At 44.2% G+C, this 207,648-nt stretch overlaps 1 protein-coding gene across 3 annotated transcripts; it reads right to left on the bottom strand.

Moving 5' to 3' along the window:
• Positions 1–47,215: 47,215 nt before the first annotated feature.
• On the bottom strand, positions 47,216–196,461 carry FCHSD1 (FCH and double SH3 domains 1). Of its 3 annotated transcripts, none has more exons than XM_040441139.1 (20): positions 196,357–196,461; positions 191,948–192,045; positions 163,559–163,655; positions 139,779–139,852; positions 138,057–138,201; positions 134,491–134,627; positions 128,573–128,636; positions 125,999–126,127; positions 115,701–115,823; positions 113,834–113,929; positions 108,603–108,722; positions 85,114–85,218; positions 83,700–83,861; positions 80,208–80,336; positions 79,140–79,223; positions 64,456–64,615; positions 61,263–61,468; positions 58,495–58,579; positions 52,675–52,742; positions 47,216–47,640 (listed from the first exon to the last, which is right to left on the bottom strand). In XM_040441139.1, the coding sequence occupies exons 1-20, from the start codon at positions 196,375–196,377 to the stop codon at positions 47,581–47,583; spliced, it is 2,163 nt and encodes a 720-aa protein (XP_040297073.1). In that variant the 5' UTR covers positions 196,378–196,461; the 3' UTR covers positions 47,216–47,580. The 3 variants fall into 3 exon arrangements, with proteins under 3 accessions (XP_040297073.1, XP_040297080.1, XP_040297085.1); XM_040441146.1 differs by having other exon boundaries at positions 163,610–163,655; XM_040441151.1 differs by lacking the exons at positions 47,216–47,640; positions 52,675–52,742; positions 58,495–58,579; positions 61,263–61,468 and adding an exon at positions 62,308–63,354.
• Positions 196,462–207,648: the final 11,187 nt, after the last annotated feature.

Genomic DNA, 207,648 nt, shown 5'->3' with positions numbered 1-207,648 from the left:
AACACAGGGTTTTCTGCTCTACCTCTGATTTCTGTCCACAGGGGTGCACCTAGCCTTTCTGCTGCCTGAGGCGAAAATTCAAATGGCGCCCCCAACTCTTGTGCTTCAAAATACAGGAGATTACAACAGAACATGCCTTTTACATACAGTGATATATCCTTAGATGTAGACAATCCCTTTTCTCATCGTCGCCATTCACAGGCAACTTAGATTCCTATTTTTTCCATCTTCCTCCCCCTCTTGGTGCCCCCAAATTGTTATTCTGCTGCTTCAATACTGTGCCCGCTGTGCTCCCCAATGCCTCTAAATACTATACTACAGAAATAATATTGCCATACAGATAATCCCCCCGTAGTAATAGTGCTTGCAGACTGCCTTTAATAGTAATAGTGCTCTCTAAAGTCTCACTAGTAGTGATAATTCTCTCCCAGAGTGCCCTCGTTAGTAATAGTGCCCCCGGCAGAGCCTCTAATAGCTAGAATGCTCCCCAAGAGTGCCCCCATTGGTAGTAAAGCCCTCAATATTGTGCCTCTATAATATTAATGCTTGTACAGTAGCCCCCACCCCAGTAGTAATAATGCCCTCATAGTGCACCCAGCAGAAATAAGGCCCACCTACAGTCCCCCTAGCAGTAACAAGGCCCCTCTAGAGCTCCCAATAGTAATAAGACCCCCATAGTGTCCCAAGTAGTTATAATGCAACCTATAGTGGCTCCTGTATTTATAATACCCCCTGTAGTAGCTCCAAGTACTTATAATGCCCCCCGTGGTGCTTCAGTTTGTTTTATAATGCCCCTTATAGTGCTCCTGTCTGTATTATAATGACACCCCTACTGTCCCTGTAGTGCCATTATGTATAATGCCCCTCCCCTGTAGTGCACTCAGTATTATAATGCACCCTGTATTACTAATATATATAATGCTCTTATGACCCCTGTAGTCCCATTGTACTATAATGCCCCCCTGTAGTGCTAGCATGTATAATGCTCTAACCCCCCCCCCCCCCCCCCGTGTTATAATGCCTCCATGTAGTATAATGACTACCAGTAGTCCCCCCTGCAGTATAATGCCCCCTGTAGTATAATGCGTCCCTGAAGTCCACCCTGTAGTATAATGCACCCCTGTTGTTCTCTATGGTATAATGCATGTAGTCCCCCACTTAGTATAAAGTGCCCCTGTAGTCCCCTACTTAGTATAAAGCGCACCTGTAGCCCCCCCACTTAGTATAATGCGCCCCTGTAATATAATGCCCACAGCAGTTGTTTTATATATAATGCTTTCCCTCCCCCTCTAGTGCCCCCAGTAGTGCCAGTATAAATATATAAAAATTAAAAACACTAAATACTTACCCGCTGCACAACAGCCAGAGGAGGAGATGGGGGGAGCAACAGGCATTACCACACACTGAGCAGGGTAAACCCAGCACAGGCTGGTTAGGGTCAGTCATGTGAGTGTGACACATCATGCATCCAGCATGTTCTGAGCTATTCTTCCAAAGTCAGTGACACAACGAGCACTGATCGCACCTGTACTCTGCTCTCTGTGTGTGGAAAGGAGTGATCACAGCAGGCAGCACTCTATGTGGTCACTGTAAAGGAACTTCACTGCTGTGCATCACCAGCTTCCCCCCCACTTTCTCCTAGATGGTGCCTCATCATGCCTCATTAAAGGTGCGCCCCTGTATGTCCATAGATTTCACAGACTTAGGGCTTGTTCACACGAATGTAAGGGCTCCGTGCCCGTGCTGTGGACCACAAATTGAGGTCCGCAATGCATAGGCACTGACCGTGGAGCAGCCGCATGCGGATCTCAGATCCATTCACTTGAATGGGGTCCGCGATCAGTCCGTTCCGCAAAAAGATAGAACAAGTTCTATCTTTTTGCGGAACGTAAGCACGGAACGGAACACCACAGAAGCACTCCGTAGTGCTTCCGTGAGGTTCCGTTCCGTGCTTCCGTTCCACCCCGTATCTCCGGATTTGCGGACACCTTCAAGTGAATGGGTCCGCATCTGTGATGCACAATGCACACGGCTGGTGACCCGTGTATTGCGAAACTGCTGCATGCGTACATGGGCACGGAGCCCTTACGTTCGTGTGAATGAGCCCTTACTTATCAGCACAAAAAGGCATAAAATACAAGATCTCCTCATGCCATAGGCCTCATTTGATCATTTTAGGTTATAAATGAGCCACCTAGAGTTCTGCCTTTATGAGCTAAGGCTGGCTGCAATGTCCAGTGAAAACCACTGTAATAGAGACCTACAGGGGGATAAGTTAAATGAATAGATGCACTTTAAGATAGGGTTCAGAATATTTCTTCCACATATTTCTATTATATTCTTTTATATCTCAAAATTGTGAGGGTGAAGCTAATGTGTTTTTCCCAACTACACTTTATATGCTGTTGTGTGCCTGCTGTATGCCAATTTCTTTTTGTACTTATGGCTTCAGCTGAAAATGGTGAAACTACAGTGCCTTGCAAAAGTATTCACACCCCTTGACTTTTTTCGTGTTTTGGTGCCTCACAACCTGGAATTAACATGGATTGTTTAAGGATTTGCATCATTTAATTTACAGAACATGCCCACAACTTTGAAGATGTTTTTTTTTTTATTATTGTGAAGCAAACAACAAATAGGACAAAAAAACTGAAAAAGTTAATGTGCATAACTATTCACCCCCTAAAGTCAATACTTTGTAGAGCCACCTTTTTTGCGACAATCACAGCTCAAAGTCGCTTTGGATAAGTCTCTATGAGCTTGCCACATTTTACCACTGGGATTTTTGCCCATTCCTCCTTGCAAAACTGCTCCAGCTCCTTCATGTTGGATGGTTTGCCCTTGTGAACAGCAATCTTTAAGTCTGACCACAGATTTTCTATTGGATTGAGATCTGGGCTTTGACTAGGCCATTCCAACACATTTATATTTCCCCTTAAACCACTCAAGTGCTGCTTTAGCAGTGTGTTTGGAGTCATTGTCCTGCTGGAAGGTGAACCTCTGTCCTAGCCTCAAATCACACACAGAGTGGTACAGGTTTTGCTCAAGAATATTCCTGTATTTAGCACCATCCATCTTTCCCTCAACTCTGACCAGTTTCCTAGTCCCGGTTGCTGAAAAACATCCCCACAGCATGATTCTGCCACCACCATGTTTCACTGTGGGGGTGGTGTTCTTTGGGTGATGTGATGTGTTGGGTTTGCTCCAGACAGCGTTTTCTTTGATGGCCGGAAAGTTAAATTTTAGTCTCATCAGACCAGAGCACCTTCCTCCATACATTTTTGGAGTCTCCCACATGCCTTTTCGCAAACTCACAACGTGCCTTTTTGTTTTTTGCTGAAAGTAATGGCTTTCTTCTGGCCACTCTGCCATAAAGCCCAACTCTATGGAGCGTACGGTTTATTGTCGTCCTGTGTACAGATACTCCAGTCTCTGCTGTGGAACTCTGCAGCTCCTCCAGTGTTACCTTAGGTCTCTGTGCTGCCTCTCGGATTAATGCCCTCCTTGCCTGGTCCGTGAGTTTTGGTGGGCGGACATCTTTTGGCAGGTTTGCTGTTGTGCCATGTTCTTTCCATTTGGTTATGATAGATTTGATGGTGCTCCTGGGGATCATCAAAGATTTGGATATTTTTTTATAACCTAACCCTGACTTGTACTTCTCAACAACATTGTCCCTTACTTGTTTGGAGAGTTCCTTGGTCTTCATGGCAGTGTTTGGTTAGTGATGCCTCTTGTTTAGGTATTTCAGCATCTGGGGCCTTTCAAAAAAGGTGTGTATATGTAATGACAGATCATGTGACACTAAGATTGCACACAGGTGGACATCATTTCACTAATTATGTGACTTCTGAAGGTAATTGATTGCACCAGAGCTTTTTATGGGGGTGAATACATACACACATGCCAATTTTCTGTTTTCTATTTCTAAACAATAGTTTAATTTATATATTTTTCTCATTTCACTTCACCAATTTAGACTATTGTGTTCTAAACTATCACATAAAATTCTGATTAACAAAACATTGAACTTAAGGCTGTAATGTAACAAAACACTAAAAAAGTCAAGGGGGGAGGGGGTGAATACTTTTGCAAGGCACTGTATGATTTTAAAGTAATGTTCAATAAGGTTCTTCTTTGTCTTGTGTACATATTTTCTGCTATGGGGAATTTTTATGCAATAGCCAGATGATGTAAATTCAGTTGTGTCAGTAAGTGCAGATTCCAGCAAACGTGTAGCATTTTTTCAGCAATGCGCAGTGGGTGGGCGAAATGCATGGAAACGCCAGGTTGTTAATTATGACTTGATTAAAAATCTTTACCCTCAAATCTTGTTGTGTCTATTCATTAGTAAATCACAATAATAATTTGTGATCATAATATGGGATGAGAAGAAACTGCTATCAGTTTGGTCTCATGTCCCAGTCAGCTGATCTCCTCCTCAAAAGTCTCCTTGGTAGCTGCTCACATGAATATGTCCACATGGAACATAATTTGTGGTGGAAGAATGTGCCTTGATTTTTGCCATGAATTCACTTTAAAATCTGCAACGTATCCACCGTAAAGTCTGGATGAGTTACATTGCAGTGGGAATTGACTGCACCAGACTGCTGAAGATTTTTTTTATCACAGAATGTGGATGAGAGTGATTAAAATCTCAGCATCTTTGCTGGTGCTGTAAAACACTGTGGATTTGCCATGCATAATTCCATAAAGATAGAGGAAATTCATCCAAATTTCAACAGGAATGGTGGATTTGGGGTGTCCTCATTTTCTCCCCTAAAATGGCTGCTGTCATGGGAATGAAGAGGGTTTTGTTGCGTGAAAGATAAACCACTTGTAGAAATGCAATGAAAAGTCCAGCTCAACTCCAGGTGGCCTGAAGAAACTTGCCAATATGTAAAACAATAAATCCCAGCACAACGATGAGATCTAATAAAATGTCCACTTTATTGTCCAAGATTAAAAAGATTCCAGCGTGAATCACGGCATGACTAGCAGCTATGCATTATGGATTATTCAACCCTTCATCAAGGCTTACTACTAAAAACTAAGAGCATTTAAATCACGTCCACACCTGGTTGGGGAACACCCCCTTCTGCATTAACTATTTAACTCCCAGGTAAAGCGTTAATTTTTAACGTAAATTTGTTTTCCCTTATTCCAGCAGCACAAGTGGGGGGAGTTCTCCCCTGTGAAACTGGTAGGACAGGTGGAATTTTTGTTGACAATAAATTTCCTACTAAGCACTAATTAAATAATTAGTAAAACCCACCCCTATAAAAGGGCACTGCCCATATCACAGTGCTTTATTATCAAGTAGAAACTAAAACAAGGGTGGGAAATTTGTGTGCTGCTGTTAGGACTAAGGGAAAACTAATTTACGTTAAAAATTAACGCTTCCCTTACGTCCTAACCAGCAGCACAAGTGGGGACCTAGCAAGTAACACAAACAAATCGGGAGGGTCCCCTAATAGGTACTCAATACCGCATTTTTTTTTCTTTTTTATGAGAGGGCGGCAGACAGAATGGTGCGTCCGAATGCTACCCCCTCAGAACGCCTGGAGTCTAGGCGATAGTGTTTAACGAAAGTGCTGTGGGAGCTCCAATAAGCCGCAACACAAATCTGTTCTAGCGGAACTAGACTTTTTTCCGCAAAGGAAGTCGATATTGCCCTCGTAGAGTGGGCGGTGACAAAGGATGGAGGAGCCAACCCCTGGGTTAGAAAGGCTTCCCGGATTGCCTCTTTTACCCATCTACTTAGAGAGGGTTTGGAGGCCTTTAGACCTTTGCATTTACCGGAGAAGGAGAGCAGCAGGTGCTCTGATTTTCTAAAGTCTGCAGTCCTGCTCAGGTAGATTTAGAGATTCCTGTAAATGTCCAAGGAGTGAAGGGCTTCCTCTTCATGAGATGACGGAGTGGGACATAGGACCGGCAAGGAGATTATTTGATTATGGTTACCGAAAGAAGGAACTTTGGGAGCAAAGGTCGGCAAAAATCTCAACAGGACACAGTCATGGAGAAAGAGGGTATAAGGCTCAGCGGCCGCTAAGGCCTGTAACTCTCCAATCCTTTTGCCCGATGTTATGTCCAGTAGAAATGTGACCTTTAAAGATAGGAATCTATGGTCTACATTCTCTAGGGGTTCAAAGGGGGGAGAGGATAGCCCCTTTAGAACAATGGATAAATCCCATTCAGGGATAGGTCTCAGGATTCTAGGTTTTAATGTTTCGGCTCCCTTGAGGAACCTCCTGAGTAGGGGGTCTTGAGATAGTGGTCTACCTAGAAAGGCAGAGAGAGCAATGGTATGGACTCTGAGAGTAGACGGCTTAGACCCTTGTCCAGGCCATCCTGCAGAAATGGTAAAATAGCTGAAAGAGGAGGATCTGAGGGTACTACCTCTTTTACATCACACCACTGAAGAAAGATCTTGTGAATTCTTGAGTACACCTTGTCTGTAGACTCCGCACGGGAGTGTGAAATAGTTCTCAAGACCTCCACAGAAAGCCCTCTAGCTTCTAGTAGGGACCTGTCAATCTCCAGGCTGTCAGATTGAGTTTACTCAGATACACAAGGTCCTGCGTTAGGGGAAGTCTCCAATATGTGCCCTGACTCATCTTCATGAGCTGGGTGAACCAAGACCTCTTCGGCCAAAATGGTATTATTGCAATGACCGGGGTCTGGTCTTGTTTGATTTTCGTCAATACCATTGGCATCATGGAAAGTGGAGGGAATATGTATGCCAGCCTGAACCTCCATGGAATGGACAGGGCGTCTATCGCCAGAGGGTTGTCCTCCTTGTAGAGGGAGCAGAACTTGTCCACCTTCGCGTTCAACCGGGTCGCCATCAAGTCGATCTCTGGAGTGCCCCAACGTAGAGTGATCTGGGAGAAGATATCTCTGTTCAGTGACCATTCGCCTGGAACTGGTAGACCCCGACTGAGTCGATCTGCAACTATGTTGAGATCTCCCCTGATGTGAACCGTGGAAAGGTGTGATAGACTGAGCTCTGCCCAAGAGAGGATTAGACCAACTTCCTGGAGAAGAGGTCGAGACCTCGTACCTCCCTGTCTGTTGATATAAGCGACCACAGTCGTGCTGTCCGAACGAACTCTCACCGCCTTCCCGCGGATGAGAGGAGCAAAATAATAAAGAGCTAGACGTACGGCTCTTAGTTCTCTCATATTGGACGATAGAAGCCTCTCCTGTGGAGTCCAGATACCCTGTACTGGACTGTCTTCCAGATGGGCTCCCCAACCTAGAAGGGAAGCGTCTGTGGTCAACGTGATCCAACGAGGTTGAATCAAGGACCTCCCATCTGATCGGTTCCTCCACCATTTGAGTGAGGACCGGACTTTGACAGACAGGGAGTGAGTCTTGTCCAACCCCCTGGAGTTGTGGTTCCAGACTGCTAACACTTCTTGAAGTGGACGAAGGTGCCAAAGGGCCCAAGGAACTGCTTCCGCAGATGCTGACATGTGGCCCAACATCTTCATAAGTGTTCTGATGGACACTCATCGAGGTGCCATGAGGAACTGAGCGGCTCTTATGACTCGATCTTTCCTCTCCGGGGAGAGAGAGAGCGTCATTCTTTGAGAATCCACTATAAAACCCAGGAATACCCTGGAAGTGGAAGGCAGGATCTGGGACTTCTCCCAATTTATCAACCAGCCTAACCGCTGGAGAGTCTGAAGAGCCAGATGAAGATGGATTTGAAGAACGTCTAGAGACGTGGCTTTTAAAAGCCAGTCGTCTAGATATGGCACAATTTCTAGTCCTTGAAGCCTGAGCTTGGCAACAACCGGAGCCACAACCTTGGTAAAGGTGTGGGGAGCGGAAGAGATGCCAAAGGGTAGCACAGCAAACTGGTAATGCTTTACCACACCCTTTATGGAGACCGCAACTCTTAGGAACTTTCGGTGAGTTGGATGAATAGGGACATGAAGATAAGCATCCTTTAGATCTATGGTGACCATAAGGTCTCCGGGATTTAGAATGTTGATCAAGGAGTGGATGGTCTCCATTCTGAAGTGCTTCTGCCTTATGAAGTGATTCAGGTAGCGCAGATCTATTATCATGCGCCAGTCTCCGGAAGGCTTTGGGACTAGAAAAATGGGGGAATACACCCCCCGCCCTCGTTCGTGGGAGGGAACCTCCTCTAGGGCTCTTTTGTGAAGGTAAAGGAGGACCGCCTCCTCCAGGATCTTCTGCTTGGTTTGAGGTAGAGGCCGGGTTAACACAAACTTCTCCTGAGGGGGAGACACGAAATCTATCGTGTATCCGGACAAAATTATATTTAGGACCCACTGGTCCGGAATTTCTTGCAGCCAGGCTTGCTGAAAAAAACTTAAACGATCTCCGACCGGGCCTGGAGGGGAAGGTAAGCGGGAGAGTCATAGGTCTGCTTTGCGATATTTGCCCTGACCGCGACCGCGTCCACGTCAGGAGGACCCCTGACGTCTCTGTGACCTAGAGAGGCCCTGGGGTCTGGTGTTACCGGACCTGCTGCGGCCCCGAAAGGACTGTTGAGGGAGATTTTTCCCTTTTTTTGTCTGCCAGGCTCTCCATGAGCTTGTCCAGCTCGGAACCAAATAGCCTCCCTGGCTCATAGGGCAGGCCGCATAGATTAAACTTGGAGGCATGGTCAGCGACCCAAGGGCGCAGCCAGAGGGGCCTACGGCTGGCAGAAGAAAGCGCCATACTTTTCGCAGCCAGCTTTAAATGCTGCGCTGAAGCATCGCATAAAAAGTCTGCTCCTAGCAGGAGGGTTTTAAATTGATCCAGAATGTCCGTACTGGCCACTCCGGCCTCTAGGTCAGCCTGAATCCTCAGGATGCGGGAGCGTACAAAGTCCGCAACCCCAGAAGAGGCAAGAGCCACAAGCGGAGGCGGCCGCCGCAGAGTAATTGCGCCGTAAGGTGCATTCAACCCTCCGATCTAACGGGTCCTGGAGGTTACTACCTTCATCTGACGGGACTAGGGTCCTTTTAGACAATTTGGAAATCGCCATGTCGACCTTCGGAGGCGGTAGCCCCTCGTGGAGGGGAAACATTAGTTTAAACCTCTTGTTGAGGACTGGACCCTTTTCCGGGTGCTTCCACTCGGTTAGCATCAATCGCTTAAGGTTCTCATCCACTTTGAAGGTCCTTAACCCCCTAGAGGTGGACGGCGGAGCTTCCCCTTGCTCGACATCACGATCCCTTGACCGGATGGAGCGCAAAAGCCTTTAAGTTTTTTCGGCTGGAAATAAGTACAGCGAATCTTCATCATCCGAGGAAGAGGAGGAACGGTCGTCCACGGAGATAACGTGTGAAGATATTCTTGCTCTCTTGGAGGAGAGGGCACTCTTGATTTCGGAAATGGAATTTCCCCTAAAGTCTTTCATCCAGCCAAACATCTACTTATACTCATAGGACATCTATTATACTCATAGGAGTCCGGCATTGGCAAGAGGCGCAGAGTAGGTGTCTCTGGTTGTGGGAAGCCTTCCCGCGCTGATCACCATTAGGAGACGCCATCTAGAATTTTTTTTAGTAGTAGTAGTAGCCACAGAAGTGCAGCAATAGCTCTCTGCAAAGAAAGAGGAAGCGCTCCACTTGTTGTGGGTTTATATAGGTGGAAAAACTCCACCTTCCTCCTTAGCTCCGCCCTGCAGATGGCCCCGCCTCTAAACCTAAAATTTCCTCTAATCCCACAGGAATATTTGGTTTTTTATTTATATATATATATATATATATATATATATATATGTTAAAATAATGTACCACCCAGGGCACACTCTCTAGTTATTAAAACTTAAAGAAATGACCGGCGCGAGACCCGGAAGTCGTCCACTGACGTACTTCCTGCCGGGCAGCGCACCAATCACAGAGCAGAAGGAGCCATGGGACGCTGGAGGCCCGACGCCGGCCAGGCAAGCAGGAAACAGACTGCCGCGTTAGTCTCCGCCCCTTCAGCCGAGAAAAGCGGTGGACCGCAAGAACCAGCGGACGCAGTAAGGCTGGAGGGATAGGGAGTCGTGAGGATGGGGACGACCATGGGCACCGGAGCTGGGAAAAAACAAGGATTAATCTGGTAGGAAAAATATTAAAAAGAGAATATTTTATAATGTAACAGGCCGCAGCCGGAGCCGTCCTACTGTCCACAGGGACAGAGAAAAAAAGCACTGGGATATGGGCAGTCTGCCCTTTATAGGGGTGGGTTTTACTAATTATTTAATTAGTGCTTGGTAGGAAATTTATTGTCTACAAAAATTCCACCTGTCCTACCAGTTTCACAGGGGAGAACTCCCCCCCACTTGTGCTGCTGGTTAGGACGTAAGGGAATGCCATGTATAATAAATCCCAAAATTTATCACAATATAGTATACATCATACACCAAAAAATGGAAGGAGAAAAATCATATCATAGATATAATGGAGAGATTCTCATACCACCCATAGGCATCATTATTAGTATATGCAAACTTATGAGACACTATGGGGGAGATTTCTCAAAACTGTTGTAAATGAAAACTGGCTTAGTGGCCCCTAACAATCAATAAGATACCACCTTTAATTTTTAGAGCTCCTTTCTGACCAGTTTTCCTTTACATTAGTTGTGATAAATCTCCCCCATAGTGTCTCATAAGTTTGCATATACTAATAATAATAATGACGTATTAATAGCACAATATAAGGCCATGACGTGAGTTAAGACTCATTGGTTGTCTTGTTCCCAATGTAAAAATCCAGTACAAGGCCTCATGCACACAACCGTTGTTTTGGTCCGTATCCAAGCCGCAGTTTTGGCGGCTCGGATGCAGACCCATTCACTTGCTCCGTTACGTAGCCCCGCGAAAAAAATATAACATATCCTATTCTTGTCCGTTTTGCGGCATTTCTACCATGGGCCGCCTGTTCCGTTCAGCAATTTGCGGACCGCAAAAAACTGAACGGTCGTGTGCATGAGGCCTAACTTTCTGAAGTGACCGCCACCCCTAACTGGTTTAGTGACCTTTTCTATCTGAAAAGCCAAAAGTGGAAATATGCCCTGTGTGGAGGTCCGCAGAATGTTTTGAAAGCATGGATATATTTATAACATTTGGGTCTGTAACATCTGTGTGATGTTTATTAATATGTTTTTTTAAACGGTCAGTCATACACCCCACATAGTATTGTTTGCATTTACCACATGATGCTAAATAAGCAATAAATTTGCACCATAAGGCTCCATTCATACGTCCGTAACGTGTTTTGTGGATCCACGGATCCGGAAAACACGGACAGTGGCAATGTGCGTTCCGCATTTTGCGGACCACACATTGCCGGTGTTCCGTGAAATTATGTTAAAATCTGGTACCCTCGTCACTTCCGGTAGTGACGTAGGTGCACCGGAAGCTTCAAAAGGAGGTGTGATCTTAGAGTTCGGCACCTGATTGGCTGAAAAGAAGGCGTGTTGGCGCCTGTGCACAACCAACTTGGGTACCGTAATTTTACATGCAGCGCCTGTGAACGCGCACAGGGAGGTGAGGGTACCTATGATTTACGGGCTGAAAAGAAGGCGTGTTGGCGCCTGCGCACAACCAACCTGGGTACCGTAATTTTACATGCAGCGACTGTGAACACGCACAGGGAGGGAGGGGTACCTTTGATTTACGGGCCACCGTGCATGCACAAACCAGATTGCCTTGTGAAGCGGGAGGGGGGGGGGGGGGGGGTACCTTCGATTTACGGGCCACCGACAGGGAGGGAGGAAGGGTACCTTTGATTTACGGGCCAAATGTTCCTTCACAAGCACGAGCTGTAATATTTCAGTACCCTGTCTGTTTCACAAGGCAATCTGGTTCGCACATGCGCAGTGGCCCGTAAATCAAAGGTACCCTTCATCCCTCCCTGTGCGCGTTCACAGGCGCTGCATGTAAAATTACGGTACCCAAGTTGGTTGTGCGCAGGCGCCAACACACCTTCTTTTCAGCCGGTAAATCATAGGTACCCTCCCTCCCTGTGCGCGTTCACAGGCGCTGCATGTAAAATTACGGTACCCTAGTTGGTTGTGTGCAGGTGCCAACACGCCTTCTTTTCAGCCTGTAAATCAGCCTGCAATTGCGGACAAGAATAGGACATGTTCTCTTTTTTTCGGGAACGGAAACTCGGACCCATAGAAATGAATGGGTCCGCAATTCCGTTCCTCAAAATGCAGAACGAAATTGCGAACATGTGAATGGACCCTAATTGATATAACTATTTGCTGTGTATTCTTGATCCCCATGTGGTGACAAGCTCCATGAGTGGTGTGTGGGTTTTCTCTCAAAAAACTTGGATGACAACATTAATCCTAAAGTAAGAACTTTCCAAGCTACCACCCAAGGGGCCAAAACATCAGATATCATAGGATCCTGCAGTAGTATTGGAATATATTGCCTTACAATATTTTTTACCTGATTGTATTGTCGACTATTAAATTAGTGAAAAAGTCACCAGCTGTGATTGATCCTGAGAGAAAAATCTAGAATTGTTCTGTTAAGGGTCCATTTACACGTCCGCAAATGGGTCCGCATCCGTTCCGCAATATCAGGAATGGGTGCGGACCCATTTATTCTTAATGGGGCAGGAATCGATGCGGAGAGCACACTATGTGCTCTCCGCATCCGCATTTTCGGAGCGCGGCCCCGAACTTCCGGGACGCGGCTCCACAAAAAAATAGAACATGTCCTATTCTTGTCCGCAATTGCGGACAAGAATAGGCAGTTCTATGGGGGGTGCCGGCCAGGTGTATTGCGGATCCGCAATTTGCGGATGTGCAATACACCATGGACGTGTGAATGGGCCCTTATAATGTTCCTCAATTAGCCTTGTTTGACCTCATTGAGAAGCCTTTTATAAGGCACTATTCAGACTAGTCTCAGAGTATCCTCTAATGTTTAGCCGCCTTTTTAGTTTATCAGATAAAGTAGTCTCTGTTATATTATTAATAACTGATCGAGGATGACATGATGTGGCTAAAAGAGTAGAATTCCCTGCAGTCTCCTTCCTGTTAGGTTTTATTATAATAATGTTATTATTGTCTATGCCTAGTTCGATGTCAAGAAATGTTCTGGATTGTTGTTAATGTACTGTACAAAATACTGAAAATCATGATGAGAATATTTCCAGACAACCAACATATCATCTAGAGTATATACAGTATCTTCATATCCAAGCTATAGACTTAATGTAAGGACTGTCAAAATTGTACAAAATTTTTTTCCTCCCAAAGAGCTACATAAACATTTGCAAACGAGGGGGAAAATTTGCCCCCATTGGAGACACCACCGAAAGTAAAAAATAAATAAAAAATTGTGTGGTAGCAAAAATTTTGTGGCCATAACTAAAAACCTTTTTAGTTCCTTACTGTACATGGAATATTTATCCATATGATCCGATAATGCAATGGGGCCCTGATTATGAGGTATGGAGGAGTACAGAGCCACCACATCAAGAGTACCCCTCCTGACATTTCATATGTTGAAGTAACACCAACACATGTTTGGTGTCTCTGATATACCCTGGTAATTTTGTCACCAGTGGTGGTAAATAATGTTCGACCCAAGAGGAGGAAAGATGCTTTTATGCAGTGAGTGACTTGCTTTTCAGTATACAAATAATGCACAATTCTTCTATTTAAAGGGGTTGTCCAGGTTCAGAGCTGAACCCCGACATACCCACATTTTCACTTGGCAGGCCCTGTGATATGAGCATCAGAGCATTTTATGCTCGAAGCTGTCCCTCGCCCTGCACTGTATCGCGGGCTTCTTTGTTTATATCTTCCCACTGCTAGGTGGAGGTTTCCGCGTAGCAGTGTTGCAGGTGTTACAGGCTAGGGCAGCGCTCAAGCCGGCCCATTAGTGCTGGTGATGTCACCGGGCTCACTGCTAGATGGAAGCCACCACCTAGCAGTCCCTATGGAGAGCCTGGTACGTCACCGGATCTCCATAAAAAGCCTTTGTCCTGCATGATACAATGCAGGGCAAAGCAGAGCATCGGAGCATGAAATGCTCATATCAGGGGGGGCTACCTCGGTGAAAATGTGGGTATGTCCGGGTTCAGCTCTGAACCTGGACAACCCCATTAAGACACCCAGAGGAGTCTGACAGTGGCTTATTCCCACTGCACAATAAAAAAACACAAAAAATGCACAGTCAGCTGAGTCAAGCATAGTATATGGGGCAGTGAATGGCTATCTAAGGGCTCATGCACACGAGTGTAGTGGGTCAGTGCCTATATTATGTACCGTAAACGGCGCGTCCGCAATATATGGGCACTGGGCGTGTGCACTCCGTGCTGTGGATGCAGACTTAAATGGGTCTGCAATCTGCCAGATATGGCCGAGGATAGGACTTCTCCTATTTTTTGCAGAGTGGAGGCACGGATTGGAAGCACTACGAAGCACTGCTATGGGATTTCTAGTCCATGCCCCTGCACCGCAAAAATATAGAACATGTCCTATTTTTGGCCATATGTTGCGGATTGCGGACCCATTCAAGTCAATGGGTCCGTATCGGCAAACGGAGATCTGCAGCATGGGCACAGCCATTACGCTCGTGTGCATGAGCCCTAAGGCTCAATTCAGGCCTCAGTGGCAGATTCCGTTTTCCGGCATGCTGGACTTTTTTCCCTGCTTAAAAGGGTTGTGCAGCAAATAATAATGATGACCTATCCTCAGTCTAGGTCATCAATATCTGAACGGTGGGGGTCCAACATCCCCGCTGATCAGCTGTTTGACGAGGAGGGGGCCCTCCATGCAGGCACTGCTTCCTGATCATTACACTACGCATCGTCTCCTGTGGAGCAGTGGGGTAGTCTAATTACAAGCATTTGCTCGATTTGAATGGCTCAGGTACTTGTATTACACTACACTTCTGAGATGAAGTGCAGGGTATTGAGGAAGCAGCGCTTACATGGAGTGCCGACTCCCAGTGGTGACTCTAGGAACAATATATGGGGGGGGGGGCACAAAGATACCACAGTCAAAAATGGGGGGGGGGGGGGGTCAAAAACAAAATAAGTATATATAAATAAGATTACAAAATACAAGAGAATTGCGGTATGCAGGGATACATTTATAATAAAACAATTTACTTCCAAAAGAAGCTATTCAGTCTGCTGTGCCGTCCTCTGCTTGCTTCTGCGGATTCTTTCCCCTTCTTTCTGTCTCTTGTCAGTGCGCAGGCGCACTGTTATGGTGGATCTGTGGAAGACACACTGTTATGGGGGCATCTGTGGAAGACACACTGTTATGGGGGCATCTGTGGATGACACTTATTATGCCTCTCATTAGCCCTCATTATGCCTCTCATCCAGGGGCGGATTAAGTGCATGATAGGCCCGGGGCTGTCTACCAAACTTTTTTTTTGTATGAAGAGGCTGCGGTGCTTCATGGGCGCCACAGTCTCTTCTTAGGCCATATGACATCTTCAGACTAAAAAAAAAATACCCCAAATTGGGTCCTAAACTGAAATATTTGGTCACCAAATTTAAAATACATATAATTGTAATAAAAAAGACATGGAGGAGAATACAGCACCACATACCTCTTACATCCAGTGACATCTCCTGTCATGTAGACCTTCTCTTTCCTCTTCTCCTCCATTTGACCCAGACCGCCATGGCAAATTCTTTCAGCCGCATCTCGTCTCTACAGTTTGTAACACAGACACGTTAGATTTCTAAATTTTTCCATCAACCTCCTCATCCTGGTGTCCCCACAGCGTCATCCTGCCACCCCCAATACTGTGCCCGTTGTGCTTCCCAATGCCCCAGGAACTATACTGCTGAAAAAATAGTGACCCTAATAGACATAATTGGGGTAATTTATCAAACTGGTGTAAAGTAGAACTGGATTTCCAAAAGAGCTGTCAAATATGAAAGGTGAAATCTGATTGGCTGCTATGGGCAACTAAGCCAGTTCTGCGTTACACCAGTTTGATAAATTACCCCAAATGTCCCTATAGTGTCCACAGCAGCTATAATGTCCCCTAGAGACCCCCAGTAATAATACCACCCACTATTGTGCTCCAGGCAATAATCCCTGTATAGTGTCCCCAGAAATAATAGAATTGCCCCTACAGTGCCTCCCCAATAGCAACACCCCCATATAGTAATTTCCACCACACTGCCCCCACATAGTAATCCCCCCATAGTAATTTGCCACCACACAGTAATTTCCCCCAAACTGCCCCCATATAGTAGTTTGCCCCCCACACAGTGATTTGCCCAACACTGCCCCCACATAGTAATTTCCACCACACTGCCCCCACATAGTAATTTGCCCTACACTGCGCCCACATAGTAATTTTTACCACACTGCCCCCACATAGTAATTTGCCCACACTTTTCCCACATAGCAATTTCCCCACACTGCCCCCACACAATAGTTTTCCCCACATAGTAATTTGCCCCCACATAGCAATTTCCCCACACTGTCCCCACATAGAAATTACCCCACACTGTCCCCACATAGAAATTACCCCACACTGTACCCACATAGCAATTACCCCACACTGCCCCCACACAATAGTTTCCCCCACACTGCCCCCACATAGTAATTTGCCCCCACACAGCCCCATATAGTAATTTGTCCCCACACACAATAGTTTCCCCACACACAATAGTTTCCCCCACACTGCCCCATATAGAAATTTGCCCCCACACTGCAATTTGCCCCCACACTGCCCTCACATAGCAATTTGCCCCTACACTGCCCCCACATAGCAATTTGCCCCCACACTGCCCCCACATAGCAATTTGCCCCCACACTGCCCCCACATAGCAATTTGCCCTCACACTGCCCCCACATAGCAATTTGCCCCCACATAGCAATTTGCCCCCACACCGCCCCCACATAGCAATTTTCCCCCACATAGCAATTTGCCCCCACACTGCCCTCACATAGCAATTTGCCCCCACACTGCCCTCACATAGCAATTTGCCCCCACACTGCCCCCACATAGCAATTTGCCCCCACACTGCCCCCACATAGTAATTAGCCCCCACATAGTATTCCCTCCCATAATAATTTGGCCCCATACAGCCCCCACATTCCCCCCCCCAATGTACTCGATTTAACTTCCCTAATATGTCCTCCTGTGTGCCCCCCCAAAGTAGGCACATGAAATAAAAAAATAAAAAATGAACAAAAAAATTAAAAGATAAATACTCACCTACTGTATGTCCAGGGCCAGGAGCTTGCTCGCAGAGGAAGGCGGGATGAGTCAGGCGCGTCACAGTGCTGCGTCCCGGCACAGGCGCGCGATGACGTCATCACGCACGCCTGCGCCGGGATTTCTCTACCGCATAGGCCTCAGGCCTTCAAGGCCTGAAGCCTATGGCGGTGATCGCGGACGGGACAGGGAGCTATGCGCTCCCGTGTCCCGCAGCAGTATGTGGGCGTTCGGGTCAGCGTTGGGCCCCCCAGCGGTGCTGGGCCCGGGGCTGCCGACCCGAACGTCCCTATTGTAATCCGCCACTGGTCTCATCACTCCCTTATCAGCCCCCATATCAGCCCTTATGCCTCATTAGCCCCATTATTCCTCTTATTAGCCCCCATTATGCCTCTTATCACCCCCATATCAGCCCTCATGCCTCTCATTAGCCCCCATATCAGCCCTTATGCCTCATTAGCCCCATATCAGCCCTTATGCCTCATTAGCCCCCATATCAGCCCTTATGCCTCATTAGCCCCATTATAAGCCATTATGCCTCATTAGCCCACATTATGCCTCTTATTAGCCCCCATATGCCTCATTAGCTCCCATATGCCTAATTAGCCCCCATTATAAGCCATTATGCCCCTAATTATCCCCCATTATGCCTCTAATTAGCCCCCATTATGCCTCTAATTAGCCCCCATTATGCCTCCGATTAGCCCCCATTATGCCTCCGATTAGCCCCATTATGCCGCATGATTAGCCCCCATTATGCCTCATGATTACCCCCCATTATGCCTCATGATTAGCCCCCATTGTGCCTCATATGATTAGCCCCCATTATGCCTCATGATTAGCCCCCATTATGCCTCATGATTAGCCCCCATTATGCCTCATGATTAGCCCCCCATTATGCCTCATATGATTAGCCCCCATTATGCCTCATATGATTAGCCCCCATTATGCCTCATATGATTAGCCCCCATTATGCCTCATATGATTAGCCCCCATTATGCCTCATATGATTAGCCCCTATTATGCCCCCAGCAGCCACATTTTTTATAAAATAAAAAAACACTTACCTCTCCTGCTCCTGGACGCCGCCTGCCTCTCCTCAGTCGACTGTGCTCTGAACTGGCACACACAGCGTGAGGTCACAGAGGGCCCTCACGCTGTGCGCAGCCCTGCACAGCCGACAGCCGAGGACCAGGAAGTGGTAAGTACAGAGTGTTCACCACTTCCTGGTCCTTCGGTACTAATGAGCGCTTCCATAATGGAAGCGCTCATTAGTATTCACCTGGGGGAATCAGTGGGGGGGCACCCGGGGGGGGGCAAAGAACAACATAGGGGGGGTGATTGCCCCCCTCTAGCGACGACACTACCGACTCCTCTTCATACAGCTGATCAGCGAGTGTTCCGGGTGTTGGACCCCCACCGATCTGATATTGAGGACCTGTCCTGACAATAGGTCATCAATATAAATCACTGCACAGCCCCCGAACAATGGAAATAAATATCAGTGATGTGAACGCCACCTAATATCTATGGACACCTTAAGAGAATCCTCCCAAACCTCTCACTGTGCACAGAGTAAATCTTAATCTGTATCTTATGCCCTTCCAATGTGTCCAACACTATTGATCACTGTGCCTGATGCATCTACCTCAGTGTAAGTGACTAGGACTGCTAATAGAGAGGCGCGCACACTGTGTCATGGCCGCCTTTAAATACGACCAGCTATTGTCTTATCACAGTGACAACAGGGGTCTATGTTATGTGTGGACTATTTGTTTTAGCCGGGCCTAATCTTGCTTTGGCAGGGGGTTGCTTATGAATGTTTAATTTAATAAGAAACAGATGTCAACCATACTGGGGCCTGAGCATCAGGAGGTCGAGTTCATAACCGGGGCACATTTTTCCGGGGAATGGTCTCCCACTGCCTTCCTCAGTGATCAGTCTCCTCCTTGTCCGTCAGGCATGCCATTGACTTCTGACTGCTCAACCACTGTCCTGATGAAATGTGACTTTTTGGAGGAATGTTGAAACACACAATCCAGCACGTGCGAGGGGATAAAAAATGCAATGCAGCTGGAACAGGCCAGAATTGTTTTCTGTGTCTGGTGACATGATAGACGAAACATTGTCCCAAGTTATTTCAGAGAGAGAATATGTTGTTAAAGCAAATGGGGTCATTTATCCATGAGGCCATTTTATGCTGAGCTTTGATATTCCCTATGCAGACAGAGGATTGCTTAATTTATGATAATGTGCCGGTCTCCAGCAGCCCCTCTGCCTAGACTTAGGGCTGTTTCACACTAGCGAGTCCATTGCAGGAATCACGCTCCGTGTGTGAGTGTGATCCTCCATTCTGTACAGCTGGAATAAGTTATACATCTTCTTGTAGTGATATGGAGCATGCTGATATAACCTGGGTATCTCATGTATATAATTATATATGTACAGCTGGAATGTTATACATCTTCTTGTACAGTATATAGTGATATGGGCCATGCTGGTATAATCTGGGAATCTCCTGTATATAATTATATATGTCCATCAAGTATAAGTTATACATCTTCATGTACATAGTGATATCGAGCATGCTGGTATAACCTGGGTATCTCCTGTATATAATTATGTATTGTGGGGGTTCACTCTGGCAGGTTAGCGGATGCAGTATAGAGGCAACAACAAAGTATTTAAATTAAACAGTTCAGTGTTTATTCACACATTAAGGCCTCATGCACACGACCGTTGTGTGCATCCATGTCCGTTGCTCCGTTTTCCGTGTTTTTCTGCGGACCCTTTGACTTTCAATGGGTCAGTTGAAAACTCGGAAAATGCACAGTTTTTCATCCGCGTCCGTGATCCGTGTTTCCTGTCCACCCAAAAAATATGACCTGTCCTATTTTTTGGACGGACAACGGTTCACGGACCCATTCAAGTCAATGGGTCCGTGAAAAAACACGGATGCACACAAGATTGTCATCCGCGTCCGTGATCCGTGTCCGTAGGCTACTTTCACACAGACGGATCCGCTGATCCGTCTGCATAAAAGCTTTTTAGATCTGAGTTTTCACTTCGTGAAAACTCAGATCCGACAGTATATTCTAACACAGAGGCGTTCCGATAGTGATGGGGACGCTTCAAGTTAGAATATACTAAGAACTGTGTACATGACTGCCCCCTGCTGCCTGGCAGCACCCGATCTCTTACAGGGGGCTGTGATCTGCACAATTAACCCCTCAGGTGCCGCACCTGAGGGGTTAATTGTGCGTATCATAGCCCCCTGTAAGAGATCAGGTGCTGCCAGGCAGGAGGGGGCAGACCCCCCTCCCTCCCCAGTTTTAAATTCATTGGTGGCCAGTGCGGCCCCCCCCTCCCTCCCCTGTATTTAACTCATTGGTGGCCAGTGTGGCCCCCCCTCCCTCCCCTGTATTTAACTCATTGGTGGCCAGTGCGGCCCCCCTCCCTCCCCTGTATTTAACTCATTGTTGGCCAGTGCGACCCCCCCCCTCCCTCCTTCCCCTGTATTTAACTCATTGGTGGCCAGTGCGGCCCCCCTCCCTCCCTTGTATTTAACTCATTGGTGGCCAGTGCGGCCCCCCTCCCTCCCTCCCCTGTATTTAATTCATTGGTGGCCAGTGCGGCCTCCCCTCCCCCCTAATTAAAATCCCCCCCCTTCCCCCCATCATCATTGGTGGCAGCGGAGAGTTCCGATCGGAGTCCCAGTTTAATCGCTGGGGCTCCGATCGGTTACCAGTCCTCGCTGCCATGGTTACTTAGCAACTTTAGAAACATTATACTTACCAGTAGGAGGAGCGCCCGGCCGGTCACAGACAGCGCAGGTAAGTATAATGTTTCTAAAATTGCTAAGTAACCATGGCAGCCAGGACTGGTAACCGATCGGCGCCCCAGCGATTAAACTGGGACTCCGATCGGAACTCTCCGCTGCCACCAATGATGGAGGGGAATTTTAATTAGATGGGGGAGGGGAGGGGAGGCTGCACTGGCCACCAATGAATTAAATACAGGGGAGGGAGGGGGGCCGCACTGGCCACCATGAGTTAAATACAGGGGAGGGAGGGGGGGCCGCACTGGCCACCAATGAGTTAAATACAGGGGAGGGAGGGAGGGGGGCCGCTCTGGCCACCAATGAGTTAAATACAGGGGAGGGAGGGGGGGCCGCACTGGCCACCAATGAATTTAAAACTGGGGAGGGAGGGGGGTCTGCCCCCTCCTGCCTGGCAGCACCTGATGTCTTACAGAAGGCTATGATACGCACAATTAACCCCTCAGGTGCTCAGCTTAGGGGTTAATTGTGCGGATCACAGCCCCCTGTAAGACATCGGGTGCTGCCAGGCAGCAGGGGGCAGTCATGTACACAGTTCTTAGTATATTCTAACTTGAAGCGTCCCCATCACTATGGGAACACCTCTGTGTTAGAATATACTGTCGGATCTGAGTTTTCACGATATAACTCAAATCCGATGGTATATTTTAACATAGAGGCGTTCCCATGGTGATGGGGACGCTTCAAGTTAAAATATACCATTGGATTGGAGAAAACTCTGATCCAATGGTATAATAGGGACTCCTGACTTTACATTGAAAGTCTTTGGGGACGGATCCGTTTGCAATTGCACCATATTGTGTCAACGTCAAATGGATCCGTCCCCATTGACTTGCATTGTAAGTCAGGACGGATCCGTTTGGCTCCACACGGCCAGGCGGACACCAAAACGACTTTTTCCTTTATGTCCGTGGATCCTCCAAAAATCAAGGAAGACCCACGGAAGAAAAAACGGACACGGATCACGGAACTACGGAACCCGTTTTTGCAGACCGCAAAAAAAAACGGTTGTGTGCATGAGGCCTAAGTAAGTGACAAAACAAAAAGTCAGTTTCAAGGAAAACAGTCACCTTGTGGTTCTGGTGTTCGTTCACACCATGCAGCAAAGAAGAAGTCATTGGACAAAGCAGAATCCACCTGCTTTCACACCAACAAGGTAGCAGGCCTTAATACAGGCCCAAACTCCCAGGTCCCAACACAGAGACTGACAGAGCTCCAATGTCAGAGAGGAGTAATCCACACCACCTGCCAGTGCTGCCTGTGTTTTATAGCCCAAAATCAAGACCCGGCCTGGAACGTGGGGAGTAGTCACCCACCGAGCACTTTGCCTACTCCCAGTAAGAGCCATCCCGGATCAGCTATACAGCCATACTAAAATAGTAAAGTGTCAGCATTAGCTGCCGCCAACACCAGAAAATACCGGCTCTTACTTCAACGAGGCCAGGAACCTCGGTGACACATACCTTCCATTAACGACGGATCCTTGCACCTTTCTATATACCTCCCCCTTTGTTCAACCCTGAGGGGGGTGAACACTTGCCAGACAGTGTACCCGGAACATGGCATCCGCGTTTCCCTGCAAGCGGCTTGCCCTGTGTTCCACTGAGAACTTGAAGTTCTGTAATGACAAAAACCATCTGGGTGACGTACTCAATAACACTTTTGTGCAGTGTGGGTTGTTGTTCCCACGCTTCTTTGGCTATGTCCAACAGACCGCGAGGGTGTCTGCCATATAGCAGTTCGCGAGAACCCAGTAAAGACCTGGGGCATCTCTCGCACTGCGAACATGAGATAGGGCAGAAGAAGGTCCCAGTCCCTCCCATCCTTAGACACCACTCTTTTTAACATGTTTTTTAATGTTTGATGAAATCTCTCTACCAGGCCATCCGTTTGCAGATGATACACGGACGTCTGTAGCTGTTTTATGTGAAACAACTTACAGAGTTCCCTCATGACCTTGGACATAAAAGGGGTCCCTTGGTCAGTCAGATCCTCTTTAGGTAGACCTACTTGAGAAAACATCTCCAATAACTCCTTAGCTATGAGTTTGGCTGATGTATGTCGCAGTGGCACCGCCTCCGGGTACCCAGTGGCGTAGTCAAAGACGACCAAGATGTGTTGGTGCTCTCTAGTGGACTTCGGTACCGGGCCTATGAGATCCATAGCGATTCGCTCAAACAGGACCTCGATAATCGGGAGAGGCACCAGGGGGCTCCGGAAATGTGGCTGGGGGCTATTTATCTGGCAGGTTGGGCAAGACTTACAAAACTCTTCTACCTCTCTGAACACACTGAGCCAGTAAAACCGATGTAGTATCCGGTCCTGCGTTTTCTGCCACCCCAAGTGACCCCCAAGAACATGTTGGTGGGCAAGCTCCAATATGAGCTTGCGATACGCCTGGGGCACCAACAGCTGTTCAATATGCTCACCCTGTAGTTGGTTTACCCGATACAGCATTTCCTGGTGAACAACAAAATGGAGAAACATCGACTCGGCCCCAGGTTTTTGTGGTTCACCATAAATTATTACAACATTCTCCCAGGCCCGGGATAAGGTTGGGTCCCAGTGTTGTGCGGTTCCGAAATTTTCACCGGAGACATTGAGGTCTGCCAATTCAGGACCCGGCGGCAAGGCCTCAACGTCTCCTACCAACACACTCAGCAGGGTTGTCTCCCCCTCTTCCACCGAAGTGGCAGTCACCCCTACCGCTGGCCCTTTGGCCTCGGGTTCCCAGGGTTCTGGCCTCGTGCCCGAGTCAGGCCTCTCTGCTGAAGTTACCCCTGACTCTGACAGCAGGCCACAGGGCCAGGAAGCCCGGAAAGTCTCTCCCTATTATTAGTTCATAAGGTAAATTGGTGGCAACGGTCACTTCGTGGGTCCACTTGCTGCCTCCCGTGGATAGAGACACCAGGGCGGTGGGATAGCTCTTCAAATCTCCATGTATTTACACAACCTCAATTTTTCAACCAGTATACTAATCGGGCCGCACCAGGGTAGCTCTTACCAGGGACACCAGACTCCCTGAGTCCAACAAAGCCACTGCTAGAGTGTCTCCCACTTCTACCTGGCACAGGTGGTTATTGTCTATAGTCTCTGGGATACCTGATGCACACAGCTTCCTGGCGTACAACGAGTTGTGGTATCCATAGTTAGTCTCCATGGGTTTTCCCCGATGGGGACAGTTGGCCCTTACGTGGCCAGGCTCCTGACACCGCCAGCATACTATCGGAGCCGGGTCTATGGGGGGTACACCCCGGGCGTGCTTAGTTGGCACAAGTGTCTGGGTCTGGGATGGAGATTGAGGGGATTTGGCTGCCCCCCTCCCAAACGAACCCCCTTTCAAATTCCTGGTAGCCTCATAGCGTTCCACCAGGTCCACCATCCAGGGGAGGGCTGGCAGCCTTAGTCCTGGGGGGCAAATCCAGTCAAGTGGCCTATTTTTTAGCCCCGCCCATTATTAAAAGCCCCTCCTACATTTAATAGGCCACTCCTAACACACACTGTACAGCTGACATTCTATAGTTAAGGCCTGTCTACACATCATAAGGAGAGGGGAGGCCTGTCCTGGCTGCACTGCCTGCTTATATAACAAGCTACAGCCAGGAAGCCCCTCCGCTCTCCTCCCTCTCCAGATCCTGCTCAAGGCCTGTGGTTCCCCCCACCATCTGTCACCCGCCCGTGGCCTGCTGCCCCCTTTCGTCGTCCTCACCCAGCTCTGAATCCTCCTTCTGCAAAGGGCGGGGGGGGGGGGGGGGGAGCCGGAGCATCTCTCTCCTACATAGCACCACATACCTCTTACATCCAGTGATGTCACCTTTGATGTAGACGTTCTCTTTCCTCATCTTCTCCATTCAGACCAGACCGCCATGATGATTTTTCTGCCATCTCCCGTCTCTGCAGAGATTGAGAAACAGACATTAGTTTCCTGCCACCCCCAATACTATACTGCAGAAACAGTCCCCCTGGAAATACTACTACCACACAGATAGTGCCCCCTTAAACAATTATTGGCACACAGTGCTCTAAAAAATAACTGTGCTCAGACACTAATAGTATAAAGATAATGTCCCCCAAAAATAATTGTGCTAAGCTGATACTATGCCAGGGTGCCCCCAAAGTAACAGTGCCCCCCAAAATCCCACCAATAGAAATAATTCTCTGCCAGAGCACACTTAGTAGTAATAATGCCCCTATAGTGCCCTAGTAATCATGTTCCTCATAGCCCCCCAGTAGTAGTAGTAAAGCTCCCCATAATACCCCCTAGTAGTACTAATTTTCCCTATAATATGACAGTACATGAAATACCCCCGCTTAGTGCCCGCAGTTGAGCTAATGTCCCCATAATGTATGCCAGTATAAAATACCCCTATATAGTGCCCCAGTAAATGCACTCATACTGCTCCTCTCCCCCTTCCCCATAGTGTCCCCCATAATATGCCAGTAAAAAAATGCCCCTTAGTACCCCCAGCAGATGCCCCTATAGTGCTCCTCTCCCCCACAATGTGCCAGTAAAAAAATTCCCCTTCTTAGTGCCACTATAGTGCCCCCAAATAATGCCCCATAGTGCCGCTCTCCCCTATAGTGCCTGCCATAATGTGACAGTAAAAAATGCCCCCTTAGTGCTACCAAATGCCATAGTGCCCCCCATAATGTTACAATACAAAAGGCCCCTTTAGAGCCCCCACTTCCCCATAGTGCTCCCAAATAATGCCCCTATAGTAACACCAGATGCCCCATAGTGCTGCTCTCCCCTATAGTGCCACCCAGAATGTGCCAATAATTAAAAAAAAGCCCCTTTAGAGCCCCCAGATACCCCCATAGTGCTCCTCTCCCCCATGGTGCCCCCCCATAATGTGCCAGCAAGAAATGCCCCCATAGTGCCAGCTCCTCCAATAGTGCCAGCTCTCCTCATAGTGCCAGCTCCCCCGCATAGTGCCAGCTCCCCCCCATAGTGCCAGCCCCCCCCCCCATAGTGCCAGATCCTCCCCCATAGTGCCAGCTCCTCCCCCATAGTGCCAGCTCCTCCCCCATAGTGCCAGTCCCCTCATAGTGTCAGCCCCCCCCATAGTGTCAGCTCCCCCCATAGTGCCAGCTCCCCCCATAGTGCCAGCTCCCCCCATAGTGCCAGCCCCCCCTATAGTGCCCCCCCATAGTGCTAGCTCCCCCAAAGTGCCAGAATCCCCCCCATAGTGCCAGATCCCCCCCCATAGTGCCAGCCCCCCATAATGCCAGCTCCCCCAAATTGCCAGATCCCCCTCATAGTGCCAAATCCCCCCCATAGTGCCAGCCCCCCCTATAGTGCCAGATCCCCCCCATAGTGCCAGATCCACCCCCCCATAGTGCCAGATCCACCCCCCCCCATAGTGCCAGATCCACCCCCCCATAGTGCCAGATCCACCCCCCCATAGTGCCAGATCCACACCCCCCCCCCCATAGTGCCAGATCCACACCCCCCCCCATAGTGCCAGATCCACACCCCCCCCATAGTGCCAGATCCACCCCCCCCCATAGTGCCAGATCCCCCCCCCCCCATAGTGCCAGCCCCCCGCAAAGAAGAAAAAAAAAAAAACACTAATACTTACCTCCATCAGCAGCGATGCAAGCCTCTTCTGGCCTGTGTCCCTGCTGTGTGCTGCCGGGCTCAGGCGTCGTGATGATAATGACATCATCGCGCTGCCTGAGCCGGCCTCTGATAGGCTGTGATGGGATATATGTGACTCCATTTTGTCTCATTTAGCCACGTGTATTACATTTGGTTAGTGCACTACAAAACCTCCCTCCCCCCTATGGAATGTGAGACACTTCCTTAAACTGTTTCATGAAATCCATACATGTTGAAAGTATGAACAGCCTTCTAGCCATAAAAGGACATCTGGCTCAACTGTATGCTAGCCTATGTGTATATACCTGATTGGTCAAATGCTGTTACTATGAGTCAGCTATGATGTTAATGCAGAGCTTATGTGTGACCATACTATTGGTCAAATACTAATGCTAACATATGATTGGATGTAAAGGAAGCTCAACCCCCTCTATTAAAACTGTTTGCCAGCTGTGAATAAACCAGAATGGATTGGAAATAGACATGTGTTCATATGGTCTATCTTCTTCATTCTCCCGGTACCGGTAAGACTTAATTCAAGCTGGCCACTGAAATCATGTGTTAGGGACACACCGTTAGGGAAGAGAGTAAATTTTCCTTACAGATTTGGGGGCTCAGTTTCCGGGATTGGGAGGGTCAACTCTTCAGGTCTACCGTGAAAGACATCAATTTTTGTCCGCCTTGGACCTGGGAGCAATGACCAAAAATCCCATTCAAGTAAGTCGAACCATCTATTTATGATTTCAGTGGATTGCGATGTCTGGTTCACGCAAATGTTGATTGTAAGCGGCTCATATCATTGAGTCCATATCGTTATAAAATGTTGATTGTAAGCGGCTCATATCATTGAGTCCATATCGTTATAAAATGTTGATTGTAAGAGGCTCATTTGAGTCCGTATCGTTAAGAGATAGTGCACTATATAAGGATATCAGTTCCGGGAACAGAAGGATACAAGCTTGAATTAACTCTTATGTATATATAGTATAAGTATTTTAGAAGTATTAAGATTATCTGTCTGTGTGAGATGTTGGCCGGGTGGTAAGTTTACGGTCGCATCCCGCTTTGAAATCATTCTGTTTCTATCACTGCCAACATGTAAACTTTGTTGCACGGTCTAGTCCCACAAATTATTTTCTAGTTAACACATGAGTAGACAATTGGGCAAGATGTGAGAATTGACAGTTAAAATGTGAAACAGAATGTTATGCCAGGCTGGCAGGGATGAAAGGCTGCAAAAAATCTGTTAGAAGCTTACAGACAGTGTACATCAGAGCTCCTGTGATTGTGAAGGGGGGCTATAGTGAGTGAGAAGACACAGCAGAGTCAGGAAGTTAATTCATGGCAAGGGAAAAAGTGTCTCAGTGTTTGCAATTAGAAAGGGCTTGTGTTAAACGTTCAGAAATGAACTGGTTAAGTTTTGTTGCCCTAATGATCTTTGTGTGTTTAAATAGTGACGATTTATAGTCCCTGGAATTAGAGATTACAGCACTAAAAGATGGACAGTTAATGCATAAGTGTATTGATAGTTGAAGAGAGAAGTTGTTAAAGGATAATAATAGCCTGGTGCAAGCTGAGTAATGGTGAAAAAGTGTATATGGAAGTGACTGAGAGAACTTGAAGTTAGAGAAATGAAATGAGCAGCATTTCTTATTTCAAGATGGAGGATTTTGAATCCTATAGAGAACAAAGGTTGCCATGAGGCATCCCTCCCCCCCCACCACATTCCAAAATGTCACTTGTAGTACTACAAAAAAACTTCTTCCTGTCCTGTTTGAGATGTGAAAAAAAAGGGGGTCAGTCAGCACATCCCATAGCACCGCAGTATTGCAAATGCTATACCAGCCAGTTAGAGATATTTGGCAAATCATTTTGTACAAAATTATCTGAGCCCGTCTGCCGAACGTCAAGGCAATCTCTAGTTAGACGGGTTCCTAACACTATATACCTGTTATGTGCCAAGGCGGCTAACATATATTCAGAAGGTATAGGTTCCACTTACATGCTGGGCCCACCTGGATTTCTGTCATTATTGGTGCCACAATGGCCTCCATTGAATCCAGGGAAGACATGAACCAGCATGCACGCTGGGCCCACTCCACACCACCCCCGGCGCCACACGGTCACCAAGGACTGCAATGAGAGTCCACACACTATCTCTCTCCTGGTGCCATATGGTTTCAGTGAGTGAGGGGGAGTGGGCCAAGCTATATACTAACATGGATTAAAATCAACCCGTGAGACAAACGAGCTGGTCAGGAGTGCACGACTAAAGAGGCAGCCACGCCTCCAGCTTACTGTGAAGTGAAAAAAAAGGGGGTCAGTCAGCACATCCCATAGCACCGCAGTATTGCAAATGCTATACCAGCCAGTTAGAGATATTTGGCAAATCATTTTGTACAAAATTATCTGAGCCCGTCTGCCGAACGTCAAGGCAATCTCTAGTTAGACGGGTTCCTAACACTATATACCTGTTATGTGCCAAGGCGGCTAACATATATTCAGAAGGTATAGGTTCCACTTACATGCTGGGCCCACCTGGATTTCTGTCATTATTGGTGCCACAATGGCCTCCATTGAATCCAGGGAAGACATGAACCAGCATGCACGCTGGGCCCACTCCACACCACCCCCGGCGCCACACGGTCACCAAGGACTGCAATGAGAGTCCACACACTATCTCTCTCCTGGTGCCATATGGTTTCAGTGAGTGAGGGGGAGTGGGCCAAGCTATATACTAACATTGATTAAAATCAACCCGTGAGACAAACGAGCTGGTCAGGAGTGCACGACTAAAGAGGCAGCCACGCCTCCAGCTTACTGTGAAGTGAAAAAAAAGGGGGTCAGTCAGCACATCCCATAGCACCGCAGTATTGCAAATGCTATACCAGCCAGTTAGAGATATTTGGCAAATCATTTTGTACAAAATTATCTGAGCCCGTCTGCCGAACGTCAAGGCAATCTCTAGTTAGACGGGTTCCTAACACTATATACCTGTTATGTGCCAAGGCGGCTAACATATATTCAGAAGGTATAGGTTCCACTTACATGCTGGGCCCACCTGGATTTCTGTCATTATTGGTGCCACAATGGCCTCCATTGAATCCAGGGAAGACATGAACCAGCATGCACGCTGGGCCCACTCCACACCACCCCCGGCGCCACACGGTCACCAAGGACTGCAATGAGAGTCCACACACTATCTCTCTCCTGGTGCCATATGGTTTCAGTGAGTGAGGGGGAGTGGGCCAAGCTATATACTAACATTGATTAAAATCAACCCGTGAGACAAACGAGCTGGTCAGGAGTGCACGACTAAAGAGGCAGCCACGCCTCCAGCTTACTGTGAAGTGAAAAAAAAGGGGGTCAGTCAGCACATCCCATAGCACCGCAGTATTGCAAATGCTATACCAGCCAGTTAGAGATATTTGGCAAATCATTTTGTACAAAATTATCTGAGCCCGTCTGCCGAACGTCAAGGCAATCTCTAGTTAGACGGGTTCCTAACACTATATACCTGTTATGTGCCAAGGCGGCTAACATATATTCAGAAGGTATAGGTTCCACTTACATGCTGGGCCCACCTGGATTTCTGTCATTATTGGTGCCACAATGGCCTCCATTGAATCCAGGGAAGACATGAACCAGCATGCACGCTGGGCCCACTCCACACCACCCCCGGCGCCACACGGTCACCAAGGACTGCAATGAGAGTCCACACACTATCTCTCTCCTGGTGCCATATGGTTTCAGTGAGTGAGGGGGAGTGGGCCAAGCTATATACTAACATTGATTAAAATCAACCCGTGAGACAAACGAGCTGGTCAGGAGTGCACGACTAAAGAGGCAGCCACGCCTCCAGCTCGTTTGTCTCACAGGTTGATTTTAATCAATGTTAGTATATAGCTTGGCCCACTCCCCCTCACTCACTGAAACCATATGGCACCAGGAGAGAGATAGTGTGTGGACTCTCATTGCAGTCCTTGGTGACCGTGTGGCGCCGGGGGTGGTGTGGAGTGGGCCCAGCGTGCATGCTGGTTCATGTCTTCCCTGGATCCAATGGAGGCCATTTTGGCACCGAAAATGACAGAAATCCAGGTGGGCCCAGCATGTAAGTGGAACCTATACCTTCTGAATGTATGTTAGCCGCCTTGGCACATAACAGGTATATAGTGTTAGGAACCCGTCTAACTAGAGATTGCCTTGACGTTCGGCAGACGGGCTCAGATAATTTTGTACAAAATGATTTGCCAAATATCTCTAACTGGCTGGTATAGCATTTGCAATACTGCGGTGCTATGGGATGTGCTGACTGACCCCCTTTTTTTCACTGTTTGAGATGTGTTTTCAGAGAGAACTCCCTCCCATCTCACCCCTCTCCTCTGCTCAGGAATTTCATTTGGGGGTTGAGGGGGGAGGGGGGCTGCTAATTGGTAATGCATAAGCAGCAATGTGAAGATACTAACCTGTGTTATCTATAAGATATTCCAGACAGGGCTCCAGTATTGATTGTATCTTTCCAAATTGCATGTTCCGATGGTTTAAAATGTGCCTGCAGTGATGATGCTAATTAGAAGTGTACACTCGTATCAATCTAAGGTTGCACCCAATAAGTTCTTATTCAGATGTGAGTAAAAGTTTGAGGAACATGTGGTACAGCTGAATGTCCTTGATGTATTGCTTTACTTCCCCTGTTTGAACACTCCTGAAATAGGAGACGCAAGGCAGAGGAAATGGGGGAAGGGTTAGTTATATACAATAAGTGGCGATGTGTGTAACACTAAAAAAAAAAAAAAAAAAAGACATGGCATATAAGATGATTTGTTAATTTTAACAAAATGACTGTATGATTAACATGTATATTGTTTTACAGCGACAGACCATCAGCAATTGCTGTGTTTGTCTGTGCTGCAAGTTTTGGGATGTAACAAAAAGATTGTGTGATTGGGTGAAAGATACATGATTCAGTGGAATGTGAATGGGTGTGGCTCTGAGTTATATGTACGTAGCAGAGCTGTGTGTGTAATTCATATTTTATGTATAAAGGCGTGGTTATGAGCTGGTTTGTGAAGATGAGTACATGAAAATGTATATGAATGCGTATGGAATACGGTATTTGTTTTTAAATATGCGCATTAAGAATTTTATTTTATTTTATTGGAAGTTTTTGGGTTTTTTATTGGTACCAACAGCATTGATCAAGCTGTACATTTTTATTTCAATGAAAAGTTTTTATGGGCCCTTTGTGTGTTCATGTCTGTATTGTCAGATCTGTTTGTTTCAATGTTTGCAGTTACATGTTACATGTTCAGTGTTGTGCTTAACATCAGAGCTCTGCTCGTATGGACAGCTAAGATACTAATGGCAGAACAGAAGACAGACCAAAGCGTCCACCAAAAGGGGCGGACTTAGGTGACTCAGAGTGTCAGGAAGGAAATGTGAGCCCTCTATGGGAATAAATGGGGTACTGACAAGGACATACAGAACAGATTCCTTACCAGTAGAAACCATGGACAGGGAATACATCATGTCATGTATTTAGCATTATACTAGATTGCCCAGTCAGCCTATTAGGGAGAGATTTGTTCATTAAGCTTGACTTGCAGGTATCAGCAAAGAATCAGGACATAAGAGTACACTCAGGTCTCATTCCAGTCTCTACACCAGTGCCACTGATTCTTGCAAACATACAGGACCACCCAGAATAACATTAACCCTGCATTATGGTCCTCAAATGAATATGACACAGGATTCATAGATTGCACACATTACACAGCTACTGTGAAACCAGGTGTCATCTCAGTGTTCCAGAAACAATACCTGCTGTTAAAAGAGAAACTTGATGGGCTTAGGCCAATGATAGAAGAATTCCTACAAAAGGGAATCCTGGAAGAGGTGATTTCACCCTACAGCACGCCCGTGAATCCAGTGACAAAGGCAGATGGTGCTGCCCGCTTTGTACAGGATTTAAGGGCCATCAACAACATCATTGTGCCTATAGCCCCTGTTGTACCTGATGTCACTTAATTATTATCTGCCATTCCAGCAGACGCTGTTTGGTTCAGTGTGATAGATCTGAAAAATGCTTTCTTTTCTATCCCAGTTGATAAGATAACCAGACTACTTTTTGCTTTTTCCTTTGACAGACGCCAACTGACCTGGTGCAGAGATGCCCCAGGGATATGCTGATTCACCTGTAGTGTACAGCATAGTCCTCCGAGCGATGTTAGAGTCATGGTACATCCCCCCAAGGTTCTGTGCTGCTGCAATATGTCGATGATTTATTACTGTGTAGCATGTCAGCGGAGGCCAGCATTCAGGATGGTTTATCACTGTTATAATGGTTGTCAGGATGTGGTCACAAAGTGACACTTAAGCAAATGCAATGGTGTAAAATGCAGGTTGAATACTTGGGCTTTGTCCTCACAAAAGGTGAACGGAGAATCAGCGCAGAAAGAGTCCAGTCTATTGCGGGTTTGGTCGCCCCGCACACCAAGAAAGAAATGTTATCTTTCCTTGGTATGATAAACGGTAGACAATGGATTACTGGTTGCTCCCACTATTGACAATGTTTTGAGGCAAGCCACTCTGGATGGAAATCCAGATTTGATTAAATGGTCTTCTGAAATGTACAATGCATTTGATTATCTGAAATGTTCGCTCATGTCGAGTCCAGGGCTGGGCCTCCCTGACTATAATATGCCCTTCCACATGTTTGCACGCCAAAATTGTAAAACCATGGCGGGTGTACTGACACAAGAAAACGGAGGCAAGTTGCGTCCTTGTGTGTTTTTCTCAAAGGTAATGCCCACCTCTGTCCAGGGGATGCCGGCATGTCTGCGTTCTCTTGCAGCCTGTGCTATGATGGTAGAGTCGGCAAATTCTTTCACAATGTGACATTACACCATTTTGCACACCACTCATGATGTTGTAGGCCTACTCAAGGACATCCGCACTCAACACAGCAGGCAGCTGAGCTTATTGCACTCACTAGAGCATGTATTCTACATACTGATAGACCTGTCACCATTCATACTGAGAGTAGGTACACACATGGGGTAGTGTGGGACCATGGTATGATCTGGCAGAGGAGAGGATTTACGGCAGCAGATGGTAAGAATCATGTCTCACAGGGCAATGCGCTGGCAGTTAAGATGGCGAAATGAGTTGCCAAAAGCAACCTCACAGGTTTGTATAACCATTGGGAGATGCCATGTTTGGCATCTCCAACCCCTGAGATGCTGCAAATACTTACTGATCTTCAGTGGTATGTCACTGAACAGGAACAGCAGGACTGGTGTTATCCAGTATTGCAGAAAAATCCTGAGATAGGATTAGTCTGCGAAGAGGGGAAGTTATGCATTCCCCAACACAGTGCTTCCATCTTAAGTAGCACATTTCCACAGAGTAGGACATTCCACAGAGTAGGACATAAACAGCATTGAGATACTCATGGGTAGGCCTTTCCCCACACCATGGGCAAGACGCCCCCTGGTGGTGCAGGAAGGGGACTTGGACCTGATCAGAGAGAAGTACTAATCTGATCAAAGTCCTCAGTAAAACTGAAGAAAAAGTTGCTTGTAAGTCTCCTTCTCTTTCACAGGAATCAACCCGTCCATTCCGGATAGGCAACCAGGTGATGATCAAGATCTTAAAGAAGGGAAAGGAACCAGGAAGTTTCACCTACGGACAACCCACCGAGGTAGTCGCGATCACCAGAACAGCGGTCCTCACTGAACAATCGCTCACGTGGATCCACGCCACAAGGATTAAGTTGGTGAAGAAAAGAGAGGTACTAACGGGGGCAGACAGCCCTGACCTCCAACGAGGCCCAGAGGTACTAACGGAGGCAGACAGCCTTGACCTCGAAGAAGATACAGAAGGGGTACTAACGGAGGCAGACAGCCTTGACCCCCAACAAGATGACGCAGTCGGGAAATTCCTCGAGATGGCTGAAATGTAGTGCTTTGATAATTGCAGTTTTGTGTCTCCTATTCACTGTCCCATGGCTGTGGAACAGACAGACATACCTGAAAACAGAATGCAGAGGGGAAGACAATCTATGCAAGACAAAGGAGAACTTATGGCTGTACCTGGCCAAAACTCTGAACTTAACTGACTTTTGTCTCCAAACCACTTTATCGGCATCTAACATTTTGGAGACATGTCTGGTAGCAGTCCCCACCCCACTAGACGTATGGACGGAGCTCCTACGTTCCCAATGGAACGACACAGACTTGGAGGATCATGATGTTAAATATGGATATGTAAATCCTTATCATGCTTGTTATGACTGTCCTACATATGAGAATCTGCAGAGTAATATGATAGAAGTAATTACAGGTCTTGTCACAGCAGCAGAAATATGTTATAACTTCACCTGTGATGAGACACTATTGCCTCCCTGCATACAAGCAAAAATGCAGAATAAGATTAAGCCAAATATTTGTGATAGAGATATAGGTAATTGTAAAAAGATAATATCAGGAAAGAATATGCAATGTAATATTACAAAAACAGTACCATCCCTAGACAAACATGTACCTCTACCAACAGGATGGGTATTGGCCTGTGGGAATACTAGTTACACATACATACCGGCCAATATAACAGAGGGACCCTGTACAATAGCCAGGCTGACATTAGCAATGTTACCACTATTTCCAGCAATGCAGACACGACACACGAGAGACACTTTCCTACAGCTACCAGAAAATTGTGATTATAATGTGAATCTCCTCTCTAGATTAGAATATATGAGTTTAGGGGTATCTTTGATAGGAGTACCAGGGTTGGCCATATATAACCACAGGACAATATCAAAACTTGCCTGTTTTATGATAAAACAGATAAATGTCACTAGTGCAGTTCTGCAAGATATGCTGCTGGATATACAATCGTATGAAAAGGCTATCTTGCAGAATAGGGCAACTATTGACTATTTATTGCTCCAGCATGGTACAGGATGCTCAGCGTTCGCAGGGATGTGTTGTTTCAATTTATTAGATCACTCCCGTGGAATAAAAGATAAAATAGGCCAATTAGAGGAGATGAGAAAACATATAAAACAGGATGTTGACCAAGGTTGGTGGGACTGGCTTTTTGGCTGAATACCTGACTTTGGTCAAATAAGATATGTTTTAGGAGTGGTACTCGCCGTGGTCGCTGCAATAGTGGGTCTCTGCTGTTGTCTGTAGTGTGTGCCCTCCCTTCTTACCATATGTCAAAAAGGTGGCCGAAAGAGGGGTACACTCAACATTCCTCTATACTCCGGTAGAGGTAGAAGAGGTAAACCCAACCTCAACAAAACCTGAGGATTATACTGCTGAAGGGTATATGGAATACCTAAAGGCTTATAAGCAAACCAAGGAAGAGCAGAGAAAGAACCATATAGTATAAGGTATATATATAAGGTTCTAAGAGGGGATTTGATGGGATATATGTGACTCCATTTTGTCTCATTTAGCCACGTGTATTACATTTGGTTAGTGCACTACAAAACCTCCCTCCCCCTATGGAATGTGAGACACTTCCTTAAACTGTTTCATGAAATCCATACATGTTGAAAGTATGAACAGCCTTCTAGCCATAAAAGGACATCTGGCTCAACTGTATGCTAGCCTATGTGTATATACCTGATTGGTCAAATGCTGTTACTATGAGTCAGCTATGATGTTAATGCAGAGCTTATGTGTGACCATACTATTGGTCAAATACTAATGCTAACATATGATTGGATGTAAAGGAAGCTCAACCCCCTCTATTAAAACTGTTTGCCAGCTGTGAATAAACCAGAATGGATTGGAAATAGACATGTGTTCATATGGTCTATCTTCTTCATTCTCCCGGTACCGGTAAGACTTAATTCAAGCTGGCCACTGAAATCATGTGTTAGGGACACACCGTTAGGGAAGAGAGTAAATTTTCCTTACAGGCTGCAGGCATTAGTGCCTGCGGCCTATCAGAAGAACAGGGGAGGGACACGCCTCTCCCTCCCCTGCCCCACAGCACACAGCACGGCCGCAATGACATCCAGGGCCGCGCCGCCTGTGGTGCGGCCCTGAAGAATAAAAAAATAAATAAAATGAAAATATTTTTTTTTAAGACGATCGGCCCAGCGGCCATTTATTTAGGGCGGCCTGGGGGGCAATTGCCTCCCTGCCCTCCGGCCCAGCCCGCCCCTGCCACCATCTCAAGGGCATTACCAGGAGACACCTGGTCGATCCAGTGCTGGATGGGGTACGGCAAAGCCCTCCAGAACACATCAGCCAATGGACGGTCCAACATAGCAGTGGAACTCAGCACGTCAGGTTGCAGCCATTTTTGCAACAGGTGTAATAAGGTATAATACTGGGTCCTCATGGGCTCAGCCGGGGGTAAACCAACACAGATATGCCAGCTGGGCCCGGACCAACACATCACCCCCAGTCTCGCCAAGATCTCACCCTTTACTGTCAGGTAATTAACCGCTTGATCATCCCGTAAGTCAAAATACACCTGCTGGGGTCCAGACGCCAAGAACAGAGTGACAAACTCAGCCCATTGCTCCCAGGGTTCTCTCTCACAGCTACCTTCTCGAAGATCGCCAAATAGGTCTCGACATCGTCTGCAGGGGTCATCTTGGGGATCGCCGTATGGACCGCTTTCCAGGCATCGTGGACGCTCTGGGCTGCTCCTGCTGCTTGTAAAGCCATCACATGTTGTAACAGCAGCTGGTTTGTTTCCTGCTGTTGTTTATTGGCCTCCCGCTGTTGCAGATTAGCTTCCACGACAGCGTCCATTTTGTCGAGGGAAACGGGTTGTAATCTCACTGGTTTGATGTAAGACATACACCCGTGCCCGGAAATACTAAAATATTTTGGCCTTCACGCCAGCCTTGCTGCACTGCCTGCATCCTCCACCAATTGTGGGGGTTCGCTCTGATAGGCAGGTTAGCAGATGCAGTATAGAGGCAACAACAAAGTCTTTAATTTAAACAGTTCAGTGTTTATTCACAAATTAAAGGGATTCTGTCATCAGATTTAACCCCTCTAACCTAAACATATGCTCATGTCCAGACTAATAATAAGAATCCTAAGCTGGCCTTATTAAACCTCACTGTGGCTCTATTTGCCAAAAATACAGGTTTTTATAACCTGTCAATCACTTACTTAAGGTGCCCAAGGGGAGGTCCGTTAATACAGGGTGCCCGGCCGCACCCCTCGCCGTCTGGTGCCCAGCGCCGCCTTCCCTGTCTTCAGCGCCGCCTTCTACAGGTCCACCCGTGTGGACTCCTGGCAGCGGCTTCGTTGAGCAAAATGCGCATCAGGCCGGCGCATGCGCACTTCGCTCAACGAAGCCGCTGCCAGGAGCCCGCACAGGCGCATCAGGCTGAGCCTAGTGCGCAGGCGCAGGATCTGGCAGAGGGACAGGGAGGATTGCAGAGGCAGCGCTGAGCTGTAGAAGGCGGCGCTGAAGACAGGGAAGGCGGCGCTGGGCACCGGACGGCGAGCGGTGCGGCCGGGCACCCTGTATTAACGGGCCTCCCCTTGGGCACCTTAAGTAAGTGATTGACAGGTTATAAAAAAAGTTTTTTGGGCAAATAGAGCCACAGTGAGGTTTAATAAGGCCGGCTTAGGATTCTTATTAGTCTGGACATGAGCATATGTTTAGGTTAGAGGGGTTAAATATGATGACAGAATCCCTTTAAGTGACAAAACAAAAAGTCAGTTTCAAGGAAAACAGTCACCTTGTGATTCTGGTGTTCTTCTTTGCTGCACGGTGTGAACGAAGTCCTTGGACAAAGCAGAATCCACCTGCTTTCACACCAACAAGGTAGCAGGCCTTAATCCAGGCCCAAACTCCCAGGTCCCAACACAGAGACTGACAGAGCACCACTGTCAGAGCACCACTGTCAGTGTTTTATATCCCAAACCAAGACCCGGCCTGGAACGTGGGGAGTAGTCATCCACCCAGCACTTTGCCTACTCCCAGTAAGAGCCATCCTGGATCAGCCAACATGTCCTACGTGAGGACATGTCTGAGCCCGAGCCCCGCGCCAAGGATTTTTTTCATCTACAGGCAGCATTCTGGTGCACATGTGAGGCCCGGCCTATATCAGCCAGTCTTGGGTGGGGCTCAGAGCTCTCTGCCTCCTCCCATTGTATGCATGGTCACATGCTGGAGGTTGCTTTGAATCGGACCTTGCGCTCCTGTAATTCGCCCACTGGCTCCTGGTATTGCCCATACGGCCCAGGTAGGTTTAGCGTTAGGTCCCGAGCTACTTGAGAAACCTTGGCGCGGTGCTCGGGCTCAGACATGTCCTCACGTAGGACATGTTGGCTAATCTGTCAATTTTAACACCAGTTTGAGGGCTTAGTAAGACCGCAGAGTGCACCTGTCTTTGTTTTTGTTATATTATATATACTGTTTATCACATCCACACATTTGCTATCCTGTGTAGGATGTCCATTGTGGTACTTGTGGTCCGCTGCAGGCATCCTCCATTGTATGCATTTTTGCTGGGGCTTGCCATTAGCAGCGGACCACAAGTGCAGGATCTGCCCCCCCAGTATAGATGCACCACTGCATATGTGGTTGAGCACTTCCTGCTTTTTAATACCACAACAATTTGTAGTTTGTATCCATCCTGGATCAGCTATACAGCCAGTGGCGCACCTACAGGGGGGGTCCAGCGGGTCTGGACCCCCCCTAGAACAACCAGACAATATATATATTTTTTATCCCTCAGGGCCGCACCGCCGATCACCACAGGTGTAATTGCGGCAGCGGTGGGAGGGCCGGGGGGGCAGTAGGAGATGAGCGCTTCCATTGTGGAAGCGCTCATCTCCATATCCATCCTGGATTCCTGTGCTGCGGCAGGGGAGGGAGAGGCGTGTCCCTCCCCTGTTCTTCTGATAGGCTGCAGGCATTAGTGCCTGCGGCCTATCAGAGGCCGGCTCAGGCGGCACGATGACGTCATCATCGCGCCGCCTGAGCCGGGCAGCACACAGCAGGGACACAGGCCGGAAGAGCCTGCATCACATCGCTGCTGATGGAGGTAAGTATCAGTGTTTTCTATTTTTTTTTTTTTGGAGGGGGGGGGGAGCTGACACTATGGGGGCATCTGACAATTCTTACAGCCCAATTTTTTTTGGGGGTGGCACTCTGGGGGCATTTCTTACTGGCACATTATGGGGGGGGCGCCACCATGGGGGAGAGGAGCACTATGGGGGGCATCTGGGGGCTCTAAAGGGGCTTTTTTTTATTGACACATTATGGGAGGCACTATAGGAGAGAACGGCACTATGGGGCATCTGGTGGCACTATAGGGGCATTATTTGGGGGCACTATGGGGGAAGTGGGGGTTCTAAAGGGGACTTTTTTTCTTATTGGCACATTATGGGGGGCATTATGGCATCTGGTGGCACTAAGGGGGCATTTTTTACTGGCACATTATGGGGGGGGGGGGGCACCATGGGGGAGAGGAGCACTATGGGGGCATCTGGGGGGTCTAAAGGGGCTTTTTTTTTATTGACACATTATGGGGGGCACTATAGGGGAGAACGGCACTATGGGGCATCTGGTGGCACTATAGGGCATTATTTGGGGGCACTATAGGGGCATTATGGGGAAGTGGGGGCTCTAAAGGGGCCTTTTTTCTTATTGGCACATTATGGGGGGCATTATAGCATCTGGTGGCACTAAGGGGGCATTTTTTACTGGCACTATAGGGGAGAGCAGCACTACGGGGCATTATTTGGGGGCACTATGGGGGAGTGGAGCACTATTGGGGCATATGGTGGCACTTAGAAGGGGCATTTTATACTGGCATATTATGGGGGACACTATGGGAAAGGGCGAGAGGAGAACTATGAGGGCATTTACTGGGGCACTATATAGGGGTATTTTATACTGGCATACATTATGGGGACATTAGCTCAACTGCGGGCACTAAGCGGGGGTATTTCATGTACGGTCATATTATAGGGAGAATTATTACTACTAGGGGGTATTAGCTTTACTACTACTGGGGGTCTATGAGGAACATGATTACTAGTATGGGCACTATAGGGGCATTATTACTACTAAGTGTGCTCTGGCAGAGAATTATTTCTATTGGTGGGATTTTGGGGAGCACTGTTACTTTGGGGGGCACCCTGGCACAGTATCAGCTTAGCACAATAATTTTTGGGGGACATTATCTTTATACTATTAGTGTCTGGGCGCAGTTATTTTTAGAGCACTGTGTGCCAATAATTGTTGAAGGGGGCACTATCTGTGTGGTAGTAGTATTTCCAGGGGGACTGTTTCTGCAGTATAGTATTGGGGGTGGCAGGAAAGGGTGTTCAGAAGATGTGAAGATGATGGAAATGTGGGAAACTAATGTCTGTTTGTTAGTCTCTGCAGAGACGGGAGATGGCAGAAAAATCATCATGGCGGTCTGGTCTGAATGGAGAAGATAAAGAAAGAGAACGTCTACAACAAAGGTGACATCACTGGATGTAAGAGGTATGGGGCGCTATGTAGGAGAGGAGATGCTCCGGCTCCTCCCCCTGCCATTTGCAGAAGGAGGATTCAGAGCTGGGTGAGGACGGCCAAAGGGGGCAGCAGGCCACGGGCGGGTGACAGATGGTGGGGGGAACCACAGGCCTTGAGAAGCAGGCAGTGCAGCCAGGACAGACCCTCCCCTCTCCGTATGATATGTAGAGACAGGACTCAACTATAGAATTTCAGCTGTACAGTGTTTGTTGGGCGTGGCCTATTATATGTAGGAGGGGCTTTTAATAATGGACGGGGCTAAAAAAAATTGGCACCGCGCTGCGCGCGTTGCATTGTTCCATTCCTGCAGAGCTTTTAGAAATTGGCAAGTAAAAGAATCAGCACAACACACTACGTTCACCCCCCCCCCCCCCCCCCCGCACTACACATGCCACATTTTTTTGCCTTTCAGACCCCCCCTAGACAAAATTCCTGGGTGCTCCCCTGTATACAGCCATACTAAAATAGTAAAGTATCAATCAGCATTAGCTACCACTGACACCAGAAAATACCGTCTCTTACTTCACCGAGGCCAGGAACCTCGGTGGCACATACCTTTCGTCAACGACATACCCTTGCGCCTTTCAACAGTACGTACAGCTGGTATAAGTTATACATCTTCTTGTATATAGTGATATGGACTATACTGGTATGACCTGGGTATGTTCTGTATATAATTATATATGTACATCCGGTATAAGTTATACATCTTCTTATATAGAGTGATTTGGACCATACTGGTATAATCTGGGTATCTCATGTGTTATACAGGAGATCCCCAGGTTATGGTCATCTATTACATATATACAATAATATGTATAACTTATGCATCTCCTGTATATAATGATATATGATATATGTACAGCTGGAATAAGTTTTACATCTTCTTGTATATAGTGATATGGACCATGCTGGTATAACCTGGGTATCTCATGTGTTATACAGGAGATCCCCAGGTTATGGTCACCTATTACATATAAGTTATACATGTTCTTGTTTATACCAGCTGTACATATATAATTATATTATGTTTTGTGTTATCTAAAAATCTGTTAACATCAGCCTTATGGTTGCCTTCAACAAGTAATACATTTAGCTACAGTGAGGAACAGAAGTATTTGAACACACTGCGATTTTGCAAGTTCTCCCACTTAGAAATCATGGAGGGGTCTGAAATTCACATTGTAGGTGCATGAATTTATTTGTCTTGCAATGCTGAACATACGTATTTGAACACCTGAGAAAATCTGTGTTAATATTTGGTACAGAAGCCTTTGTTTGCAATTAGAGGTCAAACGTTTCCTGTAGTTCTTGACCAGGTTTCCACACACCGCAACAGGGATTTTGGCCCACTCCTCCACACAGATCTCCTCTAAAACTGTCAGGTTTCGGGGCTGTCGCTGAGCAACATGGAGTTTCAGCTCTTCCAAAGATGTTCTATTGGATTTAGATCTGGAGACTGGCTAGGCCACTCCAGAACCTTGATATGCTTCTTACGGAGTCACTCCTTGGTTATCCTGGCTGTGTGCTTCGGGTCGTTGTCATGTTGGAAGACCCAGCCACGACCCATCTTCAATGCTCTGACTGAGGGAGGGAGGTTGTTGCCCAAAATCTCACAATAAATGGCCCCATTCATCCTCTCCTTAATACAGTGCAGTCTTCCTGTCCCCTTCGCAGAAAAGCACCCCCAAAGCATGATGTTACCACCCCCATGCTTCATAGTAGGGATGATGTTCTTGGGATGCAACTCATCCTTCTTTTTTTTTTTATTCTGTCTCTCAGAGTGGGAATGCACTTTACAATTTCAGACCCCTCCATGATTTCTAAGTGGGAGAAATCGCAGGGTGTTCAAATACTTCTGTTCCCCACTGTACATACGTCTAAGTATTCAGTATAAATCATGATAATGCCGTGCGCTCCTGCAAGTTCAGAAAGGAGGATTGTGCTTTCATACAGAGCGTGATTCCCACAATGGACTCGTTCGTGTGGAACGGCACTTAAAACTACTCTACCATCTTCAGGCCAGTAAACTGGTGTAAATGATTAAGTGAATTTGCTAGGGCTGATAGCCCACACCACACCCCATCCCACCACTCCCCCTTTTCAGAAAGTGGCCAGGGCGGCATAGAAACACCATATTGTTCCTAAATTTAGAGGCAGTGAGCGGTCAAAAGTAGTATGTACCCCAAAATGGTACCAATGAAAACGTTAACTCATCCTGCAAAAAATAATACAATACAAATTGCTTTTATTTTGTAAGATTGCAAACAAAAAAAACAAAATAGACATATTAAGTATAATTGCATTTGTAATGATCTGCTCTGTAAAAGTTTCTCATGGTATAACCATTCAGGTGAATGCTGTAAAGCAAAATAAAAGAAAAACAATGTCAAAACAGCCATTTTTTGCCAAACTGCCTTGTAGCAAGCGGTCAAAGAGTACTATGTATCCCAAAAATGGTACCATTGAAAACGTCAACTCATCCTGCAAAAAATGACCCCCCACACAAGACAATCGGCAGAAAAATATATGGCTCTCAGAAAATGGTGACACAAAAAGAGGATTTTTTTTCAAAAATGCTTTGTGTAAAAGTGGTAAAACATAAAAAAATACTAAATAAAATTGGTATCTCTGTAATAGTACTTACCAGCAGAATAAAGATAATGGGGGGAGATTTATCAAACTGGTGTAAAGTAGAACTGGCTTAGTTGCCCATAGCAACTAATCAGATTCCCCCTTTAATTTTTCACAGCTCCTTTGGAAAAGAAAGGTAGAATCTGATTGGTTGCTATTAGCAACTAAGCCAGTTCTACTTTACACCAGTTTGATAAATCTCCCCTAATGTGTCATTTTTCCCACACAGTGTTCGCTACAATAACATGTACAGTACATGTGTTGCGCATGTTTAGAAGGGGTTAAACGAAATAAAAAAAATAAAAACAAACGATTATCATAATGTAAGGTGTGAATGGACTGAGTTGGCCTGAAGCAGCTATAGATGTCCTTCCCTTTCCTCAGCACTTCTGACCATGCTAAACTGCTGACAGAACTAAACTTTGTTACTAGTATCAGTAATAGTGTGAATATGTACTTTTATACAGCCAGAATCCGTTCCTGAAAGTTCCCAAGGCAGGACTTCCCTGTGAAGTGTTCCCTGCATTGAGTTGCTTCACAACCCCTCTCCTCTGCTATGACAGATATAGCATCCAACCAGAAGACCAATGGAGTTCATAGGGAATTATCCACCTCCAGTGTACTTGCAAGGCAGTATCTGGCAGAATAAAAGTACATATTCATACTACTACTTTTGAGAAAAGTTCCAAAAACGTATGTTTGTCCTGTTTCTTCAGCCCCTACCTAGTACTGTAAGAGGTTTAGCAGGATCAAAACTGCTGACAGACCCCTCTTAAAATACTCTGGGATGTGTGTGGTACAAGATTTAGATTTAATTTAAAAAAAAGAAGAAACAAACACTCTGTCATGAGATGTCTATGCTATAACAGGGTGCAGCCACCCAGTGGTGGTGACGTGAACTACAGTTTGTCAAGGGTTTTGCTAGCATTATCAGACATAATAAAACAATAAAAAAGCTGTTATCATTTGAAACCAGACCTTTTATTTAGAAATAAATATTTTTGTATGCAAAATTATTTTTAGTGCAACAGAGCATTAAAGGCATTCTGCAGTTTTTTTTAAACTGATGATCCATCCTCTAGATAGATAATCAGCATTTGATCGGCGGGGGTCCGACACCCGGGACCCCCGCCAATCAGCTGTTTGAGAAGGCAGCGGTGCTGACAGTAGTGCCGCAGCCTTCTCACTGTTTACCGCAAACCCAGTGACGTCATGACTAGTATCAATGGCCTGGGCGGGGCTAAGCTCCATTCAAATGAACAGAGCTTAGCCCCGCCCAGGCCATTGATACTAGTCGTGATGTCACTGGGCCTGCGGTAAACAGCGAGAAGGCTGCGGCACTACTGCCAGCGCCGCTGCCTTCTCAAACAGCTGATCGGCAGGGGTCCCTGGTGTCAGACCCCCGCCGTTCAGAGGATAGATCATCAGTTAAAAAAAAACTGTAGAACCCCTTTAAACAGTAACATCTACAGGTAACAAAGAGCATTGTAAACAACTGCATATTATGGAACAAGCTAGCTTTTAAAGGGTCAATAAATTACACATCACAACATCTATCACTTCTTTGGTCTAGAGATTTCCAGGATTGAACGGGAATGTCCAGGAAGACTGCTTTAGATACAGTTATGCTACTGGTTTCCAGTTCTATCCCCTTAAGTTTTTTCTGTCTAGCTTCAGTTAAGGTATTATATTACTATGTAAAACGGCCCGATGTGGGGCCACATTTCCAGTCGATCCGTGCTCGTTTAAAGGGCCTTTTTGATTGAACCTCTATGGGGAACGAACAATCGTTATTACGATTGTTCATTCCCCTATACACTTTACATTATGTCGGCAGCACAAAATAAGCGTTTGATCGCTTGTTGGATGATTGCTGCCCTGTGTACATGGGGCAATGCAAAAACATAGATTTCAAAGCTAACATTCTGCCTGCAACTGCCACTAGAGAGAGCATGGGAGCCTACTGTATACTGTATAAGCTGCAACTTTAAATCTATATCTATGCAGGAGATTTGGAGCTGTGTATCAGAAAACCTGAGCTCTGAGTGCTATCAAGATATATTTTTAAACTAAACTGCTCAAACATCATGTCGTAATTCACTTGATTTGAGGACACTAATATCTTGACAAGCTTTCCCATGAAATACTATCATAACACATTGCTCTGATATACCATAAAAGTCTGATGATTGGGGGTCCAAGTGCTGGGAGGTCCACCAATATCTTAAATGTGGACGCTTTTTCTTCTCATTTCAGATACAGAGTGGCCAGGCATACAAGGCCATTTCTCTGCCCATACCAGAACCAGGCTTCTGCAATCCATGCAAGAATCCAAAAGGAAAATCCACTGCAAACCAGCGCTACGTCATGCAGATTTTGCTGTGGAGCCTTGCTGCAGCCTGTCATTGCAGGAAGCTGGGTTGTACAGAGACTGGAAGGGGTAAAGCAAGGAAGCCAAAGAGAAAAGTGTTTTAAAAACTTTGAAGAAGGTGTTTTTTTTTCCCAGGACAAGTGGATGCAAGGGGTTAAATCGAATACAAATCTGAAACCAATCTGCAAAAAGAATTGACATTCTGCTGATTGAAAACTCTGAACCACAGGTCAATTTCCGCTCAGAATAATTACACAGTGAGTGAATGAGATTTTTTAAGAATCTCATCCATCTTGCAGCTACTATATTCCGCTGCGGATTTTCCACCTGCAAACCTGGATAGGAAATTCCCCGCAATTCCCGTCATATTTTCTTACATTTTGGGTATGAATCCTGGAAAGATGGAGGAGGGGTCAATGTTAGTTTTGCAGATCAGTTTGCACAAAACAGGGTTCACAACAATGGGAATGCTAAATTATATGACCAAAGATTTACATGAGCTACTACAGATCACTACAGACTGGGCCATAATGTTCTGTTATTATGTAACATAAAAACAAATCTAAAACCATCATTCAATTGGAAAACATTTTACATCCTATATTTAAATATAATCTACATGAATATATGAGTATCTTTGTAAAGTATGGCAGCAGCTAATCCATCTGTAATATGTAGTTATATATTTTTCTATAGCCATATAATCAGAAAATGCTGTTTTACATAACTTGGACTGGAATTATAGCCCAGAGCAGCATTCACAGTTCTAATGGAAGCAGACGATAAGACTGACACCAATCACGGCTTTCGCAGTTTAACTAAGCTCCTAAAATGCAATGGGAGAGTTAGTTAGTCCTACTTCCCATGACTGTACAGTGCTCGGTGTAAAGATGACACTTACTAGGATGCAAGCTCTTTACAGAGGTTGTACTAGCAAGGAATTCTGGGAGATTTCAGCTCTGAAGCTTGCCAGCTTGTGAATTCAGCTCTGGAATATAATACTGGCAGTACCATTTTAATGTGATGTATTTAGAAAATGACTCAACTCTGAATGAGTGACAGCTCAGACTAATAAACACAATATGTAGAAAACCAGCATCAAAGATTATTGCTGTCCCATGAAGCAGCTTTATTTTGCTAGAGTTCTGTCTTTACACAAAGCCCTTAAAGAATAATATGTATTATATTAATGCACATAATACAATCCCTTGAAAGTGCAAAGATTGCATATTAAAAAGAAAGTTCATTTCAGCAATCCATTATACATCACAAAGGACCACGTCTTGTGGAATACTGTCTACTAAAGGAAATGTCAGTCTCTTTGGTAATCTAGGTAAGGTTCTTTCCAGTTCTAAGCCTGGGAATAGTTCCATCAGCATCTTCTGAATGCGAGCAGCGCGACTGTCCAGCAACATGCAGCAGCCACCATTCTCTGAAGATCACTGATCTGATGATGGACTCTCAGTTCCTTTTGTTGGGGGTGGAGGTGCAGCCCGCATCTGCAAGGTGAAAAAGATTTTATGAAATACTGCAAATTCAACCCTGTAAATATATCCATATCTGACAAAATTGTGTCTAAAACCTGTTTTGAGGAAAGACGGATGATAGCTAAAATGGTCGCCATATGCCTCCCCAGATGAGAAATTCATAAACTGATCCTACACTGTAGTATTAGCAGATAGACATGCTGAGTGACAACCCCTGTGGGACCTGTAATAGCCCTTGTACTGGTCACCACCTCTTGTCCCCAGAACAAAATGGTCACACTGAATGATAGCCAATTATAAAATTGACTTTTAAGAAATGACCTGGGGTGTCCTGAACACAGACTGTCAAGCGAAGGCTCTGGTCATATGCAGGATGAGAATGAATGCAGAAGTGGTTGTACCTATACACAGATATCTCCTAACACTCATTCATATGAATAAAGGGTGTACAGGCATGCATAGCCCCCTCTGCACCACGAATGGGGACTGAGCACCTGAATTCTCATAGACATAAGGTCCAACCCCACTGAAAACCAAGTGGGTTATTTATATACTGTTACTCCATAGACTTTTACAGAGAAAGCTATATATATATTCTTGGCCACATCTCCAGTTGGTCTCCTGTATGTGGCCGACTTAGGTTGCAAAATGGATGTGTGAAAGCTCCCATCCTCCTGATATGTGGGGGATCTCAGGGGTAGGACCACTAGATATACAGATATCTAGAGTATAATCCGGTGTAGAATCTTATGTAGGTGAGAAAACCGATGTGCACTCATAGGAAACACGACGGCTTGTTTTCTGTGGCACCAGCTATTACTATTAGTCTATATTACAACAGAAGAATTTCATGACCTGAATTTCACCCATTTTAATCTGTTAAAATATTCTAATTTGTGAAACCCATAGAAATAATGATATTTGGAAAGTGATGACATCATAGACTGTACTGGGATTAGCAAGTCTGACTCCAGACAGAGCACCAGAGACTTCCCTTTGGTTCAAAGAGAGTTTTTCAATGAAACTGCAACTCTCTGAGCATTTCTTAGCACTGCCTGGTACAACCGTTCAGCCCAGTTCAAGCAATGAGTTGCAATACCAGGAAAAGCCACTACAAAATGTACAGCGCTGTGCCTTAAAATTGCAGCATCAAAAACAGTTCAGTTTTATGTACAAAGAATAAATTCAAAATTTAAATCATAAGGTCCGGAGCGGACGGACTACCGTTTGGCATATATAAGAGCCATGCAGGGGTGCTCCTGCCCGGGCTGCTGCAGGTCCTGAATGAATCTAGCAAATGTGGAAAGCTGCCCCCGTCTTTGACAGAGGCAACGGTTACGTTGATCCTTAAAGGGTTTCTATCACTTCGTATGACATATTTAGGTGTCAGACACTAGCGATCCGCTAGTGTCTGCTCTAACAAACCATCCTAATATGATAGGTTTTGGGGGAGCCGTTTTGCTAAAATAACAACTTATATCTATATGCTAATGAGCCTCTAGGTGCTATGGGGGTGTCATTAGCACCTAGAGGCTCCGTCTACCTTCATAAACTGTCGCCGCCCAGCGCGTCCCTCCAGCCCGCCCATCTCCTGCTGAATGCGATCCTCTCCATGCGCGTCTCTGTTCTGCGCATGCGCAGTGAATGTCTGACCGCTTCCCTGCTCAGACATCTCCACTGCGCCTGTTCCTCGGAGCACTATGATGTCATCGGCGCAGGCGCAGTGGAGATGTCTGAGCAGGGAAGCGGTCAGACATTCATTGCGCATGCGCAGAACAGAGACGCGCACGGAGAGGATCGCATTCAGCAGGAGATGGGCGGGCTGGAGGGACGCGCTGGGCGGCGACAGTTTATGAAGGTAGACGGAGCCTCTAGGTACTAATGACGCCCCCATAGCACCTAGAGGCTCATTAGCATATAGATATAAGTTGTTATTTTAGCAAAACGGCTGCCCCAAAACCTATCATATTAGGATGGTTTGTTAGAGCAGACACTAGCGGATCGCTAGTGTCTGACAGCTAAATATGTCATACGAAGTGATAGAAACCCTTTAAGAAAGGGAAAAATGGCAACAGAGTTGAAGATTACCGTCCTATATCGCTGCTTAATGCAGACTATAAAGTAATTGCAAAGGTTCTCTCCAACAGGTTAAAAAAAGTAATAAACTGGCCTAGTCCATACAGATCAGACAGGGTTTATCCCCGGGCGACAGATCCAGACCAATATACGCCGGACCATTCTTAACATTCAAATTGGAGGGGGGGAGGACCGCTCCATCCTGTCACTGGACGCCGCCAAGGCGTTCGATCGGGTGGAGTGGTCCTTCCTCTGGCGCGTCATGTACAAGATGAATCTGGGTCAGGAATTTATTGGATGGGTCAAATTGCTATATAGAGAAGCAACAGCCAGAATTAAGGTTAATGGGGTGCTCACCCCGGCCGTCTCCCTAAAACGGGGAACACGGCAGGGATGCCCCCTCTCTCCACTCCTCTTTCAATTTTTATGGAACCCTTCGCCTGCAGGATACGGGCTGAACCTTGTATAGTGGGGTTTGGGGGGAGAGGGACGGATGATAAGATCTGCCTATATGCAGACGACGTGCTGCTTTATCTGAATGACGGATGGAGAAGTGTCCCAGACGTTATGCGGATAGCAGAGGAATTTGGTAGAATTGCTGGATATGAGATAAACTGGACAAAATCTGTTCTCTTCCCCCTGAATCGGGTGCCTCCCTTGAATGATCTTAGGGTTAGAATTATTGCTCCAACAGACCATTTAGACTATTTAGGGACAAAAATTAGTAACACCATCAGGGACTATAATATACTAAATATCACCCCTCTAGTCGGGAAAATAAGGGAAAAAATAAGGGTATGGCAGAAACTTCCGCTTTCGCAGATTAATAGGATCGCTTTGATTAAAATGGTTCTGTTGCCTTGGATACTGTACACGGTTAGTTCCTGCCCTGCCTGGATTGAGGATAGTGTTTTTAATCTGATTGATCGATTGATAAATGATTTGATATGGGGCAGAAAAAGGGTCCGTATTAAGCTACAATACTTGCGAATGGCGGCAAGTGATGGCGGCCTAGGCCTGCCCCATTTTCAAATCTACTACTTGTGCTCACAACTACAGTGGTGCGTCAATACCGGGGATGGAGTATTATTATCCCATATTTCAGGGCAACGTCAACAGCATACATATAATATATTCAGTATACTGGAATCCGGGCTTCTGGAGCGTGCGGATATTTGTTGCCCCATTGGGGCCGCGCTACAGAAGACCTGGAATAAAATCAAGGTACTTATCCAGGCCCCCCAAATTCTGGATTTCTCCCCGCTATGGGATAATCCTGCGTTAACAGAATTCCTGACACTTAACGAAAATGATTATTGGACTCGAAGAGGTATCACGTTATTTTCACATATATACACGAAAGGGAAAATTAAATTAATAGGGGAACTGCTCCAACAGACACCAATAACTGCATTAGAACAATATAGATACCTTCAAGTACAACACGCATTAGCATGTACGCTTAAAAAAATACCTTTTATAGCAGCCACTCAGAGGTTTCTATAATTTTGTTACAATATAGTAGGGAATAAAGTTAAGATCTCACTAATATATAGGAGATTTATTGAGGAACTAAGTACGGTCACTAAATTTAAAAGTGTAGATAAATGGAAGGTGGATATAGGGGAATGTAACTCTTCACAATGGCGGGAAATATATCAAAATATCAAGAAGGCTTCGCCTTCAAGACAACACCGGTTGACACAATTTAAAATAATACACTGTTTATATGTTACCCCGAGTCTCTTATCTAAAATGTATAGTAACAAGGGACAAGAATTCAGTTGCTTGAAATGCTCCCTTGTAGCCGCAGGGTTTGTACATATGCTGTGGGACTGCCCAGTTATTAAGATCTTCTGGGGCAGTATATTCCAGGCGATGGCGGTACAAAGTGGGAATAGCCCCCCCTTAACTATCCAAGTAGTTGTGCTTGGACTTTTCCCTCCCGAGTACAAAAAAAGAACTACCAAAAACGAACAGGCTTATTGGCTGAAGGGATTTTTATTGGCCAAGGTAATAATCATGAGACAATGGGTGAAAGACAGGTCGCCATCAATAAATGAATGGCAAAGCTTAATGACACGAATAACAGATTTTGAGGGCATGAAACGGCGCGGGGTGAGCTACGCCACAGAAATGGGCGTATAGATAGGGGAAATGGCGAGAAGGAATACCCTGACTGGAACTGATGATCACCCACTTGCTGTGGCTATGTCCTAATACTAAACAAATAAATTGTCGTGCATTCTTAAATAATGAATACCATCATAACAGTCCATACTAAATAGGATTTGATATTATGAAGGTTTGAAAAATACCCAATAGAGGGGCACGAGCGCCCTAACGCCCCTCGTGGCGGCCGTACCAGGCCAGGTACGCTGGGTGGGGGGATGCACGGGGGGCTTTTGGAGCTCAGGGGCAGGGATGGGTCTTGGTTTTGTTATATGTGACAGAGAATTGATATTAATTGAGGGTACTTCGGGATTTAGATGCCTTTACATGTATATACGCTGTCTAGCATCGAAGCGATGCACTGCTTTAAATGTACCTGTTATATGTACCCACCCTCTGTGACCAGATAACCTTTTTACATTGGTTTTACTAAGAAAAACAATAAAGATATTTAAAACAAAAAAAAAAATCATAAGGTCCCTAAAGATATATTCACACTGGGCAGATTTGTTAAGAAATTGCTACAACCAAAAATCCTTTTCATGCATCTGGATGTGATAGTGGCAGAAATTTCTACAACAAATCTGCCACATATGAATATTAATGTTGTAAAATGTATCTAGGGAAATAAAATGAGGGCACTTTTCCTGTGAAGCTTGAGATTCAAGTCCCCACAATGGTCCTGCTGGCCAATAGTGGCCATTGGTTGGATGATGTGTAGATAGCTGGGAGGAGGAGATATTGCAGAGGAGGTGAGAAAGAATATTATCTTTTTTATTCATTTATGAAGACACTTACTGGTCTCAAGCGTGTTGCTGCAAAGTCTGGAGAACTGTGAGCGCTTCCAGAACCGTTCTGCCTCGAGTCTAAAAAGTAAGCAGATAAGAAACATTGATTACTTCTCTAGACCTCTGCCAGGAATACACTTTATACACAGGCTTACTGCAAGATCTGCAACCAGCAAGGGATCTGCCTCTAAGCCCGGGACATCTTCCATCTAAGGCCTATTGCACACGACCGTATGGCTTTTTCAGTGTTTTGCGGTCCGTTTTTCACGGATCCGTTTTTTTGTTTCCGTTGTGCTTCCATTTCTGTTCCGTTTTTCCGTTCCGTTTTTCCGTATGGGATATACAGTATACAGTAACTACATAGATAAAATTGGGCTGGGCATAAAATTTTCAATAGATGGTTCAGCAAAAAACGGAATGGACCGGAAGACATACGGATGCATTTCCGTATGTGTTCCGTTTTTTTTGCGGACCCATTGACTTGAATGGAGCCACGGACCGTGATTTGCGAGCAATAATAGGACATGTTCTATGTTAGAATGGAAAAACGGAAATACGGAAACGGAATGCATACGGAGTACATTCCTTTTTTTTGCGGAACCATTGAAATGAATGGTTCCATATACGGAACGCAAAAAATGGCCAGTAAACGGGAAAAAAAAAACGGCCGTGTGCAGGAGGCCTAAACCAGAGTCTCTCAGCCAAGTTAAATTCCAAGTATATGCAAAGTCCCTTTTTAAAAAAAAAAAAAAAAAAAGATAGGAATAGAATTGTGAAAGTCCTCACACTGTGACTGAAGCTAATAGCTTTCTGTTTGCCACTCCGTCTGTCTTGTGAAGGGAAGAGACAGAGACAATTTTTCAATACATTGTGCCATTTTAACCATACTTGCCAAATTTTGAGAAGGGACTTTAGGGAGAGTAAGGAAAGTGATGACCACAGTGGAAACATTTTTGGCATTATGACCAAACCATTTAGCCAAAACACATCCCTAAATTACAGAATTTAAATTACAAATAGTACATACAGCTGTGTTCAAAATAATAGCAGTCAGACATCACTAACCTGATCAATCACTGTTTTTGGTAGAAATTATATTTCTACATGGCAAATAATTTACTAGCAGGTGTAGTAGAGTAATAGAAATCCAACAGAACCAACAGTCATGACATGCATGCTGCGGATTCTCTAATTAAATCACTTATTGAAAGAGGCATGTTCAAAATAATAGCAGTGTGGAGTCCAATGAGTGAGATCATTCATTCTTTGAAAAACAGGTGGCAATTATTGCCCTTATTTAAGGAAGGAAGGCAGCAAATGTTGTACTTGCTGGTTACAGTGCATTTCTCTCTGAAATTCTGAGAAAAATGGGTCGTTCCAGATATTGTTCAGAAGAACAGCGTACCTTGATTAAAAAAGTTTATTGGAGACATATAAAGAAGTGCAGAAAATGGAAAACATATAAAGAAGTGCAGAAAATTGTAGGCTGCTCAGCTAAAATGATCGCGAATGCTTTAAAATGGCAACAAAAACCTGAAAGACGTGGAAGAAAGCAAAAGACTACCATTGGAATGGATAGAAGAATAGCCAAAATGGCAAGGACTCAGCCAACAATCAGCTCCAGGAAGATCAAAGAAGGTTTAAAGTTACCTGTGAGTACTGTTACAATTAGAAGACACCTACAGTCAGGTCCATAAATATTGGGACATTGACACAATTTTAAAATTTTTGGCTCTATACACCACCACAATGGATTTGAAATGAAACACACAAGATGTGCTTTACCTGCAGACTGTCAGCTTTAATTTGAGGCTATTTACATCCAAATCAGGTGAACGGTGTAGGAATTACAACAGTTTGCATATGTGCCTCCCACTTGTTAAGGAACCAAAAGTAATGGGACAATTGGCTTCTCAGCTGTTCCATGGCTAGGTGTGTGTTATTCCCTCATTATCCCAAAAACAATGAGCAAATAAAAGGTCCAGAGTTCATTTCAAGTGTGCCATTTGCATTTGGAATCTGTTGCTGTCAACTCTCAAGATTAGATCCAAAGAGCTGTCACTATCAGTGAAGCAAGACATCATTAGGCTGAAAAAACAAAACAAACCCATCAGAGAGATAGCAAAAACATTAGGCGTGGCCAAAACAACTGTTTGGAACATTCTTAAAAAGAAGGAACGCAGCGGTGAGCTCAGCAACACCAAAAGACACGGAAGACCACGGAAAACAACTGTGGTTGATGACCGAAGAATTCTTTCCCTGGTGAAGAAAACACCCTTCACAACAGTTGGCCAGATTAAGAACACTCTCCAGGAGGTAGGTGTATGTGTGTCAAAGTCAACAATCAAGAGAAGACTTCACCAGAGTGAATACAGAGGGTTTACCACAAGATGTAAACCATTGGTAAGCCTCAAAAACAGGAAGGCCAGATTAGAGTTTGCCAAACGACATCTAAAAAAGCTTTCACAGTTCTGGAACAACATCCTATGGACAGATGAGACCAAGTTCAACTTGTACCAGAGTGATGGGAAGAAAAGAGTATGGAGAAGGAAAGGAACTGCTCATGATCCTAAGCATACCACCTCATCAGTGAAGCATGGTGGTGGTAGTGTCATGGCGTGGGCATGCATGGCTGCCAATGGAACTGGTTCTCTTGTATTTATTGATGATGTGACTGCTGACAAAAGCAGCAGGATGAATTCTGAAGTGTTTCAGGCAATATTATCTGCTCATATTCAGCCAAATGCTTCAGAACTCATTGGACGGCGCTTCACAGTGCAGATGGACAATGACCCAAAGCAAAAGCAACCAAAGAGAAAATGCCCCAAGAACAAGCAGGAACTGAAGACAGTTGCAGTAGAGGCCTGGCAGAGAATCACCAGGGATGAAACCCAGCGTCTGGTGATGTCTATGCGTTCCAGACTTCAGGCTGTAATTGACTGCAAAGGATTTGCAACCAAGTATCAAAAAGTGAAAGTTTGATTTATGATTATTATTCCGTCCCATTACTTTTGGTTCCTTAACAAGTGGGAGGCACATATGCAAACTGTTGTAATTCCTACACCGTTTACCTGATTTGGATGTAAATACCCTCAAATTAAAGCTGACAGTCTGCAGTTAAAGCACATCTTGTTTGTTTCATTTCAAATCCATTGTGGTGGTGTATAGAGCCAAAAATGTTAGAATTGTGTTGATGTCCCAATATTTATGGACCTGACTGTATGTGAAGCCAAGCTATCTGCAAGAAGCCCCCGCAAAGTCCCACTGTTGAAAAAAAGACATGTGCTGAAGAGGTTAAAATTTGCCAAAGAGCACATTGACTGGCCTAAAGAGACATTTTGTGGACTGATGACAGTACACTGTGAAGAAAGTGAAGCATGGTGGCACAAGCATCATGATAAGCGGATGTTTCTCATACTACGGTGTTGGGCCTATTTATCGCATACCAGGGATCATGGATCAGTTTGAATACATCAGAATACTTGAAGAGGTCATGCTGCCTTATGCTGAAGAGGAAATGCCCTTGAAATGGGTGTTCCAACAATACAACAACCCCAAACACACCAGTAAACGTGCAACATCTTGGTTCCAGACCAACAAGATTGCGTTATGGAGTGGTCAGCCCAATCCCCGGATCTTAATCCAATCGAAAACTTGTGGGGTGACATAAAAAGTGCAGTTTCTGATGCAAAACCAAGAAATAGAGAAGAACTGTGGAATGTAGTCCGATCATCCTGGGCTGGAATACCTGCTCACAGGTGCCAGAAGGTGGTTGACTCCATGTAACACAGATGTACAGCAGTTCTCAGAAACAGAAGTTATACAACTAAATATTAGTTCAGTGATTCAAAGGAAAGCAAAATCTTCAAACATTTTTCAGTTTATATAGTGAATGTTTGAGTTTGTAAAGAAGAATACAAACACTGCTATTTTTTTTGAACAGTCTAATATTCACTTTTCGTCAATTTTTTTTAGAGGAACCACAGAAATGTTATATATTTTTCTTCATGCTTTGATTTAGAATAGAATGTGTAGTGTTCCCAATGTATTTCTGTGTATGGAAATAAAAGCTACTAGAAGGATTTTGAGCTTTACTCACTTTTTTTTAAACACACTGCTATCATTTTGAACACAACTGTACGTTCATTACACCTCACAGACCCGACCTCTTAAACAAATATAGAATAAAATATAGACACTTCCCTGCCCACCAGGAAATTTACCCGTAGAGTTCTATGGCCAGTCTGCTCCTGGCTGCTTCCATTGAAGTCAATGAGAGCTCACTTTACTAAGAGTGGATAGGCCATCCAATTAGTAAAGGTTGGACAACCTCTTTCATTTAAAAACAGAGCCCAGGACATTTGCCTTAACTTGTGGTGGCGGATCTCTTCTTTTAATGAGAGTCTCCCAGACAATAAAACTACTGGCACTCCGATTACACAGTCAGTCACAGTGCCAGAGTATTGTTCCAGTCAGTGCCCACATTGCAGTGCATGTCAATATTCCCAATTCGCAGTATGGGCCAAAATGCCCGTTATACAAACCAACCAAAGTGCCCAGCAGCCCAGCGCCCTATCACAAATCCAGACACAGTGACCCTACTACAGAGCCAACCATGATGCTCTACAACAGAGCCAGCCATAATGCCCCCATGGCAATGTTCTACAGCAGGCTTGGTCATACACTTACCTCTTTCATACACCTGTGCTGTCCCACTCTACTGCTATCAATAAGAAGTTAAATGCAAGACAATCAACATATTGTATATAACCCCCTCTTCCTATGCCAGGAAGCTGCTCAGGAGGATAAAGTGACTGTGACATTTCTCCTAGGGATCTGAGGAGGACATGAAGAAAGAAGACACTATAAAGCAGGGATACTCAGTGGATCACCGTATGTCCCACTTCTCAACTGTATCTGTGCTTTCAGGACGCATTACAGTTAAATACAATGATGAAGCAGGGAGCCGTCAGTTCCCTGCCTCACCAATCCCCTGCTGTCATCATCCTGCCTGCAGCGCTAAGCTACAGACTGCACAGCACAGAACGGACGTGCTTTGTTCTGTTTGTTGGTGGAAAATGGGGTAGGTAAGGATTCAAACTGGAGTCACTTAAGGGGGCATAACTATGGAGGGGGCCATATAGGAGGGCATAATCTATAAGGGGGCATCATTGTGTGTGGGCGCACTGGCTAACAAGGCATAACTATGAGGGAGACATCATTGTGTGTGGGGGACCACCTGAGGAGGCATAACTATGAGGGGCATCACTGTGTGTATGGGGCGACCATCTAAAGGGGCACCACGCTTTGTGGGGGGCCACTTAAGGGGGCATCCTTTTGTGTGGCGGGTACTTAGAAGGCATCAATTTGTGTTGGGGGAACTTAAGGGGGACTCATTTTGTGTGCAGGGCATTTAAAAGAATATCCTACTGTGAGGAGGCACTTAGGGGCATCATACTGTGTGGGGAGACATTAAGGAGGAATCACACTGTGTCAGGGGCACTTAAGCAGCATACTGTGTAGGGGCACCAAGGGGTCATGGAAAGTGGGTGGGGTACTAAGAGGCATCATTACTGTTAGGTAGGGAAAGGAAGACATCCTTAGTGTGTGGAGAGGCACTAAGGGGGCACTATTACTTTGTGGTTGGCAGAAAGGGGATTACGCAAGTTTGGAGGTGTGGCTTATTGTAAAAAATTGTTGCAGCGCTGTCTCAGTTTTGTCTCTCCATACTTTTTTTTCTCGTGTCTCGGTCCTTCATCCTACAGCAGACCCAGGAACGTGGACCTTTAGAAATAGTACTTAGGCACCTCTGGTATAAAGCATTACTTACCTGTATCAGTAGTTGAGAGTCTTTGGCAGGCTAGTGGTGAAAACACGGGAGGTGAGAAGGGAGGTGGACCTGGAGAAGGTTGTTCCTGTAGAAACAGAAGCAACCAAATATAACCACACCAGACTACCACTGACCAAGATAGAAGAGACATAGCAATATGTGAAAAATGAAAGGCTAAGGGCAAAACTGTCTCCTGTAATGTACTATTAGCTGCTTTTGTCTACAGTTTCCTTCTACTGTGTACAGTATAAACAAAAGAAAATTACATGAAGTAGCAGCATGCAGACAAATTACTACTAATGCCTTATTCATTACTATTATGTTGTGGTAACATTTAGTACTCAGTGTGTATAATGATCTCATTCCATGAATGAATTATGTATGTATTTGGCTCAACACGCAATACTCCTCTTCACCGATGCAGAAATGGGATGTAAGAAAGATAAAAACATCATGGCAATATACTGTACTACTACTATATATGTAGCCATAGTTGGTCATCAGTTGTTTGCAGTACTAGAAGATATTGTGCACTAGTGGTACCAGGAATATCATGACATAGAACTTTGTACTAGGGTAAAACGATATCACTAGCAGTTAAAACAGGGGTATTCACTAGGTTTTATATTTAATAGGATACCTTCACTTTAATGTTTTTTTAGTTTAGCTCAACAACATCCGTCCTATTTAAATGTGCCTTGCAACAAAGGGTTGAGGACCACTGCCTTAGAAGAACCAGCCCTGCGGAGACTCAAGACTATAGGTAGGGAAAGGAATCAATGTGGCATTGGGGCTAGGTATGAATGACTAAAGTTCTCCCTTATTTATAAAAAAATAAATAAAAATTCTTTATTAAAAGACAATGATCCCCCAAACCCCCCCCCCCCCCAATCAATACCACAATGCAATTGTGTGGTTCCATCTGTAGAAAACAGCAAAAATGAAAATGTCAAATGCACCCAGGATAATCTATAATATCGGTTCCCACAGCTGACAAGGTCATTCTATTCAGAACGATTTAATAGGGAACATCCATAAAAATATATTTTATTCTAGTAATGTTCATGTTTACATTGGTGCGGTACAATACTCTACAGCCACCTTGTGGTAGAAACAGTTATTGCAGAATATAACATTTTCTGCCAGAACATCTATATACCATACTGACAGACCAAGGGGCCAGGGGCATAACTACCATAGTGGAAGACCATGCGACTGCTATGGGGCCAAGGGTAAGAGGGGGCCCATTTGGGATCATCTCCTGTTCTAATGGGGGTGAAAACTTGGTCAGGACTCTTCCCTCTAAAGGAACAACTTTTAGAAAATGATGCAGTGGAAAAAATGGCCCAAGGGTCATTGAAAGGGGTTTATACAGAAACCCTTCTTTCCTGTGTAGGGGGCCTGGTTTGATCCTTGCTATGGGGCCTTACCTTTCTATGTCTGCCACTGCATGGGGCTGCTATGGGACCGGTGGTAAAGGGTCTAGCCTTGGTTGGCCTTATGCGTTTCACATCTGGGTGGCAGGAACATGTGCAAGACTCTTCTGAAAGAACTGCATGGTTAGCAAACAGGGAGAGGGGGAATTAATCCTTCTGATCCTGGGTGACAAAACCTGGCAACATAACGGGGTCTCAATTTAATTTAACAAGGTGCCCTGCTCTCTTCAATGCTAGAACGCCCTATGTTATATGACAAGTTGATACGCAGTAGGGGCTAGCTACAAAGTACCAGTGTTCAATGTTCAGTGTGAACTCATCACTAGGATTTGCCATCGCCTCGTGCACAGGACGGACCGTTGTTTGTGCATGTTTTTGTGGATCACACACTGACCCATTCATAAAAAAAGGTTCTGTAAAAAAAAAAAATCGGTGTGCTGTCCTCATCTGTATGGCTGTTTCTCAAATTACAGAACATGTTTTATTCTGCACTGCTAGTTAAAGGGGATTCTGATTACATTAAGTTATCCCCTATACACATACCTACCGCTGGGACCCACACTGATCACAAAAACAGGGGTCTGTGGATAGGGGATAACTTAATGTAACCGGAATACAGCTCCTCCACAGTCTGTCACCTGAAGGGGGCAGCGTTGGACAATTTGCGGAGAACAAGGACTTTGGTCCCTTTTGTTTCTCAGGAACGTCTGCGTTCCAAAGATCAGGCCCCACCAATCATAATGATAGTCCATAACATTCTAAAGTGGGTCTACGCCTTTAATGTTTAACATGAATGGGTACACAATGACACAAAGAAAGAAAAACATTTATATAAAATTATAATATATGATCATTTTTCAACATTAAAAATAGCTGAAATATATTTTATTCAGCTTATTTTCATTTTTCTGAGAAAGAAAAGGTTGTCACTAAAGGCTCTTTTACAACTGCCAAGGATTGAGGCAATTATTGGGGGTAAGCGTTCGTACAAACGCTAGTTCTCAATAACTGTCCTATCTAAATGTGCCACTGATCACTTGACAAGTGAGAAAATTGCTTGTTTGACAGTGGTTACATATGTTATATGTAAAATAACATTTTCTGGGCAGCAGATCGCCCAGTGTGAACAGGGCCTGCTGCCGGAAAACAATAAATCTTTATAGGGACAAGTGATCACATTAGCAATGGCTCGTCCCCATACAGGGGAGATGATTGCTGCATGTAGATCACCAATGATCAGGAACCAACGGTTTATTCACAATCACAAAACAGTAAAACCGTCATGAGTGATGTAAATGCTGCATGTCAGGGATTATTTCAAGTAGATCAGACCTGCTGAGAGTCTGGATCATCTCCTGTTAATTCTTCAACGACAAGTGAGGGAAAGACTCCAACCCGGCCATTGAATTCCCCTTTCCAAAAGCCGTCGTCAACTCCACCTTCATCCCTACGGATAATCTGGATAATGGCTCCTTCAGGAAATGTCAGCTCTTCTTCACTCTGACCTTCATAGTCGTAAAGAGCTCTGGCAAGAGACACTGGAAGAGAGAGATACTGAATGTCCGATAAACGGATACAAAAGCAGCTTAGGTGGAGACTGTAAATGGCGAGTCGGCCATCTTTCTCTTTACTGTAAGTTTTTAATAGATTAAAGGGGGTCTCCTGAGACAATCCTTGTCCGTTTGTCCTGTTTATATGGCTCAAGACCTACTTCTGTGTGCCAGAAAGCAGAACCATTATGCATTACGTGGATGGCCAGTCATTTCAACAGCGGGCATGTAATGTTAAATACCTTCCCATGACTATTTCTGACGAGACAACCTTATGTTAGTGCTGGCACAGCAATACCAGGTGACAAATATCACTGTGCATTCACCTACCTTACCCTACATAAAGACTAGATTTACAGGTATGGACACAGCCTCTACTGATAGGGCCTCTGGACTACTTATCCAGACAATTCGAATTTCCACCGACATGAAATGAAAATAACCTAAAAAGTTAGGTACCAGCAGCAGGAGTTTCAGTGCAGTGGCTACCTAATCTGTCCAGTCCTTGTTAATGGAGGGAGGTCTCTTATAGCTCAAGTTTACCATCTAAGGCCTCATTGACAATTCGGACTCATCGGGTCTAATGAGCCAAACATACAACATCATACATCCCTATGGACACTAAAATGCGCCCACATTACAACCATTTGAATGAGGCATAAGAGGAATGAGGTGGCAGTTCTTGCTTTGTTTTTTTTTCAACACAGTCTTTTTATTGATTTTCAAGCATATAATACATGCTGAGAAGTACATAATAAATTTAAAAAAAGGAATATCCAAAATAACAATAAAAGAAGACATGATACATGGTATAGTTATGTTTACATATACAGTATAAGACATGAAACTGGAATACTTTGCATAGACAGTTTTAAGAGCAGCCTCCACAGAGTGATCTGTAAAGAGGGCCTCCACCCGGGCTAATAAGCCCTTCAACATTCTTTTGTAGTAAGGCGGTCGGCAGCGGAGTGGTGTGGGCTCTAGAAAGCCACATCAGCCATTGGTTGTGTGCTCTTATCCTGGATTGTAAGGAGGGTCAAAAACCAGCTCATACATCATACGTAAGTTTACCATTTGGGTGACAGATTGTTTTGAATGTCTCGCTATTACCTTGCGTGTGGCCGTGAGGATATGTGACAATAACCATCGGAAGGATAGTTGAATGCCATCTAGACAAATGCTCAGAATCGCCAGCTCTGGAGACAAGGGAGTGTGGGCGTCCAGAACCACCACATATGAGAGGGGGAGCCCCTTGAACCACACTTGTGCCAACAGAGGGAAGAGTAGTTCGGGACTATGTGGGACAGTCTGTCCGGTGTCAAATACCAACGTAATTGAATCTTTCTACTCTGTTCAGCATGGTTAATGCAGTGAGAGCATTTAATTGACCAATATAAGGCAGATTTCCATTGTTCCAGAGGGAAGGATTTGTTTAATTCCTCTTCCCATTTGAGCATGTATGGATCTTTTGATCCCTGCATAGGGTACAGGAGTTCAGAGTAGATTATGGAGAGTCCTTCAAGGTTTAGACCTTTGTCAGAGAATAAGAGGTGGAGCGGGAAAGAGGGGCTTGCAGTGTTGATGAGACACATTGTGTTCAGATAGTGTTGTATCTGCAGGTATTGGTAAAAGGTAGAGTTGGGAATAGAAAAGGACCTGTGGAGAGAGGCAAACTCTAGAAGAGTTTGACCCTGGTACAGCTGGCCAATTGAATCAATCCCCTTAGACTTCCATAGGGGGTAGTTCTTGCTTTGTACAACATCTGGCCACCTTGGATCCTTCTCCCAGACTATGTTCTTGCAGGAGGTGAGGAAAGACAAGTTTGCTGGATCTAGCTTTCCATCATAGCAAGCTGATCCCAAACATCTGCAGAACTGTAAGATATGCTCTCTTTACTCCAATTCTATTCATTGTGATGGATCGGAGGGAATAAAGGAGAGTCCAACACTAAAGAGATGTTCTATAGGTTCCCAAACATTAGAAATGAGTGACATTCCTCGTTCTTAGGAGATCATACTTTATTATACTATAGAGCAACAATCAACATTTGGTATTTTTGCCTGATTTACTTACTATGTAAATGAGTAATATACATAGTGATTTACTACCAATTTACTTTGCAGCAGTGGCCAGTTTTGCAATAGTAACATGTAGTGCCACCATATTGGTTGTCATCTTTTAAGGGGGTTGGCCACTATATATTACTAGTTAGTGAACAGCACATACAAGCAGCTATAATATGTGTTAATAACCCATCGGTGATGATGTCCAATGGTTTCATATGTCCAATTCATGTTTATTAACTCTTATCTGCTTGCTGGTACTGTGGTCCCAAAACAGCTACTGATAGAGAGTCTTGTGACCAGTCACATTTATCAGCGGCCTCCATTAATGGAAAGGGGAACTAGTGCGTGTGCAGTTAGACAGGGGAACTAGCACAAGCACTGTCTGTTCCCAGTGTAAGTGAATGGAGGCCGCTGATGGATGACACTGATCCCACGGCCCTCCATCAGCGACCAATTTAGGACAGCAGTGCCAGAAAGCAGGTAGGAGGACCTGCTACTAAACATGAATTATGGGTATTAAACCATCAGTCATCGGCACTGATGGTTTAATAACGCCTATTACTAGCTGCATGTATGTGCCGTTCCCAGCCCAAGTGCAGCTAGTAATACATAGTGGTCAATCCCTTTAAATGGACACCTAGGAACTGATGAATACTGTTAGCTTTTCATTGTCAACTTACTATTGATAGAACATGATAAAAAAAAAAAAGTTACAACCAACATGGCAGCACTTTGTGTTGTCAATTATGCAAAAATGGCTACCACAACTGAACAGAAAAATGACAATACTTTTCTACAAAAAAATATATAAATTGTGGCTACAGCTTCAACTTGAACTGCAAAGACAGTTGATTGTGTGATCACATATTACGTTGATTGATGCAGCCCCCCTTCCCCATTAAAACCTACCTGTAGCATCAGAACGTTCCAGCTCCAGAATCCCAGAGAGGCACTGTGCTCCAGAAAGTCCTTCGATGTGACCAGCCCTCAAAGATTCTACAACCCTCTGGTTCATGTAAGTAATATACTTTTCTGGGACATAACCCACTTGTCCATTTTTGTTCCGAGCCTTAAGTGAAAATGGAGAAAAGTACAGACTGTTATCCTAAGAGCCTATTAGGAGATAAATGAATTTGATTTCCATTTCTGCAAGGACTGAACTCAGTGTACTCTTCAAGCTCAAATAATGTTTATACTTTCAAAACAGTGTATTTCAGAATGTCCTACAATCATCATAGAAAAGAAAAATGTCCAGTTTTAATAAATCTATAGACTGAAAGGAAAATATTATCTTTTTATTCATATGGCTTCCTTTAAAACGTATATTAACCCCTTCACCATATTACCCCATGTCGCAAACCTTGCCCCTCCCTGATCATCGAGTACCATTTGGCTTCTATGGCAGCCAGAGGCCTACTAATGACCTCCAGGCCTGTCGTGACAAACATAAAGCATTCTAGTGTTCTAAATCCAGTTCTAGAACAATAAAAAGTTATGAAAATTAAAAATAAATGTTTTGTGAAAAAACAATAAATCACCTTTTGTATCATAAAAAGTCCTTGAAGATCCTAAATACAAACAATTGGTATTGCAGCATCCACAATGATCCATCTAATAAAATGGTCACGTCATTTAACCTGAATGGTGAATGAGGAAACATTTTTTGTACATTCCATCTCCAAAACACAATAGAAAGCGATCAGCCTTCCCACAGCTCCAACTAAGAAAAAGTGAAAATAACACGGGCCTTTAACCCCTTAGTGTCCACCAATATGCTTTTTTAAAGCAGTTCCTTTTTATGGTGGCCTAATCTAAATCCTGCACAGGTCTCCCATGCAGTGAAGAGCAGGAGCTTGGCTGTCTCATGGATTGGCAAAAATGCAGATCCAAGCCATTTAACCCCTCAGATGTAGCAGCCAATAGCGACCATGGCATCTAAGTAGTTTCAGAGGGAGGCAGCTCCCTCTGTCAGCCAACAGCACCGCCGTGAATGAGATCACGGGATGCCGATATCTGTACTTGGCAGGGAAAGTCCCCAGGCACGCCCTCAGTGGATGCCTATTGGGCCGTGCCAGAGGCATGGTCTACTAAATTGTCAGTTTTATACTGTACTACAGTATAAAACTGTAGTACAGTTTTATAAAAAGAATTCAAGTTAAACACACTTTTTCCCTTTGAAAAATATGCTTTTTAATTGACAAAAATGTAAAAAAAAAATATATATAGTATAGAAGAATGGCGGCACTGACAAAAAATGGTTAGAAAGGTTGGGTGCACGTTCACTGGGGAATGAGCTGCTTACCCCTTGGTATATAAATAGAAAAACGAACAGCACTCCTGTAATCCAGAGAAAAGTTTTTTCTTTATTCACCTATGTGATGCAACATTTCAGCTCTGAACTTGAGAAAGGCTCTAGTTCAGAGCCAAAACGTTGCATCACATGGGTGAATAAAGAAAAACCTTTTCTGTGGATTACAGGAGTGCTGTTCGTTTCTATATATATATATATATATATATATATATATATCTCCACGGCACTCCTCTGTAAACGGTGAAAAAACAAGTGTATTTATTCACACGTCACAGCGGCGTTTCAGTTCCCTCACGGAACCTTTCTCAAGCCAAGTGAATTACAAAGTGCAAGTGCATACTTACCCATAATTAATTAGTTAATGACCAATATTATAGTAAACCCATCCATAATTTGCATATAATAAAGGTGTCAACACGATCATTGCGTCATATATTCCATACAAGTGCAGCAATGTTCATATATAAAAAGTGCCAATATATATTATAAAGATTAAAATCCACTTGACCATCCAGATAATATCAACACTTCATGGTCATTAATAACTGACAAATAGTCACCATAGCTGTAGATGTAGATTGTGTGGAGCGGCGCCAAGGCTTCGGCGTTCTCCTCCTGTCAATGCGCATGCTGCACCTCAAGTGACTCACCGTATGCAGACCAACAACAGTCGCCATCTTATTAAAAGGCAAAGTAATGGGCAACATTGTATACACTAGAGTAATACAGCAACCTGGTACAAGTCCAGATCTAGGAGGACCGCATCACATATTGTGATACACCCTCCTAAATCGTGTTCAGACCAATTGCGTTTTTTATCACATAGTGGCCGAAACAGGCAGAGCCAGACCTACCAATTCAGGCATCGATGTATTTGGGGGCTGCTCTGACGCTGAAGCAGTTCAATTTACATATGAAAAGTATATTTTTTTTCCTATAGTAAATTCACATGCCATGGAAGCATTCATTGATTTAGTTAAACGTGATATAGCTTAGGCAGTCTGACGTACATGGTACATTGAAAGGGCCTAATATTACTACAGAAAAGATGATCACTTTGGAGGGTTTGTCTAATAACCCCGAACTCACCATCAAACCTGCCGATGCCACTGAGGGGGCTGATGAGTTTTTTTATTAAGAAAAACTTTCACTTATTTAGTTTTTTGTTATTCGAGTACTCAATTAAACGTTGGATTAGGCCTCATGCACACAACCTTTTTTTTTTGCGGTCCGCAAAAACGGGTTCCGTTTTTCCGTGATCCGTGACCGTTTTTTCGTCCGTGGGTCTTCCTTGATTTTTGGAGGATCCACGGACATGAAAAAAAAGTCGTTTTGGTGTCCGCCTGGCCGTGCGGAGCCAAACGGATTCGTCCTGAATTACAATGCAAGTCAATGGGGACGGATCCGTTTGACGTTGACACAATATGGTGCAATTTAAAACGGATCTGTCCCCCATTGACTTTCAATGTAAAGTCAGGAGTTAATATACCATAGGATCAGAGTTTTCTCCAATCCGATGGTATATTTTAACTTGAAGCGTCCCCATCACCATGGGAATGCCTCTATGTTAGAATATACCATCGAATTTGAGTTACATCGTGAAACTCAGATCCGACAGTATATTCTAACACAGAGGCGTTCCCATAGTGATGGGGACACTTCTAGTTAGAATATACTACGAACTGTGTACATGACTGCCCCCTGCTGCCTGGCAGCACCCGATCTTTTACAGGGGGCTGTGATCAGCACAATTAACCCTTCAGGTGCCACACCTGAAGGGGTTAATTGTGCGTATTATAGTCCCCTGTAAGAGATAAGGGGCTGCCAGGCAGCAGGGGGCAGACCCCCCTCCCTCCCCAGTTTGAATATCATTGGTGGCCAGTGTGCGGCCCCCCTCCGGCCCCCCCTCTATTGTAATATCATTGGTGGCCAGTGTGCGCCCCCCCCCCTCCCTCCCTCCCTCTATTGTAATATCATTGGTGGCCAGTGTGCAGCCCCCCCCTCTATTGTAATATCATTGGTGGCCAGTGTGCGGCCTCCGTCGGCCCCCCTCTATTGTAATATCATTGGTGGCCAGTGTGCGGCCTCCCCTCTCCCTGCCCGATCATTGGTGGCAGCGGAGATTCCGATCAGAGTCCCAGTTTAATCGCTCTGGGGCTCCGATCGGTAACCATGGCAACCAGGACGCTACTGCAGGCCTGGTTGCCATGGTTACTTAGCAATATTACAATATTAGAAGCATCATACTTACCTGCTGGCTGCTGCGCTGTCTGTGTCCGGCCGAGAGCTCCTCCTACTGGTAAGTGACAGATCATGTCACTTACCTGTCACTTACCAGTAGGAGGAGCTCCCGGCCAGACACAGACAGCGCAGCAGCCAGCAGGTAAGTATGATGCTTCTAATATTGTAATATTGCTAAGTAACCATGGCAACCAGGCCTGCAGTAGCGTCCTGGTTGCCATGGTTACCGATCGGAGCCCCAGAGCGATTAAACTGGGACTCCGATCCGAATCTCCGCTGCCACCAATGATCGGGGAGGAGGGGAGCCGCACACTGGCCACTAATGATAATAATATACAATAGAGGGAGGAAGGGTGGCCGGGGGAGGCCGCACACTGGCCACCAATGATATTACAATAGGGGGGGGGCCGCACACTGGCCACCAATGATATTACAATAGAGGGGGGGGGGGCCGGGGGAGGCGCACACTGGCCAGCCACCAATGATATTACAATAGGGGGGGCCGCACACTGGCCACCAATGATATTCAAACTGGGGAGGTAGGGGGGGTCTGCCCCCTGCTGCCTGGCAGCCCCTGATCTCTTATAGGGGGCTATGATATGCACAATTAACCCCTCAGGTGCAGCACCTGAGGGGTTAATTGTGCATATCACAGCCCCCTGTAAGAGATCGGGTGCTGCCAGGCAGCAGGGGGCAGTCATGTACACAGTTCGTAGTATATTCTAACTAGAAGCGTCCCCATCACTATGGGAACGCCTCTGTGTTAGAATATACTGTCGAATATGAGTTTTCACGAAGTGAAAACTCATCTCTGAAAAAGCTTTTATGCAGACGGATCTTCGGATCCGTCTGTATGAAAGTAACCTACGGCCACGGATCACGGACGCCAATCTTGTGTGCATCCGTGTTCTTTCACGGACCCATTGACTTGAATGGGTCCGTGAACCGTTGTCCGTCAAAAAAATAGGACAGGTCATATTTTTTTGACGGACAGGAAACACGGATCACGGATGCGGCTGCAAAACGGTGCATTTTCGGATTTTTCCACGGACCCATTGAAAGTCAATGGGTCCGCGAAAAAAAACGGAAAACGGCACAACGGCCACGGATGCACACAACGGTCGTGTGCATGAGGCCTTAATCGATAGAATACTTGATTACAAAAATAGTCGATAGCTGCAGCCCTAGTCTAAATGTTGACTTTAGAGTTACAGTGGGTATGATGAGTTAGTGTGCCTCTTTTTGGGTGCTTATTGAACCTTACCAATCCTGCTATTGCGGCTAGTGCATTAAGGTGATTTTTTTTGTTTTCTCTTTTTTTTTGCAATTTTTACTATTTTTCCCCATCGTACGGAGGAGATATCATGTGTCATATATACATTTCAAAACTATAGAAATATACTTCACTGTAAAAATCTTTTTTTGCTAACCAACAACAGCTATAATCGTAATACATTTTGAACTAAAAATCTCAGTTTTAAAGCCCAAGAGGGGTTAATCAAATACAGCGATGCCTGAATTGGTAAGTCTGGCTCTGCCTGTTCCAGTCACTACTTGATAAAAAACGCAGTTGGTCTGAACGCGATTTAGGAGGGTGTATCACAATATGTGATGCGGTCCTCCTAGATCTGGACTTGTACCAGGTTGCTGTATTACTCTAGAGTGTGTACACAATGTGGCCCATTACGTTGCCCTTTAATAAGATGGCGAATGTTGGTCTGCAAATGGTGAGTCACTTGAGGCGCAGCATGCGCATTGACAGGAGGAGAACGCCAAAGCCTTGGTGCAGCTCCACGCAATCTACATCCACAGCTATGGTGACTATTTGTCAGTTATTAATGACCATGAAGTGTTGATATTATCTGGATGGTCAAGTGGATTTTAATCTTTATAATATATATTGGCACTTTTGCACTTTACTTTATATATGAACATTGCTGCACTTGTATGGAATATATGACGCAATGATCATGTTGACACCTTTATTATATACAAATTATGGATGGGTTTACTATAATATTGGTCATTAACTAATTAATTATGGGTAAGTATGCACTTGCACTTTGTAATTCACTTGGCTTGAGAAAGGTTCCGTGAGGGAACTGAAACGTTGCTGTGACATGTGTGAATAAATACACTTTTTTTTTACCATATACAGAGTGCCATGGATTTTTTCCTTTATCAATACACCCATGATCAGGAGTTGAACGCAGACACCCGGATTGCTACGGATAAGAAGTGCTGCTTTATTTTTAAATTATCACATAATTAATCCCACAAGGTGAATGCTGTAAAATACAAACAAAAAATAAAATGCCAGAATTTGCTGGTTTGTTGCCACAAAAAAAAAATAGAATAAGGGATCAAAATGTCGTATCTATCCCAAAATACCAATGAAAACTATACTAGTCACACAGCTTCAAGGAAGGGGTTTTATTGTGAAGTAAAACTTCAAGAATAACTATATACATTGGGTATCGCTGTAATTGTATTGCCCCAGAGGATACAGTTATGTTATTTATGCCGCAAAGTGAATGTCGCAAAATTTTTAATGTAAATAGACAAAGGTGGAATTGCGGTTCTTATCCATCCCCCCCAGAAAGAGTTAATAAAAGTTAATCAATAAGCTATATCACCTGCAAAATGGTAGAAGCTACAACTTTTCCCACATAAAGGCCTCATACAGCGACATCAAAGGAAAAAAAAAAGTTATTGCTCTTGGAGTGCCCAAAACAGGGTCATCACTAAGGGCTTAAATGCAGCAACACAAAAACAAATTATTAAAAAAAATGTTTTTAAAATACAAAAACTGACGGGTGATGCTTTTGCCAGATGTCAGCAGAGTAGTTCATGTTCTGTCCCCACATGAAGGCGAATGAAGGTGTAACTGATAATGACTTTGTGACTGGCCTACCTTCGTATCCAAGCAGTGGAGCAGACCGGACCGGCAGATGCTCAGGTTAGATGGATCCAGACGTAGACATGAGGATGCAATCAAACGTGGGTTTATTTGATCCAGAGCAGTGACATACAGTGATGCAATACAGGAATGCAGTAGATGCTGTGATGTGGATGTCTTTTCTGAGGCTAACTGCTGAGGCAACTGCTGGTCAAAAACTGATGCCTTCACAAGCCAAGGTGTGTGTCTCCAGTCACAAAGGAATGCAGCACTGAAAAAGGCTACAGGAAGTGACCAGGCCCAAGGCTGCAAAACCACGCCCAGAGAAAAAACTTTATTTAACAAGAACGAAGGCGTGCAGCATACAAATTCCGGCCAGCAGAGAACAATAGACTTAAACAACATAGGAAAACAAGAAATAATACAGTGCAGAAATTCAATATGAAAGGAACAGCACACTCCCCGTCTGAAATTCACTTTGGGGATTTCACTATGACGAATGTCCATAAAATATAAACAACCTGTAAAAGAAAAACATGTTAGAATGCAAACATAGATAGTCCTGTTTTCCAACTTGGAATGGAGAAGATCTGCAAAGCTAGATACAGTCCTGTTCACCCTGCAGGGACGTTCTCGATGGGTCTCATCCAACTGGAAAAACGTTCAAAGCGCTGACAACTGAAGCTGGCGGTTTGCTTTGTTCCAGTGACTAATGCACTAACTTCAGCGCGGATTTCTGGATCATTATTCGGATCCTGGATGCTGAAAACTTCCTGTACACATTCGTCCGCCTCTCCAAGCAGAAACTCTGGACCAAAGACGAATCCAACGTGATTTTGGTTGTTGGGTTCTGTGACTTTCAGATAGGCAACCTCTGCGATGGCCTCCATGGAGGCGTCCGAGAACACGTGGAGCTCTTTCCTTATGCTAGAGGAAAGTGAAGTTTTAATATAGCATCTCGGGATGTGGATCTCATCCAAGGCACACAAGGATCGCTTCCAGGCTTCCCATTTTTGCTCTTTCTCGGAGGGAAGTGGGGTATCCCAATCCTTGACTGTTTCAGAAAACTGTCTCAGTAGAGATTTACCTTGTATGGTGATGGGCGCTACAAATCCCAGCGGATCAAATAGGCTGTTTACCACTGATAGGACGCCTCGCTTTGTGAATGGCTTGTCTGCACAACTTATCTGAAAACCGAAGGAGTCAGCCGAGAGATCCCATCTGAGGCCCAAGCTCCTCTGCACAGGTGGACTGTCCAGTCCCAAGTTAATGTCCTTGAATCCTGGTGCATGATCGCCTGATTCGAAGGCCCTCATAACAGCCAGGCTGTTTGAAGCAATTTTGTGTAGTCTAAGTTTAGCTTGGTACAACATACTTTGAGTCCTTTTGAGCAGATCGATAGCCGCTTCTTCAGTCGGTAGTGATTTGAGTCCATCGTCTACGTAGAAGTCCTTTTCTACAAAGTCTCTGGCGTCTTTACCGTACTCGGATTCTCCCTCTAATGCAGTTCGCCGAAGGCCGTAAGTTGCCACGGCAGGTGAAGGGCTGTTTCCAAATACGTGTACCCTCATACGATATTCTGCCATCTCTGCGTTGGTGTCGTTATTCTTGTACCACAGAAACCTGAGGAAATTCCGGTGGTCCTCTCTGACTACGAAACAGTGGAACATCTGTTCAATGTCGGCGGTGATGGCAACGAGCCCTTTTCTGAACCTCATCAGCACTCCAACTAGGTTATTCGTCAGATTAGGACCTGTGAGGAGGACATCATTAAGAGATACACCTTGATGTTTGGCACTTGAGTCGAAAACAACCCTAATTTGATTAGGTTTCCGTGGGTGATACACTCCAAATGAAGGCAAGTACCAGCACTCGTCGTTCTTCCCTAAGGATGGAGCTGGTTCTGCATGGTTGTTGCGGAATATTTTGTCGATAAAGGCAACGATGTGTTCTCTCATCTCAGGCTTACTGTTCATGGTACGCTGAAGAGAGTTAAATCTAGACAGAGCTTGTTCCCTATTGTTCGGGAGTCTCACCCTGGTAGCTCGGAAGGGTAATGGAGAAACCCAGTGATTGGTTTCGTCTTTAAAGAACTCATTGTCCATTATCTTGATAAATTCTCTGTCCTCTACTGACAAAGCTACTTTATCATCGTCCTTGCTTGTGTGAAAGACTAATCTTCCCAAGTTGTCAGCAAAGGGAGGAATGTCGTCAGGTGGTTGTATGAGGTCTGGAGGCTTCTCTTTCACCTCATAGTGATGAGGGCAAGGCTTAATGCAAGTTGTGCGTCCATCTCCACGCACGTACGTTTTGAATGAGTGGATTTTTGGCTGATCCAAACATACATTTCCTATGACTACCCATCCCAAGTCCAGTCTCTGGGCGTATGGTGCATAGTCGGGACCATTACACTGTTGACGCACCTTGTGTACCCTTAGATTGTCTCTGCCAAGCAGGAGTAGAATCTCGGCGTTGTTGTCCATAGGTGGGATAACGTTGGCAAGGTGCCTTAGGTGTGGATGGTGAAATGCAGCTTCCGGGGTAGGAATTTCATCCCTATGGTTGGGTATTTGATCGCATTCGATCAGCGTCGGTAGAGGTATTTCCGTATTTCCACTGACGGAACAAGCGATGAATCCTTGTGCCCTCCTGCCGCTAGTCTCTATGCGACCCGAGCAGGTGTTTAAGATGTAGGGTTCTGACGGTCCTATTATTTCAAAGGCTTCAAAGAATTTAGGTCCTGCTAGGGAGCGGTTGCTTTGGTCGTCAATGATGGCATACATTTTTACTGCCTTTTCTGGTAGCCCCTCCGGGTAGACCTTGATTAGGCATATGCGGGCACAACATTTCTCACTCTGGCCCTCCCCACATACGTCCGAGCATGAGCAGGAAACAGCAGTGGCTGTGTTAGCGTGGTTCTGGAGCTCCCCGCCATGACTTTGAGCAGGACTGGTGGTGACGACAGCAGGTGAATCCCTTGTGAGTGTAGTTGGGTGCATAGCTGAGGCATGTCTATCACTATGACACTCCTCACACTTGATAATGGATTTACAGTCCTTAGCCATGTGCTCCAATGAGGCGCAGCACCTGAAACATACCCCAAGCTCGGTGAGGACTTTCTTGCGCTCCTGTATGGTTTTGGATCTAAATCCTCTGCATTTGTTCAGTGAGTGTGGTTTTTTATGAATGGGACATTCACGATTGAAGGCCTTGTCTCCTGATGAGGTAGTGTACTGTCTACTAGTGGGTACTGCAGATGATGGTAGGTTAGTCTTTCTAACATTCACGCTGCTCTTAAAGTCTCTGTGTTTATGCACAATACTTTCATACCTTGATGATGGTGTCACTGAAGCTGTAGTATTGAACTCCAGGAAGTCGAGGCTGGGGTCATTCCTCATCTGGGACTGTTCATCGATGAATCTACAGAAATGAATAAATGGGGGAAAGGTGACGTCGTGCACTCTTTTGTACCTTGAGACTGATGCCGCCCACTTCTCTTGCAGGCTGTATGGTAACTTCACGACAATTGGGTTCACCCCATGGGCTGTATCCAGGTAGCACAGCCCGGACAGATGAGGGTCTCTTTTGGCGAGCTCCAGTTCCATGAGCAAATCACTTAAATCCTGAAGCTTATGGACATCTTTGAGACTGATCTTGGGGACGTTCTGCAGTCTCCTGAATAGTGCCTTCTCTATTGCTTCTGCACTGCCAAAGGTGCGTTCGAGTCTCTGCCAGGCTGCAGCGAGACCTGCTTCTGCTTGTCCCACATAGACAGTTCTAAGGCTCTTGATGCGATTTGTGGAGCCTGGGCCCAGCCATTTGATCAAGAGGTCGAGCTCCTGCTCTGCAGTTAGGTTGAGGTTGGCGATGGCGGCCTTGAAGGTTGCCTTCCAGGCTCTGTAGCTCTCTGCACGGTCATCAAATTTTGAGAGACTGGTGTTAATTAGCTCTCTGCTCACCATAAACCTGGCAAACTCAGACATATCTGATTTCTCACTGCTTGTTGCCATGACAACTTGTGATGCCCCTGGGGCGTATAGGCTGCGTGGCGTGAAAGGGTGAGATGCTTCCGGGTAGAATGATGTTGCTGCAGGGTTGAGCTGTGGTCTAGCCTCTGTAGATTCTGATGACTGCTGCTTGAGCTGTGGAGGTAGGCCAGGAAACACCTGGTAGCCATCTTGCTGTAATAACTGCACTTGGGCGACTGTTATTGGATTGCTCGGGTGCTGTGGGTATCGCTGGCACTGCAGGTAGAGCTGACTTGGAGGTTTCAGTGTTGTTGGCTTGGACAGTACAGCACACTGGGGGTGGTGCAGATAACTGTTTCAGTACATAGTCGCTGGTGCGATCAGCTGGATCGTCTATCTCCTCTGGTGGTAAGCAGACTGAATCAAGGCCTTGGCTTAATGCTTGCTCAAGTAGTCTTACTCTTGCTAATGCGATTTCCTCTTCCCTCTCTGATTCGAGGATCTTTATTCGAGCCTCTGCTTCTGCCCTCTTGGCTTCAGCCTCCGCTTCTGCCCTCTTGGCTTCTGCCTCCGCTTCTGCCCTCTTGGCTTCTGCCTCCGCTTCTGCCCTCTTGGCTTCTGCCTCCGCTTCTGCCCTCTTGGCCGCCGCCGTCTGTGCTTCTGCACTCGCAAGGACTTCTTTTTCGGTGAAGGAACGCCTCACTTTGGATTGCTCTGCATTTATGCGGGCCTCTAGTAATCTGTCGCTCAGGGCGGAGCTTCTAGAGCATGATGATCTGTAGGACCGCGAGGAATGTTTTGATGAATGCGATCTGTGTGATCTGGTTTCTTGTAAATGAGAGATGCGGAGTTCCACTTTATCTTTAGCATCCAGCACCATGGCGTCTCTTTGTCTGTCTATTGATTCTGCCTTGCACAATTCTGACGGGGCTTCTTCAATATTAGAGTCTTTTAGAAAGGTTATATACCTTGTGGACAGTTTCTTGTACCTTTCATGGGCTGCATCCAGCCGCCCGACGGCAACTTGTAAACTGGTGGCATCGCCTGAGGAGGACTTAAGTCCTGATATGAGGGAGGAAATTCGTTCCCATAGCTCTTCCAGGTTGTCACATAGCTCATCTTTCATGGTGTGATAGTTTTCTGTGATCTTTATAGTTGGTTTGAGAGATCGCCTTGGTCGCGTGACTTGGTCTGCTGGAAGTGTGGGTTCTACCTCCAGCTCTTCATAATGATCAGTATCAGGTAGCATTTGCTTTGTTTCATCACTGGGGAACTGTACGAGGTCCTTTTCAGCCATTTTGATTTAAGGTGCGCTGTCTCTTTAAGAAATCGAACTTTTGAATTGGGGGCTGAAAATTGCAGTGCGGCTCAGATGAGGCACCCCGATGAGTTTCCCAAGGTGTTTTGAGTGAATTGCGGGGTTTGGTTTAAGGGAGGCCCCGCGTGCGTGAACAGTTCTTATATCATGCGAGCAAGGGTTAATATAGGATGTAGAAAGTGGCTTGGCGAGTAGTGGAGGACTTCCGGGCGAGAGTATATCTACTGCGCACACGCCGTGCTTCCCCTTAGGCTTATTGAACGTGCACTGTTGCTGGGCAGATTTGCTGGGAGTGGGCCTGTTGCAGGGGAGGTTCCTGAGTGTGGCACTGGGCTCTAAGGGAACCTGTAGCCAGGCATTGGGCATTGGACATTCAGACGGATATTGACTGGGGTATAAGGCTTTAAGGCAGTTTTTGACTGTTCTGTCCCCACATGAAGGCGAATGAAGGTGTAACTGATAATGACTTTGTGACTGGCCTACCTTCGTATCCAAGCAGTGGAGCAGACCGGACCGGCAGATGCTCAGGTTAGATGGATCCAGACGTAGACATGAGGATGCAATCAAACGTGGGTTTATTTGATCCAGAGCAGTGACATACAGTGATGCAATACAGGAATGCAGTAGATGCTGTGATGTGGATGTCTTGCTGAGGCAACTGCTGGTCAAAAACTGATGCCTTCACAAGCCAAGGTGTGTGTCTCCAGTCACAAAGGAATGCAGCACTGAAAAAGGCTACAGGAAGTGACCAGGCCCAAGGCTGCAAAACCACGCCCAGAGAAAAAACTTTATTTAACAAGAACGAAGGCGTGCAGCATACAAATTCCGGCCAGCAGATGGCAGCAGAGAACAATAGACTTAAACAACATAGGTAAAACAAGAAATAATACAGTGCAGAAATTCAATATGAAAGGAACAGCACAGTTCACTCTTAGTCCTAGATGGGCGCCTGAAACTTTCTTTGTGGTGCATTTTCTAGACAGGGGAATGCCAACACCGTCTGCATTTCCCACACCACTGCAGATGATCCCGACACAAGCATACATATGCCATATTCTGATGCCAGGTCTACTCACAAATATATACTACTAGCAGAAGGACCCGGCTTAGCACGGGTATATTTAATCTATTACATTTAATCTTTGTGTGTGTCGTTAAAAGATATCGACAGTATCCCCCATAACAGTGACCTCTACAGCACCCCGCCCCTTTAACAGTGAACACCACAGTTCCCCACCCCTTAACACTGACCTCCCCCAGTGCCCCGCCACTTTAAAATGGGACCTCCACAGCAGCCCATCCCCTTAACTTTGACCTTCACAGCAGCCCCCTCCTTTAACAGTGAGGTTCACAGCACCCTACTCCCTTGACAGTGACATCCTCAGGGTCCCGCCCCCTTAATAGTGACCTCACAGCAGTTTCCCCTTTAATAGTGGCCCTTGCCCCTTAACAGTGACCTCCACAGTGTCCGCCCCTTTAACAGTAACATCCACAGTGCCCGCCCCTTTAACAGTGACCTCCACAGTGCCCACCCCTTTAACAGTGACCTTCACAATGCCCGTCCTTTTAACAGTGACTTCCACAGTGCCCGCCCCTTTAACAGTGACCTCCACAGTGCCCGCCCCTTTAACAGTAACCCCGATAGTGCTGGCCCCTTTAACAGTGACCTCTGCAGTGCCCGTCCCTTTAACAGTGACCTCCACAGCGCCCTGCGCCTTTAACAATGACCTCCACAGCGCCCACCCCTTTAACAGTGACCTCCACAGCACCCTGCCCCTTCAACTCTAGGGCTACACGACAACATGTGTCGCGCAACATTTTGTCTCAACAACTTTTATAATGAGGCTATGGTGTTGCACTGCGACATGCTGCGACACGACAGTCGCAAAAAATCCATCCAAGATGGATGCATGTACCAGTGTAGTTGTGCCCTATGTGTCGTGCGACTTATTGTCGTTGTGTAGCCCTAGCCTAAAGCTGACCTACAGCAGTGAAGAAAAATGGCTGAGTTGTTATGGAAACCTGGAGTAAAACTGTGTGTATGTGGAGACTAAGGGCCTGAGAGCTTCTATAGGCTGATAAGGGACATGTGACCATGTGTATGGCAGTTGGCATATGAAGAGAAAGACTTGCAGGCTTGTATTGGCTAAGGGTCCATTCACACGTCCGTGTGTGTTTTGCGGATCCACAAAACACGGACATCGGCGATGTGCGTTCCGCATTTTGCGGACCACACATCACCGGCACTTAATAGAAAATGCCTAATCTTGTCCGCAATTGCGGACAAGAATAGGACATGTTCTATATTTTTCGGGATCGGAATTGCGGACCCGGAAGTGCGGATCCGCAATTCCGGATCCGGGCAGCACATCGTGCTGCCCCATAGAAATTAATGGGTCCGCAATTCCGTTCTGCAAAATGCGGAACGAAATTGCGGACGTGTGAATGGACCCTAATGCAGGTCATTTTTTGGGAATATCTCAAGAACAGTACATCCTAGAGATCTGAAACCTTCCCGGACACCTGATGTACCTGTGTGCCAAATTTGGTGAAGATCGGTTCAGTCGTTTGGTCGCGCATAAAGAACAGACAGACGTCCAGACAGACAGACAGACAGAAACTCATTTTTATATAAAAGAGATATTAACAGCAATTCCTTCCGGATATTCTCAACAGAATTGCTCTGGATATGCAGAATAGAAGCGTGCAATGCTGCACACCCCTGAAGTTTCCCTGCAAACCTATGAGCAGTATACAGTTCATGCATACTACCACCAGGCTCAGGGTATCAGTGTCCAAAACAATGTATAAGCTTGTACAATGATGTACGGTATATGACCTCTGAAACTGACTGACCTTTACCCACTCCTCCACATCTCCATCCTCAATGACCTCCAGTCTTTCGCCTTGAGTGATGGTCAGTTCATCTCCCAGAGCAGCCTTAGGATACAGATAACAGAAGGTAAGGTGAAATCTGACATGTTGCTCATTCTTATAATGGGCTGCCATGATTAAAGTAAATTCATTAATTAGTATTATAAATAATTCCATTATGTGATTTATATATCCAGGTCCAGCCTTATAATAAGAAGGACAGATGGCAAATCACTGGCAAAGCTCTACAAGACTGCCTTGTAAATAGCCCATATGAGCGGTGATACAAAGGCAATGACGTGGCTATGCATACTTATCTGTATGTTCAGTGTAAGTTAATCCTATATATTTTTCGATAAATTCTTGACAGTGTTAATATTTGCCGTAATCTGCACTGAGGCTACAAAGTACAAGTGGTGCAGTGCTATTCTGAACTACTGAACAACAACCCTCCTATATACCACAACATCTTGGTATGACATCCTCTGCTTCCCAGAGGCCAGGACCTTTCATTCCCTTCCATATAGATGTTCATCTTGCCGTCTTCGTCTCTGTTGGCACTGTGCTTGGGCTGTATCCATCAGTTGGACACATTAACCCTGTGTATACCAAAAGAGCGTGCTTTTGGCAGACGCTCAACTAAACTTTTGTTATACTGGATTAAAAAGTGAAAATCAACCACGGTTCTGAATAAGGAGAAAATGAGTATGTATTTTTTCAATAAGAGTGACTAGCAGGTGTATCCATGTGGATAGGAATAAGTTTGTATCTTCATTGGCACATGTACGCTGGAAAAATCTGCAAGTTAATGTTAATTCACATGTATGGTACTGTAAATTTTTGCAGATTTTCCATGCACAATCTGCGCCGACCAGCCACAACAAATCAGCCATATCTCAACATGTAATAATTTTTCATTGATTACATAGACAATTTATAGATAAATACTAACACTATAATCAATGTCAAATCTACCAAAAAAGAAGAATCCTGCACCTTCATTATAGGTTATAATGTAATGGAATGTCTACTACAGTACATATAGCCTACCGTGTAGTTATGCAGCACATGACATGGCGTTGGATATGAACGGTTGCCACTCAGGTTAAGAGGGGATTCTTCAAATATTTCACCATCATCATCCATATCCTCAAACTCTGAGAAATCAAAGTCTTCCATCTGGAAAAGAGAAAGTATAGCAATAAAAATATAAATGCTGGGAGGGATTCAAGAGCAAAGTTGGCGACCACAGTTCATAAACATTAGATGCTCAGCAAAGAATGATGCTGAACTGCAATGGGAACCAACTTAGTCAACTCTTGGCTAAGTGTCTCATTGGGGTACATACTGTCATGTAGAACTCAGTCTTCTCTTGGCTAAGTGTCTCATTGGTGCACATACTGTCATGTAGAACTCAGTCTTCTCTTGGCCAAGTGTCTCATTGGGGTACATACTGTCATGTAGAACTCAGTCAACTCTTGGCCAAGTGTCTCATTGGGGTACATACTGTCATGTAGAACTCAGTCAACTCTTGGCTAGGGGACTCATATGTGGCTGTGAGCACTTACTTTTTAGGGAGTTTTAAGTAAAAGGTTCTCCCATCAGTAAACCTCCTGACCATAGTATGTTTGGGCAAGAGGGAAGTCACCCTCTTGGGATCACCCTTTGTGAGGCAGGGCAAAGAGCTGTAAACAAGTACAGTCTCTCTCTCTGCAAACAGTGAATGAACCTGAGGTGAAATACAAGGCCACAGAAAAGAGTAGGACTGTTTATGGGAGAAGAACAATTTTTCTAATACCAGATGAGTGTCCCAAACCACTTCCGACTGGTCAGATATTTCCCAACTTCTTTAAGGGTATATGAACCCAGCAGTGTAGTTTATAAAAAATTTTGGCATGGATTTTTGTGTGGTTTTTGTGCTGTGTTTCTGCACCAAAATCTGGATATAATACTTACGTATTTTGACCCAAAGGGTTAAATCAGCACTGAAAATGCGCATAAACAATTGACTTGCTGCATATTTCAAAATACACACAACAGGTCAACGTGCACATGAGATTTTGAAAAGCTCATCTGCTTAGCTGGTGCTGTATTACACTGTGGCTTTTTAGTGTGAAAAATGTGCAAGCATATCTCCTGCTGGTTACTACTGAACGGTTCAAGTAGAGATGTTGAAAACTGTGAGGAATACAGAGACTGACACAGGACGTTTATCAGAAAATTGGAGAACTTTTTACTACACAAAGAATGAGTGCAACTGGCTGAAGCTGCAGTACCCTTTTAATTAAAAAAATTCTGAATAAACTTCAGATTTCTCTTTTTCCATGTTATATTTATAACTTTATAAGCCTGACTTCCACATAATTGTTAATGTTAGGTTGCTATGAAGTACTCTGTGGAGAGGACACACTAATCAGAATATTCATTTAGATCAGCTTTATGGCTAAAAAGCAAAGGGCATTATGCTTCTCTAGCTGATCACCATGGAGACAGAATTATAAAAAGAACATTTTATAAGATTAAATTTTTGTAATTAGTAAAAAAACAACAACAAACAACTAGAATATTTTGAACAATATATTTAACGGGGGAGCAGTGAAAGAACACCTCCCATGTGAAAGGGGAATTCAGCGGCTCATGGAGACATCATGTGGTCATTTCCAGTACTGCAGTTATACTTCTGGTAAATTTTTACACTATGGGGGTCATTTATTAAGACCGGTGTTTTAGACGCCGGTCTTAATAATCCCTATATCTGGCGGTGGATCTGCCGAAGTTATGAAGAGGCGCTGGACTCTACATAACTTTGGCGCATTCAGTGCCAATCTAAATGTAAGCCAGCTTTCCTGCTGGCTTACATTTATACCATTTTCTAGGCCTAAAACAGGTATAAAAAAATGATGAATGGGACGGGCCTGCCGGCCTGGCATGGGCAGGGATTGTGGCGCAACTAACCTTTGCGCCGCAATCTGCACCAGAAATACGCCTAATATAGCCGAATTTCTGGATAAAAAATGAACCCCTATATGTAGCACATTACAGTCATAGCATTGGGAATACAGGTCCCTCAGAGACATGACCATAGCAAAAGTAAATAGTAAAATAGTAGTAAAATAGTAAAAAGAGCAGTGCATGTAAAGAAAACTCAGTTGCTAAGGTTCAGAAAAAGAGTCCGTTTTTTTTCCTTTTCAGAACAGTTCTAGTACATGAACTGTATCTTGTATTTGCGCTTAGCCCCATTTGCTTGTACTGCTCTACCAGGCATAGGTTATTAACAAGAGTGGTACTCTTACCAAAGGAAAAAAATCCCCTTTTTCCTAAGCTGCTGCAATGGAACTGAAAGCTTGGGCTGCCTAAGAAAAATGCTAAAATATTGGGGTGTATGTATGCCAGCCGTGAGGTGCTGCCAGAGGCGTAATTATAATTCACAGGTCCCCATAGCAAAATAAGATGGGACCCCTGCCACCTAGCGTACAAAAATTAAAACAACTGCATAAGTAGTTACGTATAGTTAAAGGTATATATAATAGCACTATATATCAGAAAACCCACATTATAGCAAAAAGCAGCCATATTGTTATTTCTCACAATAAGGTACAATGTTCTTGCACCTGACTGGACCCTCCAAACTCTGGGCCTGATATCCACTGCAATGGCTGCTATGGCTATAGTTACACCCATGCGTGCTTCAAAAATGGAAAGTACATCCAACATAGCCAGTACCAAACATATCATGTTATACATTCCTTTTTTTTTATATATTTGCAACAAATCTCATCATTTTTGTAGACTTATAAATAAATCTCCCTCAAAGTGTTCTTGAACTACATGCTGTGGCCTATTCTTAATGTCGTTGTGGTATGCTTCCCCACATTGACATCAATGTAGAAAATTTCAGCTAGGGAAAACTGCATGTAGGTATTTTGTCTGCTTGTCTCATGACCGTTTCATCTTTGCCCCACCCACCATTTATCTTTTTATATTGCTGATTGACATCACTTGAGTGATGAAAAATCTATCAGAGATGATACAAGTGGGCCATCAGGGAAGGTTGCAGAGTATATACTGGGTGCCCAGACTTCAGGTGGCATCCTGGTAATAAAGATTTCATTTTGAGAATAACATCAATATGATGAGGTGCAACAAAGTCAGCAGAATATAGCTGGAGCTGTTGTGGTACAATGATGACTCCAACAGGACATTACCGAACAGTCCTCCTGACTGCCTTTATTGTCTCATTGGCATATCTTCCAACATTAGAATCCCAATTCCAGTCAATCTTCAGTACAGCAATGTCCCTAAACCACCCTAGAAATACCTTTTAATATGCAAAACATGGTTGAGTTCCCGAGACAGTCCAAAGAAAAATGGTACTGTTGACGGGTTCAAGCTATAGCCATTTTGTAGTGATCATACGGTTGTGAGTTTTAAGTCATCTCCTTGGATGTGCGGGTGCCCAACATGGAAAACTTACATAAGAATTGCTCTTGATATTTTTAGGAATTCTTGAATGAAACTGATATGTGACTTCATAAAACTTACAGAGGGAGACATCTCTCCATTAGACATCCGGGCCTCACTCAGACGTCTCTCTTGTTCTAGTTCTTCATTAGCTTGTGTCATTGCGCCAGACAACCAGGTGTCCACATCTACCCCAACATGGCGTAGCAGCTCCACACGGGCATCAGCTTTTACCTTACTGACCTAAAGCACATCAAAAGCACTGAATACAATGTGGAGATAAAATGAAAATAGCAGACTAGCAAAGTAAAAGTATACTGTACTATACTACAGAAAAGTAATACTAAGGTTTATCTTGTAGCAAAAGATCCAAGTGCATAAAACAATATAAGATTTCAATTTTCTATCTCAATTTAAAAGGGTATTCCTGGAACATAATTTAAATTAAAAACGGTGTCAGTGTGGTGTAAAATAACAAACAACCACTACTTACCTTACCAATCCCCCACAGCTGCTGTTTGGCCACTGCCCCAGTCTGTGTGCCTCTCCACTTCCTGTTCTCTTGCTTACAGCACCGGGAAAAGCTTGGCTGAGGTCATTGCTGCAGCCAGTGATTGGCTGAGTAGGCAGTCCAAGCCATTTGCAGAGTGTGGAGGGTGAGAACAGGAAGTGAAGATGAGCAGGGACCAAAGCATTGGCAGCGGATCGGTGAGGTATTTGTAATTAAAATTATCTCCTGGGAATATTTCTTTAAAGGATACATTCATTTCTGCAACCATTTGTATGGCTATGTTACATAAAAAATAGCAATTTTGAATGTTTTTATTAGATTATACTACTATATTGGGTATACAGCTCCTATGCAGAGTTATGTGCCTCCATGGCTGTAGACTACTTTATTTCTCCAATATAATGCTCTCCCTGTACTCTTGCAAACCTACAGTACATACAGCAGAAGACAGGGAAGAGAGTGTGCACTCAGCAACCCCGCTCTGTAACCTTACGAGGTCTGCATCCTACGGTATTCCAGTACCATGCTGGAGATCAATGAGCTCTTTAAAATGAGCCATATTTTCACAAATGATTGTAAAGGCAGACTGCATGGATACAAGATGGATTTTATACACCTGTGGCAATGGGACCGAGTCAAACACTTGAATTCAGAGATTAAGAAGTGTGTCCCAATACTTCTGTCCATATAGCGTAAGAATATATAAAGAGTGCTGCCAGAGGGGACAAGGTTAGTGCAAAGGCCCATAGACGTGTACGATGTTCTGTGCTGCTCCTGCGGTTTGCAGCTACTTGTTTAAGGACATCTAAATAGTATAGACTTCATAATGGGCTTGGCATCAAGAAGAGATAGTGAACGCATACTGTAGTTATTCAAAAGAAAAGGTTATCATTTCATGTATATTAAATATTAACCCTTTCCTTGTGCAAATGTGAAATCCTTTTACAGGCCATGGATACTAGGCTCCTTGCAATCTGCACGTACCTCAGCTTTCCGCACATTTTCTTTTACTTCCTCTATTTTCTGGAGTATACTGAGGACCTCCTCTTCCGAAGCATTCTTCCGCCTGTCTTCTAATCTTTGAAGGACCTAGAAATTAGCAGATTGTGTTTTAACATTGTATTTTGGGCTGCACAAGAGAGCTTTCAAATATTTTATAGGACTGTCTTATAATCCAGAATATTTGCTGATCCATTGATAACAGATTAAATATGGTACCACATTACTATCTCATCTAAATAGACTTGGTATTCTGCAGCAGCCAATTACTGTCTTGTTTTCATGCATTCAGTCTTCAATATTAGTGGTATTCCCATCTTCTGCATTTATGGCATAGCCCTAGTCTACAAGGGAGTCTGTCAGCAAAATTTTGCATATTAAAAGGCTGTCAACAAATCTTAAAAGGCTGTCAAACCTCAGTATTAGGCCTCATGCACACGAATGTATTTTGTTTCCGTGTACGTTCCATTTTTGTTTTTTTGCAGGTAGGATGCGGACCCATTCATTTCAATGGGTCCGCATAAAATGCGGACAGCACACTGTGTGCTGTCCACACCAGTATGTCTGTTCCGTATTCCCGCCAAAAAAATAGAACATGTCCTATTCTTGTCTGTTTTAGGCATTGTTACAATGGATCCTCAAAAACAAACGGATGGCATACGGATGTCATCCGTTTTTTGGGGGGGGCGGAACGCAAAACACATACGGTCGTGTGCATGTAATCTTAGGCTACATGCACACGACTGTATGTGTTTTGCGGTCCACAAATTGCAGATCCGCAAAAAAAAAAGATGACATCTGTATGCCATCCGTTTTTTTGGCGGATCCATTGTAAGAATACCTATCCTTGTCCGCAAAACGGACAAGAGTAGGACATGTTCTATTTTTTTTTGCGGAGCTACGGAACGGACATACTGATGTGGACAGCACACATTTTTTGTGGACCCATTGAAATGAATGGGTCTGCATCCTATCCGCAAAAAAAAAAAAAGGAACGGACACGAAAATAAACAACGTTCTTGTGCATGTAGCCTTAGGACATAGGCAGTCCGCAAAACACTGATCCTCAAAAAATGCGGATGATGTGTTTTTGGCATCCGTATTGCATCCGTTTTTTTGCGGATCCATTGTAACAATGCCTATACTTGTCCGCCAAACGGACAAGAATAAGACATGCTCTATATTTTTGGTGGATCTACGGAGCGGACATACGGATGCGGACAGCACACAATGTGCTATCCGCATTTTTTGCGGACCTATTGAAATTAATGGGTCCTCATCCAATCCGCAAAAAAAAACAAAAAAACGGAACGGACACGGAAACTAAATACGTTCGTACTGTCGGATTCCTTCTATTCTGCTGATTTCAATATTTCTCCCCCTATCCAGATCTGTGGCTTTGATGCAGAGAAATCATGTCTATTCTGATGTACAAATGAGCTCTTTGGTGCAACGAGGGCAGAACCTTTGCACCTTGTCACACCATAGGTGAAATAAATTGAAAGTACAAAAAGGTCACAGCATTAAATGAGATGTATACAGACTCAGTAAGGAGCCACAAGCCCAGTCCCAACACGTGTTTTGCGTTGCTTTCTCAGGGGGACAGAGGAGGATTTTCAAGGGGTTAATATAACAGGCTCATGATTTGCAGTTTAGGAGATGGAGGGAGGAGATAATCATAATGGAGGGGGGGAGGAGATATATTAGTGCACATTTTACCAGTGGTAAAAAAAAAATTATTCGTCCACCGAGTCTTAATACTCAGCTTGGAGAAGTTTCTAAAGACATTTCCCTGATACGTGATGATATGAACAAAATAAGGGACACAATTAAGGACACAGAAAGGAAGTTGGCAGATCTGGAATGTGCCTTTGGCGATTGCAAGGAAAAAGTTACAGCTGTGGTGAAAGAGAATATTATGTTCCCGAGATAGGGATTTCATTTTAGAAAAATGGAAAATAAACATAATGAGAGTAAAATCTTTTTTATCTGAATTGTTCAAAATAGACTCAAGCCAAGAGACCCTATGTGGAGATTAAGAAAAGACCAACATTGGTGATTCCTTAGGGTCCATTCACACGTCTGTGTGTGTTTTGCGGATCCACGGATCTGTGGATCCGCAAAACATGGACATTGGCAATGTGCGTTCTGCATTTTGCGGACCGCACATTGCCGACACTTAATAGAAAATGCCTATTCTTGTCCGCAAAATGCGGAACGAAATTGCAGACGTGTGAATGGACCCTTAATCATTCCTGCAAAACTGTATTGTTCACCAGGGACAATAAAAGATTTTTCACTTCTGCTGAAAAAGTATCCGGCTGGATGGAAAATAGCGGACTGTAGTCATCAGGGAGTAGGGAGGGGAGCGTCCGTTGTGGGAAGAGAGCTGTCTACCCCCATTTGGGAAAGGGGGTTAGTATAAGGTCAGCTGATTTGGGTGTTTTTTTTTTTTTTTTTTAAATGTTATATGTCTGTTAAAGTATTAACCTGGAATCAGGGGCATAGTTATAGGGGAAACGGCTGCTTTGGGGCCCAAATTCAGGAGGCCCACCCAGGATGAAGGCTAAATTACTGTATTGACAAGGCCCCCTCAACAGTATTACACAATTACATTATATACAGAGACACTGTAGAAAACGGATGGAACGGCTGCAGGGCCTGATCTTAGAGCGCGATCCTGACTAGCCACAGGAATAGGGATTCAAAAATTTGCTGTGGGGCACAGTCATTTCAAGTTACATCCCTGTGTCAGAGGGTTAAGGGACAGAGTAAAACGCTGTGTAGTTTTTGATGTCATTTTAAGGCCATTTACACTGGTCAATTTTGCACACGATTTTTGGGAAGGAAGCAACTATTACATGCGGTGATCTCTTCACAGTATGGGGAGGAGCGATCGCTATGTCATCACTCATCACCATACAGACTTGTTGTTTGCTGGAAGCAGATGCTGTTTAGATAGCACAATCTGCTACCGGTAAACGGCGATTTAGGTGCCTACACAAACATATTACCCAATGAATGAGCGTTTTGCTTGTTCATCAGGTAATTGGTGGCACCTTTACACCTCCAGATAATAGCTAACAATTATCTGGCGGATTCTCGACCAGTGTAAAGGGGCCATAAGAGGCACATACCTGACTGGTGATAAGTTGGGTTGGGTTAACAAAAACAGCAGGCAGGGCAGGAATTCCATTCTTTGTTTGGCTTATTATAGAGGAGTAAGTGTCCAGATACATAGTAGAGTAGATTTCAATCTAAAGAATTTTGAGGTTGATGAAGAAGAAAGATTTGTATTTCTACATAGTGTCTTATGTGGAATGTAATGTATCCTCTCTTTTGTGTATATATCTCCGCCGTTTACCACTAATATATTGTGTTGGGGTAAGACATTGCTTTAGTTGCCCTATTTTAGTTATAGGTGACTTTAACTGTGTGATGGATAATCATATAACTCTAGACAGGGTTGGGGCATGTGGGGGCAGCGCAATGAGCGCCCAAACAACACTGTTAGCCAAATGTTGTGAGGCGCTGGGTTTTATACACGTCTGGTGGAGTAAATATAGGGGGCAGAAGGAGTTTTCATATTATAGTTGAAGATCCAACTCCATGTCTAGAACGGATATGGTTTTGCCTAACAAGGGTTTAGGTTATGTACGAAAGTATGAAATGAAGGGATATGAGATCACTCCCTTATAACGATCGATCTGATACTGGATATAAGAGCCCATTGGGCGGGAACCAATAAGCATCAATCCATATTGGCTGGGTATTACTGATGAGGTACAAGTTTTAAAAAACTGAGATAGTATCCTTTTGGGAAATTAATGAAGGTACTGCACAAATACGCTTTTACATTTTGTATGGGATGCTTTTAAGGCTTACCTGGGAGAGCTTCTTTTCAAGATTTAGGGTAGGCAAAATGTATTTAAGGAGGAGGAAATAGGTTAAAAGAAACGTATGAGAAAGAATATTTTGAAGATCAGATTAGAGCTCAAGAAGAGCACAGGGAATTTCTTTTCAGGAAAGCACAACAAGGTATTTTTTAGGGAGTCAAAAAAGCTTTGTGGAAGGGGAGGGGAAGTACGGTAAGTAAATTGTTAGCAAATGTTATTCCAAATCAGCATGGTCAATTAAATATACAGTCGATCAGAACTACGTCAGGTAATATATATATCACAAGATACTATTCAGATAAAGAAGGAATTTACAACTTTTTTTCTATACCTTATACAGTACAGTCAACAGCGAGGTGGATATAGGATAGATAGATACGGTTTTGGATAAAAATAAATTACCACTAGTAACCAATGTACAGAGAAGTACATTGAATTTACCGATTCAATTAGATGAAATAAAGAATGCATTGGATTCGTTTTCAGGGTACTCAGTGGCAGGTTCAGATGGACTGGCTTTTGAATTCCACAGGAAGAAGGTGCTATTACCAATCTATTAGAAGTATTTCAGAAATCAGGTGGGTGTATAGGCCTAACTGTTTCTATGGCAAAAGCAATTGTAACTAATTCCTAAAAAAAAAAAAAAAAAGATTTGTCTGAAATTTAGTCTTATAGACTGATCTCACTTTTGAACACGGATGCTAAAATAGTAGCGAACATTTTGGCTAGTAGACTGAAAAAGGTGATGGGGACGATAACTCATTCAGATTAAAGCGGTTTTATTCCAGGTAGGAGTACTAGTTGTAATTTACCTAGACCATTTGTTAATATACAGCTGGGCTGAGGGTACACACACTCCATCCTGTCTCTTGATGCATCTAAAGTGTTTGACAGGGTGTAGATGGGTCTTTCTCTGAAAAGTGATGGAGAAATATAGGTTGGGATATAATTTCCTTAAATGAGTGAAAAAATACTATAAATGTCCCAGGGCTTGAATAAAGATTAATGGACAAAGAACAGACTGCTTACGAGGGAACTAGACAGGATTGTCCCCTCTTCCTGCTTCTTTTTGTAATTTTAGTAAGAAAAGATAAGAGGAGATAAACAAGTCAAAGGGTTTGGATGTGGTGGGAAGGGGGACAAATTGCTGTTATATGCGGATGATATTGTTATATTTGAATGATTCGTTGAGATCTATTCCATGTGTAACATATTATTGGGGAGTTTGGTTAACTATCAGGACTAGATATAAATTGGAGTAAATCAGTAGACCTGCCTCTGGATGCCTTTATTTTGCCACCCTCCTTATCAGGAGGGTTAAAGATTTTGGACCGATCACAAAGTTTTGAATACTTAAGGATCCATCTAGGTACAGAATTGGATGATTATATTAAGTTAAATGTGTTACCTTTAACCACTTCAGAAACCTGCCATTTTTCACCTTAAGGACCAAGCCATTTCTTGCAAATCTGACAACTTTAAAACGCTTTTACTTATCCAAGCCATTCTGAGATTGTTTTCTCGTCACATATTGCACTTCATGATAGTGGTAAATCAGTCAAAATATTTAATTTTTATTTATAAAAAAAAATACCAAAATGTACAAAAAAATTTGGAAAACTAGCAATTTTCTAAATTTCTATTTCTCTACTTTTAAAACAGATAGGGATACCTCCTAAAATAGTTATTACTTTACATTTCCCAAATGTCTATTTCATGTTTGGATCATTTTGCAAATTACATTTTCTTTTTTTGGGACGCTAGAAAGCTTAGAAGTTTAGAAGCAAATTCCAAAACCCAATTATTAAGGACCAGTTCAGGTCTGAAATCACTTTGTGGGGCTTACATAATAGAAACCACCTATTAATGGCCTGATTTTAGAAACTACACCCCTCAAGGTATTCAAAACTGATTTTACTAACTTTGTTAACCCTTTAGGTGTTCCACAACAATTAAAGGAAAATGTAGATGTAATTTCAGATTTTTTTTATGTAATCTCTTTTTATTGAATAAGTCAACAAACAGAAGATTAATCAGATATAAAGGAAACAATCATCTTGCTTAGATGGACAGTTTAATATTAATAGAGATAAAGATGACTATATAATCTGATATGCAAAAAGTACATTCTTTAATGTCAAGCAATCACAATCCACTAACCCACCCTAGTGGTAGTAAAAAAGGTTATTTTCAATAGGATGGTAGACATATTACCTTTCCTGTGCAAATAAATATCATGGTTAAGTAACCTAAGCAGGTAGGTTGAATAGTCTGTGTATGCCCATTGTTTGCATCTCAGCGATGATGAAACTGTTCTTAATAAAACATGAACTATGAGAAAAGAGAAAAGAACAGAAAGGAGAAAACTCTGTAGCACTGATCCGCGGCAGAACCCCCCAATACCCCCAGGCAATCTTTAGATTATAGTCAGCATATTCTCATAACCCCATGGATTTTCTCAATATCACTGATTAAGTCCCACATCTTGATATTTATTACTGGTAGACATGCCCTCCTGGTCTGGAATTGAGGAGAAATACGACAAAACAAAGAAGTAAAAATAAAGATAGAAATAAAAATAAAAAGAACCTTCCTTTGAATTGAAGTCTTCAGACCACTTGTGGAAGTTCATTCATCCATGGCCGCCAAGTTTTCAGGTAAAGTTGCCTGTTATTGTTTTCCCACCCTGCCAGCTCTTCCATTCTATTAATTTGTTGTATCTTATATTTACAAACCTCCATAGATGGGGGTAGGGGATCTCTCCATTTCATTGCAATAAGGAGTTTAGCTACGGCTAGCATACAGTCAGGTCCATAAATATTGGGACATCGACACAATTTTAAAATTTTTGGCTCTATACACCACCACAATGTATTTGAAATGAAACGAACAAGATGTGCTTTAACTGCAGACTGTCAGCTTAAATTTGAAGGTATTTACATCCAGATCAGGTGAACGGTGTAGGAATTATAACAGTTTGCATATGTGCCCCCCACTTGTTAAGGGACCAAAAGTAATGGGACAATTGGCTTCACAGCTGTTCCATGGCCAGGCGTGTGTTTTATTCCCTCATTATCCCAATTACAATGAGCAGATAAAAGGTCCAGAGTTCATTTCAAGTGTGCCATTTGCAATTGGAATCTGTTGCTGTCAACTCTCAAGATGAGATCCAAAGAGCTGTCACTATCAGTGAAGCAAGCCATCATTAGGCTTTAAAAACAAAACAAACCCATCAGAAAGATGGCAAAAACATTAGGTGTGGCCAAAACAACTGTTTGGAACATTCTTAAAAAGAAGGAATGCACCGGTGAGTTCAGCAACACCAAAAGACCCGGAAGACCACGGAAAACAACTGTGTTGGATGACCAAAGAATTCTTTCCCTGGTGAAGAAAACACCCTTCACAACAGTTGGCCAGATCAAGAACACTCTCCAGGAGGTCGGTGTATGTGTGTCAAAGTCAACAATCAAGAGAAGACTTCACCAGAGTGAATACAGAGGGTTCATCACAAGATGTAAACCATGGGTGAGCCTCAAAAACAGGAAGGCCAGATTAGAGTTTGTCAAACGACATCTAAAAAAGCCTTCACAGTTCTGGAACAACATCCTATGGACAGATCAGACCAAGATCAACTTGTACCAAAGTGATGGGAAGAGAAGAGTATGGAGAAGGAAAGGAACTGCTCATGATCCTAAGCATACCACCTCATCAGTGAAGCATGGTGGTGCTAGTGTCATGGCGTGGGCATGTATGGCTGCCAATGGAACTGGTTCTCTTGTATTTATTGATGATGTGACTGCTGACAAAAGCAGCAGCATGAATTCTGAAGTGTTTCGGGCAATATTATCTGCTCATATTCAGCCAAATGCTTCAGAACTCATTGGACGGCGCTTCACAGTGCAGATGGACAATGACCAAAAGCATACTGCAAAAGCAACCAAAGAGTTTTTTAAGGGAAAGAAGTGGAATGTTATGCAATGGCCAAGTCAATCACCTGACCTGAATCCGATTGAGCATGCATTTCACTTGCTGAAGACAAAGCTGAAGGGAAAATGCCCCAAGAACAAGCAGGAACTGAAGACAGTTGCAGTAGAGGCCTGGCAGAGCATCACCAGGGATGAAACCCAGCGTTTGGTGATGTCTATGCGTTCCAGACTTCAGGCTGACTTCAGGCTGTAATTGACTGCAAAGGATTTGCAACCAAGTATTAAAAAGTGAAAGTTTGATTTATGATTATTATTATGTCCCATTACTACTTAACAAGTGGGAGGCACATATGAAAACTGTTGTAATTCCTACACCATTCACCTGATTTGGATGTAAATACCCTCAAATTAAAGCTGGCAGTCTGCAGTTAAAGCACATCTTGTTCGTTTCATTTCAAATCCATTGTGGTGGTGTATAGAGCCAACAATGTTAGAATTGTGTCGATGTCCCAATATTTATGGACCTGACTGTATGTGTGGGTAGATTATCTTTGGACGGTTTGAATGTAGAATGAGTCAACCATAGAAGAACCAAGTCCGGAGTTAACACAATAGTTAAGGAACATATCTTGTTTATATTTTTTTCTACCTCCTTCCAGAACTGTTCAATCAAAGGACAAGCCCACCCTATATGTAACATTGAACCTCTATCCTTCCCACACCTCCTGCATTTGTCATTGGTTGTGAACCCCATCATGAAAAGAAAATCCGGTGTCTTATACATTCTCGTTATAAGCTTGAAAGAGTTTTCTTGAAGACGTATGCATCTAGAGAAGCAAACAGGTGTGTGCCATGATAAAGTCAGTTTCATCTTTCGAAAAGGACCTGCCCAAGTCCACTTCCCATTGTAAAATATAACAAGGTTTGGTTGGTGCTATATTTTCTAATAGGTTCTTGTAAATTAAGGTGATCAATCTCTTTGGGGGCGTAGGAAATAGTGCTACGTTTTCCTACCATGATGGGTCTGGAAGAGGTAAGGAAATGGCTGACTTCACTTTACGAAAGGTGTGAGTAAAATCTAATTTGTGCATGGGGAGGGGCAAACCCATATTATACGTAGTTGTAACTCAGAAATTGATGGGGCATTCTTATTGTCCAATAAGGACGCTATCTTTACATCCTTCAATTTCAGTCACCAACTACTCTCTGGATTCCATTTTTGATCTAGAAAGCTAAGTAAAACTGCTAGAGGGGCCAGTTAAGAGAGTCCCCTGTTAGATTGAGGAAAAAGTAAGGTTTTGCGGCAGACCCCAATCATTCCTCTGGTCATTTCACCTATTGCCCTGTTGGCTTGGACAGGTAATACATTCATCCACAAACAACTGTGTAGATATGGTCCCATTAGGTGCCTTTCAATATCTAGATAAGGTGAAGCAACTTTATCATTATCTAACAGGGCCCACCTAGACAACTGTATGGATCTGTAATATAAACTAAGGTCCGGTAAAGAAATTCCACCCCTACCTTCCTTTTGTATTAGATAAGAGTATGCGAATCTCAGTCTCTTTCTTTTCCATAGAAAAAGTAGTGAACAAGGTTTTAAAATCTATGAAAAACCTGTTCGGTATCTTTATCGGGAGGGACTGTAAAATATATAGAATCTTAGGAAGAACAAATGTGGTGAGAAGATTCTACCTAGCAAACCAGGACATGTAAGGAATCTGTAGGGAGTTCAAATACGTTTTAATTTTATGAAAAAGAGGCTTATAATTAAGGTGATAAAGACGTATGGGATCCATTGTCATCGTTATTCCTAAATATTTAATAGTGGATGTAGGTAAACAGGGATGAGGCTTTCATCTTGGGGAGATGTTTAGAGTGTACAGATATATTTAAGGCCTCTGATTTAGAATAGTTTATTTTGAAATTTGACACTTTTCCATATATGTCAAAAATGTGCATTATTTCGGGGGAGAGAATCTTCCGGGTTGGAGATCAATAGTAGTAAATAATCCACAAATGCTGCAGTTTTATACGTGAATTGACACAAGGTAAGTCCCCCGAATCTGTCTGTCTTATTTTAGGTAAAAGGGTTTCCATAAATAAAATAAACAGTGAAGGGGATAAAGGGAAACCCTGACGAGTTCCGTTCGTGATTGGAAAAGGGTCTGAAAGTGTACCATTTATCAATACTTGAGCAGGAGGCTGACTATATAGGGAAAAGATGGCTTCTATAAATTGTGGGGGGGAAGTTAAATTTCATCAAAGTTGCTCTCATGAACTTCCATTTCACTCTATTAAATGCCTTTTCGGCGTCCGTTCTTAATAGTAAGAGGGGTAATTTCTTGTGTTTAGCTGCATAAATTGCATGCGTTACTCTCCAGACGTTATGCTTTCCCTCTCCTTCTGGCACAAACCCCACCTGCTCAGGGTCTATCAGACCTTGCAAAAATGGAGCTATTCGATGTGTAAGAAGTTTTGCCCACCATTTAAGATTGCAATTTAGAAGAGAAATTGGCCTATAGTTGCCACAGTCCTCTGGGTCCTTACCCTCTTTATGTGGTATCGTAATATGCGCTCTCAATGTCTGTTTTGGTAGAGGTGTGCCAAGAAGAAGGGAATTGCACACCTCGAGAAAACGGGGTATTAGGAGGTCTCTAAACTTTTTGGAATATATGATCGACAAACCATCGGGTCCCAGGCTCTTACCAGAAGGTATTGAGTTTAGTACTTTTTCAATTTCAGTGGCCGTGAAAGGGAGTAGGAGAGAATCTCTCTCTTCACTAGACAACTTAGGGGCATTGATAGAGTCCAAAAAGGAGGAAATTAATGATAAGTTTGACTCGGGCATGATATTTGAGGTAGATGAGCTATTGGCAATGTTGTATAATTTAGTATAATACTCTTGAAAGGCTTTGGCAATCAGAGGAGTGGTGGTTACCCTATGTGAACCTGAAGTACGGATCGCAGAGATAAATGTTTTCTCTTGTCTTTTTTTGAGAAGTTGTGACGTTATTCTGTTTCCTTTATCCCCATGTGCGTAGTATTTGTATTTTAGCATTTGTAAAGATTTTGTGGCTCTTATATTAGGAAGGTCTTTTACTTTTTGTCTGAGTGTGGTTAAATCTGTCAGCTGTGTGTCAGACATGTTTTGCTTGTGCACCTTTTCTAAAAGTCTGGATCTGCGCTGTTAGAGAGTTAAGTGTTTTTGTTCTCAGTTTTTTTCACATATGTGCCCCCCTAATGAAAGCCTTATGGGCTTCCCATACCAGAGGGGTGGATATTTGTGTGCCCATGTTCAGTCTAAAGAATTCCTCCAACTTCTTTCCCAGATTTTCTATAGGTGTGTCTGATTCTAATAATGTATCGAGTCTCCAAGACCATATTCGTTGTGGGAGACATTTTAAGGCTATTGACACTGTAATGGGAGCATGATCTGATATCATTATGGCTCCTATATCAACCTTCCGCACCGTTTGTACATGTTAGTCTGAAAGGAATAGCTAATCAATGCGATGGTAAGAGGTGTGAACTGAAGAGAAGTATGTAAAATCTCTATCAGTAGGATGTGTGCTATTTTCAACTTTCTCCATTGTTTACGAGAAAAATGAGAAGAGGAAGGGGAGATATCCACCAAGGGCTCCTGAGCAATATTCAAGTCGCCCCCTAGGAGTATCACTTCTGTATAATCTTTCAGTACCCTCAAGGATGGAATAATCCAAGGGATTTGTTTCTTATTAGGCGCGTAAAGGTTGGCGATGGTTATTTTATTATCGTATAGTAGACCATGTATTAAGTATAAGCCTGCCTTCCGTGTCCACATAAGACTTCACCAATTTAAATGGTATAGAGTGCCTGATTGCTATGGAAACTCCCCTTGATGATAATGAATGTGTGGAGTGAAACCACTGTGAAAATGGGGAGTTAGAGAGTTGTGGGATGTGGTTGTGGAGAAAATGCATCTCTTGTAAGAGCACAATGTCAGCTTGACATTTGTGAAGTAGGCTAAACACTTGCCTGCGTTTTTGGGGAATATTGAGACCATTAACGTTGTGAGATAAGACCTGAAGCTCAGCCATAGGGAGTCTTTTGAAGAGGTCGTGCCTGAGAGGTGAGGTCCCACCACGGATCACAGATAATTTTTGACAAAACTATATAAAACACAAAAAGTAGGGAAATTATGAACATTTCTGAAAACCAATAAGTATAGAGGTTTAAACCTTTCATATTGCCAGTGAACCCTCCACGGACCCCCCCCCCCCCCTCCCCAACCAACCAGAGCACAAACATGCAAAGGTGGCAAGGGGTGTGTGAAAACAACAGAAGAGGCCCCGGCCTGAGGGAAGGGGGCCATCCATTATCAACAAATAAGGCTATCTATGCTTCCAGCATATTAAACCCGAGCATGTGTTATCTGCACACATCTCAGGTATGTTGTACATATAATATACAGTCAAGTCCATAAATATTGGGACATCGACACAATTCTAACATTTTTGGCTCTATACACCACCACAATAGATTTGAAATGAAACAAACAAGATGTGCTTTAACTGCATACTGTCAGCTTTAATTTGAGGGTATTTACAAATGCAAATAGCATACTTGAAAAGAACTCTAGACCTTTTATCTGCTCATTGTAATTGGGATAATGGGGGAATAACACACACCTGGCCATGGAACAGATGAGAAGCCAATTGTCCCATTACTTTTGGTCCCTTAACAAGTGGGAGGCACATATGCAAACTGTTGTAATTCTTACACCGTTCACCTGATTTGGATGTAAATACCCTCAAATTAAAGCTGACAGTATGCAGTTAAAGCACATCTTGTTCGTTTCATTTCAAATCCATTGTGGTTGTGTATAGAGCCACAAATTTTAGAATTGTGTCGGTGTCCCAATATTTATGGACCTGACTGTAAATTGTAACAAGCCAACTTATAACTCTTAACTTAGGTGAAAAAGATGAGAGTCAACTGAGAGGCTCAGTGTCACATGGAGAAGGAAAGGGACAGAGAAAAGAGTTGGTCACCAGAAATTTCTATCCCTCCTGCCCTCCTTAGTATATAGTAAAAGGGAAAGTTGAAGCATAAGGAGGAAAGGAAAGACTGTGAACATAAGAATGTATAGAGAAGGACACTGTTCTCGGTGTGTGAGATCTTCGTAGGATCAGTACATTCCGGACTCCCAAGAACCCCTAATGCCTGAGTTGGAGCAGCTTTTTAATTTTTTTTTCCAAGTGTCCTCTTTATCTTGTACAGCTTTCTTCGCCTTGGGGGATTTGGTCTTATGAACTACTTGCCAGTCCATGTTCTTTGCTAAGATGCGTAGAGGTCCATCTTGGGCTACTGGTAGCCAGTGTTCAATTTTAATAGGTTATATGCCTAATCTCTCCCAGACCTCCGCAAGGTCTGCTTGTGATCTGATTGTGATCTGTCGGACATCTTTGATTGTGGCTAGTCGGAAAGGAAAGAGCCAGCGTACCGGGAGCTTGTGAGCTCCGAGTGCTTTGGTGAGTGGTTTTAGTAACCTCCGTTTAGCCAAGGTACTCGGGGCTAGATCATGAAACACTTGGATTTTAGCATCTTTATATGTTAATTCCTTAGCGGATCTGGCTGCTTGCAATAGTGCCGCCATGTTTAGGAAATTCAAGAGGCCACATATAACATCCCTTGGTGGATTTCCCGGCGGGGCACTGGCCTCAAAGCTCTATGGGCCCTCTCTACTACAATGGCGCTTGCTCTTTTTGGGCCTACTAGTGTGGAGAACATAGTTGTTACCGCTTCGGGAAGCATGTTTGCTGTAATTTCCACTGGAATGCCCCTAAAGTGAACGTTCTTCCGCATGCTCTTGTTCTATTGATCTTCTAATTGTAAGAAGGCCATATTTAAGTGCGTTTGGTGTGAGAGCAGGGCCTCTTGCATGTACTCACTGTGATAGATAACTTGATGTTGTGTGTCCTATAGCGCTGCAACTCTCTGACCCACTTGCTTTATTTCAGTTTTAATGTCTGCAATGTCTCTTTGTAGAGGCGACAGAGCCTTTTATAAGACTTTTTTGAAAAAGCACAAGAGAGTGGCAATTCCTCTGTTTTACCCAGCCCTTCCAACATAGTGCAGGAGCTCTCACCATCAGATTCATTTCCCGCCACTGATGTTTTCGCGGCACTCAGCGGCATCTTGCTTCTGTTTGCCGGAGAGGATTCTTAAGGTATTTATTTATGTCCGATTGCCCCTTATCATTTATTGGTGTATTCTGGCGAATCTCCGTTCTGTCTCAGGTTGTTTTCACCATTTTCTGTGCTGTATAAGCTCGTCAGTGCGATGCAAGCAGCAGCGTTAGTGAGGAGCTCTGAGATCAAGCTGCCATCATAGCGGTATGGCTAGCACCCCCCTGATTTTCCATTTTAATAATTTTTTTTCCCGCTAACAAAGCAAGGATTAACAGCCAAACAAAACTCAATATTTATTTATATTTATTTATATATTATTGATTCTGTAGTTTACAAAAAGTTACCCAATTTTAGAAACTATGGGATAAGGTGGCAGTTTTGTTGGTACTATTTTAGGGTACATGTGATTTTAGTTTGCTCTATATTACACTTTTTGTGAGGCAGGGTAACACAAAAGAGCTGTTTTGGCACAGTTTTTATTTTTTGTTTTTTTTACAATGTTCATCTGACAGGTTAGATCATGTGGTATTTTTATAGAGCAGGTTGTTAGGGGCGCGACAATACCAAATAAGACAACTTTTTTTGGTTGTTTGTTTTAGTTTTACATAATAAAGTTTTTAGTGTCTCCATATTCTGAAAGCCATAGTTTTTTTGTCTTATGTAGGGGCTAATTTTTTTCAGTAGGAGATGATGATTTGATTGGTACTATTTTAGGGTGCATATGACTTTTTGATCGCTTGGTATTACTCTTTTTGTGATGTAAGGTGATAAAAAAAAAATCTTTTTTTCTTTTTACGGTGCTCACCTGAGGGGTTAGTTCATGTGATATTTTTATACAGCAGGTTCTTACGGACACAGTGATACCTAATATGTATACTTTTCTTTATTTATTTAAGTTTTAAACAATAACAGCATTTTTGAAACCAAAAAAATATATCATGTTTTAGTGTGTCCATACTCTGAAGCCATTTTTTTTTTTTTTTTTTTTGGGAGATTGTCCTAGGTAGGGTCTCATTTTTTGTGGGATGAAATTATGGTTTGATTGGTATCATTTTGGGGTGCGTATGACTTTTTGATCGCTTGGTATTACACTTTTTGTGATGCAAGGTTTTTTTTACACCGTTTTTTTTTTTACGGTGTTCACCTTAGTGGTTAGATTATGTGATATTTTTATACAGCAGGTTCTTACGGATGCGGCGATACCCAATATGTATACTTTTAAATTTATTTAAGTTTTACACAATAACAGCATTTTTTAAACAAACAAAAATCATGTTTTAGTGTCTCCATATTCTGAGAGCCATATTTTTTTATAATTTTTGGGTGATTGTCTTAGGTAGGGTCTCATTTTTTGCAGGTTTTTATTTATTTATTAAGGAAAGAGCCAGCGTACTGGAAGCTTGTGAGCTCTGAGTGCTTCGGTGAGTGGTTTTAGTAACCTCCGTTTAGCCAAGGTACTCGGGGCTAGATTTTGAAACACTTGGATTTTAGCATCTTTATATGTTAATTCCTTAGCGGATCTGGCTGCCTGCAATAGTGCCGCCGTGTTTAGAAAATTCAAGAGGCCACATATTACATCCCTTGGTGGATGTCCCGGCGGGGGCACTGGCCTCAAAGCTCTATGGGCCCTCTCTACTACAATGGCGCTTGCTCTTTCTGGGCCTACTAGTGTGGAGAAGATAGTTGTTACCGCTTGGGGAAGCATGTCTGCTGTAATTTCCACTGGAATGCCCCTAAGGTGAGCGTTCTTCCGCCTGCTCCTGTTCTATTGATCTTCTAATTGTAAGTAGGCCATATTTAAGTGCGTTTGGTGTGAGAGCAGGGCCAGTATGCAGCTTTGACCGCGGCATACAAGAGGTTAATATGCCGGCATCTGTGTCTTCATCGATGCCGGCGTATGTAGCAGGGACCCGGCTGTCAGTGACTACCGGGTCCCTGCCGCTGATCGGGCGGGCGCAGCTCCTGCACTCGCCCGATCAGACTGCTGTACATGTAGGTCCCTGGTCCTTATGTCACGTCCAGCTGTGACGTACATGTACGGCAAGGGTCCTTAAGGGGCTAATTCCCAGGATTAGAATGAAAGTTGGTGTTTAGTCAAAGATGTCCTTCTCGCGAATGGACAGAAAGGCATTAATAAAAATGGTCTTATTACCACAGCTGTTATATTTGCTAGTACAGAGTCCAGGATGGATAGAGGATAAAATCTTTACAATTATTGAGATACTGATGGATCAACTCATTTGGGGAAGGAAACGTGTATGAATTAAAAATAAATATCTGTGTAGACCAGCAAAGCAAGGTTGTTTTTTGCATTGATATGTTTTTATTTTGGCCTTGCAGTTCATTGCTTGTTGGAAGAATCATATTATAAACGCATTGATAAGTAAAGGTACTAGATCTTGTAGAGATATATTCTCTCTATTGGAATCGGGACAATTAAAACATGACTCGTCTGTTAAATGTTCGATTAGTAAACTATTAATGAAGATGATATATAGAAACATTTTGGGTCATTAGATGCTCTCCTGTCAGTGATAATTACGTGATTAAAGAGTTTAATAAATTACAGGGTTATAAGTTTGAAAGCTCTTGTCGATTTTTTTTTTTTGCCACTTATTTAAGGAATTTATTCCGTCTAATGAACTGCAGAAGGATTAGGGCCTATGTAGTAATATTTCAGGCACCACCAATTGTATAGTGTATAAAGGCGAGGCGGATAAGTCGATATTTATAGTGGATACACATAAGGGTATTGAATTAATATGAGTTTTTAGCCGAGGAAGAAGATGATTGCACATATAAATATATTATTGTATTATTTTCGGAAGAGGCAACTCATGTACCGTATTTTTCGGAGTCCGAATGCTAATGACTGCTTCCATTATGGAAGCGGTCATCAGTATGTGGGAGGCATTGGGAGCGGTAAGGGAAGCTCTACGCTGCTCTACTCACCCTTCCTCGTCTTCTTCCGGGCCCCACTCTGCGTTGTAGTGCGGATGTAGTGCATGTAGGCGTGCACTATGACCTGACGCTGTACAACGTCAGGTCATGGTGCAGCACAAGCCGCAAGAAGACCAGGGAGCAGTGAGTGAGTGGCAGCGCCATCCGGAGCAAGTGAGGTAAGTTTATTTATACTTTTAACATCTGATCTGAGGTCTGACAGGGGTCTGATTTGAGGCTGATGGAGGTCTAACGTGAGGCAGATGATGGGTCTGATCTGAAGCTGATGGAGGTTGGTGGGTCTGATCTGAGGCTGATGGAGCTTGGGGGTCTGATGGAGTTTGGCGATCTGACTTTGGGGCCTGATTTGAGGTCTAATGAAAAATATTTGTTTTCTCATTTTCCTCCTCCAAATCCTGGGTGTGTCTGATAGTCCGAGAAATATGGTAAGTTGTTTAAAATGGGTAAGGGATATGGGGACGATTGAACAGGATCAATGGAGGAATATTAATACAAATACTGGTAGAGCATCATTTAATAGTAATCATAAGATTTCACGATCTGATTTACTTTATAGACTGTATTACTCACAAGCATGGTTGAGAAGTAGGCAAGAGACTCAATTTATTCAATGCTTTGGCCAAGAGTTTGACATATTGCATATGTTATGGAAATGTCTGTGAGTAAATAGGTATTGGCAATGAATATTTCTGAATATAGACAAGAAAACAGGATGAAGTATTCCTTTTACTGTAGAATTAGGTATTCTGAAATGAATGCTGGGACTGGTGTGTAAGAAAGAAAAGGAATATGTGGTTGGTAGGACCTTATTTCTTGTTAGATTAGCTCCACTTAGAAAATGGATGTAGACACAAACACCGCTCTTCTCTGAATGGGAAAGAACAGTAAAAGTAGTAATGGACTATGAAAAGATTTACTATAAACACATCAATCAGGAGGACAAATTGAAGAAATATTGGGGTAATTGGTGGAGAGATTGTCAGGCCCCTGATGTTCTCAGGCTGTTGTATTTAGAGGGTTCCCACCCCTATTTTTTTTTTTTCTTCCTTGTAGCTGACCGGTGGGAGGATGGGGTGGTAAAGGTATCATATGATTGTTTGGATATTTGTAATTGTTTCAATAAAGAAAAATTTTATAAAAAATTATCATAGCCACTGAGCTATTCAATAAAATGTATCCGTATAGCACCACCTGCTGTTTGTTCTTATGCTTATTTCTCTGTCCATCTTACTGAGATGGTCACACACACTTAGTTTAAATCTTCAACTGTTACCAGCCATATCCTCCGTTAAAAGCTGTGGCAGCTACAGGGAAAAAGCTACGGCAGCTACAGGGAAAAAGCTACAGCAGAAAGGACACTTCCCTGAGCTGTGATAGGGAGAGAGCTGCAGGAGAAAGGACGTGCCCCCTGAGAAAGGATACGCTCCCTGCGCTGCCAGCCTGAAATAAATCTAGCAGAACAATTGGAGAAATGAATGGGGAGATCTCTGGACCCATGTGAGGCACAGGGCTGGTTCTAGCCTCGTTATGGTTCACGCACAAGAACGCATTTTCTTTCCGTTTCTGTTCCTTTTATTTATGCGGACCGTATGCGGAACCATTCATTTCAATGGGTCCGCAAAAAAAAAACGGAAGTTACTCCATGTGCATTCCGTTTCCGTATGGCCGCATGTCGTTTCCGCAAAAAAAAAAAAAAAGAACATGTCCTATTATTGTCTGCATAACGGACAAGGATAGTACTGTTCTATTAGGGACCAGCTGTTCCGGTCCGCAAAATATGAAATCCACACTGACGTCATGTGTATTTTTTGCAGATCTGTGTTTTGCGGACCGCAAAATACATACGGTCGTGTGCATGAGCCCATATTTTACAGTGTCTGATTTTCATTCTCTATATACTTAATGCTTTAAGTGAATGAGATTGAACTGAAATACCAGACAAAGCCCAGTGGAAAAAATATATAAAAAAAAGCCTGCACTGGAAAAAGTTGATCTTTTTTCTAATTTGATCCACAACATTTTGAAATCTATGCTCATTTTATTCCGGCATATATTTTCACAACAGAAATCTCTTGCTGTAGCCTTGGATTACTGCTGTGTTTGGGATTAGTTCCATTGTCATTCAAAATAAGTGACATTCTAGAAATCTGTGTAAAAATGTTAAGATGCATGTAAATTGTATTGCAGAAACCTTGCCCACATGCATTAAATGCAGATTTTATGCAGATTTAAGCTCCTAAATCCAAGAAAATCTAACATGCTTGAAGATACCTTAAATTGTAAAAGTCTAAATGCCACCACTAGAGGTAGCTTACCGAAGACAGAGACATACAGCTCCTGGAAAAAATCCAGATCCACTTCTTTTGTCTCTATGATGTGCCATTCCTTTAATATTCCTACTAGAAGTTAGTTATGAATGAATTACTAGCTTGCAACGAAGGTCCAGATGGACGGGGGGCGGGGGGGGGGGGGGGGGGGGGGGATGGGGGGAGGTGTCAGTGATAGGTCAGTGTCACACATCCCTAACTGGTAAAACCCATCTGGACCTTCACTGCAAACTGCTAGTAATTCATTCACAATTTCTAGCAGGCATGGCACATCATAGAGTTATAAGAATAGATGCTCCAGAATTGTTATTACAAGGGGAATGTTAGTAGTTACTAAAACAGACATTTCAGGAGGGATGACAAGTCCGCAAAATCAGGAAGAAAAAATTATTACCAATCTACATTAAAAACATGCTGCAGAAGAATTACAGAATGCTAATAGTTACTGGAAACTATGACTGATTAATATAAAACCTATACTCGATAGACCATGAGTAAGGGTGAGCTATATGCCCGAAACGCGTAGCCTGTGCACTGAATCCTTTGATGTTTGGATTGTTTTCACTAGATGAAATAAAGACTGCATTTACCTGGAAATTGGATGCTGGAATACACCCTCTTCATTCATAATGGGTAGACATATGTGAACAAGTGCAGGTTATACACTGCACAGAATTAGTTCTTTCACCTAAAGTCTGCTAGTGTTAAAGAAATTCATAAAAAAGGATTTGCAGATGATTTCCGGCATTGTTGCTTTGGCTGAGTATCCAAATACATGGCCGCAGTATGATGGGAGAGAAGGAATGAGGGATACACAGCAGGCACTGCAGACATTTGGCCTTCCATGGACTGAAGCCCGCAGTCATACAAGCAGATCTGTTTTTTCTGCCATGACTTGTACTCTTAGTGGAGGGTTTTGTTTTAGCTTTCCACTGGATACTGAAATCTCCCATTGTGCTAACATGCTGGGATCACTTTTTGTGCCTCCACTAAAATATTGATGTGCTCTGCAATATATACATATATTTAGAGGACCTAACAGCAAATTTGGCATCTGTTAGTCCACCTGGGGCTGCTTTCCTGTGCCCTTGGATATCTGATCTAGAGTAACTTAGTATGCAAGGTCACAAAACCTCAGACACATTAATGGGCGATTAAGAAAAACCACGTGAAATCAATATCTGTCCTGAAACAGCATCAAGTACATCATTAAATCAAAGTACAGTTACAATAGGAATTAGAACACATACTGAAAAGAGCAGACTTTGGCCCTTAGTAGTCCTACACTAGATAGGGATGAGCGAACCCGTGGAAGTTCGGGTTCGGCCGAACTTCAGGTCAAAGTTTGGGTTCGGGACCCGAACTCAAACCTGAACCCCACTGAAGTCAACGGGGACCCGAACTTTATTTTATTATTTTCCGTTATAACATGGTTATATGGGAAAATAAGGTGATTCTTAAGACAGAAAGCAAAAAGGAAACCTTTAGAAGCATTCCGTTTTGCATTCCGTCATAATAGAAGTCTATGGGCAGCATAACGGATCTGTCCTAGTTTCCGTTATGCAGGACAGGAGTCCGAAAAGACCTGTGCATTAGAGACATCTGGTGCTGACAGGGTTAATCCACTAGTACAATATTCTTAGGTGGACACACCGGATGAGATTGTACATATGCAGCATACACAAGCTGGAAACTTCCTAACCCTCTCTCAGGCATGACCACAGAGGCCGGGGCACCAAGTTTCTTCAGGTGACAGTGAGCGGTCTCATAGTAGTACTATAGCCCCCATTATCTGCACTCCACTTACTGCAGTACTTCCTTAGGCATCATCAATGGGATGTAACAGATGATCTGCTCCTGCAGCTGTTACACCTCTCAGAGGTCATTGTACATTTTTGTATTTTGGGCAGTTTCTTAAATTAGAATATTCCTATGCTGCATGAGTTGCCCTAAGTGATGAGGTGCTAGGTGGTTAGTGAACTGAGGGAATATATGGCCCAGAATTGCCAGCATGCACTCCATGGGCAAAGAGCTGCAGTGCCTCTACATAGTCCTGGGAGAACCATCACTTTTTATTTTGGGCGTAAAAGCAACTTTTTGCTGCTGGAGGGAATTGGGCAAACTTGTCTCACTGGGTGGCATATTGCAGGTGCCAGCATGACAGACTGTTACACTCATTCAGAACTCCATAGAAAGTAGAAAGTGCTGCACTCACCTGTCTGGGTGGCAGAGGCTCCCCAGGGCTGGGGGCAGGAGAGCAGCCACAGACAGAAGAGGTGCCGCATTGAAGGGCAGAGGACCTGGGCTGACAGATGGGGCATGGGAGAGGCTGACCGGTGATGTTGCAGGGAGCTGCCAGCCTCCTCCATATCTCATAGCTCTGCAGACCCGGGATACAGCTCAGCCTCTAAAGGTTTCCCTTTTGCTCTCCGTCTTAAGAATCACCTTATTTTCCAATATAACCATGTTATAACAGAAAATAATAAAGTAATTAAAAGAAATCACCCAAACACCGAACTTCAGTGAAAAAGTCCAGGTTAGGGGACCCAAACTTGCAAGGTTCGGTACGAACCCGAACTTTGCAGTTTGGGTTCGCTCATCCCTAATATTAGACAATCGCATAAATACCACAAATCGTCTTCTTTTTCAAACTAATTGTTAATAGATGGATGGTTTTGCGGCTAAACAGTAGCGACATTATCTATAGGACAACTGAGTCAATTTGAGGTAAAATCATACATCAATGCAGTTTTCAGCCATACTGTGGCCGCACCCTGGAGCAGAGGGAGCATCAACCACAACCAGGCCCCTACTTCAGTGTCCAATCGCCTCATAAGTTATAGGAGATACAAGTAAATCTACAAAAGACATCTCATAATTTTGTATTATAGGGGTTGTTCAGGATTCATTTTTAAGGGTTTCCTCCAGTGGGAACTGTGAAGAGAGCTACACTGCTCTCTGCTACTCCATGGCTCCCGGACTGTTTTCACTGGACTTCCAGTCCCCACCTGTAATCTTTCTGCACAGAGTCACATGCAGCTGCAGCCAATGACTGGCCTCAGTGGTGACATGTTCCCAAATGTCATGTGACCCAGAAGAGATTGGCTGTAGCCAATGGGCAGCACAACACAAGGCAAGGTGGGGAACGAGAGTCTAGTGAAGACACCCAGGAGCCACATAACCCAAAAGGAACAGTACCCCATGGCCACCATGATGCACCCTCCTGAATTAATACAAAGATGTCACAAATTAAAGTAGTTATCCACAATAATGATTATCTATCCACAACATCGCATCATAAGGGTCGGACTGCTGGGGAAACCCCACAAACCCAAGAATGAGGGTTCCCCATGTCCCTTTTCTTTATAGAACAGTAGAGTGCATGTCGGTCTACGGCTCCATTCACTTAGATAGTGCTGTCATAGAAATGAATGGTGCAGGGGACCGACATGGGTCCCAGTGGTCAGACCCCACATGATCCATTACTTATAACCAATGCTGTGGATAGGTGATAAATAATTTTTGCTGGGATAGCCCCTTTAAAGGGGTTGTCCAGAATTTGACTATGCTCAGGATATGCCATCAATGTCTGATCAGTGGAAGTCCAAAACACCACACCCCCGCTAATCAGCAGTGTTAGGGTGGGTTCACACTAGGGTTATAACAGAACATAACGGAATCCATAAGACGGAAGGGCGGATCCATTTTGCTGCCCATAGACTTGCATTATGACGGAATGCAAAACGGACGCCTCCGTCCTAATAGAAGTCTATGGGAATCAAAACGGATCCGTCTGGTTCCTGTTATGCAAGACGGAAAACAAAGTCCTGTCGACAGGACTTTGTTTTCCGTCTTGCATAACGGGACCCAGACGGATCAATTATGCTTTCCCATAGACTTCTACTAGGACGGAGCAAAACGGAATGCCTCTTAAAGGCTTCCGTTTTGCATTCCATCCTATGGATTCCGTTATGTTCCGTTATAACCCTGTTATAACGGAAAGCCATAACGGACTCCATAACGCTAGTGTGAACCCACCCTTCGATAGCTTCAGAAGAAGAGCTATGTCTGGACGGAGCGGGTTGCTGCAGCACTGCTCCTAGTCACTTTGATGGAAGCAGCGCTGCAGTAATCAGTCAATATCTGGCGGTGGAGCTAAGGTAGAACAGCTGATTGGTGGTTTCTACTAACCCTTTCCGCATGTGTCTTCAGCTTGTAATCTCGTGCAGATCTACTTGTCCATCTACGTGCCTCCTTATCCAAGACATTCATTTCATCTGGCACTTTAACAAGTGTCACTAACTTACGGGTCTGTGAGACAAAGTAAAAAAAAATAAATCACATTCAAATTATTAAATAAGTTCCCAGATATAGAGTATTCAATATAGTATCTCTGTAATTTAGGACTATTATCTACAGGAATACATGAGTAGTACTGCAGATAAGGAATGGGGATCACTATAATTTATTTTCTTACTGCTCCCCGGTTCCCCCGCTTTCAGCGCTCAAAACTTCTCTAAAATAAACAGTCTGGATTGCTGTGCTGTTCTAGCATAATGGAGAGGACTCATGCGCGCAAGCACAGCAGTCCTGACAATGTATTTCAATGCAGCTCTGAGTGCTGACAGTGGTGGAACAGGGGGCAGTAGAAAAATAAAAAATTGTGATCTGGGCTCCTTATCTGGATGACTACTTATGTATTACTTTTTAAAAAAAATAGTCCAAAATTGGGGTGACAGATTCCCTTTAAATGTAATTATATTGTTATCCTTAGTTGCTGATCAAAAATCATATTATAAATAATGATTATCACATATTTTACTACATTATCTTGCATTATTAGGATAATTTTAATAAGTAAAGTAAATTTGCTTTAATTTTTCCACTTATCAAGAGAGATATAGAATAAAGCTATATATAAAGTCTAACCTTACTACTTTCTTACATCTTTTTTCAAGGCTTGCACTTTATATTTTAACCACTGGGTGTCTTGATATAACACTACACCGTGTGTAGGCGGTAATTACAAGCGTACTTAGGGTAGGGTCACAGAGAGTATTTAGAAGCAGATTCCTCTTCAGGTTCTTCAGCTAAAGCCAGAAGTAGATCCAGCCCACTTCTGGGTTTGGCTGAAAAACCTGAAGGAAAATCTGTCTCAAAACCTACAAAAAAAAACAACCAAAAAAAACTCTCCCTTAAAGTTCCTTGGGGTGGATACACTGTGGATTTTCTGCTACAAAATTGCAGAATGGCAGCAATGTGGATGAGATTCCTCAAAAACTCATGTTGTAGAAGAAAATCTGCATGGAAATGGCCCTGCAGTGAAGAGTTTAAATCCACAGCATTTGCGCATCTGAATAGGTCTTTCTACAATAGGTCTTGTAGAAATCCATGGGCTTGCCACCAAAACATCTACATCTGGAGGAAAGAAGGTTTGTACACAAACATAGAAGTGGATTCTTTACGGTAAGAGCAGTGAGACTATGGAACTCTCTCCCTGAGGAGGTGGTGATGGTGAGTTCACAAAAAAAAAGTTCAAGAAGGGCCTGGATGTATTTCTGGAATGAAATAATATTACAAGTTGGTCATTGATCCAAAGAGTTCAAATTGCCAGATTTGGAGTCGGGAAGGATTTTCCCCCCTAAAATGAGGAAAATTGGCTTAAACCTCATTAAAGTATTTTCTTCCTCTGAATCAACACTGTAGGCTGAACGGAATGGGTGAATGTCTTGTTTTTCAGCCTTAGACACTAAGTTACAAAATAATTTTTAGCTGCAAAAATCTCACAAAAAAACTGTCACGAGGCTTGTAGAAGTATCCTGAGCTGGTTGTGTACCTCGATGAGATATTATATTTTAGTACTACAGACCGCCTGCTAAAGGCAGATGGATTCTGATGGAACAGCCTGTCATCCATAAGCTTTGATGATATCATGTGGGTTCATACAAAAAAACACTGATCGCTGTGGTTCGGAGTTATTTTTTTCAACTGTAGGAAGCACCTGGTGTTTTCTTCTTTCCTTTCTGGCAAGGAGTAGTATTCCCCCCAAATTCTAAATTAATAAATGTTCCAATGCAGCAGCATCGCTGTTACACTCCTAGATGATGACAAGTCCACCATGACAAAACACTGCATGAGCAGGCAAGCCCATGACGTCACAGCAGTGCAGGAAGACCTTTACTGGATGGCCTGCTCATGTGACATTCAGAAGTAAAGAATTCAAAGGCTATATTCACATGCAGCAGAATGGGCGCAAAAATTTGTTCCATTCATCTAAATGTTTTTTTTTTTTTTTTTTACCGTATGTAATTTTGCCGTCTGAAAACTGTGGATCCGCAAGATATGGATATGGTCTGTGTTGCATCCACATTTTTTGCAGACCCACTGGGGCACATTTACTAAGGGACTTCGACTATTTTAGGTGCAAAATAGTCACAAATTCTCTTTTTTTAACCTGCACGGCTGGTTTTACGTCATATCCACCAGTTGGGCAGGACAGAGGCGGACTGTGGGCGTGACGAGGCCAGGACTAGTGCCCCGGCAAATTTACTAACATTTACACCTGGAAGCACAGGTGCACGTCTCGTCATAAATTACAGGAATCTTAAAGCAGCGCACAGGGGAATCTAAGACTGGCGTAAAAAGCTGGTCTTAGTAAATGTTCCCCACTGACCTCAATGGGTCCGTAGTCCGCATTTTGCAGCCAAGTATAGGAAATGTTCTTTATGTGCAACAGACATGCAGATGTAGAAAGCACAAGGAACACCTATGTGCTTTCCATATCTGTATGTCTGTTTTGCAAAAAGAGAGAATATGTCTGCAAAATGCAGACCACGGACCCATTGAAGTCAATGGGAGTAGTTTTCACAACATTTACGCCTGTTTTCAGGTATAAATGGGAGTATATTTGCAAGGGCAGGGAGTCCCCAACATGCCCCTGCTCCGCCCAACACGGTGCAAAACCACCCGCCTGTTGAAATAGTTGCAAGTCCCTTAATAAATGGCAAGCAATCACAGCCCAGCTATGATTTTACTGGTAAGACTTCAAGCACTCAACCGTATTTTTCATCCAGGCACTATCACCATTTTTTGTGGATTACACGTTGACCAATTCATTTCTACAGGCCATGCTCACAACTGTTTTTACTATGGATCCATGTGGCCATTCCGCAAATTATAGAGAAGATCCTATTCTTGTCTGCATTCCAGATAAGAATAATCCTTTCTATTGATGGGAGTGAAAAGATACAGAATCCATATTTTGGAGATCCGGTGTTTGCGGACCAAAATACAAACATGGCCGTGTGCATGAGACTTAATGCTTAACCATGGTGCCATGGCCAACATCCCAGTTTGTCCTCTATACTAAATGTTATACATGACTGTCACACAGGGCTGACCACATCACGTTAAGGTCTCATGCACATGACCGTATGCATTTTGCAGTTCACAAATTGCGGATCTGAAAAACATTGATACAGGCCGTGTGCATCCCGTATTTTTTTCCCAGTGTCGTGGAACGGATGTACAGATGCAGACAGCACATGGTGTGGTCTCCACATCATTTGTGGTTCCATTGAAATGAATGGGTCCGCATCTAATCCGCAAAAAAATGCTGATAGGGATGCAGACTAAAAACATTGGAGGAGATTTATCAAACTGGTGTAAGGTAGAACCGGCTTAGTTGCCCATAGCAACCAATCAGATTCTACCTTTCATTTTCCAAAGGAGCTCTGAAAAATTTAAAGGTCGAATCTGATTGGTTGCTATGGGCAACTAAGCCAGTTCTGCTTTACACCAGTTTGATACATCTCCACCATAGTCGTGTGCATGAGGCTTAATATGTTCTATTACAATACTAATGTATATGAAAAATAACCACACATTGCCATGGTACATTTATTAACCCCTTAGTGTCCACCCATACGCCTTTTTACGGCGGTCACTAAGGGGCCCTAGGCTGGGCCGCCGATTTTTTACGGCGGCCCAGACTAAGGGCTGCACAGGTCCCCCGAGGAGCGGGGGCCCAGTTCTCACATATGAGCCGCGGCCCTGCTCTAACAGTCCAGACCGGCAGGAGTGCCAATCCGGGCTGTTTAACACTCATCAGCTGTCTCCCATCGGCACCCCGCAAATGTGATCGCGGGCTGCCGATGTGTGTGAAGACTGGCTGGGGTCTCGTGTAGGCCCCAGACCCGCCTTGAGTAATTTCAAGCAGGGTGCGCCTCGCTGGCACAGCCTGCTGGTCAATGTTAGAATGGCACTGACGTTAAAATGCAATGCACTATAGCAGTGATGGCGAACCTTTTACAGACCGAGTGTCCAAACTGCAACATAAACCCACTTATTTATCGCAAAGTGCCAACATGGCAATTTACCTTGAATACTACAGTCCAATATAGAATATCTTCCATGTACTTTATCCTTTATCTACAATAGCCTGCCTACATTCACTGCGCTGCCTGTGCTGTTCATGGTGCGCCCTGCGCTAATGACTGGCAGGAGAAGTGTAAGGCATATTGGTACAACATAGACGTTTTCCAGGGTGTGGGTGCCCACAGAGAGGGCTCTGAGTGCCGCCTCTGGCACCCGTGCCATAGGTTCGCCATCACTGCACTATAGGGATAATGCATTGCATTTTAAAATCAATCAAAAAGCTGTCTGTTATAGTCCCCTTGTGGGACTATTAAGTGGTGCAAAAAAAAAAATACACTTTTTTTTTTCATTGCAAATATGCTTTTCAATGAAAAAAAAAAAAAATAGCAAAAAAAAATCTCCCCCATATGTTTGGTATTGCCATGTCTGTAACAACCCAGACTACATAAACATCACATAAATTATCCTCTATGGTGAACGCTGTAAAAAAAAAAAAAAACACAAAAAAAACTTAATAACAAGCAGTAATAGAGTGGCAGTATTGCTGTTTTTCCCATCTCCCTCCCAGAAAAAGTTAATAAAAGTTAATCAGAAAGTTATGTGTACCCCAAAATGGCGCCATTAAAAACTACAACTTGTCCTGCAAAAAACAAGCCCTCATAAAGCTATATAGACGAAAAAAAATTAAAGTTATAGCTCTTGGAACACCACGCTGAAAAAAGGATGAAAAACGCTTGGTCAGTAAGGCCCAAAAGAGGCTGGTCACTAAGGGGATAAACCCATTATTATATTGTAAAAAATAAATAAAAAAATCGCATAAAATTGTACTGCAAGATGTTAACTTCAGGGGAAATAAATATGTATCCGTAGGCAATACCTCGGAGATGCCAGCTCTGCTCATCACATAGGAAGCAGGTGGCAAGCACTGCTGAATAATGAAGGAGGACAGCAATAGAATCAGCAACAAGGGAAGCTAACAAAAGCTTAGGAAAAGCCATTAAAAAGTCAGTTTAACCCTTCACAATCCTGCTAAAACAAGCACATACCTTGTCCGCCCCTGCGGGCTGGAATTTCTGAATGGGTGTTTGGGAAAAAACACTGGTATCTTTCAGGAACAGTTGTAAGTTCTGCTGCCGGGAAACCTGGAGGACACAGAGAGGATGGGACATGCACAGGCTTGTCTGTAAAAGATCTGCAGCCTACATCTTCATAAACCAGAGCCAATATACGGTCAACAGCAAGAGCCTAATATACCATGATAAATAGCAATGAATTCTCCGCTCCCTGCACACTAAGCAATCACAGGCTGCCATAAAACATCCTGGATCAGATGGCAAGACGGATGCTGAGGGTCTGACTTCTGCGCCATGTCCCTGACATATCACTGAAAAGATTGCAGTTGATGAGGTTGTACATTCAAGAGAATTCATGTGGAACAGATATAATTACCGGCAGGTGATAAACACTTTATTATGTCCCCAGTGAGAATGTGATCTAGGGAGGGTAGGAAAATGTTCACTTTATTGCAGGAAGCTGAGGCTTATGGCATTATAGTATAAAATAAGTCCTCTTCATATCTCAGCAGTACCTAAGCAGCGACTTGCATGACCTTGTAAGGCTACTTTTACATCTGCGTTTTGTATTCCGGTTTTGAGATCCGGCAGAGGATCCCAAAACTGGAGCAAAATGCTTCTGCTCTATTTAATACATCAGGATGCGGTTGTATTAAATCGAAACTGAACAAATCGGATCCGGCACTAAAAACAATGTAAATCCGAAAACAAACGGATCTGGCACCATTGTTTTTAGTGCTGGATAGACCGGACACAAAACCATAGCTTGCAGTCACAAAACGGAACAAACCAGAATGGAATGCATCCTGATCTGTTTTGTCCCCATTGACAACGCATGGGGACAAAATGGAAGTGTTTTGATCTGGTTTTGAAAACCGGAAGATCTCAAATCCGGAATACAAAGCGCAGATGTCAAAGTGGCTAAAACAGGGCTTTACCTATTATTGAGCCCATTAACTGGTTTTCTATACTATAGCATGCGGTCTTCCCCAGTAACCATAGTCTACAATCATTTGTAGTCCCCTTCCTCATGCTGCACATATGACATTTTGTAACTGAAACTTTACAGTATGGAGCCATCTCGATCCTGTCTTCTGACGACTGCTCTGATCTTCTTGCTTTCTGCAAGCTGCTTGGCCTCACCTACTGGCTGCTGGGAGAAGGAGTAGCTTCTGGAGACTTAGAGGTGGATAGGCATGGATAGGACTCTTATGTAGAGCAAGAGTCTCCTGGTGGATCCTGCCCAACCATAGCCAAGCTCTGCAGGGACCATGATCACCTACTTCTCACCATAGACGTCCAATAACAATCATTTTGATCATTTTATGGCGGTTACTATAATATGCGGTCTTAAGTTCTGGTAGACCACAAGATATAGTATAAACATCCAGACCAGGCTCTACAGTAGCACCAATATAGTTATGTAAGAAGACAAGGTTTTAGAATATCTAGTGGACAATGTCTCCTTAAATGTTTCTCTACCAGTGTGAATTGCAAGGTGCCATAATAAGGGATTGAAGAGGATTGTGGAAATGATGTAATAGCAGGATATTTTATTATGGAGGCTACTGCATGACACAGACCTTTCTAGCTGCACACACAAAAATACTTTTTCCTTAGGAAAACCACATTTTGATATCCCAGAATATTGTGACTATTAAAAAACCGAACTCTGCTGCACTGACAAACTCAAGTCTGCTTTATCTGAATATGCAATGTTTCATGTTAACTTCATTTGATTATTCTAAAATTCCCCAACCAATTCTCATGGCAAAAATAGGCAACAATACAAAAGAAACAAAAACCATCAGGTTCTAAGGAACAAACCAGCAGCTGTTACCTGAAGAGATGCCTCCAGGGTGTCACGGAACCGTTCTTGAGTGGATCTGCAGGTACTGAGTTCAGTCTTATTGATCAGCGAAAGATAATCTCGCAAGCGCTCATAAAGATCCCCATCCAATACCTACAGATAAATACATTATTAGGCACAGAAAGAATGAATCATTCTACTTTTACAAACACATACTCATGTCTACTAATAGTAGAGAAGGGATAAAGGAGGTGTGTATAAATTATAGAGGTACATAAACCAGATGTTGAATATTTATTTGCTATTTATGTAGTAATCAAAAAATATTATTTTTACTGCAGTACCACAAATTCAACACTGTGTGGCGCCAATCTCTTATTTTTTCACTAGTGTAGACAAACACACTGTCAGCCAGTAAGAGGGAACTTCACATTTCATGATTACTCAACCAACCACATGAACAAACAAGACTTTTGCCAAGAAAAATAGTTTTGTATTATGGATTTTAGATCAGTAGTTATCAAGTAAAGTTACAACGCAAGGTGGAAGTCTGATTGATAGGATCTACATGCTTCTCTCAGTGTTACTGATGCTACTGTATAAATATATAACAAAGGTACAGAAGATATACAGGCACAGTCAAGATAAATCCTAGTAATGTCTACAAATCTGTTCACCTCCCTCAACATACAATTCAAACGGTGGCAAAAGTCCTTCAGACATTTCCCAGAGGGTCATTCTTGCCCCATGTTTTGCAATGGAGAGCAGGCAAGCTATACTCCATCTCAGAAAGAAGAGGTTAAGAACCTCAACATGATTAATATAAGACAGTGTCAGCTGCAGAACATATTGCTGACTAAAGGTAGCTTGATGGTTCAACGACCGATGAACCAATGATTGGCTAGCCAACACGGCCACACACATTTTTGTCCAAATAGACCATCGTTCAAAATGTCCATACATGTTCAAAGGACGTACAATATTCCTGGGAGAGTTCTTTTAAAGTGAGGTCATTCATGGAGAAAAGATTTTTCTTAAGAACAAAAAATCTCTTGTCCAGCTATCAACCAAAACTGTCAGACTCAGCCGACTTCTTTCCAGATGATGACAGCATGACATCAGATGGCCAAAATGACTGTTCATTTTACATACCACGTTAAACAAAATATCATCATATAATTCTGTGATTTGTGCTTGCTGGTCAACTTACTGTTCAGTTGCTTCTTAGCTGTATCTGTCTAAGGGAAAGTTTGGTGATAAACCCTTTGGCCACCATTGCAGCTCCTGTCACCCACCTTCCCTAATTGGTGAGTATACCTAGTTTTGCAGTGATACATGTCCTCCTCCAACATAGCTGCACAACCAGACTGATGGCACCATAACTAGTGGTACCAATTGTAGCAGTAACGTAATAATATAACCCCGGCCCAGATCAATGGTAGCTATGCCATAGGTACAACCTGTACAGGTGAACAGGGGCTCTGTAAGCTAAGGGATCCCCTGCAACCTTACAAGGAAAGTAACACTAAAAATGGCATCAAGGGACTGTGGTCATGATAGCCATGCTTCATGATCCACTAGGTACATGACATGAGGGAGGGGGCTATATGACAGGTACCTCACTGTCAGCAAATTAGATGTTACAAAGGAAGAAGTCCATTTGCTATTCTTGCATGTCGATCACAGAGAGTATGATCTCATTGCATTTTATGGTTGGGGCAAGGTGTCTGCACATATTCTGCATTAAAGCTACTCTCTGAACTAGGTACCCCTGAAGGAGGCTGCTGCTCACATTTCCCTTCCCCACTGGCAGTAAGACCCTGCACAGGGCACCCGAAAATCTGTGTTGGCAAACAAGAGAAGGGACCTGCCTAAAGGGTTTCTACCACCAGAAATACTGTTATGTAGCTGACTGACAGCGATGCGCTAATGTCAGCACTACATAACAGTATGTTTTTTACCTTTCTCCCTGCAGCCGTTAAAATAAGCACTTTTATAATATGCTAATGAGCCTCTAGGTGCTATGTGGGTGTAAAATCAGCACCTAGAGTCTCCGTCTACTCACCCTTTATCCCACCCAGGTCCTCTGTTCTGCCCACCCCGCTCCTCTTGATTGATGGCACGGTACGCCGCATCGCTGCTGAAATCCCGCGCCTGTGCCGTTCACTTCTGTATTCGGCGCAGTGAGTGAATGATGCGCTCCTGGTGCTGGATTCCTCACTGTGCCTGCGCTGACTACGTCACAGTGAGGAAGCCGGCATCAGGAGAGCGGCCTTCACTCACTGCGCCTGCGCCGAATACAGAAGTGAACGGCGCAGCGCGGGATTTCGTCAGCGATGCTGCGTACCGTGCCATCAATTATGAGGAGCGGGGCGGGCAGAACAGGGGACCTGGGCGGGATAAAGCATGAGTGGACGGAGCCTCTAGGTGCTGATTTTACGCCCACATAGCACCTAGAGGCTCATTAGCATATTATAAAAGTGGTTATTTTACAAAAACGGCTGCAGGGACAAATGTCAGAAACATACTTGTAGTGCTGACATTAGCGCATCGCTATATCAGTCAGCTACATATTTCTGGTGGTAGAAACCCTTTAAAGGCCATAAAAAAGATATATCAGGAGGGGAATTTTTAGTCAGTTTTGCAAGAGTCTGTGTTGCAGTAATTTGCACCGTATTTATCAAATGTCCCATGTTGGTTGATAAATTCTCCTTTGAAATGTTACTCCATTTTTACGCTACCTAGTTTCTGGAGTAAGACTGCGATAAATGTGGGACTTTAAAAAGTCAGTTAAAGTCTACCTTAAATCAGTTCAATGGGCTAACCATGTCCACCTCCCCACTGGAGTGAGTGGTGTAAAAATGTAAAAGTTTTTGAGAAGATAAGCCTATTTAAGACTTTTTGAAGCCAGAATTCTGGAGTGCAGGGCTTGAGAAATTCCCTGTGTGTGTGTCCTGGTGTAAACGAGATGTGGTGGACATAATCCCCATTTAGATTTTTGCTTTGAGGCCCCACTCTTCTATGTCTGCCCCTCACTATAAACATACCTATACTACAAAACACACATAAATGCAATTGACTAAAGGATACATAATAATACAGCAATAAACATGTACAGGAAGCAATAAAGGCTAAAATGCCATTACTGGAAGTGAAGAGGTTGTGAGTAAGAAAATATGTCATCGGACATTTCACCTTTCCTATGATCAATATAAAACTAGCTGTATCGCACACAGTGTTACTGGTCCTTCAGCTGCAAGACAAGACTTTCCATTTTTGGCATATGGATTGGATTATTGAATACCGGACTTGTATCAATACTCAGAAGTCTACTAGAAGAGCCGTCCAGTATGTCAGAAGTGAGATTACGATGTACTGTATGGAGTACTGGTATGGTGCCTCCAATATTAACCCCCAATACTGGTTGCAGATTTTTCCAGAATGGAAAACCAGTGACTGACATTTCATTCCATAAAAATATCTTTTTGGTAGCACAAGTAAAAACTCCCCACCGAAAATCGCAGCATGTTCTATATTCACGCAACGCAGTCCCCATAGAAATGAATGGGTCTGCGTGAAAATTGCAAGCATCCCACGTGGTGAGCGCGATTCCATCATCAAAGGTCCTTTGGCAGGTCCTGAAAGAAGAAAAAAGAAAGACGATGTCGGCAGCGCGAATAAGGGGAGTAAATTTTTTTTTTGTTTTTAACCCCTCAGTCCACATTTTAGTAAGCATTCTGTATTAAGAATGCTATTATTTTCCTTTATAACCTTATTATAAGGGAAAATAATAAAATGAATAGAACACCTAACCCAAACCCGAACTTCAGTGAAGAAGTCCGGGTTCAGGTCTGGGTACCACAGTCAGTTTTTTCTCACGCGCATGCAAAACGCATTGCACTCGTGTGGGAAAAACTTAACATCAGAACGCAATCGCAGTCAAAACTGACTGAAATTGCGTGCCTACTCGCGCAGGTTTCCCACAATGCACACGCAACACATCCGGAGCAAATCCGGGACGCCCGTGTGAAAGAGGCCTTATAGCGTATGTTCTTCTCTGTGAGCCAATAGGGCGGTGTTATAACAAAAAGAGCTGGAAAGTTTAACAAACTGAAATTAATAATAATCCCAAAAAAAGCTAGAATTATTGGGAACGATTTAACAAAACTGCTTGAAAGGCAAAGTGGAGGAGTTGCCCACAGCAACCAGTCAGATTCCAGTACTCATTTTAGAGGTCCTTTTAAAAACAACAATCTGAACTGTGGTCACTGTGATAAATCCCTCCCATGAGCAGGAAAATGATAACTAAGTAATTCATGTAAGATATATTTATGATAATCGTAATATATAATTATAAAAATGGAGCTGGACCAGTTAACCCCTTAGTGACCACCAATACTCTTTTTACAGCGGTCACTGTACCATAACATCTGCGCTCCTATTTTAATGACCCGGACCAATAGGAGAGCTGATCTGGGCTGTTTAACCCCTTACATGCCCGGGAATAGCATCTGCAGCATGTAAGCGGTTACAGATGGTGCAGACTCCCTTTGTCTCCCATCGGCACCCCACAAATGAAATCACTGGGTGCCAATGTCAGTGCAGTTAGGCCTGGGGCCTTCACTAGGTGTTTCCCAGCAGGCAGCACCTCTCTGGGATCTGCACCCATTGTCTGATAGGTACGGATCCCAGAGGTGGGACCTGCACCTATCTCGAAAAACCGGCAAAGTCCCGGAGGGTGCACCGTGCATGTGTGGCCGCCCTCCATTCATTTCCGTCATCCACATCGAAATTAATGGGAGCAGTGGCCGCGCAAGCGCAGTGTGCTCCCATTCATTTCTATGGGGATTCCGAGACTGCTGGCCACAACTTTTCCAGCCTCGTGTTAGGCTTCGTTTTAGAGATAGGTGCTGTGATACCAAGCACAGCCTTTATACAATGTACAGCGCTGTTCTTGATGAGCACAGAGAAGGCAGTGGTGCTCACAGGAGCGCCGGAGCCTTCACAAACAGCTGATTGGCGGGAGTCCCAGGTAGCGGACCCCCATTGATCAGATACCGGTGACCTATCCAGAGGATACGTCATCAGTATATAAGACTCAGAAAACCCTATTAAGCTTTTGGGTCAGCTCCAGTATGCTCAAGCTGGAAGTCAATAGGTATTATATAGAATGCTTGTAATATCAGACGCAGTAAAGTGCGCAGGATGGACCTCCTTTAGCGCACAATCTAAAATCTAGCCGCATTCATATAATATAAGGAGTCATGGGTGTTTCCTGTGCAGTCATGTCATTGTTTCACAATGTTACACGCACTTACGTGGCATTTTTAAAGAAAAGAGTTGGTAAAAAAGAAAATGTGCAGACATCTTACTGAGGTACCAAGCCATATCCCCCGACAAATCAAGATTTGATTCCTAATAATAGCATAACCAATAAACCCCCCACCATGATGCACGTGTACGTCTTAGTGGTAAAAGGGGTTAATTTTACAAAGGTGGAATCTAATTGGTTACTCTGGACAACTAAGCCACTTTTCCTTTGCACCAGCTTTGATAAATCTCCCCCAATGGTCCAAGGTCAAGATTTTACTGTTACATATTATTGTTATGGCGCCCTCTGGTGTTCTTTTGTTTCCCTCTCAGAGCAGCCAATGTGTCCAGTGCTAGTGAGATAAAGGTACTTTTAGTGTGCTGCTTCTTATTCACAAAATCAAGAATGCTTCTGCTGCCCATGTACAAGAGCATGTGTGACCACTGCCACTGGACACCATAACAAGTAAGTAACAGCAATATCTACAGACAAGATTCATTATAAGACAAATCTAACTAGGTTACAGTGGCTCTACCAACCTAGAATTATGGTATAGGTGCACTCTCCCCGACACACCCACTATCAAATTAACAAAGAAATGAGAATATATGGGTTGGAGGGCACTCGGTTATCTTGTGTTGAATAGAGTAGTCAGATGCGTATTTGTAAAAATATATATATATTTTTATTACCAAGAAAACATAAAAATGGATACAAAAATAAGAAAAATTTAAAATTCGGATAAAAACAGGGGCGTAGCTATATGGGAAGCAGGGGAAGCGGCCGTTTTAGGGCCCAGACCCACAACGTGCACCCTCAGGAGGAAGTCTAAAAGATTTTATTGTCAGGGTTCCCTCAACAGTATTATACAATTACTTTATATACAGTGATTGTAGGAAACGGACGGAGTGGCTACCAGGCCTTGTCTGAGAGCTCAGTCCTGACTAGCCACAGGAGTGGGGGTTGCGTATAGTTTGGGGGTTGCAAAGAAGTTTCTGGGGTGGGGGGGGGGGGGGCGTTCAAAAATTTGCTGTGGGGCACAGTCAATTGTAGTTATGTCACTGGTTGCGCGACTTATTCGCCGTGCAGATCTTCCCTTATACTATCTGAACACATATGTAAATACTGTATTTACTGTTTTATAGGCAGTGTCCAAAATTTGCAAAGTTTTGGGAAATTGGTGCATTTGGGAATTCTCTGAAGTGATTTTACAAAGTAATCAGCCAGAATGAAGAAGTGTTAGCTCATTGTCTGTAGTCTGTATGGTATTACATTCAATATGGCTGCTGTCATGTTGAGACTGCTTGTGATGTCATCATTAGAATCCTGGCAGATGACTCACCTACTTGTGATGTCATAATGGGGTATATATTGAGATGATGCACTGACCCCAGCCTCAGTCTCACCATTAGGGGTAGTCTGATGAGCAGCACAGGACCAGATCGGGTAAGTTTGGCCACTTTTCTCTTGTTTGGTAATTGTTTTGCTGATCTTTATTTTCTTTCTCTTCCATACAATGTGAGAGCTGTGTGTGACCCTCTCCAACCTCCAGAATCTGCCTGAGGTCCGACACTCAACCTACTCCAATGGAAAAATCCCAGGTGAAAGTGAAGATGGAGCCTCCGCCTCCCTTCAAGGGCCAGAGCCACAGAAATTCAAGACCATTTTATAATAAATAAAAGGTTTTTGTGTGTGTTTCTTTAAAAAATATGATTATTGTGTTTTTTTCCTTAAATACTGTACTAAATTGTGCCATTTCTCATGCGCCCCTGTTTTCTTTAAGTATCCTAGGGCTACTTGAATGGGGAAGCAGGGGGAGAGGCTGCTTTGGGTCAAGGGGCCCATCTGGAGTAATACCAAAAGATTTTATTGTCAGGGCCCCCACAAAAGTATTACACAATGACATTATGTAAATCTACATACAATGAGCAAAAATATAAACGCAACACTTTCGGTTTTGCTCCCATTTTGCATAAGCTGAACTCAAAGAAATGAAACATTTCCTACATACACAAAAGACCCATTACTCTCAAATATTGTTCACAAATCTGTCTAAATCTGTGTTAGTGAGCACTTCTCCTTTGCCGAGATAATCCATCCCACCTCACAGGTGTGGCATATCAAGGTGCTGATTAGACAGCATGAATATTGCACAGGTGTGCCTTAGACAATTTATTTGGTATCACTGTAATGGTACTGACCCACAGAATAAAGTTATCACATCACGTCCACTGTATAGCGGATGCTCGAAAAACGAAACACAATTTTTTTTTCTCTTTTCCCCAAAAAAACTATTCTGAAATTATTTTCAATACACTATATGTACACCAAAATAGTGGCAACAAACAAGTCCACATATGGCTGTGCATGAGCGGTACTCCTGCCTCCATGCTGTGGTAAATGGACAGCATGTCGGTGAGGCAGTTGCTAACACCATGGATAGTACCATGCACAGGGCCAGGCTTTCAGTACCAATAACAGTAATGTAACCGAATGGTGAATCCATCAATCAAGGCCAAGAAGCAGAGAGCTGGAGCACTTGTGGCGCTTCGGACTGTCCTTGGGGAAACTGCAACCTCATTAGTATAATTGATTATAGCTGTTCAATGATAAGTCTCTCTTCTAACCCCTACCCAGCACTGTTATTGTTTAGGAGCCACAAAGGGCCTGACAGACTCCCTTTAAAGGGGGTTTTCCATTACAATAGCCTATCCCCTATTCAGGACAGGGGATAAGTGCTGCTGACTGGAGCGAAAGACAAGCATGTATGTCTGTCACTCCATTCAACTCTATGGGACTGCTGGTGATAGCCGAATACAAGCACTGGTCAAATGGTGGAACACAGGCCCCTGTTCTAATGATTAGTGGGGGCCCAAGCTGTCGGACGTGCCAATCAGTCATTTATCCCTATCCTGTAAACTGGGTACAAGTTCTTATAATAGGACAACCCCTTGAAGGGGTTAGAAAAAACAGCTTATCAGCTGTTTGATTAGGGTGTGGGGCTCGAGTGATTTATCAAACTGGTGTTAAAGGGTTTGTCCCATGAAAAATATTCTACAGTTTTCAAACCAGCACTTGGATCTGAATTCTTTTTTAACTGCATGTATTAAAAAATTTAGCATAGCCACTGAGTTATCTAATAAAATGTATCTGTATGGCGCCACCTGTTACTTTTTTTTTTTCTTCTTTCTTTGTCCTGCTCGCTGAGATGGCCGCACATGCTCAGTTTCATCCTTCAACTGCCCCCTGAGCTGTGATAGGCAGGGCATGGACACGCCCCCTGAGCTGTAGCAGAAAAGACACTCCCCTTGAGCTGTCAGCTTGATATAAATCTAGAAGAATGAATGGGGAGATCTCTGGATCCATGTGAGGTACAGGGCTGGTTCTAGCTTTATTAAAAAGAGACTGTCATGTACTATATGATGTCTTTTTTTACATTAGTCATGAGATAACCCCTTTACTAAAAACTGGCTTAGTTGCCCATTGCAGCCAATCAGATTCCACCTTTCATTTTCCAAAAGAGCTCTTAAAAATGAAAGGTGGCATCTCACTGGTTGCTGTGGGCAACTAAGCCAGTTTTCCTTTACACCAGTTTTGGTAAATCTCCCCCAATTCATTATATTTGTACAATTCATTCAAGTGAAAGGAGATTGAGCTGTAATAGCAAGCACAGGTCTGATTCCCCGCTTCCCGACGATCAGCTGCTTCATAGTAACTTGGGCACTGGAAGTCAGCACCAGAACTACACATTGTGCACAGGATGGACCTTGTTACTGCAGTTCCATCCACTACACATGGGAAAGAGCTGTGTATTTCTGGCACCAGAGCTCTGAAACAGCTGGTTTGCGGGGATGCAGTTATTGAATATCCGTCAATCAGATATTGGTGGCCTTTCCTAAGGATAGGTGTTCTGTCCCCAGATTCAGATCCAGTTGTTTCTGTGTGTTTATCAGTTGACATTGCATTTAACTGTGTAGTAATTCATTTGCATTACATTGTCTGGTAACAGCACCATCTACTGATGAGTTCATGTATCTCATCCAGCCTGTTTTTCCTATGCATTATGGGTTTTCTGCCCTATTCTTCTGTTATTCAGCCTGTTTTTAAGCATTTACCACAGTTTATGCATGTTACTTGTATCTGATAGCTTATTACTATTGTATTACCTCATGTACTGCGTGTATAGCAGATTATTCTGTGTCTTATGCCATGTTCCATGGATATTTATGCTCTAAATACTACGGTTTTATTCTGTAGTTTCACCTTTCCTGTCAATCTACTAGCAATAAAGAGAACGTTAAAGCTGAACAGTCTCTTTTTCTCAGAAGACAGAAGGTTTAGCTACATGTCAGATTACACACCGTGCTAACGTGTATGAGGACAGTATAACAGGCGATCAATAATAAAATAGTGGATCACACAGTTATGGTTACTCTAGAAATGTAGCAAACCCCTTGGTGACCAAGTTACAAACATAGTACAAACATCAGAACTAACATGGTGTCTTCCTGAACCAGAAAAAGATAACAAGATAATTATGGGGCACAATTAAATGAGAAAACAACAGAAAGACTGTACAAAGTTATTACACATCATTTTTATTATCGACTGGTGGTACACATTGTAAAACCAGCTGAAGTTTGAGATCTGGCGGGGATTCTAATTGTAAAACTATTAATACACTATGTAGTATTTTATCACAATTACATCACTGTATGTGGATGTAACAGAAGACAAGCAGCATGTCCATGTGAACAGGCTGCTAAAAAACCTCATTCTGTACAACACAATGTCCAGTCACTACAGTATATAACCACAGCAGAAAAACTGGAAAAAAAAGAAAACCTAACAAAAACAAAAGAAATGTGACCAGAAAACAGACTCCAAAAAGCTCATAATTTATTACATTTATAATGTAATATATGTATAATGTAAATGTGTAAACTATAGTTTTCCTAAAAGTACCGTACTTATTTCAAGAAAAAAAAAAAAGAAGAAAATATTTCAAATGACCAACCTTCATGATGTCTGGCAGGTGAGACTGGTAGTAAAGATCGAGATGGGCGTTTGCAGCAGTCAAGGCAAAAAGGTATTCATTCCGTGCCTCTGCCAACTGCTGTGTGCAGTCCGACAACTGTGCTGAAAACTAAGTGGAAATAAATTATATGAAATGCGGAAACGGACTACGTTTCGGATACACTAAAAATGTCCAAGTCATGGAGAGTCAGTTATATGTCCCAGTAGTGTGAAAATATAAGGGAAGTGGCCTGTTCTAGACAGTCCCATTTATGATAACATAATGACTTCATCAGCCATCAGCTGTAATTTGTGCAGGAAGAACCTGACAACAAGCGTTAAATTTGCCTGCAGCGCCACCACAGGAGAAATGTAAAATTATACCGTTCTTATAAAAATGAACTGGCCATACACGTAATATATGTGCTTGCCAGTCCTGCAGTTAGAGAGGTGCTGAATGCATCTACTATGGCTAGTAAATTGTTTTGAATGAGAGACTCGTCTCTATTAACACAGAAAACGCTAATAGGGTACATACAACTACTAAAGTGGCATGAAAAAACAAAAACATTCTTTAGCAAGCATAAATTTCCCTCAAGATGCGTAAGGAACTTGACATTTAAAAGAGTATTACATGACTTTAATACTGAAGACCTAGCCTTAGGCTAGGTCATCAATACCAGATCAGTGGGGGTTAGACTCATAGCACCACCACCGATCAACTGGATGAAGTAGCCACAGCGTTCCGTTCATTGTATAGTGGATATGAATGGTATTGCAGCTCTCATTCACCTGAACAGGAGAAGGATACAGTATCAATGACGGCCACCAACCAATGAGTTGTGTGTTCCAGTATTAGCGGGGGGTATGGGCTGTATGGTTTGGAGTGAGGAAGGAAATCAGAGTATATCTAGAGAAAAATCACACAAGCATGGGGAGAAGGTGCAGACTCCATGCAAATGGTGCCCCTGGTATAGCTTAAAGGGGTTTTCCGGGAATTAAGAAAATGAAAATACTTAAATACTACTTCATTATAAATATATTACCAAATACCTTTCATTAGTTAAAATGGCTCGTTTTGTCTGCAATCATTAGGAAAAATGAAATGGCCGCCATCCTACTAGTCCACACAAAACCTACTATAACTTAGTCGCCTCATTTGCATATGAGACGACCGAACAGCGTGGAGAAAAGCGGGCGAACGGAGGGTCCATTTGAAAAAAAAAAAAAGGTGTACTGACATCTGTGGCAGCAGCCGTTATGGTAATGTAAGAAGTTCTGACTCTTTTTTCTCATGAAAGGTCCTCTTTAAGTATTATCATTTTCTTAATTCCCAGAGAACCTCTTTAAAGGGGTTTTCCGGGATTTTGATACTGATGACCTATCCTTAGGATGAGTCATCAGTATCTGATCGGTGGGGGTCCGACACCCAGGACCCCCTAACAATCAGCTGTTTGAGAAGGCACTAGCGCTCTTATGAGTGTTGTGGCCTTCTCTATGCTCATCAAGCACAGCGCTGTACATTGTATATCGGCTGAGGGTGATACCAAGTGCAGCCACTATACAATGTACGGGGTTGTGCTTGATCAGCACAGAGAAGGCTGCAGTGCTCATAGTCAGACAAGCCATAACATAACTAAATTAATAAAAACAAGTTATTCTCACCCCTTTCTCCAGCACGGTTCTCTGTGGTGCTGGTCCGCTTCTCCTGACACTGTTTGTTTACATCAGTGGTGACATAGCGGGATGCAGCATGTGACCGCTGCAGCCAATAACTGTCCTCAGCGGCCTACGTCACTGTGCAAGTCACCAACACTGTCATGCGCACAGTGATATGCAGGCGTACGGAACATCACTGCTGCAGCCAATCACTTTCCTCGGTGGTAGTCCACGGAGGCCAGTAATCTGTTACAGCGGTTACAAACAGCGTGTAAGTAAACAGGAGAACCAAACCAGTACACAGAGAAGAGAGTATAGTATAGGGGAGAGTATAACTTTTTTTAAGTCATTTTAGGTCTGATATATTCAATTTTCTTGGATAAGCCTTTGAAACCCCAAACCTCCAACGCAGCAGTGCCAGTCATTGCCCCAGTGTAGTCTTCCTGATGGGCAGTGATAAGTTTCAATAACTTGATTGATTTTTAACAATTAATTCTTATTCACTATATAATGAAAAGTTCTGCAATTTTCACATTGAATTTAAATTCTTTACACAATCTCTACTTGCAGTCAGTGAATGTAAACAGCCACTGTTTACATCCAGAGGATGGTGGCTTATGCTGATCATGTCCAAATGACCTAAGTGCACAGGTCATCATAAGAAAACCAGATTAAATGACGAATATACATAGGCGGGTGCTTCATATCATTAGTCTTTAGCACCTGAAGACGGCGGTATCTGGCTGTCTACTGAGGGTTTCTAGGCTGCTGGCACTAATCCTGGCTTTAATTTGTCATGTACTTTACTCAGGTCTTTAGAATAATCATCGGCTGAACGCTGTAACAAGTAAACCAGATATATTAAACTCTTGTCTCCTGCCAGGAAACTATTCCAGGATCTTAATATTCTTTATACCTTGGCACTGAGCTTCTGCAGACTTGCTTTAGAGTGAAATATTCCATGGTCGCTCTTCTTTAACCTGGTGAGAATAGCACATGTAAGACTGGATCACCCAGATGGCACTGACATATATGAAAATCCTTTAATATTTCTAATGGCTGACTTCCCAATATGTAGTTAAAGGGGTTGTGCTATCATGGTAATCATCAAGCACCTTTAGGAGTGAAGCTGGTCTGACAATCCAGGTAAAGGCATTCCTGACAGAATTTATACATTTAAAGGCTATGTACACCTTCGGGGTAAAAATTTTTTTTATTTTTTTTTATGATTGCATTCTACTCCTTTTGGGCTTAAAATAATTTTTCCAATTGGTCTTTATTAAAAATATTCAGCAGCTTTGTCATAAAGGGAGAACTGTTTGTCTAGCTGTGATAATCATACTTTTACTTTCACTTTGTGCCTGTCATCTAAGGCCCCTTTCACACGAGCGAGTTTTCCGCGCGGGTGCAATGCGTGACGTGAACGCATTGCACCCGCACTGAATCCGGACCCATTCATTTCTATGGGGCTGTGCACATGAGCGGTGATTTTCACGCATCACTTGTGCGTTGCGTGAAATCGCAGTATGTTCTATATTCTGCATTTTTCACGCAACGCAGGCCCCATAGAAGTGAATGGGGCTGCGTGAAAATCGCAAGCATCCGCAAGCAAGTGCGGATGCGGTGCAATTTTCACGCACGGTTGCTAGGAGACGATCGGGATGGGGACCCGATCATTATTATTTTCCCTTATAACATGGTTATAAGGGAAAATAATAGCATTCTTAATACAGAATGCATAGTACAATAGGGCTGGAGGGGTTAAAAAAAAAAAAAAAATTATTTAACTCACCTTAATCCACTTGTTCGCGCAGCCGGCATCTCTTCTGTTTTCATCTGTGAGGAATCGGACCTTTGATGACGTCACTGCGCTCATCACATGGTCTGTCACATGATCCATCACCATGGTAAAAGATCGTGTGATGGACCATGTGATGAGCGCACTGACGTCATCAAGGGTCCTATTCCTCAAAGAAGAAGACAGAAGAGAAAGGCCGCTGCGCGAACAAGTGGATTAAAGTGAGTTAAATTATTTTTTATTTTTTTTAACCCCTCCAGCCCTATTGTACTATATATTCTGTATTCAGAATGCTATTATTTTCCCTTATAACCATGTTATAAGGAAAAATAATACAATCTACACAACACCGAACCCAAACCTGAACTTCTGTGAAGAAGTTCGGGTCTGGGAACCACATTCAGTTTTTTATCACGCGCGTGCAAAACACATTGCACCCGCGGGATAAAAACTGAACGGAACGCAATCGCAGTCAAAACTGACTGCAATTGGGTACCTACTCGCGCGGGTTTGCCGCAACGCATCCGGACCTTAACCGGACATGCTCGTCTGCAAGGGTCCTAATAACCCTTATCTCTAAATTACTAATTGCTGAAAAACACCTATTTAAGCTGCACTCTTATCAGTAAGAGAAGAATTAAGCTATAATGAATGAGTGTTTACAAGGTCAGAGATCAGAGATAAGGAGCTGCCTAAGGAAACACAATAAAAACACAGAGCATGCTACTAGAGAATGCCAAGGCTGTACAGAGAAAGGGGCTCAACATTTTTAATAAAGACCAATTGAAAAAAAAAAGAATTTTAGCTCAAAATGAGTACAATGCTTTAATAAAAAATGACCCCAAAGGTGTCTATAGCCTTTAAGTGCAAAACTGAAACATTACACAGTCACAATAGTCACAAACGATCATCTCCTCGGTATTGTAAAATAGCCCAGTGGGGACCATTGTAAGGGCATATACCTTTAAACATTTACAATGGTCCCCAACCTGTAAAATCGTCAACTGTTGTGAAACTAAAGTCCCAGTATGCTCAGAAATCCACAAACCTTCAAAGCATGTTGGGATTTGCAGTTTTACCACAACTGGAAAATCACACATGGCAGTCCAGCAGTCAACCCCTGAATAGGAATATATACTTAAAGGGGTTCTGCACTTTGTTTTAACTGATGATCTATCCTCTGGATAGATCATCAGCATCTGATCGGCGGGGGTCCGACACCATTCAAGTGAACAGAGCTTAGCCTCGCCCACGCTAGTTGATACTAGTCGTGACCAGGGCTGTGGAGTCGGTAGATAAATGCTCCGACTCCGACTCCTCAGTTTTTGGTACCTCCGACTCCTCTGTATTTAATATGCAAATGTATTTTATACATTCCTTGAAGGAAAGAAAAGCAACATACATGTCATTACCACAGAACTACTGGCTAGGAAGCCAACAGTCTACTGTATTGAACCGTTTAAGCAAAAGAAACACAATGAAAACAACAAAGTTTTATTTAATTTTTTTATCAAGTGGCTGGATAGTAGCAGCAGGCATAAACATCAGGAATAGGAACTTTACCAGTTCAAAAATGGTGCTGCTGCTGCCTTCTCCTTTGTGTGCTGATCTTCTGCTGAAGATAGGGCAGTGGGAGGATCCAGGAAGGGGCATTTATTGTAAAACATGATTTCCCTAGTAGAATCCCATAGTCATGTTTAAAGTTTAAGCTAACAATCTGAGTTTACAAGTTTTTATAGCCTTAGCTGAATGACAGCAGTTTATCAAATGGTTTACAGCTTCAGTCTTGAACTATTGACTATCCATTCCCTTCAGTTATACAAGTGTCTAGTCCTGCAAAAAACATATCTACTTAATCAGTTATCAGTGAAAGGCTAGGTTAACCATGGGCGTTGCGTTCTCTGTAACAGCGGAACACAACACAATGGAAAGTATAAGTATTGCCGCTCCTTAACTGTGCGTTGCGTGGCATATAGTGAAGCATATGAAAAGCATGCTTCTTCACGGTCACTTAACGTGTTCGTTTTGCCATAACGTGACTCACTGCATGGATTGGCCTTTATTCTTACAGTAGAGAAGTAATTAATTATAACTTTTTGTGAATTGGGACATTTAAAACTTGCTTTTTTTATTTTTTATTCCAATTTAAATTTAGTAGGTGTCGGAGTCGGTTCATTTTTGCCAACTCCAATTCCAGGTACCCAAAATTGCCTCCGACTCAGACTCCTCGACTCCGACTCCACAGCCCTGGTCGTGATGTCACTGGGCCAGCAGTAAACAGTGAGAAGGCCGCGGCGCTGCTGGAGCGCCGCTGCCTTCTCAAACAGCTGATCGGCAGGGGTCCCGAGTGTCGAACCCCGCCGATCAGATGCTGATGATCTATCCAGAGGATAGATCATCAGTTAAAACAAAGTGCAGAACCCCTTTAAAACACATAAATGAGCTTTATGTATATAAAGTAATACTAACATAGGCATTGATAGCTCCCAGTGAATTGTTCTTCTCACAGTTCCCTGTTTTGAAACACTGCTGCCAAATACCCGATGAACGAGCAAACGTTCGTTCATTGGGCAGTGCAAATCTTTCAACGGGTTTAAAAATTATTTTTTTGCAGGAGACAGAATGTGGTGTCTAATCACGATTTGCTACCAGCAAACATTGATTCAGTATAGGGATGAGCGATGGCATTCGTGATCGCTCCTCCCTATACTGAGGAGGAGATCGCTGCATGTAATAGCAGCAGTCTCCTCCGCTGATGAAGCGACCTGTGTAACTTTTTTGACTCCTAACTCACTGAGAGTCTAGGGCTGTGATGGCTAACCTCCGGCACTCCAGCTGTGGTAAAACTACAACTCCCAAGATGTACACTTGCTTGGCTGTTCTCAGAACTCCACAGAAATGAATGGAGCATGCTGGGAGTCGTAGTTTCACCACAGCTGGAGTGCCAGAGGTTAGCCATCACTGGTCTAGGGGAATTAAAGAAGCACTCTGGGGTATTTCTTTTTTATTTTACATATATTACTAAATCAGCATCAATTTTCTAGCAGTGTAATTTATCTCACCCTAACTTTGTTGCATCCATAAATTTTTAACCTTTTCATTACGGGAACCTGGTCACATGACCTCAAGTCTGACTGCTTGCTTTAATGTGTAAACAGGAACTCAGTCTCTACCAATAGCTGACTTCCTGTGAAATCAAATCCCCCTGGCAGCTCTCAGGCACCCCCCTGCCCCACACCCCTCTGTATATTCCTTAATTCTATTGAAGATACAACAACTTTATCTAAAGGACCAGGAGTGCAGATATATAGTAGGTAAATATATACAGAGTTTAGCTACAGTTATATAAACCTTCTGACTCACACTGCCTGTACTATCTGTGTGTGCTGACTCTCCAGTATAGTTATATGGGATGTAGCTTCACACTGGTCTCCCTGCCGCTTGCATGTAAGAGCTGACAGAGGTGAGAGATGACAAGGCAGAGAGGGCAGACAGGCTGAAGCTGCATCACATAGGAAAACATGGAGACTGCAGTGTGAGGGGACAGCAGCTCTAATCTGTCATGGCTGCCCTGAGAGGACACAGAGCAATGCAGTGTGGTGTAAATCCACCCCCTCTGTCTCTGCAAAGCTAGGCATGATGGGAAATATAGGATTTATTAGGAGATGGAATCAATATGACTGACAACCCACTAATTACATATCAAATAAAACAGGTATACACAAGGCATACACAAGCACCTCTTATTCTTTATTAATGGCTTATCCTGCACTATATAGGCAAATAAATATAGGCTTCTTTAAGTGTTCCCTTCTGGAGACCACCAAGTTGGTGTAGGGAGTTGTATAGGTCAGACAATGCTCCCTGGGAACAAAGGAATGCAAATAAGCTCTTAAAAGTGTCAGTCTTGCTCAAAGAGGAAACATCTGCTTCAAAGCATCTCAGATATCTGTACATACTCATTTTGCAATCGGCATTAAGCACAAACTACTAAACATGAAATATGAAATACATAAGTGCAAACTGTGCAAGGCCCTCACAACTTTTTTAAGTGCCTCTTGGAACCCAGCCATAAAGCTAACAGCATGTTTGTAAATGTTATTTGATGCTGTCTTTTTGGCTTGTACAAAGCTAGTAATGAAATAAAAAGTGAGCCTTAAGCCAAAGATGAACAAGAGGAGTGAGTCTATAATGACAAATATACATATAGCACAAATGCTGGGATTAAAGTAGTCATATATTTATCCGCTCACATGCCACACAAGTTTCTCAAGCTTACATCCTATATACAGCAGGTTGGTACTTGCCAAGGAATAGGATAGTGTCATGGAAGCGTGCTGTATTCCTATGCAAGCACTACCTTTATAGGCTCTACTGGGAGAACTTACTAATGGAAGTAAGGTAATAAAATAACCATATAAAAGTTTACAAAAAAAGGATGGAAGCTTGTGACCCATCCACTTGGATCTAGGTAAGAAAAAAAAACATCGAAATGTGTCTGCTGTCATTGTCCAAACTTAGGGTGCATTCACACGACCGTAAGTGTTTTGCAGTCCGCAAATTGCAGATCCGCAAAACACGGATACCGTCCGTGTGCGTTCCCCATTTTGCGGACCGTACATGGCCGGCGCTATATAGAGAATGCCTATTCTTGTCCGCAACCGCGGACAATAGGACATGCTCCATATTTTTTTGCAGAGCCGCGAACGGAACAATGGATGCGGACAGCACACGGTGTGGTGGCCGCATCTTTTGCGGCCCCATTGAAATGAATGGGTCCGTACCCGTTGCGCAGAATTGCTGAACGGATGCGGATCCACTTATACGGTTGTGTGAATGCACCCTAAACCAGGACAAACCTTGTATTTGCAGCAGTAGACTGTGATGTCACTATAATAACCCGTTGTTTTGCGTGACTCACACTGGCATCTTCCATGATGAAATATTTACAATGTTGCATATCTTAAAACAAATATTTACATAACAAAGCATAAAATAGATAACTAAAAACCTACATGTACGTTTTCCCATCTCACCTGGCTTCAGCATCAGCAGCCTTCTCTTTTGCCACTTCACTGACACGTTCCATGTGGACGTAACGCTTCTTGGTTTTGCTGACTTCTTTCACAGTGTCCAGTAATTCATTCTGAACTTTCAGGAGCTGCTCTATGCTCTGGCAAATTAAGGAAAGAAACTACTGAATGAGTTAATGTAAAGGAAGAATCGCACAGTACAGTATGTGAACGTGAAAGCTCCTTTATAATAGCTAATGGACAAAATATTGAAAGGTAGTAATTACTACAATGATCCATGCTGCACTCAATGAGGGGAAAACCTCCATCAGTGGAATATTACTAGCACTGGGTCCTCGTCCCCATATTTATCTCTAGGACCCAAAGAACCAGAAGGAATAACAAGACAGAATATGTATTAATATATATTTTTATTGGCTGTTTAACATTTTATTTATAGAGAATCTGTCACCTCTGGCAGTACAGTAATATTTGTATGGAACACTTTTTACTGACTCCAGATCAATAAGTTGTATGTCAATATTCATTCCCATTCTCCTGCTATGTGTCCACAAACACTGCATGCGCACATAATGGGGAGGACTCCAGGAGAAGTCCTCTCTATGCATTCCATGGCCATTTTATGAGCGCATAGTTGTGCAATAGGGGTAATTATCGACATACAAATTACATATCTGGAATTATTCTACTTAATATGGCTTGCCAGGGGTAACAGATTTGATTTAACAAACTTATTCCAGCCTGGAGTGTACAAACGGGAAGAGGAGGAAGAGCAAATAGGAAAGGGAGAATAGTTCACTGTGGGTTTGCATCTGCCAAAGTAGGTATCCATAAGTTCTTATAGACCCCCAGGGGGTCATTTACCAGCTGATATACTGTCTGGCGTACATCTGCTGGGTCTTAAAAAAAAAAGAGTGGCGTGGGCCCATTTCATTTATAATTTTCTATGCCTGTTTTAGGTGTAGAAAACGTTCTAAAGCTACTCCAGCAAGGAAGCAGATCCACCGCCAGGAGTATTAAATGACCCCATTAGTGTCTTGAAAAAAATGTCCTTTTGAATTTGAGAAAGTTATCGCCAAGTAAGTGGGAGGGCGAGATTGTTTTCTCAGAAAGTATGCATAAGATTTCCTCTGGACCTTTTATATTGGGGAGGTGGGTTTAAGGATAGGGTAGGAAGAATTACGGACCTTGGTTACCAAGAATTTAGGTATCAACAGAAGTACTTAGGATTAGTCCAGACTGTTTTAGATGTAGCGGGTCAATACTTATCCTTGACTACATCAGCCCAGTCTGGTGCCTGAAAGTCACGAAAGTGATACACAGAATTTTTCCCGTTTTAACCAGTTATTAATAAATTTATTATTTTCTTTTAAATACGTTCTTCAAGCAGTGTGATATGTATATTCTTAAGTGAACGTACACCCTAGTATCTTTACCGTGTGAGACAATCAACAGAAGTACTGCCATCTGGATCTGGTTGTGCATGATTTAGTGGTTAGGCCAGTAGTGGAGTAGCTATCATGGTGTAAATGGTGTATTGAAAACCGTTGTGGTAAAGTATTGATAAAATAGAGCTGTGAGGAATATGGATTATCATTTATTGGCAGCCCTGATTGTCATTTGATTCACCTTTTGGCATGTACACAGTCAGTGTACATGCAAAATATGTTCCCACCCCCAGCCTTCTGATTGTCAGCTAGCAAGGGAGAAAGCCCCAGGGGTCCAGGCTTCAAGGAGGCCCAAGGTGGATAAAGTCACACCTCAACCAGCCAGTTTGGAGGCAAGCTAATCCTGCAGGAAAACCCCCAGGAGGAGGTCTCAGCCCTTGTCGAGGATCAATGATACCTCCCAGACATTTTGGCACCTACATTTCATAAGGGATTATGAATCATCCGTCCATCCCAGGCATAATTAGGTTATCTTTTTGCGATCCTGGGGCAAAGGCAAACATCCATGTAGTCCTGGCTTGAGGCTAGGATGCCCGGCAGGGGAGATATACATATCTCCCCACAGAAACCACATAGCGGCACCATGTTTGGACTCTAGTTGTAGCCGGAACCCAGGCGGATCAATTGGGCCCGGAACCATCTTCCTGAGACATTCTGGTCTGGGGCTATGAGCCCTAAGGGGTTTTATGGGTAATTTACTGCCAGCACCAGAGAAGGAGGGGTGGACCCTACCCATAGGCGGGGAGGGAAGCGGACGGCTACAAGTCATAAGTCCATGCAAGCCAGCGAGCGGTGTCTTTTCTGAAGGGAGTCACATCGTGCCAATGTGTTTGGAGAGACTGGGAACAAGCTGACATCACTGCCCCCATGTGAATGCAGCCAAGGACTATTCCACTCTTATCACCCTAAGGAACTTTCATCTACCTGGAAACTGACTTTTGCTCGGCTTAACCCTGTTGTACCTATATGACCTGTATCTGTAACCTCAGACCACTATATATATTTTCTGTGTATATTGTGTTATATTTAGTGTGCCCTTAAGGCGATTAAATATATAATTTAATCTTGTGCTGTCTTGTATCTTGATCACGAATCCCCACGTCCATGTTTCCGCCTAGTTATAAGCTACCGCGGGTTGGTTTCTCACCCTATATAATCCCGATTGCGGACCGGGCTTATATTAAACGAGAAACTGGTGGCAGATTTCCCAGGCTGAGACAGCGCTGTTTCCACTGCGGCAGTGAAAAAGCTCTCTCAGCTTGTTGCCTCTCTGTGCCCGCGTGGACAGGAGGTGTATGTGTAAACTGTACCAAGCTGACCTTACCTGCTCCTCTGGAGGGCGTAATGTCACACTTTGGGTAACAAGTGACCATACTGCGTCTCGTGAGCTCGACGTAGGTGATGTCAAGTGAGCACGAGGCGTGGTATTCATCACAGTAGCCTCTACCCAGTTCATATGGAAAAAGCATGACAGTTTTCTAGAAATAAATGTAACGGAGGATGTGCTGAGATCTATTCGTACAAAATCGATCTGTGAGAAACAGCTGCTGCGACAAATCCACAAGCAATGACACAGAGATGCATTCATATGCGTACATTTTGGGCATGCAGAAGATGGTTCTGGAAAGGAGATATATGGGCCCTATGTGTTATTTTCAGTGCCATAACCCCATACATGAAGGAAGACAACCACTTTGATGTCTTACACATGATATCAAGCAGGTCTATGGGGGAAAAGTTGGGGAAAGCTTGTAGACAACCTGGAGAGAATATTATTAATGCTAGTTCACACACAAGCGATACATCAGCATGCGATCTGCAATATGCCCTATTCCTCAAAACAGGGTTTGAGGTATACCCTGCATTGATAACATGAAACTGGAGTACCCCTTTAATACTTATTCCTGGAAAAATAGTAATATTTTCCCAGAATTTACCTGTAATATTAGGCATTAAGATATAGGTAGCCTGCACCAATAAAGTTCTAAAATTTCCCTTTAGGGGTCATGAGGTTAAAGCCACATGGTACAGCCATGCCAGGTTGGGGCGCAGTGGTCATGCGGCTGAGCACCACACGGCCATACATGCAAATTTATTTAATAGTTTTTTTCTTTATTTTACCTTTTTCAAGAGCTGTTCCTTTGCATTTCTGGCTGTTTTTGCAGTTTCCGTTGTCAAATTTCTGTAATTCTCTGCAGCTGTGACTCGGGTTTGTCCTATAAATGCTGTTCCTTCCATCATAGACTTCCACACTGAAAACACGCTCCTATGAGGATAAAAGAGGTCATTCAGCTAAGAATCAGAAACATGTAAAAATAACAATAAACAGGATACAGACGAGATTTATTATGAGTGCAGGGAGACAAGGGGGTGTTTTTACTATTTTCATGTGTGGCTAATGGAGGCAGTATACAAAAAAATACAAATAAAGAAAAATTTACTATCATAAACTACCATTACGTTTTATATCTACTATAATATGCTGTATAATTACCTAATGCAAAGAAATTCAGAGAGTCAAGAAATTTGATCAAGATCCTCTACCGGATCTCAAAACCGGAATTAAAGGGGTTCTCCGGGAATTAGAAAAATGAAAATACATGAATATTACTTTATTATAAATATATTCCAAAATACCTTTCATTAGTTATAATGGCTCATTTTGTCTGGGGAACAATCATCAGGGGAAATAAAATGGCCGCCATCCTATTAGTACACACAAAACCTGTCCTAATCACAGAGGAGGACAAGTTACTTTACAACACTGAGGTAAAGAGCTGTCTCATCCTCCTCTCTGCTCAGCGTATCAGGGATTATGATCCTGAATACAGATGATAAGCTCTTCAGCTGAATCTCTGTAGGAATGGAGTCCATGAGGAGACATGAAGTACAGAGAGGAGGATAATAAGCAGCAGCACTTGTATGCAGTCTCCATTACCACAGTCCCACATTACCACAGTCTGTCCTGTCCGTACTCTCTGCACTTTATGCTAAAGATGATGAAGTAACTTGTCGTCCTGTGTGATTAGGACAGGTTCTGTGGGCACTAATATGACGGCAGACATTTTATTTCTCCTAATGATTGCTCTCCAGACAAAATGAGCCATTATAACTAATGAAAGGTATTTGGGAATATATTTATAATAAAGTAATATTTAAGTATCTTCATTTTCTTTATTCCCGGAGAACCCCTTTAACAACGCAAGTGTGAAACAGGCCTAACCATTAATTCTAATTAAAACCTTTTCTTGGTTTGGCTTCAGGCGCCATCCACAAGCTCTGACAAATATATGGAAAGAGACTTTGTTAGTGAGACCACCCCTTTAACTGAAGTTCAGTAATCTTTCCTCTGTTTTTCCAGGGCTCTTCTTCCCCAATGCAATACCACCTTTGAACAACCAACAGCGACAGGTATGGTTTGCAGTTGACATGTCAACTACCAGCAGACAGTGCACATACTGTAGCTGCTTTATGTGACAACTGCCTGTAATGGGCTACGTGGGCTATGAATGCATAGAGAAAGAAACTGCTTTCAACCAAGGTTAGGTAGCGCTGGCAATTCATACTGGTGGCAATTTTTTTTAGGTTACTTGGGTGGTCTATCTAGCACCCATGTCCTCTCATGAATTATTGGAGTATTTTTTCATACATTTTTCATAAAGAAAACAAAAGGAAGATGGCACTAAAGTGGTCAATCATCTACACGGATACGAGTTTTCAGTAATTGGCTGGAGAGTGATAATAAAGACAACTAAGACAAATAAAAAGACAATATATAACATTAGTACTTGATCGTATTTAGCTTTCTGCGGTTTCACATATTGGTCATGTGGAGGCACCTACCTGCATTCACTGGTTTCATTCTTTCCCCGATGCCAATCTCTCTTAAGATATTGACTTGCCAACCTCTGTAAAGCCTGAAGGTCACAAAAACAGCAAGATGATAAATGTCCTCGGTCTGGCTTCGGTGTTTATTGAAACATACCGATTTCTTAGCATCTCTCTGCTACATTTAGCACTTGCACATAATGCGCACACATTCCAGTCAGATCAGTGCCAGCAGACACAAGGGTTAGAAATACTCTCACAAATATTGGTTCTAGCCAAAAAGGATGTGTGCATAAACTGCCAGTAACATAGTTCACACAGGAACACGACTGACCCATGACCACAAAAATATGTTGATGCATTTTAGGAGGATGAATACCAGCTAAGAACACGATAAAGGATGAGGATTGCAGCATAGAATCATTGTGCAGATCTTTATTGCTTATGCTGGCAGTAATCTGAAGCAGGAATTACATTTTTATAAAGACTGTATATTAGGCTCTGTTCACACTATCGTCATGCTTGTGTTTATAAGAGCAATGACCGATATGATATCAGATACTCATAAATCACAACAGATCCCATTGAGTTATAATGTCAGGCTTCCAATGGGCCTGTTTTCACCTTCCTGCCCAGGACATGTGTGACCTAAAACGCTTTTACTTATACAGGCCATTCTGAGATTGTCACATATCGTACTTCATGACACTGGTGAAATGGAGTCAAAAAAATATTTTTTTATTTATAAAAAAAAAGACCAAATTTACCCAAAATTTCGAAAAATTAGCAAATCTCCAAATTTCAATTTCTCTACTTTTATAATAGATAGTAAATTAGTAATACCTCCAAAAATAGTAATTACTTTACATTCCCCATATGTCTACTTCATGTTTGGATCATTTTGAAAATGACATTTTATATTTTTGGGACGTTAGAAGGCTTAGAAGTTTAGAAGCAAATCTTAACATTTTTAACAATATTTCCAAAACCCAAATTTTTCAGGATCAGTTCAGTTATGAAGTCACTTTCTGGGACTTACATATTAGAAACCACCCATAAATCACCCCATTTTAGAAACTACACCTCAAGGTATTCAAAACTTATTTTACAAACTTTGTTAACCCTTTAGGTGTTCCACAAAAGTGAATGGCAAATGGAGATGAAATTTCAGAATTTCACTTTTTTTGGCAGATTTTTCATTTTAATCCATTTGTTCCAGTAGCAAAGCAAGGGTTAAAAGCCAAACAAAACTCAAAATCTATTACCCTGAATCTGGGGTTTACAGAAACACCCCATCTGTGCTCAAAAACTGATGTCTGTGCGCACAGCAGGCTTCATAGTGGAAGGAGCATCATATGGCTTTTGGAGAGCGGATTTAGCTGGAATGGTAATTGGGAGCTATGTCGCATGTGAAGACACTCTGAGGTGGCCCTACAATGGAAATCCCCAAAAAGTCACCCCATTCTGGAAACTACACCCCTCAAGGAATATTTCAAGGTGTGTAGTAAGGGCTTTAACCCATCGGGCGTTTCACAGAATTAGGAAACGCTTGGCTATGAAAATTAAAAATTACTATTTTTTCCAGAAAAAGTAGTTTTACACCCACATTTTTCACCTTCACAAGGGGTAGCAGGACAAAATGCACCCCAAATTTTTTCCCCATTTCCCCCCGAATACGCCAACACCAAATATGTGCTCATAAAATGATGTATGGGTGCATGGCAGGGCCCAAAAGGAAAGTAGCGCCATAGGGCTTTTGGAGGACAGATTTTGCAGGATTGGCTTTTAGGTACTATGTCGCCTATAAAGACACCCTGAGGTACCTGTAGAGTAGAAATCCCCAAAAAGTGACCCCATTCTGGAAACTACACCCCTCAAGGAATATTTCAATGTGTGTAGTGAGCACTTAGACCCATCGGGCGTTTCACAGAATTAGGAAACGCTTGGCTGTGAAAATGAAAAATTACTATTTTTTCCTAAAAAAGTAGCTTTACACCCACATTTTTCAATTTCATAAGGGGTAACAGGACAAAATGCAACCCACATTTTGTTCCCCATTTCCCCCCAAATACGCGCTCATAAAGTGATGTATGGATGCATGGCAGGGTCCAAAAGGGAAGTAGCGCCATAGGGCTTTTGGAGGACAGATTTTGCAGGATTGGCTTTTGGGAACTGTCACATATAAAGACACCCTGAGGTACCCCTACAGTTGAAATCCCCAAAAAGTGACCCCATTCTGGAAACTACACCCTTCAAGGAATATTTCAAGATGTGTAGTAAGAACTTTGTCCTCAAAAGGTAAAACATGGAATTGGCTGTGAAAATAAAAAATTAAATTTTTTTCAAGAAAAATGGACTTTAGCCCCAAATTTTTCCTTTTCAAAAGGAGGAACTGGAGAAAATGTACACCCTAATTTATTGCCCATTTTCTGCTGATTACAGCAATACCCCATATGTGCTTGTATACTGCTATATGGGCGTACCACAGGGGTCAGAAGGAAAGGAGCACCAAATGGCTTCTGGAAGGCAGATTTCACCGGAATAATTCACAGGCGCCATCTTGCAATTGAACACACCCTGAGGTAACCCTAGGGTGGAAAACCCCAAAAAGTGACCCCATTCTGGAAACAACACCCCTCAAGGCATATTCCAAGGTGTGTAGTGAGCACTTTGACCCATCGAGCGTTTCACAGAATTAGGAAACGCTTGGCTGTGAAAATAAAAAAAATGAAATTTTTTTCCAGAAAAAGTAGCTTTACACCCAAATTTTTCACTTTCACAAGGGCTAGCAGGACAAAATGCACCCCAGATTTTGTTCCCCATTTCCCCCCGAATACGCCAACACCCAATATGTGCTCATAAAATCATGTATGGGTGCATGAATTGGGACCTGAATTGACAGACATGGATTTTAGCTGCCATGTCACATTTAAAAAATTTCCAGAGGTCCCCAGAAATGAAAAATCTCAAAAAGTGACCCCATTTCGGAAAGAGCACCCCAGTACGAACATTTTAAGTGGTGGAAAGGGTACTTTTTTACCAAACCGGTATCTCACAGAAGGCAGAATTACTTGAGACAAGCATTTCATAGCACACATTTTAAAAAATTACTAGCAGACCCCAATTTTTCCCTATCACAAGGGGTTAAAGGAGAAAATGCACCCCAGTATATGTTCCCCATTTTCTCCCCATTTTGCAAACACCCCATATGTGCTCGTAGCCTGCTGTATTGGCGCACAGCAGGCCGCTACAGCCGAAGTACAAAATATGTTTTTTGCAGGCCTGAATTGGCAGACATGGATTTTAGCTGCCATGTCGCATTTAAAAAATTTCCAGAGGACCCAGAAATGAAAAACCCCAAGAAGTTACCCCATTTTGGAAAGAACGGACATTTTAAGTGGTGGAAAGGGTACTTTTTACCAAACAGGTGTCTCACAGAATGGATTATGTAGTGGTTGTTGGAAAGTGGGTATGCAAGTGAGGTGGACTAAATCAGAGATATTACAGAAATATTACAGGGAGCATAAAGAATGAAATTAAAAATCCATGGATGAGTGGTAGGTTCGGAAGCATTCTTTCATGCAGTGGCCAGGTTTATCAGGGCAGGTGTCGCACTGATAAATGGTGTCCTTTCGTATTCCCCTTTTGTAACAAATCAGACATCTTTTTTGGGTCTTTCCCCTCTGCTGTTTGTGGGGCTTCACCAGGGAAATGTTGTCCTGGTACAACACGGGCACCATGACCTCCCGAAGTACTCAGGCCCTCCCCTTCCTGACTTTGGAAAATTAGGACCTTGATTCCCGCCTCTTGGAACTGAAGGAAAGTTCCTGTCTGGCCTGCAGTTCTATGTAAAATGTATGCATTGTACATTGCCATCTGTACAATGTATACGGCAAGCTTTTTGTACCACACCTTAGTTTTACGCATGGCACTGTAGGGCTTCAGAACTTGATTGGACAGATCAACCCCTCCCATGTGCCTGTTGTAATCAAGCATGCAGCCAGGCTTGTTGACAGGGGTAGTGGTACCTCACACTTGGGCAGGAGAACTGGTGTTTGTGTGAATGGTGGTTAGTACAAGGACATCCCTCTTGTCCTTGTACTTAACCGCCAGCATGTTCTCATGGAGGAGAGCCTTACTGTCACCTTTTCGGAGTAGTTGCCCTACCATGGATCTAGGGAGCCCTCTCTAAGCCACAGTACCTTAGGCTTTTAGGGACATGAATAGGGGTATGCTGGTGTAATAGTTATCTACATAGAGGTGATAACCATTATCCAGCAGTGGGTGCAGTAAGTCCCACACAATCTTGCCAGTAACTCCTAGGACGGGGGGGGGGGGGGCATTCAGAGGGTTGATCCGGGAATCTTTCCCCTCATAAACCCGGAACCTGTAAGTGTACCCAGAGGTACTCTCGCACGGCTTGTATATTTTTATTCCGTACCGTGCCCGCTTGCTGGGCAGGTACTGGCGAAATTTAACCCTTCCTTTAAAATGTACAAGGGACTCGTCTATGGGGTGATTTTGGGGGGGGCTGTGCATTATCATTGTAATGTAGGAATTTCAAAATGGATTCAAATCTTGAGCGGGACATGGTCATATTGTAAATTGAAGTGTTGTACAAGACATCTCAACTCCAATATTGTCTCATTTCAGTTTTTTTTACAAGGCCCATATGCAGCAACAGCCCCCAAATTTTCATAATGTCTGCTGCATTTACAGGGGTCCAACCTAGGTGTCTAGCATATGAGGATGTTGGGTCTTGAGAAATAAACTGCTGGGCGTACAAATTTGTTTGGGTCAGAGTGTCCCACAAACTCTGGAATTTGGGGCTCATAATCCTCAGGCGGTGTGGACCATAGGGGATCACTGGGTGGGGCTACTTCATCTCTCCTGGGGCGTCTCCTTGAGGGTCCCTCATCACCGGATGACGATGATGATGAAGGATTAGAGGAATGTGGCATCCTCTTCTTCCTCACTTGCAGACTCCGTTTCAGAGGCAAGGATCGCGTATGCCTCTTCAGCGGAGTACATTCTCTCATTTGAACTGGACATTTTTATTTTTATTGGTGTATGTAAAGTGAAAAGTGTCAGGGGGGTGTATGTAGTGATTTTACACGTGAGGGAACTTGTAATGAATTAATTAAAATAAAATTTATGATAAAGAAAAAAAGAGAAAGAAAGAAAAGAGAAAAAGATAAGTGAAAGAATTAGATAAAAATTTTGAAAAAATAGGCTCTAAAAAAAAAAAATATATATATATATATATATATATATATATATATATATAAATACCGGAAAAACGAGCGGCACTCCGTAGGATATAGAAAAGTGAACCTTTAATCACCCAGAGGTGCAACGTTTCGGCTCTGCTCTTGAGCCTTTATGCTTGAAAAAGGCTCAAGAGCAGAGCCGAAACGTTGCACCTCTGGGTGATTAAAGGTTCACTTTTCTATATCCTACGGAGTGCCGCTCGTTTTTCCGGTATTTATACATTGGGGTAAGAAGCCTATTCCCCTTGGGACGTGCACCCTACTTTCTACAGTCATTTTCACCAGTGCCGCCATTTTTCTCGTACTATATATATATATATATATATATATATATATAAAAGCACTAAACCTTAGCAGACGCAGTCAGTAATTGACAGTACTGACCGATGCTCAGCAGGTGCAGGACCCACGCACTCAGATGGCACGTGTGTGGGTTCAAAAATCTAAACTAGTACTAACTAAAATTGACATATACACTCACCTAAAGAATTATTAGGAACACCTGTTCTATTTCTCATTAATGCAATTATCTAGTCAACCAATCACATGGCAGTTGCTTCAATGCATTTAGGGGTGTGGTCCTGGTCAAGACAATCTCTTGAACTCCAAACTGAATGTCAGAATGGGAAAGAAAGATGATTTAAGCAATTTTGAGCGTGGCATGGTTGTTGGTGCCAGACGGGCCGGTCTGAGTATTTCACAATCTGCTCAGTTACTGGGATTTTCACACACAACCATTTCTAGGGTTTACAAAGAATGGTGTGAAAAGGGAAAAACATCCAGTATGCGGCAGTCCTATGGGCAAAAATGCCTTGTGGATGCTAGAGGTCAGAGGAGAATGGGCCGACTGATTCAAGCTGATAGAAGAGCAACGTTGACTGAAATAACCACTCGTTACAACCGAGGTATGCAGCAAAGCATTTGTGAAGCCACAACACGCACAACCTTGAGGCAGATGGGCTACAACAGCAGAAGACCCCACCGGGTACCACTCATCTCCACTACAAATAGGAAAAAGAGGCTACAATTTGCACGAGCTCACCAAAATTGGACTGTTGAAGACTGGAAAAATGTTGCCTGGTCTGTTGAGTCTCGATTTCTGTTGAGACATTCAAATGGTAGAGTCCGAATTTGGCGTAAACAGAATGAGAACATGTATCCATCCTCTGATGGCTACTTCCAGCAGGATAATGCACCATGTCACAAAGCGCGAATCATTTCAAATTGGTTTCTTGAACATGACAATGAGTTCACTGTACTAAAATGGCCCCCACAGTCACCAGATCTCAACCCAATAGAGCATCTTTGGGATGTGGTGGAACGGGAGCTTCGTGCTCTGGATGTGCATCCCTCAAATCTCCATCAACTGCAAGATGCTATCCTATCAATGTGGGCCAACATTTCTAAAGAATGCTATCAGCACCTTGGTGAATCAATGCCACGTAGAATTAAGGCAGTTCTGAAGGCAAAAGGGGGTCCAAAACCGTATTAGTATGGTGTTCCTAATAATTCTTTAGGTGAGTGTGTATATATATATATATATATATATATATATATATATATATATATATGTATAGGCGCGGCAGACGCCACATTTGTGTGAGGGGAGGCGCCAGCAGGACTACAAAAGGTGGGAGCAGCGAGCTCCCGAGTGACGCGGTCTTCAGCTACAGCTGACGTCACTTCCGGGATTCTCCTGCTCCTATTCTTGCTCCGGCGTCGGCGTGGAACGCGATCCCCCGATACTTCCTCCGGTGGGTAAGTATAGGGCCTGCAACCGAAGCGAGGGACCGTACATCGGTACACACGGAGGGTAAGTGGGGCGGGGGGGCGGCACGGCACAGACACCAGCAGACACGTTGTCATACTTACCAGCAGCAGCCGGATCACTGGCACGCACGCCCGGTCCTTGCGGCGCATCAGCCCGCCTCCTCACATGTGTTCTTTCAACAGGTTGTTGCTAAGTGGCAGTTCGGCATCCCTATCAAAGCAGCGCTTATTGTGGGTGTGTGAAAGGTATGGTCTGGGGATGGTAGGGCCGTGGCACCACAGATATGAGAGTTCTTCATCAAGGACATTTTTTCCTAACAGGGCGCCAGCTCAGTGATAATTAAAGGTAAAGAAAAAAAAAAAAAAAGGTGGTTATTTATCTATGGGAGAGGGGGGGGGGGGGGGGGGAAGAAATGTTGGCGACAGTGACATTCCTGCTGCATGATAGTTGGGTAAAGGACAAATCCATGAGGGGCAGTACGGCCTGGGCATACTGCACCAATCAGCTGCGCCCCCTCATCGCACTAGTCTCGCATCATCAGGCTTATGTGTCTGTCCTCTGAGTACCCGTATACGCCTCACGCACGCGCGCAGATCCGTCACGCCTTCGGATCCGAAGGTCAACCCTGTCACGTCTTCAGGCACCAGTAGTCCATTACGCACTCAGGACACGATTTAAGTCCTGTCACGTCTGCAGGCAAGCATCAGTTCCACACGGTCTTGGACACTAATTAAGTCCTGTCACGTCTACAGGCAGACTCGGTCCTTCACGTCCAAGGACTCCGCAAAAGTCCTGTCACGACTACAGGCGTGTATGTGCATGTGTGTGTATATATACATATATATATGTGTAAGTGTGTATGTATGTATGTATATATATATATATATATATATATATATATATATATATATGAAAAAAAAAAAAAAAACTTTTTCGTTCATGCATCAATTTTATGTCACGTCGCATCCATTTCAGCCATACAAGGGTCACTCCAGTCACGAGGTTCCAGGGCACGCATTGCATTCAATGTCACCACCTAGTCTGGGCGCACGTTGTTAGAATCCCACAGGTGATTAGTTCCGGGTACACTAGTGCATGCAGGAGGACACTTCGGGCAACAGGGCCTTCATGTCTTCACAATATCTTAGATGGAACCAGCACAGGACCAGAGGAGCCAAGGCACGGTTGATTCCCAGAGAAGTCTCGACCTGATGTCTGACAGGGAGCACTCCCAGTCCCTCAGATCCTGGACCATTCCAAAACTATCTGCCAAACTCCTGCGTAGAGGCATCCCCTTTCCCGCATCAGCCAGGAAGGCAGAACTGTATCGTCTCCTCCAGGCGGATTCGGGCCCCAGCCAAGACGTGGTTACAATGAATACCATACAAACTTCTATCAGTCAGCTGCACGCTGTCATCAATAACATGGCCTCATCCATGTCCAGCTTTCAGACCAGACTTGAAGTAGTTGAAAGCAGGGCTTCCAATCCCACTGACGACAGCCAGGGTCCGGTGGTTCTATCTACTTCCGCCGGCTTGGGCGTCCACACCCCACCCGTTTTCCCCAGCATATCCCCATCTCACTTTATTCCTGCCACTCTGAGGAAGGACATTCTCGAGGGTAAGGACATTAACTTAGCCTCTTTACTTATAGCCACCCACGAAGTCCCTGACAACAAAACGATCGCATGCGGCGAAGTGTCAGTAATACTGAAATCCAGAGACAACCGATTGAACAGGAAGCTCAGAGACGTCATTTAGCCTATACAGAGACGTCATTTGTACAGTATCCCCAACACGCAGAGAGGAGTTGGATCTGTACCTCTATAAGGTGGCCGAACTGGGTCACAAGTACGGGGGCACTGCCTTCTATGAATATCACCGTTCGTTCTCCGCCAAAGCGGCCGCATTGCTCACCCAGTTCCGGCATACTGTAGATTGGGCAGTCGTGGACACTGAGCTGTTCTGTCGGCACTTCGCCGGGCAGAAGTCACCGGCATGCGTCAATTGCGGGTCTTATTCCCATGCAGAAGAATGGTGCACCAACGCCAGCACGCGACTCGACGTTCCCATCCCAAAAAACGCCCAGGAGGCATTTCCGTCCAAAACAGGCACGGGGGTGGACAAGTTAGGTCGGCCCATCAGATACTTGGGGAAGTCACAGATATGTAACAATTTTAATGCTGGCAGCTGTTTCTACAATCAGTGCCGCCTTTTGCATCTGTGCGCAAATTGCTACAGGGCACATCCCCGCATTGCTTGCCCACAGAAAGGTCACAACCCCGCATGACTAAGCAGGGTAAACATTGATATGCTTGCGTGTCACCTGGCAGGTCATCCTGACCTAGCTTGGGTCAGTTTTGTCATCAATGGTTGTTCATCAGGGTTTCATACAGGACAGGTCGCCATTCCCCAAGCTTCGTTCGAATGTAGGAACCTCCAATCGGCCTTAAACAACCCCGAGGTAGTGTCACAGCTGATCCAGGCCGAACTAGCCAAGGGATACCTCATCGGTCCATTCACCAAACCCCCGTTTGAAACCTTCAGGATCAACCCCATTGGGGTAGTCACCGGGAAGTTTAATAATAAACAAAGATTGATCTATGACTTGTCAGCGCCCCATTCTTTATCCATACCTAGTCTTAACTCACTCATTCCAGCAGAAGAGTTTACTATGAAATATTCCTCCATAGACGAAGCCATCCAGGTTATTCTGTCCTTAGGTGAACAAGCGTGGCTATCCAAAGCTGACATCACGGATGCCTTCAAACTCCTTCCCATATCACCGCAGTTATGGCAATGGCACGGAGTCAAATGGGAGGGCTGTTATTATTTCGCCAACAAATTAACATTCGGGTCTAGATCCAGTCCATGGCTTTTTGATCAATTCGCCAGGGGCCTACACTGGATCTTGCAGCACAAATTCCACGCTTTCCACGTCATACATTACTTAGACGATTTCCTGTTGATTGAACCCCCTTCACGACCACCGGTAGACCTCAATACTCTGATGCAAGTTTTTAGGGAACTCCACGTACCAGTGGCTGATAACAAAACAGATGGGCCCAGCACTAGGATCACCTTCTTAGGAATCCAGCTAGACACCGCGTCTGGTCAGGCCAGTCTACCAGCAGATAAGCTGTCTAGAATAAAAGCGGCGGTGCGCAACTTGCTTCAAGGGGGGGTCACGTCCAGGGTCAATCTGCAAAGCGTTCTGGGGATGCTCAATTTCGCCATGAGGATCATTCCCCAGGGCAGATCCTTCATCTCCAGACTCCTGCGCTTGTTGCCCGAGGCAGCGGATCAGAATTCGATCATTTATCTCGACCACCAGGCCAAGGCTGATCTGGTCATGTGGGATCGGTTTTTGACACACTGGAACGGAGTCTCTTTGTTCATACCCAAGGTCTCCAATAATTCCCCTGTCGTACACACAGACGCTTCATCTTCGGTTGGGTTTGCGGCTATTTATGGGGAGCACTGGATAGCTAGCGCTTGGCCGGCAGAGGTATCCTGCATACCGGGGTTTTCAGGGTCATCACCTCTATTCGAGATTTACCCCATAGTCGCTGCAGCGCAGACCTGGGGTAGTCAGTGGTCCAATAAGACGGTATTAATCATATCCGATAACATGGTAGTGGTCGATCTAGTCAACAAAGGGAGATCGGCATCCGCGCAGGTCATGGCCTTCCTAAGGCGCTTCTTGTGGTTGGCGTTACAACATCATTTCAACTATGAAGTCGCGCACATTGCTGGGAAGGCTAATCTGGCCGCCGACGCGCTGTCAAGACTTAACATGCAATCTTTCTTCCAGGTTTCTCCAGACGCAGACCCATGCCCGACTCCAACACCAGCTTACAGCCTCCTCCACATGGATTGAGGCAGCACTTGGAAGTGGCTAGGTCACTCATCAATCAGTCCCTCTCCAAAAACACGCAGAGGAATTATAACACGGCCTGGGGGCATTTCAGCACGTTCAAACGCCTATTTCCACAGGCTCACTTAGATCATGTGTCTTACATCCTAGCATTTATAGCATACTGCCATAAGACTCTTAAATTATCCCACAGCACCATCAAACTATACTTAACTGGCGTCCAGCATTTCTGGTACAGCATGTACCCAGACAGGCCATCGTTATTTTTGGCACACCCCATTAAAGCCATCCTCAAGGGTATTCAATACACTACGGTCAGACCCAAGGCATCACGGGAACCCATCACTGGGGAAATCTTCAAATCCCTGTCGCACATGTTAGATAACGAGCCTTTCGGACACCATACTAGTCTACTCATCAAAACAGCAATGTATCTCAGCTTCTATGGTTTCCTATGCCCAGACGAGTTCACATGCCCAGGCTCCTCCCTCGGGTACCTCCAGAAGGGACATCTCGTCCAGGTGGGTACCGCTTTCTCACTCACCCTGCCGCATTCCAAGACGGCTCGGCCGGGGGAAACCGTAGAGGTGAGATATTTCCCCACCGGCAATGCCTGGTGCCCGGTAGCGGTCCTACGGGAATGGGCTGACACCATCATTCAGGCCCCGGCCCAATCTCCCCTACTAGCGCATGGCTCCGTGCCACTCAGCATTCAAGTCTTCCTAAAGCACGTCCGGATCCTCCTCTCCAAGGTAAAGGTAAACCCGCGATCAATCACAAGGCATTCCTTTAGGATAGGCGCAGCATCCGCAGCTTCAAAAAACGGCACCCCGGAGCACATCATAAAGAAACTAGGTCGGTGGCAGTCTTCATGCTATACCAGGTACATTCCCAATCCACGCTCCGAAATGTCTTGTGCTTTTCAGAAGATATTACTGTAAATCTGTAACACGAATCCTTTGTACCATCCGTGTCTCACGCGTCATTTTTGGCCCCCTTTAGGCTTTCCTTACACAAGCAGTTCCGCCACACCCCACTGCAAGGTTAGGGCTCATCCGATCACAAGTATAGGCGCGGCAGACGCCGCATTTGTGTGAGGGGAGGCGCCAGCAGGACTACAAAAGGTGGGAGCAGCGAGCTCCCGAGTGACGCGGTCTTCAGCTACAGCTCACCCTCCCACCCACAGCCCTCAACTCACACATCCTCCTTTCAAGGTGGCCCCCTCTAGGCTTTCCTTACACAAGCAGTTCCGCCACACCCCACTGCAAGGTTAGGGCTCATCATCTGCTAGCCGATCCGATCACAAATATATATAGCTAGCACAAAAAAACAGCTCGTACACTGAAAAAGTGGTGCAGAGCCAAAAAAAGCCAAAAAATCACTACAGCTGTTCCAGATGTTGTTCTTTTTCTTCTTCTTCTTCTTCAAAGCAATGAATGGAAAGCACTGATTTATGTGGTAGTACCACAAGTCCCAGCCGACAACAAGCAGCACAGAAGGGCACAGGTCCTCTCTGCAAGCAGTCACCAAGCTAGAATGGCTGCCTGCAGAGAGGCACCAACGGTTCTTTCTGCTGCATAGCGCTGCCATTGGCTGGAGCGTTGTTCCAGCCAATCGCAGCGCTGGGAGGGGACATCAGTGTCTGAAAAAAAAAAATCTGTGTTAAAAAAAAACAAAAAAATAAATAAAAAAAACACCTAAATAGCTCTCCGTCTTTGCTAACCACATCTACTTTAGGCTGAGTAAAACAATAAAACAAAGTCAATAAACTAACATTTTTAGTTGTCCTATTATTTTTTTTCACATGTTGAGTCATGCAACATGCATGTGGGTACATAGGATTAAGTCACAATTACCACCACTCACATAAAGTCAGAGGCGATAACACTACTGTTCAATGCCTTATGGGGTCAGGTCATGATACACCTTCACTCAAGGCATTGGTGACCCCCAGTAATCGGGCTCTTTCACACTTCAGTGAATCAATAATGTGTGCAGTCCATTGTCCCCGCGGACAGCACACGTATCCATCGACTTCAATATGCGTATTAACACATCAGAGGTCTTCCACGGACAGTGGGTGACACCATGGAAGCATGCCCTAATTTAGTCCATGATTACAGAACCCTCAAGCACATTATAGTCTATGGTGCGTGAAAACCACAGACACAACATGGATGCCATCTGTTTTCGGTCCTTGGTTTTCACGGATCGTTGCTAGAATATGCTCTGAAAATCAATTTTCAGCCTAGAAGTGTAAGTAGAATATGGTTGACACATGGAGAGCAACAAACGGATGCACAGACCAAACACAGATCCTTCACGGATAATTCACCAACCATCTTGTCATGGATGTCACGATAAAAACGAACGCTTGAAATAAATAAAATGTTATTATGTTTGCTATGGTACAGATGTAGTAGAGTTAACACACATGCTTTCTGAGACGTGTTATCTAAACTTAAATGCGTTAAGCAAACACCTTCAATTGCTATTCAATGGTTTTGTTTCAAGATATCGCTCTGAGTTAAAGGGTTTATCCCACTTCGCATTTTCATACTTACCTGCTCCCAGCGCGCCGTTCACTTCCTGGATTCTGGCTGGGGGCGAGCTTCATCTTGATTGAAGTCTTCTCCCGGCGCTGGACTGAATGCGCACGCTGTCGCGCATGCGCCATGGTGACTTATTCCTGGCCAGTATAGTACAGAGCCGGCGTGCGCGTTCTCGGCTCTGTACTATTCTGGCCAGGAAGAAGTCACCATGGCGCGTTCAGGACAGCGAGCGGCATGCGCGTTCAGGACAGCGAGCGGCCCGGCCAGGAGAAAAGGAGTGGAGAAGAGCAGTGGCCGTAACCAGGGGAGACCGAATGACAACAATGAGGTAAGTGGGGATGAATTTCCTCCCAAACGGTGGGAATTGGTTAATCAAATATATTTACAAAAATTATCACTGTCAAATCATTAACAGATTTAACAGTGATCATTATGATGGGATAACCCCTTTAAGAAATTTGGGTCAAGAGTTTGTGTGTTAACCCTGCTACATCTGTATGTCAAAGACGAAGCTGGAATTTTTTGAGTAAGGTGACGGAAGCAGTAAAAATAACATGTCATCAGCACAAAGGAAACATTTTTTCATGAATATAGTTATGCACTGTAAAAACAACCATTTAGCTATACTGTCAGGATGTGATAAACAAACCACAGCAATGTAATGAAGGATCCTTTTCAAGATAGCATGATTTATTGGCAAATAATGAAGCGCCTACTTTATATTTCCTTTGGAAATGATCCATGCATGACTGCTGTGCCAATACAGAATTATTAGCCACTTTTATTGCGCTTTAAAGCACTTTTATTGTGTCTTTTAAACGGATCAGTCCGATGTTAAAGGGAATTTTAATGTGCCTGGTAAGCAGTTTGCTAATGTCACCAGAGCTCTGTGCTCAGACCCTGGTTGTGGCTGCTTGTCCGCATGCTGGCTGATAAGTAAACAGGCCTCTAGTGTGATATTCCCTGCATGGGTCCCTTGTTTATTTGCAGTATCACAGAGGTGCCACTGGCTGGGGGGATTTATTCTGTTTTCCTCTATTTACTTTTCAATTCCAGTACTAATACTCAATTACTTAGCTTGTTTTAACCCCTGAAACATATAGCATTAAAGTGAATGTAAATTTTGTAATATTGTTTAAAGGTTTTAATTATTTGCTGAATTATTTCAAAATATAGCTATATAGCAATCAGAGCTTTTTTATTCTGATGCAGAGCTCCAAATTTGGATCAAATAGATTTAATAGATAATGTGTTGGCAGCCTGCAGCCACCACTAAAGCGTACTTGATAAACTTGGGAATTCATTTTTCCTTCGATGATAGAAATCCGTCCAGGCCCTGACGCAGCAAAGCAGCCCCAAACCATGATGCCTCCACCACCATTATGCTTCTCAGTTGGGATTAGGTTTTGATGTTGGTGTGCTGTGCCTCTTTTTCTCCACACATAGTGTTGTGTGTTTCTTCCAAACAACTCAACTTTGGCTTCATCTGTCCACAGAATATTTTGCCAGTACTGCTGTGGAACATCCAGGTGCTCTTATGCAAACTGTAAACGTGCAGCAATGTGTTTTTTTGGACAGCAGTGGCTTCCTCTGTGGTATCCTCCCATGAAATCCATTCTTGCTTAGTGTTTTACGTATCGTAGATTCGCTAACAGGGATGTTAGCATATGCTAGAGACTTTTGTAAGTCTTTAGCTGACACTCTAGGATTCTTCTTCACCTCATTGAGCAGTCTGCGCTGTGCTCTTGCAGTCATGTTTACAGGGCGGCCACTCATAGGGAGAGTAGCAGCAGTGCTGAACTTTCTCCATTTATAGACAATTTGTCTTACCGTGGACTGAAGAACAGCAAGGCTTTTGGAGATACTTTTATAACCCTTTCCAGCTTCATGCAAGTCAACAATTCTTAATCGTAAGTCTTCTGAGAGCTCTTTTGTGCAAGGCATCATTCACATCAGGCAATGCTTCTTGTGAAAAGCAAACCCAGAACTGGTGTGTGTTTTTTATAGGGCAGGGCAGCTGTAACCAACACCTCCAATCTCATCTCATTGATTCGATTCCAGTTGGCTGACAGCTCACTCCAATTAGCTCTTGGAGATGTCATTAGTCTAGGGGTTCACATACTTTTTTCCACCTGCACTGTGAATGTTTACATGGTGTGTTCAATAAAAACATGGTAACATTTAATTCTTCGTGTGTTATTAGTTTAAGCAGACTGTGATTGTCTATTGTTGTGACTTAAAGCGAACCTTTCACCAGGATTTCACTTAATAAACTATTACCAGTACTTTATAGATTATCCTCATTGTGTTTCAATGCATTCTTGTGCCGCTTTCCTGGGATGTATATTCCTGAAAAAAACGACTTATAAAGTCCTCGTCTCCAGCTCCTGAAGTCACGCTAGAAGTCAAGGGGGTAGCCCTTCCCTCACTCCGGGCTGTAACTCCCCTGCCCTAACCCCTCCTCTAAGTAGTGTAACTGACACCCGGCTCAGTCGCCGGGACCGCGCTTGTACAGGCGGCGCATGCGCCGTCGGACTCAAGCGCGATCCTGTAACTGAATCGCGCATGCGCCGTCCCCGATGCCTGCCTGTCTTCTCTTCCTCACGCGCGATTCAGTTACAGGATGGCGCATGCGCCGCCTGTACAAGCGCGGTCCCGGTGACTGAGCCGGGTGTCAGTTACACTACTTAGAGGAGGGGTTAGGGCAGGGGAGTTACAGCCCAGAGTGAGGGAAGGGCTACCCCCTTTGACTTCTAGCGTGACTTCAGGAGCTGGAGACGAGGACTTTATAAGTCGTTTTTTTCATGAATATACATCCCAGGAAAGCGGCACAAGAATGCATTGAAACAGAATGAGGATAATCTATAAGGTACTGGTAATAGTTTATTAAGTGAAATCCTGGTGAAAGGTTCGCTTTAAATGAAGATCAGATCACATTTTATGACCAATTTGTGCAGAAATCCATATCATTCCAACGGGTTCACATACTTTGTCTTGCAACTGTACAGTCGTGGCCAAAAGTTTTGAGAATGACAAAAATATTAGTTTTCACAAAGTTTGCTGCTAAACTGCTTTTAGATCTTTGTTTCAGTTGTTTCTGTGATGTAGTGAAATATAATTACACGCACTTCATACGTTTCAAAGGCTTTTATCGACAATTACATGACAATTATGCAAAGAGTCAGTATTTGCAGTGTTGGCCCTTCTTTTTCAGGACCTCTGCAATTCGACTGGGCATGCTCTCAATCAACTTCTGGGCCAATTCCTGACTGATAGCAACCAATTCTTTCATAATCACTTCTTGGAGTTTGTCAGAATAAGTGGGTTTTTGTTTGTCCACCCGCCTCTTGAGGATTGACCACAAGTTCTCAATGGGATTAAGATCTGGGGAGTTTCCAGGCCATGGACCCAAAATATAAACGTTTTGGTCCCCAAACCACTTAGTTATCACTTTTTCCTTATGGCACGGTGCTCCATCGTGCTGGAAAATGCATTGTTCTTCACCAAACTGTTGTTGGATTGTTGGAAGAAGTTGCTGTTGGAGGGTGTTTTGGTACCATTCTTTATTCATGGCTGTGTTTTGGGGCAAAATTGTAAGTGAGCCCACTCCCTTGGATGAGAAGTAACCCCACACATGAATGGTCTCAGGATGCTTTACTGTTGGCATGACACAGGACTGATGGTAGCGCTCACCTTTTCTTCTCTGGACAAGCCTTCTTCCAGATGCCCCAAACAATCGGAAAGAGGCTTCATCGGAGAATATGACTTTGCCCCAGTCCTCAGCAGTCCATTCACCATACTTTCTGCAGAAGATCAATCTGTCCCTGATGGGTTTTTTTTGAGAGAAGTGGCTTCTTTGCTGCCCTTCTTGACACCAGGCCATCTTCCAAAAGTCTTCGCCTCACTGTGCGTGCAGATGCGCTCACACCTGCCTGCTGCCATTCCTGAGCAAGCTCTGCCCTGGTGGCACTCCGATCCCGCAGCTGGATCCTCTTTAGGAGACGATCCTGGCGCTTGCTGGACTTTCTTAGACGCCCTGAAGCCTTCTTAACAAGAATTGAACCTCTTTCCTTGAAGTTCTTGATGATCCTATAAATTGTTGATTGAGGTGCAATCTTAGTAGCCACAATATCCTTGCCTGTGAAGCCATTTTTATGCAACGCAATAATGGCTGCACGCGTTTCTTTGCAGGTCACCATGGTTAACAATGGAAGAACAATGATTTCAAGCATCACCCTCCTTTTAACATGTCAAGTCTGCCATTTTAACCCAATCAGCCTGACATGATCTCCAGCCTTGTGCTGTCAACGTTCTCACCTGAGTTAACCAGACTATTACTGAAATGATCTCAGCAGGTCCTTTAATGACAGCAATGAAATGCAGTGGAAAGTTTTTTTTGGGATTAAGTTAATTTTCATGGCAAAGAAGGACTATGCAATTCATCTGATCACTCTTCATAACATTCTGGAGTATATGCAAATTGCTATTATAAAAACTTAAGCAGCAACTTTTCCAATATTTATGTAATTCTCAAAACTTTTGGCCACAACTGTATATATACACACACACACACACGATGCACAACTACCTCTAGCAAAAGATTTCTATACTGCAAGAATAACCCTAATAATAACACGCCCCCCGCACCGCTCACACCAGCGCGCTGACCAATCAGGACACGGCGCTCCACATGCCACCTGCACGCCGGCAAGCAGGTCAAACGCCACCATTTCTGTTCGTCAGTCCCAGCACTATCAGCCATATAGAGAGGAGACCCTGTTAGCAGTCTGACCCACCAGTTGCTACCAGCAGTCTCAGCACCAGCAGTCAGTGCCAGTCTTACAGCCACCAGTCACAGCGCCAGCAGTGTCAGCCACCAGTCAGTGCCAGCCATCTCAACCATCAGTCAGTGCCACTAACCACAAGCCCCAGTCTCAGCACCAGCAGTCAATGCCAGTTATACAGCCACAGCCACCAGTCAGTGCCAGCAGTCTCAGCCACCAGTCAATGTGGTGAAGTTCCCTTGCCATTTAATATAGACTGTATCTACTAATGTTTATGCACATCTGTTCTAGCGTCAGTTATTGTAACAGCCTTAACTCCTTAAAGGGGTTGTCCGGGTTCAGAGCTAAACCAGGACATACCCTTATTTTCACCCCGGCACCATCCCTGAGCCTCGCATCGGAGCATCGTAACTTCCTCCCGGCAGTGTGTTCGGTGACGTCATCGGCTCTGTGGGGCGGGCTTTAGCTTGCCCTAGCCGTTTTACTGGCTAGGGCAGAGCTAAGTCCCGCCCATCAGTGCCGGTGACGTCACCGGGGTCCCTGTCAGCCCCATGGAGAGCCCCGGTACGTCACCGGAACTCCTGAAAATGCCTTTGCCCTGCGCAATTTAGCGCAGGGCAAAGGAGAGCATTGGAGCATGAACTGCTCTGATGCTCATGTCAGGGGGGCTGCCGGGGTGAAAATGGAGGGATGTCCGGGTTCAGCTCTGAATCCGGACAACCCCTTTAAGGGCTCAGCCTTATTTCACCTTAAGGACCAGGCCATTTGTTGCAAATCTGACCAGTGTCACTTTAAGTGGTGATAACTTTAAAACGCTTTCACTTATCCAGGCCATTCTGAGATTGTTTTTTCGTCACATATTGTACTTCATGACACTGATAAAATAAAGTTTAAAAAAAATTAAAAAAAAAATTATAAAAAAAATACCAAATTTACCATTTATTTTTTTTAAATGGCAAATTTCCAAGTTTCAATTTCTCTACTTCTATAATACATAGTAATACCTACAAAAATAGTTATTACTTTACATTACCCATATGTCTACTTCATGTTTGGATCATTTTGGGAATGATATTTTATTTTTTGGGGATGTTACAAGGCTTAGAAGTTTAGAAGCAAATCTTGAAATTTTTCAGACATTTTACAAAAACCAATTTTTAGGGACCAGTTCAGGTCTGAAGTCACTTTGCGAGGCTTACATAATAGAAACCATCCAAAAATGACCCCATTCTATAAACTACAACCCTCAAGGTATTCAAAACTGATTTTACAAACTTTGTTAACCCTTTAGGTGTTCCACAAGAATTAATGGAAAATAGAATTACAAACAAATACAATTTAAAAATTTCACTTTTTTGGCAGATTTTCAATTTTAATAATTTTTTTCCAGTTACAAAGCAAGGGTTAACAGCCAAACCAAACTCAATATTTATGGCTCTGATTCTGTAGTTTACAGAAACACCCCATTTGTGGTCGGAAACCACTGTACGGCACACGGCAGGGCGCAGAAGGAAAGGAATGCCATACGGTTTTTGTTAGGCAGGTTTTGCTGGACTGTTTTTTTTTACACCATGTCCCATTTGAAGCCCCCCTGATGCACCCCTAGAGTAGAAACTCCATAAAAGCGACCCCATTTAAGAAACTACACCCCTCAAGGTATTCAAAACTGATTTTACAAACGTCGTTAACCCTTTAGGTGTTCCACAAGAGTTATTGGCAAATGGAGACGCCGGTGGCCAAGGTGTCCTCTCTGTACACGGAGGCCGTACTTCAGCCATTAAGTTCAAGGGAATTGAACGTGTTAATAAACCACTTCGGGGGGGGGGGGGGGGGGGGGGAGACTGGGATAGACGGATCCTCCAGCGGGAGTGCTGGTGGATCTTCAAACTCAATACCTCCCACCCCCATGGCCTGAATGAACAATTACACTTTGCTTGCTACATATGAACTCTCCCACTCTACACAGCACCGTACAGTCACCTGTGGCTGTACATTTCCTTCTTGGGCGTGAATCTATCTAGTTAGCCGGTTTGACAATAAAACCTTTTTTCTGTTAGCCATCCCGTCCCCCCTTTTCAGGTCAGGTAGCTTTTAATCCTGCCAAAATGTCCTTATTGTCATATAATGAGGGGTCAATTCCTCCCTATCCGGGGAGTACAAGTGTAGTAGCCGTGGGGTTTGTAATGTAATTTAGCTCTCCCCAATAGCTCCACCCCCTCTATCTGCAGCTTGTACTGCATGGGCGCAATAGACTGAGGCTGATTTGATGACTGTCTTCACATTCACAGCCGTGCGTCCACTGGGCAGTCCTGGAGGCGTGGAGACGTCTTTACGTCACCGTAGCCGCGCCCTCCCTGGCCTGCTCAGGTATCGCCAGGCCAACTGCGCCTGCGCCCTGTGGGAACGCCGCACCCCCGTTGGCCCGATCATGTGATTTGGTCCGGTCACGTGGGTCGGCGTCATACACGGCGCATGCGCATTGACCTACGACCCTCCCCTTCCTTTCATTTAAATACAGCGCGCCTGTGCATACCTGCCAGGCGTGCACCTGTGATGGTTGGTATGGTAAACCTTCATGCCCACAACTCTGGATACCTACGATATACCGTTCCAGCAATAATGTGAGTACCGGCTCTCACCCATCACTCTGTGGGCAGTGTGAGCACCTAGACTCTAATGGCTTTTCCATTCTGTTTTTGTCTATGTGTCTTTGCAGGTATATCATCCCACATGCCTCATTCTGTCACCTGTCTACCATGCTTTGAGGGGCTCTTCAATGTAATACTCCCATATACTTGCAATATTGTAATACCTTTTATACAGTTGCAATAGGTAGACTGACAGGAGCCATAATAATAAGCCCCGTGTCCCCTGACGATTTATGGGGCCTTAGACTTATGAAAGCGGAACAAGATATGTTAGATCAATGAAACGCGTTGGGACACGCTCACATATCACTGGACGAGCAACTCATTTGCGCTTGTCCACCCTTCATTTTCATTTATTCATATTTTGCGGCACACGCAATTTATTACGGTTTTACACCTCTACTTGCCTTGATACTTAGGGCTCCACCCCTGGTCACCCTGCTTTAGGTTCACATAGGGACTCCTTATCAGGGCAAGGTTCCGGACAGGGCCACCCCTTGCGGGGCACGGACTCCGTGTTAGGTCACTAGGGCCGGATAGGTCAAGCAGGGTGGTACTAGGGTAAGTTTCTCTGGTGAGGCTGCTCTAATACCAGGTCTGACTGATATTTCGGATATCCTCTTTCCTATGGACATCTGATGAACGACCGACCTGCTGCACGTGACCACCTCCTGCACTAACCCACTATACGTGGCCAACAAGTGAGGCCTCTTTAAGAGTTGGTAAGACCTTTCAATTTCTTATCAGCTTGGTCCTAATACCCTATCTTGGGACTAGGATTAGGGATCTTACGGTCTATCCCCCATGGGCCTTTGCGACGCCATTCGCAGGCCTAGGGAGGACGACACCTGATTTGGTGTGCAAGACAACACTTGCGGCACACCAACCCAGGATCTACGTCTGTCATTGTGTGTTTTTTTTGTTTGTAAGGGGTCTTTTATTCCCTACCCAGGGAGAATAGACATATTAAAAGTTAAGTTTTATTCGTTACTGCTCCCCTTCTTCACTTGTGCTTCACTCCTTTGAGCGGTATCCAGGAGAACTGCACCCAGCGAATGATTTGAGCAGGCACCGGCTTCCGATCACCGCCCGCCGCGCGGCGGTGATCAGAAATACACAGGGCGTACAGGTACGCCCTGTGTCCTTAAGTACCAGGACATAAGGGCGTACATGTACGCCCTGTGTCCTGAAGAGGTTAAAGGGAGTCTTTCACCTAAAATGACCATTATAGAACACTAACCCCATGATCTGCATTATAGTCCCAATATTTGAATGCTACTTACCATATAGCTGTCCGTCCCTTATTTTCGATAAAAAACACTTTTATTCAATATGTTAATTAGCTTCTGGAGGTGCCCAGGGGCGGCGTTCAAGCGGCCGGTGCCCAGGCCCCTCGTCGCTTTTCATATGAAACCCCTCCCCTTTCACCCCTCTGGCCCGCTGTAGGATCTTTAGAAATCCAGCGCCAGCGCCGTTCACAAGATTGCACACTTCATTCACAAGGCCGGCTAGATGTACGGGCCGGCACATGCGCATTAAACGCTCTTGTGCCTCTGCCCATAATGGGGAATGAAGTGCGCAGGCGCGATGAATCTTGTGCGCTGGGGCTGGATTTCTGAAGAACCTAGGGTGGGCCAGAGCGGTGAAAGGGGAGGGGTTTCATATGAAAAGCGAAGAGAGGCCTGGGCACCGGCCGCTTGCACGCAGCCTCTGGACACCTTCAGAACCTAATTTACATATTGAATAAAAGTGTTTTTTTGCGAAAATAAGGGACGGACAGCTATACGGTAAGTAGCATTCAAATATGGGGACTATTATGCAGATCATGGGGTTAGTATTCTATAATGGTCATTTTAGGTGAAAGACTCCCTTTAATGTCTAGTATCTTTATAAACCATTATGTTTTGCACATGCAAAAGTAGGCTCAAGCAGTTTTAAGGTCTAACTATAAAAATTGTGTGATGTTCTGGGCACCAGTTCACACAAGAAAGACATAGTAGAACTTAAAGAGGTCCTCAGGATAGGTCATCAATATCAGAGAAGTGGGGGGCCAACTCCTGCCAATCAATTGTTTGAAGGGGTTGCAGTGCTTGTTTGAGCACTACATCCTTCAGTGTTTCCAGGCACCCCATTTACACTGTAGCCACAGCCCAGAGAGATTAGAAAAATTTGGGTCATTTAATTTAGAAAAAGACAACTAATGGGAGATCTAATAACTATGTATAAATATATCAGGGGTCAGTACAGAGATCTCTCCTATCATCTATTTATCCCCAGGACTGTGACTGTGACGAGGGGACATCCTCTGCATCTGGAGAAAAGAAGGTTTGTACACAAACATAGAAGACGATTCTTTACAGTAAGACTATGGAAGTCTCTGCCTGAGGAGGTGGTGATGTATTTCTGGGGTGTAATAATATTACAGGCTATAGCTACGAGAATACTGGAGAAGGGTCTTTGGTTGAGAGAGTTTTGAAATTGAAATTTACACAAAACCCACTAATTCTGCGGGCCACTTTGGGGGACAGGCCAGTGACAACAAAGACACTTGGCAGATATGTCTAAAGGGGTTAAATGAGTGCAGCTGTTAATCATATATATGTCCAGTTATGAGAAGTGGATCGCATCTGCAACCTGTAGGCACTTACAGTACATCCGACTATTTGGACTTTAGAAGCCATCATATCTTTCCTATCCTGACACAATAAGATCTTTCTGTTCCCTATAGTGGCTCTTCTCTTCACCCATTATTTACATGCTGTCATGTGGGGCTACAACTGTTACAGGTCATCATTTTGGCCATTATTTTGAGCTGAATAGTTGAGATCCTGAAGTAATCCCATTATGAATCTGAATTGATGCCATTGTCAACAATGGGAACACAAATCCTATACCTCCATGTCTGTAATACCTCCAAAATGATTACACAAGTCACTCCGTCTCACCTGACCATACTCCTTTTCTATAGCGGCACGCTGCTTGCAGAAGGATCTGGCAAAAAAAAAGGATTTGTGTTATACACGGATTAGTTGTAAGAAGTCTTGGGGGTAGAAAGTTCTTGGACTTATCAATACTGCGTATACACTTGCGCTGAGCTTTCCGTTCTTCTGATCCAGAGGCACAAAGAATAATAGCTGATCCGTTTTAATCCTCATTCGTCTGAATGGCCGTCAGATCAGTTATTTTTGCCTGCTATACTTTTCCTCCCATCAAAAATAACTGAAACCTGACAGAATTAGCACAAACTCTGCAAAACCGATGCTCAAAATAAAGACGATCAGATTTTTTTTCTGGTCTTGTGACAGATGAGAAGAACACAAAGCGCAATGCACACGTGAACACAGCCTTAAGGTACATTTGCATCTGCGGCAAGCTTGATCCAGCTGTTGACCGGGCAAAAGCCATTGCATGCAACTGTTTTTTTCTGGCCGAAACCCAGCATTAATGCCCCATTATAGTCAATGGAGATCCAGCGGTGAAGTGTAGATTCTGCTGCCACATATGCCAACGAACCCTTAGCCTCACTTCTTTTCTGGTAAATACGTGAAACATAATCACAAAAAACAGTTTTTTTGAGGAACTGAACAGACATAAAAGTAAACCAATTTTTCTGATTTAAAGACCTCCATTGCTCTTTTTCTCTCTGTAGTCCACCCCGTTTCTAAGCTATCTAGGTCATCAGAGCAGTAAAGATTGCTCCCCATTGAGGAATGAGTGCTGGCAATCAGCTGTAAATCAGAGGAGAACATATATTGCTTCTGAAAGTTAAATATAAGACATGCTGCCTATTCAAGTGATCACATATATGTGTCGAGTCCAGTGAAAGACAACTCATCTGGTGTCACATCCCATCTATAGAGACAAAGGTAGTTCAGATGAAATAAACTCTTTAAAAGGGGTATTCTCATCTTGCTAGAATATGCCATCACTTTATGATCAGTGGGGTTCCAATCTATGGGCAACATATTACCACTATATGCCTATACAGTAGGATACATCGAAGGCCTCCATCAGAGGTATATCTTGGAAGATTTTCCTAGTGTGCACGTAAAACAGAGGCCATTATCTTGATGTGTACTTGACCTAAAAGGCTTAAAACCTGTATATGAAATGGGATTTAATTTGTGTTGGGAAAGGAGGTATCCCTGTGACTGATCCACTGTAGCTTACTATAGTCTTCCAGAAATGTGATGATGAACCATCACAGGTACAATAGTATTCCTTAATGGCGCAGTATTCCAATGTTAGTAAATGTGCCCAAATGCATGGGTCTTGTTCCCCCAACAGCCTAAGTAGATCTCTTACCCTGGTCGCCAAATTCAAACTTCTATAGAACATAATACTGCAAATAAAAAAATCAACACCCTCAGAGTAGCTAAAAAAAGAATACTACCATAGGGTAAACTCATAACACTGCCATAAACTACCCACACAGTACTGCCAATAGTGCTCCTGAGCCATTGTTTTGTTGGCATAGGGAAAAAAAAAACGTCTTTGTCTGTGACCACAATCTTATCTTCATGTCACATGTCTTGATGTCAGGTCCCCTAGGCTGTGCAGCGGACCACAAGTGCAGGATCTGCCCCCCCCCCTTTCCCGGTATAGATGCGCCACTGCATATGGGGTTGAGAACTTCCTGTTTTTCATTACCACGCCAATTTGTAGTTTATATATAGAATTGTTTGGAGGTGTAAAAACTCCTAGTCTGAATGTGCCTTTATTTCCATCTACAGGCAACATTCTGGTGCACATGTGAGGCCCGGCCAATATCAGCCAGTCTTGGGTGGGGCTCAGAGCTCTCTGCCTCCTCCCATTGTATGCATGGTCACATGCTGGAGGTTACTGGGAGATTGCTGTGAGTCGGACCTTGCGCTCCTGTAATTTGCCAACTGGCCCCTGGTATTGCCCATACGGCACAGGCAGGTTTAGCGTTAGGTCCCGAGCTACTTGAGAAACCTTGGCGCGGTGCTCGGGCTCAGACATGTCCTACACCGTAGGACATGTTGGCTAATCTCTCAATTTTACATCAGTATGAGAGTTTAGTAAGACCGCAGAGTGCACCTGTCTTTGTAAAAGTTATTGTTATTTTGGCTGCTGGATTCAAGACAGAGTAGGAAATCTATATAATCACAGACTTGGATTTCAGTATGCCAGTCAATACAACTGCTCATTACTGAAACACAGAGACTTGTGAGTCTTCACTGCTACTATTAGCTGGTGTCGGTGTCACATCCACGACATGTTATATTCAGTACTTGAATACGGAGTAGAAGAGAAGACAGGTAGTGAAAGGCCATGACTGAATCATACATAGTTGTAAAGCTTGTTCCATATGCAACTGTAGCTGCTATCACCATTATGGACCATCTAAAAAATGGCCGTACAAAAAATTTGCAGCAGTGTCCTCCAAGTCACACAGGCTTGTCCCTGACCCCATAGTAGATCACCTAACTCAGACGCCATAAAAAGTAGAACCCATGCTAGAATGGTTCAGAAATTCCTTATAAATTATTTTGATGGGATGGAAAAAAAATATGCGATAATGACAAAACGGAATGCCGTGGGCCAGGTGAAGTAGTTCTCCAGTACAAGGATCTCAGCAGAAAACTCCCCATATCGCAGCTTACGGAACCCAAGGCAGTGCAATATAATGGCAGAGCATGGAGATAACTGCAGTCACACCTGAACATTTAGATTTGAGTGCAATTAGACTTTAGACAAACGTCCCTCAATTAATCTATTCACACAGGTAACATGGCTCCCATTTATAATGGTTACATTGGTGGATCTGTCACATGTGGCGCCCGACAGACTCCATTGTAAATCATGGTTCTGTCAAAGTTTCCAACATTTTGATGGCAAGAACAGCGCTCAATTCTGTGCTAATCTTGCTGTCAAAAATTGCCACATGACACATACCAGTCACTCTCAATGGGGTAATCGAGGTTCAGTCAAGAATAGCACTGACAGAATTTGCCACAGTGACCCCAAGTGGAGCATTCACCACCAAAGTGAACAAAGACTTTAGACAATGGAGCATATAAAAATTGAACACAACAGATCCATGAAGGAGATCTTGAAGGATGATAATAGATCAGTCACTTCCATCATGGATCCTGTAAAAATAAAAAACATGGCTCCAGGAAACAGAAACTTTAGGGGGAGGGGGTCCGCCTTAACTGGGATGCAGTGATTAGACTGCAAGAAGCTATAGGTCAAAAGCCTGGTAAGATCAATGATTGAAAGGACAAAGTGCTTTATACGGCAACTTTAAGATCTTCTGTAAAAATCTACATTGTCTGGGCCTGACAGACAAATCAAAGTTAAAATTCTTTAGGTCAGAAGACAAGATTCTGTGTCTAAGAACGCAAACTGACTGTACAACTGGATCCGACGGTTTTGCTTGACTTGTGACATAATGTCTGAGATGAAGCCTCCAGCCTTCAGATCAATGACCTGCTGACTCTACGACTCTGCTGTCCTACAACTGCTGCGCATCCATAAAAATAGAACTAGCATCGCAGAATCTACCTTACCTGGCATTGGACTATTTTTAACTTGCTTTTAGCTGCAGTAATTGTGTCCATTATGTACAAACTACAAAGGATGCATATGCCACAAACAGATTGCCTGCTTCTGTAAAGCAAATTAGCCCTACGGTTTCTGCGTTCTCCTCCCCTCAGCTACATAAGGTGCTCAGAAAATGCAAGCCAGAGACATTGGGCCAGATTTATCATTAGCTCAAGTCAGAATAATGGAGTGAAAAAGTCGCAAATTTTTGCGCAATCGCTTAAACTGCGCATAAATTTGCGACTTTTTACTGCTCTGCACTATGCTCACCAGTTTTCAGAAAGTGGGCGTGTTTTCTTATGTAAATAAATCTCTAGACAGATTTACTATTGCGACTATTTAAAAAGTCGCAAAAAAGTCGCAAAAAAATGCGCAATTTCACTCCAGTGAGGACCATGCTTATCTTATGAGACTTTTTAATAGAACATGCGACTTTTTTGTAAAGACGTGCGACTTTTTCATAAAGATGTGCGACTTTTGTAAAGCTGCTTACTGACGGATAAACTGCTACCGTCAAACCACATTTATTACAGTCTTAAAGGGCCGATCATAAATCTGACTTGGCTAAAACTGACTTTAGCCATATGTGAAAGTGGAGTGAGCTGTCAGAGTAATGATAAATCTGGCCCATTATGTATTATATGGCAGTAGAGTGCCAGCTCACTGGACAAGAAGGTAAATACCTGCTATTTGGCACTTAAAAAGCATAAACTTGCAAAGTGGTTTCTATTTCTAGGTGCAAAAATTCATTAAACGGGTATTATTCTACAGTTTTTAAACCAGCACCTGGATTTGAATACTTTTGTAATTGCATGTAATTAAGGATTTTGCATAGCCACTGAGTTATTAAATAAAGTGCATCTGTCAAGCGCCACCTGCTGTTTGTTCTTTTTCTTATTTCTTTGACCTGCTCACTGAAGGCCGCACATGCTCAGTTTCATCCTTCAGCTGCCTCCTGAGCTGTGATAGGGAGAGCTGAGACACGCCCCCTTAGCTGTCAGTTTGATATAAATCTAGCAGAACAATGAATGAGGAGATCTCTAGATCCATGTGAGGTACAGGGCTGGTTCTAGCTTTGTCAGAAATAGATTGTCATGTACTATATGATGTCTGATTTTCATTTTTTACATTAATCATAGAATAACCCCTTTAAGGATTGAAATATAGTAGAACTAATAGTCAGAGAGTCATCATACACTATTATCTCTAAGAACTTTGTGGGGCTGACCCAAAGGGCCTACACAGCAAACTCCCACTGTGCAGCTTCTATGGGGATCTTAAAGAGGGGTGGCACAACACAGGTTTTACTAATTCTCTTCCCCCAATAATGGGGTGGACTCTGACGCTTTCCCTCTTCATGGCCCCACTACTTTAGAAGGAAAACAGACCATAGCACCCTTCTTTCCAACATGGGATAGGAATGGAGGATGAATAAAAGTTGTTTGATATTACCAAGGCATTTCTTTTGCTATTGGCTTCTAAGTACTTCCTTGAATGACAATGTAACCAAACTTCAGGGAGCTACTGTATATACAGTAGTTTAGTATTTTCTTGGTGTGTGTCAGGAAACCAGAGGAACTCCACACAAATATGGTGTGGTGGAAAAATACAAACACCATGCAAAAGTTGCCCTGGCTGTAGATAAACTCTTGTTCCCTTTGCTGTATAAAAGCCTGCCAGCAAAGGAATAAAAGTATGATTTTATCAACAACCGTGGCGCCAACAGTGAGGAGGGTGGTATAATTTTAAACTGCAGGATCACCCCTCACAGGCTATGTGCTTGGTTTAATATGGGTGAGCCTGCAGTTTAAAATGATACCATCCTACTCACTGTCGGCACCACAGTTGTTGATAAAATCATACTTTTTTTCCTTTGTTGGCAGGCTATTTCGAGCACCAGGAGGCGGGCTTTTTAAGTATGAGCACCTCTAAGTAACGTCTACCGACATCTAAACCACCCCCTCCCCTTGATTCACAGCGCGAGAGTTCGACTTCGACTAGTGCTCTTACTGAAAAAGCCCGCCTCCTGGTGCTCGAAACTACCTGCAAAGGAATTAAAGTATGATTTTATCAACAACCTTGGCGACGATAGTGAGGAGGAAGGTATCATTTTAAACTGCAGGATCACCCCTACCAGGCTATTTGCCTGATCTAATAGGGGTGATCCGGATTACAGAGCCTCTTTAAGGTCCCTTTAAATGGGACGACAGAGCAGCAGATTGTCGGATGGGAAGCGTTCCTTCCCGACAATCTGCTGATCGCTGGTGGAGGAGACACATTTACATGCAGCGATCTCCTCCAGAGTATGGGGAGGAGCGATCACTAATGCCATCGCTCTTCCCCATACAGACTCGTTGTTTGGCGGCAGCAGATTGTGTTTACACAGGACGGCAAACAATGCTTTTTGTATGTGCACAAACAATCGGATTACCCAATGAAAGGGCGTTTTACTCGTTCTTCTGGTAATCGGCGGTACATTTACATAGTAACATATGTAACATAATTTGTCAGGCTGAAAAAAGACATTTGTCCATCCAGTTCAGCCTGATATTCTGCAAGTTGATCCAGAGAAAGGCAAAAAAAACCTGTGAGGTAGAAGCCAATTTTCCTCACTTTAGGGGAAAAAATGTCTTCCCCAATTAGGCAATCAGAATAACCCCCTGGATCAATGACCCCTCTCTAGTGACTATAGCCTGTAATATTATTACACTCCAGGAATACATCCAGGCCCCTCTTGAACTCTTATCGTGAATTCACCATCACATCATTTACTTAAACCTCCAGATAATCGCTAACGAGCGTTCCTATGAACGCTTGTCAGCAATTATCTTTAGGATTTTCGGCCTGTGTAAAGGGGCCTTTACTGAATGTCATGGCAGCCTTCAGCTTGTTCTGTGTCAGTGTGGCTTGATGGGGGTCGATTTGACTGAATTCAGACAGGAATTTTCTAATTATGAATTGTGTTAAGCGTTATTTAGGCTGTTCCTTTGTAATTTCATTAAAGAAGGCAAAATTCAGATTGTGTTTAATGTTTGGCAGAATTCTTTGTTAAGAGATTAGGTAATCTGCCAAAAAGCAGAAAACCATGAGGACAATATCACCTGTTCTGTTAGTGCCAAGCTTTTGTTCATTCGAATAACTACATCGCTCACAAGATGTGCCATATTCGGGAAGGAAATAGTGTAAATAAGAACATGCATAATCCCACCAGACACAAAATAAGAAACAAAAAGGTAAAATTCCTTGCAGCTTTCCAACTCCCCGTCAGCAGTCAGCAACAGTCTAAGGTCTAGAGTCCATTGACCTATTACACTGACGATGGATCCAAAGCAATCATAGCAATCATAACATTTTGTATGTTATTATCAGCTTAAAGGGGCTCTTTAGGATAAATCTGTAAAAAAAAAAAAAAAAAGGAATGGTAGGTCATGTGATCGGATTACCCAGTTTCGGTGCACCATAGTAACATCAGTATGTCTACACATCCCTGCAGCAACAGTGTTGGCGAGGGAACGGTGAAAAATTCTGAAAAATCTGTAAGGCTATTGAGGACTTTTATTCAGTCCATGATTCAATTCATTTCTATTGATGCAATCTGAAATATTTAAGTTTACACTTTGTTGCTAAAGACAGATATGGGATTTCAATGGATAAGAAAGTACTTCCATTTAAAAAAGGTAGCAAATATGTTGGCGTGAACAGAGGCTTACTACAGCTCTTGCTCCTGTAAAAATGACCAAAGATAAGTACCCCATTCAGACTAGATTTACTGGATGAAGGATATGTTGGATATGGGATAACTGTTAGACTGGTGGCTGTCCATATACAAGGACATTCATTAATCACTAAAACGGGGGCCTTGTGCCCCATTATGAATGGAGAGTCAGGTTGAGCATGTACAATGTGGCTTCATTTATCTCATCTCATAAACTATGAATGGAGCAGTAGTGTGCAAGCTCGATCTCCGTTCCTTTCAAATGGGGAACACAGGACCCCCATTCTAATGAGAGTTGGTGGGAGATCGAGGGGTCACCCCTTCACCACTACTGATCTAACAGTTATACCCTATCCAAAAGGACAAGGGATAACTTGTTCCAACAAGAATATTGTATCTGCTCTAACAAAATACAAAAGAACATTGCAGCGAGTTTCTCACTTTAACACTTTCTGCACTCTTTCTCGTATCCCTTCTTGAATGTTCTCCTCTCATCCCAACAGCACAGTGTCGCCGCCAGTTCTGTGAGAAGGTCTGACAGACTTTCTTCTCTACCTCTTGTATGACGTTCTTTGTTTTGGTTTCACTTTGTCATCTCCTTTCCTTCTGCCAGGTGTCACTTATTTAGACTAATCGTCTTCCTTTATATTCCCTCCCATACTGCCTCACTTTGCGGTTTATACTACTTCCTGGATGAAGTGTTCACTGCTGGAGTCTTTTCCTTTATTGTGTTTCCTTGCTGGCTTGATTCTAGGTGACCCTGATTCCGTCCATATTAAGTGCAGGGAGCCGGTGGTCATGTCACCTCACTATTATAGGGTTTTCAGGTGTCACGCAGTCTTAGGTACGCGGGCATGCAATCGTCTACCATTGAGACCCTTGCATGTGCATAGCAGTCAGGGAGAGCTCTTAGGGTTTTAAAGGGCTCACCTATATGCTCCTTAGTTTGGGATCAAGCCAGTCGGTCGTTTATTTATAAGTTCCAGCTATCTGCAACTTCACCCGTGACACACAGTGGGTGAGTATTTAAAGGCTATGCACAACTTTGGTGGTCATTTTTTTCTATTACTGCGTTGTAACCTCTCGCGAGCAGGGCCCTCATTCCTCTTGTTTATTGCTATGTTATTTATGACTCTGTTTGTACTTGAACCTCCTGATTGTAGAGCGCTGCAGAATATGTTGGCGCTATATAAATAAAGATTATTATTATTATTGTATGCAATTTGAGCTAACAATCATTTTTAAATTTACATTTTTTAAATCATCTTTTAAATTGGCTTTTTTAAAATTATGAGCCATTTTCTTTGTACAGCACTGAGATTCTCTAGTAATCTGCTGTCTGTTTTCACTATGTTCCTTCAGCCAGTTCACTTGATGACTCCTTATCTCTGATCTTATGAACACTCATTATAGCTTACTTACTGCTAAGAATGTGGCTTACATAAGTGTTTATGACCTTTTAGTTAATTTAGAGATAAGGGTTATTAGATAATGACACAAGTGAAAGTACAATTCACACAGCTAGACAAACAGTTAACCCTTTGTGAGAGAACAGCTGAATATTTTTAGAGAAGACCAATTGAAAAAATTATTTTTAAATAAGTAAAATGCAATCATGGATTAAAAGGTGATGACCTATCCTAAGGACAGGTCAGTAAAATCAGGTCAGTGGGGATCTGACTCCCGCTTCAGTTGAATTGGACTGTGCTGCAGGAAGGCCATGTGACCAATGGATGTGATGTCACAGCCTGAGGAAAAGGCTACAGCATTAACCCCAGTGCCGCAGCCCCTTCCAAAAACTGATCAGCAGTGGAGCTGATCAGATATTAGTTACATAGTTACACAGTATGGTTGAAAAAGGGCATAGGTCAATGAAGTTCAACCAAGGGATAGGTGGGGATATTAATTTTAGAAAACCAGAGGGAGACTCAGACTTCTTCACATTTTCATATACATTAATGTTATTTAATTTTAGGAATTCATGTAAGCCTTTGCTAAAACCATTCACTGTTCCTGCTGCGACCATGTCCTAAGGTATATTATTTCACAGATTTACAGCTCTTATAGTAAAGAAGCCTGATGTTTCTGGAGACTGAACTTGTACCCACTTGTCTTTTGAAGGGATTTTACATAGAACAGCTATACACCACATTTTTTGTATGGGCCATTTCACGTGGTGAGCGCGGTGACATCAGCGCAGGTTCTGCTGAATAAAGATAGAAGATCCTTCTATCTTTTAACCATGTTATAATGGAAAATAATAAAATCTACAAAACACCGAACCCAAACCCGAACTTCAGTGAAGAAGTCCGGGTTCGGGTCTGGGTACCAACATTCAGTTTTTTATCACGCGCATGCAAAACACATTAAAACGCTTTGCACTCGCGTGGAAAAAACGGAACAACGCAACGCAATCTTAGACAAAACTGACTGAAATTGCATGCGCACTAATGCAGGTTTCCCGCAACGCATCCGGACCAAATCCGTGACGCCCGTGTAAAAGGGGCCTAAGCCTATAGCTCTATAGTATAAAATGTATTTGCAAAGTCCAAGAAAACTATCCACAGCCACCCCTCTGTCCAGGCTTCTACTAACCTCCTCATAAAAACAAATCAGGTTAGTCTGACAACTTCTGTCCTTGGTAAACCCATGGTGGTTATCACTTATGATATTATTTACAGTCACATACTCCTGTATATAGTCCCTTAAGGGTCCATTCACATGTCCGCAACTGTTTTGCGTTCCGGAAATTGATTGCAGATCCGCAAAACACGGACACCAGCCATGTGCGTTCCGCATTTTGCAGACCACACATGGCCGGCACTATAATAGAAATGCCTTTTCTTGTCTGTGTTTGTGGACAAGAATAGGACATGTTTTTGTGGGGCCGCGGAACGGAAGTGCAGATGCGGACAGCACACAGTGTGCTGTCCGCACCTTTTGCGGACGCATTGAAAATGACCCGTTCTGCAAAACTGCGGAACAGATGCAGACCCATTTTGTGGACGTGTGAATGGACAGTCAGAGTCCTTCAAACATTTTTCCCACAACAGAAGATAAAGGGGATATCTATATTTTTTTTTTTATATTGATGACCTACCCTCAGGATAGATCATCAGTGTCAGAACAGAGGGGGGCCGACTCCCAGCATCCTCACCGATTAGCTGTTTAGCTCGTACAATCGCAGCAATCTTACGAGTGCTGCGGTCTCTTCAAACCGCTGATCAGCAGGGTTGCCGGGCTCCCGCTGTGATCTGTTATCTCAGGATAGGTCATCAATATAAAAAGAGCGAACAAGCCCTTTAAGCTTACTGGTCTATAATTACCTGGGGAAGATCTAGAACCCTTGAATATGGGCACCACATTTGCCTTGCGCCAGTCGCATGGCATTGCACCTCTCAAATGTATGTATACTAATGCCAGAAGCCTGACTAATAAAACTGGGGAGCTGGAATTAGGCCTCTTTCACACTTGCGTTGTCCGGATCCGGCGTGTACTCCACTTGCCGGAATTACACGCCGGATCCGGAAAAACGCAAGTGTACTGAAAGCATTTGAAGACGGAACCGTCTTCCAAATGCGTTCAGTGTTACTATGGCACCCAGGACGCTATTAAAGTCCTGGTTGCCATAGTAGTAGTGGGGAGCGGGGGAGCAGCATACTTACCGTCCGTGCGGCTCCCCGGGCGCTCCAGAGTGACGTCAGAGCGCCCCATGCGCATGGATGACGTGATCCATGTGATCACATGATCCATGCGCTTGGGGCGCCCTGACGTCACTCTGGAGCGCCCGGGGAGCCGCACGGACGGTAAGTATGCTGCTCCCCCGCTCCCCGCTACACTTTACCATGGCTGCCAGGACTTTAGCGTCCCGGCAGCCATGGTAACCATTCAGAAAAAGCTAAATGTCGGATCCGGCAATGCGCCGAAACGACGTTTAGCTTAAGGCCGGATCCGGATCAATGCCTTTCAATGGGCATTAGTTCCGGATCCGGCCTTGCGGCAAGTGTTCCGGATTTTTGGCCGGAGCAAAAAGCGCAGCATGCTGCGGTATTTTCTCCGGCCAAAAAACGTTCCGTTCCGGAACTGAAGACATCCTGATGCATCCTGAACGGATTTCTCTCCATTCAGAATGCATTAGGATAATCCTGATCAGGATTCTTCCGGCATAGAGCCCCGACGACGGAACTCTATGCCGGAAGACAAGAACGCAAGTGTGAAAGAGCCCTAAGTGATGTGTGAGGAGAACTATGACATAGTGGGATTAACTGAGACATGGCTGGATGATAGCTATGACTGGGCAGTTAATGTACAAGGTTACAGTCTGTTTAGAAAGGATCGTCAAAACCAGAGAGGGGGAGGGGTTTGTCTTTATGTAAAGTCCTGTCTAAAGCCCACACTCTGTGAAGATATAAGTGAGGGACATGAACATGTGGAGTCACTGTGGGTAGAGATACATGGAGCTAAAAACAACAATAAATTACTAATAGGAGTTTACTATAAACCGCCTAATATACTAGAGTCCACAGAAAATCTACTACTAAATGAGATAGACAAGGCGGCAAATCATAATGAGGTGGTTATTATGGGGGACTTCAACTACCCAGATATAGACTGGGAAACTGAAACTTGTATATCTCATAAAGGAAACAGGTTCTTGGCAATAACCAAAGACAATTACCTCTCCCAACTGGTTCAGGAACCAACTAGAGGGATGGCCATACTGGACTTAGTATTAATCAATAGACCTGACAGAACAACAGACGTGCAGGTTGGGGGACACCTGGGAAATAGTGACCATAAAGTAATAACCTTCCAATTATCATTCAAAAGAGCATTTCTACAGGGAGGAACAAAAATACCAAACTTCAAAAAAGCTAAATTTAGCCAACTAAGAGAGGCCATAGGCCTAACTAACTGGGACAAAGTCCTCAAAAATAAAAATACAGCCACAAAATGGGATATCTTTAAAAACATTTTAAAATCTCATTGTGAGAGGTACATACCGTATGGGAATAAAAGGTTAAGGAACAAAAAAAAACAATGTGGATAAATAGAACTGTAAAGAAAGCAATAAATGACAAAAAGAAAGCATATAAATCACTAAAACAGGAGGGTAGCACGGAAGCACTGAAAAAAATAGAACATGTAAAAAACAAATAAAAGCGGCCAAACTAGAGACCGAGAGATTAATTGCCAAAGAGAGTAAAACTAACCCTAAAATGTTCTTCAATTATATAAATGTTAAAAAGTATAAATCTGAAGGTGTCGGCCCTTTAAAGAGTAATGAGGGGGGAGTCGCAGAGAGCGACGAGGAGAAAGCAAAGCTGTTAAATATTTTTTTCTCCAATGTATTTACTGAGGAAAATAAACTGTCAGTTGACATGCAGAATGTAAAAATAAATTCCCCATTAAAAGTGTCCTGTCTGACCCAGGAAGAAGTACATCAGCTACTTAAAAATAGACAAATCGACAGGACCGGATGGCATACACCCCCGTATCCTAAGGGAATTAAGTAATGTCATAGCCAGACCCTTATTTCTGATATTTGCAGACTCTATACTGACAGGGAATGTCCCACAGGATTGGCGCATAGCAAATGTGGTGCTAATATTCAAAAAGGGTCCAAAAACAGAGCCTGGAAACTATAGGCCGGTAAGTTTAACATCTGTTGTGGGTCAACTGTTTGAAAGTTTTCTGAGAGATGCTATCTTAGAGCATCTCAACGGAAATAAGCAAATAACGCCATATCAGCATGGCTTCGTGAGGGATCAGTCATGCCAAACTAATTTAATCAGTTTCTATGAGGAGGCAAGTTCTAGACTTGACAGCGGAGAATCAATGGATGTCGTATATCTGGACTTCTCCAAAGCATTTGACACTGTACCACATAAAAGGTTAGTATATAAAATGAGAATGCTCGGACTGGGAGAAAACATCTGTATGTGGGTAAGTAACTGGCTCAATGATAGAAAACAGAGGGTGGTTATTAACGGTACACACTCAGATTGGGTCACTGTCACTAGAGTACCTCAGGGGTCAGTATTGGGCCCTATTCTCTTCAATATATTTATTAATGATCTTGTAGAAGGCTTGCATAGTAAAGTATCAATTTTCGCAGATGACACTAAACTGTGTAAAGTAATTTACACTGAAGAGGACAGTATACTACTACAGAGGGATCTGGATAGATTGGAGGCTTGGGCAGATAAGTGGCAGATGAGGTTTAACACTGACAAATGTAAAGTTATGCACATGGGAAGGAATAATGCAAATCACCCGTACATACTAAATGGTAAAACACTCGGTAACACTGACATGGAAAAGGATATAGGAATTTTAATAAAACAGCAAACTAAGCTGCAAAAACCAGTGTCAGGCAGCTGCTGCCAAGGCCAATAAGATAATGGGTTGCATCAGAAGGGGCATAGATGCCCGTTATAAGAACATAGTCCTACCACTTTACAAATCATTAGTCAGACCACACATGGAGTACTGTGTACAGTTCTGGGCTCCTGTAAACAAGGCAGACATAGCAGAGCTGGAGAAGGTCCAGAGGAGGGCAACTAAAGTAATAACTGGAATGGAGCAACTACAGTACCCTGAAAGATTATCAAAATTAGGGTTATTCACGTTAGAAAAAAGACGACTGAGGGGAGATCTAATTAATATGTATAAATATATCAGGGGTCAGTACAGAGATCTATCCCATCATCTATTTATCCCCAGGACTGTGACTGTGACGAGGGGACATCCTCTGCATCTGGAGGATAGAAGGTTTGTACACAAACATAGAAAAGGATTCTTTACGGTAAGAGCAGTGAGACTATGGAACTCTCTGCCTGAGGAGGTGGTGATGGTGAGTACAATAAAGGAATTCAAGAGGGGCCTGGATGTATTTCTGGAGTGTAATAATATTACAGGCTGTAGCTACTAGAGAGGGGTCGTTGATCCTGGGAGTAATTCTGATTGCCTGATTGGAGTCGGGAAGGAATTTTTTATTCCCCTAAAGTGGGGAAGATTGGCTTCTACCTCACAGGGTTTTTTTTTTTTGCCTTCCTCTGGATCAACTTGCAGGATAACAGGCCGAACTGGATGGACAAATGTCTTTTTTCGGCCGTATGTACTATGTTACTATGTTACTAGAGAATTCATTGATGTCGTATCTTGAGAATAAGCCACTATTTACCTCCTGGAAAATCCCTTTAATAGATATATAGCATAACAGTTACATACACACTGTTACTCATCATCAGGGCTACCCACAGGTCATCATTACCTATAGGTAAACCCTATATATACAAATCAATGGCAGTAGTATGGCTATCTACCTGAGCCTGTATGTGAAGAGGAACAGGAATTGGCTTCAGTCTTATTCTGAGACACAATAAATTCTAATACGCTTTTACTGTAGCAGTAGCATTTATGAATTAATGATTGCACGGATGATTCATTGAGACAGGATATTTCCTCTTTACCTTGACGTTACACTAACAACTATCAATTGAAATCTAATCCACCTTTAAAGCAGGGCGATCCAATGCAGCCGTCAGACCAGTGCAGTTAGGAGCTTATAGGAATCTCCTGTGTCATCTTCCTAAGGCTACATTCACATGAACGTATTTTGTTTCAGTGTCCGTTACGTTTTTTTTGCGGATAGGATGCAGACCCATTCATTTCAATCTGCTATCCGCATGTCCGTTCTGTAGCCCCACAAAAAAAATTGGACATGTCCTATTCTTGTCCGTTTTGCGGACAAAGATAGGCATTGTTACAATGGATCCGCAAAAAAACTGATGCCATATGGACATCATCCCTTTTTTTGGCAGATCCGCAATTTGCGGACTGCAAAACACATATGGTCGTGTGAATGTAGCCTTAGGCAATGTATCACCAACTATATTGTTTTTTTTTTATGAAAACCAGATAATTAAAAAATCTATTGTAAGAAATAAGTATTTGTTTCAATCTGGCAACCCCCTTTAACAGCATGCAGAGGTATGCTTTACAGCATGCACAGACACCACGGGAAACCACTCAGCGGCCAGTATGAAAACTGCATGATCTCAGGATTTTTTGTTTATATATACATAATGACATAGAAATGAAAAAAGACCAAACATTTTAAGAAAAATATGTTTAAAAGGGTTTTCCAGGACTTTAATACTGATGACCTATCCTCTCAATAGGTCATCAGTATCTGATTTGTGGAGGTCTGACACCCAGGACCCCCACCAATCAGCTATTTGAGAATGCACCCGTGCTCCTGTGAGCCCTGCAGCCTGCTCGTAGCTTACCAAGCACAGTGCCGTACATTATATAGAGGCTGTTTTTGGTATCGCACTCTGCCCTATTCACTTGAATGGGGCTCAGCTGCTTCTAGGCCACGTGACACATGAACGTGTCATCACTCGGCCTAAGAAAAGCAGAGAGAAGGCTGTGGCTTCATCAGATACTGATGACCAATCCAGAAGAGAGGTCATCAGTATAGAAGTCTTGGAAACCCCCTTTAAAGGGGCTGGCCAATTGACATTGTAATTTGTCATTATGCCATATACAATAATGCTCTAGACAAGCATACATGACTGTATACTGGCCCCCCGTTGTCCTATTGGAGACTCTGGACTGCTCCGGTCCCAGTGAAGTAAATATACTAAAGAGGTGTCTGCTTCTTCTGGATGTTTCACAGCATCTTCTATTCTGCGCAGGCGCTGAGCAGCAAGTGGACCCATCCAGAGCATGCACAGATAGAGGATTCTGCTGCCTCTATATGAGCCAGACACGTTTTTTTTGTTGTTCAGAACCTGCATAGGTATCCAAAAACAGCTAGAAGAAGAAGCTGCAGCCATCTTTCAGCCCATGAACGAAAAATATAAAAGGTGAATATGTTTACGGGGGCAACCGGGGTCTTCCTTAGGGCAGCTGGAGGACAGTATGGACAGCCTGTATGGAGCATACACGACTGCACATGGAATTTTTTAAAATTACATTGGAACTTGGCCAACCCCTTTAAAGGGGTTATCCGAGCCTGGAAATGGCCTGTCATATGCTCAAGCCCCTCACACTGATTCTACTTACCTGGCTCCCTGCGCCTCTCCTGGTTCCCACACGGCGGCCGCTGCTTCTCCCCGTGATGGGAACCAGCTAGAAGAAGAAGCTGCAGCCATCTTTCAGCCCATGAACGAAAAATATAAAAGGTGAATATGTTTACGGGGGCAACCGGGGTCTTCCTTAGGGAAGCTGGAGGACAGTATGGACAGCCTGTATGGAGCATACACGACTGCACATGGAATTTTTTAAAATTACATTGGAACTTGGCCAACCCCTTTAAAGGGGTTATCCGAGCCTGGAAATGGCCTGTCATATGCTCAAGCCCCTCACACTGATTCTACTTACCTGGCTCCCTGCGCCTCTCCTGGTTCCCACACGGCGGCCGCTGCTTCTCCCCGTGATGGAGACAAGCCTCCCTAAGCATTGCTGGTGACGCTAGTCCCCGTCACCGCCTGCCATTGGCTGCCCCCTCACCCGACACCGGATGTTTTCATCCACTCACGGGGAGAAGCAGCGGCGGCTGTGCGGGGACCAGGAGCGGTGCAGGGAGTCATGTAAGTAGAATCAATGTGAGGGGCCCGGGCATATGGGGGACCATTTCCAGGCTCTGATAACCCCTTTAAATATTAAAACAACAGGTAATTTTCTTATGACACATTCCCTTTAATTCTAAACTAAACAGTCAATATGTAGTAAAGCAATGAGGATGCTGAGATCACGGCCTGTATTCAGAATTAAGCATATTATATGGTAGACCCATAATTGCACTTTTCATTGTAAAAGGCGGTGTACTATTCTAAAGTTACGCGTGGTTGTGGTTTCCTCATAGACTATAATAAAGTGCTTAGAAAGGAGAACTGATCTCAGATCCTGAGCACACCACCACACTTAGATTTAAAAGTTTACAGATAGACAACAAATAAAATGAGCAGCTGACTGAACAACACTGGCTGGTATGACCATGGGAGAAAAGGAGAAGGGCCAATGAGAAAAACGGATTTTACATTATGCTGGGAATGTGCAAACCTCAATAAGTCATAGGAACCATGTTTTATGACAAGGACTCAGAAGAGAAGAATGCTGCTGTCTCTATTTTCACTCATTCAATGCTCAATAAGTGATGTGTATAGACTATGGGCAGCATGGCGATCACAATTGATTAGTCTCATTGATCTCAAGATCATAGGCATCCAGAAAGCCCTCCTGTCACGATCAGTGTGTGGGGGAAACTCCACACTGAACACAGGAGGGAAGGGGGAACAGTAAATGGGCCTGGAAACTAGGGAAGAAACAGATCACCTCCTAGACAACCCTAATCCGGGCACTGACTACCTATAAATATGAATAGACCTTAAAGGTAGGAATATTCATAAGCATGATATCTAGGCCCTGATTTCCCTATAAGGCCCTGGAATAAGTATAGGACCAAAGACAACCCATTCCTCCACAGATGGACGAATGGAAGTCTCTGTCTCAGGCCCAGATACAACAACAGGGAATATAACAAATACAAACAAACACAACACTTAACTTCTGTAGAGATGGAAGAACAGGAACACTAGAGAGGATCTCACACCAGCTCAGCCAAACCCAAATAAAGCTATCAACCGCATAGTCAGAAGGATGGGGTGAGACTATAAAGGGTAGAAGTGATGACCACTGAGCAACAGCTGAGAAAAGGGAAATGGTCATTAACCCTATCAACACTGAATCAAGAGAAATCAAGGAGGCTGTTAGATTCCTCCACGCTCAGCCCAGAGAAACCTTGTATTGCATGATCCTCTAGTTGTACTCACTTCCATCTGACCTTTGGACTATTTGCAAAGTTGCTTCATCTACCATTTTAGATGCATTAGGACAATAATAAAAAAAATAATGAAATGCTATGGACAACTTTGGGGACATTTTTCTATTTTAGCATTCTACTTATCTCAGTTTTATAAGACCATCTTAAAGGGATTATACCATGATTGATGAAAAAATTGTTCCAGCAGCTCAGCTAGATGTATTTCAAGTCGGCAGCTCAGGGGACGTGTCCTTTCTGTTGCAGCTCTTTCCCTGTAACTGCCACAGGTTCTAACAGAAGATATGACAGTTCAAGATTAAAACTGAGCATGTGCGACCACAGAGGTACATTATATTAAATAGCTGAGTGGCTACACTAAATTTACATGCAATTACAAAAGCCTTCAGAAGCAGATGCGGTTTTGAAAACTGTACAATATTTTTTGTGACACAACCCCTTTAAAGGGGTTGTCCAGGTTCAGAGCTGAATCCGGACATATCCCCTTTTTCACCCAGGCAGCCCACCTGATATGAGCATTTCATGCTCCGATGCTCTCCCTTGCCCTGTGCAGTATAGTTCAGGGCAAGGGCTTATTTGTTTGTATTTTTACACTACTAGGTGGAGGCTTCCACCTAGCAGTGAGCCCGGTGACGTCACCGACCCTGATGGGCAGGCTTTAGCGCTGCCCTAGCCATTTTGCATGCTAGGGAAGCGCTAAACCCCGCATATTAGTGCCGGTGACATCATCGTGCTCACTGCTGGGCGGAAGCCTCTGCCTAGTTTTACCTATGGAGAGTCCCGTACGTCCCCGGATCTCCAAAAAAAGCCTTTGCCCTGCGCGATTCAGCGCAGGGCAAAGGAGAGCATCGGAGCATTAAATGCTCATATCAGGGGGGCTGCCTGGGTGAAAAAGGGGATATGTCCGGGTTCAGCTCTGAACCCAGACAACCCCTTTAAAAAGTGTCGGACTGGGTTACCTAGGGTCCATCAGTAAAGTTTATTTTGGGGGCCTTTTATTGGGATACATTTAAATATTTCCTGCTCACACAACTGCAGACGGCAGCAAGGCGCTACAAGATAGTTGATTATGGGGGTCCCTGCAGCAACTTTGGGAAGGTGGGTCGCTGAGAAAAACTTGATTTTTATACTTACCATAAAATCTGTTTCTCTTCCGTTTATTGGGGGACACAGGCATTAACCATGGGTATAGCTGTTGCCGCTAGGAGGCGGACACTAAGCACACAAAGTGTAAGCTCCTCCCTCTTCAGCTATATCCCTTCCTGCAGGGACCAAGCTAATCAGCAGTAGGAGAAGCTAGACATAAGAAAATCACATTATGTGCAAACACAGAGCCACACAGGCCCGAAAAGTCCCATAAACAAAAAACTGGGTGGGAGCTGTGTTCCCCAATGAACGAAAGAGAAACAGATTTTACGGTGAGTACAAAAATCTAGTTTTCTCATCCGTCTCATTGGAGGACACAGGCATTGACCATGGGACGTTCCAGAGCAGTCCCTGGGGATGGGTTTAACCCCATAAGGACTCAGCCCTATTTCACCTTAAGGACTTGGCCATTTTTTTGCAAATCTGACCAGTGTCACTTTAAGTGCTGATAACTAAAATGCTTTGACTTATCCAGGCCATTCTGAGACTGTTTTTTCGTCACATATTGTACTTCATGACACTGGTAAAATGAAGTAAAAAAATTAATTTTTATTTATAAAAAAATACCAAATTTACCAGTTTTTTTAAAAAAATTGCTAATTTCCAAGTTTAAATTTCTCTACTTCTATAATACATAGGAATACCTCCAAAAATAGTTATTACTTTACATTCCCCATATGTCTACTTCATGTTTGGATCATTTTGGGAATAATATTTTATTTTTTGGGGATGTTACAAGGCTTAGAAGTTTTGAAGCAAATCTTGAAATTTTTCTGAAATTTTCATAAATCCAATTTTTAGGGACCAGTTCAGGTCTGAAGTCACTTTGCGAGGCTTACATAATAGTAACCACCCAATTCTATAAACTACACCCGTCAAGGTATTCAAAACTGATTTTACAAACTTTGTTAACCACTTAGGTGTTCCACAAGAATTAATGGAAAATAGAGATACAATTTCAAAATGTCACTTTTTTGGCAGATTTTCCATTTTAATAATTTTTTTCCAGTTACAAAGCAAGGGTTAACAGCCAAACCAAACTCAATATTTATGGCCCTGATTCTGAAGTTTACAGAAACACCCCATATGTAGTCGTAAACCGCTGTACGGCACACGGCAGGGCGCAGAAGGAAAGGAATGCCATACGGTTTTTGGAAGGCAGGTTTTGCTGGACTGTTTTTTTTTGACACCATGTCCCATTTGAAGCCCCCCTGATGCACCCCTAGAGTAGAAACTCCAAAAAAGTGACCCCATTTTAGAAACTACGGGATAGGGTGGCAGTTTTGTTGGTACTAGTTTAGGGTACATATGATTTTTGGTTGCTCTATATTACACTTTTTGTGAGGCAAGGTAACAAGAAATAGCTGTTTTGGCACCGTTTTTATTTTTTGTTATTTACAACATGCGTCTGACAGGTTAGATCATGTGATATTTTTATAGACCAGGTTGTCACGGACGCTGCGATACCTAATATGTATACTTTTTTTTTATTTATGTAAATTTTACACAATGATTTCATTTTTGAAGCAAAAAAAAATCATGTTTAAGTGTTTCCATAATCTGAGAGCCATAATGTTTTCAGTTTTTGGGCGATTACCTTGGGTAGGGTATGGTTTTTGCGGGATGAGATGATGGTTTTATTGGCACTATTTTGGGGTGCGTGTGACTTTTTGATCGCTTGCTATTACACTTTTTGTGATGTAAGGTGACAAAAAATTGTTTATTTAGCACAGTTTTTATTTTTTATTTTTTACGGTGTTCATCTGAGAGGTTAGGTCATGTGATATTTTTATAGAGCCGGCGATACCTAATATGTATACTTTTTATTTATGTAAGTTTTACACAATAAACAGGGTAAACTAAAAGATTTTAATACAATGGTTAGAGAGTTTGGGATTCCCCAAACAGATATGTATAAATATTTTCAGCTTAGGAACGCGTTGCGCAGGATGATAGATATAGAATAGAAAAATCAGATATAATGCATAAATTTACTAATGAGGGCGAAAGTGGAGGAATAACCGCAAAAAGATACAGGATATTGATGGAGGGCAAAAAGAAACGGATTACAATACTTGCCAAAAAAAAAATGGGAAAATTAACTTCAATCTTTTACGGAAGAGAAATGGAAAGATGCCCTCAGAAGTTATTCTGGGGTTTCTGATAGGGGCTCACATAAGATTTCACAGTTTTTTGTAGTTCACAGGCTGCATCGATCCCCATGGATATTGAAAAAAATGGGTGTGAGAGCCTCGGATAAATGTTCAAAATGTGGGAGAGAGAGTGCCGATTTAATACATTGTTTTTGGAGATGCCCAAGATTGTTCAGATATTGGACAGAAATAGTAGAGACTGTAAATTTAATTTTGAAGGTCCAAATATCTGAAGATCCTGTGATTTGCATACTAGGGGCAACCGAACATCTGAATTTAAATAGAGATACACGAACGGTTCTCTGTAGGGTGCTGTTTGGAGCTAGACTACTTATACTTAAGAAATGGATAGGGGTAGATCCTCCGACAGTGGGACAGTGGAGAAAAGCAGTTGATAATCTGATTAAGGAAGAACGGGCGATGGAGGGCCATAGTAAAAAAGTAAAAAGTATTGATGACGTTTGGAAAAACTGGTTACTTTAGGGCTGGATTGCTGAAAAACGTAATATATATATATATATATATATATATATATATTTATTTATTTATTTTTTTTTTTAACGTCCCGTCTCTCCCCCCCCCCCCCCACAAGGGTGGTGGGTGGGTGAAAGGGGATTAAAAATAATTCTTTATGTATAAGAAAAATCTGTTGGTTTTGGACAAAATGAAAATGTAACTATTTCCTGCGGATACTGAAATATATGATTGTTGAGTTGATATGTTTGAATAAAAAAAATAAAAAAGTTTTACACAATAACAGCTTTTTTAAAACAAAAAAAATGATATTTTAGTGTCTCCATATTCTGAGCCATAGTTTTTTTTATTTTTTGGGCGATTGTCTCCAGTAGGGGCTCATTTTTTGCAGGATAAGGTGACGGTTAGATTGGTACAATTTTGGTGGGCAAACGCCTTTTTGATCGTTTGCTGTTGTACTTTTTGTGATGTAAGGTGACAAAAAATTGTTTATTTAGCACAGTTTTTATTTTTTATTTTTTACGGTGTTCATCTGAGGGGTTAGGTCATGTGATATGTTTATAGAGCCGGTCGATATGGACACGGCGATACCTAATATGTATACTAAATATATTTTTTACCCATTTTTTTTAACTTTATTTGGGGAAAATGACGTTTTTGTTTATTTTTACTTGAAACTTTTAATTTTTTGGGGGGAAAACTTTTTCTTTTCACTTTTTTTTGTCCCACTTTGGGACTTAAACTTTTGGGGATCTAATCCCCTTTACAATGCATTCCAATACTTCTGTATTGGAATGCATTGGCTGTATGAGTTATACTGTGTGTATTACTCATACAGCTTCCGGCCTGTGAGATCCAGGGGGCTGGATCTCATAGGCTCGTCACCGGAAGGCAGCGCTGATGCCTAAGGAAGGCATCGCGCTGCCTTCCATGCCATCCGGTCCCCCCTACAGCCGCATTGGGACCCGATGGCACCGCCGATCGCCGCCGCAAACCTCAGGTAAAGCCGCAAACCGCAGGTCTGAATTGACCTGTGGTTTGCTGCGATCACCGATGCGCGGGGGGGGGGGCGTTGTGACAGGATGCCGGCTGAATGATTTCAGCGGACATCCTGTTCTGATTAACCCCCGCCGTGCCGCAATGTAGTTTTAAAGTTAGGACGTACCGGTACGTCATGGGTCCTTAAGGACTCGGCAAACATGGCGTACCGGTACGTCCTAAGTCCTTAAAGGGTTAACTACACCCCCCCCCGCCAATCAGAGAACCACTGTAAAAAACTTAGAAAAAGTATGCAAAGACGACCAGGTTTCCGCCTTGTACACCTGAAGGGCCAAAGCCCCGTGATGCATCGCCCAAGAGGCCCCCACTGCCCGAGCCGAATGAGCAGTCACCCGGAAGGGCGGGGCCCAGTCCTTAACGCGCTACGCTTCCACAATAGCCAAACAAATCCATCTGGAAATGGAAGTCTTTAACGCTGCCAGCCCTCGTCTTGGCCCCTCAGGAATCACGAACAGGGAATTCGTCCGCCTGAAAGATGCCGTCTGGGACAGATCGATACGAACTGCACACACCAGATCCAGAGTATAGAGCGGCTGTTCTCGAGGATGGGACGGGTCCGGACAAAATGAAGGAAGAATAATCTCCTCATTTAGATGGATTGTCGACACCACCTTCGGCAAGAAGAACTGCACAGGGCGAAAGACCACCTTATCCTGATGGAGGATCAGGAAGGGCGACTGGCATGACAGAGCCGCGAGTTCCGACACTCAACGGATAGAAGTAATTGCAACCAAAAAAGCCACCTTATAAGACAGGAAGCGCAGTAACACCTGCTGAAAAGGCACAAACAGAGAAGACTGAAGAGGAAGCGCGTTGAGCACTAGATTAAGATCCCAAGGATCCAATGGAGGACAGAAGGGGGGTGCAGCATGCGCCACCCCCTGCAGAAAAGTCTGAACCTCCGAAAGCAAAGTTAAATTTCGCTGAAAAAGAATGAAGAGAGCCGACACTTGCCATTTGAGAGAGCCGAAAGCCAGCCCCAAGTCCATGCCCGACTGCAGGACAGCCAAGAAAAACAAACGGGAGACAGCTGTCTCCGCTCGCACCAAGTAAGGCTACTTTCACACTAGCGTTCGGAGCGGATCCGTCTGATGTTTCATCAGACGGATCCGCTCCTATAATGCAGACGTTTGCATCCGTTCAGAACGGATCCGTCTGCATTATAACTTAGAAAAATTGCGGATCCGTTCAGACTTTACATTGAAAGTCAATGGGGAACGGATCCGCTTGAAGATTGAGCCATATGGTGTCATCTTCAAGCGGATCCGTCCCCATTGACTTACATTGTAAGTCTGGACGGATCCGCTCGCCTCCGCACGGCCAGGCGGACACCCAAACGCTGCAAGCAGCGTTCAGGTGTCCGCTCACTGAGCGGAGGCTGAACACTGCCAGACTGATGCATTCTGAGCGGATCCGCCTCCACTGAGAATGCATTAGGGCCGGACGGCTGCGTTCTGGACCGCTCGTGAGCCCCTTCAAACGAAGCTCACGAGCGGACACCTGAACGCAGGTGTGAAAGTAGCCTAAAGTAGGACTTCCAAGTCTGGTGGTAGATTCTGGATGGACTTGTGTCTTTTTTCAACCATATTAACTATGTAACTATGTAACAGTAGATAATACAATGCAATGTCACCCTTGAGACCAGACACCCTATCGTGCCCTGTAGTCTGTGAAAAGACTGCAGAATACAGGCTGTCACTGTCTATTTAGTTGGTGGAACTTTAGGGACATGACATTTCCTGCAGTGTTAAATCCGCTTTATTGTAGAACAATTCTGCAACATAGCACTATATAACTAAAAGCAAACACTGAGCTGTATAAACTCTAGGTTTCCAGCATCAATACTGCTGTGTCAGATGCATTTCCAAACGGGACTACTGCCTCAATGTGCCGCTATCCTCCCACTCAATAAGAAAAAAGCCAACTTTCACACAGTTTACTTAGCTTCCCACTGAAAGGAAGTGAATGCACGGCTAAAGTATGCTACGTAGAGAGTTAGAGCACTGGACCTCCGCAAGGCTGCTTCCTTCAATTCAAGTGATATCATCTTACATCAGGCTAGGGGTTGCCTAGATCAAGAAGGGTGAGGAGCTCAACCACGGCCAGTCACCTAGTACCCATGCACTGTATAGCAGTGCTGCACTTACTGGTATAGTAACCAAAAATACCAGGCAATTTTCCAGTCTCCATTTCTGTATTTCCCTAGAGGAGGTTCCAATCACCTGCTAGGGAATCGGATGAGAACTGGAGAAGCTTTGCAGGAACACCATAACATTATTTTAGGGCCCCAACACATATAAATCTGTGCTAGTGTTTTAAGGTTTTTTAGGGCATTATAAAAAAAGTCATAGAAGAAAGGGATGTAAATGAGCTCTTAAGCTCTGCCTCTGATGCCAGCAGATGTAAGGCAGATATTCTATAAGTCAGAGTTTGACCCTAAATAGTCCTTGAGACATGACTTGGATAATAAATAAGTCAGCACCTCATCTGCAGGCGGCTGTTTCGGGGTGATTGCCCCTCATCAGTGCAGAGCAGAGAGTACTGGCTTAGGGTACTTTCACACTAGCGTTACTCATTTTCCGGTATTGAGTTCCGTCTTAGAGGCTCAATACCGAAAAAAAAAAACGCTTCAGTTTTATCCTAATGCATTCTGAATGGAGAGCATTCCGTTCAGTATGCATCAGGATGTCTTCAATTCAGTCCCTTTACGGTATTTGGTCGGAGAAAATCCTGCAACATGCTGCCGTATTTTCTCCGGCCAAAATTCCGGAACACTTGCCGGAATGCCGGATCAGGCATTAATTCCCATTGAAATGTATTAATGCCGGATCCGGTACCAAGTGTTCCGGAAAACCAGATTTGGTTTCCCGGTCTGTGCATGCGCAGACCTTTAAAAATGTGAAAAAAATAGATACCGGATCCGCATCCGGATCGGTCTACAAATGATATCCATTTTCACACTGATTTCCTGGTCCGGCAGGCAGTTACAGCGGTGGAACTGCCTGCCGGACCCTCACAACGCAAGTGTGAAAGTACTCTTAACTAGGTGAGAGACCTAAGTCAGGATTTGGGGGGTACTATCTCTCCTTAAGGAGAGAGCGCCTTAATCGGCATTATTTTTTTTTTCTTGTAACATGCTTTTTTATGGGGTTTCTTTTCTGTGGCTTTTTTTCATTCACACGCATATCTTTTGGGGGGAAAAAACACAACATGCCAACATTTTTAAAAAGTACCATGAACAATGCTATTGAAAAAACATCAATATTAAAAAAACAGCCCATATTTAATAATGTTTCTGCACTAAAAATCTGTCTAAAAAAATTAAACAAATTGGCGCATCGAGGGTTTCTACACTTTCTTTTCTGTCATGCTCAAAAAGGGGTGGGGCTTGGCGGAGAGTGGGTGGTGATGCACAGGAAAGGGAACGGGCCTAAGATGTGCCATTTTGAGCCAGAATTTTAGTGTAAAAATCTGTCTGAAAGTAAGCCAACCAATAGTTGGTATGGAGTCAGAGAACAGTGTCTGTCCCCGCACCAGCCTGAGCCCCCGTGATAAATCTGCTGTGGGTCTAGACAGCCTGGCAAAGCTCATGCCATCTTTAGGACTAGCAAATCTGGGTCAATGTGTGTACTGCATTTCATAATTTCCATAGGCTTTCATCTAAGGCTACTTTTACATTAGTGGTTTTTGCGGATCCGTAAAAACGCTTTCGTTACAATAATACAACCGCATGCATCCGTCATGAACGGATCCAGTTGTATTATGTCTTCTATAGCCATGACAGATCTGTCATGAACACCATTGAAAATCAATAGGGGACGGATCTGTTTTCTATTGTGTCAGAGAAAACGGATCTGTCCCAATTGACTTACATTGTGTGTCAGGATGGATCCATCTTGCTAATTTTTGGACCATTTTCACCTCAAAACGGCGTCCCATTCATTTCAAATGGGAAGCAGCACTTGCTTTGTTTTTCCATGTAGAAAAAACGTGGAATAAAAGAAGCAGCTTGCCCTATCTTGGGACGGAATCTAGGCTGAATCTCCCAATGAACTGAATGGGTAGCATCACAAAAAAAATATGTCCGTACATGTCAGCGTGTTTCTGTGCATTTTCTGAACATTTTTCTGCTAAAATGAGCTACAAATGTAGTTTTGTATTGAAAAAAACACCCGTTAGTTAAAGGGTTTCTACCACCTCATTTTGACCTAATTAGCTCTCAGACACTAGCGATCTGCTAGTGTCTGATCTACCTAACCATGCTATTCTCAGACCTGTGTGTGGATCCGTTTCACTAAAAAACAAACTTTTATTGCTATGCTAATGAGCCTCTAGGTGCTATGGGGGCGTCTTTTCAGCACCTAGAGGCTCGGTCTACTCACATTGTATGCCGCCCCGCTCGTCCATTAAGCCCGCCCATCTCCTCTTGAATGCCATCCTCCATCTGAGCCAGTGGACGAATTCTCGCGCCGTGCGCGTCTGTATTCTGCGCAGGCGCAGTGAATGTCTGACCGCTCCCTGCACAGACATCTCCACTGCGCCTACGCCGATGACCGAGATGTCTGTGCAGGCGCGAGAATTCGTCCGCTGGCTCAGATGGAGGATGGCATTCAAGAGGAGATGGGCGGGCTTAACGGACGAGCGGGGCGGCATACAATGTGAGTAGACCGAGCCTCTAGGTGCTCAAAAGACGCCCCCATAGCACCTAGAGGCTTATTAGCATATTAATAAAAGTTCGTTTTTTAGCTAATTAGGTCAAAATGAGGTGGTAGAAACCCTTTAAAGGGGTTGTCCGGGCTCTCCTATATTGGTGACCTCACCGATATCAGATCAGTGGAGGTCCGACTCCCGGCACCCACACGATCAGCTGTATGAGGAGACGGTGTGCACATGCTCTCTTCATGTCCGCTGCTATCTACGGCAAGTAACGCAGATCGCAGCAGCGGACAGGAAGAGAGAAGGGAGATGGCACATGCGCACTGCATGCACTGTCTCCTCATACAGCCGATTGGTGGGGGTGCCGTGTGTCAGACCCCGGGCGATCTTATAATGATGACCTATACGGAGGATAGGTCATCACTAGTAAAAGTCCTTTAAAAAAAACGATCAAAAAAATGCATACAAAATTTGTCAAAAAACATAAAAAAATTGAAGAAAAAACTAAAATCACTGTTGGTAGGGGTGCACTCGCCTCATTAATCCTACCCTCATACTGTGCTGGCATTATATGGGGCAGTATAGTCTGAATCTTCCATTAGTATTGGAGTACAATCATCCAGTGATTTAGATGGCGGCACTTTATGTCACTTCTTACCTGATGTCTTCCAGGAGTTCAGTGTCTTGCTGCTGCTTGTTCTGCAGACATGACAGCTGCTCCACAAATCGAACCTTCACCTCCTGTGTTACTTTCACCTGAGAACCCAAAATATACACAATTCACCAACTCAGATCAGTACAGTGTATTCAAAAGAAAATGTTGCACCCTGGATTTTAATACTGATGGCCGATACTCAGGTAATCAATTTCTGATCAGCGCCCGTCAGCTGTTGCAGAGTAGCTCCAGCGCCAAAACTGCACACCTGGAACATTGCTACCACTCACTTCAATGGGATCAGACCAGTCCACGATGAAAGTACGGAGCTATATAGTTCCTGCACCGGAGTTACTCTACAACAGCGGACCATCAGCAGTGTGGGTTATTGGACCCCTACCAGGTATTAATGGCTTAGGCCTCATGCACACGACCGGTTTTTTTTAAGGTCCGCAAAAACGGGGTCCGTAGGTCCGTGATCCGTGACCGTTTTTTCGTCCGTGGGTCTTCCTTGATTTTTGGAGGATCCACGGACATAAAAAAAAATCGTTTTGGTGTCCACCTGGCCGTGCGGAGCCAAACGGATCCGTCCTGAATTGCAAAGCAAGTCAATGGGGACGGATCCGCTTGACGTTGACACAATATGGTGCAATTGCAAACGGATCGGTCCCCCATTGACTTTCATTGTAAAGTCAGAAGTCCCTATTAATATACCATCGGATCGGAATTTTCTCCAATCCGATGGTATATTTTAACTTAAGCGTCCCCATCACCATGGGAACGCCTCTATGTTAGAATATACCATCGGATTTGAGTTAGATCGTGAAACTCAGATCCGACAGTATATTCGAACACAGAGGCGTTCCCATAGTGATGGGGATGCTTCAAGTTAGAATATCCTACGATCTGTGTACATGACTGCCCCCTGCTGCCTGGCAGCACCCAATCTCTTACAGGGGGCTGTGATCCGCACAATTAACCCCTCAGGTGCCGCACCTGAGGGGTTAATTGTGCGTATCATAGCCCCCTGTAAGAGATCAGGTGCTGCCAGGCAGGAGGGGGCAGACCCCCCCCTCCCTCCCCTGTATTACATTCATTGGTGGCCAGTGCGGCCTCCCCTCTCCCCCCCCCTAATTAAAATCACGTTCAGAATCCCCCATCATTGGTGGCCAGTGCGGCCTCACATCTCCCCCCCCCCCCCTAGTTAAAATCACGTTCCCTCATCATTGGTGGCAGTGGAGAGTTCCGATCGGAGTCCCAGTTTAATCGCTGGGGCTCCGATCGGTAACCATGGCAACCAGGACGCTACTGCAGTCTTGGTTGCCATGGTTACTTAGCAATTTTTAGAAGCATTATACTTACCTGCGAGCTGCGATGTCTGTGACCGGCCGGGCGCTCCTCCTACTGGTAAGTGAAAGTTCTGTGCGGCGCATTGCTTATAGCACAGACCTGTCACTTACCAGTAGGAGGCGCGCCGGCCGGTCACAGACATCGCAGCTCGCAGGTAAGTATAATGCTTCTAAAAATTGCTAAGTAACCATGGCAACCAGGACTGCAGTAGCGTCCTGGTTGCCATGGTTACTGATCAGAGCCCCAGCGATTAAACTGGGACTCCGATTGGAACTCTCCACTGCCACCAATGATGGGGGAACGTGATTTTAACTAGGGGGGGGGGAGAGGGGAGGGTTGTGAGGTCGCACTGGCCACCAATGATGGGGGATTCGGAACGTGGTTTTAACAAGGGGGGGGGGAGGTGAGGCCGCACTGGCCACCAATGATGGGGGATTCGGAACGTGATTTTAACTGGGGGGGAGAGGGGGGGCCGCACTGGCCACCAATGAATATGGCAGCACCTGATCTCTTACAGGGGGCTATGATACACACAATTAACCCTTTAGGTGCGGCACCTGAGGGGTTAATTGTGCGGATCACAGCCCCCTGTAAGAGATCGGGTGATGCCAGGCAGCAGGGGGCAGTCATGTACACAGTTCTCAGTATATTCTAACTTGAAGCGTCCCCATCACTATGGGAACGCCTCTGTTTTAGAATATACTGTCGGATATGAGTTTTCACGAAGTGAAAACTCATATCTGAAAAAGCTTTAATGCAGACGGATCTGCGATCCGTCTGTGTGAAAGTTGCCAACGGCCACGGATCACGGACGCGGATGCCAATCTTGTGTGCATCCGTGTTTTTTCACGGACCCATTGACTTGAATGGGTCCGTGAACCGTTGTCCGTCAAAAAAATAGGACAGGTCATATTTTTTTGACGGACAGGAAACACGGATCACGGCCAAGGATGAACAACGGTGCATTTTCCGAGTTTTCAACGGACCCATTGAAAGTCAATGGGTCCGCAGAAAATCACGGAAAACGGAACAACGGCCACGGATGCACACAACGGTCGTGTGCATGAGGCCTTATCCTGAGGATCTGACAGAAATATTAAAGCTTTAAGCCAAAGTTCACATTTGATCAATATTAGGATAGGTCATCAATGCATGACCGGTGGGTGTCCGACCCCACTTAATCAACAATACGAACAGACAGACAACAATGGCTTCATCGTCCATATGTAGTATGGCAGTGCCTTGTGGTGAATGGGGCTGATTGCCCTCCTGGGGTTGGATCACCTCCTGATCATCCTAAGGAGAGCCAGAGGCCTTCAATTGAAATTAGTACTTGAATGAGTCCCTCAGTACCATGAGAGGGCCTACTGAGGTGTGCTGAGTTTTCAGCCGTTTTAATTCTCACAATCAGATATGAAGTCCACAGCAATGTGCCACCTCGTTCCCTCAGATGAGTGGTTCCTCAGCGTCCTAGCATAGCTGTAGTGTCTCCAGCACCAGGCAGTATATCGTAGACTTAGTTGAGATGATTGATTTTTCTGGACGGCCTTCTGGGAAGTGTCAGTACTGTACTTACCGCTCGGTGTCTGGGGGCTGCAGTGACATGTGTGAGGAGGCTTTCATCTCTAACGCCCGGATTTGCTGGAAACTCAATATGGGAGCAGTCGCCTGAGGCGACACAGAGAAGAGACTGTGGGGGAAATGTATCAAAACTGCTGTGAAGGAAAACTGCTTGCCCATAGAAACTAGAGTTGAGTGGACCTGCCTTTTGGCAGGTTCGGGGTTCAAGTGAATTACGTAATGGATTCCGTTCTCACGGAATCCGTAACGTAATTTAATGCTGGTTTGCCAAACAGAATGCCTTTAGAGGCATTGCGTGTCATAATACAAGTGTATGGCCAGCAGAACGGATCCCTCGGAGCTGGCCATACACTTATTATGCGGTATGCCATCATTGAATTAAGTGACGCATTCCATGAGAACGGAATTCATTACGAAATTCACTCAACTCTAATAGCAACCAATCAGATTCCACCTTTCATTTTTTAGAGCTCCTTTAGAAAATTAAAGACGGAATCCGATTGGTCGCTATGGGCAACTGAGCCAGTTTTGACAAATCTCCCCCATTGGGTTTTTTGTACTCGCGGAAACTGACCTGCCGTGCGGATTTTACAACGAATACGCACCTTATATATATTGGTGTTCCCCATAGACTTCAAACTGGTTGTTAAGTACTAAAATCGCACCAAAAACCACATAGAAAGTGCAATAAATAGTGTGGATTTATTTGCATTTTTATGTGGTTTTCATGCTTGTGAAACCTGATGAAGGGGAGATTCTGATCCCCGAAACGCGTTGTTTCTATTAAACAAGAAGAATTCATCCATTAAGACCGTCTTCACCAGTGATTTCGCGCCGAAGCAGAGCCTCTTTTCTTCCAGTACAAATACCTTTTGGGGGACTGGACATCCCATCCAAAAGAAAATACAGTCCGCGGCTGCAGTCCTGGTATAAAGGTCTTATCTTTACTAAGTCTACATACAACTCCACAAGGTGAGCTTGGATATTTCTCACTATATTCATTTATCTGGTTGAACATACTACCCTATTGTGCGCCCCCTTTTCTTTTTCCCTCACCTTGGAGGGGAATCTAGATTTGTCCTCGTTATTAGACTTATCAACTATGGCGCAATCTTCCCTGTGTAAAGAATAGAGTGCCGTCTTTACGTGCCATATTTGATGAATTTGGCGCACATTGTGCCAACGCAGACACAAGCACATCTGACTTCAGATATAGAATACACAGCAGAATGAACAGGACAGGTGGGCAGTGCCCTAGGAGCTGTCAGTGCTTCTCCGATGCCCGTAGTGCCCAATGGGTTGAACTGCAGTGGGCATCCAGCACTAGTGATCAGGTGACTGGACATGTCCTGCAGCTTGTGGAATGCTCTGAGGTTCCAGGATTTCCTGCCCTGTGCCATGTAAACAAGGACAGGTACAGTGACAGGTGACAGCCCCTCTGCCACAGGACCCCCGGGGTCTCCCCCTGCAGCCATACTCACTTTCCTAGGAGGAGGCTGCATGCTGACGGCTGCTCCAGCTCTCCGGTGTTGACAGGACAAGGTAGCAGAAGCCCGGAACTCAGCTCACCTCCGCCAGCTCCCCGCCCCCTCACCGCTCACCCCTCCCACACATCGTATCACTCCGACAAAAACCCCGCCCAGCGAGCCCGCTTGCCCCGCCCCTTTAATATATTCATACCCTGTCTCCACGCAAACGGCTCAGCTTCTGAGACCTCGCTCACGTCTGGTCTGTCAGAGTCTCTTGCGTTTACTAGGACACAGCGACACCTTGTGTTATAATAGCAGAGCTGCAGGCACTCAATGGATATTCCTATGCTGCCTGTTCATCCCAGTCTCTGCAGTCTGTATATACACAACCAGTCCCCTTAATACCCCCACATAGTAATTACCACCTTGTGCCAGCACACAGTAATAATGCCCACACGTGCCCACTTCAACGTAGCAATGCCCACATTGTGCCCCCAGAGTTGTAATGCCCATATGTGCCCCTTTCACAGTAGTTATGCCCATATGTGCTACTTTCACAATAGTAATGCCCACATTGTGCCTGTTTCACAGTACTTATGCCCATATATGTCCCTTTGCAGTAGTAATACCCACATTGTGCCCCTTCACAGTAGTTATGCCACATTGTGCCCTCATAGTAGTAATGCTCATATATGCCCCTTTCACAATAGTAATGCCCACATTGTGCCCCTTTCACAATAGTAATGTTCACATGTGCCCCTTTCACAGTAATGTCCCTCAAAGTAGTTATGCCCAGACATGCCCCTCACAGTAGTTATGCCCATGTGTGCTTCTTTCACAGTAGTAATGCTCACATGTACCCCCCCCCCAGTAGTTATGCCCACATTGTGCCCCCTTCATAGTAGTAATGCTCACATGTGCCCCTTCACAGTAGTTATGCCTACATTGTGCCCCCTTTACAGTAGTAATGCTCAAATGTGCCCCTCACAGTAGTTATGCCCAGATGTGCCCCCTTTCACAGTAGTAATGCTCACATGTACCACCCTCACAGTAGTTATGCCCAGATGTGCCCCCTTTCACAGTAGTTATGCCCGGGTTATGCCCATGTGTGCCTCTTTCACAGTAGTAATGCTCACATGTACTCCCCCCCCCCACACAGTAGTTATGCCCACATTGTGCCCCCTTCATAGTAGTAATGCTCACATGTGCCCCCTTCACAGTAGTTATGCCTACCTTGTGCCCCCTTTACAGTCGTAATGCTCAAATGTGCCCCTCACAGTAGTTATGCCCAGATGTGCCCCCTTTCACAGTAGTAATGCTCACATGTACCACCCTCACAGTAGTTATGCCCAGATGTGCCCCCTTTCACAGTAGTTATGCCCAGGTATGTGCCCCCCTCGGATGATTCTTACAGCTCCCCTCAGCAGTAGCAGGATACTGTCACACATCTCGCTGATGGAGGAGGAGCAGAGGCTGATCCCCGGCTGGGACTGCTCCTCCTACACAGCCCAGCAGCCGGAGCGGAGAGCAGAAGGTTGAAGGTATGGTTTTTAGTGTTGAATGCGAATATTCATATCGCGAATTTTAATCGCAAATATTGCCACTTCGAGAATTCTAAAAATTTTTGAATATAGTGCTATATATTCTAGATTTTTTTCCATCAGTAACCTCCCTTCTTGCTTGTGGGCCAATGAGAAGGCTGCAATATCTTTGTCAGAGCTTAGCAACATCCCTGGCAACCAATAGGAAAGTTGCCTACAGCTTACTATATAAGAACCTCCCCAGCAGTAGTTTTATGGAGTTCTGAGAGAGACAGCAGTGTCATTGCTGTTCTCTGTGCTTTGCTGTGTCATTACATTAGATAGTTAGCATATATATATTTGTGGTCAAGGCTCCGGGGGAAGTGTCGGGAAGAGGGTGTGCACTGGACACGGTAGGACCTAACCTTGGCTAGTGGTGTGCCTTTAGCCACGTGACGCGGGTAGCCAAAAAAGGGGGCTAACCCAGGGAGTCTGAGCTGAGTGAAGCTGGAAAAGAGGGAGGGTCGGGTGGGGCACCGTGCGATGCCGACACCAGAGGGAGGGCGTGAGCCGGCTAAATACCCTATGCCCCTCCCACAAATGCAGGCTGGAAATCCAGCCTGCTATACTTGTGGTCAAGGCTCCGGGGGAAGTGTCGGGAAGAGGGTGTGCACTGGACACGGTAGGACCTAACCTTGGCTAGTGGTGTGCCTTTAGCCACGTGACGCGGGTAGCCAAAAAAGGGGGCAAAACATGAATTTTGGGCAGTTTATTATTTGTAGATTTACAAAACCAGACTGGAAAAAGCTTTGGCAATCTCGGCCCGTGGATGAGGGATGTAACGGGAAAAACAGGAAGATTGCCATCGTCCCATCTTCCGTATGACGTGAGCGGGGACGCCATGTTTGGAGGCTGCCGATGCGGCCCCGATCCTGAAGGAGTGTCCGGAAATGGAAGCAGCGTGGAACCCCAGACCCGAAGCTATGGAACGAATGTGCCTGATGAACTGCGCGGACGTCAATGACAGCATGGGAAAAGGCAGTAGGGGGCTATCGGGAGTTCTGTCATGGAGAGTGGAGAGCAGCTGATTGAACACGGACACTGGGCACCAAGGATTGAATGACTTAAAGTATTCGATCTGTACCGGTGGACCGACTTGGGAGGTTTTGGAGGAAGGAAGAGAGAAGGTGAAGTGGTCTAAACTATGGAGGAGCTGGCTGATAACCGGCCCTGGATTCCGGGCTGAGGTGCAGCCGAATTCCCCCGGCTTGAGAAACCCATAGAAGCTGAGGTAGAGTGCGGCTTTGAGGATCGAACTTCTGAAAGGGCCAAAGGGATTACCATCTAGGGCGGCAGAAATTTTTTGGAATAATTCCCCTGTGACTGGTTGTCTGGAGGGAAGGGCAGGGGAAGAGAGCTTCTGAATGCCTCTCAAAACCGCTTTGACCGCCTGGGAGGAAAAGAAGGAGGAATGACTAGGGTGACTGATCATGTGGTGGTGCTGGATGCCCGCTAAATAAAGTCTGATGGTATTGTGGGACAGATGGAGCTCCTTGTGGCAGTATGCCAGGAAAGCCAGGACGAAGGAGACTCTGTCCCTGTCCCCCCTGGGGTGAAGGTGGGCAAACCGCCTGAAGGTGTTCCACCCTGTTAAATAGTTCCGGGCAGAATTAGCCGAGAGAGACTCGCGGATGAGACCGTGGGCTGCGGAAACGTACTCCTCTAGTCCATGATCAGGGCTTCGAACCCCGGAGGGTTGATCCCGACTCTCCGAGCTCCTGGCATGACCTGGAAAAACAAATTAAAGTTTAAACGGGACAGAGCATCAGCTGCGGTATTTTTCCTGCCCTCTATGTGCCTGCAAATGATGCGGAAGTTGTTTTGCAGGGACAGCCAGGTGAGCCTGCGAACCAGACGCATGACCTTGGGGGAGCTGGACCTACCCCTGGCGAGGATATCAACAACCGCCTGGTTGTCAGTCATGAAGCACACTGGCCTGTTACTCCATAACTGACCCCAGACGAGAGCGGCTGCGACGATGGGGTAGACCTCGAGCAGGGGGGAAGACCTGGCGGCCTCCTGGTCTGAGGAGACCTGCGTGGGCCAAGGACCTGCAAACCATTGATCCCCGCAGATGGCCCCGAAACCGAGGGATGCAGCAGCATCGGAGAATACCAAGGGAGAGGCCTCATTCCACTGAGGAACGAAGAGGGAGATGCCATTCCAGCTGGACAAAAACAAGGACCACATGGCCAGGTCCGCCAGCGCGTCACGCCCGAGGTGGATGAGGGCATGCTGATCTGAGGCTGCTGGGAGGAGTCTGAGTAGGCCGGCGGTCAAAGACCTGCCCTGGGGCATGATCCTGGCGGCAAAGTTGAAAGACCCCAATAAAGACTGGAGTTCCAACTTTGACACTGTGCGGGTGCCCACGAGCCTGGCCACGGAGTCCTTTAACCTGTTTAATTTGTCCAGGGGGAGGCTGGCCTCCATTCTGATAGTGTCCAGGGTGATGCCCAGAAAGGTGATTACCCTGGAGGGGCCCTCGACCTTAGCTGAAGCCACCGGAACATTGAGGCAGCTGAACAGGCTGAGGAGGCTGTCCAACCTGTCCGGGGCATGTTCGGCCTGCTCGACGAGCAAGAAGTCATCCAGATAATGGATGACCCTCGGACAGTGGGCATGATTGACCAAGAGCCAATGCAGTGCTTGGGCGAACTGGTCAAAGAGCCAGGGACTGCTCTTTGACCCGAACGTCAAGCGGGTGGCAAAGTAATATTTTGCCCTCCATTCGAGGCCGTAGAACTTCCACAGATGAGGCAGGATGGGAAGCAACTTGAAGGCATCAGCAATGTCCGCTTTTGACAACCAAGCTCCTGCCCCGACCTGTAAAATGAGCTCCACGGCCTCGTCCAGGGACGAGTACTGCATAGAGAACTCGTCCGACGGGACCAGGGAATTCAGGCTGGGGGTGCTGGATGCATGAGGAGCAGACAAGTCATAAATTAATCTTTTTTTATTGGACGATTATTTGGACACCAGACCTATGGCGCTGACCCGGTACAGAGGGAAAGGGGATTCTGCAAAAGGACCGATCATAAAGCCCTTCTGTAACTCCGCCTCCAGCAGAGCGTCCACCGCCCTGGGATCCGCCAGAGAGGAGGGGAGGTTGGGGCACCCATGAGTGACCTGCGGAAGGGTGACTAGCCCGGTATGGAAACCCTCCGAGAACCCCTGTGAGAGAAACTGGACAAACAGGAGGACTGAGGATGGGCCCTGAAACAGATGGTGCAGATGTGCAAAGCCTTGCATTTATCATAACTGCAAGTTGAAGTTGTTGCATAGCTGATTCTTCCCTAAGAAGGTGATGGGACGGCCGAGTTTGTCCGTGGTGGGGTTGGGTTTCTGCGCCCCTGAGCTGGACGATGGCCTGGCAGGAGATGGGTTGGTGACATGGGGGCACCAATCAGAAGCATGGAGGACTGATTGGCAACCGGCACAGGCTGGGGATTTTTGCCCGGCGAAGTGCCTGCAAAAAATCTCCATGTCCAACACCGCCCAGTTGGTGACATGCTGGTGCTGGAGGAAAGCCGCTGCCGCTTTGGCAGAGAAAGACCGGTGGTATTCGTAGAAGGCGGTACCGCCATATCTGTAACCCAGCTCGGTGACCTTGTACATGTATGTGTCCAATTCTACCCTGCGGTGGGGATGAATGGAGCACACTATGTCCCGGTACAGGCTGAAGGTCAGCATGAACTCGGGGATGGATAGCTTCTTGTTGAGGCGGACGTCTCTAGACCTCAGCACCACCGACACATCACCGCAGGCGATTGTCCGGTTTTCGACCGTATCATGGGTGGAGATTAGGATGGCGGCCAAATTGATATCCTTCCCTGCCAGGATATCCCGCCTGATGTTTTCTGGAACGAAGAACGCTGGGGCGATGTCGGGAGAGGCCAGACCTGTACCTGGGACGTTGGCCTGGGAAGTAGAAGGCACGGCTTCGGCCTCTGGCGGAGGAGGAGGCGTAGCCATCTTGCTCTCGACGGCCTGGAGCCTGGAGTCGATGTGTGACATCGAAGATGCCATGTTGTTGATGGTCGCATGGAGTTGGGTCAGGGAGAGCTGGATGGTCGACATGGAGACCAGATCTTCGGAGGCTCCGGGTGGTTCAGAAGCCCTGGGGGATTCAGGGAAGAGCAGATGATACAGCTCTGCCTTCCGTGCCGATGCCGAATGGCGGATCCCTTTTTTCTTCAGTTCCACGAGCATCCTGGGGATGGTCCAATGCCTGTAAGATGCGCGGCTGGCTGCTTCCGAGACCGCTGACTCAGGGATGGACAGTGAGTCCTCAATATCCGAGACATGCGACATGTTGCCCGAAGAAGACCGGACCCTGTGGAAGGATCTGACGTGAATTGACAACCCCTCGTGCAACCCCAAAACAAATTTTTTTTTTTTTTTTCTTCTTCTTACCTGGAGCCTTAGAAAGTTTAGGATGGAAAAAAGTTAGGAAACCTGGAATCGAACAAAAACTCGGAAGCCCGCGGAGAGAGTGAACTTCCCACCCTGCGAATCTGGGATTGGTAAGTGAGGAAAAATACAAAATTTTTACTGGAACCTGCGGGGAGATGTACCCCAGCATCTGCTGACAAGACGAAACTTACGTGATGATGAAACAGGAAAAAACGAACCCTGGAGGTGGCAGGCCGAAAACGCAAGAAATCCTGAACGAAATCAGGCGATGGGAGGACAACCTGAAAGAAAACACGAAAAACCGAGCGGCCTGAGCGTGTCAGGTGGTGAGGAAAAGGACCTGACGTGAACAAGTGAACGAACACGCCGGGCCCTGAACAAACCGAGAGCCGAGACGCGACTGGAAACGAGGCCCCAACTGGCTGCCAGCATGGAGTTGACCAGTGTGGCAAGCAGTGAGGAGACATGACCCGTGCGTGCTGGCAAATGGCGAGCAACGGGCCCCAAGCGTGACAGATAAAGAAACCTGAACTGACCGTGATAGGTACACCTGGGGAAGAAGAAGAAGGATGCGACAGGACAGTAAGAGGGAAAGAAAGACGTGGAGTGAGAAGGTGAGCCCAAGAAACGACCCTGAAAAAGATAAAAAGACACCAACAGGACCGACCGGACGGGACATCAACCAAACGTAACAGGAGGGAGGACATGATGAAGGCTTGACCAGCAAGAGGACATGACGAGGGCCTGAACGTAACAGGCAGAAACCAGAAGCAGAAAACCCGAACGTATCAGGCAGACAGACATGAAAAAACGGAAAACCTGAACGTATCAGGCAGACAGTGACGAAGATGGAAACCTGAACGTATCAGGTAGACGGACATGAAAACGGAAACCTGGACGTACCAGGCAAACAGACACAACAAAAGAGACCTGAACGTATCAGGTAGACGGACATGAAAACGGAAACCTGGACGTACCAGGCAAACAGACACGAAAAAAGAAGCTTGAACGTATCAGGCAGACAGTGCCGAAGATGGAAACCTGAACGTATCAGGTAGACGGACATGAAAACGGAACCTGGACGTATCAGGCAAATAGACACGCAAAAAAGAAACCTGAACGTATCAGGCCGAAGACACAGAGAACCTCCAGAACGTATCAGGCAGGAAGACGTGGAGCCAATCCTGGACATATAAGAAAAAACACTAGAACGGATCAGGAGGGAGTACATGATGAAAGAAAAAACCCCGGACGTATGAGGCAACCGGACCTGAGAGTATCAATTGATTGGACAGGCAGTGAGCCTGGACGTGTCGGGCGAGACCCGGAAAAGGAACCTGACGGTATCAGGCTACAGGATACGGAGAGAACCATATTAGAACAAGACAGGAAGAGAAGACCACCTGGACATCCTAGGAGGAAAACCATGGCGACCAGGTACAATAGAAAACAGGTGAGAGAAAACGGAACATATCTGCACAACCCTTTTTTTTTTTTTTTTTTTCAGGGGCGAAACCGCTGCGTGCCTAGCAACCGGCCCAAGCGGCTGCTCCCGGAACGCCCGGCCGCACCGCAAGACCGAGCCGCCCGGCCATGGCATCCCCGCAACATGTCCGCCCAAGCGTATTCTGGGCTTTTCATGCAACACTTTAATGAAAAACACATGTGGGGAAAAAAGTGGTCAGGGCACCAGGAGTGGGCGTGGTATGCCTTCCATATTGGAGCCCAGGGTGGAGCGCAGGGAGGTTGGGAATATGGGGGGCTTCCTTATGACTGAAGCGACGTGCGGAATGCCGATGCGTTCCACCGTGGAACGCACCGGGGAAGTGGTGGAGTGGCGTCCCCGCATCCCCGTCTGCCGCCCCCCCAAGGCCTGGACAAGGAGGAGGAATCAGCCCGGGGGGAAGGGGAGACGCGCGGGACCCCCCGCGATGCGACGGTTGGAGCAATGGCTTGTTGTGGAGGAGACTGGACGCGGGGAACCTGAAGCAGCCAGCTCCGGAGCGCCCCAGCTGAATCTTGCCCCAGCGCTGCCTGAGCGGACCGCACCAAGTGTCCCGTCTCCTGCTGCACCGCTCCCCCGCCGGCCACGCCAGGGATGCGCGCTCCCACCAGACCGGGCGCGACGGCCGCGGCCGCACGGAGTTTAGAAGGCGCAGTCAGAGGAGCGCAGCAGAGGAGACGCGTCGGTGGGGGAAGCGGAGGTGGGCGGCCGGAGATGGAGTGCGGCGGCGAAGCCCGGAGTAACTTACCCAGAAGGAGCGCCGCCCGGGAGGAACGTACCGCCGCAGCGTCTGCCTCGTCAGTCTAGCCGGAACCGGAAGTCGCACTCGTATGACGTCGCCGTAACACGAGATGCACCGTGCGATGCCGACACCAGAGGGAGGGCGTGAGCCGGCTAAATACCCTATGCCCCTCCCACAAATGCAGGCTGGAAATCCAGCCTGCTATACATATATATATATATATATATATATATATATATATATGTATAATACAGATAGTTAGTGGGAGATAGTCAGTGTAGGTTAGATAGTGATTTAGTGTAGCTGATAGGTTCCACTGCAGGGTGTTAGGTAGTGTGATAGGAATTACTGTTTCCATACATACAAGCTACAGACATAGTGCTGTGATGTCACAAGTTCACAACAATACTTAGTGCACCAATCAGTAATATGTAGTCAGACCTGCTAAAATGTGAAGTTGCACATATTGCGCAAAAATATGAGCGTCATTAATTGCTGATTTGCGCAATTGTGAATATATTGGAGCACTCCATCTGCATATAAAGCTATTGTAATGTTCTGCCGTGCCAACCATTTTCTCCAGTCTCAGGAAACTTCTAGCAGCTTGAAAAATGTAGCTACAGTGACCCACACCTGTATTGTGCGCGTATTACATGAATAATACATTGCCGATTTTTGCAATCAAGAAAATAATCGCGAATTCGAGAATTTGTGAATATATGACGAATATTCGCCCAAATATTAGCGAAATATTGCAATTTGAATATTGCCCCTGCCACTCATCACTAATGGTTACAGTATTAATAAGACCTCAAATAATGCTTAGGCTACTTTCACACTTGCGTATTAATTCTGGTATTGTGATCCGGCAGAGAATCTCAAAACCGGAATTAAACTGATCCGTTAGGATGCGGTTGTGTGAACTAAAAACGGAAAAAGATCCATTGACCTATATTGTTTTCAGTGCTGGATCCGTTTTTTTCCATTTTTATGACCGGACACAAAACCGCTGCAAGAAGTCACAAAACGGAATGCTGCCGGAACGGAAGACATCCTGATGCATCCTGAACGGATCTCTTTCCATTCAGAATGCATGAGGACTAAACAAAAACATTTTCTTCCGGTATTGAGATCCTCTGCCGGATCTCAATACCGGAAAACAACAACACAAGTAAGAAAATAGCCTTAGAAAAAAAGTTCATAATATTATTAGTGTTGATCACAAATATTCAAATTGCAAATTTTTATCGCGAATATCGGCACTTCGAGAATTTACGAATATTTAGAATATAGCGCTATTTATTCGTAATTTTGAATATTCAAGATTTTTTTTAATCAGTACACATGATCCCTCCCTGCTTCTAGCTTGTGGGCCAAGGAGAAGGCTGGAATATCTTTGACTTTAGGAGTAGTGTTGATTGCGAATTTTCGTAATGCGAATTTTTCAATTGCTGATTTTCACAATCAAGAAAGTAAGTAATGAATGGAGATAACGAATTCTCGAATTCGCGAATATATGGCGAATATTCGCCCAAATATTCACGAAATATCACAAATTCGAATATTGCCCATGCCACTCTTCACTAATTATTATTATCATTATTATTATTTATTTATTTGAAAGTGCCATTAATTCCATGGTGCTGTACATCAAGAGGGGGCTACACAAATATAGTAATACAATAAACAAACTATTGACAGACTGGTACAGAGGGGTAGAGGACCCTGCCCGCAAGAGCCTACAATCTACAAGTGAAGCAGAGAACACAGTAGGTGAGGGAATAGGCTGCTAATCTGGCTGTGTGGTGACAGCATGCTATTGCATGTGGTAGGCTTTCTTGAAAAGGTGGGTTTTCAGTTTAACCTTGAAAGTTTGGGGGAGAGCGTGATGTGTTGGGGTAGCTTGTTCCAGAGTAGGGGAGAGGCACATGAGAATTTTGTAGTCAATTGTGTGAGTAATAGATGACAGGAAAACTGAGGAGTAGGTCCTGTGAAGATCTGAGATTGTGTGGGGATGTATCGAGAAAGCATGTCGGCCATGTAAGGAGGGGACAGGTTGTGGATGGCCTTACATGTAGTTGTAAGCATTTTAATCTGAAATCACTGGACAATGAAGAGTCAGTGAAGGGATTGGCAGAGGGGAGAGGCAGAGGGGAGAGGTGGATTAAATGGGCAGCAGAGTTGAGAATAGATTGGAGGGGAGTGAGAGTGATGGATGGGAGGCCACACAGGAGGATGTTGCAGAAGTCCAGGCGGGAGATGATGAGAGCATGCACTAGTATTTTAGTGACTCAGGGGTGAGGAAGGCGCGAATATGAGAAATGTTGAAAACTGCAGGTGGAGGTGAGGGTTTGGATGTGTGGCTTAAAGAGGACCTTTCATGGGTTTGTAGTAAATGAGATAAATATCTGTACCTGTGGGGTATCCCCTCCCCCCCCCCCCCCCCCCGGCGATGCTGCCTGCCACCCTGCCTGTTTTTTTAAAATAGCACTCCTGCACAAAATTTGCAGGGGCCTTAACGCGGTGCAGGAGCGCTATTTTAAAAAAACAGGCAGGGTGGCAGCATCAGCAGGTGGTATCAGCATCTTTAAGGGACAGGGCAGAATTCAATGTTCCCCTAAGGCAGTAGGCCTGCGAGACTGGAGAAAGCATTGTGCAGTGTCCCTCTACGTGATCGTGGGCATCGCAAACTAGTTTTATTGTGTTTTATTGTCATATACTATGCTTGCATGCTGTACTTCATCTCATGTCATATTCTCCCATGTCACTATGTGATTTTATGTGTAAGATCCTTTATAAAGGCCTAGTTAGGGTGCACTGCATTAGCTTCTCCACTAGATGGGGCAGTGTTACAGTGTATATATAGCTTAGCTCAGGCTTAGTTAGGCAGTCTTCTCCTGAAGTTTAGTCAGAGAGCAGCCATGATGTAGCTGCCTGCTGGAGGGAGGCCTCCTGCCTCTCTGCTCTCTCCCTGTTGGCTCCACAGTCCAGGGTTAAAGCCTACAAGATTCAGCCTAGAGGCTATTCCCTCACCTACTGTGTTCTCCGCTTCTCTTGGAGATTGT

This window comes from Bufo bufo, chromosome 1 (assembly GCF_905171765.1).
Source record: "Bufo bufo chromosome 1, aBufBuf1.1, whole genome shotgun sequence".
Taxonomy (NCBI): domain Eukaryota; kingdom Metazoa; phylum Chordata; class Amphibia; order Anura; family Bufonidae; genus Bufo; species Bufo bufo.
Note: the sequence above shows the minus strand (reverse complement) of the source record. Positions and strands in the feature narration are given on the sequence as shown.

Coding starts and splice junctions, on each gene's coding strand:
- FCHSD1 (XM_040441139.1), bottom strand. CDS start 196,377: ATGCAGCCTCCTCCTAGGAAA. Junction 163,656..191,947: donor GAACTCCTGGAAGACATCAG/GTAAGAAGTGAC, acceptor TTTTTTTGCCAG/ATCCTTCTGCAAGCAGCGTG. Junction 134,628..138,056: donor AGGAACAGCTCTTGAAAAAG/GTAAAATAAAGA, acceptor TTAATTTGCCAG/AGCATAGAGCAGCTCCTGAA.